Source organism: Loxodonta africana, chromosome 25 (genome assembly GCF_030014295.1).
Source record: "Loxodonta africana isolate mLoxAfr1 chromosome 25, mLoxAfr1.hap2, whole genome shotgun sequence".
In the NCBI taxonomy this organism is placed as follows: domain Eukaryota; kingdom Metazoa; phylum Chordata; class Mammalia; order Proboscidea; family Elephantidae; genus Loxodonta; species Loxodonta africana.
This window is the reverse complement of record NC_087366.1, coordinates 35,494,346-35,736,293: the sequence shown is the minus strand read 5'-3', so window position 1 is coordinate 35,736,293 and position 241,948 is coordinate 35,494,346. Positions and strand designations below refer to the sequence as shown.

The 241,948-nt window shown below is 42.3% G+C and overlaps 1 protein-coding gene and 1 non-coding gene across 2 annotated transcripts; both read right to left on the bottom strand.

Moving 5' to 3' along the window:
• Positions 1-54,562: 54,562 nt before the first annotated feature.
• LOC111750954 (U6 spliceosomal RNA) lies at positions 54,563-54,666 on the bottom strand. The gene has a single exon (XR_002786025.1). It is a non-coding gene; the product is annotated as a U6 spliceosomal RNA (small nuclear RNA).
• Positions 54,667-64,413: 9,747 nt separating this feature from the next.
• On the bottom strand, positions 64,414-194,004 carry SLC35F3 (solute carrier family 35 member F3). Its single transcript, XM_064276679.1, has 7 exons — positions 193,827-194,004; positions 175,056-175,392; positions 80,531-80,750; positions 73,708-73,833; positions 71,130-71,322; positions 70,153-70,242; positions 64,414-65,973 (listed from the first exon to the last, which is right to left on the bottom strand). Exons 1-7 carry the CDS (start codon positions 193,900-193,902, stop codon positions 65,738-65,740), a joined length of 1,278 nt encoding a protein of 425 aa, XP_064132749.1. The 5' UTR covers positions 193,903-194,004; the 3' UTR covers positions 64,414-65,737.
• Positions 194,005-241,948: the final 47,944 nt, after the last annotated feature.

Genomic DNA, 241,948 nt, shown 5'->3' with positions numbered 1-241,948 from the left:
GGAGCAGCTCTTCTCTGTGCTGTAGGTCACAGCTCCACAGCAACAGGTTTTCTATGCAAAGCTAAGTACCACCAAGCGTATGTGGGAAATTCTTCTATAATAGCTAATTGAATCCAGTAGTGGATTGTTTTTACTTTCCCAAAGCGGGCAACTTATATCAAGGATGGTTATATAAAGGTAATATTTTTTAGGAACAACTGGGGGATATAAAAGGGATGAAAGGGAAGAGTTGAAAAAAGAAACATTTTAAAATTTGAATTTATATGTACTTAATGACACAGCCTCAAAATATATGAAGTAAAACTAGACAAAATTAGGAAGGGAAAAAAAGACATGGTCATATTGAATGATTATAATAAGCCTTTCTCAATAATGGTTAAGACCAGCAAAAGAAAAACCAGTAAGTATATAGAAGGTTTGAATAACATGATTTACAAACTTGACCTAATGAATATACACAGAACAACACAACCAAAATCAGAATGTACGATTATTTCTAAGCAGACATGACATGTTACCAAATTGACAATATACTTGGCCATAAACAACTCTCAACAAGTTTTAAAGACTGAAATTATCCACCACATGTTTTCTGACCACAATGCAATTAAACTAGAAATGAATAAGCAACTGTAAAAACAAGTCCATGTAATCTATAGGAAATGAGAAAGTGTTCTGAACTGAACGATAAACTACAATAGCAACATTCGTGGAATAGGGAAATTTATAGCCCTAAACAAGTATATTAGAAAAGGAACTGAAAGTTCTTAAGCTTACTAGCCCTTTCAAGAAGTTAGGAAAAGGAGAGCAAAATATGCCTAAAGAAAGTAGATGGGAGGAAATAAAGACCAGAAATTAATGAAGTAGGAAATAACAGCAGTGGTGTACCACAGCCAGCTTGTAGCAGCTGGGGAGAGCCAAATGTGCATACCTCCTTCCAACTCCACATTTAGTAACATTATATTGGTAGCTTGAAATTGGTCATGGTGGGAAGAGTTGCACTATCGAAATCAGCAAACACACTAGGCTTTTGCTTTCTTTTGTTCAGAGATAATTCACTGGCACACCATTGCATGTAAGAGATTCAGCAAATCCAAAAGTTGATATTTTTTAAAAGACTAATAAAATTTACAAACTTTTGATAGCATTGAGCAGTAAAAGGAGAGATGCACAACTTATATCAGTAATGAAAACTGTACTGCAGACATCAAAAAGGTAAGAGGATCTTACAGCAATTTTATGCAAATAAATTTAGATGAATGTACAAAATCCAAGAAAAAAACACAACCAACTAAACGTACAAAGTATGAATAGTTCTAACCCATTAAATAATTTGAATCAGTAGTTAAGAATCTTCATACACAAATTCTAGATACTTGGCTCCACCAGTAAGTTCCTCCAAACTTTGAAATACGGAGAGTCCCGGACTTATGACAGGGTTCTGTTTCAACAACTCTGTTGTAAATTGGTTCTGACGTAAGTAGAATACCTCTTTTTTTAGTTTTCATTATTATTGCCTTTTATTATCGGTATCTTTATAAATCTGATCTTTATTTTTCAGCATCAATGTCATAACAATGAAGTCAGAATCATAACAGCTGTGAAGCGTGTGCACAGTTTAGTTGTCCTGTGTCCTTAGAGTTGAGCATTGCCCAACTTTCTATCCGTTATGACTCCCTACACCACAACTGTGACAGTTAAGGTTAGGTGTCAGCTTGGCTGGGCCATGATTCTCATGACAGTTATGTAATGGTAGCTTGGCAGTTATATAATCATCCTCAATTTTGTGATCTGATGTAGTCATCCCCCGTTTTGTGATCTGATGTGAGCAGCCCATCAGTGGAAAAGGGAGTTTCCTTGGACATGTGGCCTGTATTCAATATGTACGCATGTTCTGGCAAAGCTTGTATGCTGTGGATCCTGCATCCAGTTCATCATTCTCTTACCTTCTGGTTATTGGGATGTGAGTCACCGGCCTTTTTTTTTTTTTTTAATTAACTTTTATTGAGCTTCAAGTGAAGGTTTACAAATCAAGTCAAACTGTCATATAAGTTTATATGCACCTTACTCCGTACTCCCACTTGCTCTCCCCCTAATGAGTCTGCCCTTCCAGTCTTGCCTTTCGTGACAATTTTGCCAACTTCCAACTCTCTCTATCCTCCCATCCCCCCTCCAGACAGGAGATGCCAACACAGTCTCAAGTGTCCACCTGATACAAATAGCTCACTCTTCATCAGCATCTCTCTCCTACTCACTGTCCAGTCCCTTTCATGTCTGATGAGTTGTCTTCGGGAATGGTTCCTGTCCTGGGCCAACAGAAGGTTTGGGGACCATGGCCGCCGAGATTCCTCTAGTTTCAGTCAGACCGTTAAGTATGGTCTTTTTGTGAGAATTTGGGGTCTGCATCCCACTGATCTCCTGCTCCCTCAGGGGTTCTCTGTTGTGCTCCCTGTCAGGGCAGTCATCGGTGGTGGCCAGGCACCAACTAGTTCTTCTGGTCTCAGGATGATGTAGATCTCTGGTTCATGTGGCCCTTGCTGTCCCTTGGGCTCTTAGTTATCGTGTGAACTTGGTGTTCTTCATTGTACTTTGCTCCAGGTGGGCTGAGACCAATTGATGCATCTTAGATGGCTGCTTGTTAGCATTTAAGACCCCAGACGCCACATTTCAAAGTGGGATGCAGAATGTTTTCATAATAGAATTATTTTGCCAATCGACTTAGAAGTCCCCTTAAACCATTGTCCCCAAACCCCCGCCCTTGCTCCGCTGACCTTTGAAGCATTCAGTTTATCCCGGAAACTTCTTTGCTTTTGGTCCAGTCCGGTTGAGCTGACCTTCTGTGTATTGAGTATTGTCCTTCCCTTCACCTAAAGCAGTTCTTATCTACTAACTAATCAGTAAAAAGCCCTCTCCCACCCTCCCTCCCTCCCCCCTCATAACCACAAAAGTATGTGTTCTTCTCAGTTTATACTATTTCTCAAGATCTTTTAATAGTGGTCTGATACAATATTTGTCCTTTTGCCTCTGACTAATTTTGCTCAGCATAATGCCTTCCAGGTTCCTCCACGTTATGAAATGTTTCACAGATTCGTCACTGTTCTTTATTGATGCGTAATATTCCATTGTGTGAATATACCACAATTTATTTATCCATTCATCCGTTGATGGACACCTTGGTTGCTTCCAGCTTTTTGCTATTGTGAACGGAGCTGCTATAAACATGGATGTGCATATATCTGTTTGTGTGAAGGCTCTTATTTCTCTAGAGTATTTTCCGAGGAGTGGGATTTCTGGGTTGTATGGTAGTTCTATTTCTAACTGTTTAAGATACTGCCAGATAGATTTCCAAAGTGGTTGTATCGTTTTACATTCCCACCAGCAGTATATAAGAGTTCCAATCTTTCTGCAGCCTCTCCAACATTTATTATTTTGTGTTTTTTGGATTAATGTTAGCCTTGTTGGAGTGAGATGGAATCTCATCGTAGTTTTAATTTGCATTTCTCTAATGGCTAATGATCGAGAGCATTTTCTCATGTATCTGTTAGCAGCCTGAATATCTTCTTTAGTGACGTGCGTGTTCATATCCTTTGCCCACTTCTTGACTGAGTTGTTTGTCTTTTTGTGGTTGAGTTTTAACAGAATCATATAGATTTTAGAGATCAGGAGCTGGTCGGAGTCACCGGCCTTTTGCCTTACCTGTCAGTTTTGGGTTCATCAGTCCCTGCAACTACGTGAGTTAGGAGAAGAAGCCTCTGGTCTGATGGCTAACCCACAGATTTGGAACTGGCCAGTTTCCACAACTCTGTGAGCCATTTCCTTGAGCTCAATCTCTCTCTATATATACATATATATATGTGTACATACACTTTACTGATTTTGCTCCTCTAGAGAACCCAGCCTAAGACAGACACTGACACAGAACTTCATTGTAGAACAGGCCATAGCCGGCTATACAGCAGTATTTTTATTAGTAAGTCATAACATTGAACATCTGCGAGTGAACATCTGAGATAATAACGTCAGCCAATTATGTGCTGCAGCATTGTATTTAGTACACATTAATAGTGACAAGATGTACAAAAAAAAGGACGGCTGTAAGTGCGCACCATCATGATTCAAATTTGTCCTAAGACTACCTGTAATTCCATTCTTAATATATGAAACTACCATAACTTTTATACTAATGGTGAAATCTCCAAGACTCTGAAAAACCAAACATGTTTTGGAACTTATTTTGTGAAAAACATGACTTGAACTCACCTGAGGCTATTTGTAGTTGTTATTTATATCACTTAATGTTACTACACATGTTTTGCTATGGAAATTATTAATGTGATTGATTATGGGTCCTGAGCCAACTCTTGTTGAGAATACTAAATAGTATACCTTATATGTTACATAGTACCTTTCCAATATCCAAAAAATCTATATTCCAAAACACATCTGGCTCTGAAAATTTCAGATAAGTTTTGTAGATCTATATGAGAGAATATGACTTAGTGGTAGGGAAGACACTTTTTTAACCATAAAGGAAAAGATTGATAAGTTCAACTACATTAAAATTAAGGACTTTTCTTTACTAAATGATACTGTAAAGAGAGAGGAAAAGATAAACCATAACGTGGGCGAAGAGATTTGTAAAACATAACAAAGAATTAGTACCTACGATATGTAAGAACTCCTACAAATCAGTAAGAAAAAGCCTATCTAAATTTTTTAACAGACAGAAGGCATAAACAGGCACATAAATGACGTGTGTGTCTGTGCGTGTGTGTACAGTTGTTGTTAGTCTTCAAGTCGATTCCGTCGCATGGTGACCCCATGCGTGCAGAGTAGAACTGCTCCGAGGGGTTTTCAAGACCTTTTGGAAGCAGATGGCCAGGCCTGTCTTCCTAGGAGCCTCTGGATGGTTTCAAACTGCCAACCTTTAACCATTTGCACCACCATAGACACTATAAAACCAAACCCACTGCTGTCGAGTTGATTCCGACTCATAGCGACCCTATAGGACAGAGTAGAACTGCCCCATAGAGTTTCCAAGGAGCACCTGGTGGATTCGAACTGCTGACCTCTTGGTTAGCAGCTGTAGCACTTAACCGCTACGCCACCAGAGTTTCCATGGACACTGTATGTATATGTATACATATATAGAGAGAGAGAGCTCCTTGGTGACGCAGTAGTTAAGCACTTAGCTGCAAACCAAAAGGTTAGCAATTCGGACCCACCAGTTGTCCACGGGAGAAAAGTGTAGCAATCTGCTTCCCTAAAGATTACAGCCCTGGAAACCCTATGGGCATTTCTGCTGTATCCTGTACGGTTGCTATGAGTCAGAATTGACTCAATGACAATGGGTGTGACACACATGCATGTATATGTATGTATATGTATACACAAACACACATGTATTTATTGGCCTCTGGGTGGTGCAAACAGTTTGCAATTGGCTACTAATCAAAAGGTTGACAACTGAGATCCACCTAGAGGCACCAGGGAAGAGAGACCTGACGATGTATTTCTATAAGATTACAACCGTTGAAAATCCTATGGAGCACGGTTTGCTCTGACACATATGGGACCACTCTAATTGGAGTCACATCCTCATTAGTAACCATGAAAATGAACGTGAAGATCATAATGCAATACTATTACCACCCACCAGATCAAAGGATAATTAAAAGGTCTAACAGTAACGAGTTTTAACAAAGATGAAGCAAGGAGAACTCTCATACATTGGTAGTAGTGTGAATTGATAACAATCACTGAAAAACTGGCATTTTCTAGTAAAGCTGAAGACCCACGTTTACTATGACTCAGCAATTCTAGAGACTGTCTTGCAAATGTGCATTTTTGTAATAGTTAAAAACAGCATACAACCCAAAGCTCTAGCAACAGTGAAATGGATAAATACAGTGAAATGGATAAATACATTATGGTATAGTCACACTATGAAGTATGATACAACAATGAAAAGGAACAAACGATGGCCACTTACAGTAACATGATGAATCTCAATAATATTGAGAGAAAGAAGCAAGTCACAAGAGTTGAATTAAAAACCAAAACCAAACCCACTGCTGTCGATTGCAACTCATTGTGACCCTATGTCCCCCCAAATATGTGTTATAAATCCTAATCCCTATACTAGTAGACGAAACCCTGGTGGTATAGTGGTTAAGTGCTATGGCTGCTAACCAAAAGGTCAGCAGTTTGAATCCACCAGGTGCTCCTTGGAAACTCTATGGGGCAGCTCTATTCTGTCCTATAGGGTGGCTAAGAGTTGGAATTGACTCCATGGCAATGGACTTGGTTTAGGTTTTTTATACTTGTAGATGTAATCCCATTTGGGAATAAAGTTTTCTTTGTTATGATAATGAGGCCATATCAGTGTAGGCTGTGTTTTAAACCAATCACCTTTGAGATATAAAAAGCAGATTAGTCCCAGAGAAGAAAACACACCACATGAAGATTGCTAAGGAACTAAGGAACAGAAGCTGAAAAGAGACAGGGATCTTCACCTTGAACCAACAGCCAGAGAAAGCCTTCCCCTACAGCCGGTGTCCTGCATTCACACTTCTGGCCTCCTAAACTTTTAGAAAATAAATTTCTGTTTGTTAAAGCCACTCACTTTTGGTATTTCTGTAATAGCAGCACTAAGAAACTAAAATATCAACTAAGAATACATACAGCATGTTTCCACTTACATAAAGTTCAAAAACTGGCAAAACTCAATTATAATGTTCAGGATACACACATAGGTGGTAAAACTATTAAAAAAAAAAAAAAGCAAAGATAGTGATCACAAATATTTATCTCTAGAGGGAGGAAAGAGATGCTATCAAGGAGGGATACATGGGGGCTTCCGGGGTAGTAACAGTTTTCTATTTCTGGAGCTGGGTGCTTGCTTTATAATTATTCTTTAAACTATACATGTATGTTTCCTTCACTCTTTTGTATGAATGATATGTCTCAATTTTTAAACAAGAAGAAAAGAGAGTAGTTGTTTTGCCTAAGAAAGGCCGTCTTCAGTAGGCTTGATTCACAGAAAGGTAAACATAATGACCATTTTCAGTGTAATTACTAAATTTTTAGTGAACTTAGCATTTTATATGCTCTTTTAAGTCAAAAGTCAGCAATCTCTAGATAAGCAGTTCCTACTGGTCAGTGATAGACCTAAGGCACAGACAAGAAAAATATTTACTGAAAGGTTCAATGAATTGCAGTAATGGTTCCACCCCGAGGAAATCTGTGGTTCACCAATTGAGAAACACTGGTTAAATCAACAGAGCAAAAACAACTAGAAGAGAGAAATGTTGGGGGTGTTGATAAGGAAGAATAAAAAACTAAGGCAGGATAAGAATTGCAAAGGCCATAGTCACCTTATAAGCTCTTGCAGACTGTAGGCAAATAAAAGAATGTAGGTGTCATAATTTCGAATGTGCTGTTCTAACACAAAGGGGGTGTAATCTCCCAGCTTATGTTTGGAGGACAGAGGGGGCGAAGAGATGTCAGTGTGAAGAGGTGGAAGATACGCGCTGGCTGTTGCCATCCAGAAGAAATTTTGTGTGGGTGTTCTCTAGTCTGAACTAAGTAGATCCCAAAACCACTGGTGGGCAGGGCCAGACAGACCCAGTAGCACTGAAAAAACGTATGTGTTGTTTTTCTGATGCGGCCCACAGACTTTTATTTATAATCTGTACTGTTTTACAAAGCAGTTATCATAGACACCTACTCAGGGACACAAACAGGAGAATGATTCCTCTGGCTTCGTTACTGCTGCAGTGATCCTTTTGACTTCCCTTTAGATCTCTGTCCTGTCTCCTTGTCTTCCCTCCTATACACTATAGGGAGCCTCCAAAATGCTGTCTTTTTTTGTTCGTTTCCTTTCTCTGCATATGTCTTCCTTGATAAGCTGATTTATTCTCATAGCTTCAGTTAGTACTTCTATCAAAAAGACTTGGAAATCTATATTTTACTTCTCAAAGAACTTTCGTCCCAGTTTTCCATTTTCAAGTATCTAGTGGACATCTTCACTTGTAAGTTCTTCCAACATTTGAAATTCAATAAGTTCAAAACTAGACTCATAACATTCTCTTTCCGGAACAACTTCTCTTCCTAAGTCATTTCTTTTTATCAGTTCTACCACAAGTCCTTTGCCTGCCAGTTAGAAACTTTCAAATCCTCCTTCATGCTTCTCTCTGTATATGTAGTCAGTTTGTTCCACAGGCCTTAAGCACCTGCACAGCACCAGGCACAGGGTTAGGCCTTATATGGATAAATAAGGCCATATTATCCTCTCATAAAGGCTAGTAATAGAGGCATATGCCAAGTACAATGAGATCCCAGAATAGGGTATTTATTTGCTCCGAGAAATCAAGCAAAGAAACACAAGCGTTATTAGAGAGAGACATTAAGAGTGTAGTGGATAAAAGTGTAGGTTCTGGAGCCAAACTGAGCTTGAATCTTAACTTCCCCAATGTCAAGCTCTGTGACCTTGAACAGATTCCTTAACCTTTATGTGCATTGATGTCTGCAACTGAAAATGTGAAGGCTAATAATACTCACATCAGGTTTCTTGTAAAAGAAGATTCCATATAATGCACTTAGGTTAGTGTCTAGCACATAGAAAAGATTTCATTCATTATTCATTCATTCAGCAAATATTTATTGAACATTTACTATGTTCTAGACACTGTTTTAGGGACTTAGAATATATCATGAAACAATGTAGATAAAAATCCCTGCCCTCATAGACCACGCATTGTACCAGGAAGACAGATAATAAGCAATAAGCATAAAAAATTAAGCATGTAATATGTTAGATAAGTGCTATAGAAAAAAAAGATACATTAATTATTAATATTACTATATTATAGATCTTAGACTTGATCTTAGACTTAAAGAGAAGCCCTTCAAACAGAATAATACTATATTTCATCAAATCTAAGATTCCACTGATCATAGGTTTCACCAATATTTTATGTATCACCAATAACAAGAACCAAACCCATTGCCATTGAGTCGATTCTGACTCATAGTGACCCTGTAGGACAGAGCAGAGCTGCCCCATGGGGTTTCCGAGGAGTGGCTGGTGGATTTGAACTCCAGACCTTTTGGTTAGCAGCCGAGCCCTTAACCCCTGCATCAGCAGGGCTCGGATGTACCACTAAGAAAGGAAAATCGAGTCCCTAGGTGGTGCAAATACCTAAGTTCTCAACTACTAGCAAAAAGGTTGGCATTTCAAAGCTACCCAAAGTCGCCTCAGAAGACAGGCTTGATGATCTACTTCTGAAAGGTCAAAGCCTTGAAAACCCTAGGGAGCAGTTCTGCCCTGACACGCATGGGGTCACCATGAGTCCGAATAGAAAGGAAAGAAAAAAATCTCGGCCAATTAAATTATGACTCAATACTTTCTTTTAACCGAGGATTTTCATTTTATACTTATTAAAACCTATTTAAACATATTTAAGCATGGATTTTTTAAATCAGAATTAAAAAAGAAAATTTAATTAAAACAAAGAAGACATTCACAAAAGTATTGCAAGAAAAATCCAAAAATTAATTTACAACTACCACAGAATATTATATTTCATTTAGGACATCAACTTTCATATTTTAAGTTAATTAGTTAAAAAAAATAATTTATTCTTAAAATTGTTATTGTGTTAGTGGTCATCAGGTCAGCTCTGATTGATAGGGACTCTGTAACAGGATGAAATATTGCCCAGTCTTGTGCCATGTTCATGGTCATGAGCGTGTTTGAATACAGATGGACAAATTCTATTGTGATCCATAGTAGAGTTTTCATTGGCTAATTTTTGGAAGTAGATCACCAGGCCTTTCTGTCTTAGTCTGGAAGCTCTGCTGAAACCTGCCCACCATGGGTGACCTTGCTGGTATTTGAAATATCGGTGATGTAGCTTCCAGCATCACAGCAAAACACAAGCCACCACAGTACGGTAAACAGACAGGTGGTGGTAGTGGGTTCTTAAAAGTGAGGCTATAATTTAAATATACCCGTTGGCGTGGAGTCGATTCTGACTCCTAAAGACCCTATAGGGCAGGGTAGAACTGCCACATAGGATTTCCAAGGAGGGGCTGATGAATTCAAACTGCTGAGCTTTGGGTTAGCAGCCATTGCGCCATATCAGAACTATTATCTATGTTTATCTTTCTATGATTTGTAATTAGGATAAGAATCTGGAATATTTTAGAAAAATTCCAACTTCTGTATTTACTCTCTTCCCAAACATCTTAACTCTCAAAATTTCAGTATTACTTTAGTTATGGAACTTTAAAGGGGTCGTACTTGATTTCTCCCTCCAAAAAAAAAAAAATTTTTTTTTTTTTTTTTTTTTTACTGCAGCAATTCAACATCCAGTTCTTCAGCGAATCCTCCTAAATTATCTCTCAAGTCCACCACCACCCCCTGATCTAAAGTACCACCATCTCTCACTTGGATTCCTGCAATGGCTTCCTAGTCTCTTTGCTTTCTCTCCAATCTATTGTCCATGTATCAGTGACTTTTTAAATTTTTTTTAAGCAGTCTAGGATTTATTAATGATTACTGTGTTTTCAGTGGGATTACAGCTTTATTTTAAAAACCGTTTTATTGTGTTTTAGGTGAAAGTTTACATAGCCAGTTAGGCCCCCATGTAACAATTTTAATACAAATTCCTCGATTTTCACAATGTGTCAGCATTCTCATTATTCCCATGCTGTTTGTTCTGTTTCCATTGATCTAGTTTCCCTTCCCCTCCTTGCCTCCTCATCTTTGTTTTTAGGTAAATGTTGACAGTTTGGTCTTACATAGTTGACTGTTTAAGGGAGCACATTACTCATGGGTGATATTATTTATTTTATAAGCCCATCTATTTGGCTGAAAGGTGACCTTCAAGGGTGGATTCAGTGCCAAGTTCAATGGATATCTTAGGGCAATAGCCTCAAGGAAAGGCATGGATTTTTAATCAAGTCACACTTGTGTATACATAAGAAGTAAAAAAAAAGCAGAAATTATGTTGATTTAAACAAAAAAAAAAAAACCGAAACCATTGCCATGAAGTTGATTCCGACTCAGAGCAACCCTAATGACAGAGCAGAACTGCTCCATAGAGTTTCCAAGGATCTGTTGGTGAATTTGAACTGCTGACCTTTTGGTTAGCACCTGGGCTCTTAACCACTACACCACCAGATCTCCATTATGTTGATTTAGGTATTCTTAAAACTTCTTTACAATACAGTCCTATTCCTTTGAATCGCTTTATGAGTAAGGCTTCAATGTCTGCATTTTTCCACATAGTTTTATAATTCATGCCATTCAGAACTTTGAGGAAGCAACTTTTGTTTTCAAGATCCACAAAAGAACTAAAAGCCATTGGTGCTGGACACCCATATAATAAGGTAGACTGAGCCTACATTTTACTCCCACTTTGGAAATGTGGCTGAATACATTTGATTCACTCCCTTTTCACCCCTCCCCATATTCTTTCATTCCTAGAGGTCAAAAAGAGCACCCCCTCTTGATGTGGATTTTCATTCAAGACACTGACGTTCTGCAGGTTTGAATGCCGATGCTTCTGTCACGCACGCAAGCACGGGCAGTGACAACCAAGGCAGAACTATGAGCTGGGCCACAGTGGTTGTTACATACTCTCAGGTGTAGAATGCATGCTAGTTTCCAAAATGTTCCAATGTGTCTATGTGTGTAGAGGGGGAGGCTGTTGGAGTCGACAAAATACAGCAGTAATAACTAGGTTATTTTTCTGAGTACTTGCTCTTTGTCAGGCACTGACCTGACACTTACTTACGCTTATTATATCTTTGTGAAAACCCCTTGAGATAGAACTCTCATGGCCATTTTATAAGAGCTACAATGCCCAACAGAAATATAAGGCAAGCCACATATGTGATTTTAAATTTTCCAGTAGCCACATTTAAAAAGTAAAATAGAAACAGGTGAAATGAATTTTAATAATATATTTTATTTAACCCACTATATTAAAAATATTATAATTTCATCCTGTAATTAGTATAAAATATTACTGAGATATTTTAGTTATTTTTGTTACTAAGTCTTCAATGAGCTGTGGAATGACGTCAAGGCCATCATACATGAAGAAAGCAAGAGATCATTAAAAAGTCAGAAGAGAAGGAAAAGATGAAAATGGATGCCAGAAGAGACTCTGAAACTTGCTCTTGAATGTCAAGTAACTACAGTGAAAGCAAGAAATGATTAAGTAAAAGAGTAGAATAGAAGATTCCAAAGGGCAGCTCAAGAAGACAAAGTATTATAATGACATGTGCAAAGACCAGGAGTTAGAAAACCAAAACGGAAGAACATGCTCAACATTTCTCATACTGAAAAAATGAAAGAAAAAAATTTAAGCCTCAAGTTGCAATATTGAAGGATTCTACAGGAAAAATACTAAATGATGCAGGAAGCATTAAAAGAAGATGGAAGGAATACACAGAGTCACTGCACCAAAAAGAATTGGTCAATGTTCAGCCATTTCAGGAGGTAAGATATGATCAGGAACTGATGGTACTGAAGGAAGAAGTCCAAGCTTCTCTGAAGGCATTGGCAAAAAAACAAAGTCCCAGGAATTGATAGAATACCAATTGAGATGTTTCAGCAAACGCATGCAGCACTGAGAGTGCTCACTTGTCTATGCCAAGAAATTTGGAAGACAGCTACCTCGCCAATCAACTGGCAGAGATTCATATCTATGCCTATTCCCAAGAAAGGTTATCCAAACGAATGTGGAAATTATTGAACAATACCATTAATATCACACATAAGCAAAATTTTGCTGAAGATAATTCAGAAGTGGCTGCAACAGTATATTGACAGGGAACTGCCAGGAAGTCAAGCTGGATTCAGAAGAGGACATGGAACCAGTGATATCATTGCTGATGTCAGACAGATCCTGGGTGAAAGCAGAGAACACCAGAAAGATGTTTACCTGTGTTTCATTGACTATGCAAAGGCATTTGATTGTGTGGATCATAACAAATGATGGATATAATGTTGTGTAGAATGGGGATTCCAGAACACTTAATTGTGCTCATGAGGGACCTGTACATAGATCAAGAGGAAGTTGTTTGAACAGAACAAGAAGATACTGCATGGTTTAAAGTCAGGAAAGGTGTGCCTCAGGCTTGTATCCTTTCACCATACTTATTCAATCTGTATGCTGAGCAAATAATCCAAGATGCTGGACTATATGAAGAGGAACAGGGCATCAGGACTGGAGGAAGACTCATTAATAACATGTGTTATGCAGAAAACCCTTGCTTGCTGAAAGTGAAGAGGACTTGAAGCACTTACTGATAAAGATCAAAGACCACAGCCTGCAGTATGGATTGCACCTCAACATAAAGAAAACAAAAATCCTCACAACTGGACCAATGAGCAACATTATGACAAATGGAGAAAAGATTGAAGTTGTCAAGGATTTCATTTTACATGGATCCACAATCAACAGCCATGGAAGCAGCAGTCAAGAAATCAAAAGATGCACTGCACTGGGTAAATCTGCTGCAAAAGACCTCTGTAGAGTGTTGAAGAGCAAAGATGTCACCTGGAAGACTTAAGGTGTACCAGACCCAAGCCATGGTGTTTTCAATCATGTCATATGCATGCGAAAGCTGGACAATGAGTAAGGAAGACCAAAGAAGAATTGATACCTTTGAATGTTGGTATTGGTGAAGAATATTGAATATGCCATGGACTGCCAAAAGGAGGAAAAAATCAGTCTTGGAAGAAGTACAACCTGAATGCTCCTTCGAAGCAAGGATGGTGAGACTACATCTCACATACTTTGGACATGTTATCAGAAGGGATCAGTCCCTGGAGAAGGACATCATGCTTGGTAAAGTGGTTGTCATTGTTGTTGTTAGGTGCCGTTGAGTCGGTTCCGACTCATAGCGACCCTATGCACAACAGAACGAAACACTGCCCGGTCCTGTGTCATCCTTACAATAGTTGTTATGCTTGAGCTCATTGTTGCAGCCACTGTGTCAATCCAGCTCTTTGACGATCTTCCTCTTCTCCGCTGACCCTGTACCCTGCCAAGCATAATGTCCTTCTCCAGGGACTGATCCCTCCTGACGACATGCCGAAAGTATGTAAGACCCAGTCTCGCCATCCTTGCTTCTAAGGAGCATTCTGATTGTACTTATTCTAAGACAGATTTGTTCGTTCTTTTGGCAGTGCATGGTATACTCAATATTCTTCGCCAGCACCACAATTCAAAGGCGTCAACTCATCTTCAGTCTTCCTTATTCATTGTTCAGCTTTCACATGCATATGATGTGATGGAAAATACCATGGCTTGGGTCAGGCGCACCTTAGTCTTCAGGGTGACATCTTTGTACCTTTGAAGAGGTCCTTTGCAGCAGATTTGCCCAGTGCAATGCGTCTTTTGATTTCTTGACTGCTGCTTCCATGGGTGTTGATTGTGGATCCATGTAAAATGAAATCCTTGACAACTTCAATCTTTTCTCCGTTTATCATGATGTTGCTCACTCGTCCAGTTGTGAGGATTTTTGTTTTCTTTATCTTGAGGTGCAATCCATACTGAAGGCTGTGGTCTTTGATCTTCATTAGTAAGTGCTTCAAGTCCTCTTCACTTTCACCAAGCAAGGTTGTGTCATCTGCATAATGCAGGTTGTTATGAGTCTTCCTCCAATCCTGATGCCCCATTCTTCTTCATATAGTCCAGCTTCTTGTATTATTTGTTCAGCATACAGATTAAATAGGTATGGTGAAAGAATACAACCCTGATGCACAGCTTTCCTGACTTTAAACCAATCAGTATCCCCTTGTTCTGTCTGAACAACTGCCTCTTGATCTATGTAAAGGTTCCTCATGAGCACAATTAAGTGCTCTGTAATTCCCATTCTTCCCAGTGTTATCCATAGTTTGTTATGATCCACACAGTCAAATGCCTTTGCATAATCAATAAAACAAGGTAAACATCCTTCTGGTATTCTCTGCTTTCAGGCAGGATCCATCTGACATCAGTAATGATACCCCTGGCTCCGCGTCCTCTTCTGAAACCAGCCTGAATTTCTGGCAGTTCCCTGTCGATATACTGCTACAGCCATTTTTGAATGATCATCAGCAGAATTTTGCTTGTGTGTGATATTGATACTGTTCTATAATGTCTGCATTCGGTTGGATCACCTTTCTTGGGAATAGGCATAAATATGGATCTCTTCCAATCAGTTGGCCGGGAAGCTGTCTTCCGTATTTCTTGGCATAGACGAGTGAGCACCTCCAGCAATGCATCTGTGTGTTGAAACATCTCAATTGATATTCCATTAATTCCTGGAGCCTCGTTTTTCGCCAATGCCTTCAGAGCAGCTTGGACTTCTTCCTTCAGTACCATCGGTTCCTGCTCATATGCCACCTCTTGAAATGGTTGAATATTGACTAATTCTTTTTGGTATAATGACTCTGTGTATTCCTTCCATTTTCTTTTGATGCTTCCTGCATCATTTAATATTTCCCCTATGGATTCCTTCACTATTGCAACTCGAGGCTTGAATTTTTTCTTCAGTTCTTTCAGCTTGAGAAATGCTGAGCGTGTTCTTCCCGTTTGGTTTTCCATCTCCAGCTCTTTGCACATGTCATTATAATACTTTATTTTGTCTTCTTGAGAGGCCCTTTGAAATCTTCTGTTCAGTTCTTTTACTTCATCAATTCTTCCTTTTGCTTTAGCTGCTCAACGCTCAAGAGCAAGTTTCAGAGTCTCCTCTGACATCCATCTTGGTCTTTTCTTTCTTTCCTGTCTTTTTAGTGACCTCTTGCTTTCTTCATGGATGATATCCTTGATGTCATTCCACAACTCGTCTGGTCTTCGGTCACTAGTGTTCAATGCGTCAAATCAATTCTTGAGATGGTCTCTAAATTCAGGTGGGATATACTCAAGGGCATATTTTGGCTCTAGTGGACTTGCTCTGATTTTCTTCAGTTTCAGCTTGAACTTGCATATGAGCAGTTGATGGTCTGTTCCACAGTTGGCCCCTGGCCTTGTTGTGACTGACGATATTGAGCTTTTCCATCGTCTCTTTCCACAGATGTAATCAATTTGATTTCTGTGTGTTCGATCTGGCAAGGTCCATGTAAAGAAGGTATTTGCAATGAAGAAGTCGTTGGTCTTGCAAAATTCTATCATTCGATCTCTGGCATTGTTTCTATCACCAAGGCCATGTTTTCCAACTACTGATCCTTCTTCTTTGTTTCCAACTTTCACATTCCAATCGCCAGTAATTATCAATGCATCATGATTGCATGTTTGATCAATTTCAGACTGTGGCAGCTGATAAAAATCTTCTATTTCTTCATCTTTGGCCCTAGCGGTTGGTGCGTAAATTTGAATAATAGTCATATTAACTGGTCTTCCTTGTAGATGTATGGATATTATCCTATCACTGACAGCATTGTACTCCAGGATAGATCTTGAAACGTTCTTTTTGACGATGAATGCAACACCGTTCCTCTTCAAGTTGTCATTCCCAGCATAGTAGACTATATGATTGTCTGATTCAAAACGGCCATTTCAGCTCACTAATGTTTATGCGTTCCATTTCATTTTTGACGATTTCCAATTTTCCTAGATTCCTACTTCGTACTTTCCAGGTTCTGATTATTAATGGATGTTTGCAGCTGTTTCTTCTCATTTTGAGTTGTGCCACATCAGCAGATGAAGGTCCCGAAAGCTTTACTCCATCCACGTCATTAAGGTCGACTCTACTTTGAGGAGGCAGCTCTTCCCCAGTTATCTTTTGAGTGCCTTCCAACCTGGGGGGCTCATCTTCCAGCACTGTATTAGACAATGTTCCGCTATTATTCATAAGGTTTTCACTGGCTAGTGCTTTTCAGAAGTAGACCGCCGGGTCCTTCTTCCTGTCTGTCTTAGTCTGGAAGCTCAGCTGAAACTTGTCCTCCATGGGTGACCCTGCTGGTATCTGAATACCAGTGGCATAGCTTCCAGCATCACAGCAACACACAAGCCCCCACAGTACGACAAACTGACAGACATGTGGGGGTGGTAAAGTGGAGGGACATCAAAAAAGAGAAAGACCGCCAATGAGAGGGATTGACACAGTGGCTGCAACAATGGGCTCAAGCATAACAAAGATTGTGAAGATGGCACAGGACCATGCCGGACTCATGCTCTGGGCTCCTCTTGCTGGGTGGTAATGAGGTTCCCATGTCTCTCTGCTTGCATCTGTCTTTTATATCTCAAAAGAAATTGACTTAAAACACAACCTAATCTTGTAGATTGAGTCCTGCCTCAATGACATAACTGCCTCTAATCCTGTTTCATTAACATCATGGAGGTGGGATTTACAACACATGGGAAAATCATGTTAGATGACAACATAGTGGACAATCACACAATACTGGGAATCATGGCCTAGGCAAGTTGACACACATTTTTGGGGGACAAAATTCAATCCATGATATCCTACCCTTTGGCCCCCCAAAATTCATGTCCTTGGCACATGTAAAACATATTCACAACATCATATCATAACAGTCTTAATTCAACTCCAAGTCCAAAATCCAAAATTCCTCTTCATCTGTGAAATCTAGAATGCAAGTTATCTGTTTCCAAAGTACATGGTGGGACAGGCATAAGCTAGACATTTCCATTACAAATGGGAGAAATTGGGGGGAAAGAAGGGATAACTGGCACTGAGCAAGTCAGCAGAACACATTACTTTAGCTCTCAAGGCTTGAAAACAATCCTCTGTCCTCTGGGACCATTTAGGCAATGGCCCTGCCCTCCAGACTCTGGATGTCAGCCACACTCTCTGGATTCTGGGTGGAGGCCCCTGGGCTTCAGCTCCACCTTTCAGGCCCACTGGAACAGCAAATCTTCCTCGAATTGGGCAGCTCCATTCTCCTAGTCCATCTGAGTGGTGACCCTATCCCTTTGGCCCTGCAGGCCTCATTCCTCTGCCCTTTGGGCATGGAAGCCCCACCCCCTCAGCTTTGGGTAGCAGATCTGCCTCCATCCCACTGGCACTCATGAACGGCAGCCCCACACTCCAGAACCGAGTAGGTAAAGATCCAAGTCTTTGAAACCTAAGAAGCTGTGGCCCTACTCTTTGAAGCCCCAAAGGCCGTGACTTCACCCTCTGAGACCCTTGAGGTCATAGCCCTACCCTTTGAGACTGAGGCAGCTCTGCTTCCTGTGTTCCTTGTCTCTTCAGCTTTCAGCCCTTCAGGCCTAGCTGTGTCTGCCCTGCTAGGGCAAGAGTTTCAAAGCTCTGTAGCTCTACCAATAAGTGCCGAGAGGTACCCCACTATACCAGGAAGCCTCCTGCCAAAGGAAAACATGGATATAACACTGGGAAGAATGGAAATTCCAGAACACTTAATTGCGCTCATGAGGAAACTGTAAATAGACCAAGAGGCAGTCATTCGAACAGAACAAGGGGATATTTCATGGTTTAAAATCAGGAAAGGTGTGCATCCTTTCATCACACTTATTCAATCTGTATACTGAGCAAATAATCTGAGAAGCTGGACTGCTATATGAAGAAAAACATGGCATCAGGTTTTGAGGAAGACTCATTAACCACCTGTGATATGCAGACGACACAACCTGGCTTGCAGATAGGGAAGAGGACTTGAAGCACTTACTGATGAAGATCCAAGACTGGAGTCTTCAGTATGGATTACGCCTCAATATAAGGAAAACAAAAATACTCACAACTGGACCAATAAGCAACATTATGATAAACAGAGAAAATATTGAAATGGTCAAAGGTCTCATTTTACTTGCATCCACAATCAATGTCCATGGAAGCAGCAGCCAAGAAATCAAAGTACATATTAGATTCGGCAAATCTGCTGCAAAAGACTTTTTTAAAGTATTAAAAGGCAAAGATGTCACTTGAGGACTAAGGTGCACCTGTACAAGCCATAGTATTTTTAATCGTCTTGTATGCATGTGAAAGCTGGACAATGAATAAGAAAAACAGATGAAGACTTGATGCCTTTGAATTATGGTGTTGGTGAAGAATATTGAATACACCATGGACTTCCAGAAGAACTAACAAAACTGTCTTGGAAGAAGTACAGCCAGAATGCTCCTTAGAAGGGAGAGTGGTAAGACTTTGTCTCGTATACTTTTGCATGTTATCAGAAGGGACCGGTCCCTGGAGAAGGATCTCATGCTTGGTAAAGTAGAGGGCCAGTGAAAAAGAGGAAGACCTTCAATGAGATGGACTGACATAGTGGCTACAATAAGGGGCTCAAATATAACAAGGATTTTGAGGATGGTGCAAGACCGGACAGTGTTTCGTTCTGTGGTACATAGGGTAGCCAGGAGTCAAAACCAAATCAATGGCACCTAACAACAACAGATTTAACACTAATGAAACATGATACCAAGTCATCACTTTGGTGACTAGATAAACTCTGTATACTAAACTTGCAAATCATTTCTAAAAATTTGATTAAATATTCAGAAAATTATATGAAATTTATTTTGTATTTTAATAATGTTATTCATTGTTTGATAAACACTTATTTTGCCCTTTGATTTTATAGATAAGTGTGAATATTTTTAGAATAACAATACTGTGGAAAACGTGAATAATTTTAATTTTTCAACTGTTTACATTCACTTAATTTACACATTCGAATAACATATTCAAGTTGTGTGTACTTTGAATACAATTAGTTTTTAATTGTTTTAGATTTGTATACACATATGAAAATCTTTATTTTAACCAAATAATTAATGATTTTGCTGAAACGAAGGCAAGAAAATAGATTTTTGTAGAACAAGTGTGTATTTTTGTATGAATCATACATGCCTGGGAAAGAAACATCCATTCATTCTTTCGCAAAATCTTGAAGTTCACTTCCTCAGGGAAGGCCCCCTGATTCTCCCTATAGATCTCTGTGAGTATTTGTTACATTGTGACTTTTGGTTTTTATGCCTGACTCCCCCCTACTAGACTATGAACAAAGACAAGGACTGGATTTCGTTAGCTGTGCATCCACATGCCTCAGGCTTGGCATAAACATTCAACGTTTGTGCATCACATGAGAGATTCTGTATGAAGCAGTGCAATTCCTCTTGTCACTGTGTGATCCCTGTCGTTCACGCCAATGGCAAATGTTCCGTAAATGCTATCCGTGTGCAGTTTCAAGGTGTTATGCACTATGGAGAATAAACTGGAAATTAGGGATCAAATTAACAGATATGAAATAAGTGGAAGTGATTAATCACAGAAACATGCTATGCTGACTCTGCAAGGACAAAGCCATTAGCAAAGGGAGAAATGTGTGTGGTATTCTGTGGCTGAAGGCTTCGTGAACGATACAGGTTAAGTCTGGCAGGATGTATGGAATTTGGCTGCAGAGAGGGGAGGAGAAAGAACATCAAAGGTGAGAGCAGACTTACGATCTAGTATAGACGTGGGACCACCTGGCTTCTGTCCGTTGTACTGTGATGGCTTATGTGTTGCTGTGATGCTGGAAGCTATGCCAGTGATATTTCAAATACCAGCAGGATCACTCATGGTTGGGCAGGTTTCAGGTGACCTTCCAGACTAAGACAGACTGGGAAGAAAGGCCTGGTGTTTTACTTCTAAAAATTAGCCAATGAAAAACTTCAGGATCAGATAGAACATTGTCCAACTCGGTCCTTTGGACACATCATCAGGAGGGATCAGTTGCTAGAGGAGGGCGTCATGTCTGGTAAAGCAGAAGGCCAGCAAAGGCGAGGGAGACCCTCAGTGAGATGGATTGGCATAGTAACCACAATGATGGACTCAAACATGCCAGCAATCGTGAGGATGATGCAGGACTGGATGTACAAATATGAAGCAGGACCATTCTGTTGCACATAAGGTCAACTTCACAGCAGCTTTTCTATCTATCTATAGATGTGGGAATGAGTGGGTGTGTACATGGGCCATGCTTGGCCTGGTTGAGGAAGCAGGAAAGAATCAACATGGCCAGGAAAGACTACAGACAGATGATGGAAACCCCGGAAGTCAGGCTGAGGAATTTAGTTTTAGTACATCAAATAGCTGTTTGTTGTTCGTTCTTGAAAAATAGAGCAAGATGACAAAAGCAGCATATGTGAGAGATTTGTCTGGCAGTGTAGGTCAGGATGGATGGGGGGACAAAATCTGGAACCATACACCACCAAATCCCATTATACAAATTCTGAGGTAGTGAGGGGCTTGAAAGCAACATAAGGACTGTAACTGAAGGATCAAAATGGTGGCCCCTATTGGTGGCGTGGACTGAATAATGTCTGTTGAAAATGTGACTGACAGGTACCATGGATAACAGCTTAAAAAACGATTCATTCTCTCACAGTCTAGGGGGCTAGATCCAATAGGTTCTGCTCGCCTACCATTCTCAATAAAATTCTTTCTAGTAGCTATCACGTTTCTCCTATTCGACCTAGAAATCGCATTACTTCTACCTTTGCCCTGAGCCATTCAAGCTAGTCCGAATTCTGGGTGCAAGTTCCAGGGGGAACTTTCTCTCTGTGTCAGCTCTGGAGGAAGGTTCTTGTCATCCATTTTCCCCTGGACTAGGAGCTTCTCAGTGCAGGGATCTCGGGTCCAATGGGCACGCTTCCCTCCTGGTTCTGCGTTCTTGGTGGTAGGAGGTCCCCTGTCTCTCTGCTCAGTTCTCTCTTTTATAACTCAAAGAGGTTGACTTAAGACTCAACCTAATCTTGTAGATTTGAGTCCTGCCTCATTTACATAACTGCTGCTAATCCTGTTTCATTAAATCACAGAGGTAGGATTTACCACACATAAGAAAATCACATCAGATGACAAAATGGTGGACAATCACACAATACTGGAAATCATGGCCTTACCAAGTTGACACACATTTTTGGGGGACACAATTCAATCCATAACAATAACTAAGACTGAATTTGGTGTTGGAAGAGTGGAACGCTGCTCAGATACCTAAAACGTGGAAACCATTTTGAAACTGAATGGGCAGAGGCTGGAAGAGTTTTAAAATGCCCAATAATAAAAGTCTAGATTGCCTTAAAGAGACTGTTGGTGGAATTATGGACATCAAAAACAATTCTGGTGAGGACTCAGAAGGAAGTGAGGAGAGCTGTTACACTGGAGACAGTGCAGACAGTGAGAAGCAGTGGCAGAGAACTGGCATCAGCAGAGAACTGGAGGCAGCAAAGAGCCAGCAGCAGCAGAGTCAGTGCTGGAGCCAACCCACGGTACGCAGGTAAACGTCTTTCTGGTATTCTCTGCTTTCATCCAAGTTCCACCGGACATTGGCAATGATATCCCTCACTTTACATCTTCTGAATCCGTCTTGAATTTCTGGCAGTTCCCTGTCAATGTACTGCTACAACTGTTTTTGAATTATCTTCAGCAAAATTTTACTTGGGTGTGATATTAATGATAGTGTTCGATAATTTCTGCATTCTATTGGACCACTTTTCTTTGGGATGGGCACAAATATGGACCTCTTCCAGTCAGTTCAGTAGGTAGCTGTCTTCCAAATTTCTTGGCACAGACAAATGAGCACTTCTCAACTGGTATTCTGTCAATTCCTGGAACCTTTTTTTTTTTTTTTTTTTCTGCCAACGCCTTCAATGCAGCTTGGACTTTTTCCTTCTCAACCGTTGGTTCTTGATCATATGCTGCCTCCTGCAATGTTTGAATGTTGACCAGTTCTTTTTGATATACTGACTCTGTGTATTCTCTCCACCGTCCTTTGATGTTTCCTGCGTCATTCAATATTTTGCCCATAGAATCCTTCAATAATGCACCTCGAGGCTGGAATTTTTTCTTCAGTTCTTTCAGCTTGAGAAATGCCAAGTGTGTTCTCCCCTTTGGTTTTCAAACTCCAGGACTTTTTACATTTCATTATAATATTTACTATGTCTTCTCAAGCTGCCCTTTGAAATCTCCTGTTCAGTTCTTTTACTTCATCATTTTTTCCATTCACTTTAGCTACTCTATGTTCGAGAGCAAGTTTCAGGGTCTCTTCTGACATCCATCTTGGTCTTTTCTTTCTTTTTGTCTATAGTGATGTATTGATAATTACCAGTGATTGAATGTGAAAGTTGGACACAAAGGAAGGATCAGTAATTGGAAAATATATCTTTGGTGATATAAACGACACTGGGGATTGAATGATAGAATTTTACAAGACCGATGGCTTATTCATTGCAAATACCTTTTTTCAATAACAGGAACGGTGACTATACTCTCCAGATGAAATACTCAGGAATCCAATTGACTATATCTGTGGAAAGGGACAATGGAGAAGCTCAGTATCATCAGTCAGAACAAAGCCAGGGGTCCACTATGGAACAGACTATCAATTGTTCATATGCACATTCAAGTTGAAGCAGAAGAAAATTAAAACAAGCCCATGAGAGCCAAAGTACGACCTTTAATGTTAAATCTAGACCTTCATATATACACCCTTAAGAGGATTATGAATTGTTTAATATTGTAAAATGTTGCTGAGCTACCAAGTGCAACTATTATGACTATCACTAATTTGTGAGTACATCCAAAACCATGAACCACAACACAAAATGGATTCTTGACACCACTGGAGAGAGCTATTTTGTTATACAAGAATCAATTGCACTCATGTTCCTGAGAAGAGGATTTGACGAGTTAGTTTATCTTTTCCATTACCTGAGTACTTCTGCAATCAAATCCTCCCTGGACTGCAAAGTATCCATGTCCTGGCTCAGCAGTGACACAACCCCAAACTTTCAAGATATTTGGATGCAGTCACTGCAGGTTTCAAGGAAATAGGTCAAGAGTCGTGAAGAAGCCTTTCGCTGGGGCCAGAATGGATGCAGACACGAGAGCTGATGTTTCGGGTTGAGTCCCAGAGTTAAATGCTGGATCCTGAGCGACTATGCAACCTGTTCTTGTTTTATGCAATGAAGTTTCTCTGAAAATGTTAGTTCTAACTTATTTTAAAACCTTCTTATGTTCAATTTATTCATTTTCTATAGATGATAGTACTTTCGAATTTTTGGTTTGGTGCCTTCAGTTATAGTGTTGTTTTTGCTTAGATGCTTGGTGAATCCTGATGAACTACCTGTTTATTTTTGTAATAGCTGAATTATATTTTAACCAGTACCCTATCTCTCTTGATCGAGAGGAGAGGATGGGAATGATAACTGAGTGTCTGGATAGATTGCTTCCTGTGTGGGGTCTCTCCAGAACTTCTCCAACAGTGTGTTTGAAGTGTGGGATGATCAGCTCTAGCCTTCCTTTTTCATTTTCAGCTTGACAGGGTTGAGGGCACCAGAGCTACCCCACATTAGCTCTGCTTCCCATTCCATCTTAAACAAATATAGCTCCTCTGAGCCAGGCTAAGCACTTAGGTTAGCAAGCATTCTAGGGTTTTACCAGAGGGGTATATGCCTCTGCTGCCTGCCTCCCTCTGGCCTTGCTGTTGGGAATGCAGCTATTTAAGTAATTAGTAAGTATTGCCCCAGCACTAGCCCCTTTATCTTCATTTTAGCATGGGGTTTCTCTGGGGGCTATGTAGGGATAAATTACTCTTATGCATTTTTTTTTTGTTTTCTAAATTTTATTTATTTTGTTCTTGTTGAAAATATACAAAGCAAAACACACACCAATTCAACAGTTTCTACATGTACTGTTTAGTGACATTGATTACATTCTTTGAGTTATGCAACCATTCTCATCCTTCTTTTCTGAGTTGTTCCTCCTCATTAACATAAACTCACTGCTCCCTAAGGTTCCTATCTAATCTTTCGAGTTGCTGTTGTCAATTTGATCCCATATAGATAGTCCTTAAAAGAACATAATGCTCAAGGCAGACCTTTTTTCTTTCTTTTTCTATTTTTTTTTTTTACTAGTTAAGCTACACTATTGTTTGGTTTTAAGATGACTTCAGAGGATATTTTTGGTTTAAGGTTTAAAGATTATCTCAGGGCAATAGTATCGGGGTCCATCCAGCATCTATGGCTCCAGAAAGTCTAGAGTCCATAAGAATTTGAAATTCTGTTCTGCATTTCCCCCCTTTTGACCAAGATTCTTCTACGGAATCTTTGATCAAAATGCTCAGTAATGGTAGCCAAGCACCACCTAGCTCTTCTGGTCTCATGGCAAAAGAGGCAATTCATCATGGAGACAATTAGCCACATATTACATTTCCTCCTGCTATTTCTGACTCTCTTACTTCCTCTGTTGCTCCAGGTGAATAGAGAGCAATTGTTGTGCCTTGGATAGCTGCTTGCAAGCTTTTAAGACCTCAGACACTGTGCAATGAACTAGGAGGTAGAACAGGAGCTCTAGACACATTATTAGACCAATTAAGTGGGATGTCCTATGAAACCACAACCCTTAACCTCCAAACAAAGGAACCAAATCCCATGGGGTGTTTGGTTGTACATAAACAGCCTCGCGGCTGCTCTTTTTTTTTTTCCTCATTGTAAATATATGTCACATAACTTTCGCCAATTGAACTTTTTACAGGTGTACAACTTATTGGCAGAAGTTTAATAATCAGCTATGCTGACCTACCTTTAATCAATGGGATTTTTCTATCACCATTAACCCCCCTTCTTCCCCTCCCTCTTGCCCCTGTTATTGTTGTTAGGAGCCATTGGGTCATTTCTGATTCATAGCGACCCTATGAACAACAGAACAAAACACTGCGCGGTCTTGTGCCATCCTCACAATCTTTGTTATGCTTGAGTCCTTGGTGACCACTAATAAACTTTGGACTCTATACATTTGCCTTTTTTTGTCTTTTTGTATAAATGAAGTCATGCAACATTTATGATTTTATGAGTGGTTTATTTCGCTCGGCATAATGTCTTCAAGCTCTATCCATACGGTAGCATTTATCAAGATTTCATTTCTCATCAGTAGTATTACATTGTATGTATGTACCATATTTTGAGTATCCATTCATCTGTTGATGGGCATTTAGATTGTTTCCACCTTTTGTCTGTTGTGATTAGTGCTTCAAAGAACATTGATGTACGAGCCTCTGAGTCTCTGCTTTCAAGCCTTTTGGGTATATGCCTAGGAGTGAAATTGCTGGGTCATTTGGCTTTATGATAGTTCTATTTTTTTTTTTTTTTAGGAACTGCCACACCGTTTTTCCATAATGGTTGTACCATTTTGCATTCCCATCAGCAACAGATAAGGGTTCCAATTTCCCCACATCCTTGTCAACATTTGTTGTTTTTTGTTTTTATTTTTTTTTAAATCTTAGCCATCATAGTTGGAGCAAAATGGTATCTCATTGTGGTTTTGATTTGCATCTCTCTGTTGGCTACTGACCCTGAACATATTTTCATATGTCTGGTGGCCATTCAAATGTCCACTTTGGTGAAATGTCTATTCAAGCCATTTGTCCATTTTATGATTTGGTTGTCTTTTTGTTGTTAAGTTGTTGAAGTTTTATATATATTTTGGTTATTAGATTCTTGGTAGATATATGGTTTCTGAAGCTACTCTCCCAGTCAGTAGCTTGTCTTCATTTTTTTTTTTGTAAAGTCTTTTCATGAGCAAAACCTTTCCATTTTTATAAGGTCTCATTTATGTTATGTTTTGCTGTTTGTGCTTTTGTTGTTAGATCATCCATTATTGAAAGCTAGGCCTGACGGCACTGCCCCTGCTTGTTCTTCTAAGAATTTTATGGTCTTAGTTTGCACATTTAGGTCCTTAATCCATTTTGAATTTGTTTTTGTGGATGGTGTGAACTCTTACTCTTGATAGCACTGTCTTCTGTGTTTTAAATCATAGTTTTTATTTGCTCAGTTTTTTTTTTCCCATAAGTAAAATTCCATCTCCACTCTATCCTCCAAAATGTCTCAATATTTATGCCAAGCCATTCAGAATTTGGGGATGCACAGGTGGTAGAAACTGAGTCTGTTATTTTAATCTAATCTTTTGCCTTAGTTAAAAAAAAAAAAAAACACCACTTAAATAGTAACACACAGCCTCCACTGACAGATGTGTGGTGACTGTGCCTCAGGTGTGCTGCCCAGGAATCAAACTCAGTTCTCCCACATGGAAGGCGAGAATTCTACCACCGAACCACCAAGGCCTTTCAAGAAACTTAGAAGTTAATAAGAGGACTGATCAAGGCCACCAAGGTCTCTAGTACAAGGCAGCATGGCAATTGACATTCAGGGCAGACATTGTGCTTTTTCAGAGAAGAATGACTTTGGGGGCTTGAGAAATACTTCTTGAAGGAAGTAACTTTTAAATTGAGCCTAAAAGGATGAATAAGATTTTTGGAAACAGGTGGGGAGATAGGGCAGTTAAGATGAATAGACTGCAGGAACAAAACACAGAGGCAGAATGTTAGAGGCAAGATCTGGGCCCAGCACATAGCTCAGATGAAGTGATGGGAGTCTGCAGGGAAGTGGTAGGAGACTCAATTAGAAAACAGGCTAAGTTCCAAAGTAGAAGACTGGCCATAGAAAGTCTTTGAAAGTGATCAAGTAGGAGAGTGCCATGATATGTTATCTTGTTTATTCCAGCCCATCGCCCTAGTCTGTTGTGATCCTTTTGATCTTGAGTCTGTCATTCAAACTATTGGCTGTCTCTTCCAGCCCCAGAGTCCCTACTGGTTTGATATGCATCTTCTTGTGTGCTTGTCCAATTCAACTATAAAAATGTACAAAGGTCATAGTGCTAGGTCACATCCCCAAAAGTGGCTTCCCTCCAGATTGGCGATTGCTCAAAACACTTGAGATATGCTTATCCAACCACATTACTCCTATGTATAATAGCACCCCAGCCATAGTTCTTAACAGTAATAGCAGATATTACTGATTACTTCTTATGTTGTCAATACATATGGCTTACATTCATTACCTTACTTAAATCTTTCACCAACCATATGAGATGAGGCTATTGATGATTACTGTGCCTTCCTTTAAACTGCCATGTCCTTCCTGCTCCAGACCCTTGAAGTCACCATTCAACTCCTTGGAGGCTGACTGAAAACCAAAGAAAGTATTTTATCAATAGTGCCTTCACAAAACCTTCCGGCAACTGTAAGCCCTTTAATATCTATTTGGTTAATATGAAGAATTGTAGAATTCACAAAACCAATTAAAATTTTTAGTTAAATTTGTGTTTTTTGAGAATAAATAAAAGTTTTAAATCTGGCATAGAGGAATAGTAAAATAGAGTTTAACTTATCTAAAAAACATGACTTCTATCTAAGTAGACCAAATTTTCTGAAAATTTTAAAATAACCTAACAGTGCCAGCATAAGCTCTTAGTCGCCTAGGCAATAGAGAAGGTTTCCATGGAAACCCATGGTCTGTATCAGAGAAATACCTTGAATTTTAGTGGCCTAAAAGAGCATCATCTAAGGAATACCAAAGCTTATTGCTAACTGAAACTCTCTTGGTTGTGATGGTTAGCATTTTATGCTTGTATCTGTTAATAGTGGTGGTTGTTATTAACAGAAAAACAACATTTAGATATGCAAATAATTATAGTAGCTAATAGCCTATATCCTTTCCTCCATTCACCACAAATTTTCAATCCCCAGATGTATTTTGACCTTATGTTATGCTTTTGTGTGAAGTTTGATGAGCTAAGTTATAAAGTTTTCTAATTTCTTACCAGTGAAGTTGGTAAATGAGTCCACAGCTAGGCTGTTATCCAATGACCTTACTCCTAAGCACATAAAATGGACATTGTGGTGAAGGACCTCGGGTCTGTTTCGGGATATACTATCTGTTCTATATATGACTTCTGGGGACATCTGTTAACTGAAAGCATTGCCTAACATTGCACTGATGTCTATCTGTTAAAAGCTAATTCACAAGAGAATGGGACATCAGTTATGGATTTCCTTGCAGACTTGGTCCAGTTCACAGGAAATAAGCATAGAGAGGTGAAATGACTCGCCATAAGTTATGTAACTAATACATTGAGGATCCAGAATTTCAACCCCCGTAAAGCTGTTTTTTTGAAAATAGAGGCCACTAGTTATTGAGAGACTCTGGGGAGAAATAATATTGACTTGATAAGGGTTTTGTCTCTTGTGTTTGCCCTTCGATTTACAATTTCTAAACTATCTGTGCTCTGAGTGACAGGCCTTAGAGTGAGCAAAGGTGATTAGTGGGTAAAGATTCCATTCCAGGCTTTGTGATATTGTTATACAATTAACTGTTACATCTGTTGTAAACCCCACACGACATTGTTATTACTTTTGCCTTCCTTTTGATTAATCAAGTGTGTCTACCATTTCCCTGTTATTTTCTATTATATATAATTCTATTCTTTTACTATTATTTTATTATTATGTACTCTGAACCAAAAACCAAACCTGTTGCCATCGAGTCAATTCTGACTCATAGCAACCCTATAGGACAGAGTAGAATCACCCACATAGGGTTTCCAGTGAGCTGCTGGTGGGTTCCAACCTGCCGACCCTTGGGTTAGCAGCCGAGCTCTTAATCAATGGGGAGCCTATAATATTCATCTTTGATTTATTTAGGTTTAATATAACTTAGTACTTTTATTATCTTCTGGTCAATCTTGGGACCTTACAACACCTTAACTTCACATATCTAGAGTAATATTCCTTCTGTCTGAAGAACTCTCTTTAGTGCTTCCTTCGGTACAGAATGTTGCTGTTGAATTCTCTCACTTCTTATTTCTTGGAAAATGTATTGATTTTTCCCCAGTTTTTGAAGGATATTTTTACTAAGTATAGGCTTCTAGGCTGGTAGTTATTTTCTTTCACCCTTTCACGGTTCAGCTTTTCACAATTTCATCCTTTAACTGTTTCATTGCAAATCCACAATAAACAATTTAAGCATTCTTTCTGCTTATTACTGCTCCTGTGAGGGTGATATGTCTTTTTTGTCTCTCTGTCTGCATTTAAGATTTTTCAGTGGTTTTACTGTATGTCTTGTTGTGGTTCTTACTACTTTGTAAATCTGTGGCTTGATGCACACATATAGTGCTTAGGGTAAAAAGTATTTTATAAATTTGTGACAATTTAGTTTTGGAAAATTCTCAGCAATCACCTGTTTAAATATTATTTATACTCCATTCTGTCTTCTTCTTCAGGGATCCAATTACAAATATGTTATAACTTTTCAATGTGTATGATGTATTTCTTGTGGTCTTTTCTGTGTTTTCCACCTTTTTGTTTACCCAAGCTTTAACCTGAATATTTTTCTCTGACCTATCTTCCAGTTTAGTAATTCTGTCTTCAGCTGTGTATAATCTGCTATTATTGACATCCACTGAGTCCTTAAGTTCAGTTACAGTATTTTTTACTTTTATGACTTCCATTTGTTTCTTCTTTATAGTGTCAAATTTCCTGCCAAAATTTTCCACCTTGCTATTTAATTTCTTGAACATGTAAATCATACTTATTTTAGACTCTGTGTCTGATAACTTCAATATTTATAGCTTCTTTGCATCTGTTTGCATTGTCAATTTTTTCCTCTTGATTTTCATCAGTGTTCTTTTAAAGTCTGGTTATTTTTGGATGATGTTTTTAAATGTTGTATATGAAAAGTTTTAGGTATAATTTGAGACTCTGGATGGTGTTATTTTTTTCCAGAGACGATTTATTTTTGCTTCTGTCAAGTAATGAGAATAGGGTCATATTACCTTATTTCAACCAAGGATTACCTTTTTTCAAAACTAGGCTTTAACCTTTGTGAGATGTGGTAGGCTGGATAATGCCTCCAAAAAGATATCCATATTCTCATCCCCAGAACCTGTGAATGGTACCTTAGATGGCAAAAAGAGACTTTGCAGGTGTGATTAAATTAAGAATCTTGAGATTGGGAGATTAGCCTGGATTATCTGGGAATGACCTTAATGCAAGCATGTGAATTCTTATAAGAGGGAGGCAGAGGAAGATTTGCTATACACAAAAGGGGAAAAGGCAAAGTGACCACAGAGGCAGAGATTACTGCGATGTGGCCACAAGCCAAGGAATGCTGGTAGCCACCGGAAGCTGGAAGAGGCAAGGAGTGAATTTGCCCTAGTCCCTCCAGAGTAAGCACTGCCCTGCTGACACTCAGATTTCTGCCCAGTGATACTGATTTTGGACTTCTGGCCTTCAGAATTGCGATAGAATTAATTTCTCTTGTTTTAACCAAGAAGTTAGTAGTAATTTGTTAAGCAGTCATAGGAAACTAATGCCCAAGTGCTGGTCTATTTCCCTGGTGGTGCAGTGCTTAAGAGCTACAGTAAGCTCTGGATGCTAACCAAAAAATTGTCAGTTCAAATCCACCAGCCACTCCTTGGAAAGCCTATGGGGCAATTCTACTCTGTCCGACAGGGTTGCTATGAGTCAGAACTGCCTCAATGGCAATAGGTTTGTTTTTTTGGGTTTATTAAAGTACAGACATTTGGAGCCCCAACTTATAGTTGGCTATGTACTAGGGCTCCTCCTTCTTGGTTGATGCTGAATGCCTATTTTTGTCCTTCAGCCCTATAAATTGGTCACAAGCTCTGCTCAGCTTTTCAATCTCTGAGTAACTGCTTTCAAATTGAAAAATGTCTTGAGGAGAAAAGTGCCAAATACCAGACTGTGGATTTCCCTTCTGATGACTAATGATGGTAAACTTCTTTTTATATGCTTCTTGGACATTTGCATATATTCTTTTGTAAAATTGCCTGTTCAAGTCTTATGCCATTTTTTTAAAAAATTGAGTTGTTTTTCTTTCTCTTGTTGATTTGTACACATTCTTTATATATTCTGGATACAAGTCCTTTGTTAGATACATGTACTGTTGTTGTTGCTCTTAGGAACCATCGAGTTAGTAATGACTCACAGCAACTGTATGTACAACAGGAGGAAACACTGCTTGGTCCTGTGCCATCCCCACAATTGTCATTATGTTGAGTCCATTGTTGCAGCCACTGTGTCAATCCATCTCATTGAGGGTTTTCCTCTTTTTCACTGACATATGTACTACAAATGTTTTTTTCAAGTCTGTGGTTTGTTTTTGCAATTGTTAACAATGTCTTTTAATGAGCGGTAGCTTTTAATTTTGATGGAGTCCAGTTTATGATTTCTTTTTCTTTTACAGTTAATGCCTTTTGTGTCATGTAGGTAAAGACTCTTTCTGTTGATTTTTGAAAGGTGTTTATCTTGTTTTGAAATTCCAAGATTCTTTCTGTTCTGAGATTTGTCCTTATTTCCTGATTGTTCCTTTTTAAATATAACATCCTGATCTTGCTTCTTTGGGTGTGTTGTGGATTGAGTTGTGTCTCCCCAAAATGTGTGTCAACTTGGCTAGGCCATGATTCCCAGTATTGTGTGATTGCCCACCATTTTGTGATCTGATGTGATTTTCCTATGTGTTGTAAATCCTACCTCTATGATGTTAATGAGGTAGGATTAGTGGCAGGTATGTTGATAAGGCAGAACTCAATCTACAAGATTAGGTTGTGTCTTAAGTCAATCTCTTTTGAAATATGAAGGAGAGAAGCAAGTAGAGAGACATGGAGACCTCATACCACCAAGAAAGCAGCACCAGGAGCAGAGCCTGTCCTTTGGACCCTAGGTTCCTGCACTGAGAAGCTACTAGATCAGGGGAAGATTGGTGACCAAGACCTTCCCCTAGAAATGACATATAAGTTTCCCTACAGCTGGCACCCTGAATTTGCACCTCTACGACAGCACTGGGTTCTGGTATCCTCCTAGACTGTGACTTTGTTAAAGTCATCCACTTGCAGTATTGCTGTTAAACAGCACTAGATGACTAACACAGGGTGCCACCTTTTTTCTTACCTTTCTGAGGAGACAAATGATTGTTTTTGTTATTGCTGTTATCTTCTGCTCTCTATTTTGTCTACTTACTTCTAGCTCTTTTCAGTTTGTTTATTTTAGTCTCTCTTTTTCATTTTGGAGGTTTCCCTCAAATATTAGATGATTTTTGGCTGGCTGCTAAAAGTCAGGCACTGAAGAGTTAATTTTTAAGTTCAGTATATGTGGGTGCAGCTGGCGGACTGGTGGGTGTCACTACACAGTGATCAATGTGCACACTAGCCTTTTGGAGTACCCCAAATAATAATACCAGAAATTCTCTTCTCTAAGTTCTCTTGGATTCTCTACTGCGCAGTCTTTCACTGTCTTGCCCAAGGTATAGTGGAGGGGTAGGGAATATATACCTGTCGCGGTTGTTGTTGTTAAGTGCTGTTGAGTCCGTTCTGACTTACAGAGACCCTATAGGACAGAGTAGAACTGCCCCCTAGGCTTTCCAAGGAGTGGCTGATGGATTTGAACTGCCAACCTTTTGGTTAACAGCCCAGCTCTTAACCACTACACCATCAGGGCTCTGATACCTCTCACAGGTCTTATGGAATTGAGCATACAGACTTTCATTTAGTTTGCATGTTCAAACCCATGCCTTGTTTCTGTCTTCCACTGTATACCTGTTATGAAGTGAATAGTGTTCCCCCCAAAATATATGTTGAATTCCTGGCCTTTGTATCTGTGATCATGTTTGGAAACAGAGTTTTTCTTCTGTTATATTGATGTGGTCATACTAGTGTAGATATAAACATTTCTGAGTTATAAAAGGATCAGAATAGACACAGAGGCACGTACATGGGGGAAGACAGATGCCATGTGAGAACCATCTACAGGCCAAAGGAACCAAGGAATGCATTGGGCTACCCACAAGAAAGGAATCAACACAGCTGATACCCTGATTTGAATTTTAGCTCCAGAACTGTGAGAAAATAAATTTTTATTCTTTAAAGCCACCCACTTGCGAAGTGTTTTCATTACAGCAGCACTAGGTAACTAAGGCAACCTCTAAGTTCAAAGTTTCTCCAGTTTAATTTTTTCAGTGAATTCATTAATTCATTCCAAAATGATGAACTACTATATGCCAAGTACTGTCCAAGATGCTGGGGACATGGCAGTGCACAAAGCAAAGTCTCTGATCTCAGGGGCTTAGATTCTATTTTGGGGAGACAGACCCCCCCAAAAAAAAAAACTCCACAAATTAATATATATCATATGATATTGTTATGAAGAAGGATAAAATAGCATAAAGATGATAGACAGTGGCAGGGTGTGCTCTTTTTGTCGATGTTAAAGGCCTCTCTGATAAGAGGACTAAAGGAAGTAAGGAGCAAGCCATGCAAATATCCACTGAAAGTGTGTTTCTAGTGGAGGAAATAGCAAATGCAAGGCCCCAGAGCGGAGTGCAAGCCTGTCGAGGGCAGGGGTGTGAGGTACTGCGGAAGGGGAGTTGGGCCTCCAATTGCTTTCTTTACAGAATTTCTCTCCCAACACTCTTTCTGGCCCTGAGCCTCACCCAGTGGCAAAATTAACTTATTTGACACTCAGAATTGATCATTTTTAATACTCCTTCTCCTCTGTGAAACAGAATTATTTTCAGTGATAACCATGAAAAGAAAAATTGGGGGAAATGCAGAACCTAACTCCAAATTCTCATGGAATCCAGACTTTCTGGAACCATGGAGGGTGGATAAGCCCCTGAAACTGAGATAATGTTTAAAACTTAAACCAAACATATTCCCTGAAGTCTTCTTAAAACCAAACAATAGTTTAGCTTAACTAGTAAAAAAAATGTCTGCCTTGAGCATAATGTTCTTTTAAGAAATATCTGTATAGGATCAAATTGACAACACAATAACTTGACAGATTAGATAGGAACCTTAAGGGGCAGTGAGTTTCTGTTAACGGGGGAAGAACAACTCAGAAAAGGAGGGTGAGAATGGTTGCACAACTTGAAGAATGTAATCAATGTTGATAAATTGTACATGTAGAAAGTGTTGAATTGGTGTATGTTTTGCTGGGTATATTCTGAACAACAACAACAAAAAGCCATGGAAGGAAACAATATTAATGATTACAAAAGAAAGACAGTAAAAAAAATTTTTTTAATTGAGCTTTGTATATATAATCAATAAAATAAAAATAAAATAAATATTATGATACTAAAATGGAAAATGCTTTTAATTACAGAACCATGTTTTTTGTAAAGCAAACAAATAAACAAAACAAATATATTCCTATATATTGATTTATCACAGTAATAAATATGACATGGTTTATATTTCCAATTCCCAACTTCTACAAATTCTTCAATGACTTCTTAAAAATTTATCTTCTTTACATACTGATGTTCAACAAAAAGTATAACCAGATATATCAGTTTATCTTGAATCATAGCTGATTAAAAACATTAATTTAAAAAATTTCTTTCATATATATTCAGAAAAAACTCTTAATTGTCAGGATCAGTTTGGCAGATATTATTTCACAATGAATTCCAGAAATTGCAATACGGTCTACATTTTTTCCCTTTGGGCTCAAGTCTATGAAAACTAAACCCATTGCCCTTGAGTCGATTTAGATTTATATCGACCCTATAGGATTTTTTTTTATAGGACAGAGCCGAACTGCCCCACAGGATTTCCAAGGAGCGGCTGGTGGATTTGAACTGCTGACCTTTTGGTTTAACAGCCGAACTCTAAACCACTGTGCCACCAGGGCTCCATAGTACCCTCCAAATGTCTCCAGGGTTAAACAACTTCCACTTCATCTGGAAATTCAAATTTCTACTAGATTTATAAAAACTTCTGAAGTTTTTCTTCTGCAAAAATCAGAATGCCTCCCTGAGTCATAGTGAGCATTGATATTGTTTAAATTTTTGTTTAGAATGAATGTCCAGTTCTGGGTGAAAGTGCTCAATGCTCAAATATTGCTGCTAAGGTTTTTTTTAATTTAAAAATTTTATTGTGTTTTCAGTGAAAGTTTATATGGCAAATTAGGTTCCCATTTAAATTTCTATACAACTTGTTCAATGACATTGGTTGCATTTTTCACAGTGTGCCAACTTTCTTATTATTTCCATTCTGGTTGTTCCATTTCTAGGAATCTAGTTTCCCTGTCCTCGTGCCTTCTTATCTTTTCTTTTTAGTAAATGTTGTCTGTTTGGCCTCATATAGGTGATTTTGAGGCACACAGTACTCATGGCTGGTATTGTTTATTTTATGAGCCAGTCTGTTAATTAGCTGAAAGATGACCTCATGGAATAGTTTTGGTTCAAAGTTTAAAGAGTATCTGTGGATGATAGTTTCAGGGAGTTTTCCCATCTCAACCAGTCTAGTATGTCTGGACTTTTTAAGAATTTGAGTTCTGTTCCCATATTGCTCCCATACTATCAGTATCCATCTATTGTGTTCCTGATCAGAATGGTCAGTAGGGTAACCCGATGGGAATGGGTTCTGCCCAGTGTGACTCCTTGAGTCAACTGAGAGACACCAGGCCTTTGAGAAAGAGAACTTTGTTGCAAGCCGATCAAGCAAGGAGCACAGAGAATAAGTCTCAAATCAAGCTCCCTGAAGTTGGGGGTTTTAGGGCAGTAATACGGTTTGGGATAGGGAACTTATGCATAATTCATGAAGTTTCTGGGAATAGGAGGGCAATTTCAGGAGCTAACTAACATATATGGGGGTGCAGTGGGGTGCAATATGACAGCTGGAGGATATGACACATGAGGTTTAGTTAAGGCCAGCTTCGCAGCCTACTGCTCGTGTCTGCGGTTGATGAATAGTGAATCGGCCTTGAGTAGAGAAGCACTAAGACCACCCTGTGTTGTGACACAGACAACACAGAAATGTCTTATTAGGAGCTCAGAGAGCCTGGCTGGGATGGGAGGGGGAGGAGGGAATAGTTTAACCCCATCGATTACATTCCAGAAGCAGGAAAAGTTTAACCCTGTCAGTTACGGTAGTGGTATCTGGGCACCATTTTGTTCTGTTGGCCTCAGGGTAGATGAGGTTGAGGCTCTTGCAGACTATTAGTCCTATTTCTTCTCTGAGTCTAAGATACAATAGGTGTATCTTAGATGGCTGCTCGCTAGCTTTTAAGACCCCACACACTATTCACCAAACTAGGATGTAGAACGTAAACTTTTCATACTATATTATGCCAGTTGACTGAGTTATCCCATGGACTATGGTTCTGAGCCTTCAGATCCCATAAACCAATCCTTTGAGATGTTTGGTTAAGTCTAAGAAGTATTCGTGTTTGTGCCCACTATGTGCCCACTCCTATTATTAAGTTGTTGTTGCACCATCGTATATGTCACAGAATTTACCAAAAAGTTCTTTTTTCTTGCATACTTCTTAGTGATATCGTTTACCTTGGTTAAGCTGTTCACACTCTACCCACATTTGGTGTTATATTTTCCATCACCCGAAATAACAAGTGTCTATTAAGAGCTCAGCTACTAACCAAAAGGTCTGCAGTTCAAATCCACCAGCCACTCCTTGGAAACCCTATGGGTCGGTTCTACTCTGTCCTATAGGGTTGTTATGAGTGGGAATCAATTCCATGACAATTTTTTTTTTTTTTTACTATCTAGAGAATAATTTCCACCCCTACCCTCACCCACCTATCCCTGGTAACCACGAGTAATCATTGGTTTCAATCTGTATACCTATTCTTGTTTTTTTATAATGAGATCATGCAGTATTTGTCCTTTTGTGATTGACTTATTTCACTCAGTATAATGTCCTCCAGATTCATTCATGTTATATTCTAAGAATTCATCATTATTCTGTATGGTTGTTGTATTCCACTGTGTATATGTACCACATTTTGTTTATCCATTTGTCCATTGGTGGGCACTTAAGTTGTTTCTGTCTTTTTGCTATTGTGAATAGTGCTGCAATGAACATAGGTGTGCAACGCCTGATTATGTCTTTAATGTTAGATCTCTAGCGTATATACCTAGAAATGGGATTGCTGGATCAAAAGGTAGTTCTATTTCTAATTTTTTGAGGAAGTGCCATACTGTTTTCCATAGCACCTGTACCATTTTACAATCCCACTAGCAGTGGGTAAGTGTTCCAACATCTCCACATCTTTGCCAGCATTGTTGTTGTCTATTTTTCTGATCAGTGCCATTTAGCAGGAGTGAGATGGTATCTCACTGTAGTTTGATTTGCATCTGTCTAAGGAATTGGAAACTCTATGGGGCAGTTCTACTCTGTCCTATAGGGTCGCTATGAGTCAGAATCGATGGCACTGGGTTTTTTTTTTTTTTTTTTTTTTAAGGAGCCTTGGTGATGTAGTTGTCAAGTGCTCGGCTGCTAATCAAAAGGTTGGTGGTTTGAACCTGCCAGTCTGCTTCCTATGGCAATCTGCTTCCGTAAAGATTATAGCTTTGGAAACCCTATGGAGAAGTTCTACTCTGTCCTATTGTATCTCTATGAGTCAGAATTGACTCAGTGGCAATGGTTTTTTTTTTTTTAATTAATTTTATTAAGCTTCAAGTGAACGTTTACAAATCCAATCAGTCTGTCACATATAAGTTTACATACGTCTTACTCCCTACTACCACTTGCTCTCCCCCTATTGAGTCAGCCCTTTCAGTCTCTCCTTTCGTGACAATTTTGCCAGCTTCCCTCTCTCTCTATCCTCCCATCCCCCCTCCAGACAAGAGTTGCCAACAGACTCTCAAGTGTCCACTTGATTTAATTACCTCACTCTTCATCAGCATCTCTCTCTCCCCCGCTGACCAATCCCTTTCATGTCTGATGAGTTGTCTTCGGGGATGGTTCCTGTCCTGTGCCAACAGAAGGTCTGGGGAGCATTGCCGCCGGGATTCCTCTAGTCTCAGTCAGACCATTAAGTATGGGCTTTTTATGAGAATTTGGGGTCTGCATCCTACAGATCTCCTGCTCCCTCAGGAGTTCTCTGTTGTGCTCCCTGTCAGGGCAGTCATTGATTGTGGCCAGGCACCAACTAGTTCTTCTGGTCTCAGGATGATGTAGGTCTCTGGTTCATGTGGCCCTTTCTGGCTCTTGGGTTCTTAGTTGTCGTGTGACCTTGGTGTTCTTCATTTTCCTTTGCTCCAGGTGGGTTGAGACCAATTGATGCATCTTAGATGGCCGCTTGTTAGCATTTAAGACCCCAGACGCCACATTTCAAAGTGGGATGCAGAATGATTTCATAATAGAATTATTTTGCCAATTGACTTAGAAGTCCTCTCAAACCATGTTCCCCAGACCCCCGCCCCTGCTCCGCTGACCTTTGAAGCATTCATTTTATCCCGGAAACTTCTTTGCTTTTGGTCCAGTCCAATTGAGCTGACCTTCCATGTATTGAGTGTTGTCTTTCCCTTCACCCAAAGCAGTTCTTATCTACTGATTAATCAATAAAAAACCCTCTCCCTCCCTCCCTCCCTCCCCCCTTCGTAACCGCAAAAGTATGTGTTCTCAGTTTTTACTATTTCTCAAGATCTTATAATAGTGGTCTTATACAATATTTGTCCTTTTGCCTCTGACTCATTTCGCTCAGCGTAATGCCTTCCAGGTTCCTCCATGTTATGAAATGTTTCACAGATTCGTCACTGTTCTTTATCGATGCGTAGTATTCCATTGTGTAAATATACCACAATTTATGTACCCATTCATCCGTTGACGGACACCTTGGTTGCTTCCAGCTTTTTGATATTGTAAACAGAGCTGCAATAAACATGGGTGTGCATATATCTGTTTGTGTGAAGGCTCTTGTATCTCTAGGGTATATTCCGAGGAGTGGGATTTCTGGGTTGTATGGTAGTTCTATTTCTAACTGTTTAAGATAACGCCAGATAGATTTCCAAAGTGGTTGTACCATTTTACATTCCCACCAGCAGTGTATAAGAGTTCCAATCTCTCCGCAGCCTCTCCAACATTTACTATTTTGTGTTTTTTGGATTAATGCCAGTCTAGTTGGTGTGAGATGGAATCTCATCGTAGTTTTAATTTGCATTTCTCTAATGGCTAATGATCGAGAGCATTTTCTCATGTATCTGTTGGCTGCCTGAATATCTTCTTTAGTGAAATGTGTGTTCATATCCTTTGCCCACTTCTTGATTGGGTTGTTTGTCTTGTTGTGGTTGAGTTTTGACAGAATCATGTAGATTTTAGAGATCAGGCACTGGTCTGAGATGTCATAGCTGAAAATTCTTTCCCAGTCTGTAGGTGGTCTTTTTACTTTTTTGGTGAAGTCTTTAGATGAGCATAGGTGTTTGATTTTTAGGAGCTCCCAGTTATCTGGTTTCTCTTCATCATTTTTGGTAATGTTTTGTATTCTGTTTATGCCTTGTATTAGGGCTCCTAGGGTTGTCCCTATTTTTTCTTCCATGATCTTTATCGTTTTAGTCTTTATGTTTAGGTCTTTGATCCACTTGGAGTTAATTTTTGTGCATGGTGTGAGGTATTTTCATTCTTTTGCAAATGGATATCCAGTTATGCCAGCACCATTTGTTAAAAAGACTATCTTTTCCCCAATTAACTGACACTGGTCCTTTGTCAAATATCAGCTGCTCATACGTGGATGGATTTATATCTGGGTTCTCAATTCTGTTCCATTGGTCTATGTGCCTGTTGTTGTACCAGTACCAGGCTGTTTTGACTACTGTGGCTGTATAATAGGTTCTGAAATCAGGTAGAGTGAGGCCTCCCACTTTCTTCTTCTTTTTCAGTAGTGCTTTGCTTATCCGGGGCTTCTTTCCCTTCCATATGAAATTGGTGATTTGTTTCTCTATCCCCTTAAAATATGACATTGGAATTTGGATTGGAAGTGCATTGTATGTATAGATGGCTTTTGGTAGAATAGACATTTTTACTATGTTGAGTCTTCCTATCCATGAGCAGGGCATGTTTTTCCACTTAAGTATGTCCTTTTGAATTTCTTGTAGTAGAGCTTTGTAGTTTTCTTTGTATAGGTCTTTTACATCCTTGGTAAGATTTATTCCTAGGTATTTTATCTTCTTGGGGGCTACTGTGAATGGTATTGATTTGGTTATTTCCTCTTCGGTGTTCTTTTTGTTGATGTAGAGGAATCCAAGTGATTTTTGTATGTTTATTTTATAACCTGAGACTCTGCCAAACTCTTCTATAAGTTTCAGTAGTTTTCTGGAGGATTCCTTAGGGTTTTCTGTGTATAAGATCATGTCATCTGCAAATACTGATAACTTTACTTCCTCCTTGCCAATCCGGATACTCTTTATTTCTTTGTCTAGCCTAATTGCCCTGGCTAAGACTTCAAGTACGATGTTGAATAAGAGCGGTGATAAAGGGCATCCTTGTCTGGTTCCCGTTCTCAAGGGAAATGCTTTCAGGTTCTCTCCATTTAGAGTGATATTGGCTGTTGGCTTTGCATAGATGCCCTTTATTATGTTGAGGAATTTTCCTTCAATTCCTATTTTGGTAAGAGTTTTTATCATAAATGGGTGTTGGACTTTGTCAAATGCCTTTTCTGAATCAATTGATAAGATCATGTGGTTTTTATCTTTTGTTTTATTTATGCGATGGATTACATTAATAGTTTTTCTGATATTAAACCAGCCTTACCTGGTATAAATCCCACTTGATCAGGGTGAATTATTTTTTTGATGTGTTGTTGGATTCTATTGGCTAGAATTTTGTTGAGGTTTTTTGCATCTATGTTCATGAGGGATATAGGTCTATAATTTTCTTTTTTTGTAATGTCTTTACCTGGTTTTGGTATCAGGGAGATGGTGGCTTCATAGAATGAGTTGGGTAGTATTCCGTCATTTTCTATGCTTTGAAATACCTTCAGTAGTAGTGGTGTTAACTCTTCTCTGAAAGTTTGGTAGAACTCTGCAGTGAAGCCGTCTGGGCCAGGGCTTTTTTTTGTTGGGAGTTTTTTGATTACCGTTTCGATCTCTTTTTTTTGTTATGGGTCTATTTAGTTGTTCTACATCTGAATGTGTTAGTTTAGGTAAGTAGTGTTTTTCCAAGAATTCATCCATTTCTTCTAGGTTTTCAAATTTGTTAGAGTACAATTTTTCGTAGTAATCTGAAATGATTCTTTTAATTTCATTTGGTTCTGTTGTGATGTGGTCCTTCTCGTTTCTTATTCGGGTTATTTGTTTCCTTTCCTGTATTTCTTTAGTCAGTCTAGCCAATGGTTTATCAATTTTGTTAATTTTTTCAAAGAACCAGCTTTTGGCTTTGTTAATTCTTTCAATTGTTTTTCTGTTCTCTAATTCATTTAGTTCAGCTCTAATTTTTATTATTTGTTTTCTTCTGGTGCCTGATGGGTTCTTTTGTTGCTAACTTTCTGTTTGTTCAAGTTGTAGGGACAGTTCTCTGCTTTTGGCTCTTTTTGTATGTGTGCATTTATCGATATAAATTGGCCTCTGAGCACTGCTTTTGCTGTGTCCCAGAGGTTTTGATAGGAAGTATTTTCATTCTCATTGCATTCTATGAATTTCCTTATTCCCTCCTTGATGTCTTCTATAACCCAGTCTTTTTTAAGGAGGGTGTTGTTCATTTTCCAAGTATTTGATTTCTTTTCCCTATTTTTTCTGTTATTGATCTCTAGTTTTATTGCCTTGTGGTCTGAGAAGATGCTTTGTAATATTTCGATGTTTTGGACTCTGCAAAGGTTTGTTTTATGACCTAATATGTGGTCTATTCTAGAGAATGTTCCAAGTGCGCTAGAAAAAAAAGTATATTTTGCAGCAGTTGGGTGGAGAGTTCTGTATAAGTCAATGAGGTCAAGTTGGTTGATTGTTGTAAGTTGGTCTTCCGTGTCTCTATTGAGCTTCTTACTGGATGTCCTGTCCTTCTCCGAAAGTGGTGTGTTGAAGTCTCCTACTATAATTGTGGAGGTGTCTATCTCACTTTTCAATTCTGTTAAAATTTGATTTATGTATCTTGCAGCCCTGTCATTGGGTGCATAAATATTTAATATGGTTATGTCTTCCTGATCAATTGTCCCTTTTATCATTATATAGTGTCCTTCTTTATCCTTTGTGGTGGATTTAAGTCTAAAGTCTATTTTGTCAGAAATTAATATTGCTACTCCTCTTCTTTTTTGCTTATTGTTTGCTTGATATATTTTTTTCCATCCTTTGAGTTTTAGTTTGTTTGCGTCTCTAAGTCTAAGGTGTGTCTCTTGTAGGCAGCATATAGATGGATCGTGTTTCTTTATCCAGTCCGTGACTCTCTGTCTCTTTATTGGTGCATTTAGTCCATTTACGTTCAGCGTAATGATAGATAAATAAGTTTTTAGTGCTGTCATTTTGATGCCTTTTCATGTGTGTTGTTGGCCATTTCATTTTTCCACATACTTTTTTGTGCTGAGATGTTTTTCTTAGTAAATTGTGAGATCCTCATTTTCATAGTGTTTGACTTTATGTTAGTTGAGTCGTTACGTTTTTCTTGGCTTTTATCTTGAGTTATGGAGTTGTTATACCTTTTTGTGGTTACCTTATTATTTACCCCTATTTTTCTAAGTAAAAACCTAACTTGTATCGTTGTATATTGCCTTGTATCACTCTCCATCTGGCAGTTCAATGCCTCCTGTATTTAGTCCCTCTTTTTGATTATTGTGATCTTTTACCTATTGACTTCCATGATTCCCTGTTATGTGTATTATTTTATTTATTTATTATTATTATTTTTTTAATTAATCTTAATTTGTTTGTTTTTGTGATTTCCCTATTTGAGTTGATATCAGAACGTTCTGTTTTGTGACCTTGTATTGTGCTGGTACCTGATATTATTGGTTTTCTGACCAAACAATATCCTTTAGTATTTCTTGTAGCTTTGGTTTGGTTTTTGCAAATTCTTTAAACTTGTGTTTATCTGTAAATATCTTAATCTTGCCTTCATATTTCAGAGAGAGTTTTGCTGGATATATGATCCTTGGCTGGCAGTTTTTCTCCTTCAGTGCTCTGTATATGTCGTCCCATTCCCTTCTTGCCTGCATGGTTTCTGCTGAGTAGTCTGAACTTATTCTAATCGATTCTCCCTTGAAGGAAACCTTTCTTTTCTCCCTGGCTGCTTTTAAAATTTTCTGTTTATCTTTGGTTTTGGCGAGTTTGATGATAATATGTCTTGGTGTTTTTCTTTTTGGATCAGTCTTAAATGGGGTTCGATGAGCATCTTGAATAGATATCCTTTCGTCTTTCATGATGTCAGGGAAGTTTTGTGTCAGGAATTCTTCAACTATTTTCTCTGTGTTTTCTGTCCCCACTCCCTGTTCTGGGACTCCAGTCACCCGCAGGTTATCCTTCTTGATAGAGTCCCACATGATTCTTAGGGTTTCTTCATTTTTTTTTAATTCTTTTATCTGATTTTTTTTCAGCTATGTTGGTGTTGATTCCCTGGTCCTCCAGATGTCCCAGTCTGCATTCTAATTGCTCAAGTCTGCTCCTCTGACTTCCCATTGCGTTGTCTAATTCTGTAATTTTATTGTTAATCTTTTGGATTTCTACATGCTGTCTCTCTATGGTTTCTTGCAACTTGTTAATTTTTCCACTATGTTCTTGAATAATCTTTTTTCAACAGTTTTATCAGTGTGTTCCTTGGCTTTTTCTGCATTTATCCTAATTTCATTTGTGATATCTTTAAGCATTCTGTAAATTAGTTTTTTATATTCTGTATCTGATAATTCCAGGATTGTATCTTCATTTGGGAAAGATTTTGATTCTTTTGTTTGGGGGGTTGGAGAAGCTGTCATGGTCTGCTTCTTTATGTGGTTTGATATGGACTGCTGTCTCCGAGCCATCACTGGGAAACTAGTTTTTCCTGAAAATCCGCTGACTGGTATGCTGGCTCCAGGCTCTGAAAACAATCGTTGCCTCCCTGTATTTGTTTGTTCTCCCTCTCTAAATCTGTGTTTGTTGTTCAGGGTTCGTAGATTGTTATGTATGTGATTGATTCACTTGTTTTTCCGAGTCTTTGTTGCAAGAGGGGTCCGCAGTAGTATCCACCTAGTCCGCCATCTTGGCCCCGCCTCAGGTTTGTTTTTTTTAATGGTTAATGATTGTGAACATCTTTTCACGTGTTTGTGGGCCACTTGGATGGGCGCTTTGGTGAAGGGTCTGTTCATATCCCTTACCCATTTTTAATTGGGTAGTTTGTTGTTGAAGTTTTCTATATATTTTAGAGATTAAACACTTATCAGATATGTCATTCCCAAAGATTTTTTTTCCCAGTCTGTAGGTTGTGTCTTAATTAAAAAAAAAAAATAAGTCCCATAGTTTTGTCCCTATGTTTTATTCCAAAAACTTTATAGTTTAACTTTAACATTTAGATCTTTGATCATTTTGAGTTAGTTTTTGTGTATGGTGGAGATATACATCCTGTTTTTCCCTACACTTTTTTTCTGGCAATGTATGACCAGCTGCTCTTGTAACATATCTTTGTATTCTTCTTTGGAAGTTAATCCTTTTCTCCATGTACATGTCAATTCTCTCACATTATATTGTTGCGTAATTACTGGCCTTCTCTACACATTTTCTTGTTTTACTGTACACTGTTACAGGTTATAATATGGCTTTTTGCAAATATTTTTATGTCTGATTAACCCTATCTAAAAGTTCACACCAAAAACAAACAACTGAATTATATCTCTGATATAATGTCCTAATTTCCTGATTCTTTCTTTAGCTTTAAGGTAATTAACAATTACAAAAATTTAATATTAAATATCTTCAATAATCAGTAAAATATTCCACACCAAAAATGAAAAACTACATTGTATCTCTGATACAATGTTTCATTTTCTTGATTCCTTCTTTTGTTTTAAGACAATTAACAATTAGAATAAATTTTAATATTAAATATAACTCAATACTAAGTAAAATATTTCATGTGTGAATTAAAATTTGTGCATACCAAACAAAATATTACACCTTGCTGTTTGCACTCTATAAACACAAAAACTTCATATGGTCACTTAGTATGACAGAATTGAAGTAACTCATGTTCTGTTTCTTTGTCTTTACCACCATTGTGCTGTTATTGCTTATTTCAAATCTATTGTTTAAATGAAGGACTATGTAGTAATAAAGGCATTGGAGACAAGAACTACACCTAAATAGAGCTGGAACAATTCTGGTATAAACTTAACTCTAGAAAAGAACAGGCATGGCACAGTCTGTATGTCAGGAGCTGACTGTATAACTGGGAGTTCTCTGAATTAATCCCCATGCAGAATACGATGCTGATTAAAGAATAAGTAATAAAGTGGTAATCTGAGGCACATATATGTATGTTTATACATATATACATACACAAAAAGAAACCTTACGCTCGAGTCGATTCCAACTCATAGCAACCTGATAGGACAGGGTCTAACTGCCCCATAGGTTTACAAGGCTGTAATCTTTACAGAAGCAGACTGCCAAATCTATCTCCTCTGGAGCAGCTAGTGAGTTTGAACCGCTACCTTTCAATTAGCAGCCTAGCGCTTTGACAACTTAGCCACCAGGCTCCCTATAAAAAAAAAAATTTTTTTCCGTATACACACTTACATGTACGTAAGTATATATTTGTATATAAATACATGAATACTGCATATCTATATCCATGACCCATCTGTCAGTTTGTTGTACTGTGATGACTTGCATGTTTCTATGATGCTGAAAGTTATGTCACCAGTATTTCAAATACCAGCAGGGTCACCTGTGGTGGACAGGTTTCAGTGGAGCTTCTAGACTAAGACAGACTAGGAAGAAAAACCTGGCTATTTACTTTAGAAAATTAGCCAATGAAAACCCTATGGGTCACAATAGCACATTGTCTGGCTCACTTGCTTTGGACATGTCATCAGGAGGGATCGATTGCTCAGGGAAGACATCACGTTTGGTCAAGCAGAGGGCCAGCAAGGGCAAGGGAGACCTTCTGTGACATGGATTGGCTTAATAATCACAATGATGGACTCAAATATGCCAGCAGTCTTGAGGATAATGCAGGACCAGGCAACATTTTCGTCTTTTGTACACAAGATCATCATGAGCTGGAGTCAGCCAAATGGCTGCTATCTATATCTATCTATTAGTCTGTCTGTCTGCCTATCATCTATCTATGTAATCTATCATCCATCTGCCCAATCATCCTTCTGTCCGTCCTTCCGTCCATCCGTCCATCCATCTTGGCTATCTAGTGCTGCTGTAACAGAATTACCACAAGTGAGTGGCTTTAACAAACAGAAACTAATTTCCTCACAGTTTAGGGGGCTAGAAGTCTGAATTCAGGGCCCTGGCTCTAGGGAAACGCTCTCTCTGTCCACTCTCGGGAAAGGCGCTTGTTTTTTTTCAGCTCCTGTTCCTGGGTTCCTTGGTGATTATGAGGCATGTATCTTCACTTCCACTTCTGCTTGCTTACTTCCTTGCTTAATCTACCCTTTTATATCTCAAAAGAGATTGACTTAAGACACATCCTACATTAATAACGCCTCATTAACATAATAACAGAAACCCATTCCCAAATGGGACTATAACCACAGATGCAGGGGTTAGGATTTATAACACATATTTTGGGGGGGGGGCACAATTAAATCTATAACATTCCACCTTTTGGCCTCCCAAAATTCCTGTCTTTCCCGTACGCAAAACACATTCATCCCATCACATTATCCCAAAAGTGTTAAACCAACTCCAAGCCCAAAATTTCATCATCTAAATCAAAGATGGGTGAGACTTTAGGAGTATTTTATCCTGGTACAAAATTCCTCATCATCTCTGAGCCTGTGAAACTGAATACAAGTTAACTGCTTCCAAAGTACAATGGTGGGAAAGGTACGAGGTAGACATTTCCATTACAAATGGGAAAAATTGGAGGGAAAGAAGGGATAACAGGCACCTAGCAAGTCTAAAGCCCAGCAGAACAAATTACATTAGTTCTCAAGGCTTGAGGATAATCATCTGTTCTTTGGAACTATCTAGGCAAAGGCATCTCCCTCAGACTCTGGGTTTTGGCCACACTCTCCAGATTCTGGGTGGAGGCCCCTCAGCTCTGGGCTTCAGTCCCGTCTTTCAGGCCCACTGGAATGGCAACTCTGCTCCCCTGGCTTTGGGTGGCCCTATGAGTTGGAATCTACTTGACAGAAACAGTTTTGGTTTGGTTAGGTTTTATTCTTCTAGTCCATCTGAATGGCTACTCCACCACCTCAGCCCTGGCAGGCTCCATTTTTCTGCTTCTTGGGCATGGCATCCCCTCCCCCTCAACTTTGGGCAATGGCCCCATCCTCTTGGTTTACTTTAATGGCAGCCCCACACTCTGAAACCGAGTTGGTAAAGATTTGAAACCTAGAAGTTTGTGACCCCATCCTTTGAAAGTGATGGAGCCCTGCTTCCCACGCTCCTTCCAACAGTTTGGCTGATCTCTGAACTGTTCCAGTGATGGACATTTTCTTTTCTTGGAGGCCAATAGATGTTTGGAACCAAGTCATTCCACTGGCCCATTTCCTGCCTGTAGAATTCCAGGAGGCAGACAGCTTTCCTTCATTTTGTACTACCTTTTTGCCTGTTAGCCTAAGCTGACAGGATTTATGCTTCAGTGGTTGAATAGATCCATCAGTCATAAACTTAATCTCTTTAACAGAAGATTGAACCACCAAATCCTTGGTGAGAGTTCTAGGGCACGTGTTCTAAGTTTGTACAACTGAATTTTCCAAACCTTTAAAGTCTGGTTTCATTTTGCACAGTTTATTTTTAAGTCCTTCTCTTTTCTCCTGCATTCTACTGGAAGTAGCAAGGAGAAACCATGCTGCCCTTTAAGACCTTGTTTTAAGACTAGCTGCCCTATGTCGATTGTATCATGGTCTTACTAGGTGACTTACTGGCTAGTCATGTAAGCTAATCTTCTTTAAAGAATTAATGGGCTATACCAGCTGGGTTTTGGGATCAGCTGAATCGATGACTCTTTCCAGATACTGATTTTCAATTTCAAATAGGGTTTTTGGTAAATAGTATGCTATGTCTCCAAAGACTCTATCAGGATTTTCCAGTCATCAAGCTGGCAAAACAGTGGCTGGAGACAAGTGCCTCAAAGCACTTTTGGAGACACTTTTCTACTCCCTCACTCAAGGGGATTCTTAGACACCTGATGTAGAGTGGACTGGACAGGTAAAGCAACTTGAATCATAGAATTGCTACTATTTCCTTATTGCTGTAAACTTGGAGCTATATTGAATATAATTTGAAGAACCTCAAAAATAACGAATTATAGAAGAACATCGCACATGATGAGGAAATTACTTTTGTTTTCTAGTTTTTAATATTAAATGTTTAGAAAAATTCCTAGACTTACATATGAAAGAGACAGCCTGGTACAGATGCAATGGTAGGTATATTGAGTTCTTATCATGTTCTTTAATATATAAAGAATTGTTACAATCGATTTTTTCATAAAAGAAGCATAAAATAGCTTGGCAACAGTCTTCAAGAGTCTTAGAATTCCCTACGGTTCAGTTGTTTCGAAATATAAAGTATTTCCTGCAAACATGTATTATTAATTCTAATGTTAATAAAATCAACCATACAATATACATTTCCGAGTTCCCATAAAAGTTACAAGGGTTTCTATTTTTAGTTTTCACTCTTCTGCTTGCTGACTTGTTATCAGAAATCCACCCTGGACTCTCTGCCAGGCCGTAAACTGAAGTGCCCTTGGTATTGATTCTTTGCTTTGTGTTGCTGTTTGATTGATTGATCTGGTCACATTTCTTGGTTGAAAGTAGCCACTCTCAGTTCCATTAGCTAATTCTATGGTCAGCAGTGCCCATGCTCAGTCCCGGATGAGATTCTGAGACAGTCTGCCCCTACCTGCTCTGAAACAGGGTCATCCCTGCTCTTCAGCCATGCCTCTTTGTAAGACGTTTAGATTGGTGTTTGCTGCCTGCCCCTTCCTAGAGTTCTACCACGATGCCTTGTGAAGAGGAGACACCTTGCCAATGGGATGTTTGTTATATGCACCTTTTAGTTGTAGTCAAGAGTTAGTTTATCATCAGTTTGAAAAAGGTGGGAATATCTTGATTCAAGCCTTATCTCTCTCTCTACAGCCATATCTTATCATACATATTGCCATAAATGCACACTTGATACGCTATATGTTTCCACCCATCTCTCTATATCTATAGTATCTCTCATCTATGTATCTATGTATGTATGTATGTGTGTATGTATGTATGTATCTATCTGTCTGTCTGTCTATCTATTTATCTATCTATCATCTACTTTATGTACTTGTTCCCCAAACTCTGCGGCAAGGGTATCAATCTTGAAGCCCCACAGAGTCCACAAGGGGCCAGTGTGAATACATGTGCAGAGACTCATGAATTGGCTGAAGGGTGTAGCCACAACTAGGGATGGGCAGATTTTTGTGTTAAAAAGCAGGCCCAATATTTCTGGAAGCTTCTGTCTTTCATGAGAAGTCAGAAATCCATACAGGTAGTCCTTGACTTACTTTGGGGTTCCATTGCAATGACTCTGTGGTAAATCAGTTCCCAGGTAAATCAAATACCTCATTTTAAAAAAATTTTCATCATTATTGTCTTTTATTATCAGTATCTTTATAAATCCTGTCTTTATTTATCTTTGGGGATTGGAAACATTGCATATAAACTTATAGATATATTTTAATGCATACATACATACTACATAAAAAAATACACAAATCATAAAAATTTACTCCAGTGGTTAAGGAGAATTGGACGATGTTGGCTTTTGTCAGTTGCAGTAATAACTCCACTTGTAGAAGGTCCTGGACCATCTGGATTATCCCTGGGAATGGGGATGGCATTTCTAGAAGAAAATTAGTGACAGTCATCTGTATGATCCTTTTCTTTTTTCTTCATATATCTTGTGGTAACATCTCACTGCTTTCCCAATCTGCCTACTGACTTTAGCAAAGTGATCAGCATTTGGGTCCATGTTTTCAAGCAATTGAAGCCCCTGATTTAGTTTAGAAAAAAAATTCCAGCTATTCCTTTTACTGTACATTTTTTTGACAACTTCTCTTCTTCATCTTCCTCATTTTTTTTTCCTTCTTCAGCATTTTTTTCCTCTTCAAAATCCATTAAGTCCTGATCTGTCAATTCTCCTTCTTTGTGATCAGCAATATCAAGTTCTAAATTCAGTGTTCTTGCCATATGGATGATTTTTCCACCGATCTCTGCCATCATATTATCCTGACCAAATGTTTGGAGTGTGTTCACATAACCTAGGAATTTTTTCCATATCCCCTGCATGCATTTTCATTTTACTTCCTCCCAGGAAGATGCAATGTTCCAGATACACTGAGAGTTGTTAAGTGCAGTTCTTCATAACTTCATGATTTGAATACTTCATAAGTTGGGGAGTACCTGTATTTTTATGTGAAATCTTCCAATTTAAAAATGCTGGCTTAAATGCCTTTAACACGCAATGCAGGTCAAATAACCTGTATCTTGCAAGGTGGACTGCTATTGTCTCTTGTTTCCCAGGATCTAACACAATGCCTGGTCCAGAGCATGCTTAAATAAATGTTGAACAGACATATCAACCTTGGTGAGTGTCCAAGCCCGCAGTCTATTGTCTGGGACCCCAAAGCTCAGAAGGGCCTGAGCCCTTCTGAGTGATGAAGAATTTGGAAGCTGGTGCAGACAGGAAGCTGCAAGGGCTGTGAGCCCTGGAGCCACACATGTCTAAGGCCAGAAAGTGCAGGGCAGACAAGTTATGCGCTATTATATTCCTGATGATTCATTTGCGAATGTGGATAAGTCAGTTAACCCTAATCCATACCAACGTGTCAAAAAACCCAAAGCAAACCCGTTGCCATTGAGTTGATTCCAACTCATAGCAACCCTGTCGGACAGAATAGAACTGCCTCGTAGGGTTTCCAAGGCTGTAATCATTTCAGAAGCAGATTACCACATCTTTCTGGTGGGTTCAAACCAGCGACCTTTCAGTTAGCAGCCAAGTTCTTAACCACTGCACCACCAGGGCTCCTTAACCCTAATGTACATCAACACATTAGGATTACTTAATTAAATTGAGAGTAGTAGAAGTAGCTTTGACGGAATAGTCCAATTTTTATTCCTTGCTTGACGAAGGAATAAAATTGGCAAACCCAGCAGTCTACCCCAGGTGTTAGAAAACTGTGTCCCATGGGCCAAATCTGGCCTACTGCCTGTTTTTGCAAATAAAGTTTAATTGGAGCACAGCCATATTGCTTCATCTATATATTAACTGTGGTTGCTTTTGTACTCCAACAGCAAGTTTGAGTATTTGCAACAGAGACCCTGTGGCCTGCAAAGCCTGAAATATTTACAGAAAATTTCCTGACTTCTGTTCTGGTTGAGATGCTCTTCAGAGGAAATAATTGTTCAAGCTTGGCTAACCCGCCATGATGGTGATGAATTTTATGTGTCAGCTTGGCTAGGCTATGGTTCCCAGCACTTTTTCCAAACACGAGACTAGTTCCTGTTTCATAATTTAATGGAATGTAATACAACCACTGTCCATAATGTCAAGTGACCCAACCAATCAATCAGTTGAAAGGGGAGTTCCTCAGGGTGTGATCTGCCTTCAGATTATAAATAGATATTTTGGCAGAACTCTTTCTCTCTCTTAACCCCGCACTCTTCCCGTTGCCTGATGGGATCTGTAGATATCAGAATACTAAGCCAGTGGAAGTCCCCAGCCTGCAGCCTGAACTACAGATTGTAGACTTGCCAGCCTCCATAACTGTATGAGCCAATCCCTTGAAGTAAATCTCTTTCTCTCTATATATACGTATATACATCTCACTGGTTCTGTTTCTCTAGAGAATCTTGACTAAGACAAAGGCGATGACGATGATAAGGATATCATTTATGGAGCACCTGCTTATGTTCTAGGCATAGTGCTAAGACTTTATATATATTACTTTATTTTATCTTCACTACCTCGTAAGGTAGAGACTATTATTATTCTCATTTTACAGGTGAGAAAACAGATTCAGAGATATCAAGTGACTTGCCCAAGGTCACAAAACTATAAATGGTAGAGCTGGGATTTAAATCTAGTTCTGTCTCCAAATTTCACTTTATTAACCACTGCACTATTCTGCCATACCTTTGCACCTGAACCTGGAGTGATTTCTATTTTTAGAAGTTTGAAGACAAAGACCATCGGCTAAGGGAGAGAGTGAGCACTAAAGGTAGCAGAGGTGGTGAAGTGGGCACCACAGTGTGTTGAATCCATCTAGGTGTGAGACCAAATGATACCCCTTGGTGCCGCAAATTCAGTCTTTCAAACAAAGACCCATGTACCCTTCATTTAGGGGCAGCATAGGGATTATGAGTGTATCCTCAAACCTTCGTTTCAGATTCTTCAGGGGGCAGGATTGATTGAGTGTATTGGGATTCAGAAATCTGGCCAAGAAGGAATGTCCCCTCGGCACAGCTGGAAAGGGGAGTGGTCAGACAGAGGGGTCTGGGGGAGCTTTGAGGACTATGCCTGGGTGTGTGAAAGCACACACGAAGAGCATTTGATATGTTACAAACTGGCCTACAAATACTGATTTATGTTGTGGTGGTCATTGTTGTTATTCATTTTGGTAGTGTTGGCAGCGGTAATTGCATGCAAAGGGCATTATAGCCCGTGGAGCAGAAACAGAAGCACCAGGAAGGAAAGAGTCAGTAGCTGAAGGGGCAGAGAAGGACTGGTAGAATCCAGCCAAGGACAGAAGAGAAGCTGACAAGAGAAGTAGCTGAAGGGTTGTTCTGTAATTTAGCTGGAGTGGCAAAAAATTACCATCTACTTCAACTAGAAGGCAATACCAGAGCGTGCATGGGCTTATAGCATTAGTAGAAAACGGGTAACTTTATAAACCCCAGCCTGACAGAGCTTTCACTCTAAAGGAGATCTTTCACAGTCCAAGCCGATTGCTTCCAGAAGGGCCCTATATAAAATCATGCAGTGGAGAAACTTGTTCTCAGAGCCTTTCCCCTCCTGCGCTCTCCCCCGGCAGACCCCAGCCACACGGCCTTGGGTAAGTCATGTGATAATTACTTGGGTAAGTCATGTGATAAATATTTACCGTTGAGCATTTTATAGATTCCGAATGGCTGTTACATACACACCCTTACAATCCTGTGGAGTAGACATGGCTTTTTTTCCCAATTTCATTGTATTTTGTGTATTTTGATTTATCCTAAACCAAAACGAAACCAAACGTGTTGCTGTCAAGTCAATTCCAACTCATGGCAACCTATAGGACAGAGTAGATCTTAGCAGTGGTCATTTAAGAAGCAGATACTTCTATTTACTGCCCCCAAAATCTTTGCATTCATCTCGTGTTCAAAAGGCCTGGTCAAAAAAATTTTTTTTTAATTAAAATATTTTATTGTGTTTTTGGTGAAAGTTTCAAATGGCAAATTAGGCTCCCATTTAACATTTCTGCACAATTTGTTCAGTGACATTGGTTACATTTTACACAGTGTGTCAACTCTCATTATTTCCATTCTGCTTCTTCCATTTCCAGTAATCTAGATTCCCTGTCCCCTTGCTTTCTTGTCTTTGCTTTTGAGTAAATATTGACCATTTGATTTCATATAGATGACTTTTTAAAGTCACATTGTACTCACAGATTATGAAGCAAACCTGTTGCCATTGAGTAGATTCCAACTCATGGTGACCCTATAGGACAGAGTAGAACTGCCTCATAGCACTTCGAAGGAGCAGCTGATGAATTTGAACTGCCGACCTTTTGGTTAGCAATCATGGGCTTAACCACTGCACCACCAGGGCTACCATAAAATATGGGATGCTTCACGAATTTGCATGTCATCCTTGTGCAGGGGCATGCTAATCTTCTTTGTATTATTCCAATTTTTAGTATATGTTCTTATTTTACGACAAATGTGGTTTTTAAGTGACCTTTGGCATGCAAAATTTGAATAGCATCTGTTTCATAGGGGAAAATATGGCAGAAGCGGATCATTTTCTGAAGTTCTTAGAAACACCAAGAAGAATGCTCCACAGCAGATAAAACCTAGAATTCACCAGAGTATCATCTTATTAAATGGATGGTTATTAGCAAGAGGAAGCAAAGGATCTCACAGATAATTCAGGAAGCTAATTGGGACTTCCGTGTACCTTTCTGACAAAAAAAAAAAAAGGCAGGAAGTGAAATGCTATAAGAAAATTTAGGTAAAATGACCTGCAAAAGCTTTTGATGCAATAGTGTCCTAGGGTGAGCCATCTGTGGGGCTGTTAAATGTTCAAATATGCCTTGGACTTTAAAGTCGTCCTAGTGGTAAGATTTAATTTTTTTAAATTCTGCTTTGCAGAAAAATACCAGGCCACACTAAGTGGTAACTGCTTGCCAGAAGGGAAGTTGCCAGGTTGAACCCGCGTGATTACATGTCTAGCTTTAAATAGCACCATTGCAAAAAATTAGTGATGATTATGAAGTGATTAGTTTGCGTGCATGATTTATTTACACCAACAAACAAAAATTTAAAAAACAGAAACGGCCTAATTGGCTGTAAAGATGTGGTAATTAGCAATACACAGTAAATGTTCACACCCACACATCGACACATGTTGTCCCTGAGGAAATAGAACCCACGGTGGAATGCCACTCAGGAGGGCCACCTACAAATCATACACAGCTTATTTGCAAAATGCTGGACAAGTGTTAGGCTGCCAGCATCTCCACAAGGCTGCCTGCTGTACAGATTCTGGATAATAAAGGAGGTATAACGTAAATTCAGTTTTCTCACTGTGGAGATGAAACCAGACAACAGAGGGAGTGTGAGAGTACTGGGTGAATAGTTCCATGCAGGCAGTATTGTTGGGTTTACAGTCTCCATAACTACAAGTGCCAGAAGAGATGGGTAGAGGGCTAAAAAAATGAATAAACAAAAAGGAACCAACCATTCTGGTCATCCAGGTCACTAGGTGTGTCCATGGGCATTCTCAACAGCAGCGAAGGTGAGCAGAAGTGAGGCACGCTACTTCCGGGCCTCTCCTGGTCCCGGCCTGATGGACAGGAGCACCAGCCCCTTGAACACTGCATGCTGAAGATGGAAGAACCACACCGAAGGAGCTGGGATCACTGAGTAGAGGACAGATGCTTGATGGTTAGGAACATCTGTTTTGGACTTGAGTGCATTTGGGCCATTAAATCTTCGGCAGTTTGCTTGTGACAGCTGACCTTAACGTTCACACAGGGCCATCTCTCGTCCTCACACATATTGTCAGAGACAGATGGATAGATAACAAAACAAAAGCCACTTGCTCTGGAGTCTGTTTCAACTCACGGCAACCCCATATGGATCAGAATATAACTGAGCTCCACAGGGTTTTCAACGGCTGATTTTTTTAGAAGTAGATCACCAGGCCTTTCTTCTGAGGCAGCACTGGGTAGACTCAAACCACCAACCTTTCAGTCAGCAGCTGAGCACGTTAATTGTTTGCACCACCCAGGAACTCCAGATAAATAAGAGAGCTGCTGTTGAGATGACTCTGACCCGTGGTGATCTTATGTACAACAGAACGAAACATTGCCCGGTCCTACATTAGCCTCAGGATTACCAGTATGGTTGAACCCATCGTTTCAAGTGTGTCAATCCATCTCAGAGAAGGTCTCCTTCACTTTCTCTGGCCCTTGACTTCACCAAACGTGATGTCCTTCTCCAGCAATTGATCCCTCCTGATGACGTGTCCAAAGCAAGTGAGTTGGGCAATGTTCTGTTGTAACCCATAAGGTTTAATTGGGTAAATCTCATAAGTAAATTTCCAGGCCTTTCTTCCTAATCAGTCTTAGTCTGGAGGGTCCGCTAAAACCCGTCCAACTGTGGGTGAGCCTGCTGGTATTTGAAATACTGGCATAACTTCCAGTATCATAGTAACATGCGAGACATCACTGTACAACAAGTGAACAGATGGTGGTGGCTCTACCAAACCAAACCTGTCGTTGTCCAGTCGACTCCATTTCATAGCGACCCCATAGGACAGAATAGAACTGCCCCATAGGGTTTCCAAGGAGCAGCTGGTGAATTCAAATTGCCTACCTTTTGGTTAGCAGCCAAACTCTTAACCAGTACACTACCAGGGCTCTGCGGTGGCTATAACAAAACCAAACCCATGGCCGTCGAGTCAATTCTGACTCATATAGACCCTATAAGACAGAGTAGAACTGCCCCATAGAGTTTCCAAGGAGTGCCTGGTAGATTCGAACTGCTGATCTTTTGGTTAGCAGCCATAGCTCTTAACCACTATGCCACCAGCGTTTCTAGTAGTTGGGTATAAATTTTTTTTTTTTTTTTTTTTAGGGTATAAATAGGGTCCTAAAATACATTGGTTTATGGGCTCTGAGATTCCCACGCTGTTAGCATACAATAGATTCCTAACAAATGTCCAAACATTAGGTGGCCAGCCAGCCTTCTATTTCTTGTGAGGTAAAGATATTGGCGATTTCTAGAATTTCCCCTTGGAGATTTTTAAGCTTTTCTAAATTTTTATTTTTTCCTTATGGCAAAAAGCCTCTTCTTTAGTGTGCCTTTCTGTGGAGGTATAAAACCAGGTCAAAACCAGATAAGCAGGTACAATTAACTTCTTTATACCCACGTCCTGACCTCACCCTCAGAAGGACAAGGTTCCTCAAGTCCTTCTAGGTGGAATCGCCTGGGCATGTGGCTCCCCCTAGGCTCACCCTCATATCATCACAGGCAGTGCTTGCTATTGCTGCTGGGGAGTGGATTTATGGCTATTTCTAAATTTTTACAGTAAATATTACAGTATTCTTTATTCAATAAGAGAAAAAAAGGTCTGTCATGGATCGAATCATGTCCCTCCATGGTGTGTGCGTTAACTTGGTTAGGCCATAATTCCCAGTATTCTGTGGTTGTCCTTCATTTTGTGATTGTAATTTTATGTTAAAGAAGATTAGGGTGGGATTGTAACACTCTTACCAGGTCACATCCCTGATCCAATGTAAAGGGAGTTTCCCTGGGGTGTGGCCTGCACCACCTTTTATCTCTCAAGAGATAAAAGGAAAGGGAAGCTAGCAGAGAGTGGGGGACCTCATACCATTAAGAAAGAAGCACCAGGAGCAGAGTGCGTCCTTTGGACCCGGGGTCCCTGTGTGAAGAAGCTCCTAGTCTGAGGCAACATTGATGAGAAGGCTGACAGAGAGAAACTGTCTTCCCCTGGAGCTGATGCCCTGAATTTGGACTTTTAGACTACTGTGAGGAACCATCACATGTCTGTCAGTTTGTCGTACTGATGGAGCTTGTGTGTTGCTGTGATACTGGAAGCTATGCCACCGGTATTCAGATACCAGGAGGGTCACGCATGGAGGACAGGTTTCAGCTGAGCTTCCAGACTAAGACAGACTAGGAAGAGGGATCTGGCAGTCTACTTCTGAAAAGCATTAGCCAGTGAAAACCTTATGAATAGCAGCAGAACTTTATCTGATATAGTGCTGGAACATGAGCCCCCCAGGTTGGGAGATACTCAAAAGATGACGGGGGAAGAGCTACCTCCTCAAAGTAGAGTTGACCTTAATGAAGTGGATTGAGTAAAGCTTTTGGGACCTTCATTTGCTGGTGTGGCACAACTCACAATGAGAAGAAACAGCTGCAAACATCCATTAATAATCAGAACCTGGAATGTACAAAGTATGAATCTAGGAAAACTGGAAGTCATCAAAAATGAAATGGGTTGCATAAACATTGATATCCTAGGCATTGGTGAACTGGAATGGACTGGTATTGACCATTTTGAATTGGACAATCATATGGTCTACTTTTGGGAACAACAACTTGAAGAGGAATGGCATTACATTCATTGTCAAAAAGAACACTTCAAGATCTATCCTGAAGTACAACGCTGTCAGCGTTAGGATAATATCCATACGTCTACAAGGAAGACCAGTTAATTAGGCTATTATTCAAATTTACGCTCCAACCACTAAGGCGAAAGATGAAGAAACAGAAGGTTTTTTCAGCTGCTGCAGTCTGAAATTGATCAAACATGCAATCAGGATGCATCAATAATTGCTGGTGATTGGAATGTGAAAGTTGGAAACAAAGAAGAAGGATCAGTAGTAGGAAAATATGGCCTTGGTGATAGAAACAATGCTGGAGACCAAATGATAGAATTTTGCAAGGCCAACAACTTCTTCATTCCAAATATCTTCTTTCACCAACATAAACAGTGACTATACACATGGACCTCATCAGATGGAACACACAGAAACCAAACTGACTACATCTGTGGAAAGAAATGATGGAAAAGCTCAATATCATCAGTCAGAACAAGGCCAGGGGCCGACTGTGGAACAGACCATCAATTGCTCATATTCAAGTTCAAGCTGAAACAGAAGAAAACCAGAGCAAGTCCACAAGAGCCAAAATATGACTTTGAGTATATCCCACCTGAATTTAGAGACCATCTTAAGATGGTTAAATACTAATGACCGAAGACCAGATGAGTTGTGGCATAACATCAAGGACATCATCCATGAAGAAAGCAAGAGGTCATTGAAAAGACAGGAGAGAAGGAAAAGACCAAAATGGATGTCAGAGGAGACTCTGTAACTTGCTCATGAACATTGAGCAGCTAAAGCAAAAGGAAGAAATAATGAAGTAAAAGAACTGAATAGAAGATTTCAAAGGGCAGCTCGAGAAGACAAAGTATTATAATGACATGTGCAAAGAGCTGGAGATAGAAAACCCAAAGGGAAGAACATGCTCAGTGTTCCTCAAGCTGAAAGAACTGAAGAAAAAATTCAAGCTTTGAGTTGCAATAGTGAAGGATTCTATGTGGAAATTATTAAACGATGCAGGAAACATCAAAAGAAGATGGAAGGAATATACAGTTATTATACCCAAAAAATTATTTGATGTTCAACCATTTCAAGAGGTAGCATATGATCAGGAATGCACAGTCCTCAAAGAAGTCCAAGCTGCTCTGAAGGCATTGGTGAAAAACAAGGCTCCAGGAATTGATGGAATATCAACTGAGATGTTTCAACAAACAGATGCAGCATTGGAGGTGCTCACTTGTCTATGCCAAGAAATTTGGAAGACAGCTTCCTGGCCAACTGACTGGAAGAGACCCATTTTTATGTATTCCCAAGAAAAGGTGATCCAACTGAATGTGGAAATTATAGAACAATACCATTAATATCACACACAAGCAAAATTTTGGTGAAGATCATTCAAAAATGGCTACAGCAGTATATCGACAGGAAACTGCCAGGAATTCAGGCCGGTTTCAGAAGAGAACATGGACCAGGGATATCATTGCTGATGTCAGATGGATCCTGGCTGAAAGCAGAGAATACCAGAAGGATGTTTACCTGTGTTTTACTGACTATGCAAAGGCATTTGACTGTGTGGATCATAACAAATTATGGACAACATTGCAAAGAATGGGAATTCCAGAACACTTAATTGTGCTCATGAGAAACATTTACATAGATCAAGAGGCAGTTGTTTGGACAGAACAAGGGTATACTGATTGGCTTAAAGTCAGGGAAGGCGTGGGTCAGGGTTGTGTCCTTTCACCATGCCTATTCAATCTGTATGCTGAGTAAATAATCTGAGAAGCTGGACTATATCAAGAAGAATGTGACATCAGGATTGGAGGAAGACTCATTAACAATCTGAGATATGCAGATGACACAACCTTGCTTGCTGAAAGTGAAGAGGACTTGAAGCACTTACTAATGAAGATCAGAGACCACAGCCTTCAGTATGGATTATGTCTCAACATAAAGAAAACAAAAATCCTCACAACTGCACCAATAAGCAACATCATGATAAACAGAGAAAAGATTGAAGCTGTCAAGGATTTCATTTTACTTGGATCCACAATCAACAGCCATGGAAGCAGCAGTCAAGAAATCAAAAGATGCATTGCATCGGGTAAAGCTGCTGCAAAGGACCTCTTTAAGGTGTTGAAGAGCAAAGATGTCACCTTGAAGACTAAGGTGCACCTGACCCAAAAAATGACCCAAGCCATAGTATTTTCAATTGCACGATATGCATGTGAAAGCTGGACAATGAATAAGGAAGACCTAAGAAAAATTAACGCCTTTGAATTGTGGTGTTGGCAAAGAATATTGAATGTACCATGGACTGCCAAAAGAACGAACAAATCTGTCTTAGAACAAGTACAATCAGAATGCTTCTTAGAAGCAAGGATGGCGAGACTGGGTCTTACATACTTTGGACATGTTGTCAGGAGGGATCAGTCCCTGGAGAAGGACATCATGCTTGGCAGAGTACAGGGTCAGCGAAAAAGAGGAAGACCCTCAACGAGGTGGATTGATACAGTGGCTGCAACAATGAGCTCAAGCGTAATGACGATTGTAAGGATGGCGCAGGACCGAGCAGTGTTTTGTTCTGTTGTGCATAGGGTAGCTATGAATCGGAACCGACTTGACGGCACCTAACAACAACAACTGTGAGGAAATAAATTTCTCTTTGTTAAAGCGGTCCACTTGTGGTATTTCTGTTGTAGCAGCACTAGATGACTAAGACAAGGTCTCAGCCAAAATTCACAACATATTAAGTCGTAATTACATTTACTAAGACTTTATTTGTCGTATAGGGTTGCTATGAGTCGGAATCGACTCGACAGCACTGGGTTTTTTTTAAGATTTTATTAACTCCACATTTTCTTTTATAATTTGGAGAAAATTTACCTGAGCTAAAGTTCAGTAAGGTCCCTGGGTAGCACAAACAGTTTACGCTTGACTGCTAATCTAGAGGTTGGCAATTTGCACCCACCAAGTGGCACTGTAGAGGAAAGACCTGGCAACCTGCTTTCATAAAGATTACATCCAAGAAAGCCCTATGGGGCAGTTCTACTCTGTGACACATGGGGTTGCCATGAGTCAGAACTGACATGACAGCACCGGGTTCTGCCATAAAATCCACCCATTTAAAGTGTACAATTCATTGGATTTTTGGAACATTCACAGAGCTGTGCAGCCGCCACCATATTCTAATTTTAGAACAAACACTTCATATTTAAAATCAAAGTTAGGGAATTGCGTGTTCTGAAACTTTAGGTAGCTTTAGCAACACGCCTGTTCTACAGGGCAGTGTGTCTCTGACCACACTTTCCTCCCTCCTGATCCTCTATGCTGAGGGTCCAGGAAGGCTCAGCAGGAGCAGGCTCCTCCAGACAGCTCTGCTGTGGGGCTGCAAGGCAGCCAAGCTGTTCTCCTCTTGTCCTCAGGCCCCATTTGACCGAATTCTGAAAGAAAGAGAAGGATGGACACTGTAGAGGGCGATCGCCTTTTGCCCCCTTGGTCAGCAGCACAAAAGTCCCAGCATGCCTTCACTTTACTTTGACTCCTGAAAAGAGGGTGTCATGAATTGAAGTGTTTCCCCCCGCCCCGGGTATGTGTATCAATTCCCCTAGGCCATGATTCCAAGCATTGTGTGATTGTCCACCATTTTGTGATCCGCTGTGATTTTCCCATGTATTGTAAATCTTACCTCTGTGATGTTAATGAGGCAGGATTAGCAGCAGTTCTGTTAATGAGGCAGGACTCAAACTACAACTTTGGGTTGTATTTTGAGCCAATCTCTTTTGAAATAGAAGTGAGCAGAGAGACATGGGGACATTGTACCACCAAGAAACAAGAGCCAGGAGAATAGCCTGTCCTTGGGACCTGGGGTCCCTGAGCTGAGAAGCTCCTCCACCAGGGGAAGATCGATTACAAGGACCTTCCTCCAGAGCCAACAGAGAGAACAAACATTCTCCTGGAGCTGATGCCCTGGATTTGGACTTCTAGTCTACTAGACTGTGAAAGAATAAATTTCTGTTTGTTAAAGCCATCCATTTGTGATATTTCTGTTACAGCAGCACTAGATAACTAAGACAGAGGGATAAGAGAAAAATTATTTAATGCTATCCAGACTGGGCTGTAGAAGCCAGACAATTCCCCAGGGAGAGCAGGGCTGGAGACTTGCATCCCCACCCCCCGCCACCCCCAATTGATCAGGAGGAACTCTTTTCTAGCATTTTCTGTTCATGGGTTCCTTCCATGTTCGCTGCAGGTTCATCTCAGTTTTGCAAACCTGCACAGAGGTTTGTATTCTCTCTGGAAAGAAATCCCTCAAATGTTGTTGGTTTTTATTTGTTTCTTATTCCTGGCCACCTCAGGTTTATGACGTCCTCAGAGAGGCACAGGGAGTTTTATCCTTTTCACTTCACTTTTCATATTTCTTATGCCCAATGGGAGAATACAGTTCACAGGCAAACCTGCTCTAGCGGGCAGCTTCCCAGCATTTCATGCTATAGCTTACAAGGGAAATGATATTTTTTTTAATCCCTGAGGTGAAGTGGTTTGGAGCCCCACTGGGACTGGTCAGCACTGGAGGTGACTGGCCCCAGGCTCTCGCTGCCCCAGACTTCCTGAGGCTGAGAGGACCCTGCTTCATAGCATATACCCAAACCCATTGGAGCTCTCTGCTCTGCAGGCTTTGACCCATGTACTAGCTCCTAGTTGCCATTGAGTTGACTGTGACTCGAGCTGAACCTGACTCACAGTGACCCTGACTCATGGAGACCCCAACTCATGGTGACCCCATGTGTATCTGAGTAAAATTGTGCTCTATCGGGTTTTCAGTGGCTGATTTTTTTGCGAGGAGATCACGAGGCCTTTCTTCTGAGGTGCCTCTGTGTGGATTAGAACAGACAACTTTTTCATTAGCAGCCAAGTGGGTTTACTGTTCACACTACCCACGCAGCTAAGTGGTGTGTGGTGGGCAGATAACCTACGTGTGTGTATTAGGATGAAGTGTATTAAATATGCTCATCATTTCCTCTCTGCTTATACCCGCTTAGAGAACCCGCCCCTGTGCAGCTCTAGAATGGGAGACACTGTACCTCATAACCCCTGGCCTCCGCTGACTGAAATAGCAATGCACATATAACCCAAGCTGGGTTACCAAATTATCTATAAAACTAGAATTATGTTAGGACACTGGAAGCAGCCAGCTAGCTCTGGGGAGCCGAGCTGGACAATCAGGTCCACAGAGGGACTGAGGCTGCCATTTGGGGCAGCTAGGAGAGACTGTGTTAGCTGAGCTGAGGCAGCCAGTCAGAAAATAAAGCAACATGGAGAGCTACACAGAGGGCAGAGAGGGCATTGGTGGTTCAGTGGTGGAATTTTCCCCTTCTATGCAGGAGAATGCAGGAGGCCTGGGCTTGATTCCCAGCTAATGTACCTCAGGTGCAGCCACCACCCATCTGTCGGTGGAGGCTTGCGTGTTGCTGAACAGGTTTCAGCGGAGCTTCATGACTGAGCTGGACTAGGAAGAAAGGCCTGGCAAGCTACTTTCAAAAAAATCAGCCACCGCAAAGTCTGTGGATCTCAGTGGTCCAATCTGCAACTGATCACGGGGATGGGGCAGGACTGGGCAGTGTTTCATTCCACTGTGCCATGAGTTGGGGGCTGACTTGACGGCAGCTAACAACAACAGGGTGGGAGAGGCGGAAAGGGGGGAAACTGCTGCCTGGCTGATCACCCTGCATTTCAATTTTGTGAAATTCAACTCTGTGTATTATAACGAAAATTTTCTTCACTTGAGGTGGTTTGGGTGGTGCTTCTGAGCGATGAGGGTGAGGTGAGATGAGGCCTGTCTCGGAACCAGAACAACAAAACCAGTATAGAGGCAAAGTAACAAAGGCTACGGAGACGGCACTACCTTTTTCTTTTTAAAGATTTTATTTATCTGTTTGGCCAAACAGATAATGGAATCTGAGAATAATAATTTGCTAAAAAGTTCAGGTCATGAGTGCCCCTTCCCCCATGAGACAAAAGACTCCATGGTTACAGAATGCACCATTGGGTTATGACAACATTTCAAAATAATTTTTCCATTTCGTATGTAACAATGTAAACTTCAAAAATAGTAAACTCTAACCCCCTTGTCCCTCTTTACAGATCTATCACAGATAGAATTTTCTGGCAGACCTAAATTGTGTAGGTAAACAGCCTGGTGCTTAAAAGTTTCATAAAAAGGTTTACAGATTCAGGAAATAATCTTCTGATCTTGTTCATGAAGTAAAAGCAGCCAGCAATTCACCCCCTGCTTAGTCTACCTTATAATGCGTATTGTACACCACGAACCGTGTTCCATATAAACGGGCCATCAGCTTTGTCTTTTTGTCCACACATATATATATATTTTTATTTGTTTCTAAAGATTTCTACATCTAAAGTATAAGACAGCGCCAGTGACTTACAATGTCACCTCGCTTCACATAGGTAAAGACAAAAATTCTGTAGAAGGCACTGTAATTTCTCTTGCGTGATCTTACACAAACATGTGGGCGCAAGCCAGCTGGGGCTGGGCTGATCTTTCTCTTCCTAGTTCCTGCTGAAAGGCCTGTTTTCCTCCAATTGCTATCCCCACATGAGTCATTTTGAATGGTTTTGATGTCCGTGATCCTTTTCTGCCTCACCTCTTCACATCCCATCCATCTGTCCAGATTAGCTTACAGTTAGTTGTCTTTTGGTTCATTGAAATTCCTTAAAATTAAGAGTACAGCTCTGGTATAAAACAAAATATGACCTACCATAGCTGAAAAATAATCACAGTGTGTAATGTAATTCGCGGTTGCTAAGATTCAAAACATTTGCCCTGGCATGTCAGGAATGTCTGTCATCCAAAACAATCTATGCAAGAATCATTTTAACGTGCTTGACATTCATTTGCAAAGAGCTGAGAGGTTCTTTGTTTTCTCTTTCATACTGAAGTGGTACCCTTAAGTGAAAGGTCTGATGTGGAAAAAGTACAAGCAAATTGGACATGCCAATAAATACCACATAACTTATCGCAGGTTACCAAAACTGTACAGGTATGTACACCTCACCACACTCACGCTCCTGTCAGGAAAGGCTTCCAAATCATTAACATGAGGGAATCCCCACAGAGTTCTGAGGGAAGACGTTAGCGGGCAAAGGACGGGCGAGCTCTTCGGTTTTTGCTCTGGAGTCCTGAGCCCAGGTCTGTGCTGCCCTCAGCCGCCTCCTCCTTCTTCCTCATTTTGAGGCGGGTGAGCAGTTTAATCAACCAGACATCCCACTCCTCCGGCAGCAGCAGGAGGAGGAAGCCCAGGCCGATGATGATGATGGCGATGACTCGTACCCCGTTGAAGACTATCGTACTTGTGTAGTGATCAACCACTGCATGAGACAGAGAGCGCTGGTTACCCCACAGTGAAGATGAGTGTCCCTTACAGAGTGGGCAGGGCCTTACGCATCCTTTCTTGCCTGGAGGGGTAGCTGTCTTCTCTGACCACAGACTCTTCCTTGGTATGGTTTTGTTCCAGCTGAGCTGGGGTTACCTCTAGTAAATGCCCTTAAATTTATAAAGCCTCTCTGATATGAGGACTTGCCTTTGTATTTCTCTTCCTCAAACTGAACTAACATCTTAGGGCAAACATTGATTTGTGTGACAAATGAGGGACAGTTTGGGATATCTATCTATTTACCCATCTAAGGATCGACTCGACGGCACTGGGTCTGGGTTTTACCCATCTATTATCTGTCTCTCCATTCATCCATCATCCATCCATCCATCCACCCGTCCATCCGTCCATCCGTCCAACCGTCCATCCGTCCATCCATCCATCTGTCCATCCGTCCATCCATCATCATCTATTTGGAAAATATACCAAAATTTAATTGTGGATAACTCTGAGTGGCAGGGTAATAAAAAAAGTCATTTCTTTCTTTATACTTTTGGTACTTTTCACATTTTTACAATGATATACTTGGTTTTTATAAATTGAAAAGATTATTTTAAAATATATGCGTATATATGTTTTAAAGACCAAACATGAACTTTTTTTTTTTTAAGATAATAAATATAAATTCTTGCTCTACCCCAGGGCATTAATTAACATGGGACTCTAATGCCACCATATCATGACAGTCTATAAAAGTGTGCTAAAGGCCTGTGGGGCACATGGTCATTCCCGACTCACATCAGGTGGGGAACAACATGAGAAGCAGGACCCGTGTCAGTTCATAAACATCCAAACCATCCATTCTCTTAAGAGCTAAAAGATCACAGCATGGTGACAGATAGTAAAGCTTCTTTCATTCCTTTTTTCACTTTCTCTTTTAAGCTAAATCAAACCAAACCAATTTGGAACCTGCTTTCTACATCAAAGAGTAATAGATTGCTTTTATTTTATATCATTGTATTAAAGACAGTTTGCAAGCTTAAAAGCATTTTTGAAAACTGACTTGCTAGACAACTGCCCACCAGTTCTCCACTTTCAGGGGTTGTTTTTTCACCTGGGCTGTGGTGGTTAAGAGTTTGGCTGCTAACCAAAAGGTTGGCAGTTCAAATCCACAGACGCTCCTCAGAAACTCTATGGGGCGGTTCTACTCTGTCCTATAGGGTTGCTATGAGTCGGAACTGACTCGACAGCAATGGGTTTGGGTGGCTGATCCTGTCTTTCTTTCCCTTGTCTTCCTTTACTTCCTTCTGCCTCCCTCCCTCCTTCCTCTCCCCTCCTGAATCTGATGCTTTTCACCTCAGTTAGAGTATGGGCAAAGAAAAAGAGGGAAACTTGAAAATGAAAGCTTGGACAGTAGTCCTTTTAGTGGGGTTTGTTGTTGTTGTTGGGTACTGTCGAGTCGATTCTGACTCTTAGCGACCCCTGGTAACAGAGCAGAACTGCCCCATAGGGTTTTCTGGGATGTACTCTTTATGGGAACAAATCGTCAGGTCTTTCTTTTACTTGAGCTGCTGAATGGGTCTGAACCACCAACCTTTTGGTAAGCAGTCGAGTGCTTGATTGTTGTGCCACCAGGGCTCTTATAGTGGAATTAGGACGCCCCTTTTATCCCACTGGAGCCTTGGTGGCACGGTGGTTAAGAGCTCGGCTGCTAACCAAAAGATCAGCAGTTCGAGTCCACCAGCCACTCCTTGGAAACCCTATGGGCCAGTTCTACCCAGTTCTATAGGGTTGATATGGGCTGGAATCGACTCAACAGCAACGGGTTTTATCTCACTATCTTTCAGAAATACTTTAATTTTTAATATCAGCATCACGTTCTGTTGATTCAACTAACGGGGATATTCATTCCGCACATGACACGATTTACACTAGGGAGAGATGTCAGGAAGACCCTAAATGCCTCAGCTCAGACGATTTAGACAATTAGCAGAGTTCTCTGCTTTTCTCCTCCAATCAAGAATTGAATATGATTCCTTCCTTTGACACATTATTAAACCTCTTATGTTGCAGATAAATAATAAGAAATTATTCTGATTAACCTCTCAACTACCTGGTAATGTGATTGTTCAAACTAAGTTTCTATATAAGAATGACCTGGAATACACCTTCTAACAATAAGAAAGCTGTGTGGCTATAAATTAAGGACATGATAAAATGAGGGGGGGAGTGTGTTGATAAGTTTTTTTTTTTTTTTTTCTAGAATACACTCTTGGCAAGCTGGGCCCTTCCACAGTTCTCCTAATTTATAGGCAATGAATCCTAAACCTCAGCAACTCAGGGAGCCACCAGCCTATTTATTCCCTGTTCTTTGAACAGTGTCATCAAAAGTGTTCCACTCACCTCTGTGAAGCAGCCCCTTACGTATCAGAATCCAGCAGCATAATACTTCCCTATCATTTGCATTCCAGACAGAAAGAGAACCATATTACTCTCTCTTTGCAGCCTTCCAGTTGAGAGGGCTCAAAAAAGGGTTTCAAAAGCCTGTGGTACCTGGAAACTAGTGGCTAGGTAACTTTTTACCAGTTCTCCTAGAGTTTAGGGGCTTGATGCATTTTGAAAGCCTGTCTCATAGATTATATCATTTGGTTTTCAAATCACCCAAAGTAGTGATGGTAGGTGCTACTCTCATTTTGCTTGTATCGAAAGCCCAGAGAAGCAAAAAGCAGGGACCACAGTCTTCCACATGGGTGGTGGGAGTGCTGGGCCCAAGCCTGGTCTCCTGACTTTAGCCTGAGCCTCTCTGTATCGTCTTCATGAGGCCTTCCTCCTATTGGGGGTAGATGTGGGCCATGGGGGCCTGCATGAAACTGTGGGATGTAAGGGCTTGAGGGGTGAGGAACCAACACATGGGGTGGGCTTTGGGTACACTGAGAGCCACTTTGCTCATGTTTCCAAGGCTATTTAACAGGATAGGGGTTTGCCATTCCCTGGAGGCTAATCTTCTAGTGGCCTGGATGTGGGAGCACCTGGGAGATGGCAGTGGGGCACACTGTGCCAGGCCCAGGGGAGCTTCAGCGCTGCTGGGAACCACAGGGAGTGCTCTGAAGAGAAGTGATGTGTAAGCCCTTCCCTGGCCCCGACAGACCATACAGAAGTCAAGTAGGATTCAGGGGCATTCTGGGGAAAAAAACCAAAATTCACCCCAGAATGAGCCAGAAAGAGGGAGGAGATGATAGGCAAGTGATAAGAAGCTTTTGGAAGAGCTGTCAACTGTGTGCCCTGGCCACGAGTTCCTGGTGGAGCACAAAGTGAGATCTTGAGTAACTAGGCGAGGAAGATAGAGGAAAAAAATATTTTTGGTTCTTCAGTTTGTAAACATGTTTCTACATCACTGAAATAGTACTGGTTTCTATTTCAAACAAAGTTACTCGTTCTCACAGCAACCAAATTGTCAAGGGTGGGAACCAACCAGTACCAGTTGTCATGGAATTGACCCTGACTCATGGTGACCCCATGTGTGTCAGAGTAGAACTGTGGTCCATAGGGTTTTCAATGGCTGATTTTTCAGAAGTAGGCCATGAGGTCTTTCTTCTGAGGTGCCTCTCGGTAAACTCAAATCTCCAATATTTTGGTTAGCAGTCAAGTGCATTGACAATGTGCACCACCCAGGGACTCCATCAAGGGTTGTTACCACACTCATTTTTAGGGAAGATAAATGAAGGCTCAGAGAGGTGGGCCTTGGGATGCCCAGTGGAATAATGTAGCAACGGAATCCCAAAGCTCCCAGGGGGCGCATCGGAACACTGAAAGGTGAGAGCAACAAGGTTCTCTTTCTGTCTGAAATGCAAATGCTCAGAAAGAGTAAAAAATTAAAAATAATTTTTTTGCTACATAGTTTTGTACATTTATGAATAGTACATTCATTGCTGACTTTCACGCCAATTAGAACTAAGGTTGCGTTAGACTTCTTGTATCTTGGTGGAGAAGTGAAAATCAATCCATTATGAAGAAAATATCGCATACGTAACAAGCACCAACATTTTACCCAAATGCCTCTTTCTTTGTAGGTTAAGGATGCATCAGATACCAGGCTTAGCAAGACTATATATGAGTGTATATATGAGACTTTGTGTGTGTGTGTGATTTTTAACAAGAGATATAGAAAGTTTACCTGCATTCACAGGTACACTGAGGACAATTCCAAGAGACATCAGAGTAGGGTAGGTAACAGCAATTCCAAAGTTTAATACAATATTGAATGCTGAAACAAAGAATAAAAAGATGGTTGACTTTCTCTGCATCTGCATATACTCTTCCCATGTTATCCATGACTGGCCCTGAACTTGAACTCCTTTCTGGGTTATTTGACCCCTGGGTCTCTGATGAGGCCGGAGTCATGCGAATTTCAGTTGCCATCTGCTCTGGTTCAGTTCTGGAAACAGAGTGAACCCAAGGTTCCTCCAAGGGCTCCCGGGCCTGGGCACTTGAGACAAACACCCTGAATACTCAGCCTCTTTTCTCTTCCCCGAGCTTTGAAGAAAGGAAAAGAAATTGAGATAAGGTAGCCAGCGGGAAGGCACTAGAAAAGGGGTCTTGGCCATCCACCTTTCTTTGCTCCTCTCTGTTGCTGGTGATGGCTCTGTGGTGACTGTATGAATAAGAGCTCTGGGATTTGTTTTTAGACTGAAACTGGGTGAGGCCCCTTCTGAGTTGCTCTCTTCCCCAGCACTAACCTGACATCATTGACAAGTGATGGTGGTGATGATGAAGCTACTAATAACAATGATAATTGGTCATATAAATTGAATATTGACGCTTATCAGGCGATGTTCTAAGAGCTCTGCATTTACCAACTCCTCAGCAGCTGTAAGGAATTTATTAGTAGGGGACACACGACACACTGGGCTCTGAGCCTTGTTACCACTTCAGTGACTCTGATTCTGAAGTTAGAAGCCAGTAGTGTCATTGTAGAGGCTTTACTGTGCATAACATAACACGATGAGCTGGAAAAGCAGCAGGAACTTAAGGATGAAAATAAACAATTTTCTCCTCAAGGGCACAGCTTGCCAAAGCTCCCCTTGAGCTGCATAGATTCTGCTCTGTCAGCCACGGCCTTTGGGGGACACCAATATGGTGGTTGCTACTTACTCAATAAGAGAACTGAAAATCCACAAAGGTTTCCCCATGGAATGTCAGTGAAAGAGCTCCAGTATTCCACTTTGGTGAAGTAGAGGATGACAGGAATACAGGTGATGAAGAGGATGTTAAACACACCCAAAATGGACAAAAATAAGGCCGCTTCTCCAAACTTAGCACTGCCAAGGAGAAGCTTGAACAAGACCTGCAAGAGAAAACAGAGTAGGTGGCAGGTGAAGTTCTACCTCAGACTTCAACTTTATATAACTCAACTCAGTGTATTTGCTGAAGCTGGGGCTGGACTATCGGACGAGCACCCACCTTACAGGCCAATGTTACCGTTTCAGGCTGCCAGTGGAGGAGCAAGGGGATTTCACTCGTGCTTCTTTGTACACGTACTTAAACCTAAGTGACACCGCTATGGAGAGCTAGTCTCTGGCTTTATAGAGAGCAAACTCAGGAACCAGGGGTTCTCACACCATGCTTGTCTGTGTGGTATTCATGACATCATACCCCAACTTTAGAGAGTCTGAACATGAGGCCAAAGACCAGTTGCCACCAAGTCAACTCCGACTCACAGCAACCTCATTGTGTCAGAGTGGAACTGTGCTCCACAGGGTTTTCAAGGGCTGATTTTGTTGGAAGTAGATCTCCAGGCCTTTCTTCCAAGGCACCTCTGGATAGACTCCAACCTCCAACCTCTTGGTTAGCAGCCGAGCGTGTTAACCTTTTGCACCACCCAGGGACTCGTGAAGATGAGGAAGCCATATAAATTAGAAATATCTGCCATGATCACTCATTTCTTTCAGGGACCCCTAAAGGTCATCTCCTACCGGGTGCAATACAGGTTGAACATCATCGCCCCCAAAGAAAAGGGGCTTTGGGTGCACAAATATTTATAAAGATCAAAGGTGGAGGGTTTATAGTACTCAAAGCTCATTTCTGCTCCACCCCACCACCCCCAGTCCACAAATGGCCTGGGTTTTAGTGGGGCACCCCCAAGCTTTATTTCTTGTACCTCTTTTTGTTTGTACATTATTTCCGGCTCTTGGAAGGTCAGAAGGAGGGGACAAATGGGATTGGATCCAGTGATCCAATGTGAGTGTCTGCACTGTTGCATCTCCTAGTTTACCTGCTTCTTCCTTTTTCATCCATTTTACAACTCTTTCATGCATTTCCTGCTGAAAGTGCAGGGAATAAGGAAAGGAAACTAAATAGCTTTCCCACTTATTGGCCCTTTTGGACAAAGATCAGGCAGTGAAGAAGACTAAAGTCTAAACCAGAATATTTGGGTTCATTGTGAATTGTGTTTCTTCAGGCTCTCCGCTTCTTATCAGCACACAGCTGAGTACAGCAGTGTCCATGCGGTCCTTGAACGTTCTCTGCATTTGAACAGAGACTTTAGAGTCTCAGAACGGCGCTGGACCACAGCATCCCCTCGGGGAGATGATGCATGTCTCTCTGTTGGCAGTGAGACAGGGAGTTGGTGAAGGTTAAGGTACAGTTATTTCATGTTCCAGAATCATAAAACATTTTCTTAGAACTTTCTATAGTACTTAATTTTCTCTGCCCTACTGTCTGGATTCACATAGGGTCAATAAGTCTCAAAGCTAGAATCTCGTTTCTCATTGAATCCTCCAGGTCATTTCCCCCACTCAGATTTAAACCAGTTGCCATCAGTCGACTGTGACTCGTGGCAGCCCTGTGTGTGTCAGAGTGGAACTGTGCTCAATAGGGTTTTCGATGGCTGATTTTTCAGAAGTAGATTGCCAGGACTTCTGGGTGGGCTTGAACCTCAAATCTTCCGGTTAGTGGCTGAGGGCATTTCCCGTCTGCACCACCCAGGGACTCCAACTCAGATTTAGAGACCAGAAATATTTACATTCTCTACTACGGATATAAGAAGAAGAGGAGAGGGAGAGAGAAGAGGGGAGGGCAGAGAGCTACCAGGAAGCATGCTCAACTAGGGGAGTGAAGAGAGGGAGGAACCAGCATGCGGGAATAAAAATATATTTCAGGTAGACCCACAGTTGGAAAACGCTTTCCAACTTTTTCATAAAGAATGTTTTATAATCCCCATATTATAGTAGTCATGCTTTTATTTACTCGGTCTACAAACAATGCTTGATGTGCATATGGATTTGTGCCGAATACTGGTGGCCCCAAATACTGTGCGATAAATTTAAGTGACAAAGCTGCACCAGATATGCACGTCTTCATGTCCAATCTTGTGGGACATTATCTGACCAAATGCTGAACCAGGCAGCAGGCCCCAATCTTTGTCCAACGTCCCCGCCAAACAATTTAGTCACGAATGTGCTTCTGCTAATCCTGCACTCCACCCGTTTATCCTATATGCTGCAAACATATGGCCACTGATGAAACAGTCCTGAGAGCTGATGCCAAGAGCAGCGGTGTGCCTCAACACTGCTCTTGGCAGAAGTCTCCACTTGCCTGGTTCACACTTAAAACAACTGCTCACAGGCTCCGTCAAAGGCTCCCAAAAAGTAACAGACCAGACACACTGGGATCTGCTGTTCTTGCCAAGGATGGCCGGGACCAGCTGAGAGTCTGCTCCAGGTGTGCTTACCTTATAGAGGGCAGACATGGATGCTGACCCCACCACCAGTGCTATGCCAATCACAGAGTGGCTGTGGAACCCGTCTGCGTAGGTCATCATCACAATTCCTGCAATAGCGAGGATGGCCGCCACAATCTGGGTGGAGGGAAGAAAATGGCAGTCAAGATAGCAGTGGTGAATTGGATGGCCATGCCAGGGCCCATGAGTTAGAAACGTTGATAGGAGTTCAATATTCTCAAGGGAAAGTGGTGCCTCCTTTCCAATCCTTTGGAGAACAATGAGCAAAGGTTTGCCCTGTCTAAATTTTTATTGCTGCTTAGAGGGGAACTTAGCAAAGTTTGGCATGACCAGAGAGCATGGAACAGTTGACAGCAATGGGTGGAGGCTTGGCTTTGGCATCAGAGAGTACCTGCGGCCAGTTATTGTGAGTCTTGGAAACTTGAAGAGGTGGCCGTCATTCCAACAACATATGGCTCAGTCATGACAAGGCCTGGTAGATAATACCAACACCTGGAAATCACCTCTTAGTTCTTTCCCAAGCTTCTGTAAGTACCTCCTGTAACCTTAATTGTAGGTATTTCATATTCCAACAGGGAAGGCACAGTGAAGACAGCTGTGGAGTCTAACAGAGCGACACCTACTAATCAGGGCTACAGAAAATGCCTTAACTGTGCAAAGGAGCCACAACTCCTGGTCCAGCTGCTGCAGAGTCCTTCCCCAGCACCAATACACCACTGTCCAGATATGGACTTCTTTGATAGGAGGAGGCTCCACGGAGATGCACACATTCCTGTTGAGCTAAGTAAAATTGTCGGAGTAACCGGAAGATAAACTACCTAGGATAACATTCCCCAAATGAGAAAATGCATTAGTACAGAAAATGAATATAAGAACCAACCAGTGGGTAGTCAGGGAGCTATATAAATGGCACTTGGGGTGGGAAGTGGGGAGGGGGTGTTGTCAGAACATGGGGAGGGCCGACCATATGTGTGCAATGAAAGTTTCAATTCTTGGATTTACTAAGAGTTTTTTCTCCCTCTTGCAGATCATTTAAAATTAACTTCAGCTATCGAATCCATCAGGCGCTCCTTGGAAACCCTATGGGGCAGTTCTACTCCGTCTCATAGGTTCGTTATGAGTTGGAATCTACTTGACGGCAATGGGTTTATGGTTTTATCTGTAACAATATCAAACAGCTAACATTTCCTGAGCAGTTGCTGCTTATGTTTTCTATGTATTTTTTAATTTGATCCTCAAAATAGCTAGTTGTCATTCATCTCAATTTATAGATGGGAAAATTTAGGCTCCGAGTCGGCAAGTAACCTCCTCAAGGTCACGAAGCCTGTATGTAGCAGATCAGGGACATGCATTTTGGGTTTGTTGATTGCAAAGTCAGTGCTTAAACATATAAACATGACAGGAAAGTATGATTCGCATAATAAGCTATTGTCAGCTACACTCTTACAGTTGAACTGAGGCTTCCTTAGTGGTTTACACTCAAACTTTTTAGGCTAGTAAATGATAATATGGTTGAACCTCACACAGTATGTCTGAGTGATGTACTTCTACTAGTGCTTCTCTTATGCAATATTTTCATGGAATGCTAGAGCCACCCGTAGGGCTGGAGCCCTGGAAAGAGTGAGTGGTAATCATTTACTAGAGAGCACCTGGCCCTAAGTTGTCCACTTGTTCTTCCTTGTTTAGTGATTCACTTTCAGTCAGTGGCGTCATCTGTGCATACATGTCATGTTCCAATGCTGTGTGTACTACGTACAACTGCTCATTGAGAGGAAGAAACTGAGATGCCACAGCAACATGATAAAAGTGAAAAATTTCCCCCCCAAAAGAATAAGGAAGTGGCAAGTGAAAAAGTGGGAAGGGAAAGACGTGGGGCCTGGTCAAGAGGACAAATGTGATGCAAAGATCCTGCTTGGGAACAGCTCAGCCTGGGAGGCGTCAGAGCCAGAAAATACCAAGAAAAGTAATTATAAAAGGAAGGAAGGGTGGGAGAGAGGGATGGAACAGAAGAGCTAAACGTCAGGTGAATCGGTGTGTCTCCATTTGAGTGTTTCCAAACCTAGGGCTGAGAAAAGGCAGGAGAGCAAGTGGCTATTTTTTTTCTGAAGAAGAACAAGGCAGATTTTCAACTGCTTCCTCTCTCTTCAATATTGATAAAATATTAAATGGTTAAAAGCTTCAGCCTCAGCTATGCCACAGAAGAGCTGGGGGAAAGGGCTGGAAGACATAAGAGCAGAGGAGACCTTGGATGGCCACCAGCCTTTTGGCCAGCCCAGGAGACAGAAATTTGAGGAGCCTGGGTCCCACAAGTTCATTCTGAGAAGGAGGCACCATAAGACGCCAATTCTCTCATCCACACTGCTAGGTCTCCTCTTCTTAGGGTGTCCTAGTCATAAGTCACAGAGTCATCCAACTGGGTTGTGGGGTGCCCGTGCCTGGGACCTGACCCCAATGCTGCTGGCTCAACTGGCCCTCCTGCCTCATGCCCTGTGTACTCTTCAGCCCATAGACCCCACCATTCTCTGGGAAGTGTTCCTGAGGGTTGGGGGATATAGTCCCAAAGCCCTTCCTCAGGCTCAAAATGCCTTTGGAGATTCCAGTTCTACCTTTAAAAAATATGTGCGTAATTTACATTTTACACTGTAATATACCTGGGTTTGTCTGTTTTATCTTGAAAATATTTTCCTAGCTATTTCTTGAACTAAAGTAGACTCTCCAGGAAGATGCCCCCTGTTTAGCCCCTCCCCCCCACACCAGCTTATATGGCCAGTGTCCCTGGAGGATTTCTGAGTGTGAGTAAAGACATGGGAACGTTCCTGATCTCCTTGTACCCTTTCTCCTTCCTCACTCTTCCTGCCCCCACCCTCAATGTACCCCACTAAACTGGTGCACAACAAGGTTTGAGGAGACTTGGGGATCCAGACTTCTGGGAAACAATAGCCCTGAGACTGAGGTGAGTGGGCGTTGCCACCTACTTCCTCTGGGAGAACACTGGCTGGAGACAAGGCAGGCACCCAACGTGGGAAGCAAAGCCCAGATGCTGCCATGGGCTCTCTCCTTGTGCCTCCCCTAGCCTGGTGCCCCACTGTCACAACCTGCCTGGTCCCAGAGCTCTCAGAGATGCCACTTAGTCCCCACGATGACACTGCCCCCTAATAGATAGGAAGAGGAGTGAAAGCACACCCTTAAACAAAAAATTAAGAAATGAAGAAAAAACTTAGGAGGGCTGGGCACAGCACTTAATCCTGCCTCATCACTCCGACTCCGGTTGCTGCTCCCTACTTGTGCTGAGAAGGTGGCGGTTGCTTGTCCTCTGCCAAGGAGAACTCCATCGTGGTACATTTTAGATTTCTACAGTTTTGAGCAACTTGGAAAAGGGGAAGAATAGACTAATGTTTAAATGTACTTCCTTCCAACATTTCCCTCCTGACTCCTGAACTGTGCTGACTGACTCAGAGAGTTTAGAGGCAATGTAGAGATTCCAGAGAAGTGAGGCAGGGCCCAGGCTATAAGCACTGCCCCCTCCTCAACTTTGTGCACCGCACTACACTGTGCTGAGGTTTGGGGGACACAGCCTTTTGGACAACAGGGATTGAGGAGCTGAAAACTGGAGTTCGACTCAGGGATTTCCCCTGTCCTAGTTGAGAACATCAGCTGGATGTTGATTGAGATGGGAACCGATTGTGGAAAAAGTACCCGTTCCCCCAGGAAAGTGCTGTTGGGGCTCCAGGGCCCATCTGGGTGATCTCTTAGCTACATTCCTGCCCCTACGAACCTTGTTGGGACAGTGCTAATTGGGGTGGATGGGGAGGAACGGCTACTGAACCACCAGGGAGCTCCATCCTCCCCTTCCCCTGAGATCTAGGCTGAGGTCAACCTTTTCTTCACCCAGCTCTGCCCACAGCTGATGGGTTCATCTCTAGGAGGCAGGGCTAGGGTGCCCTCATCCCACCAATGCTTGTACTACATGAAACCTCTTCTCCATTGTTTGTCAGCCTCCGACACTGTCAACAAAAGAACTGGGACTGACCCATCAACTCCTCTATTGAGAAAGAATAATAATAACACAGAGAGAAGGTAGGATTTATTGAATGCTATGTGCCAGACACGCATAGCCTTATTTTATTCTCACAACGGTTCTGAGATGGGTACTAGTATTCTGTCCATTTTAAAGATGAGGCAATGGAGACTCGGAGACATTAAGTAATCTGCTCACAGTCCAACAGCTTATGAGAGTGCAGCCAAGATGCAAACCCTGGTCACCATTATCCCAGAGTAAAGCATCTACCTTCTGCACTCAAATCCCAGGGCCTAGGAAGCCAGGACAAATGGGAAAAGCACACAGAAGCAGAGTCAAAGGCAAAATAAACCCAGCGTAGGCTCCTTTCAAATAGACACCTTGCAGTTTCTTACCCGCTGAGGCTGCAGGCTGGGATCACCCAAGCAATATAATACACATTTGCTTCTTTCTGGATCTGTCTGGTGCCACCTGGGTCTGCTGATGTTTCCCAGGATCCCCAGGTTTGTGCTTTGAGTAACTGTCTTAGTAACCCAAGTACACCCTGGGCTCTGTCACACAGACATAGTGCTTAGGCTCTGCCATTCTCCTGATATCTGTACTGTCCCCAAGCTTGCATCATCAGCCCTCCAGGATGGGGAACAGTGTGACTTCCCTTCGATCTCTGCAAATTACCCAGTGGAAGGTGCTAGCTAACCCAGCAGTTTGAGAGAAGCCTGAGAGACCCCATGTACCCATTAGATATTATTTTGGATTTCAATTTCCATCTGTTTATCAAGGCTCTTGGCTCTGGTTTATCAAGGCTCTGGCAAGCTGTCGATGTCTCACAGATTTTGCTACCTCTGTGAACTCTTGAAGATGAGAATGGGGAAACCTACCATTTCTTGTGGTGGGAAGCTCTTAGATTACCAGCTACAGGCTTCTCAGAGGAGTAATTGTTATCAGTAACCTGCACAGTGAATTACAGGCTACACAATGCTGTCACCAACCTTGTATCCTCATTCTGGAGCTGGCCTCACACTGAATTCCTTTCACACAAAGCTCTGTGCAGCGGTTAGCACAGACCAAACTGGACATGTGACCGGCATGGCTAGACTTTATCATAGTCCAAGGACACTGGGGGGGAAAAAAAACTCTCTTGTCCATTTATGGCAACAAAGAAATAATCTAGAAGTGCCATATTGCTCTCTATGAGTCTAGGAGTATTTCAAAGTTTCCTCCTCTCCTTCTTTTAACCTCAACAAATTTCTACTTTCTTCTGCTTAGGTGCAGAATTGACTTTGAAGCTTCTCTTCACAGTAACAGGGTCTCATCTGGAATTTGCTCGGGACACTGGGCTCAGTATCTGAATCATACCAAAAAGTTCCATGAATTCTCTTGGCTCTTTGCACCAAAACCATTCTGAATGGCATGCATTGGCGGCAATAGACCCTAGGACCTCTGAGTCTTCATGTCACGTCAGGCAGGCTTCTGGGTGGACCACTGCTGGAAGTACCTTCATTTCTTGCAGAGATGTATTAGATCATGTATTTGCCGAAGGCATTTCTGGATGGTAGCACAGCGAGTGAGTTTTTATTCCAAAATTAACACTCAGCCTCAAAACAAATTTCCCCCTTACTGCAAGCTAAAAATACTGCTCAGCTGTTGACTCATGTCCTCACTGCTGTTAGAGTAACTAGGTGGGCATGAATCTGCAATAAGGATGATGTCATTGTTCTCAGGACAATGCAGAAGGACAGAAGCACAGGGCCTGGAGTTTGCCCCTTGCTGGTTGCCAGGATGGCTTGGTCTAATGGGGCTGCCATCAAAGGGCTCTTAGTTTCCTAGACGGCCTGCGTGGTCGGAGGGTGCAGGACAGAGCAAGAGAGGCATCTGACTACAAAACAAAAGAGGTAACTGCAAGGCAGAATCCTCTTTGTCTCCTTGTTTGGTGGCAAGGTGATGAAGGGGCAGTAGCAGGGCCTAGCCACCAGAGGGAGTCATGCAAAAGCCACTGGGATTTGGAAAATGCTGAAATGTCACCAGCTCCTGTTCTGGGTGGGACCCTCTCTATTCCAGCTGATATTTGAGATTTCATTTTTTTTATTTTATACAACTGTTATGAAATCGAACTAGCTAAATTTGACTAGCTTTTTATGTAATCTGTAGCAAACAATAAGAGGTTGTTTAAGGGCTATAATGTCTCTCCCCCTTATCTGAGGTAATAGGGAAGTAGACTTGTCCCTCCATCCACAGTTTGAATTTCATGCAAACGTGTCTGGTTCTCTTGGGGTTCGCACTCACAGTCCTGGTAAAGCACTACAAAGACTGGATGTATGTGGATGCAGAAGGCCCTTGGCTGTAGGGATCCTCCCACTGTGCTCTTCTCTCCTCCCCACCCCCTCCCCCACGGTCCGAATTGGAGACTGGCAGGTGCAGGCTGCCAGGGTTAGCAAAGAGCTTGGGATGAAGTCACAGTCACACTCCACATTGCAGACTGAAAGCCGCTGGGAAAGAGGGAGCGAGCACACAAAAGGAGCTGATCACCCAATCCTGGGGCTAGGGGCCCGACTGCACACTTTCAGGAAGGCTGATAGAAACGCTTGAAATGAAAGGCGCTTCAGCGAAGGCTTGTCTAGGATGGTTTGCAAGCAAGAAGGTTTGCAAGGCACACCAAGAACTTCTTTGCTGCAAATCAGAAGGAAAGCGGTCAATAGCTTATGCTTATGGCCCAGCACATGGAGCTCAGCAAGCCAAAGGGCAGGTGTTGGTCGAGATGACTGAGTGAGGGAGGAAGACAGAGAATAAAGAACTTACCCTCACTCCCATGAACCTGTCCCTGAGCACGATCCATGAGAGCAAGAACACAAAAGCTTTGTTGCAGCAGAACAACACCGAGACATCCGTAGTGTTTATTTTCTTTATTGCATGTAAGTACAGGTAGTTTGTGAGTGTCCAAAGAACACCAAAGGGTGCTGCCTTGGTAAAAAACACCTTCAAAGTCAAGCCATTGTCTCCAAAAAACCGACAGCATTCCCTAAAACAAGGAGAGAGAGGCAGTGTTATTACATTCTTGGGTGACACAGACCATTGCTTTTTTTTTTTTTTTTCCAATACACACTTTTCTTTTTAAGCAAGTGTAAGAAGGGGCAGGCTTTAAAAAAAATTGTTATTAATTTTTATAAACATCTTTCTATTAAATTTCTTTGGTTCATGTTAAATTTGGAATGGATGGTTCTACACAGAAGGTAATGTTGGGGTTACTTGATCTAAACATCCAATTCCATCGTGATTGACATAAGTTTCTTTTTTGGGGGAACGGGGTACTTGAAGAGAACTCATTGAAATGCATTTTTTACTTCTTGCCCCAAACTAGGGTTGTCTTTGTGATCAGGCAGGGACAGTCATTTCTTAGGCATATGTAATACATTTTGGTCATGACACAAATAGCGTTAACTGAGGCCTATCTACACATCTTCTTCATGAGGCCATTTTTAAAGTACATTATTCCACCATATGGAAATCCAAGTCTCCACCTCATCTAAAAGAGCACTACAAGAGGAATAAGTAGATCCAGGAGTTCCAGAAAAACTGGGAGAAGAAAGTGTTTCAATGACATGGTTACATTGTAGGGAAAGAGTTATTGATACTTGAAAAAAATTTTTAAAAAGAATAAGGTCAATCTTCCACATGCAGAAGAAACTGGAGGTGGCTGCAGGGGTAGTGAGCATGGCGAGAGCCTGGTGAGAAAAGTCTTGGTCTACAGGAAGCTGCCCACTGACTGGAGTATTGGGAGAAAGTGAAGCTCATTGTTGGTTTGGGTTTGAGCCCAGGCAAGGGATGGACGAGTGAGGAAGCACTGCTCCTACAGAGCCCATTGTCCAGACTCCCAGGCTTGGACACGAAGAAGTACAGCAGGGAGTGATGGTGGCTGGTCCAGGAAATAGTTGATAAATAGACTAAATGAAATGCCATAAAAGGGAAACACAAGGTATCATTAGAATAAACCAGTACACAAAGAGTGGGGAGTAGCTGTAGCCTGTGTCACTTAAATATTAAAATGCATCAGAAAAGGAGGAAAACTAAAAACAAGAGACAAAGGGGATTTTGTGTCAATCTTATTTTATAGTTTGTTCTTGCTACCAATCCCAAATGACATCTGCCTTTGTTCATTACTCAACTATGTGATATCTATAAGCGAAACAGAAAACTCATCTGAGAAATGCCTGGAAGCCTGAGGCTGAGAGTGGAGAAGCATACTTACAGTTTTGTAAACTATGGTAAAGTTTAGTCACCTTTCATTGGTCTCAGAGTCCTATGCTGTTTCTAGGAGCCCTGGTGGTGCAGTGGTTAAGAGCTCCGGCTGCTAACCAAAAGGTTGACAGTTCGAATCCATCAGCCACTCCTTGGAAACCCTATGGGGCAGTTCTACTCTGTCCTATAGGGTCACTATGAGTCAGAATCGACTTGATGGCAATATGTATGTTTCTAAACAAACCAGGACACAACATTCAAATCACTGAATTTAAGGTGAAACCAACTGAACTGGATTGACTTCATTTTGGCTTTACATAGATGTGGTGCTCATTTGTGGGATGATGAAAATTCTAAATGATATGTTGATATTTCCATTTGCTGTGTAACTTTCATGCAGCATTTGAGCTGCATTTTCTATGAGAGTTTTCTAGGACCCTAGTCACAGGACAGTCTTCTTCCCCTCAGGGACAGTGACCAGGGATTGCTTCCTTCACGGGTGTGATTATGGTGGTTGTAAAGCGATGGCAGAGTTCTTGGGTGGTGCCAATGCTTAATGCATCCAGGGGTGCCCCAGAAGAAAGGCCTTGTGGTTTACGTCCAAAAAATCAGCCACTGAAAACCCTATAGAGCACTGTTCTACTCTGACACGCATGGTTCAAGTGATGCTAATTCCTTGAGTGTGACCAATAGTAAATATAAGTATTCTTTCCTGCCCTTAAAGCCAACCTATTTTAACTATATTTAAAGGTTGTTCTTAAAGGAACACCATGCAGGTAGAATTTCAAAGTTCCATCTGACTCTATTTATCATTATTGTTGCTATTGTTGTTAGCTGCTGCTGAGTTGGTCCCCGGCTCATGGTGACCCCATGTGTTACAGAGTAAAACTCAGAAGGTTTTCTTGGTTGTAATCTTAAGGATGCAGATTGCCAGGCCTTTCTTCTTTGGAGCCACTGAGGGGATTCGAACCACCAACCTTCAGGTTAGTAGCTAATCGCAAATCGCTTGTGCCACCTGGGCTCTTTTCTGACTCACTGTTTCAAACAAGAATTGTTCATGCTGTGCCAGGGACCATCCATAGACAACTGGACAGCCTGTGTCCTCTATGAAGATCTACGTTTGACTTCTCCAAAGTCTGCAGGTTGGGGCAGTGGTGAAGAAGGGGGTGGGGGAGTGACTTGGCTGGATATTGATGCCTAAGCTGCTGACTGGAAGTGGGGAGAGGGTGGGGATGCCACCCTGGAGAAGGAACAGGTAAGGCTTCTGTGCCTGGTAGAGCTCTGTTGGCCGTTTGAGGGCTCATGGTCAGGGAATTACGGCTTACGTTCTAAGGACACACTGATTGAGCTCATGGGCCAATGAGCCTTGTGCTGTTTTGAGACCAAGACTGTGCATTAACCCGTGTCATCTGGCTTGCCCATGGGGAGCCAAGAGAGATGAATAGCACAAATTTAGCACAAACTTATTTCTGTCAGAGACTTCTTGGTAAACAAAGAACAGAGAGCCGAGGCACTCTCTTGACTGACTTCCATTAACTGACTTGACAGACTAATGCTCTTTATACCCTCTGCAAAATCCACCCACAGACTTTCTTGGCAGGTGAAATTCCCAAGGCTGGCAGATTCCTCTCCAGCATGACCAACTCCTTAGACTCCTACCAATGAGTCATATGTGGATCAAGAGTCAGATGTGTTTGTTTCCAATTCTGCTTGTGTCAATTGTTCTTGGTTATTGCAATCCCAAAATTCAATTAAATATTTCATAAACCAATGAAATACGAGTGAGAAAAGAAAACGGTTGTTTCTATGAAATAAGTTGAGAACTTCAGGAAAGACTCAATAAAAGCAAGTTACTAAAATTTGCTACTGAATTAGTGTGAAACACTGTAAAAACTAGGAAAAATTGTAAAAATCTGTAATTTCTACACTCATATTACTTGACAAATACCTATGTTCTTGGTATTCTTTAAAGAGCTATCGCTGAGATAGCCTGTCTTGGTGAGATTAAGGTAAAAACTTGTCTAAATCAACAAATACTTGTTTAACACTTGCTATACTTACAATTCTAGCCATGGTGGTTTGCCTAATATAGAAAAGGTAAATATTCCCTGCTCTTGAGAAGATGATAATACAACTGGGGAGATAAGTCTATCTTTCCATAGGAAGCAATACAAGACTAAATAAAACTACCTATTAGATGGTGTTGGATAAAATAATGTTGTAGAATTCCTCTCCAATGGAGACAGTTGGACTGAGAGAAAGCCTCAAAAAATGTTTACTTTGAACTGAACCTTGATGGACAGGTGGGATTTACACAGGTGGAAGGACAGAGAGTATAACTGGAGAGATAAGAGAAAAAAATTGTACCCATGAAACAACAAATTTCTATAAAAAGGAAATAATCTTGGAAATTAAAACAGCCAAAGTATTTTTTAAAAATTAAGAGTTGGAATATAAAGTCAAGATAATCTCCCATAAAATAGGAGAGAGAGAAAGTAAAGGAAAGATAAAAGAAGACCAAATCAGAATGTCCAATAACAAGCTAAAAGAAGCTCTAGAAAGGGAAAACAGACAAAATGAAATGGAAGAAATTACAAAAGAAATAATTTTAGAATATTTCTTAGAACTTAAGTACATAAATCTTCACAGTGAAAAAGCCTACCAAATACTAAGCAAGAATGAATGAAGAAACAAAAGACCCACTACTGTGAAATAAATGAATAAACATAAGATCTGAAAGTGCCCACAGAGAGGTAAGACAAAATAAGGATAGAAAATCATAATAGCATCAGACTTCTCAACAACAAAAATGGAAGCTAGACAATAATGGCACAATGCCTTAAAAATTTTGAAGGAAAATTATTTTCAAACTAGAGCTCTATAGCCAGCCATCAGTCAAATGTGAGGGTAGAATAAAGATATTTTCAGTCACACGTTACTAAAAATGTTGTATCTCACACATCCTTCTTAGCAAGCAACTGGAAGAGAGGCTGTACCAAAACCAGGAAGTGAGTCAAGGAAGAGGAGGACGTGGTTGCAGGAAACAGGAGACTTAACACGGGCAAATAGTGAAAGGCAATCCCAGGATGGAGCTCTGCAACAGACTAGGGAGCGGCAGAAGGCTCTCGGAGGGAAGCCTCGAGGAAGCCTTGTGATAGCACGGGGAAAATACTGATAGGTTAACGAGATGGTGGGACATTTCCAACTCACAGGTCTTTCCAACCCTATAGGACAGAGTAGAACTGCCCCCTAGGGTTTCCAAGGAGCGCCTGGTGGATTCAAACTGCCGAACTTTTGGTTAGCAGCTGAACTCTTAACCACGACGCCACCAAGGTTTCCTAGAAAAGCTTAGCAATCATTAAATAGAAATCCAGGTAAAGGAGACAAAGCCCTAGGTACCATTTGGTTTAGCAGCGAACATGCTTATAATGCATTCTTATAATCGTGGATAATTATTATGAGTAACATTGGGAAGAATGGGAATTCTGGAACACTTAATTGTGCTCATGAGGAACCTGTACATAGACCAAGAGGCAGTCATTCGAACCCAAGAAGGTGATTTAAAGTCATGAAAGGCGTGCATCAGGATTGTATCCTTTTACCATACTTATTCAATCTGTATGCTGAGCAAATAATCCGAGAAGCTGGACTATGTGAAGAAGAGCAAGGCATCGGGACTGGAGGAAGACTCATTAACAACCTGTGATATGCAGATAACACAACCTTGCTCCCTGAAGTAAAGAGGACTTGAAGCACTTACTGAAGAAGATCAAAGACTACAGCCTCAGTATGGATTACACCTCAACATAAAGAAAACAAAAATCCTCAGAACTGGACCAATAAGCAAGATCATGATAAATGGAGAAAAGACTGAAGTTGTCAAGGACTTCATTTTACTTGGATCCATAATCAACACCCATGGAAGCAGCAGTCAAGAAGTCAAATGATGCATTGCATTGGGCAAATCTGCAGCAAAATACATCTTTAAAGTGTTAAAAAGCAAAGATGTCACCTTGGAGACTAAGGTGTGTCTGACCCAAGCCATGGTGTTTTCAATTGTCTTGTATGCATGTGAAAAGCTGGTTAATGAATAAGGAAGATCAAAGAAGAATTGACATCTTTGAATTACGGTGTTGGTAAAGAATATTGAATTATACCATGGACTGCCAGAAGAATGAAAAAATCTGTCTCGGAAGAAGTACAGCCAGAGTGCTCCTTTGAAGCAACGATGGCGAGACTGCATCTCACATACTTTGGCCATGTTATCAGGATGGATCACCCCTGGAGAAGGACATCATGCTTGGTAAAACAGAGGGTCACTGAAAAAGAGGAAGACCCTCAATGAGATGGACTGGCACGGTGGTTGCAACAATGGGCTCAAGCATAACAACGACTGTGAGGATGGCGCAGGACTGGGCAGTGTTTTGTTCAGTTGTGCATAAGGTAGGTATGAGTTGGAACTGACTTGACAGCACCCAACAACAACAACACAATAGTGAAAACACTAGTAACCAAAAAATTGAATATCACTGTGTTGGAGGGATAGAATCGGGAAGTGGGGGTGGGGTGGGACAGAAATCTAAAGAAACACCGAGATAAGGATTTAGTTTAGGTAAATTTGCATAAATACCCACAGAAATATCCACATGAGTTGAAAGTGGCTCAGAGTAGACATGTGTGGAACAGGACTTGCTGTTTTTTTACTACAATTCTTTTAGTACTGTTTTGGTTTTCCATAGTATGTACATGTGTTGCACTGCTAAAAATAAAAATTAATTAAAAAACAAAGAGATCAAGTTGCTGTGGTGCTATGAGATTTGCGGGCACTGAAAACTATAGTTACAAAGAAAATATATGGTTTGCAGATAAGGATGCTGTAGTCCAGAGAGATTAAATAATGTACTTAAGTTCAAATAGGTGTTAGTGGTGAAGCCAGGCTAGAACCAAGGCTCTCAGACCTGCAGTCAGTGCTCATTCTTCTATGAACACTCTTCTCTGGATCATTTGCTCACTATTTAAGTATGTTTAAGCCTCTCGTCACCCTCACCCACACCTGTTTGACAGTTTGTTGAAATATGACTTACGTGTTGCTATCATGCTGGAAGATATGCCACCAGCATTTCAAATACCAGCAGACTAAGATTAGGAAGAAAGACTTAGAGATCTACTTCTGAGATCAGCTAATGACAACCTTATGAATCACAACAGAATTCTGTCTGATACATTGTTGGAAGTTAAGCCCCCTAGGTTGGAAGGCACTCAGAATACACAATGTCTGCAACAATGGACTAAAACATACCAAGGATGATGAAGATGGCGTAGGACGGGGCAACGTTTTGTTCTGTTATATATGGGGTCACTATGAGTTGGAGCCTACTCCATACTCCCATCTTAAAATACTCCCACCTTAAAATACCTCCACAAACAAAGGAAAGCACTTCCATCCCACTCCTTTGTCTCCTTTCTCCTCTTTCATAGTAAAACTTTATGTAATGATTTGTCTGCAGTCATGGTTGCCATGTCCTCAGCTCTCACTCTTCAAATCACTCTAATCCAGTGTCTGCTTCCATCACTCACCTGACCCCCAGGCTGATGACTACTGTCCTTCTTGGTGCTAAATCCAACAGACACTTTTCAGTCTTCATCTTATTCTTGGAAGTATCTGACACTGTTGACACTGTTGACCTTTCCTCCTTGAAACACCATTTCTTCTTGGCTTCCAACTTAGCATACTTCCATCGGTTTCCTCTAGAAAACGTATTCGATATTTCTCCGAAGTTCTCTTCTAGCTCCTCTTCTTTTTCTCTATAAACAGTTGCTGAGTAATCCCACCTACTGTCATGATTTCAAACCCCAGCTGATGACTCTCTAGTCAAGACACTTCTGACACCACCTGAGACATGGACACCGCAGACGCCTTAAATTCAATCTTTCCAAACCGAGCTCAGTATCTGCCACCTCAACCCTCAATTACTATATGGCTCCACAATTCATGCTTCTGCCCAGGCCAGATAATTTGGAATCTTTCTGAACATCTTTTTCTTCCTCACATCTAATTCATCACCAAGGCCTCTAGATTACTTCTTCTAACAATCTCTTATTCCCACAGCCACTACCCTGGTCCATGCCTTGATCCTGTCTCACTTGGACCATTGCCACAGGAATCTAATAAAATTTCTTTTTTCACTGACTTCCCTCCTCCAGCCCAGTCCGTTCCATTTTCCATACTACTGAGAGTTCTCCCCATCCCCCCACTTTTCCTCAGGCTAATGGCCAAACTCCCCACAAACTTCCCTTCATGTGCTGGTCCTAGTCCTACCTCTAGCTTTAAACATCATCACTTATTCACCTGTACTCTGAATTTCCGTCATCATTGACTTCAGAAACCCTGGTGGCATAGTGGTTAAGTGATATGGCTGGCTGCTAACCAAAAGATCAGCAGTTCAAATCCATCAGGCACTCCTTGGAAACTCTGTGGGGCAGTTCTACTCTGTTCTGTAGGTTCACTATGAGTCAGAATTGACTCCGTGGCAATGGGTTTGGTTTGGTTTTGGTTTGATTCATTTCAGAGCCCTGGTGGTGCAGTGGTTAAGAGCTCAGGCTGCTAGCCAAAAGGTCGGCAGTTCGAATTCACCAGTTGCTCTTTGCAAACCCTATAGGTCAGTTGTACTCTGTCCTATAGGGTCCCCATGAGTTGGAATTGACTCAATGGCAATAGGTTTGACTCATTTCACTTCCTTGCAATCAATGTGCTCCTTCCTCTGCTCTAAGTCTCAATGGGTGCTATTCCCTTTCCCTGAAACACACTTCCCATTTTTCTGTGGTTTGTTTCTTTCCATCCTTTGGGTATCAGCTCATATGTCCCCTTCACTGAGGAGTCCCTGATATGTGCCCCCATAATGCCTTGTGCACTTAGCATAGTATACAGGAGACGTTCTTATTAATTGTACTTTATTATAAATGCTATTTAATATCTGACTTCTTTACTAGTACATAATCTTTGTGTGGGCATATTACTTTTGATTCACCTTATAGCCTTAGAGCTGAGCATATCATATGTGCTAATAATTTTTTACTTAATGTATGTGCTCATTCCTTTATGAAGGATAAGTGTGTTTTTGTTACCTAGTGCTGCCATAACAGAAATACCACAAGTGAATGGCTTTAAAGAACAGAAATTAATTTTCTTATAGTTTTGGAGCCTAAAATCCTAATCAGGATCTCAGCCATGTTGATTCCTTCTGTGAGCCTCTTGCCTGGTTCTCGTGTCTGCTGATGATTCTTGGCGTTCCTTTGCTTGTAGACGAGCGGCAGATGGTGACTGGCTCCCCCTGTGTGCGTTCTGAGTATATTCTGGTCTTTTTATAACTCAGAAATGATTAGGTTTAGGATCCACCCTCTGCTGGTATAACCTCAACTAATTGATTGATTGATTAAACTAGATTTCATTATGGGAAGTAATTACATCACATTACATTAAATTGCATTGTGGAAAGTGATTATATTACATTAGATATGAAGTAATTACATTACATTATGGAGGGTAATCGGCCTTACCCAAGGCCAACTGATTTAATCATATGTAATTACTCCATGACAGCAACTAGACTAATGTTTGGCCAAACCATTATAGGAACTGAAGCCTTGTCAGTTGACACATTAAAATTAACCACCACACAGTGGTTCTCAAACAATGACATACAGGCCATCGGTATCAGAATCCCAGGGAGCTTTTAAAAATACAGATTTCTTGGAGTTAACCCCAGATATATTAAATCATGGAAACCCTGGTGGCGTAGTGGTTAAGTGCTACAGCTGCTAACCAAAAGGTCAGCAGTTCGAATCTGCCAGGTGCTCCTTGGAAACTCTATGGGGCAGTTCTACTCTGTCCTATAGGGTCGCTATGAGTGGGAATAGACTTGATGGCAGTGGGGTTGGGTTTTATTTTTTAAATATTAAATCATACTGTGAGGGGCCCAAGATCCGGGATGTTGCAGTTTATATGCAGAATGCTTTCTTGAAGCCGTCTCATAATTCAAAATGTACAAATATAGAATAATTTTCCCACAGTAGCACTTTGTTTCTGTTTTCCAGCCAATGTTAACACTGCCACCTGGCATTCACTTGGCCTGCCAGCATTTGTATTGTGATACATATTTAATTTTTAAAATCTTGGGGGAGGCACATTATTTGAAATTTTATGCACCAATGAAGCATTAGTCATACTTATTCTATTACTAAAATTTGCATAAAAATGAGACTGCATTATATTAAAATCATTTTTCCAGGTGATTCTCATGTGCAGCCAAGTTTGGTACAGAGGTTCATTCCTCCTCTCTTTTTTTCTTTATGAACTATTTTTGAAATTTAAGTATAACATATATTTCGTTAAGTGCACAAAGATTAGGTGTACAGTTTAATTTTTATAGTGAATCCACATATGTAACACCATATATACCAAGATATAGAATATACCAGCACCTTAGAAGCTTTTCTCAGTAATTATCTATCCCTCCAAATGTAATCATTATTCTAACTTCAATCTCCATAGTTTATTTTTTCCTTTATAAAGATGAGATCATACTCTATGTACTCTTTCGAATCTGGCTTCTTTTACTCAGTATTATGTCTGAGGGATTCATTCATGTTGTTGTGGGTAGCAGTACTTCACCTGCTATATAGTACTTAACTTCATGAAAGTAACACATTTTATTTACCACTTCTACAGCTGATGGATATTTAAGTTGTTGGGATTATGAATAAGCATTCCTGAATGTCTTTTGGTATATATATGCATGCATTTATGTTGAGTATATATTAAGGAGTGGAATTTCAGGATCATATGGTATGTATACGTCCAGCTAAGAAAATACTGCCAAACAGTTTTCCAAGCCGTCATACCAATTTACACTCCTATCAATTTTTAAAAATGTAATTTTAATCAATTTACATTTAATGTAATTAATTCTATATTTGGGTTTAAGTCTATCATCTTAATATAATTTTCTATTTCTCCCATCTGACATTTATTCCTTTTGCCTTTTTTATGAGTTAATCAGATTAAAAAAATTATTCCATCTTCCCCACATTAGCTTGTTAGGAATACATTCTTTTATTATTCATCCAGTGGTAGAAATTACAATGTGAATTCTTGCCTTCTTACAACATACATTAATTGATAATTTTATCACTTCTTAGACAATGTAAGAGACTTACAATGTTTTAATTCCATTTACTTCCTTACCATATTTTGGGCTGTTGTTATGAATTTTAGTTCTACATATTTTTAAACCCTATGACATATTATTATTACTGTTTTAAACAGATCTAGATTTAACCACATACTCTTTCTAAACGTCATCATTCCTTCCTGAATGGTCGTGCTTCCTTCTAGTATCATTTCCTTCTGCCTGAAGGCTCCTTTTAAGTATTTCTTTTACTGTGGAGTTTGTTTGCATGAAAATATCTTTATTTTGCCTTCATTTTTTGAAGGGTGTTTTCACTGGGTTTAGGATTTTGGATTGACAGTGTTAAAATATAATCAAAGCACAAAGAAATTAAATTATATAAGATTTATTGGAGCAGTTCATCTGTACGCATACAGGTAGACCATTATGTTACTAAAAAACCAAATGGCTCCTCCTAGGCCGGTTACAATGAGTTTTTAAAGGCGGAAAGGAGAGGATATACAAGGTAGAAAACGAACAGTTCCTCTAACTTCAGCATAATTAAATCACTATTCATGTCTTCTGCTTATTCTTTGATTGGGTTCTTTATTTATTTTTGTTGTTTAGATGTAGAAGTTTTATATGTTTTAGATACCAGACCCTTAGCAGATACATGGTTCCTGAAGATTTTTTCCCAGTCGGTAGGTTGTCTTTTTACTCTTTCAATAAAGTCCTTTCATGAACATAAGTATTTAATTTTTATAAGGTCCCAATTATCTATTTAATCCTCTGTTTTTTTGTACATTTAATGTTGTATTTGATAGTGTATCCTTAAAAAAATTATGCCCCATAGCTTCACTCCCGGATTTTCTTCCAAGAACTTTATGTCTTTAGGTTTAACATTTAGGTCCTTAATCCATTTTGAATTCGTTTTTGTGTATGGAGTGAGATATGGATCTTGCTTCATGTTTCTGCATGCAATAATCCAGTTTTCCCAGCACCATTTGTTGAAGAGACTTTTGCTTCTCCATTGGATGGACTTAGCACCCTTGTTGAATATCAGTTGACTGTAAGTGTATGGGTTTATTTCTGGGCTTTCAATTCTATTCCATTAATATATGTGGCTGTCATTGAACCAGTAACAGGCTATTTTAATTACTGCAGCTGTACAGTATGGTTTCAAATTGGGAAGTGTGAGGCCTCCTACTTTGTTGTTCTTCTTCAGAATTGCTTTGACTGTTCACAATCTTGACTTTCCATATAAATTGAGGATTAGTTTTTAAATTTCTATAAAACATGTTGTTGGAATTTTGATCAGGATTGCATTCAAACTGTATATCACTTTGGGTAATACTGATATTTTAACAACATTAAGTCTTCCAATCCGTGAGCACAGGATGTTTTTCCATTTATTGAGTTTTGTTTTAGTCTCTCACAGCAGTGTTTTATAGTTTTCATTGTATAATTCCTTTACAAATCTGGTTAGGTTTATCCTTACATGTTTTATTCTTTTAGATGCTATTTTAAATGGAATCATTTCCTTAATTTCTTTCCCATATTTCTCCTTGCTAGTGTACAGAAACCAAGTGATTTTTGAGTGTTCATCTTGTACCCTACAACTTTGGTGAATTATTCTAATAGTTCTAGTAGCTTTCTTGTAGAATCTTTGAGATTTTCTACATATAGGATCATGTGATCTGCAAATAGGAGTAGTTTTACTTCTTCTTTTCCAATCTGGATTAATTTTATTTTTTTTCTTGCCTTATTGCTCTGGCTAGGACTTCTAGTACAGTGTCAAATAGAAGCGGTGGAGGCAGGCATCCTTGTATCATTTCCATTCTCAAGGGGAAGGATCTCAGTCTTGCTCCATTGAGAATAAAGTTGACTGTTGATTTTTCATAATTATGTTGAGGAACTTCCCTTCTATTCCTATTTTGATGAAAATTTTTATCAGAAAAGGATGGTGAATTTTATCAAATGCCTTTCTGCATCTACCGAGATGATCACGTGGTTCTTTTTCTTTGTTATATTAATATGGTGTATTACATTGATAGATTTTCTAATGTTGAATCATCCTTGCATTCTGCAATAAATCCCACTTGGTTATGATATATAGTTCTTTTAATATGTTGGATTCTGTTTGCTAGTATTTTGAGATATTTGCATCTATGTTCACAAAGGTATTGGTCTGTAGTTTTCTTTTCTTGTGGTGTCTTTGTCTTTTGATTAGGGAATCTTTCTTATTTTTTGATATGGGCATTTATTGCTATGAATTTCCCACTGATGACTCCCTTCATTGCAACCCATAGGTTTTGGTTTCATTTAACTCCAAGCATTTGTTAAATTTCATTCTTGATTTATTCTTTGAACCAAGAGTTGTTTAGCAGTGTGTTTTCCAGTTTCCATGTATTTGTTTTTCATTCTTCTTTGTATTACCAGCTAACATGTTTTTGCCCTCCCCCATTGCCCTGTGAGCACAGCTTGTACCAAGATAACTTTGCATAAATATTAATACATATTGATGGTGGTAAGATATATTATCCGATTTCAGGGGCACACACAGAGTAAAGAATAAAAAATATACAGATATAAGTAGATAGATAAAAAAGAGAGATGCTGAATGAGGTATAATATAAAAAATACAATTAAACTAAATGTCTAGTATGGGCTTTTTATTGGCTATGCATAAAACCCATATTTTTAAAAATAAAATAAAATAATGAATGAAAATATTAGCATAGTATATGATGTTTATTAGAATCATAATCACAGTTATACTCTTTGATCTGGTTCCTTTGATGGGCTTTAAGGCATGAAGTGAGTTGAGATAAAAAGTCATTTAAATATATTTGGGTATGGAAAAGACAGTTGAATGTGTGAGTTCTGGCTGAGAAGACATTAAAAGGAAGAAGAAAATGAAAGAAGTAAAAAAGGTAACTTATCAAAGAAAAAGGAATAAGTTGGGAAACTAATAAAGAAGAAATAAAAATTAGGTTCAGAAAAATCAAAGTAGTAAATCAATGGGAGAATATTTGGGGGCTTGGGGAAAGTTATAGAGACACAGGATAATTTCCCAATGTACTACTTAGTGACAGAGTGTGATGTTCTCTTGGAACCAAAGGGGAAGCAAATGTGTCTCTTGGAACACAACTGCATTCCTACAACAGCTTCCCATGGGAGCTTTGGAGAATTCTATAATTCCCTTTGTTTGGTATAGAAGTGGGCACATAACCCAAGTGTGCTGGGGTAAATTTTGGCCTTCCCTATCTTCCTGGAAAAGGAGCTGTGTAACAGCTTGCCCTCAGTGGATGAAGAAAAGGACCACCTACTTGATTCAAATTTGAACAGAGACATCACAGAAAAAGCCAACTGGGTTGGCCAAGTGTGTAAGAACTAAGAAGAAATTTAATGTGAACTCACGTTGTGATGCTTCTTAAAGGCAATTTGTTTACTGCTTGTGGCCTATATACATATCAGCTTGATCAAGATTTTAGAAGATGAAAAAAAATTAATTCATTTGGAATTCAAGAAGGTTACCTCACATACAATCATTCTTCAAGTGCCGTCCTTGAACTACGCTATGGCCATTCATTAAAAAATGCAAACCATCAGGACAGTGTTTAGCTCAGCAAAACATGAACAAGATCCCACTTTCTAGCTTCTTCTCAGCACTCACTTTCAACAAAAAGATTAATCTAAAACATTTGCTGAAGAAGGTGCTTCAGTGATTTTTAGTGCATTTACATGTGAGGTCAGTGATCGATTACCAACCCACAAGGGAAGGCAGGAAAGTGGTAACAGTGAAGCTGCTGAGGAAACATTCCTACAAGTCTTCAAAGGACTAGGGAGTGCCACCATTTTGTATGAATAGAAGACTCGAAAAGGACATTAGGAGCACCCTAAATCAAAGACATATTTTGTTTCCCTAAAGTAGTAGTTTTTGCCAGAAAGTTACTTTTTTTAGTCAAAATAAAGATTTCTGAAGGGGGAAATGCCCCTTTTTCATTACCAAAAGAAAAGCTTTGGAAAAGGAAAGAAAGAGCTTACTAGGATTTGCAGTAAGGGCAATAGAGCCCTTGGAATAGAAGAATCTTTTATTGGGAGATTTACAGAGAGAGGCTGAGACCCTTGGTTGTTGTTGTTGTTGTTGTTAGGTGCTGTAGAGTTGATTCTGACTCGTGATGACCCTGCATGTGAAGAGTAGCACTGCTCCACTGGGTTGTCAAGGTTGTGGTCTTTTGGAAGCAGACTGCAGGTCCATCTTCCAAGGCACCTCTGGATGGGTTGGAACTGCCAACTTTTCAGCTATTAGCTGAGCACTTAGACACGTGCATCACCCAGGGACCTGAAGACCCTTGATAACCCTCATAAAAAACAGCTTAAATGGAAGAGAAGATTCAACCAGAAGGACAGAAAACCTGACTAAAGCACTGACTTCACCACTGGGGACTAGAAAAGGCCAGTTAGCAACCTAGTTATGAGGTGGGGAGTGTTTGTGGCCAGAGCTAAGTGTAGACACAGAGTATAATTGTAATTATTGTTTTAAATTACTGTTAACTTCTTGCTTCTAAAACTACATGCGTATGGTAAACAAATCAGAGTACCGAAGGGTCCTCAAAATTAAGTATCTCCCACTCCTGACTCCCAATCCCCCAACCCCCAGTTCTCCTCAGAGGCAATCACCATGACCAGTTTCTCGGTGTCTTCCAGTAATACCCATTCAGATATGAACATAAGTGGACATATTCTTTAAAACACACACACATAGATATTTATGTATAACTTAATTACACAGAAAATGGAAATTATAAGCTTATCCGCCTTGCAATTAAGGATACTGAATAATTCCTCCGCCTTTTAGGAGCCCTAATTAAAGGGCTGTGGCCACTGACTGGCATTGGGCAGGATGGTCTGTTGGCTCTTGCACTGGCCAGTTGAGCTGGTGAAGCGGAGAGGTGGGAGACACAGGTAAATAGTCAAATAAGAAAAAACGTAAGAAACGCCTCAGTGTCACAAGGAAGCTGCATTTTAACTCCAAAGACCGGTTCAGTTAGATGCCTCTTCTCTGCAATAGGTTTTTGAAAATGCATATTTTTGTGGAACATTTTATTTGCTTCCTTAAAAGAATTAAAAAAAACTATATAATAATGTAGAAGAAAAATTTGAAAAGAGAAAATACACTCATGACAAAAATCTTTCAACCATTTCATTGTAATTTTTAGATATTTCCTTCAGATTTTTTTCCTATGTACCTATGTTTTTACATGGTGTACTGGCAAGTCCATATTTTGCTTTTTAGCTTTTTGGGTGTTTGGAGCTTTTCTGTAACTTTAAGCTAAAAGAAGCAGCAGAAACCAGTTACCAAAGTCATGAATTAGGCTTTTCTTTATCTCGAAAATAATTTTTTGAGGAGTTTTGGGTAAAATGGTTTTCCCGTATGAGCCACTAACGCTCATAAGGAAGTGAAAATGTGTTTACATTTCCCAAAAATATGTTTCAAACTTACACATCTTCCCTTTCATAGATGATCTAGGCCTTGCCAATGTATCTGTACATAGGAGAATCAAGTTGTAAAGATTCGCTTAAATAAACAAAGAGATAAACTTTTACAGCGCAACTAGGAACAAAATACTGAATCATTATGTTAGCTTGATTTTCTACATTGTAGGTTTTCTAAGCATTTAGTAGAGTGCTTTGTTAATAGCGAGTCTAGAAAATTTTGTGTCTGTCTGAAATTGCATCTATCTGTCTGTCTATCTACCCACCACCTATATCCACCCATCCATATCCATCCATCCACCCACCTATCCCTATCCATCCATCCCTCCATCCACCCAGGAAACACATGCCTGAGACATTTAGAGGCAGAAGAAGATAGACCTTCCCTGATGTTAGTGTTGATGTACTTTTTGGGAGGAAATCTGAGAGAGATGGAAGGCATTCATAACCTATAGGGAATTTTAGTTTCTGAGATTTTTCTCCAAGGAGTGGTCCAACCCTGGCCATAAGGTCTTTGAGAGGGAACATGTGAGAAGCACAGATTGTATACATGTCCCACTAACTAGGAATTTCACAGCCTCATCCACAGGAATTTGTTCCTTGTTTTGGGCTCAACTGATTATTTCGCATGCACAATCAAACAGCAAAACTATCCAGAAAGTACAGGGAGAGTGTCCTCTTTCTAAGCATTATCTGATCCACGTGGCAAATTTGCTAGGTTTGCAGTGTCTTCAGCAATTCTGTGTCCCATGCCAAAAGTGAAGACCAAAGCAGCAACGGAAGGAATGACCAACAACTGCTATTGTTGCGTAGAGATGGAAGAGCCAACTGAAGTAGTCGGGCTATTTAGGAAGGACAAAGCCTCAGAATTCCATGCATTTCCTCCCAGCCTGAAACAGCCTCTCAATATCAGAAACCATGATGCCTGTTCCAGTAAGTTCATTCAAATATCTTCCATCATGGAAAAACCTGCTCTGATTACCTTTGCTCCTAATCGTCCACTTAACCCAGAGAGATATGTAGCAGAAAACACCTGAGAACCCTCTGTTGCAAGGTTGGATTTCTCTCTGGTGGAAGTAGGAGATGTAGGACAGGCTGGAGATGGGACCTAAGGACACTTGTTTGTACCGAAATTGAATGGTGGCTCAGGAAAGACTCAACCTTCTGCTTTAACAAAACATGACCCTCTGTGAACACAGCATGGTGCACTGTTCAACAGGTTACAGAAAATAACAGCTGTTGGGATTTTATTTCTAAATTGCTGCCTTTTTCACAACTTCCTTTTCAGTAATGACTAGTTTTGAGTTTCACTAAGCTGTCAAGAGTTGAATACACTTTACAACATATGAAACAACAGCATTTTTACCCTAGAGTGCAGGAGGCACAAGACATCGGTGTGCACTTTGCTTGGTTCCTCTAAAAGAAGTTAGGGCTCAGAGTTCATGGGGACTGTGGAGTGCTATGGGGTCAGATGGTACCCACCATAGCCCCAGGCTCGGAGTGCACAGCTGCAGCAGATGGCCTCTCTTTCCTTCCACTGGGTGGTTATTCAGGTTTTTGAGTGTTACAAAGGAGTATATTTAGCTCAATATGAGGAAGGACTTTCTAATAACTGTTCAATAAGAGAAGAATCCATAGTGCTGAAGCTTGGCCCTCTTTTGCTCTCTCACACCATCTATCTGGGATCTGGGTTCTATGGTGTGGTGGGAAGACCAGCACAAACTCTAAGAATTTGACCTGATTTTCTGAAGACCTTGGGAGAACTGCTCTTCCTCTCTGTCTTAGCCTTGCCCCCATCTGTGCAATGGGAAGGCTGGCCTGGGGGTCTGATGCCTGGAAAATGACCAATGTGGTCTCTGCACTTACTACAGTGAAACACAATGGTATTTGGGCACAAGCCAGAGGCCAGAATGGCATTCTTCAACACCCAAGTTTGGCAAGGGTGTAATGCAGCACACACTGAGCTATTTCACACAGCTTTCACACTGACCCCCCCTATAGATATCCAAGAACTGTTTACTTAAATTATAGTCTGGGGATTTCAAAAGGCTAAAGCGACTTTGGTCCCTTTGTCACTCAGGTTACTGTCATCTGTTATCCTTGGCTTTTTTCCGAGGAACATGAGCACTATCTTTTCCTAATGACTGGTCTGCTGAAGCTGGCCACATGAACACAGAGCTTCTGTCACCAGGCCTCGGGACAGCAGGGCATGGAGCAGGGCACCGTCCCACCCCAGAAATCAAGGCGTTTCTCTGCACTGGGCTGAACTCAGTTTCTGCTCAGGGCCTTGCTTCCTGGGCTTCAGAAGTTCTGAGACACCTCTTCAAACCCTCACTCCCTTTGGGAACTATAAGATATCTCCTCCCCCAGGGCTTCCTCTTTGACCTCTGGCTCCCCCCAGGCACCCTGCAAATCAGCTCCCATAATGCTCTGTGCCTAGCTCCCTCACATCTCCACAGTGCTTTATAATTACTGTTTACATAGCTATTTCAAATGGATCAGTGGAAGACAAGGCTTATGTCTTAGTCACCTTGGTACCCCCAGCACCTAGGACAGCACCTGACTCCAAAGTCAAAACCTGTTGCTGTGGAGTCCATTGAGGTTCACAGCAGCCCTATAGGACAGAGGAGAACTGTCCCATAGAGTTTCCAGGGAACGGATGGTGGATTCAAACTGCCAACCTTTTGGTTAGCAGCCAAGCTCTTAACAACTGTGCCACCAGGGCTCCAACTCCAAGGTAAAAAAAAAAAAAAAATCTTTTTTTTCCCAAGGTAGTGCTTAATAAATACTGGTACGTACATGAACAGCACTCAATATTCAGGCAGATTTTTCCAGACCACTGTGTTTATATTACTTGAGAGTTTAGCAGGTGAGCACAATAAAGCAGTGGCATCTCAGCACTGGCAGGAACATTAGAGAGCCAACTTTCTTATTTTATGTGCAGGGAAGCTCAGGCACAAAGGGGACAAGTGCTTCCCAAGGCCACAGTGCTAGTTAGCAGCAGGGCTGAGTCTCAAACTGATTCAGCTGCCCGACATTTATTTTGTTCTTAGCTTCCAGTGAGTGGGCCCCTGACTCAAGGCAACCCCACCCATAATGGAAGGAAATGCTGCCCAGTCCTGCACCATCCCCATGATTGACTACAGATCAGACTGTTGTGATCCATAGGGTTTTCACTGGCTCATTTTTGGAAGTAGATTGCCAGGCCTTTCTTCCTAGTCTTAGTCTAGAAGCTCTGCTGAAACCTGTTCTGCATCATAGCAACACGCAAGCCTCCACTGACAGACTAGTGGTGGCTGTGCACGTGGTGCATTGGCCAGGAATCAAACCCACATCTCCCGCATGGAAGGCAAAAATTCTACCACTGAACCGCCAATGCCTCACTCTCTGCATTTATATTAGTGACACTTTAATAGTGGCTAATGTGTAGGTTCAGTGGAGTAGCTTTACCATGAAGAGAGTAACTGCTCACCAACTCTGCAGGCCAGCGCAGAAGAAGACCACAGCAGAGCCTGTTCCAGTGGTCCACTTGCCATTTCAGGTTCAGCGGCTGTTGAAGGTGCCTGTAGCTGAAGTCAAGCAGTCTGCCCCCCTGCCCCCCACCCTGATTTTGTAGAATGGGCACGTGGATTTATGGTGTATGCCCTGCAATTCATCATGCAGATGTGTGGGCAATGCTCTTTGCTATTTCCAGAAGCTGTGTTAAAACTATTTAAAATCATGGGCACAAATTTGCTTTCAGAGAGAAAAATTCAAGGAAGTTATTCTAAAGGCTCTCCCTTTGCCTTTATCAACAGAGTTATGCTTTTAAAAACCACCTTCCTTTAAGCTGAAGGGATGTAAGGATTTGCGTAACTCAGCTTCAGATGAATAGGCTGCGCATTCCTGATCTCAAGCCTGAAGCAAAACAAAGCTGCCACAAATTCAATAGGAGGTGAAAAATGGGGCCATTGCCAAGGAGAACAGCTTTCAAAAGGTTGAAATAAAATTTGGTCGTATCTCAGGGGTTATGGCTAGGGTCAATTCCATAAAGTGCTATTTTGGATAGAAGGGAATTATATTAATTGGAAGGAGTTTCAAGGCTGGTACTAGGAGACTGGAGTGCATGCGTGCGCGTGCAAGCATTGGTTTTAAAAACCTTATATTGTTGTAAAAACATACATATAATTTTTATACATATAAATATATATATAATATACATCTAAAACAAAAGTTTGCCATTTCAACCATCTTTAAGTATAGAATTCAGTGACACTAATTATATTCACCGTGCTGCGCAACCATCACTGCTGTTTCCCAATGTTTTATATCACTTCAGATAGAAACACAGTTTCCCACTCAGCAATAACTCCCATTCCCGCCTTGCCCCAGACCCTAGTAATGACTAATAAACTTTTGTCTCTATGGATTTGTCTACTCTAAGTATTCCATGTAAGTGGAATCATATAATATTTGTCCTTTTGCATCTGACTCATTTCACTCAGCATAGTGTTTTCAAGGTTTATTCGTATCTTCACTTCATTCCTCTTTATCGCTAAGTAATATTCCAATGTATGTATGTACCACATTTTGTATATCCTTTAATCTGTTGATGGACACTTGGGTTGTTCATACCATTTGGCAGCAGGAGGACAGGCCGAGCCTGCATGGCTTCTTACTCTCTGTCCATGACAGAGAACTTACAATTCATGAAAATAATGACTACCCCAGACAGCATTGGGCCTTTACTCTGAGCATATCAAAACAGCCACAGTCTGGGCCATGGGCCCCATACTGCAAGCTTGCAGGCCTTTCCTCAATTGCTAGGCAGGGGTTTGGAGATGTCTGTGACACACACACGTGTGTATGGGATTTTAGCATCTAGTCCAACCTCCCAGAGGGCTCCTCCAAGCACCGCAATGGTTTCTATCACTCCTTGGTAACAGTCCAGGAGGTAGATGATTTAGGAAGTCAAAGTCTCCCCTACACTCCCTGTGAAAGCCCAGAATCGAGACACCACTACCTGCAGAGCACCATTGTTCAGAATCCTGATATCCTCAGCCAAATCATACCGCCACAGCCAGACTTCACTGATATCCTCAGTCAGACTTCCAAATAATCAACTGCCTCAATGATTGTTATGCCTGCAATGGTTCTAAATGTACTGAGCTATCAAGGTTCAGCACAAAAGGAAGCAAACAGGCATTGTAGCAACGCTTACAGGAATGGATGAATCAAGGCTTCACGAATCTCTGCCACCTCACTGTTAAGACTCATGAGCACACGCCATGAGATTTTCAGCCAAATCCAGCTGTATGCAAACCAGTGTGGCAAGTGTTATGACTTCCCTGGAGTTAGGGTAGCTGGACCTCTGTCCGGCACTTTCTACCTCATGCCCTACTGTTATACTTATTCTACCCTGATGCCTGATGTTCCTTTTTTTGGTCCTCCACCAACCAAGGACCCCTGGTGTTCCTTTTTTTTGTTCTTAACAGATCAAGGATCTCCACTAGCTCCTGATGCTTCTTTTTGCTTTTGCCTTAAAGTGTGTTTGGAAACTATCAGATGCAACTGCAGTTGATTTTGCTTCCCCCATGCAAGAAGACCATGACTGTGGTTAATAATCACAAAAATCCCTCTAGTGGCCAGGTCTCGGCTGCCACATTCTCCACTGTACCCCAACTCCTCCCCAAGCTCTACTTGAGGTTCTCGGGGTGTGGTCTGGGGACAGTGGCATCAGCCTTCCCTGGGAATTTATTAGGAACGTAGAATCTCGGGCACCACCCCAGACCTCCTAGATCAGAGTCTACCTTTGACCGTTCCCCTGGTGAAGTGTACGCACATTGGCATTTGAGAAGCACTGCTCTGGGTATCTGGATTGACTGGCAGGTGCTGCCTATTGCCTTCCTGACCACAGTGATTAGTGAGGGCTTGGGGAGGGGGTGGGGACATGAGCCAAGCTGAGCTGTAGTTCCTCATCCCCAGCTGCCATTGTTGTTGTTGTTGTTCACACTATTAGGTGCCGTCAAATCAGTTCCGACTCATAGCGACCCTATGCACAACAGAATGAAACACTGCCCGATCCTGCGCCATCCTTACAAGCATTATGCTTGAGCTCATTGTTGCAGCCACTGTGTCAATCCACCTGGTTGAGGGTCTTCCTCTTTTCCGCTGACCTTGTACTCTGCCAAGCATGATGTCCTTCTCCAGGGACTCATCCCTCCTGACAACATGTCCAAAGCATGTAGGACGCAGTTTCGCCATCCTTGCCTCTAAGGAGCATTCTGGCCGCACTTCTTCCAAGACAGGTTTGTTCGTTCTTTTGGCAGTCCATGGTATATTCAATATTCTTCGCCAACACCACAATTCAAAGGCGTCAACTCTTCTTTGGTCTTCCGTATTCATTGTCCAGCTTTCACATGCATATGATGTGATTGAAAATACCAAGGCTTGGGTCAGGCGCACCCTAGTCTTCAGGGTGACATCTTTGTACCTTTGAAGAGGTCCTTTGCAGCACATTTGCCCAGTGCAATGCATCTTTTGGTCTCTTGACTGCTGCTTCAATGGGTGTTGATTGTGGATCCAAGTAAAATGAAATCCTTGACAACTTCAATCTTTTCTCCACTTATCATGATTTTGCTCATTGGTCCAGTTGTGAGGATTTGGGCAGTCCGTACTGAAGGCTGTGGTCTTTGATCTTCATTAGTAAGTTCTTCAGGTCCTCTTCACTTTCAGCAAGCAAGGTTGTGTCACCTGCATAACGCAGGTTATTAATGACTCTTCCTCCAATCCTGATGCCCCGTTCTTCTTCATATAGCCCAGCTTCTTGTATTATTTGTTCAGCATGCAGATTAAATAGGTATGGTGAAAGAATACAACGCTGACGCACGCCTTTCCTGACTTTAAACCAATCAGTATCCCCTTGTTCTGTCCGAACGACTGCCTCTTGATCTATGTAAAGGTTCCTCATGAGCACAATTAAGTGTTCTGGAATTTCCATTCTTCGCAATGTTATCCATAGTTTGTTACGATCCACGCAGTCGAATGCCTTTGCATAGTCAATAAAACATAGGTAAACATCCTTCTGGTATTCTCTGCTTTCAGCCAGTATCCATCTGACATCAGCAATGATAGACATCCCTGGTTCTATGTCCTCTTCTGAAACTGGCCTGAATTTCTGGCAACGCCCTGTCGATATACTGCTGCAGCCACTTTTGAGTGATTTTCAGCAAGATTTCGCTTGTGTGTGATATTAATGATATTGTTCTATAATTTCCACATTCGGTTGGATCACCTTTCCTGGGAATAGGCATAAATATGGATCTCTTCCAGTCAGTTGGCCAGGAAGCTGTCTTCCATATTTCTTGGCATACACAAGTGAGCACCTCCAGCACTGCATCTGTTTGTTGAAACATCTCAATTGATATTCCATCAATTCCTGGAGCCTTGTTTGTCACCAATGCCTTCAGAGCAGCTTGGACTTTTTCCTTCAGTACCATCAGTTCCTGATCATATGCCACCTCTTGAAATGGTTGAATATGGACTAATTCTTTTTGGTATAATGACTCTGTGTATTCCTTCCATCCTCTTTTGATGCTTCCTGCATCATTTAATATTTTCCCCATGGAATCCTTCACTGTTGCAACTCGAAGCTTGAATTTTTTCTTCAGTTCTTTCAGCTTGAGAAACGCCGAGCGTGTTCTTCCCTTTTGGTTTTCCATCTCCTGCTCTTTGCACATGTCATTATAATACTTTACTTTGTCTTCTTGAGAGGCCCTTTGAAATCTTCTGTTCAGTTCTTTTACTTCATCAATTCTTCCTTTTCCTTTAGCTGCTCGGCACTCAGGAGCAAACTTCAGAGTCTCCTCTGACATCCATTTTGGTCTTTTCTTTCTTTCCTGTCTTTTCAGTGACCTCTTGCTTTCTTCATGGATGATGTCCTTGATGTCATTTCACAACTCGTCTGGTCTTCGGTCACTAGTGTACAGTGCGTCAAATCTGTCCTTCAGATGGTCTCTAAATTCAGGTGGGATATACTCAAGGTCATATTTTGGCTCTTGCGGACTTGCTCTGATTTTCTTCAGTTTCAGCTTGACCTTGCATATGAGCAACTGATGGTCTGTTCCACAGTCGGTCCCTGGCCTTGTTCTGATTGATGATATTGAGTTTTTCCATTGTCTCTTTCCACAGATGTAGTCAATTTGATTTCTGTGTTCCATCTGGCAAGGTCCATGTGTATAGTCGCCGTTTATGTTGGTGAAAGAAGGTATTTGCAATGAAGAAGTCATTGGTCTTGCAAAATTCTACCATTCGATCTCTGGCATTGTTTCTATCACCAAGGCCATATTTTCCAACTACTGATCCTTCTTTGTTTCCAACTTTCACATTCCAATCACCAGTAATTATCAATGCATCTTGATTGCATGTTCGATCAATTTCAGACTGTAGCAGCAAATAAAAATCTTCCATTTCTTCATCTTTGGCCCTAGTGGTTGGTGGGTAAATTTGAATAATAGTCGTATTAACTGGTCTTCCTTGTAGGCGTATGGATATTATCCTATCACTGACAGCATTGTACTTCAGGATAGACCTTGAAATGTTCTTTTTGACGATGAATGCAACACCATTCCTCTTCGAGTTGTCATTCCCAGCATAGCAGACTATATGATTGTCCGATTCAAAATGGCCAGTACCAGTCCATTTCAGCTCACTAATGCCTAGGATATCAATGTTTATGCATTCCATTTCATTTTTGATGATTTCCAATTTTCCTAGATTCATGCTTCGTTCATTCCAGGTTGCGATTATTAATGGATGTTTGCAGCTGTTTCTTCTCATTTTGAGTCATGCCACATCAGCAAATGAAGGTTCTGAAAGCTTTACTCCATCCACATCATTAAGGTCGACTCTACTTTGAGGAGGCAGCTCTTTCCCAGTCATCGTTTGAGTGCCTTCCAACCTGGGGGGGCTCATTTTCCAGCACTATACCAGACAATGCTCTGCTGCTATTCATAAGGTTTTCACTGGCTAATGCTTTTCCGAAGTAGACTGCCAGGTCCTTCTTCCTAGTCTGTCTTAGTCTGGAAGCTCAGCTGAAACCTGTCCTCCATGGGTGACCCTGATGGCATCTGAATACCGGTGGCATAGCTTCCAGCATCACAGCAACACAGAAGCCCCCACAGTACGACAAACTGACACACACGTGCCATAGTAATCATTTTTCAAATCTTGGATGGGGAAGAGAGTATTCTTCCTTATGGATGAATTTGAAATTTTAGACCTATCTGTTGGTGACTTACAGCCACTCTCAATCCAATCCATAGTAAGAGAGAATAAAGCTAGTATTGAGAGAGTAGCAGGATTGAGAAGGACCAAAAGAGGAAGAGAAGACGAAAGAAGGAAGGTCAGTCCCATTAGCTTTCAAGGTCCTGGTTCCAGGTTCCAAGGGTCTTGAATGTCCTGGTTCATTATTACTTAAGGTCAGGTTGCTGAACATCTCCAGCAAGTCTCTGAGGCTGTACAATATTATTACAGTAACTTCCCTTTTTGCTTAAGCTAGTTTGAGTTGGTTTTATTTGATTCTAACCTAATTGGTCTTGATGCATTCCCTCTGTAGTTCCAGAACCTTTGTAGTTCCATCCAGGGTGTCTTCACCATCTAGTGCTGCTGTAACAGAAATACCACAAGTGGATGGCTTTAACAAAGAGAAATTCATTCTGTCAGTCTAGAAAGCTACATGTCCAAATTCAGGGCATCAGCCCCAGGGAAAGGCTTTCTCTTTCTGTCGCCTCTGGAAGAAGGTCCTTGTGATGCATCAGTCCTCCCTTAGGTCTGGGAGCAACTCAGCGCAGGAACTTCAGGTCCAAAAGATGTGCTCTGCTCCTGGTGCTGCTTTCTCGGTGATATGAGGTCTCTCTGCTCGCTTCTCTCTTTTATATCTCAAAAAAGATTGACTTAAGACCTACCAAATCTTGTAGATCTCATCAATATAACTGGCATTAATTTATCTTATTACATCAAAATGATAGGATTTACAACACATAGAGAAATCACATCAGATGATAAAACTGTAGACAATCATACAATATTGGGAATCATGATCTAGCCAAGATGACATATTTTGGGGGGACACAATTCAATCCAAGACACAGAGGAAGTAAGGGAAGCTGAGACAGACTCTCAGAGTCTCACTTGTTGATGAGCATTCTTACCTTTGACTCTGGAGTCCAGGAAATGGGGCTGTGAAGTCATCACTTCCATTTTAGGCTCTCCTGTAAGTCTGCAGAGGCTAATCCTCTTCTGGAACCATTCAATCTTCCCTGAACAAGTGGGCTCTGGAATTACTAGAGTTTAACTACCTCTCGGTCTGGGTATATTTTACTCACCCTTCCCTGGGGTTTGCTGTGCTTTTTAGTCTGAAGATTCATATTTTTCCCCCATTTCTGGAAAAATTTTCTTGTTATTATTCTTTTAAAACATTTCTTCTCCCCATTTTCTCCATTCTATCTTTCTGGAGTTCCTCCTATTAGGTGATTTTTCAAGCTTTTATTTATGTTGTCTCTTAACATCCCATTGCCTCTTCTCATTCTATACCTCTTAATTTCTTATTTTACTGTCCATCTTTTCATATCTTTTTGCGTTATTCTGAGTGATTTCCTCAGAATAATATTCCTATTTGCTAATTGTCTTTTTAACTGTATCTGGTTTACTGTTTAACTCAACAGTTTTAAAAAATTTTGGTGACTATGTTTTTGATTTCTAGATGTTCACAGTTTTCAATTCGGCCCCCCCCACCCCCCGCCCATGCACAATGGCACAATGTCTTTTTCTCTTTGAACATTTTAAAGACATGTTTAATAAAATTCTTCTGGTTTGTGACTTCCACAATTTCTTGTGCTTTTCTAACTTTCTCATTTCATTTTGTGATTTCTAAGTTTTGACTCTGATCTCATTTTTAGCTGGAGTTTTTTTGGTGAATATACCATATGTGCTGTATGAGATGACCCCATGGGGCAGTTTCATGTTTGTTTCTGCTGGACCCTATAGGCTTCCCTAGTCTCAGGCTAGTTTTTCTGTTAATTTCTCAGTCCATGGGTTTCTTTTTTGCTTTGATGGTTAATGTGACTTTGGACTCTATACATGCACATAGCATGGGCTTGGGATTCTGATTTCTAATAGGAAACTTTTTCATGTCACAAGGGTGGGTAACCTTTTCTGTGCCACATCCCTGGTCTGGTAGGTGGATTTTTCTAGTTTCCTGTCATAGATGGGAAGGCTTTTTGTGGATTTCCAGCTTTATTTAGAGAGATATATTCATATCGACAGTCTCATATAAGGCCTATAAGTTTAACTCCAACCCCAGGGCATATATTTAAGTCTGATATCCCTGTGGGAAGTTTCATTATTTGCTACTTCTTCACTTCTGGCACCTGGGGCTTTCTCTTCCTTACTTTGAGAATATTATGTATATTCTTAAAATTTTTGTGGAATTTTATCCAGCATTTTACATGTTTGAGCAGGTTTCGGAGAGAAGAGTTTCCAGTGTCAACTCAGTCTGAATATTGCCTGGAAGTTCTGATAGTAAAGGTCTCCTGGTATATTTCCAAGGATCTCTGGAAGGGTGGCCCCTTAGGGGGCTCTCCTGAGGAAGTTCAAATACAAGACATCATTTAGACACCAATTAATTAGTCTTCCAAGGTTCTGGCCACCACCTTTGATTTATAGAAGTTTGTGCACCATGCATATATTTTCTCTCTTCCCATTGTTCTCCTTAGGATTATTGTGACTGTGATGTTTATAATTCTCTGTCCAAGGAATTGGGGAAGTCGGAGCCTTCTAAATGAGTGCCATAGGAAACAACCCTATTTAAAATGGGTAACAGAAAAGCCGTAGTAATCTCTTAGTCTTTGGTTCCCCTGTTTTGATTGGGATGACAGTATATAAGACATAATAACCTTAGAAGCCAGAGAAACAGAGGTTTGAACTCTACTTGTCAATGGTAGGACCATGAGCATATTATGAGTCATTGGCATCCTTAGTTTCCTCATTAGAAAAAAGAGCATTTTAATAGCAACGTTACAGGACTGTGGTGGTGGTTAAATAAGATAAATTAAACAATCACCAAAGTGGCTGACATAGCAAACAAAACCAAACTAGTTGCCATCAGTTGATTCTGACTCATGGCCACCTGATGTGTTTCATAGTAGAATTGCCCTCCTTAGGGTTTTCAACGGCCGTGATCTTTTGGAAGTAGATTGCCAGGCCTTTCTTCTGAGATGCCTCTGGGTGGATTTGAACTGCCAACCTTTCAGTTACTAGCTGAGTGCTTAACTGTTTGCGCACCCAGGGACTCTTGGCTGACGCAGTAAAATCTCGTTAAATGTTATATCTCTCCACCTCACCTCATCTCTGTCTTTAATAAGGACAGACTTCAACTTCAGAAAAGTAATTTGAAGCTTGAGCTTACTCTCATGCTGCCAACAGACACAGACTAAAAATGTACTTAGCATTTTTGTACCAAAGCACAGTGGACGCAGCTATTAGTCTGACTGCATTTCAGAAACTTTTATTAATAGTCTCTAAACCACAGAGTCATAAAGAGCTTTTTGAAAAGCACTAAATGTATAATGATTTATATCTCGAGGATTTAATTAAAGTTTCACCAAATTCTAAATCATATGAAATCAATTTCTTCATAATGTATTACTACTACTAAAAATAAATTGATTAATTAAATGAGGCCCAAATTGGTAGATTCCTCTGAGTGCACAGGAAATTTCACAAAGGCCACTGACCAATTTTTACCTTATGCAAAGAATTTAACTTCACCCAAAGTAATTTGGTCTTAGCCCTATCTCCTGAGAAGATAACTATACCTTTGGAGTTTCCTAAGTAATTGAGATACTTCTGTTGTGCAAATGGTAGGGGCTGGCCAGGCTACAAGGACCACCAGGTAGCCTCAGGAAGGAAGGGCAGCATGATTCAATTTATACTAAGGTTAGCCAAAGGGGAATTTTCTACTTTGTATTTCCTCTTTTTTTTTCCTTAAAGGCTCGCTGTAACTAACCTACAAGGAGCTTTCCTGTTCTTCTGAACAGAAAGGTCTCTCTGTATGCATACAGAATGACTGCCTGGATAAACCCTATAGCTTTAATTATTTTTGTGTTTCAACTATTTTGACACTGCCACATTTTCTGATATTCCTGGCTTGGGAGAAGGGGAGTCTATACTGTGGGGTACTCTGGACTTGAACATCTGGGTAACATAAAGATTTGCCCTACACCAAGTGCAACATGAAGGCAACTGTATATTGATTCAGTGAAAATGAAGGAATTGGAATGTAAGCTTAGAGTCAAAGTGAATGATCCTATTCAGGTTTTAAAGTCTCACATTCTTGAGCAAGAGCTTTCATACACTATAGCAGCCCTTCATTGAAGCTTGTAATGCAGCAAATAAATGTGATTAAAGCACAGGCTCTAGAGCCAGACTGCCTGAGTCCAAACGGGTAGGATACTGCATCTCAGTTTCATCATCTGAAAAAATGGGATAATAATAATATCCACCACATATTGAAGAATTGATTTATATAGAGTGCTTAGGATAATGCCTGGTATACAGTAAGAATTCAGTAAACGTTAGTTGTTACTGCTAGCTATTATTATTGTTTTTTTTTTTGAGGGGTACATAAATCCTTCCTTAAGAAGGCTCAATAGGCAATGTGTCTTAATAAAGCATGGGTTTTGGTGTTGGACAGACCTGGGGCTGAATCTTCACTCTCCCATTTATTACCTATGTGACTTGGGTAAGTTATTTAATCTTTTTTAATCTGTTTCCTTATGTCCATTATGGGTATAAGGCATAGCTTCCGGGATTATTATGAAAGCCAAATAAGATAAGCATGTGGAAAAGTGCATTGTCTGGCATGTGTTTAATAAATATTAATGATTTCTTCTATTAAGTGTTTTTGGGTGGTGCAGATGGAAATTTTCAAATATGGAGGCACTCATTTCAGGGCAGGAATGGCAGGATCAACATGCATTGCCAGGACGCAAAAGGTCAGAGTGTAAACAATTTGTTCCTGGGAAGAATGTGCCAAGATGTAAATAATTTGTTCGTGGGAAGAATGTAATCTGGTGCCACTAACCTAGGGAGTAAAGGTCTCTCCCCCCAGCCAAATGACTGACCTTTACATTTCAAATGACTCCAAAGCTGAAGCTGAATCAATCATTAACCCCCTACCTTTCCTTTGTTCTCTATGCATAAAAACCTCTAACTTGTTAGAGATAGCGAGTGCTTTGTATTTTTACTTAGCACGGCCCAAGCTGAGATGTATTATTCCTCAATAAAACTCTTTTTCTTTCACTCCTAACAGAGTACAAGATTTTCTTCTTTGACATTTCTGATGTCAGAGGTGAGATTTTGAAGGTGCATTATCTTTGATGATCCTCTAGGGATCTGGACATGAGCATGGTACCTGCTGAGCTGCTTTGGGATCTTCACCTCCATGAATTCTCGGGAATCAAAGGTAAAAAACCTCTCAAATCTGAGCTCCGCTCCCTTACATTGATAGCTCTTTGAGTTTTATTGTGGATTTGTTTTGATCCTTGCAGTAAAAGTTTGTTTGCTGTAACTGTCATTATAAAATGGGGAATGCCATGTCTAAAGAAGATTTGGAGCCACCTTCTGGGACTTTTGCTCACTACATGAGCCAGCATTATGGTCCTTTATCATGCATGTTCTTGTCCGTCTGGCATAACTTCACTTGTGACAGTCTGTAAAATCAGTAACCACTTTGGTGTTCTTTTGATCTCTCTAAGTTAACTCTTCTTTGCAGTAAATTAGAGAACTGAGGCTCCTGGATTAAACAGTCCTGATGGGATACCTATTTTGATTGGTATTTGAGGTTTCTAGTATGCTCAATTTCATTTGGCTCAGCCTGATGGGCAGCTGGCCATGAAGTCAATCACCCTCCAGAAATGCATGCAAGGTGTCTGGATGGAATGATGCAACCCCTTTCTCATGGTACCCCATTTGGAGATGGAGTGGTACACTTCTACCAATCACACAGCTCTGATACTGCTCATGGGCCCACTCAAAGAAGAAAGTCAAAGGCTGTTTCTGGGAGGCAGAAAACTTTTCTCTTTGTTTCTTTTAAGAAAGAATAGTACATTGTGGTTTGGTGTGATCCTCAAAAGTAATTTAATGCTCAAGAGGCCATTTTTATAGTTTCTATATTTTTTGGACATGTCATCAGGAAAGACTAATAGGTACAAAAAGGTCATATTTGATAATGTATGGTCAGTAAAAATGAGGAAAACCCTCAATGAGATGGATTGACACAATAGCCACAACAATGGATATCTTAGTTATGTAGTGCTGCTATAACAGAAATAGTACAAGTGGATGACTTTAACAAAGAGAAATTTATTCTCTCACAGTCTAGGAGGCTAGAGGTCTGAATTCAGTGTTCCAGCTCCAGGGGAAGGCTTCCTCTCTCTGTCCGCTCTGGGGTAAGGTCTTTGTCATCAACCTTCCCCTAATCTTGGAGCTTCTCAGCACAGGAATCCTCAGTCCACAGGACATATTATTCTCCTGGTTCTTATTTGTTGTTACTATGAAGTCCCCCTGTCTCTCTGCTCACTTCTCTCTTTTATATCTCAAAAGAGATTGACCTAAGATACAACCGAATCTTTTAAATTGAGTCCTGTCTCATTAACATAACTGCTGCAAATCCCACCTCATTAACATCACAGAGGTAGGATTTACAACATATGGAAAAATCACATGAGATGACAAAATGGTAGACGATGATACAATACTGGGAATCATGGCCTAGCCAAGTCGACAGGTATTTTGGGGAGACACAATTCAATCCATGACCATGGACTCAAACACACCAATGAGTGTGAGGATGGCACAGGACTGGAAAACATTTTGTTCTGTTATACATGGGGTCACCATGAGTTGAAGCCATCTAGACAGCAATTAGCAACCATAAGAACAACATATTTTTACAGAACTTCAGCGAAGACTATTCCACAATCACCTTTGATAACCTGTCCCTCAAAGCTTATAGCCATACTTTTGTTTTATGCATTGTAAAACTGTATCAGAAAGGATGGTGATGTATCCCATGCTCCAATCTCTTACACAGGGGAATATAACACAAACGCCATGCCTGAGGAGGAGGATATAGGTCAAGGGTGAAATGGGGATCCTTAGAGAAGGGAGTGGAGCTTTCCAGTGGGAGGATTTAAGGACTTATAAGAAAGAACTGGACTGAAGCAGTTCACACTTGTTTGGAACTGGTTGACATCTCTGATCCTCCCACAGCTTGTTGAGTGAGATGTACCTGGGCCCTAGGTATCTCCTATCAGGTAGGGCAACTCCCCGTCAAGGCTAAGTAGGAGTCCAGTTGGGGTTCTAGGCAAAGGGGGCTGGGAGAGAGCAGTGCAGAAAGGGGTTCAGCTCTAGGTTTGGGAGAAGGGCTCACCTACGAGGTCAGGGCCCAAGGTGGGGTGGGAGAAGACCACTCACACCCATCCCACCTAGAACATGAGCTGAAGGCTCAGGAATGGCCCTGGAGGCTCACACAGCACATTATCAGGATTGTAGACCAGGTAAGCATTTGAGACTGTAGTCCTAGCTAGCAACAGAGACTGTGTGTCAGTCCAGTGGGTACTGTGAATGTTTATTTATTCCTCCTGAATTTAGCATGGTAGTAGCTGTCTGATAAAGGACTGAAGGCTGGTTTTTTCCTATAAAGTTATGACCAACAGTGGTGGTATGTATCTGAACACAACAGGGACAAAAGGTGTTGGGAAGGGCCTTTATTCTGCCCGATCCAGAGGGTGATGTGGTCAGGACCCTACCTTCTACTATGTACCAGGGGAAGTTGATGTTTTGGAAAAAAAACTGAAAGCTTAAGCACAGCCTCAGTCTTGCAGCCATGGCATGCTCCTTGCTCCCCCTGCCAGGGCGAATGCTCTGACAGTAATCTGACATGATGTATAATAGATGAGCAAATGGATGGCTGGACCTTCACAATGCACTATAATCCTGAGACCAAGTACACAGAAGTTCTCATATAACCCTGATAGGACTGATTCATAGGCTCTAATAACTCAGGGGAATCCCACTTTCCCAGTCAAAGGCTGAGCTTTTTTGTTTTTGTACGTCCCCTTGGAGATGTGTGCTATTTTACCACTTATCATGGACCCCTTTCAGTGCAAGAAAAAAAAATGCAACTGCCTACTTTGTTTGCATCTATTTATTCCATGACACATGTCTAAAGAGTTTATTTTTAAACTACCAGTTGTTTTCTTGTCCTGAGACTTCTTAAAAGTCTGCTTTGACAACTCACTAAATCTGTTTTTGCCGTGGTGTATCAGAGTTGTTGCATATTGACTTCATGGCCATTCTCCTCTCTGCCAACTAGATGTGAAGAGGAAGTGGGGTCAGACTCACATAAGGACACTATGACCTTTGCTGCCTTTTGCCTGAAGGAGGACATTGGGACTGAACCCAAGTTACCAACGCAAAACCTGTAGGCATTTCATATGGGCAGCACAGAGGGCCAGCCACTGCAGACAGAACTTACACTTTACAGCTAGGATGAGCACAGTATAGTGGGTAAGAGCAAGGCAGGGTCTGGTGTCATACTTGCAGTTAAATCCTGCCAGTGATATTTAAGTTATTCAACATCGCTGACCTTTGGCTTCCCTACCTCTAAAAAAAAGAGAGCATAATCATGCTTGACTTATAGGATGCTTGTACAGTTTAAATGGGGTAAAATCTGTCCATGTGCTCAGCACTGTGCTCACTGTGAGTACTCAGGAATGGAGTCACTAGTAATAACATTTATATGGCATTGGTCAAATCTGCTGCAAAAGACCTCTTTAAAGTTTTAAAAAGCAAAGATTCCATCTTGATGACAGATGTGCCTGACCCAAGCCATGATCTTTTCAATAGCTTCATGTGCATGCAAAGTTGGCTAATGAAAAAGAAAGACAGAAAAACAGATGCATTCAAATTCTGGTGTTGGTGAAGAGTACTGAATATACCGTGGACTTCCAGAAGAACAAACAAATCAGCCTTAGAAGAAATACAACCAAAATAATCCTTAGAAGCTACGGTAGCCAGACTTCATCTTGCTTACTTTGGACATGTCATCAGGAAAGACCATTTGCTACAGAAAGACATCATGGTTGGTAGAGAGTCAGGAGAAATAATGATAAAGATGGTGCAGGACTGGGTGACATGTTTTTCTGTTCTACATAAGGTCACCATGAGTTGGAGCTGTTTCGATGGTAACCAACAACGATAATAAGGAGCTCTGGTGGTGCAGTGGTTGAATGCCTGGTTGCTAACCAAAAGGTTGATGGTTCGAAGCTACCAGCTGCTCCATGGGAGAAAGATGTGGCAGTCTGTTTTTATAAAGTTTACAGCCTTGGAAGCCCTATGGACAGTTCTACTCTGTCCTATTATAGGGTCTCTATGAGTCAGAATTGACTAGATGGCAATGAGTTTTTGTTTTTTTTTTTTTGCTCTTAGCAACAGTAACATTCAAAGCCACAGGCCTGTCCTAACTTTTGGAGAAGCCTCACAGGCTTTCCAGTGGCCTAGTCACCCTGTTTCCTGTCAGTTTTTAATTCAGTTCTACCCCAAACATTTTCTAGTTCCACTCTACTCCCTTCTCAAAAAGCCACAGAGTTCAATTAATACTGTGCTGTGACTTCTGGCTGCTGGGGCATTACTTGTTATTCTTTTCTCTATTGGTTTCCAATAAACATTCCAGTAAAGCCTGTTTCTGTTACAGGGTGAATTCATTTAATGATGAATCTCAGTAGAAAGGTTAAAACACAGCCATTAACTACTCTAATTATAGATCCGTTTTTGTATTCCTAATGTGCTTAGGCATCTGAAAATAGGTGGTGAACAAGAACAAGGGGAAGATAAAGTGTCAACTGTTTAGGAGGAAGTCCATTTGTTACCTAAAGTGATTTAGTAGGCATCCTCATTTTGGGTGAAGTCCAGAGTTGAAAACAAAGCAGCAAGAGTCTCCTTTAATGGTGCCTTGGGTGGAAGCAAACGAGGAATCTTTCCGATGAAAAGCTAATGTGCTCTGTTTAGAAGGGAAGTGGCTACTGGTGGATCAAGGTGGGGGTCTATATGGCTCTTGTATCAGGATCACAGACCAAAGAGGGGCAGACCTCAGCAACCAGAAGAATAATGAGCCTACAAATGAGTGAGGTTCCACTTACAGATCCACCATCAAAGATTAGCATTGGCTAACTGAGCAAGGATGAACTGGGTATATTACTTGTATTAGATTCCTAGGGCTGCTGTAACAAAATACCATGAAATGAGTGGCTTATAAGAAGAGAAATTTATTCTCTCACAGTTATGGAAGCTATAAGTCTAAATTCACGGTGTAGGCAGGTTCATTTTCTCTTCAAAGGTTCTGGGGTAAGATCCTTTCTTGTCTTGCCCAACTTCTGGTAGCCCCAGGCATTTCTTGGCTTGTAGCTGCAGGGTAACTCCAATCTCTGCCTTCTTCTTCGCATGGCCGTCTTCCCTCTGTCTCTTTGTGTCTTTTCTCCACTTTTATAGGACACCACAGACTGGATTAATACTCTCTTCACGAGTATCATTTTATGTCTCATAGTTCAGCCTAGTCTTTGTCTGAAGAGTTGGCTTTGGGAATGGTTTCAGTTCTGGGCTAACAGAGAGTCCGGGGGCCATGTCTTCTGGGGTCCCTCCAGTCTCAGTCAGACCATTAAGTCTGGTCTTTTTACTAGAATTTGAGTTCTGCACCCCACTTTTCTCCTGCTCCATCAGGGACTCTCTGTTGTGTTCCCTGTCAGGGTGGTCATTGGTGGTAGCTGAGTACCATCTTCTGGTCTCAGGATGATGGAATCGCTGGTTTATGTGGCCCTTTTTGTCTCTTGAGCTAATATTTTCCTTGTGTCATTGGTGTTCTTCACCTTTTTTTGCTCCAAGACAAGTCCACATTCAAAGTCAGTAACTTAGAATAGTGTTCAAGTCAAGAGTCATAAGCTTAGAAAAATTTTTCCTATCTATGCAGGACTGATGGGAATATGACTGAGTGAGAGCTGAGGGGGCCAGTACATCTGTGTGTAAGGGAGCCCACTCTTTGGCTAGAGATTCTGGTGGTAGCAAAAAGTGTTTACTTCCACATTTACTATCTTATCCAGTCTTTTCTTCCTCCTCTTCCTCCTTAGAAAATTACAACAAAACTTGGCTGCGTGGCCAGCTGCCATCTCTAAAGCTCCTAATCAGAAAACAACTTCTGACAACATGTGGTCTAAACGGCCCCCAGATCACACTGCTGTTTCTCTACCTCACTGATCCCATCACCCACTGGCCTCTCTCTATAATGGTTATCCAGGGAGATGGGGACGACTTCTTCTTCAGAGGTCAAACCCCTGCAGTACAGACACCCACGGCTGGCTATTTAGAATGCCCCCAAATTGTGGCCACCGTGACTTTAGGGCACCAGCTATATACAAAACAGACAGGCTTGGGTGGCAGCGGCACATGTTATGCAATGCAGGGCAACTTCACTTGGCTGGAAGTCTCTTCTAAGCGTTCCCCTTTTTATGTCCTAGCTTCCTCTGTCTACAGATCCCGTAGGTCTTCTATGCTTCCTTGCTGGCTCATCTTTACTTTCATCTCCCCTGTACCATATCAGAGGTATTCCCTTCCATTCCCTTGCTCAAGAAAGCAGGGGGATTTCTCTTTGAGTCTTCGGTTCCTGGATTCTTGGTCCAAACTACTCTTCTTACAGATTTCAGACCTTGACTCGAGCTGTCTGTAGATCTGTCCAACAAGGTCCTAGGTGCTTGCTGCTCTTCTCTTGGAGCACCCAACATTCTTTCCAGTAATCTTGAGTTATCCCTTTGTTCCTGTTCACCCCCCACCCCACAGACCCTCTAGGTTGTTTCCATCTGTTTGCTATTGTGAACAATGCTGCAATGAACATGGCTGTGTATATGTTTATCTGTGTGACGACTCTTATTTTTCTAGGGTATATTCCTAGGAGTGGTATTGCTGGATCATATGGTATTTATATTTCTAGCTCTATATTGTTTTCCAAAATGCTTGTATCATTTTGCATTCCCACCAGCAGTGAAAAAATTCGTTATTTTCTGTTTTTTTGATTCATGCCAGTAACGCTGGGGTGAGATGGTATCTCACCGTGGTTTTAATTTACATTTCTCTAACAGGTAGTGATCGTGAGCATTTCCTCACTTGTCTGTTGGCAGCTTTAATGTCTTCTTTGGTGAAGTGTCTGTTCATTTGCTTTGCCCATTTTTTAATTGGATTATTTGTCTTTTCATTGCAGGGGCGTTGGATTTTCCTGTAGATTTTAGACATTAGACCTTTGTCTGATTTGTAATAGCCAATTTTTTTTTTCCCAGTCTGTAGGTTCTCTTTGTACTCTTTTGGTGAAGTCTTTTGATGAGCATAAGTGTTTAATTTTTAGAAGATCCCAGTTATCTGGCTTGCCTTATGGAGTTTGTGAGTTGTTGGTTATGGTTTGTATCCTGTTAATGGTGTGTATTATTAGGGACTCTAGCATTGATCCTATTTTTTCTCCTATGAAATTTATACTTTTTGGCTTTATATTTAGGCCTTTGATCCATTTTGAATTAGTTTTTGTGTATGGTATGAGGTACGGGTCCTGTTTCATTTTTTTGCAGATGGACATCCATTTGTCAAAAAGACAGTCTTTTCCCCATTTGAGGGACTTTGGGCCCTTGTTGAAAATCGGGTGACTATAGGTGGATGGATTTACATCTGGGTTCTTAATTGTGTTCCATTGATCAATATGTCTGTCATTGTACCAGTACCAGGCTATTTTGACTGCCATAGCTGTATAGTAGGTTCTGAGGTCAGGTAGAGCAAGTCCTCCTACTTTATGCTTCTTCTTCAATAGTGCTTTACTTATCTGGGGTTTCTTCCCTTTCCATATAATGATAAGTTTTTCCATCTCTTTAAACAATGTTGTTGGTATTTGGATTAGGATTGCATTGTATTTGTAAATTGCTTTGGATAGAATCATCATTTTGATAATGTTGAGTCTACCCTATCTATAAGCATGGTATGTTTTTCCATTTATGTATATCCCTTTTGGTTTCTCTTAGTAGTGTTTTGTAGTTTTCTTTGTATAGGTGTTTTACATCCCTGGTTCGATTTATTCCTAAGTATTTTATTTTTTCCACTTCTCTTTATTGGTGCATAGAAATCCAACTGATTTTTGTATGTTTATCTTGTCCTGCTACTCTGCTGAATCTTTCTATTAGTTTCAGTAGCTTTCTCATGGAGTCTTTTGGGTTTTCTATGTATAGTATACAGTTACCTTTTTTAAACTGTGCCACTGCTGGGGCCTACTGCCTTTTTCAATACCTCAGGGCCCTGCACGGAGGGATTCCTGGACACACCTCCTTTAAACGTGGGAGGAAGCAGCAGCAACTTGTGGGTAAGAGCAAAGAATTATTTGCAACTTAACATTGGCCTTGTGATATTGTCTTTGCTGGGCTGCCTCACTATACCTCCAGCAGCAGAATGGACTGTGAACAGCTCTGGGCGCTGCAGTATGGGACTCTAGAGCTAGGGTGCTGGTACCCACAGCGGGAGGAGGAAACTAGCCAGGACAGAAAATATTGGTTGGTGGCTTGAAATATTTCAAGGGTAGAGAGAAGGGACAAACAATTCTCAAAGGAACAGAGCAAACTGGAATTCAAAGAGCCCTGGTTGGGGGGTCTGGAGGACAAATCCCAACTCTGGCTTTGTGGCCTTGGGTGATTAAATTAACCCACTCAGGTTTTAGTTTCCTCTTGATTAAAACCTAAGAATTGGATTAGATCTGTGCTCTCTACAGTGACATTCTGTGAAAGTCTGGCAAAGCTTTGTACACACTCTAAGGGCTACATGAGTCCTCTTCTTTTCCACAGCCCTGCAGTGGCTTTCCACTGCATCTGGAACAAAACCTGAGACTCTCCTCATAGACGGCAGGGCCCCACGTAACCTGACCCTTTGACTTCCCTGACCTGGCCTTCCTCTTACTCCCACTTGCTGTGTTCCAGTTATCCTGGACTGCCCGTGTCCTAACTTTCAATCTGGTTAGTATGCCAGAAAACCAAAACTATTGCCGTTGAGTCAATTCCCACTGATGGCATTGCTATAGGACAGAGTAGAACTGCCCCATAGAGTTTCTAAGGAGCCCCTGGTGGTCACCTGAGGAGAGTCTCAGGTGACCTTTTGGTTAGCAGCTGTAGCATTTAACCACTATGCCACTAGGGTTTCCTAATATGCCAGAGTCTTTTTAAAAATAATTTTATTGTGGTAAAATATGTATAACAACAAATTTGCCATTTTAGCCATTTTTAAGTGTATAATTCAGTGACATAATTACATTTACCATGTTGTGCAACCATCACCACTATCTGCTCATAAAGGCTGTTTTTTTTTATCATCTCAATCAGAAACCCAGAGCTTTAAAAAAAAAAAAAAAGATTTGCTTCATGGCATCCATATCATCTGAAACTTCATGTATGAAGGCTTCAGCCATCAGTACGGACTACCCCTGACTGTGAAGAAAATGAAAAGCCTCACGACTGGAAAGATAGACAACATAAATAGAGAGGAAACTGAAGCTGTCAAAATTTTCATTCTACTCAGATCAATAATCAATGTCCATGGAAGCAGCAGCCAAGAAATCAAACAACATATTGCATTGGGCAAATCTGCTGCAAAAAAAAAAAAAAAAAGACCTCTTTAAATGTTAAATCAAAGATGTCACTTTGATGACTAAGGTGTGTCTGATCCAAGTCATGATCTTTTCAATCACCTCATACGCATGCAGAAGTGGAGAGTGAAAAAGGAAGACAGAAGAAGAACCGATATGTTCAAACTGTGGTGCTGGCAAAGAATATTGAATATACCATGGACTGCCAAAAGAACGAACAAATCAGTACTAGAAGAAATACATCCACAACCACAATGTTCCTTAGAAGTGAGGATGGTGAGACTTTGGCTCACTTACTTAGGACATGTCATCAGGAAAGACCAATCGCTAGATAAGGCCATGATGTTTGGTAAATTTGATGGCCATCAAAAACGAGGGAAGGTCTCAATAAGATGGATTGACACAATAGCCACAACAATGAGCTCAGCCATACCGATGATCATGAGGATGGTGCAGGAACGGGCAATATTTTGTCCTGTTATACATAAGGTTGTCATGAGTCGGAGCCTATTTGATGGCAACTAACAACAGATAATATATATGTGTACGCATATATTTTACTGTTTTTTTTACACATATATTTATATTTGTGTGCATATGTATGTATGTGTGTCTACGGTCTGCCTCCTTCACAAGAATGTAAGCTCCATGAGGGCAAGTCTTTTGTCTTGTTTCCTGTATTAACACCAGACTGGTGATATGTGGTAGATAATAAATATTTGTTGAAAGAAACAAATAAGTGGTCGAATGGCTCAGTGAATAAAAAATAAAGCAAGAAGGGAAGTGTTAAGAATCTCCTCTCATTTTTCAGACAAGGCAACTGGATGAAAGAAGGAATAAAAGATTTGCTCAAAATTGTCTAGAAGCCAGCAATACGACAGGGGAATAAAACCACAATCCAGATCCTTTGGCCCTTCCTTCCTCCTCCACCATGGTGTATGAGAATTTTATCCAAGCTAGTGGATCAAGGAGCATTATAAGGCACACTGTGTGGTTTTTTACAAAAAGCGATCTTTTTTAGGCTATTTATTTTATTGCTGTGAATACATATGTAACAAGTTGTTTGCAATTTCAACGTTCTTCACGTTTACAGTTCAGTGACAGTAGTTACATTTATCAACCATTACCACTATCCATTTCCAAATTTTCCCATCACCTTTAACAGAAACTCAGAATCTGCAGAGGGAACACTGAAGCTCATCTTAAATTACTCCCTCCTTCCCCCACCACATACTGTCACAAAAGCCCAAAACCGAAGCCGTTGCCTTTGAGTTGTTTCCAACTCATACCCTATAGGACAGAGTAGAACTGCCTCATAGGACTTCCAAGGCTGTAAATCTTTATGGAAGCAGACTGCCACATCTTTCTCCCAAAGAGTGGCTGATGGGTTCGAACTGTTGATGTTCGGGTTGGTAGCTGAGTGCTTAATCACTGTGCCACCAGGGCTCCTTCCTCATACTGCCAAGACCCTACTATTCATGTGGTGTTCTCCAAGTCCTGCAGTTATGACTCCTTTAAGTTTTTCCCTTTCAGCTATACAAGAGTCCCGTGGCTAGATCTGGTTTTCTGTCATTTGAGTGTAAAAGGATTAAGGATTTTTTTGATGAGAAGACGGGGAGGAGTCACCAACCCCTCTCCCTCCCTCTGAGCAGCTCCACACATTTCTGGTGACATCACTAAGGCCTCACCATCCCTGTTAGTGTGGCTTGGGTCTTTCTCATTTTCCTCTGAAGCAGTTGGGAGACTTCTATTTTTAAGTGACAAGTGTTCAGAGCCTGGCACTAGGGGAGAAGAATATCCTGGAACTGCCCCAAGCAGGTCCGCATCTACTTTCTCACACTTTCCACCTGCCTTCACTGTGGGTGCTGGGGGCATCAGGCCAGATGTTGACTCTGAGGGCACCAAATGTTATTTTTATAGCAAGACACTAGCTGGTTTCCACCAACATTCCAAGCAAGACTTATTTTCATTTTTCATGCAATTCAAGTAAAATCCCTCTCTCTTATTCTGCGTGACATTTTTTCTTTTCTTCTTTAGCTTGCTCCAGGCTTGCGAGCCACTTATAAAACAGGAACAGGGGCACAGAAAGTGACCTGCCTCAGGAATGACTCAGCTTGAACAAGAGCCATCTAGGTAGACAGCCTGAGGCACAGTCGCCTGTTTTTTTGTGCTTGCGCCCACCTTCGTTCATTTTCCGTTATCTCCTCTGTCTCCTCTCAGGCACTGGGCCAGGCCCTAATGATACACAAAGGCCAACAGGACGTGGAGCTGACTGCTTAGTTGAAAGTATGTACAAATAAACTCTCATGTCAGATGGAACGTGAAGAGTGCCTGGCATAGAGTAGAGAACAGAAGCACAGAGAGGCCTCATGGACTGTTCCCAGCTCCGCCATCCCCCTTATGCTGCCTATGTTCTATTCCAACCCCCAGGGCCCTCTGCTCTGAACACACATGGACTCTGGTGAGGAAGTCTCACCATGGATGAGAAAATGCAACCGTTGAGAACTTCTTTCCATTTCAGGGCCACCTCATGCCAGAGGACCTGAAAGATACACTATATTCCAGCATTTCTGAAATATGAGAGACTTAGCATAGCACTCCTCTCTTTACAGACTGGTGAGAATCAAAGTTTGCCTTGATTTCTGTTGTGTAAAAATTTTCCACTTAGTTGATGATAAAGTAGTAGGAAGATGCTGAATTAGTGAGCATTACCAAGTTCCACAACAATCACACTCTCCCATCCAATATTGCCTTGTGTGTGAGTGATTAACCTGAGCTCAGCTTCTGACTCCTCCATCGCACAGCTGTGCAATCTTGCGAAGTGATGAAAGCTGCAGTGCCTCGCCCTCCTGTAGGGAAAATAAAGGGACCTGCTCCACGAGGTTTTTATTAGGTTTACATTATTCATTACGTGCACAGGTCTTAAACACTAAATATTAGCCCTGGTGGCGCAGTGGTTAAACGCTTGACTGTTAAGCAAAAGGTCAGCAGTTCGAACCTACCAGCTGCTCCGAGGGAGAAAAATGTGGCAGCCTGCTTCCGTAAAGATATACAGCCTTGGAAACCCTGTGGAGCAGTTCTACTCTGTCCTATAGGGCTGCTACGAGTTGAAATTGACTCAACAGCAGTCTTTTTTTTTCTTTTAATCATTACCACCATCATTATTACCATCACCACTATCATCATCATCGTCGTCATTGTCATCTTTGGGGCTGTATATATTTTCTGCAGTGTTTACCAATAAATGATGTGTCAGCCGTCAGGTGACCTGGTCAGAGAATATACCACAGTCAAATCGATTGCCTGAGATTGTTGTTTTTGTTAGCTGCCTTTAAATCGGCCCTGACTCATGGTGATCCCATCTGCTACAGAGTAGAACTGCTCCATAGGCATTTCTTCGCTGTAATCTTTATGGAAGCAGATTGCCAGGCCTTTCTTCCATGGAGCTGCTGGGTGGGTATGAACCACCAACCTTTAGGTTAGGAAACTGTTTGTGCCACCCAGTCTTCTCTTTGAATACACATACACACACACACTCCTCAGTTTTTGTCTATATCTATATAACTATCTATCTATCTGTTTTGGACTGAATTATGTCTCCCAAAAACGAGTATTGTAAATTCTAACCTCTATGCCTGTGGTTATAATTCCATTTGGGAATGGGTTATCTTTGTTATGTTAATGAGGCAGGATTAGTGTAGAGCATGTCTTGAGTCAATCTCTTTTGAGATATAAAAGAGATTAAACAATCAAGCTAGAGAAGCTGAGGTGGGGTAAGACATGCCAAGACACATGGAGACCTCCAAGGAACCAGGAAGTAGAAGCTGAAGAGACAACGGGCTTTCTCCAGAGCCAACACGGAGAGAAAACTTTCCCATAGAGCCAGCACTCTGAATTCAGACTTCCGGCCTCCTAAATTGTGAAGAAAATAAATTTCTGTTTGTTAAACCATTCACTTGTGGTATTTCTGTTATATCAGCCCTAGATAACTAAGACACTATTTCTCTATTTATCAATCATCTACCTATTATCTACCAAAAAAAAAAAAAAATTTTTTTTTTTTTATTCATCTACCATATGAGTGTTGAGCACCCCTACTTCTCTGCGATATTGGAAAAAGAATTTGTGTTCCATTAATTCACAAAAAAAACCAAACCCAATGCCGTTGAGCCGATTCCAACTCATAGCGACCCTATAGGACAGAGTAGAACTGCCCCATAGAGTTTCCAAGGAGCGCCTGGTGGATTCGAACAGCGACCCTTTGGTTTGCAGCCGTAACACTTAACCATTATGCCACCAGGGTTTCCATTCCATTATTAGGGAAGACAAATTATGTGGAATTTGGGGGAATGAAATTGCTGTGTAAAGGGATCTTACTTAAACGATGAAATACAAAGCCTTTGAAATGCAGTGTCTCTGGTTTCACACGAATGCTTCCATCTATAACAGTGAAGATGCATGGTTTGTGAGGACTAGAGAAACAGTACAAAGAAAACAAGAATTCAGGGCAAAGTCACCAGCCTGGGTGTTTTTCCGCAGCAAATACAATCTGCACAATAAAGCTAGCCTGGACTTGGGTGGCTGTTTTTTCTCTTTGGCGCGGAGATCAACAGATAAGTACATCCTCCTTGCTGTCAGCGGGGAATGCTGAGTCTTCACGTTCCTCGCCTTGGCCTGCTTGCTCACAGGGAAGCGATTCTTTTGAAATGATTGCCTATCTAATTTGCAGTTGACTACGTGCTGTCCCCTGTGAAATTTTTTGGATTTCTTCTTAACTTTTTACGTGTCTGTGTGTAGTTCTTCTCCTAAATGGATTATACTTTCCCTGGGAATACTGAGACCAGGTCTTATGCCTGTTTGTATCTACCACCTACACTCCCACCCTCTCCAATGCCCACAACTGTTCTTGGATGTGTCTTGGGGCTGGAAAGAAAACAACCTCATGAAAATCATGCTGCTGAGTTAAGTCTCTTTGGTTACAGTGAATACGTAGTCCACTAGTGTGCAGCATAATAGCCATTCATTCTCGTCCTCAGAATGTCAAGAAATGGCAAGGGAGCTGGGGACCTTGCACAACAGTTTCTTTATTAAAACTTGAACATTTGCTCTCCAGAAGCCCAGAAATTCCAACAGGATACTTCTAATTAGGACCAATATTCATATTTCCCACAAGAACTATCAAATTTTTTACTGCCAAAAATTTTGAGAATTGAGTTGTTGTTGTTGTTGTTAAGTGCTGTCGAGTCGATTCCGACTCATAGCGACCCCATGCACAACAAAACGAAACACTGCCCGGTCCTGAGCCATTCTTACAATTGTTGTTATGCTTGAGCTTACTGTTGCAGCCACTGTGTCAATCCACCTCGTTGAGGTTCTTCCTCTTTTCCACTGACCCTGTACTCTGCCAAACATGATGTCCTTCTCCAGGGACTCATCCCTCCTGACAACATGCCCAAAGTGTGCAAGATGCAGTCTCCCCGTCCTTGCCTCTAAGGAGCATTCTGGCCGCACTTCTTCCAAGACAGATTTGTTCGTTCTTGTGGCAGTCCATGGTATATTCAATATTCTTTGCCAAAACCACAATTCAAAGGCGTCAACTCTTCTTCAGTCTTCCTTATTCATTGTCCAGCTTTCACATGCATATGATGTGATCGAAAATACCAAGGCTTGGGTCAGGCGCACCTTAGTCTTCAGGGTGACATCTTTGCTCTTCAACACTTTGAAGAGGTCCTTTGCAGCCGATTTGCCCAATGCAATGCGTCTTTTGATTTCTTGACTGCTGCTTCCGTGGCTGTTGATTATGGATCCAAGTAAAATGAAATCCTTGATAACTTCAATCTTTTCTCTGTTTATCATGATGTTGCTCATTGGTACAGTTGTGAGGATTTTTGTTCTCTTTATGTTGAGGCGTAATCCATACTGAAGGCTGTGGTCTTTGATCTTCATTAGTAAGTGCTTCAGGTCCTCTTCACTTTCAGCAAGCAAGGTTGTGTTATCTGCATAATGCAGGTTGTTAGTGAGTCTTCCTCCAATCCTGATGCCCCGTTCCTCTTCATACAGTCCAGCTTCTCGTATTATTTGTTCAGCATACAGATTGAATAGGTATGGTGAAAGAATACAACACTGACGCACGCCTTTCCTGACTTTAAACCAATCAGTATCCCCTTGTTCTGTCCGAACGACTGCCTCTTGATCTATGTAAAGGTTCCTCATGAGCACAATTAAGTGTTCTGGAATTCCCATTCTTCCCAGTGTTATCCATAGTTTTTTATGATCCACACAGTCGAATGCCTTTGCATAGTCAATAAAACACAGGTAAACATACTTCTGGTATTCTCTGGTTTCAGTTAGGATCCATCTGACATCAGCAATGATATCCCTGGTTCCACATCCTCTTCTGAAACCAGCCTGCATTTCTGGCAGTTCCTTGTTGATATACTGCTGCAGCTGTTTTTGCAATGATCTTCCGCAAAATTTTGCTTGCGTGGGATATTAATGATATTGTTCTATAATTTCCACATTCAGTTGGATCACCTTTCTTGGGAATAGCCATAAATATGGATCTCTTCCAGTCAGTTGGCCAGGAAGCTGTCTTCCATATTTCTTGGCATAGACGAGTGAGCACCTCCAGTGCTGCATCTGTTTGTTGAAACATCTCAATTGATATTCCATCAATTCCTGGAGCCTTGTTTGTCGCCAATGCCTTCAAAGCAGCTTGGACTTCTTCCTTCTTCCTTCGGTTCCTGATCATATGCCACCTCTTGAAATGGTTGAATAGGGACTAATTCTTTTTGGTATAATGACTCTGTGTATTCCTTCCATATTCTTTTGATGCTTCCTGCATCATTTAATATTTTCCCCTTGGAATCCTTCACTAGTGCAACTCGAGGCTTGAATTTTTTCTTCAGTTCTTTCAGCTTGAGAAACGCCGAGCGTGTTCTTCCCTTTTGGTTTTCCATCTCCTGCTCTTTGCACATGTCATTATAATACTTTACTTTGTCTTCTTGAGAGGCCCTTTGAAATCTTCTGTTCAGTCCTTTTACTTCATCAGTTCTTCCCTTTGCTTTAGCTGCTCGACACTCAAGAGCAAGTTTCAGAGCCTCCTTTGACATCCATGTTGGTCTTTTCTTTCTTTCCTGTCTTTTCAGTGACCTCTTGCTTTCTTCATGGATGATGTCTTTGATGTCATTCCACAACTCATCTGGTCTTGGGTTACTAGTGTTCAGTGCATCAAATCTATTCTTCAGATGGTCTCTAAATTCAGGTGGGATATACTCAAGGTCATATTTTGGCTCTTGTGGACTTGCTCTGATTTTCTTCAGTTTCAGCTTGACCTTGCATATGAGCAATTGATGGTCTTTTGCATAGTCGGCCCCTGGCCTTGTTCTGACCGATGATATTGAGCTTTTCCATCGTCTCTTTCCACAAATGTAGTCAATTTGATTTCTGCGTTCCATCTGGCAAGGTCCGTGTGTATAGTCGCCGTTTATGTTGGTGAAAGAAGGTATTTGCAATGAAGAAGTCGTTGGTCTTGCAAAATTCTATCATTCGATTTCTGGCATTGTTTCTATCACCAAAGCCATATTTTCCAACTACTGATCCTTCTTCTTTGTTTCCAACTTTCGCATTCCAATCACCAGTAATTATCAATGCATCTTGATTCATGTTCGATCAATTTCAGACTGTAGCAGCTGATAAAAATCTTCTATTTCTCCATCTTTGGCCCTAGTGGTTGGTGCGTAATTTGAATAATAGTCGTATTAACTGGTCTTCCTTGTAGGCGTATGGGTATTATCCTATCACTGACAGCGTTGTACTTCAGGATAGACCATGAAATGTTCTTTTTGACGATGAATGCAACACCATTCCTCTTCGAGTTGTCATTCCCAGCATAGTAGACTATATGATTGTCCAATTCAAAATGGCCAATACCCATTCATTTCAGCTCACTAATGTCTAGGATTTCGATGTTTATGCATTCCATTTCATTTTTGACGATTTTGAATTTTCCTAGATTCATGCTTCGTTCATTCCAGGTTGCGATTATTAATGGATGTTTGCAGCTGTTCCTTCTCATTTTGAGTCGTGCCACATCAGCAAAAGAAGGTCCCAAAAGCTTTACTCCACCCACGTCATTAAGGTCGACTCTACTTTGAGGAGGCAGCTCTTCCCCAGCCATCTTTTGAGTGCCTTCCAACCTGGGGGGCTCATTTTCCAGCACTATATCAGACAATGCTCTGCTGCTATTCATAAGGTTTTCACTGGCTAATGATTTTCAGAAGTAGACTGCTGGGTCCTTCTTCCTAGTCGGTCTTAGTCTGGAAGCTCAGCTGAAACCTGTCCTCCATGGGTGACCCTGCTGGTATCTGAATACCAGTGGCATAGCATCCAGCATCATAGCAACACAGAAGCCCCCACAGTATGACAAACTGACAGACACGTGGGGGAGAACTGAGTTATAGATTTTATAAGAAACAAAACAATGAGTTTGGTTTTTTGAGGGGGGCTAAACTGCATTCTGGGAAGTCGTCTATCCCAAGACTGCCACCACTCAGCTTCTGGAGGCACAGAGACACAGGAAAAGATAGCCTGACCAGTAAGATTGATTTTTAACCTCTCTTATTATAGGCTATTTACTAATATTTGCATACAAAAATAGGCCACACTACTGGTCATAGCATCTTAGTTAAAAATTCAGTCATATACGTTGAAAAATTTTATATGACTGCTTAAAAAAGATAGTGATGAAATAAAATTATGTATAGTATCTATGATAAGGAGCTCTGGTGGTAACTGAAGGGTCAGTGGTTCAAACCCATCAGTTGCTCCACAGGACAAAGATGTGGCAGTCTGCCTCCATAAAGATTACAGCCTTGGAAACCCTATGGGGTAGTTCTACTGTAGGGTAGGGTCACTATGGGTTGGAATCGACTCAAAATAAATCCATCAATCAACAGGACCAGATCATAGATCTTTTCAGTTTCTGTATGAATAGATTTCACGGACAAGTATTTCAAGGCCTATTTTTCTTTTCCAACTATCTTGAAAATAATGAAGAATGACTCATCATACTGTAGGTGTTTTCTACATGGTACAAAATAACAATTCCTTTGCTCAGTTCATGTACCTGCCCAGGACCCTCTTCACAGTAGTAAAGGTAAGCCTTAATAGAAAACCTATCCCAGCACTAACCACCAGGGCCACTCAATGGACAAAGCCAAATACCACTGATTGATTCCAACTCTTGGTGACCACATACCCAAAATATCAAGGAATCAACCAGTACCAGTTTTCATCAAATTGTCCCTGACTCATTGCAACCCCATGTGTGTCAGAGTAGAACTGTGCTCTATAGGGTTTTCAAAGGCTCATTTTTTGGAAGTAGATTGCCAGGCCTTTCTTCTGAGGAGCCTCTAGGTGAGCTTGATCTGCTGGCCTTTTGGCTAGCAGCCAAGCGTGTTAACCATGTGGAACACCCAGGGCCTCCCCATGAACTAAAATGACTCATATTTCCCCACATATTTAAAATTTATAGCTAGTCTCCTACTATTTTAGGAAGCTGATAATTTGAACTTTATCCAATTTTTTTATTCTGTAATAAAATTCCACAGGCAATGGTATAAAGAACTTGAGAACTATACACTTAAGCTACTGCACATAACAAATTATCCTGCTCTCAGAGCTGTGCTGCTGGAGAGAAGGAAACCCTTTCCTCCCAAGGAACAGGCCACATTTTCCCATTTCACCACCTGCATGGGATTGGCATTGGTTAACACCAAACCTTCCGTGAGCATAATGAGTGCAATCTTTGAGCAGCAAATCTAGCTGCCTTCTCCTGGGCTGCCATGACACCTGCCTGGCGCCTTAATGAAACCTGCACCAGACAGGCCCTGTCCCCATTTGGCCTGTGAGTTCTTACACAGAACACACTTCAAAAGTGAAACCTGAAACAGTCAGTTGCCTTTTTCTCTCCCCGAGATTCTTTTCTCTCACCTCAGCTTAGAATGGCCATCAATCATGATCAGCAAGGCTGGGCCAGTGCCTGCATCCAGAATGAGGCATGAGCTTTGTGGGCTCTGGAGGACGAGGGTGAAGTAAATGCCATTTGAAGAGTAGGCATCGTAGTCTGAAAGCTTTGTTCTGCCATAAATCATCACGATGAAATGGTTAAGTGGACCTGAGATTATATTTGTATCCTTGACCAAGCCTCACCCAGAGGTACCCTTCAATATGTAAACAACTTGATAGATTTATTTTTTATCTCTGAGAAGCTGATGGCCCAAGAATTCCTTTACAAAGTTTATAGGATGAAACCTCTGTCTCTAGGCTGGTTGTGATTTCTGACTCACTAGCAGAGGGACAAGGACTGTGAGTTGATTTCTTAGAGTGGGATAATTTGAGGGGTGCTCAAACGTTTCCATAACCAATATTAGCTGAAACAAAATCAACACAGAAGAATGAAGATACACATCAGGAGATCTAACACATTAATGGAGGCCCTCGTGGTACAAACGGTTAACATGCTCAGCTGCTAACTGAAAGTTGGAGGTTCAAGTCCACCCAGAAGAAGGGCCTGGTGATCTACTTCTGAAAAACCAGCCACTGAAAACCTTACGGACCACAGTTCTATTCTGACACACATGGGGTTGCCATGAGTTGGAGCTGACACTAACTGCTTGTCAACATTGACCAATCCTTTGCAACTCAATTTATCATAGGAGAATAAGTGAGCAATGGAAATAGGTTTATAGGCTTTGATGAAAAAGTGACAGGAATATGGGTATTATCTCCAACTTATCAGGTGATGCTAACTTTAGGAATGTAAAATGGCAGCAAGGCAGCCCTGAGTAGATTCTTCAGATACTAGTCCTCGGTAGTCACTGGTTCTGAGGATCTGCTCAGAGATCTAACTCTTGCTAATTGTTTTATATTAGGAAGCATTCCTCCTTTTATCAAATAGGTTTCATCCAATTGTTTACAGTAGGATTATCTTTCTTTAAAATATTAAATTGTACAAAATAATACTTATAATATTTGCAATGCAACATGATAGAACACTGAACAATGAACTTAAGAACTAGATTTCCAGCAACTTAGAAGCTCCCTGTGTTTCCTTCCTTGATTGTATCCCCTTCCCCCAGTAGATTACTGTTAACCCCAGTTTATCATTCCTATACATTTCTTTATATTATATATACTACACATATATCCCTAAGCAACATGTAGTTTAGTTTTGCAAGCTTTAAACTTCATATCAATGGAATTATACTGACTGTATTCTTCCGTGACTTTTTTTTTTTGCCTAACAGTATGCTCCAGTAAGGAAGATCGAAGAAGAATTGATACTGAATATACCATGGGCTGCCAAAAGAATGCACAGATCCGTCTTGGAAGAAGTACAGCCATAGTGCTCCTTAGAAGTGAGGATGGCAGGGCTTCCTCTCACTTACTTTGGACATGTGATCAGAAGGGACCAGCCCCTGGAGAAGGACATCATGTTTGGTAAAGCACAGGGTCAGCGAAACAAAGGAAGACCCTCAATGAGATGTACTGATGTGGTGGTTGCAACCATGGCCGCAAACATAGCAATGACTGTGAGGATGGCACAGGACCGGGTGGCATTTTGTTCTGTTGCATACAGGGTTGCTATGAGTCAGAAATGACTCGACAGCACCTAATAACAACATGCTCCAGGGAGTAATCCATGAATCTACTGTTTAGGTTCATTCATTTTCACTGCTGTATAGTATTCCAATGTGTATGTATACCACTCATTACTTCTGTTCTTTTGTTGGGGCATTTGGGGTGTTTGTGTGTGTGTGTGTGGTTTGTTATTACAAACTTTGCTGCCATGAAACTTTTTTTGTACCAGTTTCTTTGGACTCAAGTGCAAAAGCTCCTGTAGGGTATAAGCTAAGAACGGAGTTGCTAGGTTATAGGATAAGTACAAGTAGGTAATGTTAAAATATTTTCAACAGGGTAGGACCAATTCACTCTGCGGCCAGAAGTGAATATGAGTTCTAGATGTTGCCATCCTTACCTCCCCTGACACTGTCTACTTTTTAAATTTTTCCAGTCTGGTGGGTACAAAAGACATGTTATATTGGTTTCAGTTTGAAGTTCCTAGATTACTAAATGAGATTGATCATTTTTAAATAAGTTTATTGGCCGTTTGTGTTTTCTCTTTTATAATATGCAGGTTAAAGTCTTTTCTCCATTTTTCTATTGCATTTTTTGATAATATGCAAGAACTCTTTAAATATCCACTGCCAACTTTTCTAGGTTCTGGGGTATGGCAGTGAACAAAACAAAGTCCCTCCCCTCATGTACCCTAGTAGAGAGAAAACAAATAAATGGATGAGTAAATACAGAGCACGCTAGATGCTCATAAGCATGATAGAGAAAAATAGAGCAGGCCAAGAGAGACAGGGAGTGCTGAGGTGTAGGGTTAAGAAAACCATTACTGGGGAGGTTAAGATTTGAGCTGGAGGAAATAAGGAAGTGAGTTGTGGAGATGTTGGGGGAAGAGAAAACTAGGAAAAGGGAAACAAAGAGCAGAGACTTTGAGGCAGGAGAGTCTTCGCATGTTCAAGGAATCAAAAAGGATATGTTAGTGGAGCAGAGCTAGCCCAGGAGAGAGAACTAGCCAATGAGGTAGCAGAAGTATCAAGGACTATGGCCTGCAAGGCCAATAAGAGGGGACAATGATGATTCAGCAGTGGTCTTCTCACCTTCTATGTGAAAGACCCATGTCTGATTCCTGGTCAATATACCTCATGCACAGCCACCATCTGCCTGTCAGTAGAGGTCTCCATGTTGTTATGATGCTGAACAGGTTTCAGAAAACTTGCAGACTAAGACAAACTAGGAAGAAAGCTTTGGTGATCTGTTTCTAAAAATCAGCCCCTGAAAACCCTATGGATTCTTTGGCTTTTATGCCAAATAAAGTGGGAAGGCAACACAGGCTTTGAGTACAGAAGCAACAAGGTGCCTTACATTTGGAAGGAATTGCTAGGTGGCTATAGACAGGCAAGATAAAATGGAGAACCATTCAGAGGCTAATTTAGTAATCCAGTGGGGGAGAGAATGGCATCTTGGTCTAGATTAAAAGGTGGTGAGAAGTGATCAGTTTCTAGATACATTATGAAAGTAGAATCAATAAGATTGCTTGATAGGTTGCATGGGAATGATTGGCATGAGAGAAGAAAGGCATCAAAAAAAAAAAAAAAGCTTAGATTTCCATAACTTGAGATGGGGAAGATTGTGTGAGGTACAGATTGGGGGACATGGATAAGGGGTTTTTGACACGTTGTATTTTGAGATGTCTATCAGCTATTTGGAAGCCCTGGTGGCATAGTGGTTAAGTGCTATGGCTGCTAATCAAAAGGTCAGCAGTTCAAATACACCAGGTGTTCCTTGGAAACTCTATGGGGCAGTTCTACTCTGTCTTATAGGGTCGCTATGAGTTGGAATCTACTGGATGGCAACAGGTTTGGTTTTCTGGTTTGGTTATTACCTATGTAATAGGAGGTGTTGAGTAGATGGTTGTGTTGAAATTCACAAAAGAGGTCTAGGTTGAGGACATATACGTGAGGGTCATCAGCATGAAGGTTGTATTTTGCAATGTGAGGCTGGATGAGATGGCCAGGGAAGTGTAGCTGTTGTAGAGAAGGGGACGAAGGACTGCTCACTATGCCCTGGACTATTAGAGGCAGGGAGGCAGGAGGAAACACAGTGGAAGGAGGATACCACAGAGTACAATGTCCCAGTAGCCAAGTAGAGAGTGTTTCAGAGAGGAAGAAGTGGTCAAGTGACAGGTTACATGAGATTAGAGCTGAGAATGGCCATTAGACTTGGCAACATAGGACTCTGCCAAGGGCTTATTGGAGGTAGTGTGGGTTGAATAAAGAAAGGGAGGCATAGAGTGTAGACTACTCTTCAGATGAGTTTTTCTCTACTTAGAGATTAATGGGTGGCACCTAGTCAAGAGTATTTTTTTAAAAAAAATTATTCGTGCTATTATATTATAGTCTGCTGATAGGAATGATCCAGTAGAGAGGTAAAAGTTGATTAGGAGGAAAGAGTGGGGACAACTGTTTGAGTGATGTCCTTAAATAGACAAAAAGAGGAAAGTTCTTAGTATACACATGGAGATTGGGTCTCATATAGGAGTATGGTGAATGTATTCCCTGGTGGTGCAATCGTTAAGCTCTTGGATTCTAACAGAAAGGTTGATGGTTCAAAACCACCCAGTGGCTCTGCAGGAGAGAGACCCGGTGATCTACTTCCAGGAAGATTACAGCCAAGAAAACCATACGGGCACTTCTACTCTGTCACACGGGGTTGCCATGAGTCAGAATCTACTCAATGGCAAACAACATTTTCTCTCATATTATAGTGCCTTTTTATGACTAAAGATTCTTCAATTTAGTGAGGTCAAATTTATCAACCTTTACCTTTATGATTTGGGTTTTTTGGGACATGTTGCAGTCTTTCCCTGCCACACAGACCCTGCTGTGCTTGATATCGTCCCTGAGCTCTACAGGCCTGTCACTGTGGAAGCTCAAGGTCATTGAGGTTGGGCACATGCTCCCAAGGCTAATGCTGGGTCGGAGGCTCACCTACCCTTTTGGCTTCTTAGTTTTAAAAAGTTTCATCCATTGTCTTTAGTTGTTTTTAGTAGGAGGGTTTTTTAGGATACCAACTCTGTGTGTGGGCTGGGCAGTGGATTCCCCTTTAGGAAGAGGCCAGCACTGGTGGCCATGCTCATGTTGGATTCAGGGGCGCTCCCAAAAATGAGGCAGACACCTGGCCCACACAGAGACCCTCTGGAAGTCCGTTTCTCTCTGCGGTTGAAAGCCATTCTCCTTTGCAAAGAGAAATTGCTAGTTCTGAGTAACTGCCAGCCAACAATGTCCTGCATTAAACTCAGGCATTTTACTTCACCTCTTTGAAAAACAGCACAGAGCTAAATTTTCAAAATCTAATTTCATCCCTAACAGACAAATTTAATCTGTTTATATGTTATCATTATTGATATTAATTGGACAGATTTCGACTTATTTCTGTTTTCTATGCCCCCTGCTTTGTGTTTGCCTATTTTTGTTTCTCCTTTCTCATATTCTGATGCACTGATTTCCTCCACACAGTTAATTTCTATTTTTAACAAGCAGTTATCTTTAAAATTTTAGCATGCAAATTTAACCATATATTTTTCTTAAAAGTCTAAAGTTAGTCAATTTCGCTCACTTACTCTTAAAGAAGAAAAAGATTTTAGAATCTCTAACTTCCTTTCTGAAGTCTCCACTTTCATCTTTTACATGATATTGTAATTTAGTACTTTAGCTCTACCTCAGTTTTATCCTCTGTTAATTTCTTGAAGTCAATAATCATTACAAACATTTTAGCAAAGTCTTTGCTCATGATGGTTTCTTTCACCCCATCCTCCTGTGCTGCATTCTGGGTAATTCTTCAGGTTCACCTTGCATTTATGGATTTCAGCCAAGTGTGAACTACTTTTCAATCTGCTGAGTTTAAATTTCAATTATTACATTTTCATTTATAGATTTGGTGCTCTTCCAAGTCAGTCATTTTTAATACACTAGTTTTCTATTGCTGTTATAACAAATTTCCATAAACATGGCAGTTTAAACAGCATAAAGGTATTATCTTAAGTTCTGTAGCTCAGAAGTCTTGTTGCTGTTATTGGGTGCCATCGAGTCAATTCCAACACACAGCAACCCATGTGACACAGTAGAACTGCCCCATAGGGTTTTCTAGGCTGTAATCTTTATATAAGCAGATCATCCAGTCTTTCTTCTATGGAGCCGCTGGCTGGGTTCAAATCGCCAACTTTTCAATTAGCGGTCAAGCTCTTAACCATTGAGCCATCAAAGTTCCTTACTCTAAAATCAGGCGCTGGCAGGACTGTGCTCCTTTTGGAAGCACTAGGGGGGAATCCATTTCTTAGCTTATTTGGATTATTGGCAGAATTCTCTGCTTCCTTGGGTTCGTAGGACTGAGATCCCCATTTCCTTGCTGGCCGTCTTCTGGGACCTGTTCCCAGCTTCTAGAGGCCACTACATTCCTTAGTTATGTCTTTCTTCCTCCAGTTTCAGAGCCAGCAAGGGTAGGTCAAGTTCCTTTCACCCTCTGAATCTCTCCTGCCTCTTCTCACGTCGTCTCATCTCTCAGTCACTCCTGGATTCCTTGGCCAATCTCAAGGACCTGTGTGATGACAGTGGGCCCATGTGGATAATCCTGGATGATCTCCCCATCTTGAGGTCCTTAACCATAACCACATCTGCAAAGTCCTTTTTGCCATGCAAGGTAACATGTTCCCAGGTTCTGGGGATTAGGACGCAGGCGTCTTGGGTGGGTCATTACTCTGCCTACCACATGTGCGATTCTTATTGTATGGACAGTTCTTATCTCTTTGATCATTTTATTTATTTATTTATGTTAGTCTATGTTCTTTTTTTAAATTGTGGTCAAAATATATATAATACAACATTTGCCAATTCAACATTTTTTTCACGTACAATTCAATGACGTTGATTACACTAACCATGTTGTACAACCATCATCAGTATTCATTGACAAATTTTCCATTACCATTAACAGATACTTAATGCTTACTAAACAATGACTCCCCTTTTTCCCCTTCTTCCCACCCCCGGTAATCACTAATAAACTTTGTCTCCATACATTTGCCTATTCTAGATAATTCATATAAGAGCAATCATACAATATTTGTCCTTTTGATTTACTTCACTCAGTAATATGCTTTCAAACTTTATCCATGTTTTAGTAGCTATCAGGACTTCATTTCTTTTTATGGCTGTGTAATATTCCATTGTATGTATATACCACATTTTGTTTATCCATTAATCTATTAATGGACATTTAGATTGTTTCCACATTTTGGCTACTGTGAGTAGTGCTGCAGTGAATACTGGTGTACATATGTCTGTTTGAGTTGCTGCTTTCAAGTCTCTTGGATGTACACCCCTAGGATCTTTGACCATTTTAAACGTTCTTAGATGAGACTGCTCTTCCCATGGCTCAGTCACCTGCACTCATGGAGTGTGACTTCTCCCACCTGCTGCCTTTTCCTCACAGCACTGAGCTCAACTTCAGTGGACTTGTCTTCCATGGGAGAGGCTCCTGGGTACTGAGTCCCTAAGATGCATTTTTGCATTTGTCTCCGGCCAGGCTCTGTGGGGTTCATGGTTTTGTATGAATTTTTTCATGGTTTCTTTATTTTTGCATTGAACAGATAGTGAGGATTTTGACTTCCCAATTGAGCAGGGAGAAAGCTTGGGTGTTCCAATTTTTGCTGGTGTTTCCTTTCTTTTTTTCACCCTATGACCCAGGGCAGGTGGTATGCTTCTATCCAGGCTCCATCTCTAGGCTGTTAGCAGAGTTTTTCCAGTGCCCCAGGGAAAGGATAACTTTATCTTAGGCCTGGGCCTTTCCTAATTTTCAAGCTTCACTTCAGAGCCAACAGGTCGAGATTGGGTATGTGGTATGGTCAGAGATAAGGTAAGGGTCAAGGAGAGGTCAAGGGGTGTGGCAAGGCTGGCTTCAGGAGTGTGCACCTGTGCAGTTGCAGAGTCCTCGGCTCAGAGGGGACTCACGCTTGGTTTAATGCTCTGCTATTTTTTTTTTTTTATTGCCATCTTAAGATTCTTGATAGTTTTTGAACAAGGGGCCCTGCACTTTTGTTTTACACTAGGCCCTGCTACCAATTATGTAGCCGGTCCTGGGTATAGATCAAGAATTTGTCAAATTAAAGTGGTCATATAAAAAAATCCCCTAAAGGATAAACAATCCTAGTTTTTCAATAAATTAATTGTAAAAAGAGGGAAAAAAAGAAGGAGAGTGAGAGCGAGGGTGAGAGCATGCAAAAACCTATAGATTAAAAGACTTAAAAGACACATCAACCAATCTAAATGTGACGTTTAGGAGACAACTGGAAATTTGAACCCTGACTGGGATATTTGATACTGCCGAGGAATTACGATTAATTATTTTAGGTGTGACAGTGGTATGGTGGTTATTTTTAAAGTAAGAGCCCTGATATTCTGGAGATGTGTGCTGAAATACTTATGCGTGAAAGTATGATGCCTGGGATTGCTTCAAAATAATACTGGGCAGGTGGGGAGAGGGGATGTAAATGGAACACATTTGTTGATAGTTATTGAAGTCAGGTAAATGGGTACATGGAGAGGTTCACTCTACTGCTGTGTCTTCTTTTGTAAAGGTTTGAAATTCTCCAATAAAAAAATCTAAAAAAATTTTTTTTTCTGCACCAAAATGCCCATTTCAGGCCATAGGCTTCAAGAAAGCCAGAACTTACACTTAAATTAAAGGGGCTCAAGTTTGACTCAAGCCCATCCTAGGAACCCCCTGGTGGTGATGGTGTGGGCAGGACACCTCCTAGCAGGGCCTGAGACCACCACCATAGCCAAGCTGGCCATAGGCATCTTCATCAGTAAACTTTTGCACATGGGGAAAGAAGTTGGAGTTCAAAACACTATTATTTAGGACATATATTACTTAGGAACCTACAGTCATTAAAATGATAGCTATGAAGACTGTAGTGCGCCCCCACACATGTGCACACACACACATACACACGCACCACACACACAAAATGCTCAGGATACAAGATTTTATATACCTATCATGTCAGTGTTGGAAGAAGGGCCTGGTGATCTACTTTCGGAAAATCAGCCATTGGAATCCCTGCGGAGCACAGTTCTACTCTGACACTCATGGGGTCGCCATGAGTCAGCGCTGACTGCTGGATGGTGACTTTTTTTTAAATCATCTCAACTATATCAACATATGTAAATAAAGACATGGAAGGAAACACATCAAAACAGTGATGGAATTATGATTGATGATATTTGAATTATCATTTCTGCTTTATTTTAATTTGTAATTTCTTTGGAATAAAAACTGGTTTTTCTAATTCAAAACACAAAGTAGTTTTTTTTTTAACAAAAATGCAAACCTTACCCAATCTACTTAAGAGAGTTCTGTGTAGGGTGCTTTTCTTAACACTGATTCTGCATAAACTTTGCTGGTAGCCTGGTCCCACAGCCCACCAACAATTATCTAAGAAGCTTTCCTCAGAGCCATCATCTGAATCCATGGTTGCAATTTCTAACTTGCTCTGGAGTCTCTGTTTACTCTGACCCCAGATAAAAGACACAAGCTCCTACCACAATCATTCCCTACCTTGGGTTGTACACGGAAATCACCTGGAGAGCTTTAAACGTTACAGATGCCTGGGCTTAGCTCCAAAGATTCTGGCTTAATTGGCCTGGGACAGGCCATCTGGACTTGTAAAAGCTTCTCCTATGATTCTAACGTGCAGTCAAGGCTGACCACACTGTCTTACTCCTTCTTTTGAGTGATCCTAATACAACTCAGGTGTTGGCTTCTCTGAGTGCTGTTTCCATTCTGTCACTGTACACCACTGGTTCTCAATCTTTAACTTGCATAGGAATTGCCCAGAAGGCTGTTCAAACACAGATTGCGGGGCCCATCCCTCAGAGTTTCTGATTCAGAAGGTCTTGGGTGGGGTCTGAAAATTTGCATTTCTAACAAGTTCCCAGGTGGTGCACACACTGGCAGTCCAGGGTCCAGGGATCCCACTTTGAGAACCAAAAACCAACCAAAACCAAACGCAGTGCCGTCGAGTCCGACTCATAGCAACCCTATAGGACAGAGTAGAACTGCGCCATGGAGTTTCCAAGGAGCACCTGGCGGATTCGAACGGCTGACCCTTTGGTGGGCAGCTGTAGCACTTAACCACTACACCACCAGGGTTTCACTCAACCTTAAATCAAGGCTACTACTGCATCCTTCCCTAGGCAAACAGAGCCCACAGCACAGAAGCAAACAAGGCAAATTTTACCTCACAGGGAGGTGGAAAAGAAGGTCTATTTTGCACACTAAACCATAATCTTAACAAGAATTAAAATTTCCATGAGAAATTTCTGTTCTTTAGAATTCCTCCAGCTGTCTGGTTTTCTTCTCTCTTTTAACCAGCCCTGCCCCGCATCCTCAATGGGCACTAAATCCTCCTTAGCTTTGAGCTCAGCTCCACCCCCTCCATGTCCCTCCTTTTCTCATGTAGAGCTTCCCCAGCCTTGCTCCCAACTCATCTCGCCTTGCTTAGAAAGCACAGTTAGCAGGATCCATAATTTGAGTTACTGTAAATAGCAACTTTTTTCTTTCACAATGATCATGTGCGCCTGTGTGTGGATCCCATTGGCAAGGCACCCAAACACAAAGCTGCATGACGCTCACACACCTGCTCTGGAGAGGGCCTGTGTCTGCAACACTGTGGCAACGTGGGAATGTGAGCCACCTGCTCTTGTTCCAAGGCCAGGCCCATTAGTCAAAGGGCTGTTTGCCTAATACAAACTATAGTTCTACCTGGCTAGCTAAATGTGAGAGCATAAACAGTCTTGTTTGTTGCCCTAGAGCAGACGGAGTTCCAGGAGCCCCCATCTGGGGCTGGGGGAGCAGAGCCAGGTGCTCTGCCAGGGCCGGAGGTCTCGCCACCTGCCCTCAGGCTGCCACAGCCAAAACCTCGTCTGGAACCAGTGTGTCACAGTGTGTCACAGCTTAACCACAGGAGCAGGCCAGTGGGGCGAGCACCAGAGAGGCTTCATTTGGCACACTCTGGCCTTGATTCTGCCAGAGCCAAATGCCAGGGAGCCTCCTAAGACCAGAAGGGGAATAATGAGGATAGCTCACCTGGGTGAAAATGGAGCTGCTTCCTTTTCCTGCAAGAACAGCCAGATCCTAAAGCTGCTACCGCCACCACCACCACCATTTCCCCAAGTGCCAGCCAGGTGCTGGACACTGGGTGCAGTCTTCTACATTCATTCTTTATCAATGCATTTATTTTCAAACTATTTCTTATAGTCATATTAACAACCCTATAAGGTCAGTTTATTAACTGACCTCACCATCTCACAGGTGAGAAAACTGAGCCTTGGAAGGATAAACAACTTGTACAAGATCATCCAGCTAGTAAGTGCCACGGCAGGTCTGTCCCCAAAGCCCAGGCTAGTTTCACTGTCTCCCTTCTAACTAGTAATTACTAATGCATTGCTTCTGATCCTTTCCCCCTTCCTAAAGTGATGTCCTCCCCTTTACTGCTCACTGTGGGATGCCCTGAAAGCTGAGGTTGTCTTAGTCATCATTTTGTCCTCCAGCACTTAACACAGAACTTGGCACACAGTGAGTGGCTGGTAAATATTTGTTGAAGTGAACACCAAGAACTTCCTCCTTCCTCAGCCAGGTACTAGTTAGTCCTGGAAGGACTCTTAGATGCTGGAGAGATGTAAATCTTGTGGGAATGCAGGGCCATAGGGTTTTATGCCAACCCAGGTTTGTCTCTACTCTGCTATTTCCTGGCTGTATAACACTACTGAAGCTGTTGTGTCAACTGCGTCATCTGTGCAAAAAAAAAAAAAAAGTGTTTCCCAGCCATATCTTTAGGGGTACAATAGTGTCCCAAACAATAAAAACTCACTCCTATCAGCACGACCACCATGGGGATTCCAGGCATGCTAAGCCTTTTTCTCTGACTCCAGAGGGAGAGTTGGAGGGGAAAAAAAAAAAATACTATTACTTTTAAGTCCATACAGCAACATTTCACAGAGTGTGGTCCCCAGAATTCCCAAGGAGCTGTTACAAATGCAGAGTCCCTGGCCCACTCCAGGCAGAGGGAATCTGACTGTCTAGAGGTGGAGTCTTCGAGTCCGCATTTTTTACAAGCTCCCTGGGTGATTCTTCTACACATTAAACCCTGAGAACTGTTGAGACACAGTAACCAGTACTAAGGAGCTGGATTTACGAAAGAGAGAATATTTAATGATCGTGCCAGCTAATTTTTAAGTAGATGGTACTTCAAAGAGATGCAAAAACCTGTTTACTTTTTTTCACAAAGGTAAGCGCCTCCCCTCCCCCACTTTCCTACACCACCCATTTCCTGAGAAAATATTTTTTTTTTATGAAAGGCTCAAACAACTCCAGTCCAAACCTTGTCAGAATTAACTCTCAAGGGGAGGTGACTAGATTAATGTGGTTTAGGTGTATCAACAACCTGTGATATGCAGATGACAAAGCCTTGCTTGCTTGAAATGAAAGAGGACTTGAAGCACTTACTGATGAAGATCAAAGACTGCAGCCTTCGGTATAGATTACACTTCAACATAAAAACCCCAGAAAACCAAACCCGCTGCCTTTGAGTCGATTCTGACTCACAGCAACCCTAGAGGACAGAGTAGAACTGCCCCATAGAGTTTTCAAGGAGCACCTGGTGGATGTGAACTGCTGATCTTTTGGTTAGCTGCCATAGCACTTCACCACTACACCACCAATGTTTCCCCTCAACATAAAGAAAACAAAAATCCTCACAACTGCCATGCTCACTGCAGCATTGCTCACAATAGCAAAATGATGGAAACAACCTAGGTGCCCATCAACAGACGAATGGATAAACAAATTATGGTACATACACACAATGAAATACTACGCAACAATAAAGAACAATGATGAATCCGCGAAACACATCACAACATGGATGAGTCTGGAGGGCATTATGCTGAGTGAAATTAGACAGTCACAAAAGGACAAATATTGTATGAGGCCACTATTATAAGACCTCAAGAAAAGGTTTAAATACAGAAGAAAGCATTCTTTGATGGTTACGGGGGCGTGGGTAGGGGAATTCACTAACTATATAGTAGACAAGGATCATCTTTGGTAAAGGGAAGGACAATGCACAATACAGAGGAAGTCAGCACAACTGACTAAACCAAAAGCTGAGAAGTTTCCTGGACACATCCAAACACTCTGAGGGACAGAATAGCTGGGGTGGAGGCCTGGAGACCACAGTTTCTGGGTACATCTAGGTCAATTGGCGTAACAAAGTTTATTAAGAAAATGTTCCACATGCCACTTTAGTAAGTGTTGTCTGGGGTCTTAAAAGCTCGCAAGTGACCATTTTTAAGATGTATCAATTGATTCCATCCCACTTGGAGCAAAGGAGCATGAAGAACACCAAAGGCCAGGAAAATATTAGCCTAAGAGATTAAACGTCCACATACACCAGAGACTCCACCAGCCTGAGACCAGAAGAACTAAATGCTGTCCAGCTACCACCAGTGACCACCCTGACAGGGAACAAAACAGGGAGTCCCAGACAGAGGAGGAGAAAAGTATGGAGCAAAACTCAAATTCTAGTAAAAAGACCAGACTTAATGGTCTGACAGAGACTGGAGGGACCCTCAAAACTATGGCCCCCAGAAGCTCTGTTAACCCAGAACTGAAACCATTCCCGAAGCCCACTCTTCAGACAAAGATTAGACAGGACTATAAAACAAAAAATAATATACGTGAGATTCACGTATATTATTCACAAGACCAAATGGGCAGCTCCTGACTGGAGGCAGGATGCAAAGGCAGGGTCAGGAACTGACTGAATGGACACAGGGAACCTGGGGTGGAAAAGGGGAGTGTGCTGTCACATTGTGGGGATTGCAACTAACGTCACAAAACAAACAAAAAAAAGGTAAAAAAAAATCCTCACAACTGGACCAATAAGCAACACCATGATAAACACAGAAAAGATTGAAGTTGTCAAGGATTTCATTTTACTGGGATCCACAATGAACGCCCATGGAAGCAGCAGTCAAGAAATCAAAAGACACATTGCATCAGGTAAATATGCTGCAAAAACCCCTTTAAAGTGTTAGAAAGAAAAGATGTCACCTTGAGGACTAAAGGGCGCCTGACCCAACCCATGGTACTCTCAATTGCCTCATATGCATGTGAGAGCTGGACAATGAATAAAGAAGACTGAAGAAGAACCGGTGCATTTGAGTTATGGTGTTGGCAAAGATTACTGAATACACCATGGACTGCTAGAAGAATGAACACATCTGAAATCAGAATGCTCCTTAGAAGCAAGGATGGTGTTTCCTTCTGTTGTACATAGGATCGCTGCAAGTGGGAAACGACTCAGGGGCATGTAACAAACAAAAACAAGGTGTATTGAAATTGGCTAAGAGAATCAGCACCAAAATAAACATATCACAAAATACAGCAGTGTGACTAATAGGGATGCAACCATCAGAGAGTAAAAATAGTTCACTAGAGAAACTACGCTAACTGCTAGCTAGACAATGGTGTCAGGATAAATCAGGAAACGGCATCTTTATGTGGAAGCAACCCTGCCGCAGAGAAGCCAAGCATCCCTAGCCTGCATCTGGAGAGAGCATTTTCAAACTGTACTTAGCAGCTAAGTTATATGTGCGGCAGCTTGGATTGAATAAAAACCCACTTCCATTCTTTCTTATTATAGTTGGTTTCAAGGAGGTGGGAAGCGATTAGCTTGCTACTCAACAGCAGTGATATGCTTTTGTTTAAGGCTTAATCAGTATATTGGAGGAAGAATTTGAATGTATGAGATGAGATCCTTTAAAGTGAAGATTTAACACAATAGCAGGGATCAGAATCTTCCAGGGGAAAGACTCTGAGGTTATCTTGCCCAACAACACAATGTTTTAATTCTCTTTTCTCAGCTTGAAGGTCTGATGACAGCTCTCCAGCTCTTCTGAAGTTTTACTTTGTCCAGGATAAATATTCTCAGTTCTCTCAACCATTCTTCACATAAAATGTGTTTTAGTCTCCCTCTCCCTACCCCTATTATCCCTCTCACCTTCCTTTGATGAAATAATTTATCATAACCTTTTTAAGAATGCAGAGTTCAGAATATGATATATGATTACACATACGGTCTGTTCAGTGTAGAACACGGCATAACTGTTATTTCCATCAGTCAGGACAGTGCACTTCAGTGAACCCAGATGAGAATGACATTAGCTTCTTAGGCAGCTGTCTGACAATGCTGGTGTCTTGGATTGAGTTGTGTCCCCCAAAACATCTGTCAACTTGGCTAGGCCATGATTCCCAGTGTTGTATAATTGTCTTCCATTTTGTCATCTGCTGTGATTTTCCTATGTGTTGTAAATCCTGTCTCTATGATGTTAGGAGTTGGGATTAGTGGTAGTTATGTTAATAAGGCAGGGCTCAATCTACAAGATTAGATTGTGTCTTAAGCCAATCTCTTTTGAGATATAAAAGAGAGAAAGGAGCAGAGAGACATGGGACCTCATACCACCAAGAAACAAGAGCCAGGAGAATAGTGCGTTCTTTGGACCCAGGGTCCCTGCGCTGAGAAGCTCCTTGCCGGGGGAAGATTGACGACAAGGACCTTCCCCCTGAGCTGACTGAGAAAACCTTGCCCTGGAGCTGGCATCCTGAATTTGGACTTCTAGCCTCCTAGACTATGAGAGAATAAACTTTGCTTTGTTAAAAGCCGTCCACTTGTGGTATTTCTGTTATAGATAGTTGGTGTGTCCTGACCTGGAGACTTAACTAAGACCAAGGCTTTTCCTGTAAGCACTGCAGACAAGCCACAGGTCCAACCTACACCGAACATGTGTAATTAGCATTTTCAGTTTAATAGGTAATATTTGTTAAATTTCCCCTTGTTGGTTTAGGCCGATCGTTTCCATCTTATCAATGTTGTTTTGAATCTTGATAGAGCTATCCATTGTGTTAGCCATTAGTTTTGCTTAGTTTCCTCCACTTAATTTGATTTTAAAAAAGCATCTTCTTTCTCCAAGGTGCTCTCCTATTTTTATTATTGCAGTATCTGTAGTTACAAAGTTGTATAGGAAAGCAAAAATCATCCTAACATAGAATTATTCCTTAGTGAACCAACTGTAATACACTATACAATTATCTTGTACTCAAATATTTTTCACCATTCAATACTAGCATCTATGTCCATCCATTGATTCAGCCACATTGACTATCTTCTTTCACTGAGTGCAAATACAGGACAATTGCAAAATGAATCACAAATCTTGCAAAACAAACAAACAAAAACACTACACACTATAGAATCCATGGCAGTGATTTTGGAGAACAGTTCAGATCACACACAAAACCATTGACCAATGAAGATCTAGCAGATTTGGGAAAGTTTACAACTAAAGAAGAGGCATTCACCAAGGATGAGGACTTCAAAGAGGGTTCAAAAGACAATAGTTTGAATATTAAAGGATCTAGAGGGGACTCTGGAAAAACTGATAAAGCCCTTGAATATGTACTTAAAATAATCCTCTTCAGGATCACGCAGCAAAAGTTAAACACGAAGTGAAGGCTGGTACATTGTACTACCATACAACTGTGGCAGAAAAATTACCCCCTCAAATCACTCAACTCATTTTTCTAAAAAATTCTCTTCCTTGAGGTAAAATTTACATACAATAAGATGCACCCATTCTAAGTGTAAATATGCGTGAGCTTTGATAAATTTACATACTTGTGATACACAGCTATAATCCAGATATAGTATATTTCTATCGCCCTCAAAAGATTCACTTTTATTCATTCTAAGAATTCATAGTTGCATGTACCACCTAAATCTTTTTTAAAAAGTTTATTTTCATAATTTTTAGTTTCATTTTCAAGAAAAGCTCCCAATTAGATATTTCTTCCACTCTTCATTACCACATTGTAAAACACGTTATCTAAAATATATGATCATTAGGTGATAAAGATCTCTATCACATCTACTGTATCTCTTAGTTACTGAAAAAAGTACCGAATAGGATAGGATCGAAGGTCAAGTTCAATGGTAAAACTAGATACCTCTCTTTAGGTTGACAATGATCAGCTAAAATCTGTGGACAAAGATTTCACAGTTTTTGTTATGGTTGTTCAAAAAAAAGGTCTAAATCCATTGCTCCACATTTCTTTCATAAGAATATTATGAGTCATTTTATTACTTGCTAAAAATCCTGATATTCAATATTTCTAGCTTTCACCTAATCTATATCTAGCAATTTTATCACAAAAAATAAAGGAAGTTAATTTGGCTTTTTTTTTTTATAAATAAATGAACCATACTGGCTTCTACTTATGCCTTTCTTTATTAAGTGCTCACAAAATATTTAATAATTCATTCATGAATTTTGCAATGAATTAATATTATGTTTATTTGGTCTAGAGTCTTTTTTTGGAAAAGATCTTTTGGAAAACTGAGAAATGGCCTTCTGATAGCCCTGTTTTTCTTTGTAATATCTGAAAGCTTTTATATTACCCTGGGATAGAATTAATTTGGGCCTGATGACTTGAAGATACTTCAGCAGCTAGGCGTACTACTTCTATCTTTTCTCCTTTTGTAGATTTTAAGTTCTTCTTAATAAAATTTATGCTTCATTTTCCTTAGCCCATTTGAAGACTATCCTTCTTGGATGGGAGAAGATGGTGACACTTTTCTCCAAAGGTTTGGCACCAGAAGAGTCAAACCCACATCTGCACCTCTAGAAAGAAGAGCAGAGGTGGTTTTGGTTGATTCAACAGGTCTGGGGCAGCTGGCCACACGCAGGTCAGTTTCACGCTGGCTAGAGGTTGAAGTGAGTTCCAGGCTGGGTTTTGAGACAGGGAAGAGTGAGAACACAACTCAAAGATACCTAAAGTTAGTGCACAGTTGAGGCTTTGAAGATCTGAAAGGAACCAAAGACATAAAGTGGCTAACTAGGAATGAAATCAGGGCAAGTACAGTCCTTTCAGGTTATTTAGTGAAAGACAATGCAAGGCCACGTCTTCCCATTGGTCAGTGAACCCAGGAAACCGGATGAGAGCAAGTAACCTCGGTGCCTACCGCACACAGCAATACTGCTCCAACATACGAGCAGCCTCCGCCTGTTTTTGTAATTGGGTGAAGCTCAGGAGGTGCAAGTGTTAGCAGGGCTTAAAGTTCACATGTGAGAAGCAGTAAGACCATACAGGAAAGCGATTCTACTTTTTGCTGTCTTCCCGTAGCCATGATCTTATTATCTTCTCACTCAGATCACTAAAAAACGTCTTTGTCCTTGGCATCTTTCACAAGGCTTAGCTCATCTTGGGGGTTATTCTTTCTGACATAATTCTTAAAGATTTCTGCCCTTTTTTGGCATCCTCCTTGGTTCATGCCTCTCCTTCCATTTTCTGCACATGCATTTAAAAAACCCCAAGCTCATCTGAGAGCACCCTGGACAGTCACACTAATGTGCTTGGTTCTTCATATTGTTTGGAACTGCCCTTCACTCATTATTTCTTAATTAAAAAACGGTATGTATTTCTTTTTGCCTATGTAATGTCTTCAGCTTTTCTCTGTTCTCATCCCACTAACAGGTAAGCACTGTTTTTTTAGGTTCTAGCTTATCCCTCTAGAGATTTTTTTAATGCATGTTCAAGCAAACAAGTATCTATTCTTTTTCCCTTCTTTTTATTTTCATAAATACTAATGGCAGTATACCTTGACTTTTCACTGCACAATATTTCTTGAAGATCCCACCTCATCATTGCACAAACAGCCCTTTCCCCATTTTACTACAGCCGGATAGCATTCCCTGTAAGCTTGTACCATAAATTATCTAGCCAGCCCCTACTGAGGGATATTAAGCTGTTTCTAATCTTTAGATAATTACAAACAATACTGCAATGTCATTTACTCATTAGTTTTTCTTTCACTTACATGAGATACTACATTTATCACATACTGAAGTTTTTTTTTTTTTTAATGTTTTTAGGCCTATTTCTGGGTGGTCTATTATGTTTGATTGATCTTCTGTCTAAACATGTACCAATACTACACGGTTTTAGTTACTAAGCTTTCATGGGATGTATTTAACCCCTGCAGCAGTTAGTTTCCCTTATTGTTCCCGTTCGGGGTTTTCTATTTCCTAAGACAAATCTTTTGGTATTTTAATGGGAGGTAGCATTATATTTATAAATGAACACAGGGAGGATTGACATATTTATGTTGGTCTCAGGAGAATTTTAAAGTTTTCTCCATGGAGGCCCTATACATTTTTATTACGTTTATTACTAGGGATTTTTAATTTTTGTGAGGAGATTACACATGGCCCTTTTTCTTCATACAGTTTTTGCCCGGCAGTTACTCTCATCATTAGACTATACAGCTAAGGGACCAAACTCAAATTCTCTCTTAATTTAAACTCTGGCCATGTCCACTAGCCACACGCTTCCCCTTCATAAACTTCAGGATGACATGGTCAGTTTTTTCCTTGTTGGCCAAAACTCCTAGTTATCTCCTGCCCCTTTTGAACAACGAAATCACCCCAAAGAAGGTCAGGGATTTACCCAAGGGCCAAAGTTTAGCTTAATGAGGCACCAGCAATGGTCAATAAGTTGCAATAGTCCAATGCTCCTATGTGTTCCCTGTGGAGTTTGCTGGCATTGTCATTGTCACTAAGAGGAGCTCATCTCCAGCCTTCATCTGTGGAGGCCCATTTCCCAGCCCCACCTACTGCTTCGCTCCATCTTTGCTTTTATCTTAACCAAATGCTCTACTGTTTTCTACCACTGGGTTCACCAGTTTCCATACACTACGTATCTTCTTAGCTTAGGGTTCCATCCATTTGTTCTTCTATATGAAAAAAGTTATTTAACTATTATCTTCAAAAGTGTGCTTCTTAGAACACTAGTGTCATGTATTATATTCATTGGAATAAACGATCTGTAATTAATATGTCCCTGGGAGGTGCAAACAGTTAATGTGCTTAGCTGCTAATAGAAAGGTTGGAGATTAAAGTCCACCCAGGGATGCCTCAGGGGGAAGGCCTGAATGATCCACTTCTGAAAAATCAGCCATTAAAACTCTGTGGAGCATAGTTCTCTTCTGGCACACATGGAGTCAACTCGACGGCAACCGGCTACGGTTAATACGTTTGAGAAATGCTGCACGATACGGACCCCACTTGGAAGGTCCCGGTGCACATGAACATTTTAAAGACTGAGAAGCTGTGCAGTAAAAATCCACGTATCTCACAAATTGATTTGCCCACAGGACCCTCACTGACAACCTGCAGTGCTAGCATTCTAGGGAACACTTCAGAGGATATGGCCTCAGAACAATAAGCCTATGAGTCTGCCTGAGTCATGCTGCAGGGGACACCTGTGCTGTCTCTTATCCACCTGGGCTGAACTGTCAACTTTACCTGTCAACTTTGAACTAGGATGAAGCATTTCAACTCATATTTCTTTACCCTCAGAACAACTTTACAATTTGCAGGGCCCAGTGCAAAATAAAATGTGGGGCCCTGGTTGGAGGTTGCTATGAGTTGCAATTGACTCAATGGCAACAGGTTTGGATTTCTTTTTTTTTTTTTTTTCTGGTTAGCGGTAGGGAAGTCAATCTTCCCTTCCCACAGGCCCACCATCCCAACCCATGGCAGATGGTGATCTCCAAGAGACTATACCACCGCATTGGGATGCACTAAGTATCTAGATGGAGTGGTCAAGAGGTCCCCACTAAGCTGTCTGCCAGATGAGCCACAGGAAGTGAGAACAGAAAGTGAGGGATTGGCTCAGAGACTGCACAGTTTGTGGGAGCCAAGCCTGCCGGAAAGGTCCCCAGTGATGTGAGGTGCACACACAGGCTGACATCCCTGCTAGAGAAGGAAAACCAACTCTAAGAATTCCCCTTCCTCATTTGGGAGGATGAAAACATCTATACGGGACAGAGGAAGAAACAAGGAAAAACGGGAAAGAGGAAAGCTAAGTGGAAGAATATGACCGTCTAGATGCCTGGAACTGAGTACAGAATGAGACTGTATCCAGACAGGTTGCAGCCAAAACCCTCTTAAAAAGGAGCAGCCACCACAGTTGGTAGACGAAAGGAGGCGGCTCAGGCCCTAGTGAGTGCGTGGTATGTGATGCCTGTGCCACCCAGAACCTGGGCCCTGGCCACACCCAGGACGACACACAGTGAATTGTCCCTCTCCTCCTGGCATCTTACATTTAAAAAATAAAACCAAAAATCCCAAACCCATTGCAGTCAAGTCGATGATACCATATAAGACAGAGAAGAACTGCCCCATATGGTTATCAAGGAACGACTGGTGGATTCAAACTGCCAACCTTTTGGTTAGCAGTTGAGGTCTTAATTACTGCACCACCAGGACTCCGTATGTTACATAAACAACTGGTTTCGCCCAAAGAAACCTGGAATATACTTCACATGTGTCTGCAAGTCTGGTTGGCAAGTTGAGAGACTTGGCTGCACAGGTGTTATTTTCACTTAGCATCACTTTGAGTGGGAGTTCATGGCTCCGGAAGGGCAGGAGGGTGTGGGAAGACCCCATGTTCACCTAAGTGGCAACACAGAATAGGGTTACTGCTTCTAGCAAAAACAGAATTACATCTCAGGTTTTTGCATCTGATCAAGATTAACAGAAATATAACTGAGGGAAAGATCAGTGACTTTTGAATACACCTAGAACAGCTCTTCTTGCAACTATTTTCTATATAGGATTTCCCTGTGTGATTTTTGTTTTTAATAAGAAAGCGTTCTTCTGCTAAACCCTACACCCAAAAAGCAAAAAACCAACCAACCGACCAAGTACAAGTTTAAAACCACTGTTATATTGAACACACACACACACAAACACAGGGTCTCTCTCTCTCCCCCTTTGTCTCTGTGTATGTCTCTCTCTTTTTCCTTTCCTTCTTTCTTCTCCCCCATTCTGTTTCAAGCACTTTGCACCCAATAGGACCATGTGACTTGGACCTGCTTAAAAATTGCTGGTGCCTGCACTCCATACTATTTGGTTTCATACGTTGGTTTCCAGTCCCATGAATTGGTGACCAGGTCTTGCACTCAGTTGTGATTTATACTCCTTTAAGACCATACTGATCACTACTGGGTGGTTCAAATGGTTAATGCACTTGGCTGCTAACTGAAAGGTTGGAAGTTCAAGTATACCCCAAGGCACCTCAGAAGACAGGCCCGATGATCTGCTTCCAACAAGTCAGCTATTGAAAACCCTATGGAACACAGTTCTACTCTGAAACACATGGGGTCTCCATGAGTCAGGGTCGACTTGACGGCAACTAGTGTAACCATAATGAGAGCGGTGGTTGTTCTGTGGTAGTAGTCTTACCGTCCAATGTGGGAGACCTGGGTTCAATTCCTGGCCAAGGCACCTCATGCACGGCCACCAAGCATCTGTCATTGGAGGCCTGTGTGTTGCTATGGTGCTGAACAGGTTTCAGTGGAGCTTCCAGACTAAGATGGACTGGGAAAAAGCACCTGGCGATCCACTTCCAACAAAGACTCTACGCATCACAATGGTCCAATCTGCAACTGATAATGGGGATGGCGAGGACCAGGAAACATTTCGTTTTGTTGTACATGGGGTTGCCATGAGTCTGGGCCGACTGGATGGCAGCTAACAAGAGCAACAAGAACTTACCGCGTTGGTTACCTAGCCCTTGTGCCTGCCCTGCTCCTAGGACCATGCTCCATACAGTCTGCCCTTATCCTTCACCTACACCACCTGACTTGACCACACATAGCAGACCAGCAAAGACTCCCAAGTCTCAGAGTACCCCGTGTACAGAGCAACAATAGCACTCTACCTGCTGTTCTTGCTGCTTCTGGGAGCAATTTCCTATTCATATCTTAACCAATCATATGGCTGCTTTTGTCTTATGTGTGGTTTTCATTAATGTGAGGTCCTCTGACAGTTCAGTGCATAAAAGTACATGACTTAGGCTACAAATTTCTGTGTTGTCAGTGGTCTGTGATGCTGCAGTGCTTGGATACGACTTGCATAAACATAATTCACATATATAGAGGAGGAAAAATCAGTATAAAAGGTGTCAAGAAGACACCTAGGCAGCAAACACATCATGTTTTTGTTCTTATTATTTGGCAATTTTCGGGTAGTTTTCCACTCTCTGAATAATTCGTTATCACTTTGATTAGCCTTCCCTTCCCAGGTTGATATTATTATCTGCTTTACTGATAAATGCCTTGCTTCTCAGAGAAACCCTGGCGGTGTAGTGGTTAAGAGCTAGGGCTGCTAATCAAAAGATTGGCAGTTTGAATTCACCAGGTGCTCCGTAGAAACCATATGGGGCAGTTTTACTCTGTCCTATAGGGTTGCTATGAATTGGAATTGACTCAACCGCAACAAGTCTGATTTTTTTTTTTTTTTTTTCCTCTCAGAGAAAGGAGAAGGTGAAGGCTGAAGCCGAAGTCACGGGTGGGGCTGGAGCAGTACTGCTCTAGAGGGACTTCAGGTGACCAGATGGCCTTGAAGGCTAGGCAGGCTCATGCCCACCTGGTTCCGGAGAAAATCAAGGTCCTGACATTTCCTGGGCCAGGATAGAGAGAGGGTGCCTTGAGGAATTGCTGTTTCTCTGGTGGAATCCTCCTCCCAAGCCATGTCTCCCACCTCTGAAGCCCCATGTCTCCAGCCTGGGTCTCCTTTTGTAGCATCCCTTCCAAACAGAAGACATTCTACCACTCTCCCCACCCACATCTTCTCTGGCTTCAGATATTGTTGCAGACTATATTTTCCAAAGGTGGTCACATCCACACCTCCTGTTCCACATACTCATCCACAGTGTGACCTTGTCACCCTCCTATTGAGAGGTGGGGTTGATGGCCCCCTCCTCCTGAAACTGGGTGGGCTTAGGACTGCCTTGACAAACACGGTGTGGCAGAAGTGATACTGAATGTGAGGCTAGGTCCTAAAAGGATGACACTCCCACTTTGTCCACTGAGATGAGACTCTCCCCTTTGGGGCCCTGAGTCACTGTGAAAGCAGCCTGACCACCCTGGGCCACCATGCTGTGAGGAAGCCCAAGCTCCATGGAGAGGGCAGGTATAGGTGCTCAGGTTGACAGCCCCAGCTGAGTAACAGGTGACAGGCAGCATCAACTGGTAGGCATATGAAGGAAGACACTCAGATGATTCCAGTCCCCAACGGTTGTGTTAGCCCCATCCAGAAAGTCTTCCCAGGTGAGAGCCAGACATTGTGGAGCAGAGAAAAGCCAGCCCTGATGCCTGATCTGAATTCCTGACCCACAGAATTGTGACTAAAACAAAATGGTTGTTTCATGCCACTAAGTTTTGGAGTTGCCTGTAAAACAGCAATAGTAACTAGAACAGATGTAAAATCTCAAATCTCATAGCAGGATAAAATGTTTGCAAGACTTTTAAGACCCTAAACGCACAAATTCCCTAAGTCTCCCTCTTCCAGGACTCAGCGAGGGTACAGTTTTAGGAGAATGTAAGATTATAGCCAATATAATGGGGCACTGGGACTTCTTGAGAATGCGTGTTCACTGTAGCTTCAGTCAGACATGGGGTTCACAGGGCAAACCCCTACGCTGGGGTTGATTGATTTCAGACCTGACTCACCATTCACCCCAGCCAGAACAAAGAAAAATGATGTTCCAATGTCTGATAATTTAACCTTTTTTCCCCTAAAACTACCTTATAACCATAAATGGATCAGTTCATCTCTCCAGATGGTAGAGGAACTTGCTTGTTATAAGGATAGAGGGTCTTTTCCTGTATTTGCCCCAGGAAGTCTGCTCTGGGAGTGAGAATGAGGACGACAACATCACCATCGCTCACATTTTAATTTTTTCCCTTCATTTCCTCTCTCTCCCTCCTTCTACCAATATTCATTAAGTTGATGCTCTGGGCCAGGCACTATGCTAGAAGCTGGGATATGCAGTGAGCAAGATAGACATGGTTCCTGTCCAGATACTCTAAAAACTTTTATTGTATTCAGAATAAAAATAAGACCATATGGGTGCTTTTAGGTAGTGAGGATGTCCACTGGCTCACAGCTGAGGGTGCAGGTTTTCAGATGGACTCCCATGTCTGTGGGTTAGGGTGGAAGGATGGGGACCTATACTAATTAGCATAATGCTGGTTCTGTGTCAACCCCCCAATTCCAGAGGCTTAGCAACAGAAGGTTATTTCTGATTCATTTAATTAGGCAATGTGGCTGTTGCTGGTTGGCAGGTGGTTTTTCACGACTTGGCGGTCTCCTTCCACCTGTGGCCCTGCCACCCCTCGATACCTTGGCAATCTTCTGCCAAGGGAGTGGGAAGGGGAGGGTAAAGAAAGCAGCTTGCTTCTCATCTTCCCGGGTGAACACATACCACTTCTGAGAGAAGTCACTTGGCCCAACTTAGATGCCAAGGGAAGCTGGGAAATGTAGTTCTTAGCTAAACAGCCTCCTCCCTGCAATAACTCTATACCCTGGCAGGAGAAGCAGGAATAGTTGTTATGGAACTACCCATCTCTGCCTCAGGGTGATTTCAGAGAGCCTCGGTAGTGTAAATGCAAAGTAAACTGCACTCTAGTGGCTTGTTCAGGACTCCTGCCAGCTGGAGACTAGGCTAGGATGCTTAGCACCTCCATCCCTCCTTGCATGGGAAGGTCTACTAAGCTTCACATACCCCCCAAAATAATTCTGCAAGATGCATGTGTACCCGTGTCCCTCAGTCCCCCTAGTCAATGTCTTCTTCATAGGAGAAAACCTCTTTACCTAGGAACAGGGCACTCCCTAAGCAGGGTTTAAAAACACCAACTTCCATCCAACTTTAATAAAACCAAAAGCTTAAAAAATAACAATAAGCATTTCAAAGACCCAACCCCTCCTCTTACGCTAATTCATAATAAAATATTAACAAGCCTGTCCCCATTCGGCAGGTAGAGCACTTAGAGCTTTTCTTTGAAAAATTTCTCTTCCACTTTCCCCCAGAGAAACATGTAGCAAAATAATGCCCTATAATGGTTTTAACGATGTGTTCCTGCAACAAGGGAGCTTTAGTTTCCAGTGCTTTTAATTTATGTCATAAATTAATAATGTATGTATGATTGAGAGTAACTCATTAAATACAAGTGTTATAAAGTAAGGCACTTAGGTAAGAAGACCGCGGAATGATTCTGATGTACTCTGAAATGTTACATTAAGCACATAACTCATATTTGTTATATCTCAGCTTGAAGTAGAAAACAGCCAAGAAGGTAAATTTAATTCCTATAATTCTATTTAAAAAGGTCCAGGATGCATGAAAATAGAATTTGTACTAACATCGGAAAAGGCGCTTTCTTTTGGCCAATCAGATTTTCACCTTTTGTGATGAACCGTCTGGATAGTGTGGGGTGTAGCCATCAAAATCAATATACACTTCGGATGACAGATGTTTCCCGGATCAAGTTCACTGGCTCTAAGACACAGGGAACTCACTAACACCTGCGATCTCTCTTAGAACATGGTGACCCAGGTTTCCGAGGGACTCTTAGCTGGACATTCCAATCCTTTCAAGCTTAGATCTGCAGGGAACTGGGGGCAAGTGGGAGAAGAAGGTTGGCTGAGAGGACTTGGGCATGTGGCCGGGTCTGCTCTGGCCCATACTTGAAGCAGATGAGGCTGTGTTTTCACCAAGGGGGCTCTGAGTCTATGAAGCAATGTGGGGTTTACATTAACTTAACTCGAAGAATTTGGTCTTCGTACTTGGTTCCTGAGAGATATCCTCTGTTGCTGTTGTTGTGGCGTAGTGATTAAGAGCTCAGCGGCTAACCAAAAGGTGGGCAGTCTGAATCTACCAGCCACTCTTGGAAACCCTATTGGACAGTTATACTCTGACTATGAATCGGAATGGTCTCTCACAGTGACCCTATATACGAGAGAACAAAATGTTGTCAGGTTCTGTGCCATCCTCACAATTGCAGCTATGTTTGAGCCCATTGTTGCAGCCACTGTGTCAACCCATATTGTTGAGGATCTTTCTCTTTTCCACTGACGCTCTACTTTACCAAGCATGATGTCCTTCTCCAGGGATTGATCCCTCCTGATAACATGTCCAAAGTAAGCAAGACAAAGTCTCACCATCCTTGCTTCTAAAGAGCATTCTGGCTGTACTTCTTCCAAGACAGATTTGTTTGTTCTTCTGGCAGTTCATGCTATATTCAATATTCTTTCCCAACAACACAGTTCGAATGCATCAATTCTTCTTCTGTCTTCCTTTTTCATTGTCCAGCTTTTGCATGCATATGAGGCAACTGAAAAGACATTCATTTACATGGGAATGTGACGTGCCCTTTGGGACATGGAAGCTCTGTGCTGGGAACCTTCTCAGGCCTCGCCCTATGTATGTCTCTTCTTTGTGCTGAACCTGATTTGTATCCTTTATAATAAAGCTGTAATCGGAAGTATAGCTCTTTCCATGAGTTCTGTAAATCGTTCTAGAGAATTATTGAATCCAAGGGAGTAGTGGGAACCATCAGGTCAAAGCGAGGGGACTGGGGATCCTGAAGGAGTGGTGAGAAAATTCCAAGTTTGTAGCCAGCAGGTCACAAGTGAAGGTGTCATGATGTCATGATGACTCCAACACTTGTGGCTGGTGTCTGAAGTCTTGGGTGAATTTGGCAGTCCTGAACTCTGAAGTCTTGGGCCTACTTGCCAGTCTGGAGAACTGTCTCCTTTAACTTGTGAGGTCTGACCTAGCTCCAGGTGGTTAAGGTCAGAGGAAGAAGTGCTGCACGGGCAACCAGTGTCAGAAGAGAAGTGGAACAGAATTGAAAAGTGGGGATTTGATGATATTTCCCTGCAAGCACTCAGAACAGACACTGTTCTGGTTTGGTTTCATTTTGCTTTGAAAATCAAGCGTAACAATTGCTAATGTTTCTTTTCCCTATAAGCTCACAATTTCTTACCCGAGGAAAGCCTATTTGGAATTTAATATTGTGACCTAACATAAAGAAAATGCAAGTGCCCCCAAATCCCTTTGCCCTGTGGCTCAATCAAGCATGAAATAACCCAAAGAAATAGTGTGTGCAGTAGGCCCATCAAAGTGAGGGTGCATGATTCACAACAATAATAACAACCACAAACGTGATCACTGTTGGCAGCAGCGGGGGCAGTAGCTGTGACCACCATTAACTCACAGCCCACTAAGTTCTATGCGAAATGATTTGTGTATAGTGCTCCTAACCTTGCAGCCACCCTGTATAAATAGGTGTTACTGGCCCTTTTTTTTAAAATGAGAAAACTGAAGATACAGGAAGATTTATGAATAACTGACACAAAGTGGTGTAGTTTGTAAATCGGAGACTTGGAAACTTGAGCCGGCCTGATTTCAAAGCATGGAATCTCTTTCCTTCACCACATGCCCTTATTCCTGCCTGTATCCCTGGGGCCTGGGGTGGGTACAACACTAATAGGTGCTCGAATGTTTGTATGGAGTAGGAAGTGGGGAAAATGCTTTGGGAAGCCACTGTCTTTTCCTACAAAGGACAGAGGATGGCCATTCCAATTAAGCTAACAGTTGTATATAATAAAGGCTAAAAAATGGCATCATGTTTGGTAAAGTAGTCAGCAAAAATGAGAGGAACCCTCAGTGAGATGGACTGACACAATGGCCACAACAAAGAAATCAAACATGCCAATAATCGTGAACATGACACAGGACAGGGCAACGTTTCATTCTGTTATACATAAGGTTGCCGTGAGCCAGAGTCAACTCAATGGCAACTGACAACAACAAGCTGGGGCCAGCAGAAGAAAATGATGAAGGAAGATGCATCTTCCTTAACATTCTGCACAGTACCAGCGTATTTTTTCCTACTTTTTCCTTTTTAGCTTTCAACAAATAAAAAAAAAATCAAGAGCTTGACAGGACATTGCTTTCTAGACAAAGGAATCACCTCACATTTCCATGTGACTTTCCGCTCATTTTCCAGAATGACATGACAGTAGTATGTATTACTTCAGCAACTTGCCCCTTTCCTGTCAAAATCTATCTCAAAACTTACCTCTGCCAAGGAGTGCCTCCCTAGCTAGGCCAAACTAATGGACAGGGCATGGTGCTGTCTCCCCTACTGAATTCTGTACTGAGTTTTCATGACAAGACTCAGCCATCTGTTGTTGGAATTTGCTCCATCATCATCATCATCACCATCATCATCATCATTGGCATCACCATCTTGGTTTGTGCAAGTTTTGGGATCCACATGAGGAATCAACCAAAAATGGGGAGGAAACCTCTGAGACAAGCACAGTTCGGGGATATATACATACACATATATGTATATGTGTGTGTGTGTGTGTATATATATATACATAAAACCTAAAACCAAACCCAGTGCCGTCGAGTCGATCCTGACTCATAGCAACCGTATAGGCAGAGTAGAACTGCTCCATAGAGTTTCCAAGGAGCATTTGGTGGATTTGAACTGCTGACCTATTGGTTAGCAGCCATAGCACTTAACCACTACGCCACCAGGGTTTCTGTATATACATATATATATGTATATATATTCTGCTCAGTTCAAACACATGACCTGCACCAGGAGCTGTGGGATCCAAAAGAGGTACACCTAGTCACAACGGAACCCTCTGAGGTTGTTATTAGGATCTCCATTTTACAGAGAAGGAATAAGGCTGAAGAGTTTATAATGACTCATCTGTGTCCCTTTGGCCAAGTGAAGGCAGAGTTGGGCTTCAAACCTGAGCCATCTTCTAACTGCAAGCTGGCTTTCTTATCAAGCATGAGCTCTAACAGTCCTACACCTACCTCCCCATCCTGCCTCAGCACTGTCACCAGGTGTCTCTTCCATGAGGAAGGACAGTATTGACCCATTTTTCTTACTAGTAGGATTTCTGGCCACCATGAGTATGTCAGTTTGTAGTACTGCAGTGGCTTGCATGTTGCTGAGATGGTAGAAGCTCTACCACTGGTATTTCAAATACCAGCAGGGTCACCCATAGTGGACTGGTTTCAGCAGAGCTTCTAAGAAGAAAGGCCTGGCGATCTACTTCCAAAACTTAGCCAAAGAAAATCTTATGGATCACAAAGAAATTGTCCACTACAGTGCTAGAAGATGAGTCCCTAGGTTGGAAGGCACTAAAAATACACAGTGGCCACAGCAACAGACTTGAGCATACCAACAATGGTGAAGATGGTGCAGGACCAGCAGCATTTCGTTCTGTTGTACATATAAGGTCACCATGAGTCAGAACTGTCTCAGTGGCAACTAACAACGACAAAATAGGATTTCTGGAGTGCTCTGAGACTGAAGAGAATAACGTGCTCTTCTTGTAGCCTCTGAGGCTGCTTTGATAATATGGATGAGTCAGACCACATCATCCTCAATGTCCTTTTCTGATCTTTCTAGGTTTCTATGCAGATGGTCTTTCTCTAAACGTGATGAGATTTTTAAGTTTCAGTGTACCTGTGAATTGGGTCACTAGCTTCGGCTCTATGATTAAGAATCATACAGAAATTAAAAAAAAAAAAGGCTCAACATTAGCTGAGCAGGATGCGGGGTAGAGGGTTGGGGAGCGCGCAGACCCTCTTGTTCACATCAGCAGCACGTCCTCTCTGGGACATCAGTTCTCGTGGTTCTCCACCTTCTATTTCACTGTAGCACTGCTCTTGCAAGTGTTCACAGGGACCCTGGGCTGTCTGCTAAACACGTTATTAAATCTCTTATTTATAATTGACCCCCAAACATCCATAATTACACTAATGGCAAATGTAATGGTTAATGTTATGTGTCAACTTGGCTAGGTTATGATTCTTAGTGGTTTGGCAGACACTGGACTGGTTGCTTTTCCGTAATGTAATATAATGTAATCATTTTCCATGATGTAATCTGATGAGATCAGCCAATCATTTGAAAGGTGAGCTTCTTTAGGGGTGTGGCCTGCATACAATATATAAATGGATGTCTGGAAAAGCTTGTTTTCTCTCTTGACTCTGCGACCCTGCACTCGTCTCTGTTTCTTGGGACATAAGCCTGCAGAAGTCTTAAGCTTGCTGCCTGACCTGCAGATTTTGGATTCATCAACCTGTGCAATCCTGTGATCCAGGAGAGGTCTCCAGCCTGCCTCCTGAACCATGGATCTGGTACTTATTAGCCCCATTCCCTTGAAGTAAATCTCTCTCTCATATATATAAGAGATACATTTATATCTATATATCACTGGTTTTGGTCCTCTACAGAACTCACAATAAGACATCAATTACTTAAATGACTCTCATTCTTAAAACCCACACCTTAAACACAAACATGAGCAATAGAATTGATTTTCTGCAAAATTCCCATGCATAGGGAAACATAACATTGATGCAGGTGAATCAGACATGCTCTCAAATTATAAGGTTAAAACTGATAACCTACTTAAACTATTGAACTTCAAAGTCAAGTCCTTGATATCTGTTAAAGGACTGAAAAAAAGATCTCAACTGGGGGGTGTGAGGTGGCTGAAGTACAGATGAGATCGGAAGGTAGTGCATAGTCTGACTCGCCTCAGGGAAAGCCTAAAATCCACTTGTGGAATATTCTGGAGTTGTCTGTGAGGGTGTTTGATGTCACTGAATTTCACTGGGATGAAGCCAGCAGCTGTTTACTGAGATGTGATGGTGGGGTGGGGTAGATATAGGAGGGGAAACAAGTTAGCTAAACTACTAACACCTTGATGATGTGACAGAGGAAAGTGCCTGTGGAGCAGAGGGCGCTCAGCGTAAATCCCTGAGGAGGATGCCACTATCTGGAGCACATAAGCAGTGCCAGGTTCTGTTTCTCCATTGATGTACCTTGGATATTTCGAACAATGTCTTAAAACAGGCAGCATCTCCACAGAGAAATTCTATACTTACTTCACCCTCCTCCATCTCATTTCTTCTTCTGTCAACACTGGGACCTAGTCTAACTTCACACAGTTTAGACTTGGAACATTGGTTGTTTGATATCCTGTGGCTGTACCATATGCCTGCTACTTGGTTGGCTAATACGCGTGTGTCTGTGTGTGTGTGTCAGGGGCAGGGGGTACTTTGCCTCAGCAGCAAGGTTGACCAAAATCTCCTGGCATGAAGATATTTATGTGTAGTTGCCATTTGTTTACCACCAAACAGAAGACATGGACCATGTTAAAAACTGAAGTCCCCAAATGTTTTGCCCACTTCTTCTAAATCAGTTAGAAAAATAAACAAACAAATGAACAACAACAAATACATCACCATAATGCTCTGGATGTAGCTTGTTGCAATGTCTGGGTTGATGATTTTTGGGAATAAGATAGGAAACAAGACCTCTACAAGAGGAGAGATAAAGGGAAGGGATGTGCTGAGGACAGGATATTTTGCCCTTTCCTCTTGTGCTCTGAGCTAGTGATTGGACCACATGGGAGGCCCAGCAGGTCAGGCCTCCTTCTCATCAGACTTCCATTTTCTGGGGCCCCGGAGCACCTTCACTGTAGGATTGTGAACTCCTGAGGGACAGGAAGTGCTTGTCACTTTCCCTCTCTAGTGCTGAACAGTACAAGGGGCAGAGTGGGCAGTCAATGAGTGCAGGAATGAATGAGTGAGTGAAAAACCTGGGGTTTGGGACTGGATGGGGCTGGATTTGCCAGGAAAACCACAGGCACCTTCAGATAGACAGACAGACAGGTTCCCAGTCTGAGGTCAAGGCCTCTTCCAGCTAGCATTCCTTCTCCTCTGGCCTTGCTTTATTTTTCTCCAGAGCACACTGCACCATCTGACATACTCTATTTTACTTACTTGTTTACTGTGTTTCCCTGCTAGAATGTAAGCTCCATGAAGGCAGGGATTTTACTTGTTTTGGTCACTGTCATATCCCCAGTGCCTAGAACATACAGAAGGTGCTTAATAGATTGTAGAATGATGAAGGAATAGCTCTATCCTCTTTGGGTGGAAGGGCACTGCTGCCTAACCCTACAAAGAACTCTTGAACAGCACACCAGCCAACAACCTGAGATTAAAACACATGACAACATCAGACTGATTTCAACTAGATAAAAAACTCTCAAAAATAAAATAAAGCTAAAACATAGAAAACAGGGGACAAGAGACATCAATCTATAACTGATGACCACTTCAGAGCATAAATGGGGAACAAAGGTATAGGTTTAGAGCTTCTGTATGAAGAGGAAGTCCAGGTGATATCAAAAAATAAATTACGGCTTTAAACTTAGGGAGATAAAGGTAAATTTCAGGGTAACTATAAAGAAAGTCAACAAACCTACCTGTCAAAATACATAAAAAGAGAAAATCATAAAGATTTAGTACACACAAACCAAAAACAATGAAGGAAATGAAAAGACAAGCCACAAAAACAAAAAAACTCAGCACTGAAAATTAGGCAGAACAAAGAAACTGTTAACACCACAAAAAGCACAAGAAAATGACAGCAATAAACTCATACCTATCAATAATCACACTGAATGTAAATGGACTAAATGCACCAGTAAAGAGAGTGGCAGAATTGGTAAAAAAACAAAAAACAAAAACCAACCCATCAATATGCTGTCTGCAAGAGGCACACTTTAGACACAAAGTCAGGAAAAACTAAAACTTAAAGGATTGAAAAAGATATATCAAGCAAAGAATAACCAAAAATGAGCAGAAGTGGCAATATTAATCTCTGATAAAATAAATTTTAAAGCAAAATCCACTATAAAAGACAAGGAAGGACATTATATAATGAATAAAGGGGCAATCCACCAAGTAAGAATAACCATAATAAATACATATGCACCCAACAACTGAGCTCCAAAATACATAAAACAAACTCAAACAACATTGAAAAGAGAAATTGACACTTCTACAATAATACCAGGAGACTTTAACAACCACTCTTAGTGACGGACAGAACAACTAGAAACTCAACAAAGACACAGAAGATCCAAATATCACAATCAACCAACTTGACTTCATAGACATATACAGAGCACATCACCCAACAGTGGCAAAGTACACTTTCTTCTCCAATGCTCATGGATTATTCTCCAGAACAGACCACATTTTGGGCCACAAAGCAGCCTCAAAAAATTCAAAAACACTGAAATAGTACAAAGCATTTTCTCTGATCACAAAGCTATAAAAGTAGAAATCAATAACGGGGAGAGTAAGGAAAAAAATATCTAATAAGTGGAAAATAAATAACACCCTGCTTAAAAACTACTGGGTAACAGAAGAACTCAAAGATGAAATTAAAAAATGCCTAGAATCAAATGAAAATGAAAACACAACATACCAAAACCTTTGGGACACAGCAAAAGCAGGGCACAGAAGTTGATTTATAGCAATAAATGTACATGTCATAAAAGAAGGAAGAACAAAAATCAGAACATTAACCATACAACTTGAACAATTAAGAACAGAGCAGCAAAAGAAGCCTGTAGTCACCAGAAGAAACAAAATAATAAAAAATTAGAGCAAAAATAAATGAAACAGAGAAGAGAAAAACAATAGAATCGACAAGATTAAAAGCTGATTTTTTTTTTGAAAGAATTAATAAAATTGACAAACCATTGGCCAAACTGACAAAAGAAAAACAGAAGAAGATGCAAATAACTCAAGAAATGAGATGGGTGACATTACAAGAGAAGCAACTGAAATAAAAAGAATCATAACAGAATACTATGAAAAATGTACTCCAATAAATTTGAAAACCTAGAGGAAATGGACAAATTTCTAGAAACACACCACCTATCTAAACTCACACAAACTGAGGTAGAAAATTTTAACAGACCCGCAACAAAAGAAGAAATTGAAGGGGTCATAAAAAAAACTCCCAACAACAACAAAAAAAGCCCCAGTCCAATGTTTCAGTGGAGAATTCCAGCAAATACTCAGAGAAGAGTAGACACCAATTCTACTTGAACTACTCCAGAACATAAAAAAGGAAGGCATACTCCTGAACTCATTCTATGAAGCCAGCATAACCCTAATACCAAAGCCAGGCAAGGACACCACTAAAAAAGAAAACTACAAGCTAATATCCTTCTTGAACAGGGGTGTAAAAATTCTCAACAAAATCCTAGCCAATAGAATACAACCGCGTATCAAAAAAGTAATACATCATGACCAAGTAGGATTCATACCAGGCATGCAAGATTGGCTCAACATTAGAAAATCAATCGATGTAATACACTGCATAAATAAAGCAAAGGAAAAGAATCACGTGATCATTTCAATCAATGCGGAAAATTCCAGCACCCACTTCTGATAAAAACTCTTCGCAAAATAGGAGTAGAAGAGACATTCCTCAACATAATAAAGGCAATTTATACAAAACCAACAGCCAACATTACACTCACTAGAGATAATCTGAAAGCATTTCCCCTGAAAACGGGAACCCGATGAGAATGCCCTTTATCATCACTCTTATTCGACATTGTACTGGAAGTCCAGCAAGAGCAATAAGGCAAGAAAAAAAAATAATAAAATAAAGGGTATCCACATTGGTAAGGAAGAAGTAAAACTATCCTTATTTGCAGATGATATGATCCTATACCTAGAAAATCCTAAGGACTTTACAAGAAAGCTATTGGAATTAAGAGAAGTCTTCAACAAAGTGGCAGGATACAAGATCAACATACAAAAATCAGTGGATTCCTCTATATTAACAAAGAGAACTGTAAAAAAGAAAATCAGGAAAACAATACCATCAATCTACAATAGCCCCTCAAAAGATAAAATACTCAGGAATAAATCCAACCAGGACGTAAAAGACTTCTACGAAACAAAACCAAACCTATAAAACACTACTGCAAGGAACCAAAGAAACCTACATAAATTGAAAAACATGCCATGTTCCTGCATAGGAAGATGTAACATTGTGAAAGGGTCAATTCTACCCAAAGCAATATATAGATGTAATGCAATCCTGATCCAAATCCCAACAGTATTCTTCACTGAGATGGAAAAACTAATCACTGACTTTATATGGAAGGGCAAGTGGCCCTGAATAAGTAAAGCTTTATTAAAAAAGAAGAACAAAATAAGAGGCCTCACACTACCTGATTTCAGAACCTACTAATTTATACAGCCACAGTAGTCAAAACAGCCTGGTATTGGTACGACAGCAGATGCATAGCCCAATGGAACAGAATTAAGAACCCAGATCTAAATCCATCCACCTATGGACAGCTATCTTTGACAAAAGACCAAAGGTTGTTAAATGGGGAAGAGACAGTCTCTTCAACAAATGGTACTGGCAAAATTGGATATCTATCAGAAGGAAAATGCAACAGGATCCATACCTCACACCATATACAAAAATTAACTCAAAATGGATCAAAAATACCTAAATATAAAACCTAAAACTATAAAGATCATGGAGGGACAATTAGGGACAGTGCTAAGGGCCCTAATAGATGGCATAAATAGATTACCAAACACAACTAAAAATGCACATACAGAAGTTAAACTAGATAAATTGAATCTCCTAAAAATTAAGCTCTTATTCTCAACAAAAGATTTCTTCAAAAATGTGAAAAGAGGACCTACTGACTGGGAAAAAAATCATTGGCTACAACATATCTGACAAGGGTCTAATCTTTAAAATTTAAAGAAAACTTCAATACCTCAACAGCAGCAACAACAAAAAAAGACAAATAAACCAATTAAAAAACGGACAAAGGATATGAACAGACATTTCATCAAAGAAGACATTCAGGCTGCTGACAAACATCTGAAGAAATGCTCGTGATCATTAGTAATTAGAAAGATGCAAATCAAAACTCTCACCCCGACATTACTGGCAAAACAGAAAACAACAAATGTTGGCAAGGATGTAGGGAGATTGGAATTCTTATACACTGCTGGTGGGAATGTAAAATGGTAAATCATTATGTAAAACGGTATGGCACTTCCCCAAAAAGCTAAAATAGAAATACCATATGATCCAGCAATCCCACTCCTAGGTATATATTTCCTAAAGAAATAAGAGACATGACATGAATAGGCATATGCACACCCATGTTCATTACAGCATTATTCACAATAGCAAAAAGGTGGAAGAAGCCTAAGTGTCCATCAACAGATGAATGGATTAACAAACTGTGGTACATACACACAATGGAACACTATGCAATGATAAAGAATAATGATGAATCCATGAAACTTCTCACAACATAGATGAATCTGGAGGGCATTATACGCTGAGTGAAGTAAGTCTACTGCAAAAAGGTAAATACTGTGTGAGACTGCTTTTATAAAGTAACAACAAAAGGTTTACACACGGGAGAAAAAAAAAAACCAAAAAAAAAACTCTTTGATGGTTACCAGTGACAGGAGTGGGAGGGAGACGAAATTACCAAAGTGATAGGAGACATGTTAATATGGGTGAAGGGAAAGGTAATACACAATATGGGAGAAGTCAGCACAACATGACCAAGACAAGAGAGGACACTGAGAGGAATGCAGGAATAAAGGACAACTCTCTGGAAACCCTGGTGGTGTAGTGGTTAAGAGCTACAGCTGCTAACCAACAGGTCAGCAGTTAGAATCTACCAGGCATTCCTTGGAAACCGTATGGAGCAGTTCTACCCTGTCCTATACGGTCGCTATGAGTCAGAATTGACTGGATGGGGGTATGGTAACTACTGGAGCCATGGTGGTGCAGTGGTTAAGAATTTGGCTGCTAACCAAAAGGTTGGCAGTTGGAATCCATCAGCCGCTCCTTGGAAACGCTGTGGTGTAGTTCCACTCTGTCCTATAGGGTCGCTATGGGTCAGAATCCACTCAGCTGCAATGGGTACTATAGCATAGACAAACCTGCAACAATAGAATCAACAAACAGTAATCTACGATGGCTACATAGATAGACAGATATGCCAAGAGGTGAGGGGGAGGGTAAGGGAGTGCATCCACCAGCAGACACAGGTTCAGTGGAGGAAATTTCTAAATACATGACTGTTGGTGTTCCTCACGTATTAATATAGGCAATAAAGCACACAAGTGGCACAGTCAGCCAAACCTCTTAGACGTAACTAAACACCTCATGAGGTGAAGTTCCCCTGTTTGAAGGCAAAGAACCACAGCTTGGGGGACATCTACATCAATTGGCACAACATAGTTCTTAAAAAGAATGTTTTAAATCCTACTTTGGTGAATATCCTCTGGGGTCTCAAAAGCTTGCGAGCAGCCACCTGAGATACAACTATCGGTCTCTTCTAGTCCAGAGCAAAGGAGAGTGAAAATAACTATAGATTTAAGGGAACAATTAGTCCAAAGGACTAATGGACTACATGCACCACAGCCTCCATAATCCTGAGACCAGAAGATTAGAAGGTGCTTGGCTACCACTACTGACAGCTCTGACTGGGAAACAGGGGATCCAGGACAGAGCAGGAGAAAAACGTAGAACAAACGATCAAATTCACAAAAAAGACTAAATTTACTGGTCTGACAGAGACTGGAGGAACCTTGAGAATATGGCACCTGGACATACCCTTCTAAATTCAAAATCGAAGCTACTCCCGAAGTTCACCTTTCAGCTAAAGATTAGGCAGGCTCACAAAACAAGCAGGGACACATCTGAGGAACGTGCTTCTTACATCAGTCAAGTATAAGAGACCAAATGGGCAACCAAAAAAACTCAAACCAAACCCTTTGCTGTTGAGTCGATTCCAACTCATAGTGACCCTACAGGACAGAGCAGAAGTGCCCCATAGGGTTTCCAAGGAGCGGCTGGTAGATTCCAACCGCTGACCTTTTACTTAGCAGCTAAGCTTTTAACCACCGCACCAACAGGGTTCTGCAAATGGTCAACACCTGCCCAAAAACAAAGACAAGAAGGCGAGAAAGGACAGGAAAACTGGGTGAATAGAACCAGGGAACCGGGGTGGAAAGGGAAAGGGGGAGAATGCTGACACAATGTGGGAGTACAGCCAATGCCACAAAACAATTTGTGTATAAGTTTTTGAATGAGAAACTAATTTGCTTTCTAAACTTTCACCTAAAGCACATTAAAAAGAGAAAAAACGAACAACTCTTGATGGGAGCAACAGGCCAGAGCATGTTTAGGGCTCAGGGTAAGGAAGGACAGGCACCTACCAGGTGTGTCAAATACTTGGGCCTGACACCCCCAGAAAGGCAGGGACCTGCTGGGGCATTGGTAATCAGAGCTGCTCAGGCAATGCCTGAGCATGTGCCATCGTGCCTGAAGAAAAGGTATAAATGTTTCCTGAAAAGATTTCCCCGTTTTTGGAATACTTGTCTTTGTTGAGAAAAAGACAATTCAAATTCTTTGCACCAACACACAAGTTTGCTGTAGGCTGAAAAAGAAGTTGACAGCCCAGAGCAAGACATTGCCATCTGTCATACTTCAAAAACTTACACTTGGAGTCCATTCTTAACAGTGGTCAGGAACTAAGTGCACCCCCTCCCAGACTGACAGCTGCCTCACCTCAGCTGTGTGAAAGGAATATAGCCTATAACCAGTTACGTATGCAGCATTCTCAATCCTAAGATGAAAGCAGCTCTGATTACATCATTCTTCTGCTCTAAACTTTCAAAGTTTTGCCTAGAGAATAAAGTCCCAACCCTTGATAGGGCACCCAAGCCCTTCCCAACCTGGTCTCAAGCTGATGCCTATTCTGCTCTCTTCTCGTCCCCAAAACTGCAGCCAAGCCAGTCGGCCCTCCCCCTCCTTATATTCCACCCAATTTTTACAAAGGTCTTGCTCTCATTCCTTGTGAGCTCCTTAGAGTGAGGAACAGCATCTGTTTCATCCACACCTGCCCCACAACCCCAGATATACAGACGTCTAGAAAAGTTCACTGCCCTGGGCTGGCCTCCAGCCTTGCCCTTCCATTCCAGTCTCCCAGGGCTGCCGTGATGACATTTCTAAAGATCAAATCTGACCATGTCTCTGCTCTGCCCTGACCCTTTGATGGTTCCTGTCAATATTTACCTTAGATTTCAAACCTTCTGCCTGGTGGAGGAGGCTCGCCAGGATGTGGCCCCTGCCTAACTGGTCAGTCTCACTTCCTTCACCCCCATGCCTCCTGTGCTCCAGCCAGGCCAAATGACTCAGGGCTCCCTCAGGCACCAGGCTCTGCCCAGCCTCTGGCCTTTCCTGTGCTACTCCATCTGCCTAGAAAGTTCTTGACCTCATCCTCCATCACGTAGAAAACTATTTGCTCATCTTTAAAGAAACTATTCCTGGGTTACTTCTTCTAAGGCACATTGCTCCCCTGCATCTACCCCCAGACTTGCCTTGCTTTCTAACTCCCTTCACCAGGTGATAGACTCCTTTAGGACAGGGACCACATCTTATTGATCCCTAGTGCCTAGCCCAAAAAACTAAAAGCAGATAATAAATAAGGTTAGGGTGAGCAAGCACCCAGCCTGCTATTGCTCTTCTCTGCTTCTTAGACACTGAGTGTTGGATGGACATCACAGCTACACATGTGATATAGTTCCTAGGTAAGTCTGGGCGGCCGGATACATACACGTGCCAGGCCCCTGCAGGCTTTATGATAAAAGGCATAGAAACTGCTTTTTCCACTCTCTGGACTCAGACTGTTACTCAATTTCTGAGACGGAATCAACTGGCTAGCTCATAGAAGCCTGAAACTATAAACGGCAGAGGGAAACATCTGTCACCACTGTCTCCTTCACTGGTTTTGGCAGCAGCCTGACAGCAGCAGGTCACAGCAGTTGCTTAAGAAAATAGGTCACTCCTGTGGAAATTCCTGGAAGACCTTCTCTTCTGACAAGAGCACCACTGCCAACGTGTCAGGTCTTCTCCAGGTGACCTCTCAGGCCCCCTGCCCAGAGTTGCTGGAGGCCACGTGTGTTCACACCTGCCCTCTGGCACCTTTCTTCCCTGTTATTTCCCACCCAAGTGAACAGCTGTTCGGGAGGCTCTGGGGAGCAGTACCCAATTTTAGGTCACACCAGAGCTCATCCCCCTGCCCGCCCCAAGTTCTGGGCACTACTGCTTTCTCACAGCATCTCCAGCCAATAAGATCAGAAGACGGAGGGGAGACTCTGGGAGTGATGACCACGTGGAGGAAGGAGGCATCCACCTGAAAACCCCGGGCAGCAGGGCCAGGAGGTTTCTACATTCACACTCTAATTTCTCACAACGGGAAGTGACCATGAGGAGCCTGGTCAGTGCTCTTGGCTGCTCTGTATGGTCACAAGGGCCACAAGCTGACTTCTCCAGAATGTAAGATTTGCCCAGCACCAGAGGAGTTGCACACCCTCTAAGACAACTGTAATTTAAGTAGACAGCACAGGTGGGAAGTGAACAAAGCCTGGTTACATCCTTTGATACAGCATGTATGGAACATTCCAGTGCAGTGATGGCTCCTCCCATTTATACAGCGCTTTTCAGTTCTTGGGCGCCTGCACATATGGTGTCTCATTCGATCATACGCCAACCCTTAGTGCCAGGCAGCCCTGTGCCATCACCTTCTCTTTACAAAGGGGACTCTGAGGCTCTGAACACTCAAATGACATGCCCAGGGGTGTTCCCTAGCAAGGGACAGAGGACTAGGCATGAACAGTCCTCTGGCCCCTAATCAAGCCACTCTTCAGTTGTCCAATGTTTGGCGAGCTCTGGTTCTTATTTTTGTTTAGACTGGCAATATTTGGGAAAACCTGTATCTGAAACTCAACAACTCCGGGACCCAAGTATGGTCCCTGAGCCAGCATCTCCAGCACCATCAGGGAACTTGTTAGAAATGCAGACTCTCAGACCCCCCAGACTCACGGAAGCAGAGTCTGCCTTTTAACAAGATCTCCAGCTGACACGTAGGACGTGACGGAGGAGCTTGTGCCAGGCAATACATTCTGGTGCTTCTCTGCTCTGGCTTACTTTTCTGGCTTCTTCCAGGTAGGTAAGCTTGGGGAAAAGGACCTTATCAGGATTGCTTCCTGATAACCAAAAGAAAATCTGGCTTGTGTCTCCAGCTTCCCTCTCTGTGAAAAAGGTCTCTACTTTTTTCCTCTCCTCCCCGGCTTCCTGCTAAAACATTTTCAGCTGAGGGTCACGTCTCTTCAGCTGACCCTGGATCTTCTCCAGCATTAGTTGTGAAAGAAGCATGAAGATGTGATTTTCATTTATTTCTAGGAATCTTAAAGTCTGTTTAAAGAACTCCCAATCTGAGTAGTGATAAAATCGTGATTTCCTAAGGAAGGTCTGTTAAGATTTCCCTCTTCCTTTTTTGAGAAAGAATCTCTCTTAACCCCTCCAGTGGTGTGCACCGCTGAATGTACATACCCAAGAATTGGTTGGAAAATCGGCAACTCTGCCGAGCTTCAGCGCGAACCCAGTTTACAATCAGAAAAACTTTAAGAGGTCAAATTAAACTTTATGGTAGAAACTGGGCAAGTTTTTAACTGACTTCAATAACCAAGTTATTTACATCCTCCCATGTTCTTCTCCAATCCTGACTCATTCCAGACACTTTTTACAGAAGGACCAAACCAAACCAAACCCAAACCCACTGCTGTCCAGTCGATTTCTACTCAGACCGACTCTATAGGACAGAGTAGAACTGCCCCATAGAGTTTCCAAGGCTGTAAATCTTTAAGGAAGCAGACTGGCACATCTTTATCCCCTGGAGTGGCTGATGGGCTCGAACCATCAACCTTTCGGTTAGCAGTGGAATGTATAACTGCTGGGCCACCAGAGCTCCCATAGAAGGAAAACAGCCTGAAATCAAGGTGTTTATGCCTTTCTGCATATAACTAGGAACACTGGCAGTGCAGTGGTTAAGAGCTATGGCTGCTAACCAACCAAGAGGTCAGCAGTTTGAATCCATCAGCCACTCCTTGGAAGCCCTATGGGGCAGTTCTATTCTGTCCCATAGGGTCACTATGAGTCAGAATCCACTTGATGGCAAAGGGTAGTAGTATGTATAACTTATCTTCTTCAGTGACCTTTCCCGTTTTTCTACCTTGACATTTTAACCACCAATGAGCTTTGCTCTTTCTGTGCTGTTTGCAGCACAAAGGTTAAGTGCTGCTGGGCCTGTCCTACATGGATGTCCACAGAGTCAGGCTTGTCCCCAGGTAATGATGACACATACTGCTGCTCAGGGGAGGCCCTCTCTCAGCCTGCATGGTCACAGGAAGCAGGGTAGAGCATTCTATCTTCTCTCCCAGAAATTCTTTACCAAGAAAGGGAGTGCATTGTTCATTTTCTGCCCTTTGTTAGGGGCTGCATGGTAATATGCTAGTCAGTGTAAAGAAGGGTGAACTCTGAATTACAAACTGAAAACCCTCATGGCTAACATGATTTACTGAATATTTGCTTTCCTCTTTGACTAGAAGCAGGCCATTATTCTCCTTTTGCCTTTGGAACAATCTTGGGCCCTATCTGTCCATTTTTTGGCTGCTATTCAGGAGAAGCACGTTAAGTGCCTCTTTAACAGCTTCTGCTTCTCCAGGAACAGTTGGTTTAAGTCAACACGGAGAATGCCCAGGCCTGGGTGGGGTGCCATGCCCTGCAGCCTCCTCTCCAGCATTTGCTAAATCTTTTTCACAAAGCGAATGAGATGCTGGCCTCTGTGACTCAGTCCAAGGCCATCAGAGCCTCTTCCTTTAGAGGAATTAGTCCTCTGGCTTACAACCCAGTCTTTTAAAGGAGCCAGACCAAATCCATCTGAAGGTTAAGCGAATGTTGTGCCCAGACTTCCAAGTATAACTGTAGAAAGACATAATGCCTGGTCACCAGAGAGCAATTCTGATCAGAGTCTGTCCCCAAACCTCTTTGCTCCTTGCATCCACAGATACCCACCACAATATTTTCAATTATCTTGTGACTTCTAGGGAACCCTGGTGGCGTAGTGGTTAAGGGCTACAGCTGCTAACCTAAAGGCTGGGAGTTCGAATCCACCAGGTGCTCCTTGGAAATTCTATGGGGCAGTTCTACTCTGTTCTAAAGGGTTGCTATGAGTCAAAATCTACTCGACAGCAACGGGTTTCTTTTTCTTTGGTTTTGTGGCTTCTAAGGCACAACTTTAGAACAGGGTTGGAGTTTAAAGCAGATGGTAATGGACATGGCAATTTTATACGTGTATGAGTTTGGTGGGGGGTGGTGGATGGGGGATGGGAGGTGAAGGAGTGAAGAATCAACTGTCAATTTTTTTTTTTTTTTTCACCAGAACTGACAAAAGGTAAGCGTCCAGGGCTAACGGCGTCCCCTTGGCCAGCATTCTTTCCTGGGCTTTTCTGCTTGACCTGACGTGAACCAGTGGTAAGCCCACGTTGAGCCACTACCTCAGGCACCTCGAGACCCCGTGATGGGCGTATATGAGCACAAGACTGAACACCCACAATGTGACTCCCCAGGAAGGTAGGAGATCCCTGGTCTATACGGAGGTAGAGGCTGGGGCTGAGACTTTATGCAAGGTTTTAAAAGGAACATCATTTCAGTGGACTCAGCAGGAAAAAATACATTCAACAAAGTCCAGACCCTGCTTTGGGTTTGATTCCCACACTTTCAGTTATCAGACCCATGGAATCACATACGGGGAGGTGGACTGTTTTGGATTAAAAAGCACATGAGTAAGGGAGTCTTTGCAATGAGCCTCTCCAAGAGGGAAACTAAGCTACAGGAACCAGGCAAATCGCTGGGCTCCATGGACTCCCAGTCCTCACCCAGGCTGGGTGGCACCTCTCAGGTCTGATGAGGAGTAACACACTCCCATTTCTTTGCTTCCTGGGGACCAGCTGTGGGTCATCCCAGGAAGGTGCCACGTTCTCTTGTTTCATATAAAGGTACTCTGAGGGCAGTGGGCCAGGAGACAGAGGAACAAGGAGTTCAAAACCCTGAGGGTATAGTAGACAGAGGGTCCTGACACGCCCCCACCCCCATCTTCGGCTCCTTCTCACGTGGCCCTTTCCAGCGCCCAGCGGCCTGGGGCAGGAGAGAAGCCTCAGAGAAGGCGGCTGCTGGCCAGGACGCGCCTACCTGTATCTCTGCTTCAAAGACTGCTTCTCTGCTGACTTGCAGACATGTCCCACGTAGTACAGCGGGAAGAATAGAAAGTTCCAGTTGGTGGCAAACCATGTTAGGGTGAAGGGCGCGTCGAACGTCTTGAAGGTGAGCTTGGCGAGCTGCGTGGAGCCGGCCCAGGAGGCGCACACACACAGCACCACCGCCACGCCCCAGAAGACCTTCTTGAGCTGCGCGCGGGAGCATCGCCAGCAGAAGCGGCCTGTCCTCCCTCCGGCCTCTGCCCCGGCCGCTGCCTGGGCCTCCGCCGATGCCGCCGCTGGGGCCGGGGAGTCCCGGGGCCGCTCCTCCCCTGCAGGGAAGAGAGGGTGCTGTTAGCAGGAGCCCCAGACCAACACACCCCCACCAGGGCGAGGCGGCGGTGAGGTAAGCAAGAGGACAGCTGACGTCGGCCACTATCAAGCCCAGTCCCCTGACCGGGAAGAGGAAATGGAGCCAGTTTCCGGGACAGCGGTGTCATACAACATTTTAACAGAACTGCTGTCACAGCTTTTCTTACCAACCAGAACTTGGATACTCAAAGTGTGGTCCTGGACCAGCAGCATCAGCACCCCTGGGGAGCTCATTAGAAATGCAGATTCTTGGGCCCCACCCTAGATTATTCACCTACCGAATCTGCATTTTAACAGATGATCTGTGTGTACCTTGGAATTTGGGAAGCCCTTCTCTGGAACACACAAATCGCATTGCTGTCCAATGGATTCTCACTCATGGCGACCCTATAGGATAGAGTAGAACTGCCCCAAAGGATTTCTAAGGAGCACCTGGTGGATTCGAACTGCTGACCATTTGGTTAGCAGCTAAGCTCTTAACCACTGGACCACCAGGCCTCAGAACACACAGAGTGGCCAATATACTTTCATGATAGTTTATTTCAGCTCAGGTGTACTAAACTGCTTACTGGGTGCTGGGGATTCCTAGGAGGGGGTCACAGGCCTTAACCCCTAAGAGCTCCTTGCTGCTGCTACTTAAAGGCTTGGGTGCCAAGATGCTCATATATTTTGCATGTACTGCAAAAATAGACCTGCCTCTGTTTTTTTTTTTTCAAATCGGCTTCCCACTGATCTCCTCCAGGCCCACTTCAAATGTCTACTTAAAAAAACCACAAATCTGGCAGCTGCGCTGTGAGAGGTCAGGGGCCCTGCATTCTAGAGTCGCGTTACTTCTGGAAGCCAGGCTCAGCCAAAGCATGGCTCTGTGAGCAGTGCCGTTCCCTCTGACCACGGGAAGGCGCAAAAGTGTTATTTCCACTGTTTGTTTTTACATTGTGTGCGTGCCAGTCAGCTGGAAATTTAAACAGAGCCTTCTGCCTGGGTAGTGTGTAACTAGGGGCAGATGCAAATTTCCAGAAGGCAACGTACTTGCCTTTTATCTGTTCCACTTGGCACTTGGCTGAGTGGACCACATAAGTGATAAGAGGCCATCTTCACTTAAGGATACAGGAAATGAGTACAGAATGTATTGGGGTCAGACGTGCTCTATGTGTTTTATTTAAACAATAGCATCTTATACAAATAACTTTAATAGTGTTAATATCCAATCACTGCACTGAGTTTTATATATTATACTTTCTGAAACATAAGCATCCTATGACATAAATCCTGATAACCTATTATACAGATGTTAGCTAATCATATCGTTAAACACCAGCCCTGGCCGTATCTGTTTTAGCCAAAGGTAAACATACTATTATGTAGCTAGTCAAGGAGAGAGAATGTACTTTACTGGCCCAAATCCTGTTTGCAGAGCTTTGCTGGTCTAAATCCCATTTGACACCATCTGTATTGTGCATCTGATCCAGACCATGGTATTTTCAGTTACCTCATAAACATGCAAAAGTTGGATAGTGAAAAAGGAAGACAGAAGAATTGATGCGTTCGAACAATGGTTAAATATTGATTATACCATGGACTACCAAAAGAATGAACAAATCAGTTTTAGAAGAAATACAACCAGAATGTTCCTTAAAAGTGAGGATGGTGAAAGAGAGAAAAAGGGCCACATAAATCAGAGACTACATCAGCCTGAGACCAGAAGAACTACAACCGATAACTGCCCTGACAAGGAAAACAACAGAGAATCCCTGATGGAGCAGGAGAGCAGTGTGATGCAGACCTCAAATTCTCATAAAAAGACCAGACTTAATGGTCTGACTGAGACTAGAAGGACTACAGAGGTCATGGTCCCCAGACCTTCTGTCAGCCCAAGACTGGAGCCATTCCCAGAGCCAACTCTTCAGATAGGGATTGGACTGGACTGCAAGATAGAAAATGATACTGGTGAGGAGTGAGCTTCTTGGCTCAAGTAGACACATGAGACTATGTGGGCAGCTCCTGTCTGGAGGGGAGTTGAGAAGGCAGAGGGGGCAGAAGCTGGCTGAATGGACACAGGGAATACAGGGTAGAGACAGGGAGTGTGCTGTCTCATTGGGGGAAAGAAGCTAGGAGTACATAGCAAGGTGTATATAAATTTTTGTGTGAGAGACTGACTTGGTTTGTAAACTTTCACTTAAAGCACGATAAAAAATAAGTGAGGATGGTGAGACTTCGACTTGCTTAGTTTGTATATGTCATCAGAAAAGACCAGTCTCTAGAAAAGGATATCATGGTTGGTAAAGGGCCAGTGAAAATGAGGGAAACCCTTAATGAGATGGATTGACACACTAGCTGCAATAATGAACTCTAGCATACCAATAATCATGAGGATGACATAGGACCAGGCAACATTTCACATAGACGGTCGCCATGAGTTGGAGCTGACTTGATGGCAACTAACAACAACAACATATTGCACTTCATTACCTCCGTTATTAATAGTTAATCTCCCCAGTTCTCTTACTTTTCATGTGTGCATATCCTAGTTGGAAAGGCTTGGGAAAACCAAATATTTAACCTCCTTTGAGCTTCATACAAGCTAGACAGCCTAGGCTAAGGGCAGGGGGAAGCCGAGGAGGGTTAAAAGCAAGACAGATTCCCATCCTTTTGCATACGCCCTGCCTTGATTTTGCCCACAGTGAGTTCCCACAATTTAAGACAAATTCCATTTCAAACAGAGCAAACACGTTTCAGTGTACACACCGATCACCTGCCATTTCAGGTTAGCCTCTGCAACCTTTCATTATTTGGATAATTTGCAAGGACTGTTGGGGGTCAGGGAGTGTCCCAACTATCAGCAGCGCTGCCAAAAACTCGTACTGAAAAGATAATTGTGGAGTTGAAACAAAAAGCCCCTGTCAAAATGAAATGCAGTTTTACAGTGCTACTTTCCCTCTTGAGAATGAACTCCCAAGGGGATGGAATAAATTCAGGTTCACAACATGTTTCTTCATTTAGTGTTTTCATGATGGCAAATAACATCTTAAAACTTTAAAGAACTAAGCCATGATTGATTCTGCATAGCTATTACAATTCAGGAGAAAAGTCACTGAATCATGTAATTTCGCATTGCTAAAATGCTCCTATGGGCTCGGATTAAAGGAGTTATTCTCTAACTTTGTAACCACTCTGTATCATTAACCAAAGGAAATATTAACAGTACACAAACAAATTAAAGACATTTGAAACTAAAATCAATAATCTATTATTTAAAAAGAATGATTAATATAGAAGATAGAACAATGTTTCTCAAAAAGTAACGCAGCTAACAGGCATTATAAGAAAAAAAGGATTCTACGGTCAGTTATGTTTGGAAAACACTAGGTAGAACAAAGATAGGAATATTCGGGCCTAAAGGACAGAGTGACTTTTCAAGAGGCAGCTACAGAATGCGGCGCTTCTCAAATTCTTTAAATGTGTAACACCTTGTAGTAGGCCAACTGTCTCTTGGAACACACTTTGGGAAACACTGTCGTCAAAACCAACCAAATCTGATTCGGTGCAAGCCTCTCATTTCACTTCGCTGAGCCTCCTATAATAATAACAACCACTTAATATCAATCTCATTACCTCACTTAGTACTCCGAAGTTCACCTCCTACCTCATGTGAACTTACAAATGTTCTTTACAAATACTTTCAAAATGTACAAAATAGCATAAAGAAAAAGCAATCCATAATCTTACCCATCGGAGCCCTGGTGGCATAGTGGTTAAGAGCTCAGCTGCTAACCAAAGGGTTGGCAGTTCAAATCCACCAGCCGCTCCTTGGAAACCCTATGGGGCAGTCCTACTCTGTCCTATAGGGTCAATAAGAGTCAGAATCGACCTGACGGCACCTAACAACAACAACAAGCTTATCAACCAGAGATATCACTGTTAATATTTTGCTGTACCTTCTCCAGTCTTATTTGTCTTCATGTCACACACACACACATACACTCACAACATTCACCACACCCACTACACTCACACACATGCACACACACCATACCCACATACATTCACACCATACCTATACTTATTCACACACATAGCACACCCTTACTTACAACACACATATACTCACATATAGGCACCCCTAGGCACACACATTGTGCCATACACACACCACACTCACAACACACATACTCATATACCACACATCACACTCATGCACACACCACACACACACACACACACACACATCATATCTGTACCACCACCACACACGGATATACTTATATATTCACTCACCCAGCAAAATTGGGATTGCATTATGTTTTCATCCTGCATTTTATTTTTTTACCTTAATACATAATGGCATGAATTTTATAAACCTCACAGGGCTGTGTCCAGTGCATGCATCCCAGGAGCACTTCAATCAGCCAGGCAGAGAGCAAGTGTCTGCCCTGGGCTAAGAGCTCTGGGCCATCAGTAAATAAATATAAAACACAATTACTGTTCTTCAGGAGCGTACAGTCAATCTGGGTGTGATAAAACAGAACAATTATGTGCAACACCGAAAGAGCTAGAATATAACAGGAATTCCAATAAGAGAATGATCAGCACAGACTGTCATAATAGTCAAAAGAATTGGACTCAGAAGCTTGGCCTGGGCTTTGAAGGATAAATTGGCTCTAAGCAAAAGGAACAGAGGTGCAGGTTGGAAATACACAGGATCTGTAGAGGGGCAGGCAGTCTCAGAGTGGTGCAAACAGTTCATATGCTCGGCTGCTAACTGAAAGATTGGAGGTTCAAGTCCACCCAGAGGCACCTTGGCAGCAAGGCCTAGTGATCTACTTCCAAAAAGCCAGCTATTGAAAACCCCGTGGAGCATAGTTCTACTCTGACACACATGGGGTTGCCACGAGTCAGAGATTTTTTTTTTATGGATTGAACTGTGTCCCCCAAAATGTGTGGCAACTTGGCTAGGCCATGATTCCCAATATTGTGTGATTGTCCACCACTTTGTCATCTGATGTGATTTTCTTATGTGTTGTAAATCCTACTCTGTGATGTTAATGAGGTGGGATTAGAGGCAGTTATGTTAATGAGGCAGAACTCAATCTACAAGATTAGACTATCTTGAGTCAATCACTCTCTTTAAGAGATATGAAAGAGAAGCAAGTAGAGAGACAGAGGACCTCATAGCACCAAGAAAGTAGTGCCAGGAGTAAAGCAAGTCCTTTGGACTTGGGTCCATGTGCTGTGAAACTCCTAGACCAGGGGAAGATTGATGACAAGCACCTTCCTTCAGAGCTGACAGAAAGCCTTCCCCTGGAGCTGGCACCCTTAATTCGGACTTCTAGCCTCCTAGACTGTGAAAGAATAAATTTTTCTTTGTTAAAGCCACCCACTTGTGGTATTTCTCTTATAGTAGCACTAGGTAACTAAGACAGCAACTGATAGAAGGACAGGAAAGAAGATGGGGAGACCGAAATCCACTGTCACCTCCTTATGCAACCCTTACCCCAATACCTTCCTCCACCTCAAGCCTTGCTTTGTTGGACATGTATTGAGAGAAACTGCTAGATTGGCTGAAGGCATTGGAGCAAATTCAGATGTTGGCCCTACTTTATTTAGGAAGTGAAAGCCCCAATGTCCATAACAACGGGATACAATTAGTGGAATATATATGGAGCTACATAATAAATTTGGTTAGCAGACATTTTTATTCCCCACTATCGGAAATGTGGTAAATGTGTTCCACTCCACGCATCATCTAATTTGCCAAGTCCAAGCTAGTTTTCCATGAGCTCTTCAGTTTATGCTCTGGAGAGATCCAAGAGGCTTTCACACAGAAAGAATTACAATGAGGAGGGCAGCATCTCTTATCAAAAGCCTCTCAAGTCTACTTCAAGTGCAGGAAATTTTGTTTACTTCCCCCCTCATAAATTGCAGGTCAAGCAATTCCTATGTTTGATTTCACTCTTCTATTACCACTGAAAAAGGCTGTGCAGATTGTCTCAAAGAAATCAATGCCAAATTAGCTTCCAGCTCTTTCCTGCCCTAGCTCCGTTGCTACTAGCAATACTATATGTCCTCCTCACATACCTGCTCCCTGCAAACAAGCCCTTTGTTTATGATCTTCTTGTACCTTAAGTTCTAATCCTGTACTTTAACCAGCAGTTCTGGGAGCCATGCAAAGTAGACTATACACTCTGGCCCAATGGTTGTGCTGACAGATCCTGTAACTGCAGAGTCAAGCATCTCCCTGTAGCTGTGTCACCGATGAATGCTCTGTTTACGCTGCTCAGTTCACTCAGAAATGCTGGGGAACAGGAGGGCCCTCCCCACTTCTGTTGCTAGAGCTGCTTCCATTGAGCATTTTGGAGGAAGTTTGGTATGTGCGTGCGGTTGTAGGGGGAGAGGGAATTTTTTCTCTTGGACAAAATGGGTACTCCATGGCATGAGTAAGGTAAGAGGGTCAGTAAAAAGGACGGTGTCCTTCTCCAGGGACTGGTCTCTCCCGATAAAATGTCCAAAGTAAGTGAGATAAAGTCTCGCCATCCTCACTTCCAAGGAGCACCCCGGTTGTATTTCTTCCAAGACAGACTTGTTCGTTCCGGCAGTCCATGGTATTATATTCAATATTCTTCACCAACACCATAATTCAAAGGCATCAATTCTTCTTCGGTTTTCCTTATTTACTGTCCAGCTTTTGCATGCGTATGAGGCAACTGAAAATACCATGGCTTGAGTCAGGCACACCTTAGTCCTCAAAGCGACATCTTTGCTTTTCAACACTTCAAAGAGGTCTTTGGCAGCAGATTTGGCCAATGTAATATGTAATCTGATTTCTTGGCTGCTGCTTCCATGGGTGTTGATTGTGGATCCAAGTAAAATGAAATCCTTAACAACTTCAATATTTTCTCCATTTATCATTATGTTGCTTATTGGTCCAGTTGTGAGGATTTTTGTTTTCTTTATTTTGAGGTGTAATCCCTACTGAAGGCTGTGGTCTTTGATCTCCATTAGTAAGTGCTTCAAATCCTCTTTGATTTCAGCAAACAAGGTCGTGCAATCTGCATATCGCAGGCTGTTGATGACTCTTCCTCCAATCCTGATGCCATGTTCTTCTTCATATAGTCCAGCTTCTTGGATTATTTGCTCAGCATACAGATTGAATAAGTATGGTGAAAGGCTATAACTGTGACACACACCTTTCCTGGTTTTAAACGACGCAATATCCCCCTGTTCTGTTTATAAGACTGCCTCTTGGTCTAAGTACAGTTTCCTCATGAGCACAATTAAGTGTTCTGGAATTCTCATTCTTCACAATGTTATCCATAATTTGTTATGATCCACATGGTCAAATGCCTTTGCATAGTCAATAAAACACAGGTAAACTTCTCTCTGGTATTCTTTGCTCTCAGCTAAGATCCATCTGACAACAGCAATGATATTCCTGGTTCCACATCCCCTTCTGAATCCAGCTTGAATTTCTAGTAGTTTTCTGCTGATGTATAGCTGTAACTGTTTTTGAACTATCTTCAGCAAAATTTTACTTACGTGTGATATGAATGATACTGTTTGATAATTTCTGCATTCTGTTGGATCACCTTTCTTGTAATGGGCATAAATACGGCTCTCTTCCAGTCGGTTGGCCAGGTCTTCGAAATTTCTTGGCATAGATGAATGAGCACCTCCAGCAATACACCTGTTTGTTGAAACATCTCAATTGGTATTTCAATTCCTGGAGCCTTGTTTTTCACCGATGCATTCAATGAAGCTTGGACTTCTTCCTTCAGTACCATTAGTTCTTGATCATATGCTACCTCCTGGAACGGTTGAACACATATCAATTCTTTTTTGGCATCAATTCTTTTTTGGCATCAGTTCTACCACTTGCCAAAAAACTCAATCTTTGTCTCATACCAGGTGTTTAAAAAGCATTTCCCACTCTTTCATAAAGCAGAAGCAGTGCCTAGAGGCAAGGGCTACTTAGCAGAAGGAAACTCCAGCTAATAACAGGTGAGTTGAGGTCTAGTTTAGTTGCCAACTCCATTTGGGACCAATGCAAGTAGTCTCATGAGCTGTCTGTTTTCCCTTGAGAAAATTAATTTTAGATGAATTGTCTGCCTTTATGTTTATTTAGAGGCAGTAACGGTTCAGTGGTAGAATTCTCTCACCTTCCACAGGGAAGACTGGGCTTGAATCCTAGTCAATGCACCTCAGCACAACCACTACCTGTCCATCAGTGGAGACTTGTGTGTTGCTATGATGCTGAACAAATTTCACAGGGGCTTCCAGACTAAGACAGAGCAGGAAGAAAGGCCTAGTGAGCCACTTCTGTTAATCAGCTGATGAAAGCCCTGTGGATCACAACGGTCTTTTCTGCAAGCAATCATGAGGATGGCGCAGGACCAGGAATCGTTTTGTTCAGGAGATGGATGACAAGCTGCAGGTGACAGAGCATTTATTTTGAAAACCTGTTGGAAGATGAAATGCTTGTCTTTGGTTATGAGATTAGAAATATTAGATACTATGTCATATTTGTTTGCCTCCTGTGAATTGCTTAAGCTTTTGTTGTAAAGTGATTCCTTGGAGGCATCATGTAGAGATCAGAGAAAACATGGCAGCTACAAGGTTACTTTCAAAAACAAATTTAGTATTTTGCATGGGGAAATTATTTCCTTGATGAGGACTTAGAATTGAGAGGGAAATGAAGGCTGCTTTTGGGGGAACATGAGGGAGCATCTCTGAGAGCCTCCTGAAGTCCTACCCTACTGGAGATGCATCATGAGTGCTGGCCCGAGTCCTGGTGCCAGAAGCCCAGGTCCCGCCTCTTCTCTGCCATCACCGCTGACTCAGTAAATAGGCAACTGTACAGACATTGACCACCCCACTCTCCATACCCTGAAAGAGCTCTAATGCCTCCAAAATTGAATGCAGCTAAGCTACACATCAAGCTGTTTCGCCTTGGGGTAAAGAGCCAACGTCTGCTCCCTGGAGGGAGGGGAGCAGAGTACTGTGCTTCAATATGTGGGCTAAAACATCTGAGCTTAAGAGGATCAGTTCTAATACTCCTGCCCCTGCTAGTCACGGCCTGTGAGCCTCCCAGATTCCACCCTTTCCCTGGCCCAGACATATCGCTTCTCTATGTACACAGTTGGCACTCCGCTTCAGGCATGGATTAAACAGTAAGCAAGGTATGCACGGGTTCACAGTAAGGTATGAATGGGCTTCCTTGTGCTTATTTACTATTCTGTAGTGCAAAATTTCACCTGTTTTTCTGTAGTGCAGAATTTCACCTGTGAATTAGTAGTAAGCACAAGGAAGCCCATGCGTACCTTGCTTATTGAGTAATCCGTCCCTGCTACTCTTGCAGATCCAGTGAGATTTTGGCTTTGCTAATGACCTTCAGGAAGCACTGGTGGCAGAGTGGTTAAGTGCTCAGCTCCTAACCAAAAGGTCAGCAGTTCAAATCCACAAGCCGCTCCTTGAAAATGCTATGGGGACAGTTCTGCTCTGTCCCATAGGGTTACTATGAGTCTGAGTCAACTTGACGGCGAAGGGTTTGGGTTTTAATGGCCTGCATACAAACACAGACAAACACACGCCCTCCCATTTTCTGATGTTGGTCCTTTTCTAAAGGTAGCATCTCCAGGTCCTTGGACTTCTACGTGGCTGCGGTTGAGGCTGTTGGGAACTCATTGAGAAAGCCATCTTCACAGGAGGGGAGAGTATGCATAAGTCCAGTGCCCTGCCAGGCACAGTGGCATCTACTCCTGCCATCTGTGGGGCCCTCAGGAAGGGATGCCCTGGGGTACCACCCTGTGTATGGGCCAGCCAGGCCTGGCCTCGTCATGAGCAGCATCAAGGCAGCTGTCAGGTGGGGAGACACCTCTGGCCCTCTGATCAGAAGAGGCAAGTGTTCTAGTTGCACAGAATATCAGAGGAAAATGAGGCAGAGAATAGGGCAAACTTATTACACAACTTATCTTGATGAGCAAAATACTGTCTTCTAAAATACACCCTCAGTTCTCACTAGATCCCTGTGTGTTAATAAGGCAGGACTAAACTTGATCTGTTAAGAACCAAGGTGGGGTTGGCCTGCTACTCCTCCCCCCAGCTCCCCAGGCTATGATCTTCTACCCACGGGTAAGTGCCTCTGTGCTTCAGCTGAGGGTGCTGTGGCTAAGCTAATCCTCAGGGGGTGACGTTGTAATGGGAAAATACTGGGGCAAGCCCCAGGAAGCTGTGAGGTTACATAGCTTCTTCTTGAGGTCTTGCCAGAGTCTAGAGGCCCTGCCCTGCATCCTGTGGCTGCCTGCTGCCGCAGATGCACAGGGTGCGTTGTCCTCACGTCGTTGGACTTTGTACCCCTGTTCAAACGCAAAATCTTCCCCTGGGAGTGCACGTGCTTACACGTGCACGTACACACATGGGCCTGCACACGCCAAACTCCTCACTGTCCTTTAAGTTCTGCTGTCTGACAATAATGACTAAAGGCTTTTAATCAGATAAACCAATCTCAGCTAATGAGGAAGCTACTTAATAGAGTCATAGAATGTTCCTGCCAGAAAGAGCCCATGGAAGATCTATTCCAATCCCTGTTTTTGTTTAGAAAGAGAAGCCCAGGCTCAAAAGGTAAGGTGACATGACCAATGTATTCATTAGTGAGTGGGGAGGAGGAAGTGAACCTGAGTGTGTTGACACCTACGTCAGTGTTCTTCCCTCTAACCCCTCTCCCAAGTCACCCAATGTCGTAACAGTGAGCATGTATCACTCGCCAAAAAGGCTTTTAAGAATTAAATTGCTTCTTGGCTCTCCCAATATAGCTCTTCTTTCCCTTTCCCACCTCTCCAAGCCTTCCTTCCCCATGCATTGCTTTCAGCAGACGATCCCACCTCCTCCTTTGGACTCTCTTGGTCTCCCTCCTCCGCATCTCCACATTTCTCTGTGTCTTTGCCCATTTTCTCGTCCCCTTCTTTTTTTTTTTTTTTCTTTCAAAGCTGTCTTCTTTTTCATGCTGTGCTTTCCTCTCAAGCCCCTCTTCCTCCCCAGGCCATTACTGCATCAATCCCCCTTCTCTTGGGGCAGCCCCAGGTCTGTCCTGCTTCCTCCCTCTGGGTTAAAAGACACCCATGTCCCTCTCCCTTATGATAGAGTAACCCCCCCTGCCCACTGCCAAACACTTTCAACCATGCCTTGCACTTGCTATTTCCCCTCCCTCACCAAACACACACCCCTGGCAAGCTGGCCCCCAACAACACTTTCCACTATTTCTACAAACTCGCCCGGTCTCAGTTGCATCTGATACCACATTACGCTCTCTCTTTCTTGGTTTCCATGACGCTGTATTATCTAGGCTTTCCTCTCCTTCTGTGGATCAGCCGTTTAGATTTCTCTTCTGTCTCCCTTGTCCCTAAGTATATGCGGTCATCCTCAAGCATATGCTCACCACCATCCCTGTGGGGCCATCCTCTCCCCCCTTGCCTCCCCTCTCTCCCACCTCCTTGCCAGCCAGACACCTGCACTGGCCTCCAACCCACCTTGTCTAAACTTGACTTCCTACTCTCTCCCTCACAGTTTGTATTTTCCCTACTATCTTTGCTGCTTCTGCGAATGGCATCTCCAGTCCCCCATTGGTCGGGCTCTCTGACTTGATACTCTGTCACTATGACCTCTTGATTCATCTTCTGTCCTGTCCTCATCCTGCCTATAAGGTGGGAAGTGGTGACCATATAAGCCTTCCACGTAGCAGTTATCTCATAGAATAAGTTACTTGCCTTGTATTCCACTTTCTCACCTGCACAGTGAGAATAATGCCAGGACCCACTGCGTGGGGGTGCCGTGAAGACATGAGGAGACAGTCTAGGAGAAGACACATGGCAAACATGAAGCCATGTCAACTGCCATGTTTCTCATCAGTGTCCCATGCCTGGCTACTGCAGTGGCTTCGACTGTGACCCTCAATATGGCACATACACACACACATGCATATACACACACACACACACATCTGAGAAAAAAAGTGTCACAGATCAACACTGACCCTTATTACGTGTGATACACTTTGGTATTTTTGATACTATCCCAATTCCTTTATTTAAAAAAAAAAGAAAATTATTGTCACTATGAAAGAGTCATGATCCAGTTTGAACATCCCTGTAATACATGTCTGCCTTATTTTTCTTAGACTTGGATGATGTTTTTCTATTCTTCTATGCACCTCCCCCACCCCCCACCCCACTACCCATTTCAATCCATTCTTCCAAGTCCAGTATTGAGGATGCCTTAGAGTCTGGCCTCGGTCTGCCTTACAACTTTGCCCTCCTCTGCCTTACTTCTTTAGGAAACCTGAGCTCCAGCCACATTAGACCATGCCCACGGTCTTCATCAAGTGCCACACTCACCAACCTCTGTACCTTTGTCCACGGAGCCTCCTCCACCAGGAATGCTGTGGTCTTACCCCCACCTCTGATAGCTGAGGGCAGATGCACCATCCTTCACCTGCTTCCTTGATGTGTTCCCAGGAAAGTCAGTTCCAATGAATGTATAGTTATCCCTGGAGTCTTGCGAAGAGGAAGATATTGAGGCCACACCCAGGCTTCACGGGAAAGAGTGGCCTGTTAGATGAGGTGGCAAGAGCGCTGCATATCAGCCATCTGGGTCCCAGCCATAGTGGCTGGCTCTCTGCTGAAGTGCAGCACTTATTTTATACTCCTTTCATGGATTAAAAAAAAAAAAAATCTATTCCAACATATGGCCACTGTTTATGTGCATTTCTGACCTAGCTAACTGGTTTGGAAGTTCTGTTGGGTCAAGGATTCTATCTTACTCTTTTTAGCAACCCCAATAACATCGGGTTCAATCTGTTGCACATATTAGGCAACATATTTGATTAATACTCAAATGACTTTTGTCATTGAAGTTTCAGGTCTATAGCAAACCAACCAGTGCAATATTTTGGGGCCTGGGAATTCTTTGGCAGTGTAGTTCTCGTTACTGCTCTCAGATTGGACCAACAACACTCGGTCTCCAATACATAATAATTGAGGACCCCAGGACCACAGAAACAAAGTAGCCAGACCTGCTTTTTGGGCAGCTGACTTCCCTGAAACAGAGGCACAGGATATTGCCAATAGCACTGGCGAGCCCCTGCTGAGGTCCAGGCCAAATCATATTGTGGTAGGAGTTTTAGGGAACTAACACTTATTGAGCACCTACAAAATGCCAAACCTGTTGCCATCGAGTTAACTCTGACTCTTGACAATACCATGTATTACAGAGTAGAACTGCTCCATAGGGTTTTCTTGGCTGTCATCTTTATGGAAACGGATTTTCAGGCCCTTGTTCTGTGGTGACGTTGGGTGGGTTCAAACTGCCAATCTTTCAGTTAGTAGAGAAGCACAAACCATTTGTGCTACCCAGGGACCCTTTTGAAATGTCAAAGTCTCATGTAACTCTCAGTGCTTTGTTGTTGTGTGCCGTCAAGTTGATTTCAACTCACAGTGACCCTCTAGGACAGACTAGAGCTGTCCCATAGGGTCTCCTAGGCTGTAATCTTTATGAGAGGTTTTTTTTTTGTCTCACAGTACTGCTGATGGGTTCGAACTGCCACCCATTCCCGTTGCCACTGAGTCAATTCTGACTCATAGCGACCCTATAGGACAAAGTAGAACTACCCCATAGGGTTTCCAAGGCTGTAATCTTTACAAAAGCAAACTGCCACATTTTTCTCTCGTGGGAGTGGCTGATGGGTTCGAACAGCTGACCTTTTGGTTAGCAGCTGAAGGATTAACCACTGTGCCATCAGAGCTCTTAATTCTCACTGCTACTCAACTGAAATGCAGTTGTGAAAAGGGCTTGCAACATTTTGGAACCAGGCAGTTAAGTGTTTGAAGTCTAGCACACTTGCTTTCTAACTGGATGACCTTGTTTTGAGTGACTTCTCTAAGCCTCAGTTTTCTCATCTGTAACTTGGGGTACCAATGCCTACACTTCCTTTGGGAATATTAGAAATAACGTAACAGCCTTCCCCCTGCACAGTGCCTGCAACATGGTAGACCCTCAGCAAACACTATTATACTCATTTTTAAGAAGGGCATTTTGTCACCTCCATTTTCATATGAGAAGACAGAGTTCTGCAGAGCTTCAATCATTAGCCAAAGCCACTTGGGTCAACGTGCATGTTGGCACTAAACTCAGGCCATTGAACTCTAAAGGCCTCCCTCTTTCCACAGCACGACTTATTGCCTGCCTCTTGGGGAATTCATTGTACCGTTCTCAACTACTAATTCCCAACTAACGCAGTTTTATTGAACACGAATTAGCTGGTTGTGAATGTAGATGACCCCAGGAAATACTGGAGCCCTGGTGGCGCAATGGCTAAGCATTCAGCTGCTAACCGAAATGTCAGCAGTTCGAATCCACCAGCCACTCCTTGGAAACCCTGTGGGGCAGTTCTACTCTGTCCTATAGGGTTGCTACGAGTTGGAATCGACGTGACGGCAGTGGGTTTTAGGAAATACTACTCTGCTAGAGATGTGTTACTGATCAATAGTTAGTGTCTGCTTCTGATGAGAAAGCCAGGAAAAGGATATGGAAATATGGCATGCTGCCAGATATGACAGACACCTTCAGCTGCTCCTAGCCTCAACCCTATCTGAGGCCCAGCTGTACTCACCTCACCCTCCTGGGCAAACCTGTGCACACACCCTTCTCCCTGCCTGGAACAGCCCTCTCTGCTCTGTGCCTGACACATCTCCTCACATCCCCCAGCCTCCTCCTCAGGAAGGCCTCCTCCAATTGCTCAGTCTTCAGCTCCCCTGAAACACGTTGTTCTTAGTGCCGTACCGGAACTCGATAATTTGTGTTTGTGTGTCTCTTTCCTACTAGGCTGGAACTTCCTTCAGAGAATGGAGCTAGTAGCGTTCATTTTTGCTTTTCCGGGGCCTCCCTAAATCGACACAGGACTCAGAGTAGGCCCAGATGGAGTATTTGTTGAGTAAAGGAAGTCATCCTGTCCATCTTCCTGTGTTGTGCTCAATCAAGCACTGCATTTTCTATTTTGGTTTTATATGTACGGTATGCCGGGGCTGCCTTGCTTCACTTTAGAAGACACCCTCCACCAGCTCATAAAGATTCTTTGCTGGCTGCGTTTCCTCACTGTAGCCCGTCTGCCATCCACACAAAAACAACCACAGTATGGGGACCAGCCTGCACACCCAAGGCAAAACAAAATGATTCAACACTTCCAAGGCAAACAGTTTCAGAAAATAGACCACAAGCCAAGCTGAACAAAACACATCAAAAAAAAAAAAAGAAAGAAAAAGAAAAGAAAAACAGGCAGAGAGGAAGATTTATATGTGAGCACAGGCATATGAAGGCAGGTTTACCAGGCTCAGAGCTGAAGACTTACTGTTGCTGATACGCATATATGAATCCTATGCAAGGAGACCATGGATGGTGCCAACCGTTAATGTGCTTGGCTGCTATGGAAAGATTGGAAGTTAGAGTCCACCCAGAGGTGCCTCAGAAGAAAGGCCTGGCAATCTACTTCTGAAAAGCCAGCCATTGAAAGCCCTATGGGGCACAATTCTACTCTGATACACACAGGATCACCATGAGTTGGAGTCAACTCAACAGCAACGGCTTATCCTATGCAAAGAAGGAACTGGGGGCTTTCCAGTACTGCTGGAACTCTACAGATACTTTTAGATACTGTCCCCAGATTCATATTATGAGAGCAGCAAGAAAATTTGCTGAAAGAGCAAGACAGCTCGTGGCTAGAGGGTTGGTTGACATTTATTAAGCATTTACTATGTGTCAGGCAATTGCTGGGCTTGTCACATACCTGTGCCTCACTGCATTATTCAACAGTCTGTTGAGGTAGGTTATTATTTCCATTTTACAGATGAGGGAACTGAGGCTCAGAGTGTATAATTTACACAAGTCACACTGAATAAGTAACAGAGCTCAATCCTCATCCTGAGTACAATATACTTTCCATTACCCAAAGACACTGATGTGGAAATGTTGATTAAAAAGTGAAGCCCATGGGAAGGCAGCGCTGAGGTTATCACTGTGAATGAGAGACTCAGAGCTGCCCTGACAGTAACCTTAAGGGAGCTGGGGCACCATTTTTAGTCCCTGACCACCAACTCCAAGCTTGGCCAGAGGGGAGTTTCTGTGCCTGGCACTTCACTCACTGCCTCCCAAGGCACTTCTGAAGTCACAGTGTCCAGCACAGGTATCCTTACTCTTCTTGTCCAGCCCCACTTGGCTCCAACCTTGTCTTGCCAGGACCCAAGGTGGGATGCGGCTGCCTGAAGGAGAGACTCTGATGCTGGAGAGCAGATCCAATGCGCCTTCCTTAAAAGGTAGGGTTAGGGTGACTTCCCATGAGGTTTCCACAAATGAGCAGACACTTCCAGCTCACCTCAGGGATATACCTACCCAGCCCCTCACCCTCAGCTTGCACATACGTCTGGCCAAAGTCTTCTGTCCACTGTCTGGAAGAAGACTTGAAAATGCAAACACCCCTGGGAGAGGTAGCACATGCACTAAGGTCAGGTGTAGATGACTGCTATCAAGTCATTACTGATTCGTGTGGGGGCGGGGAGGAGACAGCCACATCCACCTCCTGAGGACAGAAACTCATGAGAAACAGGTGGCTGTATTTCAGAGCAAAATGATCTTCAGAAAAAAACCCTGGGTCTGAATCAGAGCAGGAGTCCATTCCTGCTTCACCACCTGAGAACTGTGAGGTCTTAGGCAAGTCTCTGTCTCTCTGGGCCTCACAGTCCCCAAAACCAAAAAACCCAAACCCGTTGCCGTCGAGTCGATTCTGACTCATAGTGACCGTATAGAACAGAGAAGAACTGCCCCATAGAGTTTCCAAGGAGCGCCTGGTGGATTCGAATTGCTGACCTTCTGGTTAGCAGGCAGCCATAGTACTTAACCACTACACCACCAGGGTTCCCCCAGGATGGGGATGGTAATACCAGGATGGCTATCAGCAGGCTTTTGTGCAAGGCCTATCAGCAGGCGTTTGCGCAAGGCCTATGCTGAAAGCACACAACTGCTTTGCTAGCCTCTGTCTTGCTCTCACTGGTTCTTAGACATATTGAAACAAACAGGAATTCACAGGTGGGATACAGGGTCCTCAGGTGTCATCGTGTAGAGGTCCCAGGTGGACAGCAGAGGCCCAGCCTCTCTGAGAGGCCGAGGCCACTCTCACACACTGCTTGCAACCAGGGAGCTCAGGGCCTGGATGGCGGTTCTTGGGTCTGAGGTGGGTCTGCCTTCTCCCCCTCACATCTGCCTCTCTCCAATTCTCACCTGGCCACTGGGCCAGCTGGAAGGACAGTCATTCCATCTCTGTCTCCTGGGAGGAGGTGGTTAGGATGAGACTGGTCTCTCTCTGACCCCTAATCTCCCTCCCTGTCCCCTCAATTCTAAAGCGGCGTCCCCTTCACTCCAGGAGTCTGAGTTGGGAAAGCTGAGTCTGAGTTGGGCAACCTCTCACCCACCAGGGAAGTCCTGGCTCTCTATCATTTTGGCCCTTCCTCCACTCCCCTGGGTGGGGTGGTTTCATCCAGGAGGGGTGATCTGGAGGGAAGGACACACTCTGGGGCCCTCTCACAGCTCCTCCTGCTCCCTCTCAAGGGCCTGGGAAGGGACGTGACTACAGGCTGGTGCTGGCTGTTGGGAAAAGGAGCTCACCTCTCCGGTCTCCTAGGAAGAGGCACAGGAGAAGCCAGCGTGAGGAGATGCTGAACCAGTGCCTGCCTGTCCGTTCCCACAGAGCCATCAGTCATTTCTCCCTGTGAGCTGGGGAAGGCTTCCGAGTGGGCAAGGCAGCGGTCTCCCTTAGACTGCCCAGCTCTCTCCTGTCTCCACCAACCTGAGCACCCCCTCTGGTCTGCCTGGGGGAAGGGAGGGGTGTATGCTCCCAAACCCAGGCAATTTAAGTGTGTATTGGGGGCGGGGGGGCACTGGTCAGTTTCGGAGGGTTCCCTCATACCCAGCTGGCAAGTGCCTCAGGACAGAGAGCGGAGGGTCCTGGGTGATTGGGTTGGGCTGCCCCCCAGAAGGGAAAACGGTAGAGCTGCTGCGTTCCCCCGGCACCCTGGGCAGCCTCCCAGGCCCCGCAGCAGCGCACCCGTGTCTCGGGGGCGCCGACAGCCCCGGCGCTGCCAAGTTCCCCAGCCCACGCAGGCCGCGCCGGGCGTTGCACTGCAGGAAGCTTTCTTGGGGGCGCAAAATGGGTCCCAGCAACCCTGGCCTCAGCCAGGCAGCCCCGGCTGCCAGCGGAGACCCGGGCTCTGCGTTCAGAGGGGCGGCATCGCGCCTTGGGATGTAGGGACCGTCCGCACGCTCCCAGGTCCCCCGCGTCCCCAGGCCAAGCAAGGCGCGTTACCTTCCACTTTGGTCAGGGTAAGGACCGGACTATTGCAAGCGCTGAGCGGGGCTACCCTGGCCGAGTGCTTCTTCATGGTGAGCCTTCCGCCCGCAGCAGATGCTCCAGCGATCGCCTACATCCTGGGGCCGGCCGAGCTTAGTCCTGCTTGCGGGTTCTCAGCCAGGGCGGCGGGCGCTCCTTCGCTGGAAAGGTGCGCGCGCGCTCGGCCCTCGCCCCGCCGGGCCGGCTCTGCCCCGGCCGCCCGCTGCCTTCGCGGGCCGGCTCCTCCCTGCAGCGGCGGCCCCCCTCGCCCAGCCCCGCCACCGCGCAGCCACACTCCAGACACACGCACTCTGCCTCCGACTTTGAGGTTGCTGCAAACTACAACGTCACATGCAAATCCGCTCCCGCTCCCACCCGGTCTCACCTGCTCCACCCCCCGCCTTGGGAAGTAGAGCCACCACAGCTCGGGGTAGCTCAGAGCACTGGCTGGGACCGCAGCCTCGGCCAGGACGGCAGAGCCGTTTCACTACCCCCCTGACCGGTTCCTTCCTAAGATCAGACCCTGAGAATTGGAGGTTTAGTTTTCCACAAGTTCAAAAGGGGAGGATGTGTGTCTTTGGATTAAAAGTTTACTCCTCCTTAAGCAAAGTCCTAAATTGTTGCCTTACAGGGAGAATCAGGAAAAAGCAAAGCTCCCCACTGCTGGCATACACTTCTTCAGCGACTAACCAATCCAAACCCACTGCCTTGGAGTCGATTCCGACTCATTGTGACCCTGTAGCCCAGAGTAGAGCTGTTCCACAGGGTTTCCAAGGAGCGGCTAGTGGATTTGAACTGCTGAATTTTGGTTAGCAGACGATGGGTTTTTAATTAAGAAACTCCTTTAATTCTTGCCAGCTTCAGGGCATTAGTCAGTATCTCCTTTCCTCCCCACTTTCCATCCCCAGAAACTCTAACAAAAACCAAACCAAACCCACTGTCATCGAGTGGACTGTGACTCATAGCAACCCGGTAGCACAGAGTAGAACTGTCCCATAGGGTTTCCAAGGCTGTAAACCTTAATGGAAGCAGGCTGCCACATCTTTCTTCAGCAGAGTGGCTGGTGGGTTCAAACTGCCCACCTTTCAGTTAGCAGCTGAGTGTTTTAACCACTGTGCCACCAGGGCTACTTGTCGTCATTGTCTAAAAAAAAAAAAACTAGAGGATGTTATTTCATCTGGCTCTGTGGACGTCTCTTTTGGGGGAAGAAAAGAGAAGAAAAAGAATGCAAAGTCCACAGAAGCAAAGCAGCCACAGGAAAACAAAATTTGAGGGGATTTCTGCTCTTGCCCCACTGCCCCTGTCCACAGGCCAAACTCCCCCCAAAGTGGAGAACGCTCCATTCCTGCACAGGCCCCAGTTTCTTGCTGCAGCGGCAGGTCTAGCATTCGCCTCTGCAGGCACTGCCTTGCTGCTCCCTCTTAGCCTGGGCCACAAGCTTCTGGCCAATGATGCTTTTTTGAAAAGCAATGACATTCTTACTGCCTCACTGGTGGGTACAATCACTGAGTGACCACGGAGTCCTGAGGGGCATCTACCCCATTATAGTGCATCACAGAGTACACCCTACCCCATCCCTGCAGGCCAGCAGAATGCAAGGTCTTGTGTGACCCCAGAGACCCAAGGTCAGTGGGCACATCACTCACAAAGGTCCAACTATTAGTTTGGTTCTAACCTCCGCAGGGAATCTGAAGGTACAATGGCGAGTCAAGATGGGTTTTGTTGTTGTTGTTAAGGCTTTACCCAGAGTTTCAGACCTGGCAACTCTATCTTGATTCCTGCCTCAACATTGTAACTCTACAGTATGGTGCCTTTCTCATCTCCCCTAAGGGTAACTCAGCGGAGTGGTAGAGGTGGAGAGTGACTTTAGAGCAATAGGGCTTCCCTATTTGGGCACCTTGGGAGTTTCTGGGTATGCAAACATTTAGCAATCAGCTGCTAACCAAAAGGCTGGTGGTTTAAGTCTACCAAGAGGAGCCTTGGAAGAAAGTCCTGGTGATCAGCTTCTGAAAAATCAGTCTTTGACAACCTTATGGAGCAGTTCTACTCTGACGCACTGGGGTCGCCAAGAGCGGGTGTTGACTTGATGGCAGTTGGTGAGCTTGGCATATACAAGCTGTTTCAGGTGACATCCACCTGTACACCCCCAGGTCTCTGGCAGACATGGCTTCTAGAAGTTGCCCTTGTATGTTCTTGATGTTACTTGCTATCGTGAGCAGCCATGATGAACAGAACAGTCCCTGGGTTTCCTCCTAAGGCCGGGTTTAGTCAGAGTGGCTTCCCATCACTACATCCTTAAGCCTAGGTTTATGAGGTCCCTGCAGAGCCCTCTAGTGGTAGCCTCCCCACAATACACCTCCATAAGGAACTTGTCTCAAGGCCCTGGGAATGACCCTAGAATCAGCCACTAAGCCACTCCCTTCTTTGGAAAAATTAAACACAAGTAAAACTAACATGAAAAGAGCACATATTGTATATTAAAGAGAACATTTTATTACAATATAATATTTCCATGTACTGCTTCATCAAGTTCATCAATAAATATTATACATCTAATAACTAGAATAAAATTCATAATAAAATAACAGTAGCCACTTTGAGCACTTACTACGTATAAGGGACTGCGTTAAGTCTTTTACACAAATTATTTCATTTTCTACTCACAAAAACTGTGTAAGATCATTGTTATCCCATTTTATAGATGGGGAAACCTTTGAGAGGTTAAATAAAATGGCCAACGTCAAAAAGTGAGTCACTGGCAGGGCAGGGCACATTCAGGATTTGAATCTAAGTCTGAACGATTCAAAAGTCCATGCTTATAATCACTGTGCTGTTCTCCTCCATTCTGTAAATGTAAAATGCAAAAATTCCACATAGCCATTTCACGGTACTTTCAATCGCCTTATGTGCGCGTGAAAGCTGGACAATGAATAAGGAAGACCGAAGAAGAATTGATGCCTTCGAATTATGGTGTTGGTGAAGAACACTGAATATATCATGGACTGCCAGAACGAATGGGCTGTCTTGAAGAAGTACAGCCAGAATGCTCCTTAGAAGCAAGGATGGGGAGACTTTGTCCCAAGTAGTCTGGACACGTTATCAGGAGGTACCAGTCCCTGGAGAAGGATATCAAGCCTGGTAAAGTAGAGAGTCATCAAAGGAAAGGAAGACCATCGATGAGATGGACTGACACAGTGGCTGCAACAATGGGCTCAAGCATAACAATGATTACGAGGATGGTACAGGACCTGGCAGTGTTTCGTTCTGTTGTACGCAGGGTTGCTGTGAGTTGGAATGACTTGATGGCACCCAATAACAACAACAACAACATTCCAAGTCAGGTAGGAGATAAATGGCAGGTAATCTATAATTGCATCCTTTGAGTTAAACGTGGTGTGACAGATTTCCTCACGCTCTGGCTTCTGTACACTCCTGGCGGATTTGGGTTTGAATCTGTCTGGGTTTCCCACTGCCCCGTAAATGTGGCCGTGTTATACACTCATTCTACTGGGCATGTTACAACAAAAACTGCTCGATGAATTTCTGCCTATTTGTGTTTTAAATATCTACTTTCTATCTATGGGAATGTATGTACCCATCAAAAAATCCAAACCAGTTGCCATTCGGCCAATTCCGACTCATGGGGACCCCATGTGTGCAGAGTAGAACTGCTCCACAGGTTTTTTTTTTTTTATCTAAATTTTATTTATTTTGTTGTTGTTGAGAATATACACAGCAAAACATATGCCAATTCAACAGTATGTACGTGTACAGTTTTGTGACACTGATTACATTCTTGCAGTTGTGCGACTGTTCTCGCCCTCCTTTTCTGAGTTGCTCTTCCCTCATTAACATAGTAGCAGGTGCACAGAAGCAATGCCAATAGGAGTGGCAACAAATTGTTGTTATCATCATAATCCTGTAGTACTTACTACTTGTTCTGGTGGAGCTCTGGTGGTGCGGTGGTTAAGGGACGGGCTGCTAACCAAAAGGTCGGCAGTTCAAACCCATAGAAGAAAGATGTGGCAATCTGCTTCCATGAAGCCTTAGAAACCCTGTGCAGTTCTATTCTGTCCTATAGGGTCGCTATGAGTTGGAATTGACTTGTCGGCAATGGGTTTTTTTACTGAGATGGTGTCTGTTCTAATAGAAGCCTATTCTTTTTCATTAATCATACTGTCTCCATTTGTTTGTTTTTTCACTGTTATGGTTAGGAAAAGGAGGAGATATTTAAAGACAATTAGTAGAACTGCCCCATAGGGTTTCCAAGGAGTGCCTAGCGGATTCGAACTGCGGACCTTTGGGTAGGCAGCCAAACTCTTAACCACTACACCACTGGGGTTTCCTAAAAGCATATAAGTGATTGAAAAAGTTAATGAACTATTACTCACTCTTACCATGTGGGAACACTCTGTTCTACCCCATCCCATTCTAGTCTATCATTTTATTACCCACCCCCAAAAAATGCTGATTGTGAGCAACTAAACTGACTTTGTTATGATCCATGACCTATTGGTTTGTAAAGAAATGATAAAAATTACATTCTTGATAAGTCAAGTGATGACCTGTACTTAGTCTGTTTCAAGTATATAACTAAAAATTTAACAAACAAAATAAGTTTTTTAATAATCAAAAAGCAGACCATGTCAATTAACTCACTCTGAAATATCACTACTGTTTCCCAGTCCTTCAGCATATTAAGCAGTAAGACTAGCAGATCATTTCGTGGCTACCAGTGTTTTAAAATAATCATTTAAAGTAGTTTCAGGAACCAGATGCGGAGTTTTACCCCAGCAGTAGATTAACCAATAAACAAGGATGCACAGGTTTACAGTAAGCGAGGTACCCAGGAGCTTACTTGTGCTTACGTCCTAATTTGTAGTGCACGATTACACATGTAATGAGTTGCCCTGTGTACAACATGAGATGTGGTGAAAAACAGGTGAAATTGTGTACTACAGGTCAGTAAGTAAGCACAAGTAAGCCCGTGCATACCTTGCTTATTGAGTAACCCATTCTTGTTTTACCCAAATCAGTCTTCAGCATTCGTAAGCTTTCAGAGTGGGGCAAGCATTAATATTTCCAGCAGGAAAGAGAGTGAGTCTAATGATCGCAAAGAAACTGACTCGCACGCACTGTGCAGCTTACTCCCCACACCTGGTAGCGACAATTGATACACTTTCAATAACTCCACTTGCAGGTACAGGGAAATAAGAACCATTAAAAGAGGCACAGACATGTGATGGCCTTCCCTCATCTTCATATGCCCCTTCTCTTCCTTCACCAGGCAGCCATATGCATCACCAGGACAAACTCAGACTCATTAGGGTCCCACCTGGATTTTTCCTCTTTCTTTAAGGAGCAACATCAAGGTGATTAACTCCAGGTTGGGGCAGAACATCAAGAGGTGGGATGATGGGATATCACTAGTGGGATTCCAGACACATCCCTCTGCTCCTCCAGACACCACTGTGACTACTCCATGTTCACCAGACAACTGCTGGACCTATGGTCATGCCAGGGCCCAGAGCCACAGATAATAACGAACACAAGTCAAAGCACAGTGGTGAGCAGCAGGTGCCACACTTTGCTTTGGAAAGATCCTAAGGTACCCAGGTTGCTTCCTTTGTAAACCCTGAGTGAGGGGCCCATTCTATGCTTGGTGGCAGACACCAGGAAAGTAGCCCTGTGGACAACTGAGCCACTGCATGGTTGGGGCTGAGCAGGGGGCGCTGCCCTACAAAGGCAGCATAGCTGGAATGGGGGCTTCTGGGATGGACACCTGGGGGAGGCTGGGGACTACCTTTCCCAGGACTTTTGAGAGACCTATCTAAGTGGCCAAGAATGATAACAGGTGTAGAGTGACTAGCACAATGTCTGGTAACAGCAAGTAGTTAAGAAACTATAATTCCTCTCCCACCATTGGAAAATGGACATGCCGGCTTCCACAAGATCCTCCCAGTAGTATGAATCCGTCTGGGAAGGGGGACTACTTACAAGCTGTTTCATTTGGGCAAGTTTCTCTCCGTGCTCAGATTCCTTATCTTTAAAATGGGGATGACAACTGTACCTACCTTACAGTGTTGTGAAGATTAAAGGAGTGAGTATATGCAAAGTGCTTGCAATAAAAAAATAGTACCTGGCAAATAGTAAGCATTCAATAGATATTAGCCATTATTTTCAGTCTCTCCTACTAGGTTCCTTAATAGGGAGGGGCCATCTCTTATTTGTTGTATATCTGGTCCCTAACACAGTCTATTGGAGCCCCGGTGATACAGTGGTTAAGAGCTTGGCTGCTAATCAAAAGGTCAACAGTTCAAATCCACCAGCTGCTCCTCGGAAACCCTCTGGGACAGTTTTACTCTGTCCTATAGGGTCGCTATGAGTCGGAATTGACTTGATGGCAAGGGGTTTGGTTTTTTTGGTTTAACACAGTACATGGAACCCTGGTAGCACAGTGGTTAACCCTGGTGGAATGGTTGGCAGTTTGAACCCATCAGAGAAAGATGTGGCAGTCTGCCTCTGTAAAGATTACAGCCTTGGAAACCCTATGAGGCAGTTGTACCCTGTCCTATAGGGTCACTGTGAGTCAGAATCAACTCGATGGCAACGTTTTTTTTTGTAACACAGTATATGCCTCATATACTAAGTGCTCAAAACAGGAACAAATGAATGAATGAATGAGTATATTCACAGAACCCTGAATTTTAGAAGACTTTTCTAGATTTGCCAGTTTCACCCTTCTCTGTCCGTTTCTGCCTACGTGGTACCAGGAGTAGAAATATGTGGTCTGACCTCTTCTGCTTAGGTCTCTCTGCCTCTCTCCCCTGGCCTGATGTCAGTGGAAGTGACTTGAAGACCAGGGCACTGGTCTCAAGGTGAGGAGAGAGATCAGATGCCATTTAGTTCAGAAATAGCTGCCTGTTTGTGTTCCGGATGATTCATCGACCACAGCTGGCCCCGAGTCAGATTCCTCCACTCTTCCTCTTCTGTGGAGTGGGAACTAGAATACTGACCTAAATCACATCCCTCTCACACCGGGAGCAGACTGTCTTGGCTGGCTTTTGATTCCAAGGGTAAGTCAAGGGGATTGGCCACCAACTGAGCTTGAATAGAAGCAAGGTGTGTGGGTTTGGGGAGGGTCCTCCTCCCTTCCTTTGTGGTCCTGCGCACAGGGGCGGTCAGACTGGCTGAGCTAGGCCAGGACCATATTCAATGAGGACAGCAGAGGCTTGGGGCTGGGCAGACAGAGTGTCAGCAAGTCCTGACCCCCGTGATCAGCACCTCCTCTGGGCCCCGATTTCCCTGCAGCACTCTGAAGGCAATGTTCACTTTCCGCTGTGCATAGTCGTCCATACACTTGCTTCATCTTCCTGCGGGGCTGCGAACTCTGTGAGGCAGGACCTGGCCCATGGATCTTGTTGTTGTTAGCTGCCATCAAGTCGGCCTCCGACTCATGGTGACCCCATGCACAACGGAACAAAATGCTGCCTAGTCCTGCACCATCCACAGGATCAGTTGCAGATGAGACTGTTGTGATCCATGGGGTTTTCACTGGATGGTTTTCGTAAGTAGATCACCAGGCCTTTCTGTCTAGTCTGTCTTAGTCTGGAAGCTCCGTTGAAACATGCTTAGCATCATGGCAACACAGAAGCATCTCCTGACAGGTGGACGGTGGCTGCACGTGAGGTACATTAGCTGGGAATTGAACCCAGGTCTCCTGCACGGACGGTAAGCATTCTGCCACGGAACAACCACTGCCCACCGTCCACGGATAGGGTCTCAGTAATGATTATTGAGTGAATGAGAAGTCACCAAGGCAGAAAGAAGTAGGGAACTGCCAGTGGTTTAGGGGGACAAAGGGCTGAATCCAGAGGAGCTGATGAAGCAGGTCTCCTGAAGCAGGTACTGTTTTAGGGTCAACTTCCTAAACCAGCCCCAGAGACAACCCCTTCAGCAATCAGGGAGTCCTGTCCATTTGTCAAGGAGCCCCATGCATCACAAACACCTTTTGTGTGGGCCATCTTTAGGCAGCCTGCTCTTTCTGTAGTTCCTGACCCCAGCCAGCTTCTTTCTCTGCCTAAGCACCTCTCCCTCCTCCCACCTCGTTTGTTTTTATTAGTTATGGGGTCAACTCTGACTCATGGCGACCTTATGTACAACAGAATGGAATACTGCCCAGTCCTGTGTCATCCTCACAATCACTGGCATGTTCGAGTCTATCACTGAGACCACTGTGTCAATCCATCTCACTGAGGGTCTCCCTCGCTGGCCCTCTACTTCACCAAACATGATGTCCTCCTCCAGAGACTGATCTTTCCAGACGAAAAGTTCCAGAACAAGAGAGTCAGGCAATGTTCTGTCGTGATCCATAAGGTTTTCATTGCTAATTTTTGGAAGTAGATTGCCAGGTCTTTCATCCTAGCCTGCCTCAGTCTGGAAGCTCTGCTGAAACCTGTCTACCATGGGTGATCCTGCTGATATTTGAAACACTGATGGCATAGCTTTCAGCATGGTACAAGTCACCACAGTATGACAAACTGATAGATGGGTGCTGGGATTTCCTGCTTAGCCCAATGTATCTAAGAAATAGCTGGACCCTTGTAATGCCTCGTCCAGCTCTGACCCTCCATGTGTCCATACAGCTCTGGTTCTAGAAGTGCTAAAGAATCATGGTGACCTTTGTGATGTTTCCTTACAGGGTGGTGCAGGGGTCTGTGTGTGTCACACAGAAAGGGGCCTTAGAACTACCTGACACACCTCCCTGGCCCCACGTTGCCCTGTCCCACTTCCGCTGACCTGTCTTCTCATCCACACAGTGCCCTCACCATCAGCGATGCCTTTCCTACCACACAGGAGAGCCTTCCTTCACCTGGCACTGCTCACCCTCAACTCTGACCTGTGGTCCTCCTCACCAAGCCGAGCCTCCTGGGGTGTGTCCTCGGCTGACTGGCTGGGGAAGGCGTAAACCCCCTGGAATTCAGTACTTAAAATCCTTCTCCTTGCTATACTTCCTGAAGTCTTGGTGAGGGCTTTTTTTTGTTATGTTTGAGGAATTTTCCTGTGCACTCAGACCCCCACCCTGAAGAACACATCAGCTTGCTCAGGGCAGTGGGGTTGACTCTTTGCAAAGTCGCTTTCACCAGAAGCCCTCAGGCCCTGCCCCAGGCTGTGAGCCGTTTTCTGCCTTTTCAGGTTGGCTTCAGAGAAAGGTGGGGCCCTGGAGAAGACCAGCAAGTCCAGATTCTTGGAGTAGGAGGGAGTCAGAGGGACTCTAGTGTTCTCTGTGCTGGCGATTGTCTAGCATTTTCTCTCTAGCGATTCTCTGCTGATTCATTCAGCATTCATTTGGCATATTGAGCACTGTTCTGTTCCTAGGGAGCCCTGGTGGCACAGTGGTTAAATACTCAGTAAGTGCTCACTGCTAACCAAAAGATCAGGGATTTGAACCCACTAGCAGCTCCATGGGAGAAAGATGTGGCAGTCTGCTTCCTTAAAGATTTATAGCCTTGGAAACCCTATGGGGCAGTTCTAACCTGTCCTATAGGGTTTCTATGAGTCGGAATCGACCCAAAGGCAACAGGTCTGGTTTTGGTTTGATTATTCTGTTCCTAGTGCTGTGCTTTGTGCTGAGTGACAGTGAGGATGAGTTGGGACCCACCAGGGACACCCCACGTAGGCATGACACATGGAAACCATCACTGTAGAGAAAAGCTGCTGTTAGTCCACGGCAACCATCTGTGAATTCAATGGGTGAGAATAAACATTCTGCAAGTTGATGGACTGTGTCCACCCATAAATAAGTTTTGAGACTTGCTAGTTTTGTCCCCTTTATCTTTGACATAATGTCTGTTGACCTATGAGGGGCATTTGGAGTCATGTGTATTCATAAGAAATTGCACTAGTCAACACAGGAGCGGGTGCAGGGCAAAGGGAGAGAGGCGTTCCACAATTTCATCAGATATGAGAAATGTGCCTCACCTTTTGCAAAAGCAAACAAACCAAAATTCTGCTTAAGGTAAAGGCTGTTCTTTGCTGCAGGACTGAAAGAGAAGGTGCCACAAATGTTGAACAAAAGCAAGAAGAGGCCAGAGGTCTGGCGGTGCATCCTGTTTCTGATTGAGGCTGTGTTAGTCATGCCTTCCCTCTAAAATGGGGTGGTTAGTATAAGGAAGAGGTCACTCCCCCAGAATTACCTACAGCTCCTGGTGGGATTGGGAGGCCCATGCAAGAAGAGAGTTAAATGTAGGACGGTTTGTTCCTAAAATTATCTAGCTGGTGTCAGAGCATTTCTGGTTTGTGGATTCCCAAACTCCTTCCTAACAAATTTCTCTGTAAGCACTTTGACAAAGGTAGGGCTTGTCAGTGCTCCAGGGGTCCATTGAAGGCAATGTGCTAGGGCTCTCTGACTCTGGGACCCCCCAGAGCACTCAGCAGGAGAAAGCCAGGCTCAGTTTGCACCTGTCACAGCACGTTAATATAATGACAATGTGCAAGCTTACCAGGAACCCTTTGAAATTATCTAGCCAAAATTTGTTCTTGGATTTTGACAAACCTCATTTTGGTTTTAAGATAACTGTCCCTGGAAATTTCATGCACTGTTGATGGGAGCAACAACTAGTATACCCATTCTGAAGGCAGAAAATAGATATCAAAAGTCTTAAAAATAAAAGTTTGTACCAATTATTATCCAGTATTTCATTTTTAGGGATTTTTCCTGAGCAACAATCAGATATGTGAACACAGATACATTACAAAGATGTTCATCCAGTTTTTATTGACAGTGACCAACTGGAAATGGCCTAAATGTTTAACAATAGGGAAATGGAAAATAAAGTATGGTGTATTTACTTAATAGAACATAAAACCCACTGCCATTGAGTCAATTACTACTCATAGTGACCCTATAGGACAGAGTAGAACTGCCCCATAGAGTTTCCAAGGAGCGCCTGGTGAATTCGAACTGCCAACCTTTTGGTTAGCAGCCTTAGCTCTTAACCACTACGCCACCTGGGTTTCCAATAGAACATAATGTGGCCAATAAAAAATATTTTTCAATAACATAGGGAAAACGTCAAGGAGAAAAAAAAGGTACAAATTTTACATCCAATATGATCTTTATATATATTCCATATTCCATCATATATAAACCATATCATTCATATATATATATATACACATATATGGAAATTCCGGGGGCATAGTGGTTAAGAGCTAAGGCTGCTAACCAAAAGGTTGGCAGTTCGAATTCACCAGGCGCTCCTTGGAAACTTTATGGGGCATATATCTACAGAAAAAGACTAAATAGTCTGCCACTTTAGTATTTTTATTTTCATTTTTTCCATCTACCACAAATGAAAATCGTGATTCATTCACTTTCTCCTTGAAACTTCTCTAAAAGAGAAGGTTGCCTACTTTTAAAGTTCAGTTCACTGGAGAATGAAATTGAGACCAGCTCTGAGGGTTGAGAGTAGTGTAAAAAAAAAAAAAGTGTAAAGGATCTAAAAATGTGTTTCTTGTAAACTGATACCAATGCTAATAAAAACAGGAAAAGTCTTTATGAACAGGAATGTATAAAACAACAACGTGACTGTTTCTGGTATAGACACCTTATGACTGTGCAATCGTCTTTTAAAATATTTAGACAGTTTCTGTTCTTTTTATATAAAATTCCTTGAGGTCAATGCTTTTAAAAAATCATTGTCTCTCCCTCTTCTTCGAAGTGTCTCTATTATAATATAAAAAGTAAATATATACTCCCAGTTTCCTTATTTTAAATATTGTTTCTGGTATTACTTTAATATTTTTCTTGCTGTATAAATTTTCAGAAAATGCTAAATAATGAATAAGAAGGGTGAGAATGAGAAGGATGCTTTTAATAACAGTGTTGTATCCTTACTGAAAAGGGGCACAGTGGTGGTCCAGTGGTAGAATTCTCACTTTCCATTGGGAGACCTGGGTTCGATTCCCAGCCAATGTACTTCATGTGCGGCTACCACCTGTCTGTCAGAGGAGGCTTGTGTGTTGCTATGATGCTGCACAGGTTTCAACAGAGCTTCCAGACTAAGACAGACTAGACAGAAAGGCCTGGTGGTCTACGTACGAAAATCAGCCAGGGAAAACTTTATGGATCACACCGCCTGATCCACAATCAATCACAGGGATGGCACAGGACCAGGCAGCATTTCCTCCCATTATGCATGAGGTTGCCAGGGGTCAGGAGGCTGACTCCATGGCAGCCAACAACAAGGTCATTCTTACTGAATGACTGAAGGAATGAATAACTGAAGCCCAGAGTTGGTGAGAGTCATGGATCCCTTTCCCACCCGGATGGAGCTCTCCACTGGTTTCTGAGTGCTCCTTTGGTCTTTGCACCAGTCTCAATGACTTCTCCTCTTTCCGTTCCTGCTTAAAATGTGTTTTTTAATTTTGCTCTCGAGTGTGCAGGAGGGAGTCCCACATTCTGAGTGAACTAATTTAAAAGGCTCTTGTGTCATTTTCTGTCTTACTCAAGAGGACGAGCTATTTCCATGCACCCTGGCTGAGCTTTGGGGTGCCTCTGACACCCTGGAATGTACATGAAATACAAAGGGCTCCAGCCCTTGAGGGAGCTGCGAGCTCTGGTAGGATGGTGGGGGAACAACAGGACAGTCCCTCCATGGATCTTGTTCACCCCTTTCAGCACATCAACCAGTTGTCAGCTTCAGACCACCGGTTAGAAGTTAATACTAGATGGTCTTAGTAATATTGTTTATTAATATAAGTAATTCTCAATGTGAATGTACCCCATCTGATATGTTCTCTCTACTTCCCAAAAAGCCAAATGAACAAATGGTCACACAGTCCCATCTTTCTCATTCTCTCAAGATCTGTTTTCTTGCCACTCTAACACATGGTCCTCTCCATAAAAGTTAATGGTATTTGCACCTTACCCCCTCCTTTTAAACCGACTCTTTCTGTGAAACTACAAAAATGACAAGAGAAACAAAGAAAAGAAGACCACCATCAAAAGGAAGCAATCATGCATGTGCCCACTTGAGCCTAGCAGTCATGGCTCATGGAGGTGAGGAGCGAGCCTAGTAGCAGCTCAGCGCCTGACTCGTGGGAAATACTCATGGGAGAAGTTATCGATTTTTACTTTAACCTTGACTGTTTATTTAAAGTGAGCTGGCATCAGAAGCTCTATTGATAGCAGGATCCTAATTTGGTATGAGTGGAAACCTAAGATATCTAAGACATGAAGGATGATTGTAGCTTGAAAATCTGTCACTGGCAGTGTCATTCTCAGAATGTAAGGCACACTTCTTCCATGGCCCCTGAAGCATTCTTTGATTCATTAATGCGATGGAAAAAAATGAACCACAAAGGAGTCAACTCAACTGTCCTTGGAGCCTGTTGAGGATATCCAATATGTAAATTAAAGGTGTTGGCATAGACTGGAATTAGTAATCACCCTTCATTGCAAAATATTTATCTACAACCCTGTCCAGAAATGGTACAGGTAAACACATGCTAGCTGGTAGAAAACTTCTCTATGAATTTGAATAGTAGTGATAGAGTCACACTGAGATTAAGAATACGTGAGCGTGATCCAACTCATGGAGCTCCTTCAGCTTCTTGGTTATGGTTCATTGCTGCTGGCTAGTCATCTCTGGTCATGGCTACAAATGACACACTGTGTCCATGCAAAGAGGCCTGGACATTAACAGCACAGACTTTTCATGGTTTGAAGGGTTTTGGACACCATCTTGTACAATACTCTCAGCTTGGGGCAGGAAGGAATAAGATTAAGAGGATGAAACAGAAACAAAAAACTACGGCTATTCTGGGCACACTGAATAGAAGCAACTTAAATATACCTCCGGAAGTGCATGGACGGCCAGAATGACGTGGTCTGTCTCACAGCTGCAGTTGCTGGGAAGCCAAGAGTATTTGAGATTGATGGAACCCACCTGTATTTCAGATACTCTTCAGCGAGTGAAATAAAGAGGCCACTCCTTCTTGGATTTCAGTTGTAAACTCTGGACAAGATTCAGGAAGTTTACAGTGCTTTACGATGACTCCTTGTTTTTAGGAAAGGAAGTTGTGCCTCTAGGGTTGTGGAACTGATGAATGAGTATATAAAACATAGTAGATTCACAGAATGAACTGTTATTTGGTCATGAAATGGAATGAAGTACTGAAACATGCTATAACATGAATATGCCTTGTAAACATCATGCTGAGTGAAAGAAATCTGTCACAAAAACTCTGTATCGTATAATTCCATTTATATGAAATGTCCAGAACAGGCAAATCTATAAAGACAGGAAGTAAATTAGTGGTTGTCGGGTGATAAAAAGAGGGGAGAGTTAGGGGGTGACCGCTAATGAGTACAAGGTTTCTGTTAGGGTGATCAACATGTTCTAAGTTGGATTCAGAAGAGGACATGGAACAAGGGATATCATTGCTGATGTTAGATGGATCCTGGCTGAAAGCAGAGAATACCAAAAAGATGTTTACCTGTGTTTTATTGATTATGCAAAGGCATTCAACTGTGTGGACCATAACAAATTATGGATAACATTTTGAAGAATGGGAATTCCAGAACACTTACTTGTGCTCATGAGGAACCTGTACACAGATGAAGAAGCAGTCGTTTGAACACAAGAAGGGGATGCTGTGTGGTTTAAAGTCAGGAAGGGTGTGCATCAGGGTTGTATCCTTTCACCACACATATTCAATCTGATTGTTAAACAAATAATCCTAGAAGCTGGACTGTATGAAGAAGAATGGGGCATCAGGATTGGAGGAAGACTCATCAATAACCTGCGATATGCAGATGACACAACCTTGCTTGCTCAAAATGAAGAGGACTCGGAGCACTTATGGATGAAGATCAACATAAATAAAATAATAATCCTCACAACTGGACCAACAGCAACATCAAGATAAAAAGAGAAAAGACTGAAGTTGTCATGGATTTCATTTTACTTGGACCCACATTCAACATCCATGGAAGCATCAGTCAAGAAATCAAAAGATGCATTGTTTTGGGCAAATCTGCTGCAAAAGACCTCTTTGACGTGTTGAAGAGCAAAGATGTCACCTTGAAGGCTAAGGTGCACCTGACCCAAACCATGGTGTTTTCAATTGCCTCATATGCATGTGAAAGGTGGATAATGAATACAGAAGACTGACGAAGAATTGGCACCTTTGAATTGTGTCGGCAAAGAATATTGACTATACCACGGCCTGCCAAAAGATTGGACAACTCTGTCTTGGAAAAAGTACAATCAGAATGGTCCTTAGAAGCCAAGATGGGGAGACTTTGGACATGTTATCAGGAGGGACCAAGCCCTGGAGAAGGGCATTATGCTTGGTAAAGTAGAGGACTATTGAAAAAGAGGAAGACCCTCAACAAGATAGATTGACACAGTGGCTTCAACAATGGGCTCAAGCATGACAATGATAGTGAAGATGGTGCAGGACTGGGCAGTGTTTCATTCTGTTGTACATAGGGTCACTATGAGTCGGAACCAACTCAACGGCACCTAACAATGACAACATGTTCTAAAATTAATTGTGGTGATGGTTGTATATATCTATGAGTATGAAAAATATTGAATTGTATGCTTTAAATAGATGAACTGTATGACCTGTGAATTATAACTCAATAAAGCTGTTAAAAAAAAAAAAACTTGCATACTTCTTAAAAACCAAAATAAAAGTTTACTCTGAAATATGGTTACGCATACCTATTGGTATATGTTATTATATAGTGGTTCTTCCACAAAAATATTAATAGTAATTAACCGTGTTTAGGTGCATTTAGGTAACTTTCAAAATTATTTCTCCTCTTTTTTTTTTGACAAATCTTTCTCAAGTAAACATGTACCAAAAATGTTGTTAGGAAAAATCAATAAAAAGAAAATGACCAGGTTTTAGAAATGACTTTATACAGTCTTCCAGACCACAGGTTCATCTATTCAGCTACTGCATATGCTGCAGGCCTTCGGCATTCTTATGTTGGTTGTCCTCAGATTCCTCTAAATTACTCTGTATGGTTAGAATATATTTATGGGAGCAGTATATATACACATACACTCATAATATATATACACACATAATATATATATACAACCATAATATATACCCCACAAAGATCCACAATGTACATTAGCTTATTAAAGGCTCTCAGAAGAACTGCAATAAAAACAAACCAACAAACAAAAACAACACAGAACACAAACATGCTGAACTTGATTTAACTCATTGTCCCTAAATTTACTGATCCCAGAGCCATTCCTCTCCTGCAACACTTATGAAGTTGCCATAGTTACAGGTGTTGCTGGAAATTATTTGTTTAAATGAAGTTCTCTCTTATACTAGCCTGTGAACTCCTGAAGGACAGGGATAACATCTGTTTAGCTTTCCATCTTTGCTACTCGGCAGATTTTTAGTGTTCTCACGGATGTCTTCAATAACTCACTGAATACTTACTTTGCTTCCTCTCTGGCTTTTCTCTGAAAAGCTGAAACTATTGGGATCTATGGCATTTGCTTTTTCGAAAATACATGCTAAGAAAGGGGATGTTGAGTTTCTTTTCCGTCCCTGCAAAGGCAGATTCCACAGTAAGCTAGACACTGGAGCACAGTCCCTGCCTGCCCTATGGACTGCTCTTAATGTTTGTTTTTCCATCCATCACCGTTTCCCAGAAACAATTTCATCGTCTTAAAGAAATACGTAATCCAGATAACATGAAAATGACCAAAAAACCTACACAGGAACTAATTTCTCACTTCAGCAAAAGGTGTTAATCAATGTGTCTTGGTGGCTATTGACTATTGTTCTAGAAATTTTGAGTTTAGCAGGCACTGGAAATGTCATTTATTTTTCCTCTGCAATTGCTCAGCTGCCAGAGTTAGTACTCACCAGCTTCACCATCTGGTAAAAATCTCTCAGATTCCCCTGGAGTACAAGTTAGTCTCCACCTGCCAATCCCTCTTCCTGTGTTCATATTTACAGCATATCACAGGTGAGGGGAGGGCAGGGCAGGGCAGGGCAGGGCAAGGCTCTTAGTGGCTGTGTGTGAATCATGGCTTGTGTAGTGTATCAGAGGAGTAAACTTATCTGATCTTGTCAAGAATCAAAAACGTGGGTGTCGTTCAGCTGCTTCTGTTTCCCTGGCTGATCTTTCAATGCAACAGATGTGTTAGTGCTGCAAACACACTCACGTTACAACCTGGTGCTTCTTGTTTAGAAAGTTATTTTCCCTGCATTGATGGTATCGAGTCAAGGTCAGTGAAGACCCTGAAGCTTCTATGCAAACACCCCATTGTACTGGGATCTCAATGCTCTCTGTGAGAGCAACACAAACATGTGGCCTGATGCCACAGCCTGGGCTGCTGAGCTGGGTTTCCATGGGGGAGAGAACTTTCCCCCTCACTTCTCCCGCACACCAGGGCATGGTAATGGGGTGAGCACCCTCCTGTTACTCATTTACTCATTTGTCATTTATTTGACAAATGCTTGTTGAGCACTAACTGCATGCCAGACCCCATGCAGTTGCTGGGAATAGAGCAGCAAACAACATTCCCAGCATCTGCCCTCAGGGAGGTTACCTTTTAGTGGGAGAGACAGACAATGAACAAGTAAAAGAAGTAAGTGGAGTGATGCGTTGGAGTCTCTGGGTGGTGTAAGTGGTTGTCATGCTCAGCTGTTAATAGAGGAAGAAAGGCCTGGTGATATATGTCTGAAATATCAGCCGTTGAAAATCCTATGGAGCACAGTTCTATTCTGACACATGGGGTCTCCACAGGTTGAAGTCGACTCCATGGCAAGTGGTTGGTTGCTTGGGGTGATGGCTTAACGGTGGGCGGGTATTTTACTTTAATACAGTCTCAGGAGTGGCCTCTTGGAGAATGTGAAAACTGAGCTGAAATGTGAAGGAAGACTAAACCAGTCATCTAAAGAGCTGGCAGAAGAACATTCCAGCCAGAAGGGAACAGGAAAAAGGAAGTTGGTATGGCAAGAATGGAACAAGCAAGAGGTGCGTTGAGAAACGAGGCTGGAGAAGTAGATAAGAACCCACTCATGTAGGTGGATTTTTAAATTCTCCTTTATTACTTCTCTTGTAAGAATCATTCTTGGGAGCCAGAAGGTGTGTGTGGGGTGGGGTGGGGAGGAGATATTAGGAATAAAGTCAAGTTTGAATCAGTTTTCAAGAAAGTGTAAGGTGGGAATTAGATGCAAATAAAGCTAGAGAGGAAGGTAATGCCGTATGAGTTCAGGTCTGGATTACCCAATAAACAAGGTACACACTGGCCCAAATGTGCCTTCCCACCAATCTGCAGAGCACGATTTTCCTTGTCCCCCCACCACATCAAAGATGTGATTAAACCCATGTGAAATTGCTCACCACAGATTAGCAAGTAAATACAATTAAGCCTGTGTGTACCCTGCTCAATGCAAGTCAGTGCATACCATGCTTACTGGTTAATCTGAACCTGTGAGTGATCATTCCATGGCTGGGAGGGGCTGGGGTGAGCAAGGGGCTGACATGGGTGTGACTTCTTTGAAAAAGCCTGTCTTGGCAACTATTGTGAAGGAAGGTTTGGCCTGGGGGGGGAGGAGGAGAAGAAAGCAAGAGACAGCAGAAATGCTCTGGCCACAAGTATATGTAGCTCATTTCATTCCACTTGCTTAACTTGGTCCTGCTTCTCCTTCAGAGCTGTTGTGAGTTTTTAGGAGGTAGGGTTCTTAAAAATTTAGGCCACCATATATGCTCTGCTCAGAAAGAAATGTCTGAGAAGTGCCAACAGTAAGGCTGGGCAGGGAGGATGCTGAAAGTCTGCTGGCCAAGTGTGATTCCTGTGATGGATTAAATTGTGTCTCCTCAAAATATGTGTTGGAATCCTAACCTCTGTACCTGTGGACGTGACCTTATTTGGAAACAGGATTTTTTGTTATGTTAATTAGATCATACCTTTGTAGGGTGGGTTCTAAATCTAATCACTTCAGAGCTATAAAAAGAGCAGAACAGACACAAACATAGAGGGAGAAGAGAGAGACAGATGACTGAGACAGACACATCTACAAGGGTCTTGGGCAGCTACCAGAAACTGAAATAAACAAGGAAGGACTTCCTTCCAGAGCCACACCCTGAATTCAGACTTCTAGCCTCCGGAACTGTGAGAAAATAAATTTCTGTTCTTTAAAGCCACCCACTTGTGGTATTTATGTTATGGCAACACTACAAAGCTAAGACAGCTCCTAACACATGTGCTGCTTTCAAAAACGCAGAAATCTGTTGTCTGTCTTCTTAACTGCTCCTCTGCAGAACTGGGCGTGGGGTGGCCAAACAGGATAGGAAATAGAAAAATACATTAAAAATCACTGGAATCAGAGTAACCAAATAGATGGAAAAGTTTCAAAGCCAAAATATGCTAGAGAAAATAGACAAGTCACCTTCTCCCCCCACCAGATTCTGGAGCTGTTCAGAATGTCTCTCATGTTGTGCCCACGCCTGTTCCTATGAAGAGCGGCTGCTCTTAAGGGGCTTGCTGACCCCTGTGCATGTCAGGGAACTGCTCTGCCTGTTTTCCTGTGTCTGGAATTCTCTCTTCTTCCCCATTCTAGTTATTTCTTGACAACCCTGTGCTTGCATGGGTGAACCTGGGTGGCTTTCTGTTTGCCTAGGAGGTTGGAAACTTTTGGTACAGTGTCTGATCCAAAAATCAGCCTGATGGTGGTTGGCTTCTTGCCACCTTCCTCACAGTCTGGACCTGCAGGCACCATCTGGGGTTCCTGCAGAGGAGCTGATGGAAAGTGAAGATGGTGACAAGAGCCCAGAATCAAGAACTTGAGGATCCATTGACAATTTTCTTTTTTCTGATGGGGAATTCCACTACCCATCTGTCAGCCTGTGATACTGCGGTGGCTTGCATGTTGCTGTGATACTGGATGTCATACCACCAGTATTTCAAGTATCAGCAGGGTAGAGGAATTTTAGCAGAGCTTCCAGACTAAGACAGACTAGGAAAAAGGCTTGGAGATCTACTTCCAAAAATTAGCCAGTGAAAACTTCTGGATCACAACAGAATATGGTCTAATACAGTGTTGGAAGATGAACCCTCTAGGTTGTAAGGCACTCAAAATACACGGTGGCCACAACAATGGACTAGAGCATAGTGAAGATGGCACAGGACTGGGCAACTTTTCCCTCTGTTTTGCATGGGTTCGCCATGAGTTGGAGTTAGCTTCATGGCAACTAATAACAACAATGATGCGGAGTTACTATGTGAGCGAGGCCAATTTCCCTGGAGTCACAGAAGCAGGGGGTCTAGCTGAACAAGGGAGGACAAGAAAAGCTGAAGTAGAGTCCCAGGCACAGTGGGAGAAAAAAGTAGAACAAAATTCGAATTCACAAAAGTAGACCAGACTTACTCATCTGACAGAGACTGGAGGAATCCCCGAGACTATGGCCCCCGGAAACCCTGCTAACTCAAAAGTGAAACCACTCCCAAAGCCCACTTTTTAGACAAAGATTAAACAGGCTTATAAGACAAAGAGAAACACGCATGAAGAACGTGCTCCTTTGTTCAATCAAATAAATGAGCCCAAATGGGCAACTTCTGCCCAAAAGCAAGAAAAAAGGCAGGAAGGGACAGGAAAACTGGACGAATGGACACGCGGAAACTGGAGTGGAAAGGGGGAAAGTGCTTTTACATCGCGGGATTGCAACCAATGTCACAAAACTATATGTGTTTAAATTTTTGAATGAGAAATGAACTTGAGCAGTAAACTTCCATCTAAAGTACATTAAAAAAAAGGAAAGAAAGAAAAGAAAAGCTGAAGTACCTAAGTCGAGGAAGGAATGAGAGAGAAGCAGGATGAGAAACCCGGCAAGAAAGCATCAGGAGCCAAAGAGAGAGGAATAGGCCCCACGGCCCTGAACGCTTCCCGAGTCCTGGGCCCATTGCTGGGCCCCTTGCCACTGTTTTCCATCAATATAATCATAACAACCTTGCCAGTTATTGTGAGGATTAGGTGAGATAAAGTACATGAAGTGCCTAGCACAGTGCCTTCACACAGTGACTTACTACTGTGACTGTTACTTAAGATCATTATTGAAATGTTGGACTCGTGATTGGACACACGTTCTATTGACAAGACAGAATATTTGGGGTCAAGGCCATCCAAAGTAACCATCATCATCACTAGTGATCTTGATGGCATCTGTCTCGACAGCTGCCATTTGAGGAGCTGCAGCTTTTAAGTCTCAGGGACACATCTCCCCTCAAATTCGGTGCCAGGCTGGCTGTGGTGAGAACCCAGAATGACTGGGAGGAGAAGCAGAGCCTGGAAAGAGTGCCTCATCCTCAGAGCAGAGGGGCAGAGCCATCCCTTTGCATGGGCTTGCTGAGTGTCCCCTTGAAACTTGGCATCAGTCCCTACATCAAATCTCTGTGGGCCGTGTCTTAAGAAGCAAATAATGGTTAGTTTTCAAAGTTGGTTTTAGTCTTGACAGCTAAACCCAAAAGCATTTGGCCAACATCATCAAATGATGACTCAGCAGAGGGAAGCCTATCGCGTGCCTGAGCAAGACTTTAAAGAGAGTCAGGAACATTAATGTGACATGATGGCTTTGTCAATCTGCTGCCTGCTGGGTGAAATGCACACCAGACATCTGCGATGAGAACGTGAGCTGAAGCTTTTGCCACAGCTGAGTCACTGCTGGACCCTTCCCTAGCGCCTCTTTGCATTTCTTTCTCCATCTATGGTGACCTCCTGAAAAATGCTGCCCTCAGATGAATAGTCCAGACAGCACCAGCCTGTGTTAGTGAGTACATGAAACAGTAGGCTTTGTTGAAAGTCCTCTGTTCCCAGACAGTGGAAATTAAAACCAGCAGGACATTGTGAGTTACACAAAAGCCAGGAGAGGGATAAAAGAATCAGTGCTAGAGTTAAAAAAAAAATCAATCTCATCCTAATACAATAATAACTAACATGATAAAACACATGCAATATCAGAATAGAACTGGCGTTCTGCAGGTATTCAAGTGCTGGTGTGATTAGTGGTATCAAATCATTGAATATCTTTCAAATCAATACTTTAGGTGCACATTTAGGGATTCTTTAAATATCTTCTTCCAAGCCCCCTCCATGCTATTGGGTATTCTTCTGTAAAGCAGATCGGACTTTGCAGAGTGGCCTCCTCAGAGCGGAACTCAGCCTCCAGGAGGAGGCTAGCCTGACCAGCCCCCCTAAAGATAGGGGTGGGGAGCTATCAATGATCTTCCCTTGGGCCAGCCAGGTCAGCAAGGCAGAGTTGTTTTTACACAAATGAGTGTAATTTGCTTTGTATTTATTAAGGCACGCCCACTGAAGATGGATGCAATGTTGCATCCTGGGTACCTTCCCTGAGCAGGCCCACCCCTGCCAACCCGGGGACAGAGCCCAGACAAGAGTTCTGCCTTGGGAAGTACTGATGTCTTAGGTACAAAAGAAACTACTATCTAACATAGATCCTTTAGCATGACCAATTTTAAAGCTATCAGTTTGTTGTACTGTGATGGTTTTAGTGTTGCTGTGATGCTGGAAGCTATGCCACCAGTAATTCAGGTTTCAGTGGAGATTCCAGACTAAGACAGACTAGGAAGAAAAGCCTAGCAATCTACTTCTGAAAATTAGCCAATGAAAACCCTATGGATTATAGGATATAGTCCGAGACTTGTACTCGCTTACTTTGGACATGTCACCAGGAGGGGCTGATTGCTGGAGTAGGACATCATGTTTGGTAAAATGAAGGGCCAGTGAAGGTGAGGGAAACCCTCAATGAGAAGGATTGATACAATGGTTGCAACAATGGACTTGATCATACCGGTTATCATGAACATGGCACAGGACCGAGCAAAGTTTAGTTCTGTTATATATGGGGTTGGCATGAGTCAGGCTGACAATGGTAATTAATAACAACAATGTTTTAAAGCTACACAGTGAAATGCATTTGCTAGTCACAACAAAGTTCCCTCTTCTTTTCTGCAAGGCTGCCATTTCCATTCGTTGACATGACTTCCTGATCCTGCAGAGTGTTAGACAACATGTTTTTCTTCAGCCACCTTTGTGGTTCACCACACCCGGGACACATCCAGTGCTTCCTTTCCCACCTTTGACAATGGCTTTGCCTTCTAGAATGCCTTCTGCCCCCGCCAGCTCAAATTTTGCCCAACTTTAAAGAACCAGCTCAGATCTACTCCTAACGTCTTTCTTGACTACTCCTACCTGGAGAGTTCTCTTTTTTCTCTGAACCAGGGCTTCAAACCAGTTTGTTCTGGTTCAATCCCTTGTTGAGAATTTGCATTTCCATCCCAGATATACTGAATCAGAATCTACATTTTATTCTTTGCCCATTTTTTAAACTGGATTTTTTGTCTTTTTGTTGTTGAGCTGTTGAAGTATTTTGTCGATTTAAGAGATTAGACTCTTGTTGGATGTGCCATAGCAAAACATTTTTTCCCAGTCTGTAGGTTCTGTTTTAACTCTTTTGATGAAGTCTTTTGATGAGCATAAGTGTTTAATTTTTAGGAGATTTTAGCTATCTAGTTTATCTTCTGGTGTTTCTGTAGTGTTAGTTATGGCTCGTATTATGTTCATGCCATGTATTAGAGCCCCTAGCATTGTCCCTATTTTTTCTTCCATGATCTTTCTCGTTTTAGGTTTTATATTTAGGTCTATGATCCAGACATTCAGGCAGCTAACACACACATAAGGAAATGCTCGAGATCATTAGCCGTTAGAGAAATGCAAAAAAAATACAATGAGATACCATTTCACCTTGATAATACTGGCATTAATTAAAAAAAAAAAAACAGAAAATAATAAATGTTGGAAGGGTTGTGGGGAGGCTAGAACTCTTATGCACTGCTGGTAGGAATGTAAAATGGTGCAACCACTATGGAAAATGATATGGTGCCTTCTTAAAAATTTAGAAATAGAAATACCACAAGATCCGGCAATTCTACTCCTAGGAATATATCCTAGAGAAATAGGAGCTGTCACACAAATAAACACTTGCACACCCAAGTTCTTTGCAGTATTATTCACAATAGCAAAAAGATGGAAATAACCTAAGTACCCATCAACAGATAAATGGATAAACAAAGTATGGTACATACACACAATGGAATGCTACGCAAGAATAAAAAACAATGATGAATCCGTAAAAGCCTCACAACATGGATGATTCTGAAGGGAATTATGCTGAGTGAAATAAATCAATCACAAAAGGACAAATATTTATGAGGCCACTATTATAAAATCCCCCCTAAAAAGGCTTACACACAAAAAAAAAAACAACCACAGCCACAAACCAATTTGTCAAGGAATCCCCAAGGCTGTGGCCCCAAGATGCCCTGCTAACTCAGAACTGAAGCCGCTCCCGAGGCCCACTTTTCAGACTTAGATAGGCCTGTAAAACAAATGGTAACACACATGAGGAAATTTAGTTCAATGAAGTATGCAAGACCAAATGGGCAACTCCTGCCCAAAGGCAAGACGAGGAGGCAGGAAGGGACAGGAAAACTGAACAAAGGGACACAGGGAAACCGGGGTGGAAAGGCGGAGAGTGCTGACACATTGTTGGGATTGCAACCAATGTCACAAAACAAGTTATGTATCAATTTTTGAATGAGAAACTAATTTGCACTATAAACCTTCACCTAAACAGCACGATAAAATTAAAAAAACAAAAAGATCACAGCAAAGAAAACCCTCTGGGACAATGCTACTCTGTCATATGTACTCACTATGAGTTGGGGTCAAATGTATGGCACCAAAAAACAGCAACAACAGAGCTATGAGACAATAAATGTCTGTTACTATAAGCCTCCCTCCCCCAATAAAATAAAAGAATCTACATTTTAACAAGATCCCCAGGTGATTCTTATGTATAATAAATTTTGAGAAACACTGCGCTACTACTGGTTCTCAGAAATGGTTCCTAACCAGCAGCATTAGCATGGCCTGGGAACTTGTTAGAAATAAAAATTCTCAACAGGGGGTCGAACTGGAACTGACTTGAAGCCCTGCTCTGAACTTACTTGTCAAATAATCACACCCATATCTTACATTCCCCCCAATCTATTATTTAGATCTAGTATTATGATGTGCCTGGTGGCGCAGTGGTTAAGAGCTGGGCTACTAACCAAAAGGACAGTGGTTCGAATTCACCAGCTGCTCCTTGGAAACCCTGTGGGGCAGTTCTACTCTGTCCTATAAGGTCTCTATGAGTCTGAATCAACTCAAAGGCAATTTTTTTTTTTGTCTTTTGTTTTTAAATTATGATGTGCTAGAAGCCCTGGTGGCGCAGTGCTTAAGCACTTGGCTGCTAAACAACAGAAAGATCAAAGTGATCTGAACCCACCAGCTGCTCAGTGGGATAAGGATGTGCAGTAAAGATTACAGCCTTGAAAACCCTATGAGGCAGTTCTACTCTGTCCTACAGGCACTCAAATAAACCAAACTCATTGCTGTAGAGTCAATTCTGACTCATAGGAACGCTATAGGACAGAGTAGAATTGCCCTATAGCGTTTCCAAGGAGTGCCTGGTGGATTCAAACTGCCGACCTTTTGGTTAGCAGCCGTAGTACTTAACCACTACACTACCAGGGTTTCCATAGGGTCACTATGAGTCGGAATTCATCCAATGGCAATGGGTTTATTATGATGTGGGATCCCTGGGTGGTGCAAGCTGTTAACATGCTTGGGTGCTAACCAAAAAGTTGGAGGTTCAAGTCTACCCAGAGGCTCCACAGAAGAAAGGCCTGGCAATCTACTTCCAAAAAGTCAGCCACTGAAAACCCTATGCAGCACAGTTCTCTGACACATATGGGTTCTCCTGAGTCGAATGGACTTGAGGGTAACTGGTATTCTGAGGTAACTGGCCTCCTGTTTCCTGGCTGTTTTTCCAGTTCTCTGAAGCAGGGGCTGTGTCATGTTCTTTATAGGGAACCTTGGTGTTTTCTATGGAATGCTTCTCAGACTGACTAATAGTACAAATACCCAGGGATCATGGGACAGGTCCTGAGATTCTGCCTTTCTGACAAGCTCCCCAGTGATGTCAGACGCTTGTCTACTGACCACAGTTTGGGTAGCAGGGACTGTAGTATTTAGGGCAGTTTCCAGTAAACAGATGTTTGCTATGTGCTATTGTACTGAATTTTTGCCATGGCCTGTGGAGCTGATCCTTAGGCCCCTTTGAGAAGCAGATGTCCAGAGGCCCCAGAAGTTGTCCAACAGACTTGTCGTTATCACCGAAGCCAAGATTTGCCCTAGGCTTCTCTGGTTTCCATCTGTTCCAGCCTGTGGCCACATTAGTGAGTTTCCTCTATCCGTAAAGCAATATGCAGTGGGCACTATGTGACGATACTAACGAAAAAGAACCAAAATGTCAAGCCTTACAGACTGGAATGATTACAGTAAACGTCCTGCCCACTGAAGATTCATTTCTCAGTTTGTTTTCTCCATCTCCAGTGCTAAAAACCAAAGCCACAGGTCTGAAAGCCTTGCAATTCTCAGCCTCTGCTCTTTTCCAGAAGCCACTGTGTTTTGTAGACTTTACAAAGCACTCAAAATGCAAGCTGATTAATTGACTTAAAACATTAATTTTAATTAGAGGAATAGTATTCTGCTATGAGACTGGATTTTATTTAACAAGATCCTATTTAGAAAGAGCCATTAAGTTAAATGATAGCAAGAAAGAATGACTACTATGTTATGATTCATAAATGCTTCAACTACTGATGATAAAAGGCATAGCAATACTTAAACTGTGTTTTGTGATGACAGAGAATGAACTAGCAAAAACGATGCCGTTAAAACAACTAGATATCTTTTCATAACCTCTAACACCAAAGTCTAGAAATTAGCCAATAACTGATATAAGCCAGTATAAATGTCTTTTTCTGTTGTAGCTGATAGTTCTTTTCAAAATATTATTGAATATAGTTAACAGATAAATAAAAAGAATAAATTGTAAACTCCTCAGCCTGTGCCCTGCTCATAGGAGGTATTCAGCAAATGAATGAATGAAGAGGTGGACGAAAGCGTGAGCAGGAATCTCTTGTAGCTTTATGAATGGGCCCACAACATGGTGTTGGACACTTGAATTAGAAGTTTTATGAATATGAGTTGAAAACATTTATATGTTCACAATCACTGTAATTAAATAATGACTCCACGTTGTATAACTATTCCTTATCTGACTAAAGATAAACTTTGAGTACATGTATTGCTGGCATAAAGATGGGGGCAGCTATCAATGATCCTCCTTGGGGCCAGCCAGGTCAGTAAGACAGTGTTGTTTTTATAAAAATGAGTCTAATTTGCTTTATATTTCTTAAGGCACACCCACTGAAGATAAAGTGTCAAGTCCTTGGTACTTTGGATTTTTACAATGACAATAAGAAGAGAATTTCTTTGCTTTTTTTTTTAATTAAAGACATTGCTCTGAAATATTTATATCTGTAAAAAAAATGCATATTTTCTTAAGATGATGTTGTTGTTGGTTGCTGTTGGGTCAGTTTTGACTCAGTAAAGCCTCATAGGTGTAGAATGGAACTACTCTATAGGGTTTTCAAGGCTGTGAACTTTTGGAAGCAGATTGCCAGGCCTGTCTTCTGAGGCTCCTTTGGTTGGGTTCAGTCTGTCAAACTTTCACTATAGTTGAGGGCTTAGCCATTTGTACCACCTAGGGACTCCCTTAAGAGCATGGTCTCCCTCAAAATCTCCCTCAAAATTGATAAATATGATTACATAAAAGTAAAAATTTGCATTGTTTAAAAAAACACCTTATAAAGCAAAAAAGACAAATAAATTGGGAAAACATTTATAAATTATAACTTAGAATTAGTGCCCCTAATATAGATAAAATATGTATATATAGATAGGGTCTTAAAAATAGGGAAGCAAAAGACCAAGGTTCTTATAAAACATGGGCTAGAGATATGATCAGACAGTTCACAGCAAAAGAGATGCAGATGAACCTTAACAATAACCCCAACCTCCTTATAAGAGAAATGTGAATTAAAATTATCCTGATAACTGTTTCTCATCTATTAAGTTAGAGAAAATCCAAAAATTTGACCATATCTCCCACTGGCAAGGCTGTGGGGAACCCGACATTCTCAGTCATTGCTGGTGGGAATATAAACTAGTACAACAATCAACTGGATGGCAACTAACTACATAGCCCTGTGAAGCTGAATTGGACATCATCCTGCCAAATGATGCATGCTTTTACCTTTTGCTCCAATAGTCCCACTTCTACCAACCAATCCTGAGGGGTATACCAGTAAGAACACCAAAAGACAAATGCACAATGTTGTAGCACTGTTGATAATAGTGAAAGACAGAAAGAACACAAAGGTCCTCCAACAGGGGAGGGCAAGTAAATCAGGGCCCGGCTACACGGTGGGCCCTAGCTCAAGAAAGCAATGAGTACTCCCAATGCCCAGAGTGGGGTCTCTAAATACTGTCTCCCAGTAAAAGACACAGAGCCCCTTAGAAAACTGGCTGACTCTGGGTCCAGAGCAGTAAATATGCATGATGATTCTAGAAGATATTGTCATACCAGAAGGAAAGAAAGCTATCACAGCGTCAGCTCAGCAGGACTCAGGAACCAACTTTAAGAGATTCCCTCTGGCCTTAGATTCAAACACACCAAATATATTTGAATCCATGAGTTAAAAAAAAAAAAAAAAAACACTTGGGGAAAAAAAAATCTTATTGGTCACACATTATTTTTAAACTTGGTAAAAGTTAAAAAAAAAAAAAAATCCAGCATTTACCACACTATTCTTATATGAGTTGTACTTCAGGTTAACCAAATAATAGATGAGGGGAAGTTTCTCTTACAGAAATCTTCCAGTTAGTGAAATGAAGGCAAGATAGTAGAATACTGCCATTTTGCAGTCTCTGTTGAATTGATAGATTTAGGCAATTCCACTTCTACACATCTACCCAAAAGACTTGAAAACGGGAACACAAACAGACACATGTACCCCAACGTTTACGGTTTCATTATTCACAATAGCCAAAGGGTGGAAACAAAACAAGAGTCCATCAACAAATGAATGGATAAACAAAATGCGGTACATACGTGCAATAGAATATTATTCAGCCAAAAAGAGAAGCGAATTTTTGATACAGGCCACCACACAGATGAACCTTGAAAACATTATGCTGAGTGAAATAAATCAGGCACAAAAGTACAAATACATGACCCATTGCCGTCAAGTCGATTCCAACTCATAGCTACCCTTTAAGACAGAGTAAAACAGCCCCATAGGATTCCCAAGGCAGCGAATCTTTATAGAAGCAGATTGGCTACATCTTTCACCTGTGGAGTGGCTGGTGGCTTTGAACCATCAACCTCTTAGTTAGCAGCTGAGTGCTTAACCATTGCACCACCAGGGCTCTTTTTATGACCCCAATGATATGAAAAATCTAGAAGAGGCAAAGGTATAGAGAACAAAGTTCTTTAGTGGTTACCACCAGGGGTGAGTGGGAGGGGGAAGGGAGAGTTACTGCTGAAGGGGTGTTGAGTTTCTGTTTGGGGTGATGTAAACCTTTTGGAAATGGATAGTGGTGATGGTAGGACAACATGGTGAAAGTAATTAATGTCACTGAATTGTACACTTAAAGATGATTAAAATGGAAAATTTTGTTATATATACTTTTACCACAATAAAAATTTTTTTTAAATGGGGGTGGGGAGGAGTGAGAGAGACCCACAATAGTTAAATGGCCATCTGAGGTCACCTGCAGAATCAATAAACACCCAAGCACTAGAGGTACAGCCTGTCTTTTCTAAACCATGCGCACTCTTTTCTCAGTCTTGCTTCCTAGAGGTTGAGAGTGAATTAAAAAACTTCTATACAGATATCAAGTCCAGACAATTCTAGGGCAGAGCTATATGGGTGCTACTGCCAATTTGCTGATTTTTTTCCTCTGCAGTGATTAAATGACAACCCAAGGTTACTGAGCTTAGGAAGAGAAGCAAGTGGGAAGAACTTTTTTTTTTTTTTTAATTCTTGCTGCTATTTTCTCAGGAAGCATCATTAATTCCTTTGCTGAACTCAGAGAGGCTTGTGCAACCAGTTTCGGATAATTGGCACACTTCATCCCATTCCATGCCCCTCTGCTCCCTTTATTCCCTTCTTTAATTGAACCTGAATTGTGATTTTATGGGGTTATTTTTAACATAATTGGTAAAAATTCAAGAGAGTTAATGCCGTGCCCTCAGGCTCATAAAAACTTTGTTTTCCCTTGGATGTGCTTCAACTCAATGCCAATAAGAAAGCTAGTTATTAGTAAAGGATTTTCCGAATATTTCGGTTAAGTTTGCTGTCCCTAAGAACTAAGGTTTGATTTTTAAAACAATGACTTTCCTGATTTTCTTAGTTTTAAAATGCTTTCAAGTTCCCTTCTGTCAGCTTCATTGAGATGGGGCATCAAGAATATGGGCTTTTTCAACTCTTCAGACAGGGATTGGACTGGACAATGGGATGGAGAGGGATGTTGGTGAGGACTGAGTTTCTTGGACCAGGTGGACACTTGAGACTATGTTGGCATCTCCTGTCTGGCGGGGAGATGAGAGGGTAGAGGGGGTTAAAAGCTGGTGAAATAGACACGAAAAGAGAGAGTAGAGAGAGGGAGTGGGCTGTCTCATTAGGTGGAGAGTAATTGGGAGTATGTAGCAAGGTGTACACAAGTTTTTGTGTGAGAGACTGACTTGATTTGTAAACTTTCATTTAAAGCACAATAAAACTTAAAAAAAAGAATATGGGCTTTTAGCCTAATCTGACCATTCCCTATAGTTCTTCTATTCGCCGAAGCCATGGCCTTAGTTCTATCCTACCCAGGTCTGGAATCATCACAGCAGAGTTATTTGTTGATTCATGAAATGAAGGGAGGCAGTGGCTCAGCTGCAGGAGGGTAGCGCCAGAAGACCTTGAGTTTTAAATGTCACACTGAGCCTCCACATCCTTCTCTGGGCCCATGTCCATATCCACCAAAAGGAGATGGTAGAATCTGCCTGACCTGTCTCACTAAGATAGCTGTGAAGTTCAAAGAGAGAAGCGATGTAAGGGCTGATGAAACCTGCCAGATAAATGTGTGTAGTGTGGTTATTATTAAAAATCCTGATAAGACGTCCTATTCCAATTGACTGAAGGCATCGTAGGGATGAGCCCAGTTAAAGGGGGTGTTTGGGCTGGGTATTGCCCTTAGTCCTAAGCCTTTAGCAATTTATGTGATAAATAAAATATCCCAGGTCCACAATGGGATGATAAACCCATCATAATTTGCACAACCAAGTGATAATAATCTTTCCCAGGAATCAACTTGGAAGGTGGTGCTTTTAGTACTATTGAGCTATTCTTGCGCAAACATTTTTGAAATTCCTCTATTAGAACAAGCTTTCAGAATCCTATTTCACTATTCTCAGAGTATGGATTTAGTTTCTTGAAAGGGTTAAGAGTTTGGTGAACAAAGTTTTCCCCAAATGAGGTGAGATTGTAAAGTAACGATGAGCTAATTTTCTTGTTTGGTTGTGAACAGTTAAACAGAAACCATAAGTTGCAAAACTGTACTATAACTTGCAAAACCAAAAAACTGTATTAAACCACGATGTGGCATGGTTTAAGACCAGCTTGTCGGAGCTCAAACTGTTTTAAGATCAGCTTGTTCAGACTAATATGTTTCACAATAAGAGCACAGACAAACTAGCTTAGCAGTCACTCCAATTGAAAACATGTATCTCAAAGATAAGGCCACTGACGGCTCAGCAATTCTCCTAGTTTATACATTCTTACCAAGCTCTGCTCACTAACTTCTACCCTAAAAACCACTCTATAACTAACCCCAGGCCTCAAAATCTCTAAGTTTCTCTCTTAATTTCCTCCCTTAGTGATACGAAGACACTGACATGGGGGCACTCTCCTTGCTCACCAAGTTTAGTAAGCCCAGCTTTGTGTGGCCTGCAGGTTCCTGGAGGTCTCTGCATGGAGGCCTCCACCACCAGAAAGAGACGAAGCTTGTCTGTGGGCTCTCTGGACCTTTTTATGCTATTTTCCCACTTTATGGCTTCCTCCCACCAGCTTCCTCATTCACAAAAATACAGGTTGGCTCCTCCCTACAGGTTTCCTTGTCCAGATGGCTTTAATGTGATATTAGGACACATTCCCCGCTCAGGAATATTTATATTTTAACCTGAAGTAGTGAAAGATCAAAACTCAAACCAACATTCCAAGACTCCAAAGAACAAATCTCCAATGACAAAATTCCAGGTATGGAGCCATTTTGGTTTAGGGAAAGGTCCTGCTCAGAAGAGAGGTTATCAGAGTTTAGAGAGTGCAAGAAGAACCTGGGAAGATTTTTTTTTTTTTTTTAAAGCAGCTTCCTGGTCTAGATATTCTAATTCTGTATGTCTGGGGTAGATGTCTCTGGGTGGTACAAATGGTTAAGCAGTTGACCACTAGCCAAAAAATTGTCAGTTCAAACCTACCTAGAGGAACCTTGGAAGACAGTCCTGGCCACCTGTTTCTGAAAGGTCACAGCCCTTGAAAACCCTATGGAGCAGTTCTCCTCTGCACACATGGAGTTGCTCTGACTCAGAACTGACTTGACGGTAACTAACAACAGCAACCTATCTGGGGTAGGGCCAGGAATTCGCATTTTTAATAAGTTCCAATGGCTCTCAGCCAGGAGATGGTGCCTCCTTTGCCCATTTGCCAGGCCCCAGACTAGGGATTCTCCTCTAGTAGGCCTCAGACTCTCCAAGTAGGTTCTAGTGGGGGCTGCTTTTCTTACTTCATCTCATAGAATGTCATATTTGGAAGGGACATGAGAGACTAGCTTGTTCCACACATTTACAGTTACATGAAGGTCATGCTGTCAAGAGAGGCTAGGTGACTTACCCTACATCCCAAATGGAGCAAAGAGTAGAACAATAAAGATTCTGAAGATTTTTTTTCATTTTCCTTGGTTGGAAAAGTGGATTTTCATAGAGGACAGTAGAATGTAGACAGTCTACAAAGAAATGGACCAGCTTCCTCTTCTCTGTAAAAATTAATTACTTTAAAACACTTGAAATCTCTAACCATCAGCAACTGCTGTGAAATCTTTCCCCCTTGGCAAAGATCACAAAACTGCCACAGAAGGCAGAAGTGTGAATCAAACCTTCAGAGCCTCTTGGCAGAAATTTTTTCATGCAGAACTCCAGCATATGTATAAGGAAGGAGGATCATTAATATCCCTGCCTTCTGGTCCCCCGCAAGCTCACTGGCAGAGGAGGACTCGGGTGGGTGGGGATGGGTGCCAGGCACTTGCTGTTGAGAAGCACTTTTGAAGCAGAGGGGCCTTTGAAGGGGAGAGCTGGCTCAGGGCTGCATGTTAGAAAGAAGGGTTTGGCAGGGAGGATGGGGGCAGGTGAGGAGAGTCTTGAGGCAGTACAGGGGTAACTGCAAGGGTCAACCAAGACGTGTTGCATGCCTAGCTGGGGACTGTGCACCTGAAATGGAAGAGGGTGTGATGTGTATCTGGGTCTGGTACTTGTGTCCCTCAACTCACAACCTGATCCTTTACCATTCTCCCTTCATGCTGACCTGGCTCTCCTATGGGGGGCCCACTGATTCTGTTGACCCTCTAGGTACTGAGAATCCCCCTGAGCATCCAGTCTCACAACTGCCTTCCACATACAACTGTGTTCTTGGCCATGACCCCCTTGCAGGCCCATTAACTTCTCCAGACTTCTCTTGTAGCCACTTTATATGAGGCTGCTGTGTCCTCCAAGACCTGGCAGGGTTAAATAGGTTTGCAGGATGGTCAACCAACTACATACTCTTGATTCCAGCCCCCTTGGCCTCATCAAAGGGTGAGGAAGTGGTTCTTCCTGCCTGTTTTGAGCACAAGAGGAAATTAAGATGGCAATTAAAAATGAAAAAGGTTTTTTTTAAAAAAAAGATTGTCCTACTTCTTGAGATGGGGAGAGAAGATAGTTAAGAAAGATTGATCCTTATGAACAAAATGAAGAGGATTTTCCCAGAGCTTCCTTGATTAGATAAATGATGTAAATAAAATAACACATAGAAGTAAAACATTTAAATGAAAAAAATTATTTGAAACGGTAACTAAGGTGACATCTCCACTCAAGATACAGTAACTGTCTGCCTATTTTTGAGACCAAAAAAATTCTAAAATTCATAGATTTCTAAAAAATATAGGATGGTAAGCGGTAGCAATTATTTACGTATAAGTCTACCAGCACTTCAGATGACACAATATCCCTTTCAGTCTCCATTAGGATTGAACTCTTTGTTGGAGAAAGTGTCATTGATGGTAATACCTCTCTTTGGGGAAAGCTTTTCCCTTGTGGTTTATGTGAAGAACATTACTCTTGGTAAAGGGGAGTTGGGGCTGTTTTCTAAATCAAGTTTATCAGTCATCTGGCTAATGACATTTCAGACAGACACTGTCCAAGGTTGGCAATTCATGAAGGGGTTGTCAGGGTAGGACGTGGACCCGTGACCTACTGGACACTTAATACCTCTTGAACTTAGAAGCTTACAATTGTACACTTCTTGGGAATAAGAAGAGTTTAGAGTAGGGAAGGCAAAGGCAACGAGAATCTGATGCTTGTTACAATGATTGCTGTTACAGGATTTATCAAAAGGAAAATACACCTGCCCTTTTGGTTTAGGTCAGCATTCATTTTATTAAACCTTGGCATTGTGAGGATTGAGAGCCCTGGTGTGGCGCAGTAGTTAAGAGTTTGGCTGCTTATCAGAACGTCAGCAGTTTGAATTCACCAACTGCTTCTTGGAAACGCTATGGGACAGTTCTACTCTGTCTTTTAGGGTCATTATGAGTTAGAATCAACTCAATGGGAATGAGTTTTGGCAGCTGTGTTGAGGGTTGTCACATGATCTTCAGACTTAGTAAATGTCCTTTAAACAAGGGCTCCTACTGCCTCTCCTCCAGGGCAGAGATGGTGGGCAGTTGTTTCCCCTCCAGCTTTGCAAAATATAGCTTTTGGTGTTCTCTCCACTAAATGTGATGAAGCGAGGCACATCAGTGGCCTGGGTGTGTTCGATAAAAAACTAAGCCAGATAAGAAGACTGTGTCATTCTGTTCTCTTGTTCTGCAGGGCTCTCTGCTCTGCAGACATGAAGTAAGTGCCAATAGACGTCACAGAGAGGAGATGGATCAGGGAGAAGGGAGAGGAACCAACCATACCAGTGCCTTCTGCCACTTCTCAGTCCCGCCTTCAGGTCAGAAGGTGAGGATCACTCTCACTCTTGGGACTTGGGCCTCCTCCAGTCCATCCACTCCCACGTTTCCTATACATCCTCTTCCCTCTGGAATGGACATTTGGAACTTCCTCAAACCTGGTCCATGTTCTATATTTTAACAATAAAAATGGGCATGGGGGCAGCTGCCTTTTGGTTTAGGTTAGCATTCATTTAATTAAACTAATGTTTTGAGCTAATGTTTCTCAGAGTGAGCATGACTGACCATCTACTTCAGAATCATCTGGCATATTGATTTAAAATGAAGATTTCTGGGACCTGGCCCTGCTACACAGATCAGAATCTCTGCAGGTCAAACCCTGGAGCCTCCGTTTGTCACAGGCTTCCCCAGTTGATTTTCACACACCATAGTCTGAGAATAGCTTCTAAATGGCTTGGACCTCAACTTCCATAGATCCTAAAATTTAGGGTGATTCATTTCCCTTGGGGCGATTCGAGCAAGGTAAATTCATTTGGGCTGACTAAACTCATGCAAGAGGAGCTGATGCATTACATGCCAGTTCTGCCAGACACTCCAGGATCTCTGAGGACATAAAGCATGAACTCATCACCATGTGTCTGTACAAGGCAAAGACCATAATCCTCACATTACAAATCAGTGTCAAACCAGTCCAAGGATTATCCACCTTGTAGAAATCTCAGCTTCCCTTTCCTGGTTAGTCCAGACCCTAGCTCTTCCCCACAGTCCTTTCTCTGTCATCCTCATTCACCGGGGACCAGGTCAGCAGGTATTGGACACTTCTATTCTTAGGTCTGATGATGCATTGGAAGGGCTCACAAACTTCAAGGAAAGGGGTATCTTTGATCTAACAGAAAAAAAAAAAAAGGATTCAAACACATAGGGTGAGGTCTGGTGCAGAGCTTCCATGCCTCCAGGGGGACATGCTTACCCTTCTGAAAGCAGATGTGCTTTCTCACCACCCAGGAAGCTCCACTGAGCCTCAGTCTTCCAAGGCCTTTTATTGGCCTCATCACATGGCCATGATAGATTACCTCATGTCTCCTGAGGCTTAGTTAACATCAGCTTCCAGGTAGTCCCTCTTGGTCTAGTCAGCCTAAGGTGTGGTCCTGCTCTCAGGAACCAGGACCAAAGGCCAAATTGTTTACTGCAAGGGGGTTCCACACCTCACACACGTTATAGATGAAGAAACTGAGATTTATGGAAGTTAAGCAAGTTGTCTAAAGCCACATAGCTGGAAAGTTGATGGAGCTGGATTTGAATCCACAGGTTTCTAACTTCCAGGCCCATTGCTATTCACTGCTCTATCCTACCACTCTGGACATTTGAAGGAGTCTCATGATGGGGGATTCATAAATTACCCAAACACTCAGCAGCTCAGACTCAGCTGGTATTGATTCCTCCAACTCATCAGTCATCCTTGGGTGACTCCTTAAATACACAACAGCCCAGTCTACTCTTCAGTCAGCCTATATTCTGGATCCACCAAGAGAGTCACATGGGGGCAAGGTAAGAAAGGGGTATGTCTCCTCCCTTCCTTGCCTTCCTCGCCCACAAGAGCTGTGCTGGCTGTTTTCATTAGTTTGGATCATTAATCATTGCACTAATTTCCTTATTCCTTAACTATGCATTAGTGCCAGGCTCTGTCCTAGCTGCTGTGGTTAACACTGGGTAAGCACAGACACCTCTCCTTCTGAGTAAGGAATTTATATTTATCTCAAAATACATAATATTATGCTACTCCATGACACAAAACCCTCAAAAGAGGTAATTTTCTTCCCAGGCTGCATGTTAGAATTACCAGGGAAGTTGTTAAAAGTCATCATTCCCGGGTTGTGCCCCAGACAATTAAACCAGGACTAGAACATCAGTTCTTCTCAAAGTTCCCTGAGTGAAGCCAGCAGGCAGCCAAGGTAGGAGACCACACATTAGAACCCTCTGGAGGGTTGCGAGAGCCCAGATTGCTGGGCCCCACCCCTGAGTTTCTTGTCCAGGAAGTCTAGGGTAAGGCCCAAGAATATGCATTTCTACCCATTCCCGGTGATGCTGATGCTGCAGGTTTGAGGACCACGTGCTGAGAAACACTGGTTTAGGGAAGAGTGAGCAGAAGGAAGAGACTAAGAATGCAGTCTCATGGTTGTGAGACACTTAATCTATTTCTGTTATTACAGGGTGTGTGAAAACATCCTTGCGGTGAGCTAGCAGTGAGTCTGCAAATTAAGTTTCTTAATTGCACTTTTGGCTTCCCCCAACAAGAACCACCCTGGCTTGCCAACATCCCGAAAAGGTGATTGTCCCCATGACAGGGCCACCTGAAAGTGACTTGGGATGAAGGGAAATGATGCTTTAGTGCGACTGTAAGTACTCGCCTCAAATGGGCTTCCCTGGACATGTCCTGAATTCACAGCTAGGTTGGGTTAGGCAGCCTGATGCCTCCTCTGCTGTTTTAGGACCAAATACTGTTTTCAGCTCAGGGCCTTTGGCCTGTATATGCTGGGAAGTCTGCACCTATAAAGCGGATTCTGGGCCTGAGGGCTCCCTGAGCCAGGACACAATTAGGGCTACACTGAGGACAGCGTGGGGAGCAGGAGCTTTGCTTCTCTGTTCAGGAAGTGGGTCATGCATGGATACCAGGAGCAGTTCCACCTGTCATGTGGGGCTGGTCTTGGGTTGGAATGTGTATTCCATCCATGTTCTGGTGTCTGCCTGTCAACAGGTAGTCTGACCACCAAAAGCCCCCAAAGGACATCTGGCCAATGTTCGAAGCAGTGGTAGAATTCTCACCTTTGTGCTCGAAACTTGGCTTCAGCTCCTACTTAGGAGGTGGCACAGTGAGGCAGGCATAGCTTTGGTTTTGGAGTCACCGAGGCTTGAGCTCAAGCTCGAGCAGCTTCTCTTGCTAGCAAGTCGTTGAACCTCTCACAGCCTCAGTGCCCACCTCTGTAAAATGGGGAGACTCTCCCTGCCTCATGAGGCTCTGGGAAGAGCCAAAGGTTAGAGTAACGCCTGTCAAGCCCAGCCCAGGCCAGGCACACACAGATCTTCACGTCTGGCAGCTCTTATGATTGTGTTCTTTCAACCTGTGTCAGGGTAGGAGGACAGGAGAGAGGTGGGGCTTCAGAAGAGGGGTAGAGGCTGAAGATGTTCACTCTTGAGGATGTGCTTCATTTTTCTTACAGGGGATCCTGGGGATCTGTGTCCAAATGCCGGACCACTGGGAGGCTGGCAGCCTCTAAGGCCAGCCCCCCTGTAGAGCAGGCTCCTGGCTGCCTCTTGCATTGGGACTGAGACTTGTGGTTCACAAGGCATCACATGTAGCAGGGTGTCCTGTAGCAGGCATTACCCTCTGGCAGTCAAGTCCAGGAACAAACAATGCCCCATGGTGAAGCTCCAGGCTGAGGCCAGTATTCCTGGGCTGTCCAATGCTACAGGCCAGAGCTGAGAGGACCTCATTTCACAGATGAAGAAGTTGACACCAGAGGGAAACATCTTGCCCAAGGTCTCATGGCTTGCTGGTTACAGATCTATGAGGAGGCCCCAGGCCACCTGTCTCCAGCTTTTACACCCAGCTGCTGACATTATCTAGGGGCTGCCCCAAGACAGCTCTTCCCCTTGGGTTAGGCCTTCCTGGGCCTGTCTATGCTGGCCTCCATGCTGGCTCTAGGAGTCTCTGGGTGGTGCAAATGGTTCATGCGCTTGGCTGTTAACTGAAAGGTTGGTAGTTTGAGTCCCCCTGGAGGCACCTCAGAGCCCTGTGGCACAGTGGTTAAGAGCTCTGCCACTAACCAAAAGGTTGGCAGTTTTAATCCACCAGCTGCTCCTTGGAAACCCTATGGGGCAGTACTACTCTGTCCTATATTGTTGCTATGAGTCAGAATTAACTTGATGGGAAAGGGTTTTGGGTTTCAGAGGTGCCTTCGAAGAAAGGCCTAACAATCTACTTCTGAAAAATCAGCCATTGAAAGCCCTATGGTACACAATTCTACTCGGACACATGTGCCTTGCCATGAGTCAGGGTCAACTTGATGGCAACAGGTTTGGTTTTTGCTGGCTCTACCTGGTTGATTACGATAGGTAGACACCTGACCACAGCCAGCCCAATAGGACCCTCTCCACTAACCTGAACTGGGGAGCCCAGAGATGAGGCACAGAGCTGGGGAGTCCTTCAGGCCAGGCTTTGTGAAGGCAGATGTGCACTCATGCTGGAGGTCAACAGGGGTGTCCCTGTCCCTCCTCCCTCTAGAGTGGAATTCCATGAAAGACCTTAGGTCCTCTCAATAAAATTTCCTTTATGCTATGACAGCCAGAACCAAAAGTCCCAGGTCTTTCTGAGAGCTGTGGGTGCTGTACAAGAAAGCTCTATTCCCTGAGCCACTGGAGGAGGCCCAGCAGATAGGTTTCTCCTGTTCATACAGGAGCCCCGAGGCTCAGGAGTTTGTGTGACTGCCTAGGGCCATGCAACCAGAAGAGAGATCCTGTCCTTCTCATTCCTGTGTCGGTCCAAGAATGTTACCACTTCACTCTGCCTACTGCCCAACTGTCAGGAGGGCCAGGCATCTGAGAAGCAAGCAGGAATGTGGCTTAGCCATGTGTCTGCTCCAGCCCAGGTGCAGCTGGTCAGAGGTGCATCCTCAGGGGGGTGGACTCCCTCTACATAGCCAAGGCCCTGACACCACGGTGAGGGTATGGCAACACGCACCCCTGAACTCCCACCTGCGTCTCCTGGCAGGCAGTCACAGGAGAATTGCAGACTCTGTGCCCACATGCCAAGAACTATTGTAAATAATGATGACCCTTTGGCAAACTGTCCTGTCCTTGCCTGCTTTGGAGCAGCTGCTCAGAGGTGGCTTGCTGCTACTTTATGGCCAAAATGGTCATAACCCTTCCAGCAGGATGGAGACGCAGTTCCGCATGTCCACTCATTAATTGCCAGGAGAGAGAGCAGAGGGCTCTGGAGGTTAACAGAGAGGATGCTGGAGCCAGTTAGGGCTGTGTGGAGGTGTGGCTGATCAGCAGGGATCTGAATGCCCATCAATTGTGCAGACTCCTGGGGAGAGCATCCGGCCATCTCAGTTTCTTTTTGAAGCCCAGTGACGTGGACCACCAGTAACCAGGTTCCATCCAGTCAACTCCTACTCATGCCATGTGTGTCAGAGTAGAACTGTGCTCCATAGGATTTTTCAGAAATAGATCACCAGGCCTTTCTTCCAAGGTATGTCTGGGTAAGCTACAACTTTTCCTTTAGCACCCGGTCATGTTAACTTTTTGCACCATAAGGGAACCCCCAGTAACAGGAACCAGGTGGTAAATCTTTAATTGACCTTCAGGGATAATCTGAAAGTTATCTTCCAGAGCTAAGGTACAGGGCTCTGGCTTGTGGTTTCAGTACCACTTCAGTGAAGGATGTGCACAGCTGGCCACGTCAAATGTTCCTGACTTCAAACAACAGTGTGGACCAGGGCAGGGGCTGACAAACTCCGACCCGCAGGCCGAATATGGCCCATCACTGGTTTTTGTAAGTACAGTTGTATGGGCACACAGCCACACCCAGTTGTTAGGTATTGTCAATGGCTGCTTTTGGGTTACAATAGCAGAGTTGAGTAGTCACAACAGAGACCATATGACCCGTGAAGCCAAAAAAAAAAAAAAAATTTTACTCTCTGGCCCTTTCCAGAAAAAGTTTCCCAACCTCTGGATTAGGAGATAGAGTATGAGCTGGGACGCAGGACAGCTACCTTAGGGAACCTTAGGCAAATCAACCTTACTACACCTCAGTTATCAGGAGGGTCCAGTCCCTGGAGAAGGACATCATGCTTGGTATGGTAGAGAGTGACCAAAAGGCAGAGGATGCTCAAAAAAGAGGAAGACCCTCAACAAGATGGATTGACACAGTGGCTGCAACAATGGGTGTCTTAGTCATCTAATGCTGCTATAACAGAAATACCACAAGTAGGTGGCTTTAACAAAGAGAAATTTATTCTCGCAGAGTCTGGTAGGTTACAAGTGCAAATTCAGTGTGTCAGCTCCAGGGGAAGCCTTTCTCTCTGTTGGCTCTGGAGGAAGATTCCTTGTCATAAATCCTCTCCTGGTCGAGAAGCTTCTCAGGCACAGGGGCCCCAGGTCCAAAGGACGTGCTCTGATGCCAGTGCTGCCTTCTTGGTGGTATGAGGTCGCCCTGTCTCTCTGCTTACTTTTTCTTTTATATCTAAGAGAGTGCCTTAAAACACAATCCAATCTTGTAGATTGAGTCCTCGCTCACTAATACAACTGCCACCCATCCTCCCTCATTAACATTATACAGGCAGGATTTACAACATATAGGAAAATCACACAATAGCGGGAATCTTGGCCCAGCCAAAATGATACACACATTTTTGGGGGACATAATTCAATCCATGACAATGGGTTCAAGCATAACAAAGGTTGTGAGGATGGTGCAGGACCGGGCAGTGTTTCCATCTGTTGTACATGGGGTTGCTATGAGTTGGAACCAACCCAATGGCATCTAACAATACTACTACCTCAGTTTTCTCATCTGTAAAGTGGAATAAATACCTACCTTCCCAAGTTGTAGTGGGGATTAAATGATATGATTTCCTGGCACACGGAAGTGTTCAATATTAATCCTTCCCTCTGCTTGCTCTAAAATGGGGCTTGTGCTGGCTGCCCTATCAACTTCAAAAAGTGGTTATTATTTTATAACAGAGTCCCTAGGTGGTACAAACAGTTAACATGTTCAGCTGCTAACCAAAAGGTTGGCAGCCTGAGTCCTCCCAGAGGTGCCTCAAAAGAAAGGTCTGGCAGTCTACTTCCAAAAAATCAGCCACTGAAAAATACTGTGGAGCACAGTCCTACTCTGGCACACATGGAGTTGTCATAATTTGGAATCCACTCGATGGCAACTGGTACTGGTTATCTTACAATAGATGTGACAGCACTTTGAAGAGTTAAAGATGCTCTGTAGCTGTAAGACCTACTACTGGTATCATTCTTGAGAGGAGAAGTCCAGAATCGCAGCCCAGCGTGATTCAAATTGTCTACATTGGTTGACTTGCCTGTGGAGGCTCAGTACTCCTCTGTGATTTCTCATTTTCGTTCTCGCTGGGGATTCTAGGAGGCTGTCCCATCCCAACCAGGGCTCTAGCCCAGATGACTGGCAATTTACTGAGCCTCTTTGAGCCTCAGTTTTATCCCTTGAAACACAGTTATGACAAGTACTTTTCTCCGAGAAGTGCTAGAGGATCTAATGAGATATAACGATATTTGAAGAGCTTCACACAAGAGGCTCTAAAAGTGCTAGCTATTATTTTAATTTTAATTCTAGTTATAGCTGGAGTGAGCAGCTGAGACAGTAAAAGTGTTTTGCACTGGTGGTCTGAGGGGGAGAGACAGGGAAATGAAGATACTGCAATGGTATATGGCCTCTAACCTGGCCCCTGAGATAGGACCGATCTCCACAGGGAAATGATCTCTCCATTTCTGGATGGAACCCTAAGTGCCCCAGAACAATTACAAATGGAGGAGCTGCTGTCTGGGGCAGCCCGCAGGGGTGGCAGACACCAATAACTGGAGATGAAGAACCTTCTAAAACCCTGCTTCCTTCGGGCATCGGGCTAAAGTGGAAACTCAGTAAGCTTTAAATTTCTCTGGTGGTTTGGGAGTATTTCTTAGCCCCATAAAACCACCACAGTTCTCTTAGTTCAAGAAACTGTAGGATGGAATATTTTCACCTAAACAAAAAGACCTAAAAATGCCTTTCGAATGAGGCAAGAGGCCTTACCTCAACCAAAATGGTTCATCAATACAACTCTCTATATGACAAAGGGTCAGAGGGGCTCTGTATGCCCCCAGTCCTGACAAACTTCATGGGACACAGAAGCTCCAGAGCTGCACCCCGGAGCCCTGATCCTCCCTTCAGATCCCTGTTCCAGGGGCTCTCCCAGCCTATCTCTGTTGGACATGCCCTGAGAGCAGATGGGCGGCCTGGATTAGACAGAGCACACAGCACGAGCAACAGCCACTGCCCCGCCTCCGCCCCGCCTCCCTACCCCTGCCCCAGTAAGAGCAAGAGGTGGTGGGAAGTGGAATTTTCTTTTTCAGGCAGCACTTCTGTATTTTCTCTTTTATTAAGACTGAGGCTAGAGATAAAACCAAAAACCACACCCACTGCCCTCAAATCAATCCCAACCCATAGCAATCCTACAGGACACAGTAGAACTGCCCATAGGGTCTCCAAGGAGTGGCTGGTGGATTCAAACTGCCAACCTTTTGGTTAGCAGCCATAGCTCTTAACCACTGCACCACCAGGGTTCTAATAAACTGACCACAAATCCAAACAAGCACCTTTCAAGCCCCTGATTTGAGTAGATTCTTAGTGGAAGGTGGTCCCAGCTGCAGTGGGCGCGATGACAGTTCCCTGCAACAGAGTTTGGCTGACAGCTCTAATGCCTATCTATTTACAGATAACATGATAGGTGAATAGTTTTTCTTTGCTTTTTTCTCTTTTTTTTAGGAGCCTTTTTCAGACATTGCTACTTTTTCTATATCTTGTTTTTTTTAAAACAGAGGAAACAGTGCCCCCAAATATCACAGTACCTTCTTGCGGAATGTTGGAAAAACATGTTTCTCAATGTCTCAGTGGTGACCAACACAACCATCCTTGAGAAAACTGTAAGCAATAATCTTACAGTGATAAGGGGCCCTACTTGATACTCCAGATGGGAGAGTTCTGCATCCCTGCTAACTGGTACTGGCCAACAGTGGTTAGGCAAGCCAGTGCTTGGTTTTCCTTGCCCTGCTCCTCAAGATGGGTCTCCCAGTCACTCCTGTCATGACACCCCCCCAACCAGTACAGCGTGCATGTCACCTCTTCACCCTTACTGCCTTGCCCTCTATGTCTTGGCAAAGCAGAGCTTGCCTTTCAGGTCACCCCATGCCCTCGTCGTTCCCATTCTTCCTCTTTCCCATTCTGCACCCAGTGATCTCCCAGTGCCATACAACATAATGCTCCCTTCTACGTTCTTCTTAACGTCCAGGGTCTAGGAAATAATTACCTAGATATGTAGGTATGTATGAGAGAATGAATGTATTAACATCAAATTCCAATCCTAAGGAGCATTTTGCTGTAGACACAACAAATGCTACAAGAAAAAAAAAAAAAAAAACTCAAGAAAGTTCAAAATTTTGCAAAGTCTCAGGATTAGGGCAGTCCTTTCACTATGAGTTGGAATTGACTTGACAGCAATTTTTTGTTTGTTTGTTTGTTTTCAGACAAAGCATTGAGCAACCTGCAAGGCAAAGAGATCTATTCCCCAAAAAGCAAAGCTGTCTTAGAAAACAGCTAACATATCAGTGATGGACCTGTCTTATATGTGAGGAGCATGAGACCAAGGCCAGTGTTCTTGTTTACCATTTATATTCTTAGAGTTTACTTTGGACAGAACTTTACTTTCAGTGTTATATGGAAATCCAAGAGAAAGAGCTTGCAGAACCCACTCTTGGAGGAATACGGTCAAGAGAGACTTACACTCAGCTCAAGTTCCCAAAGGAAATATTCTCAGGGAACCCCAGGCAAGCAGCCGTTGTTTACGACTATAGGGATTTGGTCCCTTATCGTCTGACATCTTCCCAGGAAGCTGGCTGGGCCTTAATAATTCCTTGGACTTCCTCTTTATGACTTCCTTTTCTCCATAGTCTTGAGGTACCATGGCTTTAATGACTAGAAAGAGCAAGTAAAGAGAGTCCCAAGTGAAATGGTCTTTCCTCCTAAGGCTTTGGGCAGAACTGGCCCAAACTCTCACACCAAGTTTCCTTTAGCACAAACCCCATTTGGTTCTGCTGGCCTTTGGTTGGGGTAGGGAGAATAGAAGTGAGCAGGGCAGGGGTGGGAAAGAGAAGGCAACCTGGACCTAGGACAGGCAGCCTTCCTTCAAAAAGGAAAACAATTCAAGAGGGCGCTTGCCCAGCAGGTTTCCTCCCTGGGTTGATCACTCCTTTTCTTAACAGAGGGGCTTAGTAGTGCTCCTGGGACCCATTAAGACCCTCTCCTTGCTCTAAGTATGGTAAGCTGAGGAGTGGGGATGAGTGAGGTGCAATTGTTGCTAGGTGCCGTTGAGTCAGTTCCAACTCATAGTGACTCTATGCACAACAGAATGAAACACTGCCTGGTTCTGTGCCACCCTCACAATCGTTGCTATTTTGGCTCCCATTGTTGCAGCCACTGTGTCAATCCATCTCGTTGAGGGTCTTCTTTTTTTTGTTGACCCTCTACTTCACCAAGCATGATGTCCTTCTCCAGGGACTAGTCCCTCCTGATAATGTGTCCAAAGTAAGTGAGATGAAGTCTCGCCATCCTCTCTTCTAAGCAGCATTCTGGCTGTACTTCTTCCAAGACTGATTTGTTCATTTTATTTGGCAGTCCATGGTATATTCAGTATTCTTTGCCAACACCATAGCTCAAACACATCAACTCTTCCTCAGTTTTCCTTATTTATTGTCTGGCTTTTGCATGGCTTGAGTCAGGTGCACCTTAGTCCTTAAAGTGACATCTTCGCTTTTAAACACTTTAAAGAGGTCTTTTGTAGCAGATTTGCCCAGTGCAATACGCCATTTGATTTCTTGACTGTTGCTTCTGTGGGCGTCGATAGTGGATTCAAGTAAAATGAAATGAGAAAAAGCTCTGAGCTCCCCCTAGAGGTAGAACATGTAGCCAAATTTCACAAATTCACCAGACACCATACTGATGCTGTTACTGTATGCTTACATGTTCCCTCAGTATTCATTTCAGTATTAATTTATGTTTCCATGTTGAGCTATTATGGAGGAATACACTACTATAGAGTGAGGACCTCATGGGTTGCTCCTGGGTGGGGTTCTCTCAGTGCACTTCTCAAGGATGGCAAACCCTGCCCTCAGGGCAGATAATTTGAAGAGGTAGGTGTAAACCATAGATGGCTAGGGACAATCAGACAAGCTTAGCAACAAGGGTGGCCAATGGCACTGCATGCATGAGTCCTGCAGCGACCCAGTGGGATGAGGCTGGGATAGTTCTTTGAGGCAATAGGGAGTGGGTAGAGAAAGAAAGGTACACATAAAAGCTTGGATTCAGTGGCAAGACCTGAAAGGATACACCGGATGGAGACTAAGAATTTATGTACAAACAAAGGTGTTCAGATCTGATAAAAGAGTTACTGCAAATTCCTAGGAAGAAGCATAAACTACCATGACGAAGGGAAGTGGGGCTATTAGTGCTAAGACCTGAGCTCTGGAGAAAGCTGGATTAGAATCCTAACTCCCTAATTTACTACCAGTTTAACCTCAGGCCAGTGACTTAACACTTCCATGTCTGTTTCTCCTTCTGTAAGATTGAGTAATAAAACTATATAACTCAAAGGGCTGTTGTGTGATAAAATGAGGTAATGAATGAGAAATACTCAGCCCAGTGGCTGACACAGATTAAATAGTAAAAGGTAACTGAATAAAGCTGATAATTCTTCTCGTTGGGCAAAGACTAACATGGTACAAGTGGAAGGTGGGTGTTGGTTGAAGAATGACAGCTAAGAAGCAGCTGCAGTCATCTGGGCCTGACCCACTGTCCCTGTGGTCATAGAAATGGAAACAGAGGCAAGGAAGGCCAGAGCCAAGAGAGACGGAGCAATAATTTGCAAGACTATCTGTATTTTCACATTTTTAAGATGAATAAACCTAGCCCTACTGGCTAAGATAGACACTGATCCACACATAGAGAAAGACTGCTCTCTGTGTGTAATATGTATATTTCAGTCTTGAGGTGTATTAGATACATGGGCCTCAAACTTGTGTTAAAGTAACTTCTCAGAGCAGGGAATAGCTGCAGAGGAAGCCATGAAGTCTCATGGAGGTGGAACCGAGGCTTTGGTTAGTGAATTATTTTGGTTAACAAGGAGTTAAGTGCTTCTTGACATTTTTGATTGGTTGGGATATGGGGAGATTTGGGGACCATTAATGAGCTTTGGTCTCTATGTCGTTGTTGTTAGGTGCCATTGCATTGGTTCCAGCTCATAGCAATCCTATGTACAACAGAACGAACACTGCCCACTCCTGTGCCATCATCACAATCACTGTTATGCCTGACCCCGTCATTGCAGCCACTGTGTCGATCCTATACCTTTGCCTATTCTAGATATTTCTTATGACTGGGATCATATAAGAAGCCCTACTGGTACAGTTAAGTGCTTCTTGACATTTTTGATTGGTTGGTATATGGGGAGATTTGGGGACCATTAATGAGCTTTGGTCTCTATGTTGTTGTTGTTAGGTGCCGTTGCGTTGGTTCCAGCTCATAGCAATCCTATGTACAACAGAACGGAACACTGCCCATTCCTGTGCCATCATCACAATCACTGTTATGCCTGACCCCGTCATTGCAGCCACTGTGTCAATCCTATACCTTTGCCTATTCTAGACATTTCATATGACTGGGATCATATAACGAGCCCTATTGGTACAGTGGTTACTGAAAGGTCAATGGTTTGAACCCACCTGCTGCTCTCTGCAGGAAAAAAAATGTGGCAGTCTGCTTCTGTAAAGATTATAGCCTTGGAAACCCTGGGGGGAGTTCTACTCTGTCCTAGAGGGTCACTATGAGTTGGAATCGACTCAACAGCGGTAGGTTTGGTTTGTTTTGGTTATAAGTATGGTGGGTGATCATTGATAGCTCAGTGGTAGAATTCTCACTTTCCATGCTGGAGACTGGAGTTCGGCTCTGGGTCAATGCACCTCATGTGGAGCCACCACCCATCTGTCAGTGG

Excerpts from the sequence above, each read along its gene's own strand:
- SLC35F3 (XM_064276679.1), bottom strand. The coding sequence starts at position 193,902 with ATGAAGAAGCACTCGGCCAGGGTAGCCCCGCTCAGCGCTTGCAATAGT. Across the intron at positions 71,323-73,707 it reads CCATGTCTGCCCTCTATAAG|GTCTTGTTCAAGCTTCTCCT; the intron begins GTAAGCACACCT and ends TTTCTCTTGCAG. Across the intron at positions 70,243-71,129 it reads ATTTTCAGTTCTCTTATTGA|CATTCAATATTGTATTAAAC; the intron begins GTAAGTAGCAAC and ends TCTTTGTTTCAG.